At 36.9% G+C, this 288,358-nt stretch overlaps 5 protein-coding genes across 10 annotated transcripts in view; 3 read left to right on the forward strand and 2 right to left on the reverse strand.

The window, feature by feature from the left end:
- The first annotated feature begins 12,393 nt into the window (after positions 1-12,393).
- ARHGAP11A (Rho GTPase activating protein 11A) lies at positions 12,394-26,068 on the forward strand. Of its 3 annotated transcripts, none has more exons than XM_065686624.1 (12): positions 12,394-12,561; positions 15,106-15,176; positions 15,504-15,600; positions 16,147-16,397; positions 16,926-17,086; positions 17,188-17,334; positions 19,409-19,483; positions 20,189-20,356; positions 21,575-21,710; positions 22,035-22,143; positions 22,950-23,097; positions 23,433-26,068. In XM_065686624.1, exons 1-12 carry the CDS (start codon positions 12,433-12,435, stop codon positions 25,001-25,003), a joined length of 3,063 nt encoding a protein of 1,020 aa, XP_065542696.1. In that variant the 5' UTR covers positions 12,394-12,432; the 3' UTR covers positions 25,004-26,068. The 3 variants fall into 3 exon arrangements, with proteins under 3 accessions (XP_065542696.1, XP_065542698.1, XP_065542697.1); XM_065686626.1 differs by having other exon boundaries at positions 16,264-16,397; XM_065686625.1 differs by lacking the exon at positions 19,409-19,483.
- A 1,682-nt stretch (positions 26,069-27,750) lies between these two features.
- Positions 27,751-54,881, forward strand: SCG5 (secretogranin V). Of its 3 annotated transcripts, none has more exons than XM_065686627.1 (6): positions 27,751-27,851; positions 29,167-29,399; positions 41,169-41,318; positions 44,330-44,442; positions 49,930-49,983; positions 53,497-54,881. In XM_065686627.1, the coding sequence occupies exons 1-6, from the start codon at positions 27,826-27,828 to the stop codon at positions 53,590-53,592; spliced, it is 672 nt and encodes a 223-aa protein (XP_065542699.1). In that variant the 5' UTR covers positions 27,751-27,825; the 3' UTR covers positions 53,593-54,881. The 3 variants fall into 3 exon arrangements, with proteins under 3 accessions (XP_065542699.1, XP_065542701.1, XP_065542700.1); XM_065686629.1 differs by lacking the exon at positions 27,751-27,851 and adding an exon at positions 28,235-28,252; XM_065686628.1 differs by lacking the exon at positions 27,751-27,851 and adding an exon at positions 28,319-28,462.
- A 16,852-nt stretch (positions 54,882-71,733) lies between these two features.
- GREM1 (gremlin 1, DAN family BMP antagonist) lies at positions 71,734-79,917 on the forward strand. 2 transcript variants are annotated; one of them, XM_065685438.1, is made up of 2 exons: positions 71,734-71,881; positions 78,381-79,917. In XM_065685438.1, exon 2 carries the CDS (start codon positions 78,382-78,384, stop codon positions 78,934-78,936), a length of 555 nt encoding a protein of 184 aa, XP_065541510.1. In that variant the 5' UTR covers positions 71,734-71,881; position 78,381; the 3' UTR covers positions 78,937-79,917. The 2 variants fall into 2 exon arrangements, with proteins under 2 accessions (XP_065541510.1, XP_065541512.1); XM_065685440.1 differs by lacking the exon at positions 71,734-71,881 and adding an exon at positions 72,845-72,913.
- A 21,444-nt stretch (positions 79,918-101,361) lies between these two features.
- FMN1 (formin 1) lies at positions 101,362-236,031 on the reverse strand. The gene is made up of 17 exons (XM_065686635.1): positions 233,772-236,031; positions 231,580-231,697; positions 212,996-213,057; positions 191,707-192,494; positions 188,457-188,607; positions 178,964-179,051; positions 169,358-169,419; positions 168,171-168,259; positions 162,063-162,192; positions 160,435-160,581; positions 156,856-156,915; positions 154,682-154,802; positions 139,774-139,866; positions 118,333-118,384; positions 115,350-115,499; positions 104,696-104,780; positions 101,362-103,604 (listed from the first exon to the last, which is right to left on the reverse strand). The coding sequence occupies exons 1-17, from the start codon at positions 235,161-235,163 to the stop codon at positions 103,560-103,562; spliced, it is 3,633 nt and encodes a 1,210-aa protein (XP_065542707.1). The 5' UTR covers positions 235,164-236,031; the 3' UTR covers positions 101,362-103,559.
- A 37,004-nt stretch (positions 236,032-273,035) lies between these two features.
- The window catches only part of LOC136017910 (formin-1-like), a 17,868-nt gene continuing 2,545 nt past the window's right edge, over positions 273,036-288,358 (reverse strand). Inside the window, exons 2-3 of the mRNA XM_065686636.1 lie at positions 273,805-275,821; positions 273,036-273,120 (exon numbers count right to left, since the gene is read on the reverse strand). Coding sequence (XP_065542708.1) covers positions 273,080-273,120; positions 273,805-275,716 — 1,953 coding nt within the window. The 5' untranslated portion in view covers positions 275,717-275,821 and the 3' untranslated portion in view covers positions 273,036-273,079. The remainder of the gene's footprint in view (positions 273,121-273,804; positions 275,822-288,358) is intronic.

Below are 288,358 nucleotides of genomic sequence, written 5' to 3' on the forward strand. Positions count from 1 at the left end.
GTGACACTGGAACTGCTGGATGCCAGTCTTCTATTCCTGGCAAAATTTCCTCCGAGAGCATGTACAATTCATAGTCTCTTTCTACTAATGTCTCGTTTTCACTTTTCCTTTCTGTGGAAAACAGTTACAAATACCACAATCTGAAATTCCTTCATTTTGTTGTATTCCTTTATTTTTTTATTTTTGAAGGAAACATGGATTATAAACATCTACTTAATACAATACAATGTATTCACAGTGTATTATAATATCTTGTGATACACTGTGAATACTCGCAAGTGCTCACAAGATATTGTGGCAATTTAAGAGTAAATTAAAATTGGATGTAGCGTGGGAAGCTAGGATGACATGTAATGTTTTCACCTTGACAGCCTTTCAGTGGAGGTGGCACAGCAAAAGATCTTGACACATCTTGACACCAGTGTGAATGCCTTCAAGTGGAAGGCAGGTAATTTTTTTTCAGATGCAGTAAGATTCTAAACTTATCAGTAGTCACAAGACAAAAAAATCCAGAACTTCTGCATTTCCTAGATAAGCGCTAATCTCACATGTATTTTTAGGAGAAAAAGTAAGTAATTATAAAGAAAATAAATTTTAAAATAACATATAAATAGCATGTATGTAAAAATAGCTATACATAGATGGTTAGAACTAGTTTGCCTAGTAGAGTAAAGCTGTGGAAAAAGTCCAATATGGCAATTTGGAAAACAGAGATATTTTGAAATGTCATGTTAAAAACAGTGCAAAATTCCAGAGATCACAAAGAACAGAGGAAATTTAAGTATACAGCAGTAGGTTCTTATTTGCCTTTTTTGTCATCAGTCTCAAGAAAATTTTCTGTTCTTTTTTCTTCTGAGTTGCTGCCTTCTCTTAAGTTCTGATTCTCGATGTATATAATCTCCTTCAGTCTCCTTTTGTGTTTTCTTCTAAAATAATTAAAATAATAGATAAGCAGACTTAATTCTGATCCTGTAAAATAAAAAGTTTTCCTACATGAAAATTCAAGTGTATTTAATGGGGTTGCTGACTATGTTAACATTAAATACGGTCAGTTTTTATTTATCTAAGGTGATGAGGAATGAGATGATAACACAGTTAAAACATACAGAATACAACAAGTAATAAAACTAAATGAATATATGGTGAGATGTTATAAGGAAAAGATTAACCATTGAACAGCTGCACAGTGCAGTTTCAAAAGCCTGCAAGCTCACACGAGGAGGCATGCCATGTACATGTGTACCAGCAAGGGAAGCTGCAGAGCCACAGTTGTGTGGTTCCACTCCTAAGTAACAAATTCTGTCCCCCAACACTTGGTCGCATAAGATCACAGCAGACATACCTACAGAGCAGAAATCCAGTTCCCTTAGTCATACACAGAAAACTGACTGAACTTCTCTGCACTCACAATATGCTGAGTCTGTGAAATGGATTAAGATCCACCCACAAACAATAGAAAGGTATCTATACGTGTAAGAGGTTTCAGGATTACGACTTTATAGGTAACAAGACTCCTTCTAACTACACTCACATATAACCCTTATGACAGTGAGAAATCAGTGCTATTTGTTAAAGTAACTGTAGTGAAAGTAGGAGTAATAAATATGACCTTACTACAGTCACCTACAATACTGCTGAATGTTTGGGTTTCTTTGTTTGTCAGTAGACTATTCAGATATGAACATGGGCGATAAAGTTATACTGTGATCTGTTAAAAGTCATCATTGTCTAAATCAAGCAGTTTGGTTTTTTCTCCATCATATTTGCTAACCAGTCCCAAGTTGTGAAAATACACTTTGTGCACTGGTCAAAGAGTTTGCATAAGCTTATTTGAAGGTATGCTCCCTTTACTTATTTGCTTTTCAATATGAGTGGGACTAAATAGCCATTAGAAGTCTTTATATTTATTACAAAGGTAACAGGATAGGGCCATATAAGAGAAATATATGTCTAAGTCACACAGTACCACTGTTTTCTACTCAGTTAGAATTACTGATGCTTTATGAAAAAAGAGGTTGTATATGTCTGTGGGTGTTTAGTGGGACTCAATTCTAAAAGACCTAGATTCTATATTTAGAAGTCAGCTTAGCCTCTGATTTTCTAGACAAGCCATATCATCAGTTTGTACCTCTTCTACCTAATAATACATTCTGCCTTGTTTATTGGATTCCAACCTTTTCCTAATAGGTTCTGCCTCCTGCGGGTTTTATGTAGGATCTAGCATAGGGAGGCTAAAATGCTAGCCAAGTCTAGCAGGAACATCTGTCATACAAATGTGTAAAAAGAAAGAGAAGGGAAAAAAAGAAAAAAATAACAGTGAACATTCTGGCTCATGTACAATTATCTTTTCTACTGGAGGTAAAATAAGTGAATTTGTGGAAAGAAATCAGATTAAAGCAACTCCAAATATTAAAAGAATTGAAAAAAAATTGGGGGAGTATTAAGTAAACCCACAAATTAATTATCTACTGTCATTTAAATATTCAGTAGACAGCCTTTTACAGATAGAGGTTTAAGAGGAGCCCAGGACCACACAGCAGAAGAAGGACAGAGTTAACAACAGGGGCCAGATTTCCCATCCCAAGTAGTGGGGGTATCATAACACCACCACAAGAAACAACTGTGTAACTGATTAGTGTAGGATGATTAGGGGGAAAACTGAGGAAGGAAAGTCTGCGCATGCTCTTCAAAATAAGTTCTCTTAAAACCACATATCAGGTTGTTCCTAGGCCAAAGAGTGTGCTTTCATTACAGATATGCACAGCAGAGCCCTCCAGTGACATGAGCACTGCTGTGCAGTCTATGAAACTAAACACCACCATCATGAATATTATCTGCAGATTTATTTCTTGAACACGGTCACTGCTGATATGTTAAAATGGCTTATTCCTACCCCACTGTACACAGGAAAACTCCATTCTATAAAAGAAACAGAGACTAGGTTTTAAAAAGAGAGCCTGTGGCTTCTGTTCTCTGCTGTACTCCAGTAAAGTTCTCCTTTGAATTTGCAGATGAAATTTAGCTACTGCTTGTTTTTGTCCAACTCTAGGCCTAGATAAAGCAGCGCAACCCTCAAGTCTGCACCGAGTTCCTAAAACTACATATGTTCTGTTGCAAAAGAATCTACTAATCATTCTATCTAGTGATAGGTTTGTTGTAAATTGTTTAAATTATAAGGCTATTGTAAAAGTAATTTCAGACAACTGATCTGTAGTGATGAAAAATACTTCTATAACATTCACAGCACCCTTCAAACATTCCAAAAACCAAAGGACACTAATTGTGTAGGCACAGCTTTAAGCTTAAAAACCTTTTTATGCGAGAAATTAAGTCTTCATCAAGAAAGTAACTGTTGAAATCTTAATATCTTTCACTGACAGCCACATTTGAAGAGCAATTTTATAGCATAATGATCCTTGTTGCATAATTTGGACAGGCTTTTGTTCTCATTTTAATTTCTCATACACAGCTTGCTTTACCATCTCTCCTTCCCACACCAATTGAAAGGGAGAGATCAAAAGTCAGGAGAGAAAACATCAAGATTTGGGTCTGGAGTTAAACTTCTAAAGACTTCAGAACACCTCCTACTTCAAACATGCTATGTCATATCTGACTAAAGCCTCAGATATCTCCTATAAGACTTGGTCAGCTGCATTCCACCTGAGATCCCACTGTACACACAAATTAAAAATAGCAACTTTAAAGCCCCCTTTAGACTTCTAGTCAGTTTTCACCCAGGGCTAGAAGCATTTAAACTTCCTGCACTTTGATTTTTACATTCTTAAGGCATCTAGAATATGAACCTGCCCAAAAGATGTTCCAGAAGAGGCTTTTTTTCTCTTTTACTTTACCTCGTCTCCAAAATCTAGAAGTTAGTTCTTTAGTCTAAACCTTCCTTCAGTAATGATCTGACAGGCTTCCTCAAAATAGGCCTCTGTAGGACTAGGCAGACTATAAAATGGAGTTTCAGATTCTTGCTTTATTATCAGTGTAGCTAGAGAAGGTTTACACCCATCTTTTAGACAATTTCATAGCAGCTACAGCATTTGCCAAGGAATGCAATTTTCACTTTTTTGTTTGTGCCCAAGAGGGTCAAACATGCATCATTCTTCCATTAGAAAACTGTCTAACCACCAGTTATTACTCTTAGTGCATAAAGTGCTTGATTGTGACATACAAGAGGTCAGACTAGACAATCTAAGAGTCATTTTTGGTTTTAAACTCTGACAATCTATGAAAATTAATGTGTGGCCATAAATACATAAATAAACAAATAAGGCTTTTTGCCTATGAGTCATTGCTTTCACAATGTGATAATTTGCTAAGGCAACAATGAAAAACTTATGTCCTTCTGGAATATTTATGACAAGTTCTGTGACACCAGACATGATGCTTAGTGTCCCATCTAACTTTTCCCTTGAGGTCTGTCCAAGTCAATGCCTTTGTACTCTCAATGGACTGAGGATTTCAGCAGCTGAGCTGAATCCTGTATACAGTTTGTGAAACACTTCTGATCTCAAGTATTCTATAAATGTGAAGTAATATAAGAGAAATATTAATTTCCTCTCCATGTACAGAATTATACCAGTCCAAAGCTTTTATTTCCTCCAAGGAAATTTTATTAACCCTTACATTCTAGAAACATAGGTCTTCAGAATGAATAAGTTGTCTCAATAATGAATTCTCAGCATGATTATTTTGGTGGATCAAAACCATCTCTCTTCAGAGAAAAAACCTGTATTGGGTTTGCCTGACAAGGTTTGGGGGGGCTCAGGTGGGGCTACAGGGTGGCTTGTGTGAGAAGCTGAGAGAAGCTTCCCATATGTCCAACAGAATCAATGCCAGCTCTAAGACAGACTCACCACTGGCCAAGGCCGAGCCCATCAGTGACAGTGGTAGCACCTCTGCTATATATAACTGTCGTGGTTCAAACTCTGTCAGCAAGTCAGCCACACAGTCTAGTCCTGCCCACCCCCCCCCTGCGGAGGGATGGGGAGGAGAATCAAAAGAATGTAACTCCCATGGGTTGAGATAAGAACAGTCCAGTAACTAAGGTATAACACAAACCACTGCTGCTACCACCAATGATAATAATGATAAGAGAAATAACAAGGGAAGAAAATATGATACCACTCGCCGAAAACGAGCCCAGCCAAGCAGAGAGAGTGCCCTTCCGGGTAACTCCCAGTTACATCCTGGGCATGACATGCTGTGGTATGGAATACCTCTTTGCCTAGTTTGGGTCAGGTGTCCTGTCTCTGCTTCCTCCTGGCTTCCCCTCCTCCCTGGCAGATCATGAGACTCACAAAGTCCGTGGTCAGACTAAACATCAATGTTATCAACTCTGTTCCCAGGCCGAAGGTCAAAAACACAGCGCTGCACCAGCTACTAAGAAGGAGAAAAAAATGACTGCTACTGCTAAACCCAGGACAATAACATACTTAAGAAGGGGAAAACACTGCTATGGAACAGCAGCCAGAGACAGAAGTGAGAATATGTGATAGCAACAGCTCTGCAGACAGTAAGGTCAGCACAGGAGAGGAGAAGGTGCTCCAGACAGAGGAACAGATTCCCCTGCAGTCTGTGGTGCACACCATGGTGAGTCAGGATGGCTGGCACCTTGCAGCCGACAGAGGTCCATGGTGGAGCAGATATCCACCTGCAGCCCATGTAGAACCCCACGCCACAGCAGGTGGATGCCCCTAGGAGGCTGTGACCCCATGGGAAGCCAGCACTGGAGCAGGCTCCTGGCAGTACCTGTGGCCCCATGGAGAGAGGAGCCCACACTGGAGCAGGTTTGCCGCAGTACTTGTGACCCCGCAGGACACCCAGACTGGGGCAGCCTGTTCCTGAAGGACTGCACCCCATGGAAGGGACCCACACTGGAGCAGTTCATGAAGAACTGCAGCCCATGGGGAGGACTCACATTGGAGAAGTTAATGGAGAACTGTCTCCTGTGGGAAGGACTCTGCACTGGAGCTGGGGAAAAGTGTGAGGAATCCTCCCATGAGGAGGAAGGAGCAGCAGAGACAATGTGTGATGAACTGACTGCAACTGCCATTACCCATCCCCCTGTGCCACTGGGGGGCATGAAGTAGAGAATTCAGGAGTAAAGTTAAGCCTGGGAAGAAAGAAGGGGTGGGCAAAGGTGTTTTAAGGTTTGGGTGTATTTCTCATCATCCTACTCTGATTTGATTGGTAATAAATTAATTTTCCCAAGTTCTGCCTGTCTTGCCTGTGATAGTAATTGCTGAATGTTCTCCCTGTCCTTATCTCAACCAATGAGCCTTCTGTTATATTTTCTCTCCCTTGTAAAACTGAGGAGAGGAGTGACAGATTGTCTTTGGTGGATACCTGGCATCCAGCTACCACAAAACCATACTGCCTTTGGCTCATTTTTCAAGCTAACTAGGCAACACATCCATATCTTTCCAACTGGAGTGGGAACTAGGAAGATACATCTCTTGAACTATGGTACTCCTATAGCGGACATAAAGACACTTGAAAATCTTATGCAAAAGCAGAAAAATATACATCCCATCACTCTTTCCCAAGAGTGGATGGGAAATAATTTCTCCACATAGCAAATACTAACAAAATTGTTCAGTGACTCAACTCCATTAATAACCTTACACAGCCTAGCGTCTGCTTCCCTTACAGCTCAAGTCGGTGCCACACAACTGTATTCTAAAATATCAGTTACCCAAATAAACCAAATTTTTGACATGGAGTTTTTAAGAACACGGATTTTGCCTTAGATATAAATTTTCCAACTCCTCAATGAAGTAACTATTTATTAGTTCAACATTAAATTATCCTACCAGAAACAATCCATGAAAAGGAAATTAAAATTCTTATTACCTGAGTATTAGCCCAAAGTTCTGGGATTCACAAGATATTAGGGGGAGCCAGTTGATGAAAAAAAAAAAAAAGGTAATTTCTCTTTATCTACCCTGAAGTTTATGAAAGGGATGTGCTGAAAACAGAGCTCGTATTAAGTAGCATTTAAAAAGAAAATGGACGGTGAGAGGTGAGAAGATATATATTTATATTTCTTTTTTTCTATGGAATGCCAGTATAGACCCTTGATTCAGGCTTGGTTAAAGGAAACTATTATGGTTTGGTTGTTCTGCTTGTTTTTTTAACCTGAAAGAAGCATTAAATCTGTGATGCTGCATCCTTCTTCCTTTTTATTTTTTTCTTTTTCCTCTGAAAGGGAAGTAATTACCATTTTTCTCTGCCCTCAAGAACTCGCATAAGACTGAATGAGCTACTGTTGTCCCTGGGTTTAGGGAACAAGCAGACATGCAATAGTTGCCTTGAGAACTTGCTGGGGAAGTCTGCAATATTTGCTGATGCGGGAAGAGGTGCAGCAACAGCTAAGACCCAGGTTTCTAAATAAGTTTGTATCTCTGCAAGATATAAACAAACAAAAGCATTTCAATACACTAGTGGCAGGGTAATTGTCATTATCCTACCTATATCCTTAGACCAGCTTTGTAGGTATTGGCCAACTGGTATAGGTGGGAAAAAAAAACAGATAAGCTTTTAGGCTCTTTTTCAAGTCTAAAACAAAAATAGTGGGTATTAACCCCCACAGAAAAACCCAACCAACCAAAACCAAATCAAACCAAAACCCAACACAAACAAACAACAACAGCAACAGCAAATACAAAGTAAAACTTAGAAACTATTTTAGATTGTTATTAAATAAATCTATCATGCCTGGATTTCAAGCTGATTTTGCTTTGTATATCTTGAAAGCAAAAACCTAACCCCAGAATTTCTATGCTGAATAGAAACAAAAGACCTCTACGAGTATATTCTCTGAGAAATGGAGCACTCTAGGAAAATCGAATGGGAATAAAAGATCAACAAAACACTGACTGTTTTTTCCATCTACTACAGGCTACTTCTCATAGAACTACTAGAACTTTTAGGTTTGGGGTTTTTTTTTTCTAATATTTTTAAACAAAAGCATGCTTTCCAGGACAGTGGCTTGAATTCTGTAGAACCTTTCCTGGGTTTTTTGCATGTACATGGGTTCTTCCCCTGGATTCCGTTATCATACACATATGTTAAGGTGGAAATATGCATCATCAACTTCTGTGTTAGCTTTAGCCTCTTTTACCTATCACATTTCTGTTAAATAAACCTTACTTAAACTGGAGAATGCAACTCCTGCCTTTCCATTTTGACTATTTTCTTTCTGGGTACCTCTGTTCTTTTTTAATTTTACTACTAAGATAGGAAGCAAACCAATCTTTTAAATTCTAATGCAATATTTGCAAGGTATTCAGGTGAATGTTACTAGTCTTCATTTATTATTTCCATTTTGAGGAGACCATCAGTTGGGCTGCCTTGCTTACTTGTTGCTTAAGCTGTCCAACAGTCTACAATGCCAATAAAATACAAGCCTATAACAATTCTAAGTGTGTTATGACTGTATCAGTCTGTATTTTAACTCAAGAAATCAGTTGTGGTTTAAGCAGCAGATGTAAAAGTCTGTTACATAGCTTGTTTAACTCTGTGTTAATTTTAAAGGTACATCCTGCAGCTCGATACACAGCTCGATGTTTGGTTTTACTGGATAACATTCTTCATTGAGGAACAGCTTAAAACATTGTCCTTGTTACAGATATCTTAACACATTTTATTTAGAATTTTGTGCTTCGGAATTGACAAGCATGGGTGAAGATTGCACATGTAGTTGTTAAATCACTGTCACAGGCAAGTTGCCAGTTTCAGACCATTCAACCATTCAAGCACAAGAACTGCAAGTGAGAGTAAACCAGAAAAGAGAGAATAGTCCTACTAGTGTTATTAAATCATAAAATCATAGAATGGTTTAGGTTGGAAGGGACATTATAGATCAGCTAGCTTCAATCCCACTCCTTCCACTAGAGCACATTGCTCAAAGCCCCATCCAGCCTGACCTTGAACACTTTCAGGGCTAGGGATAAAAATTAAGGACAAAATGAAACATATTGTAAGTGCAAAATGCCATGCACAGCATCAAGTATAAACTCCAAGTTTCAGCCTGAACTGCTTGAAAACATCAAACACTTGCAACAGAAAGTGTCTACACTGAGTTGAGTTGACCAGTATGGTATCATCAATAGCTAAGCTGCTTTGAATCAGACACACTCTTTAACTTTCACATGCTGCATTCCAAGACAGTATGTGACTTCAAAAAAACTGTCCCTTTCCTTAGTATGGTAAAAGGCATTTTTTCAAATTTCTCAGCCTAATCAACAAATCTTGTAAGTTGAGACCAAATTTGTATCCCAAATGAACCATGGCTTAAATAGAATTATATTATTACTATAGAATCTTCAAACCATGGTTCAGAGTAAATTCATGTTGAATGTCAGTTTGGAAGACATCTTTCTAACCTTATTTTCTTACTTCAAATACACTTCAAGTTAACCTTGAAAGTATTCAGAGTATACAGACTGTTTTGCTTCTGACATAATTCTGGATGGTTGCAAGTAGGGAGACTGTTTCATGACAGTGATCCCCCAGCACTTTTGGTCCTGGGCAAAATTGTTTACTGGAGACAAGACAAAGCAGCGGAGAGAGTGGGAGATGGAAAAGAGACATAATTAATATAAACACAGGCTGAACAGCACAGAGAGATGGCAACTGGGAATTAAGTAATTCCTCATTAAGAAAGAAAGCCAGGAAAGACACAAGAATGTGTTCAGAATAAACTGTGCTAGTAGTCAGACTCTGAGGACATCAATATGTAAATGTCCCTTGTGCAGCTACTTTTCAGTTTCTCCTGGATGGTTTGGTCTGGCTTTCTGCCTTCATGATCTTTCTTATTCACAATCTGGCCTTATGATCCTTCTGCCCTCCACTTGTTTGCTTGAAGTAGTAAAGCAAAAAAAGCCCTTTTACTGACAGAATGAGGGATACTTACACTATTTCCCACCAAGTTCTGAGTTTGGTCAGGTAGAGTAAGATTACTTCAGAGTAAGATCTGTTTTCTGTATTCTTCATTATGTTACTCTGCTTGTTGAAGTAACTTGTTTCTGCTTCCTCTGGCTGACTCTCTGTTGATTTGGCAGCTGACTGTTCTGACTGGTTACTGAAATGAGACTATTAGTAAACATTTGACTTTTTTAAAGCTCTCCATCCTGGAGTAGCTTCCAAATTCACAAAATGCCAGACTAAAGGTAGGTGCTCATGTGGGTTTTTTTCTCCCAAAATGTAAACATACACCTATATATGGATCGCGCAAAAGAGTGCCTGTGTGTGTGTACAACTACATTTGTGTATTCTCTGCCATTCCCCACAGTTAGGATGCCTCTTACCTGAGGAGTTGACTGCATTTGCACCTGCATTCTCTTACAAAGAGAGTCACATCTGGATACAGCTCAGCTGACCTGTTCATGGTTAGGGCATAACCAGGACGAAGAGAATCACACTTCGGGAAAAGCCTGGTTCTCTCTAATAGCTAGCTCACATATAGACATCTTATAATATAGATGTCTGAAATGAGGCCAGGCTGGATGAAGCCTTGGGTGGGATAGTTTAGTGCAAGGTGTCCCTGCCCATGGCAGGGGGGTTGGAACTAGATGATCTTGAAGGTCCTTTCCAACCCTAACTATTCTAATACATTCTATTCTATTCTATTCTATTCTATTCTATAAAATTGCTAGATAGCACTTTGGTTTTAAATGCTTCTGCAAAATGTAGGAAGATTATCACTTTTTTTGGGAAAAAAATAAAAACAACAACCCAGTGCAATCACCATGTGCTTTTTCTTCTGTGAATACTGAATGGAAAATACTTGACATGGAAATTTTTGATACATTTATCATATCACAGCTCCCTCTTGTGTAATTCATCATTACTACAGAAAACTAAGTTAAATTGGACGGAAATTGTTTAAACCCTATTATATGATACCCATTAATTTTATTCCTTTTACTTTTGTCATCAGTGATATTTTAGGTTTGGTAATTTTGTATTTTCATGCAATTTCAGCGCCATGATAGACAATACTACTTACAGTAAGGCTGCACTAAAACTCCATTTAGGGGAATATTACATTTGTTCAATGGCATGATTTTGACATTCCTAATCAAAATCCTGTGGGTTTACTTATGAAAATTCATGTCTAATTTGCTATATATTATTGTTGCTGGGTCTTTCTTCCACACAACTTTCTGGAGATTTGTTTGGTTTTCTGTTTGGTTTTTCCCCCTGCTTTTTATTTTGATGACTTCTGGAAAAAATATAGCTATTCTCATTCGGTTTACTCTAGCTTTTGTGTCCATAGGTTTTCAGATCACCACAATGTGTTTGTTATCATGAGTTTAAATTTTGTGGTATTCTCTTTCTCTCAGGCTCTCTTCAGAACTTGTAAAAGAACATGTATAAAGGAAAAGCTTGAAAGCTTTTCCTTTCTACAGCATTTTGCTAGTGTGTTTGCTACAGCGTTTATTTCTGATTTTACACAGAAAGACTGCATTTTGTTAATTTCGCTGTTATTAACATAAGTTATCTTTGGAACAGAAACTTAAAAAGAAAAAATAGTAAAAATAAATGCAGTTGCTCCTGTAACCCAGTGCAAAACCCCAAATGACCCCCCTGGAAAAGGTGTATGAAAACAGTATGGCATAGGCAAGCAACCCCAAAATTAGAAACTGCAAACGAACCTGGCATTAATGGTTTAACTGCCACTTAAATTGTGAATTGTGCCTCTGTGCACCGAAAATGGTGAATGATGTCAGATGTATCTGCCCAGACCAGAGCTAACGCAGGAAAACCACCACTGACTACAGCAGTTGCAAGGATCTCCTATCTTTTTTGTATCCCAATACAATCAAAGTTGACACCGCATATTCATTCCTCCTTTAAGAACTCAGTTTCTTCAGAAAACTGCAGTGGTTTACTATTTTAAATTTATTGTCAGGCAAGCAAACAACACATTTCCAAGTAAACAACCAAGCTAACCCTGCAACTTGGTAACACCGCCCTGTGAGTTGCTGGAGGAGAGCGGAAGGAAACGCGGAGGCTTGCTGCGCCTGTTCTGCCCCAGCTCCCACTGCCCAGAGACCCGACAGTTCCCGGCTGCACTCAGACACTCGCTGGCTCCACACGGCAACCCCCGCGAGGCACCGTGCTGCCACCACAGCGCCCAACACCAGCGGCCTGGAGGAAGCCCCTTTAGGTGCCTGTAGCGATCGCCTGAAAGCCTTAGTAGTTGTGAGAGGCTGAGAAGGCGTGCAGGAATCAGGCGCCAAGCGAACAACCCGCCCCAACCGTTGGGCTGCGGGGGCCTGATTTCGAATGGGCCAGCGCCCCAATCGGCGGCGCGGGCGGGGCGAGGCGCTGGGTTTGAGTGGTAACGGGTGGTGTGGGCGTGCAGGGAGGTTGTGATGGTGCTGAGTAGGGGGTGAGAGGTGGGGGGGAGCTGGGATGGCGGAGCAGAGGCGAAGGCTGGTGCGGCTGGCGGTGCTGGAGGATCTGCGGACCTCTTACGGAATAAAGGTGAAGTGTGCGAGCTGCCTGGAGGCGGCCGCGCAGCCCCGAGCGGCGGCTGCGGAGGTAAGGGGGGCTGAGGGGGACGGTAACGCTGCGGTGCCTAGGGGGGGACACCCTCTGGCCGAGCAGCGGCGGTGCCCGGCTTTCCGCCGCGGTGGGGTAGGTGAGCTCTGTGGTTGCTGCAATATGAGCAGAGCTAACGTGGGCCTGGGAGCTAGCCTTCCGGCCTTGGTGGGCATCGATTCTGGTATCGGGGGCGTTACCGTAACGCTGTTGTTCCTGCTTGTCCTTGGTAGGGCTTAGCCCTCTCTCGGCGTGGGGGGTCGGGCGGCTGAATCGCTGCGAGGAGGGAAGTTGGTTTTCCCCTTTTCCTCAGCAAGCAAGTGCTCCAGATGTTCCTCAGGGTGGCCATGTCGTGATTTAGTTAGATAGTGGTTTAGTGATGCTAAATTCTTCCTCCTACTCCACACCTGCACCCTTGTTTAGGACATGAATGCTGCGAGGTAGACCGGATGGTGAAGGAAATGATTCCTCTGTGTTGGTGTAGTTGATAGCCACTCAAACACGCATTCATGCCTCTGATCTGTACAAAAGCTTTTTACCCTTTACCGTGCTTAATGTCACAATGGAATTTAAATCTTTGTCATTGTATTATTTCTCAGAATACATATCTATTGTTTCCAAAAGCTTTATGTTTCTTATTTTTACTTGATTCCTTATGTTTCTTGCTTTGAAGAGCTTTGTTTTCATGGTCTCTCAGTATAAGATATGACTATATGTATTTTGGTACAGAGATCTGTGCCCTGAGGAATGAAATCTATCCTGTTACCTTAAATACCTACTTTGAATTTGTTGAAGGGAAAACGTGTGCTTTCTGTCTCAATGCTCTTAATTAAAACTCAACATAACAGATGCCAGTTTATACAACATTGAAGACCATTTCAGAACACTGATTTTCTGGTAGACTCTTAACTTAAAGCGTGGATGCTACTACGTCCTAACCAAGTTCTCTGTGCAACTAATATGGCACAGAACTGAGCATTCTCACAACGAGCTTTCTGTAAGACTGAGATATTACAAAATGCTGTAGTGACCCTTAGTCAATATAAGCCAAGGAAATTGCAAAAACATGCTTGAGTTGTTCGGTAATGCAGAGAGCAAGAGTAAAGTAAAAGCCATATCAAGCATGTGGCTCTAGGCTTTCCCCTCTCCTTTCCACTTAAAGGGAACATAATAAGAATTGTGAATAATAAATGTATGTGATGATAAAAGATGTGTATACAGCTGCCTGTGGTACTTAAATACGGGGAAGAAAACGTATGTCTAAATAACAATTGAGCAAGGTAGGCAAAGGTATAGAGTATATATTGTTTTGCTGCGTGCATGCTATTTCTATTGTAAAGGAACAGACAACTTTTAAGAACTTAAACTTCTGGTGTTTCAAACAAAACCTAGTAAAGTGAGGGTATCGGTTAGAAATATTGAATGTTGCATTACAAGTCACTTGCAGTTCTCTATTGCATAATCTTGTAAATACAAGGGGGGGGACGACGACACGACCCAAAACTGAAATGTTATGTATCTTGGAGTTTGTTTTCTCTTTGTACTTTTAGTAGCAACTTGGAATACAATAGCAATGTTGCTTCTCTTCCCTTACGAGTTATACTTGTTTTCTGTAGGACAAATAGGCCTGGGGTGGCCTAATAGGTTAGTTATTGGTTAACTATTTTCTCAACATGGTCAGCACTTTGAATTTCAGGTATAAATGACTAAGAGGTTTCATTCATCACTGATAACAAGATCATCTGTGTATGATAGCAATCATCTGTTTGGGGAGGGGCTGGATTTCACCTTCAGCAAATACAAGTAGAAAGAGGTGGGGCAGAGAAATAAAAGTACAAGTTGTAACATTGAAATGTGGGCTTTTATAACTGTAACAACTGTGCAGGAATCTTGGATAATTTATTTTTTTTAAATGTTGTAGGTGAACATCAATAGATGCTGAAGGAATTGCTTGTTTTCTAATATGTAACAGATGAGCTGATGTCCAGCTATAAGACAATAGAGTAATAACTGTTTCTTAAGTAAAGATGCTAAATGTAAGAGTTTAGAACAGTTTTCTAGACTACTCTGTTCCGTTTAATCCTTCCTGAATTGGCAATCTTGGGTGCATCAGCTGATGAGGGAAAAAAAAAAATCCCACTTAAAATTAAAAATATATTCCAAGTGTGTTGTGTTGATTTTAAGAAAAATAGGATTTAGTCAATTAAAAAAGGTACAGTGAGATTCTAGAAGAGTCTCATATCCCTGCAACCTTACCTGTAAATGGTCTCCTTGTAAAATAAAAAGTGCATAACATACTGCAGAAAACCTTTCTATTCTTTCACTGTAATCTAGGGTGTTACCTGTAACAGTGTACACACAGATAGCTAGATATGATAGTTCTTTTCCTGACAATGCCTCCTATCTGTCTTATCTGAGGGGCGGACTGTTCTTTGTCTGAACTACCCTTCCCTTTGTACTTTGCGGAATATGTGCTTTTCCTGACTCTATGTAGTTGGTATCCTATCAACTTTTGAAAAACGTTAATTGAATTTTGTGTTTTAGGGTAAAATCTTTGGAATATCTTTTCATGTGTTACCGCAATCACTTGTGCCAGAATATGGTTATATTCCAAGGTAAATTAACACTTTAAATTTATGCTTACTTTGCTCTCTTTATAGTATTGAACTCTTGTCAGAAGAGGGAACATATTTATTCCAAGCCTGCAAAAGCTTATTGGAGATGTAAGAATAGTTTCAGTTGGAGAAGAAGGGATGCATAAGTTAGATGGGAATTCAGAGGCACAGCTATCATTCAATTGTATTTCTTTATGCTACTTGTGATTGGGGGAAAAATATCCTATATATGTTTTATCTGTTTATCACTTAATAGCTTTTCTGGAAAAATATAAGCCTTATTCTGAGTGTCAGAACTATGTTACTGTGTTACTATTTTCTCCTTAGCTTTCTTGTTGATTCTTGTAAGTATTTGGAAGAACATGTTCAAACTGAGGGACTCTTCAGGAAGTCTGGATCTCTTGCTCGTTTAAAAGCTTTAAAGGTATTATTGAAAGTCTTTTTTTTTTTTTTTTAATAAATATTAAATCTGCATTTCACTTGGTCATCTGCATGTTTTAGCTTTTGGGCTCCTTTCAGTTATATTCAAGCTTTAACATTGGAAGTAGACAGGTAATATTACTTGCTTTAGAAATTAGAAGAGCTCTAGCCAGAAACTGGCAAACTTCACTTCCCCCCTCTCCCCACTCCGGGAATTTTTTCAACTTTCTAGAAGGCAAGAGTATGCTTGGGATTGAGCAAATTTATTGGCAGTTACATACATTGGGTACCATAAGGATATTTGTTTAGCAGCGTTCTCCCAGAAGAATGGGCACGTGTGAAGTACGTAAATTAACACATGTGGTGTGACAACATTATCTGTGTCTCTTTGTAGATACTGTAGTTAAGTAAAACATGACGAGGCTGAAACTAAAAAATGGGCAAGATGTGACTGTCTTCTCTGATATGGGCTAGAGAATTAATGCCTGAACTTAGGAATCTTGATGGTATATTGAAGACTTCAAATCATCTTTCTTATGAACAATTTCAGAGTAAACTGGATCAAGGTGAAAACTGCCTCTCAACTGCACTGCCATGTGATGTTGCAGGGCTTCTTAAACAGTTCTTTAGAGAGCTGCCAGAACCCATCCTTCCATCTCACCTGCAGGAAGGCCTTTTCAAAGCTCAGCAGCTAGGAAATGAGAAGAAAACTGCAACTGTGTTGCTGTCATGTTTGATGGATGACAGAACAATCCAAGCTTTGAGATACTTTTTTAACTTTCTGAGAACTGTGTCCCTAAGGTCAGTGTAAAAAGAGTCCTTGTAAAGATCTCCCAGTTCCTTTAATGACTTCTCTTTCCAGGCAATTGCTATAACTTTCTGTGAGTGGTTTATGACTTTATCTGCAGTCATTCTTTAGAATTCAGTCATGGTCTTTTCTTTCATAAATTCAAAGTGTTACCTTAATGAGACTGTATTTTGCTGGAGACTAGACTTTGTTCCATTCTTCCATAGCTGTATTCCTCATTCTTGTTTGGAAAACAAAAGGAGTGCCTGATAAAATTAACATAATCTAAGTGGTGCCTTGCACTCCCCAGAACTGACCAGGGTCTGTAACCTCTTGATTTCAATAACATAGTTGTGTGGTTACTTAGCCTGGGGTGCGTAAGTCTAAACACATTATTCTTGGTATGTAAGTGCTCAAGTGAGTTAGTCCTTTTTTTTTTTTTTTTTTTCTTTTCCAAACTGTATTTGTCTTATTTGCTGTTTCCTCTCTCCACTGCTTATGTCCTGATAATTTGTGTGAACTCCCAACTTTTTCTTGTAAAGATCCAAAGAAAACAGAATGGATAGCAGTAATCTGGCAGTGATTTTTGCTCCCAACCTCTTGCACTCGAATGAAAATGAAAAGATGTCAGCCAGTACAGAAAAAAGAATTCGCTTGCAAGCTGCTGTTGTGCAAACACTTATTGATCATGCATCAGAAATCGGTAAGGTGATAAATGTTTATCAAAATGTCTTGCTTCACATACTTGTACAAGTTTTCAACTTTTAAGGTAATTTAAAAAAAAATATTTCTCCACTAATTCAGGACAAGTACCAGAATTCATCTTGGAAAAGATTCCTGCAATGTTAGGTGTTGATGCCTTTCAGTCTACTCCCTCACTGTGGGGCTATGAAGATGGTGAAAATGAATCTCCTAGTGAATGCAAGAAGAGGAGGCACCAAAGTGTTGGGGGTAGGTATGTTGTCTGAAAGTTTCAGCAACTAAAATTGAATTATTTTGAAACTTGAGGTTTGCTGATTCTAAGCACATGCTGCTTCCATAAGCAGACTAGAGGCCTGTGAAATTTGTTGGGCTTGATTTGCAAAATCTAAACAAGACCTCAATAATATTTACTGTATATTTACTTCACTTGTATTCTGATGTGTCTGTTGTCTGCCAAGGAAGCTGTTTTGCTTGTGTTCACATTTGTGAAACCAGATTAATATTCTGGCCTTTTTGTGGATTCCAGATCCTGTTGCAGAATCATAGGATCATAGAATAGTTAGGGTTGGAAAGGACCTTAAGATTGTCCAGTTCCAACCCCCCTGCCATAGGCAGGGACACCTCACACTAAACCATGCCACCCAAGGCTCTGTCCAACCTGGCCTTGAACACCACCAGGGATGAAGCATTCACAACTTCCTTGGGCAAGCCATTCTTGTGCTTCAACCACCCTCACAGTAAAGAACATCCTCCTTATATCCAATCTAAACTTCCCCTGTTTAAGTTTGAACCTATTACCCCTTGTCCTACCACTGCAGGAGAGTCCCTCCCTAGCATCCTTATAGGCTCCCTTCAGATACTGGAAGGCTGCTATAAAGTAAAGATCTCTTTTTTTCTTGCTAGTTTTGAAATTATACTTGGAAACTTAGGTATTTAAGTCAGATCATGAGAAGGCAAGGATATAAATGGCATGTGTGTTTTAAATTAAGTAACTAATTTGTGGTTTGAAACATAACTTTCAATTTGATATTATTTGATACTGTGTCCTCTGATATGGATGCGTTTGGTTTGTGCATCTGTTTTTTTGGTGTGGGGTTTTTGTTTTTTTTCAGTTAAGCTATTCAGTAGTTTCTTTGCCAAATATGGCCAATCAAACAGTATGATCTCTGTTCTGCGTTTTCTTTGAAGAAATACTATGGAACACATATTCTTGACTTCAAATCCACTGATCTTATATGTATTGATACAAAAATATAAGTATATATTCAGCTCATGTGCCTGGAACATTAAACAAGACAACAATTGAATTTAAGGTTTTATTATTGTATATATTTAGCTGTGGTGTGGTTGTGTTTTGGGGTTTTTTGTTTTGTTTGTTTGGGGGTTTTGTTATTTGGTTTTGGTTGTCTTGTTGTTTTTTTTCCTGTATGTGTATAATCTGCTTTTCCACTCTGAAGAAGGGACATCATCCTGGAGTTGCAAAGTGATAAATATTTGTGAATGTGAAAATTTTGATGAGAAGCAGTTAGAATCAGTTAATTCTGTGGAATAGGTTCTGGTAGTAGGCAGCTTCTACTCTTTGTCCAGACGTAGTAAAGCATAGTAGTATTACACTTTATTTTCTCATAGCTGAGGTTTTTAAACTATCTGATAGCTACTAGACACCATAAAAGAAATACTACAGGCTTGCAGTTTGCTAAGCTTTGCTATGAACTAGGACTGCAGGTTGCAATAGCAACTTAATAAAAATACTTCTATTTTTATACTTTTAAAAACAGGGCAAATGTAAAACTTCATGCAGAGTAAAACTACTCTGCTGGGTTTAATTTTGCCTTCAAAAAAAATAACACCCCAAACCAAAAAAAAAAAGTTCACAGAAAAGTTACATGTTAGTTTCATACTTCTGTTTGGGCCTAACTTGAAAGCGGTAAGAGCTTTTCAGCTTCAAGATGACTGTCTAGTAAAGTGAGGAAGTCACTGAAACTTTGAGGAAGACTTGAATGGATACCTGCTAGATTTGCCCACAATAAATCTCAAGGCATATAATTTTATAATGACCAGTAGAATTTAATTTTCTACAAGAAACTTCTGTCATCCGTGCATAATTTTTTTTTCTTTTCTCTCACAGAAAATAGAATTTTTCAGCTACTGTGAAATGAATAAACATTTTTGTGAGAAGATATATAGTTTTCTTTACATAAAACAAGCATTTAAACTGATTTATTTTTTCTCTCTGAAAGAATACAAGTTAAACTTGAGTTGAAAACAGAGCAAGACAAACTTCATAATTGAATTTGATTCCTTGCTGTGTCTTGTATTTCAGATATTGTTAGTGGAGCATTGAATAAATTTAAATCTAACAGAACACCCTCCACTACACCACAACAAGACAGAAGTGGTAGGTATTGGTGTATTTGTACTAAATAAAACCTATGCAGTATCTTCTGGATTTGTCAGCTATAGTCTACAATTATTTTTTATTTTTTTTTTTTAACTGAAGAGCTAGAACTTAGTTGAAGATAAGTGATTATGTTTTAAGTAGTTTAAAACTTTGAATATAGATATGTATTTGTTGAGGATACTGCATTTACTGTAGTTTTTGGAGCAGCTACAATCACTGCAGCAGTGGGTGTGTGATTCTAGGATTACAGAACTGAACTTGTGCTTTTAATCTAATGCATGCTAAGGCTTCATTGCAGTAGTGCAGCATTTTATCATCTTTGGAATAAATTTGCCAGTACTGAAATTCTTTCACTTCTAGTCTCTCTTAAATAAGATGTCAATTTTTTTTTTTCTTAATACATACTTCCCTCCCCTCCTCCCCTCCTTATATTAGTGTGTAGGTTTCGATTTTCTTTTTTGGTACTCTTACTTTGCAACCAAACAACAAAATAAAACCAACCCCTAAGCTATACTGATTGCTTTGCCCCTTCAAAATGCATGTACTTTGGCTGAGCTTTTACAATGATACTCTTTTACAATAATACTTTTTTTTTTTTCTTTAACTAGAGTTAAAAAACAAACAAAACAACCCCCTATTTATATTTTTGTAAACTCTCACCCTTTTAAGTTGTTTTTGCAAATTCGGCTTTCTTAATTTCAGTCCTTTCATCTGTGACTCCGGTGGTTCTTACTCCAAGTACCAAACGTAAACTTCCGGCTGACTGCGCCCAGGGCTTGTCCAGCAAGAAGAGACGATCTTTAAAGCATAGTTTTGCTTTTGAGTTGTTACCAAGTAGCATTTTCACCAGCAGCTCAACACCAGCATCAGGTACAGTGTCTTCACTTTTTCCTTGCTGCTTGAAGAGGTTGTTTCTGGCTTCTAAATGTACTGACTTTTGTTCTTGTTAGGCAGTCATTGATAAACTTCATGTAACAGTGCTCCTTGCACTACTTCCCTGCCTTAGTCTGTGTTTATGTTCATCGCTGGCTGTTACGTTACGTGGGTTGACCTAAAGCAAAACCTGTTTCTTGTTTTCTGTTCTATTAATCTCTCAAATTTGCCATTGTTATGTTTTTATCTTTTTCAGTCCCTCTGTATCATCTAGGTTGTACTCGTGTTTGTGTCTTAGCACGCAAATCTGTGAAGACTTCCTATGCTTCCAACCTTTTGAAAGTAGTAGTCTTCTCTCTCCTAAATACTTAAATAGCAGGTCTTAGCTCTAACTGAAATGTAATTGTTGCCATTATAAAAGTTTTTCTTGAATCCAATCACCTTTTGTTTTCTCTAGATCCTAAAAAACCCTCAATCTATAGGGGTAAAAAAAAAAAAACCAAACACTTTTGACAATGCTTTAATATCACTTCATTCTACTAGAGTGCTTCCAAGTATTCTGCAAATCCTGCTTTATTTTTGTTTGGTTCCTTAATGTGATGCCAACTGAAGTTGGAATGAAAAAAAAATTCTGGATTGGCTATGTTTGTTTTTGCTTGAAGATCAGGGCCTTTTTTCCCTCAGTTGAGAATTGCTTTGTTTTATTAAACCATTTCATGCTCATCATGAAATTCTTGTTTCTATGGATAAGCAAACTAAATCAGTAACGCTTCCCAAAAACAGAAGTAATGCATCTCTTTAATAAAAAAATGTTGAGTAGAATAGCAACTCTTTCATTTGTTGTTGCTTTAACTGTTCTGGCTAGGTATGTAAAAGAAGCACACTGCAAATAATATTAAGGCTGAGTCTGTTTTTTCTTATTAAGCTCTTAAGTTTGAGGAACTTATCTGATGATAGTGTGGAAACTTGAGGTAGTAATACCAGTAGCATGCAATTGATTGCATTCTTCTGCTTCTATGGATGCTATAAGCAACAGCTTTGTTTAATATTAAAGAAAAGTGGAAGTCAAAGTAATTTCAAGCCAGCACTCCACAAAACAAGCAAACAAATCTGTGCTGTTTAAAAACTTATTCCTTATTGTATTAACTGTTAAGTCTTCATCTGAAAAAAATGTGACTATTTTAAGATCATGCAAATATGGTTTTGTTCCCATAGTTCATTTTGAAGCAAGCCCATGTGTGTGTCTTGAGTCATCGCAAATCTCACTGTCTCCTTCAACTGCTGGTGAAAATCATCTGTCTAGTACAGGGAACAGAAGAAGTAAAAGACATGCAAGCAAAAAATTATACAGGTAATTTGTCTTAGCTCTCAAACTAAAGATAAATTGGAAAGGTAGGTCTAGAGCCCTTGACGAATATGTGTAAAATCTCAATCTTGTTTGGTGTTCAAAACATACCAAATTTTTATAGTATCTTAAAATCACCAGGTCTTCTAATGTGGCAAAATGGAGCTAAGCAAAAGATCTCGTATAGTAACCTTTTGTGCCTATTAGGAAAGCTTGTCAAGAAGGCAATAGAAAAAGTAGAACTAGAGGAAATAGCCATGAATAAGTGTCAGTATGTTTTCATTGCTCTCCTAAAGAGTTAGTGTCACTTCTTCCCCTCTGTCCTCCCAGGGCTGAATCAGGAAAGACAGGTTGTTTTTCTCCCAAGATTAGCCGAAAAGAAATGGTTCGTAGGTCATTACGCTTGAAGTTTGGTTTGGGAAAAAACAACAGAGAAATGGTAAGTATTCTGCTTCTAACCTAGTTGTCTTGTTCCTGTGCATATTTTAATCCCAAATTTTGGGCACTGTAGTTTCAGTAGCAGGAAGGACCTACTATCAAGGACAAGAAGATTTAGGTTTAGTTTCATAGTAGTAACTGCTCAGCTTGTTCTGGGTTTGGCTAGGGGAGGAGACAGATTGGATAGCTGACCCGAACTGACCAAGGAACTGTTTGACAGTATCATTCTCACCAATAAAACTGGGATGGGTTGAGTTTTTGCAAAGTAGCCACTACTCATGGTTTGCTGGCATTGGTCTACATGTCATGAGTGACAGATTTTGTGTCACTTGTGGGTTTTTTGTTTTTTTGTGGGTTTTTTTGGGTTTGTTTTTTTTTTTTTTTGTTTTGTTTGGTGGGGGTCTTTTGGGGAGGTTGGGGTGATTTTGCTTCCCCTGCACCTTTTGCCTTTCCAATTTTCTCCATCATACTGCTGGAGAGTGGAGGGAATGAGAAAGTGGCTGGATGGGAACTTACCTGCTAGCTGGGATTGATATGCCACACTTGTGATCAGTTGGTCTCAGTTTCTGAAATTCTAATATTGCAGAGCCTATGCACAGAATTGCTTTGTTCAGAGCGTGGTTAAGCCTACCTTACTGCAGGTGGGTTGTTCCCCACCTAGGTCTACAGAGAATTAAGGGCAAATGAAGTATAGCCAAGAAAAGTCTGCAAAGGTTGATTTACGTAGACTTTTCCTTGGAGGTTCCTCTGTAAATGATATTCCAAATTACAAGTTCATATGAAAGTAATTAATGCCTTTTGTTCAAGAATATTGTATCAGGATGTGCAGTTGGTAATAGATCTGAAAATATTGGAAGGCGTCTTGCAAGTCAACAAGGTTTGGAAAACAGAACTGAATGCGCAAAAAAAGATGTACTCTTCAGCCCATGTGTCAGTGAAAAAGTCCCTAAGAAAGGTGAGCATCTAACAGAATGCTTTAGCTGCGGGAAACTTTCTTTTTTCTAAAGCAAAAGTAACTTTATGAATGAAAGTTAGTGGCTTATGGGGAAAAATAATCAGTTTAGGACAAGCTTGTGTTTCTAGTGTATTTTAGTAGTCCTCTTGTTAAGTGAGATGAGATGTGATTTCAGTTATTAATATTACAATCTTTTTTAATATCTCTGAAACTTAAAGGAGCAATAGCATCTTTAAATTCAGTGCTGCTTTGACAGTTAAGGTTTTAAGCAAGAATTTTGCCTATAATCATTACCATCATGAAACAGCAATCTTAAACACTGTATTTATTTTAAGGTTCAAAGAATGTGAGCAAGTCAGAAGAAAACTTGCTAACTCCAAAATGTCACAATAAAGTTGTTCATCGAATGTCATGGAATAGTCCTACTGTTTCAGATTCTCAGGTGATCAGCAAGAATGAGGAGATTCTGCCAGGACACCCTAAAACGGGAATCAGTTCTTCAGAATCTGTTTTGGTATTTGGAAAACTACCATTAACTCCAGACGAATTCAAATCCACAGCTGCAAGCAAACAAGACAACAGCTTGCAACTTAGTGAAGAGGAAAGTAATTTGACTGCAGAAACACTGCTGAAAGTTAAGCAAGCTTTCTCTGCGTCTGGAAGTAATCCTCACAATTTGAGAGGTGATACAAAGTCTTCCTTCTCAGATGTAGCAGATGAAACATTAAAGGAAACCTCATGTGTCAGTGGGATCAGTCCAAAGAAAGAGTTGTTAGCTGAAGAAGTTTCTGAACATCTAGCGAATACAAAATCCAGAGAGATGTCACACCAATTTAATCAATCTTATGCTGTTGATAAACAGCAATCAAAAAAAGATGAAATTAAACTTTTGGGGAAAAGAAACTTCAAAACTTCTATTGAGATTGAACTTGAGGTCCTGAAGCCAGTTATAAAAAATGTAACAGAACTTCCTGTTCCGCAAGTACTGGCCAGGGAAGACAAGTTGGCTGTTCAGAACAGTCCATCAAAAGATGACTTAAACAAATTAGATTCCTTTGGAAGAAAAGAGGGAACAGAATTAATGCACTCACAAACAGCTGAAAACTGTATGGTAAAATGCTGTAATGTGGAAGAAGGTACTGCTAAATTTCCTGTGGCTGGACAGCTTCCTACTTCACAGTTGCCTAAATCGCAAACTGAAGTAGGCAACCAATACTTGCAAGCTGAAAGTTCTGATAAAACTTTAACTAAGCCATCAACTGTTTCTGATCATGGAAAGGTTTCTGATCACATACAATGGTTCAACAAGCTTTCATTAAATGATCCAAGTTCTGCAAGCAAAACTAAACCACCTCTTAAGTTTCAACGTACTCCTGTTAGACAGTCTGTAAGAAGAATTAATTCCTTATTGGAGGCTAACAGACGATCTGTAGGCTCTCAGCTGCTTAAAGCAAGTGAGGTTGGTTCACCACTTGTTAAGTCTTTGAGCTATGATTCTGCACTATTGTCCTGCACAGAAAAGCCGTCAAAAAATTCTGTGGCTTTGCCACTCAGGAGTGAAAGTACATATGACCAAGTTTGTGTATCTCATAAGCAGCTAGATTTAACATCCAAATCATGTGTCAGGCTGTTAAATCCATCAGACAAGCCTGATGTTTCTGTCAGGACTGCTGAAATCCATGAACAGAAAGTGACTGTTCATCCATCAAAGTCTGTTCTGGAAGATCTAACCAATCAGAGACCAGTGAAATCCAGTTTAAAAGGTAATGCAAATATAAATATTCCGGAAAAATCTATGATCACAAGAGGTGCTCCAGGGAAAGAAAGAGTTTGCTACAGAGGCTCTCCAAAGAATCCAATATCTAAAGTGAAACTGCTACCAGCTGCAAAACCTGTAGACTTATGAGATCAAATATGACGGTTAATTTGGCTTATTGTAACTTGGTTAACCTCTGGAAAATCTAAATTTGTATGATTAATGTTTTAGCTCTATTTGTTGGGGTTTTGGTTTTGTGGGTTTTTTTTTTTTGTTTGTTTGTTTGTATTTTAACTTTTTAATTTTTTAACTGTATGAGTCAAACTTGTACAAATAACAGTTTATGTTGAGGTTTTCTTCATTTACTGAAACTTTTCCAAACGTTGGCCAATTTACCCATCTGAAATTAACATCTAAAACAAAAATAACCTGGTTTTACAAATGTTTGTATTAGATCCCACACTTGATTATCTCAGCTTCTTAAAACATGCTGCATCTCCCAAAGTTTTTGCAGTATTTAGACTAAGTACAAAGTTGAAAAATTTCTGATGTTTAAAACAAAGCTAAGAGACATGAGAAAGAAAATGTCTTGATGCTTGTGTATTGGTAGTTAAATCTATTTACTGATTAGTTTTAAGTGTATTGTAGCACTACTTTGTTGGATCTTATACCAGGTCTGCTTCTTTTGGGACAGTATATTTCTATTGGAGTAAAGTGGGAGAATGTATTTAGACATATGTACACACTGGAGAATTATGGGAACACAGGTAAAATAAATGTGCGGGTCATTCATGAAGTGACAAGTCTTAAAACTTCATCCAGCAATGTGTTCTGCAATAGGTACCAAGTATTTTCAGTTGTGAGCAGTAAAATGTTTTTATCTTAATATGGCAGGGTGGTTTTAACTTATTTTTAGAGCAAAAGAACAGTGTTAAGTAGATGTTGCAGAAGCAGGTTTTAGATGCTGATAATGTTGCAAGAGATGAATGTAAGAAGCCATAGTGTGTTAAAAGTTGATTTGCACAAGCAAATGTTTACATCTTTTGGAATTAGAACTGTTCGTTTGTCATCGGTTGTAAAATAATTTAAGAGTAAACACTTGAAACCATTTGTTAGCTTTCTGTATGTGCGAATTGCTTATTGGCAGAATGTAAGAGTTGAAAACGCTGCATAATTTCAGTTTTAATAAAACCATTGGTGGTGTTCCTTTTCTGACCCTGTTCTTCTATAATAACTTAGAAATTTAGATTATGTTGTCATATGTGGACTGTAGACATCAAAAAGGAGTAAGTCTGAAAATACTTAGGTCAGAAGTGATTCTGTTCTGGCTCTTCGTTCATAATGGATACATGTTGGTAAGTCTCATAACTAGCAAAAAGATGGTACAACATAATTTAGCAGGAGACGAAAAGAATAGTTCTGCTTGCTTGCTTTCTATTCTCTGCCTCCTTCTGCACATACCTGCCGACTTCCTAGCTAGATCAGTTCAGCTCAGTGATCTGGTAGAAACCTCGTGCCCCCATCAGCCCAGTTGAGCTGCCTCCTTTAGTTTCTAGATTATTGTCAAGATCTAACACTAGAGAAGCAGTCATGAGAGGGTCTTAAGGTTGCTTGATGTTGTGGTTAAGTACTGGAAGCTCCAGTTTAATGAAATAAGGAGCCAATGTTAATAGTTCACCACCATCAAAAGAGGCAGCTGCTTCTTGCCATTCTCAGGAACATGCGCCTACCCTCTGCCTTTGGTTGGTGCTGCTGGATCCCTCATCAGGCTGTAGGCACCAGAGTACCAGATTTTGTATTCTATCACTGAGGTAAATAAGGCTCAGCAAAGCAATTGCCAGCTGTCATAGCTGACACAAGGAGGTAGAGATGGAAAATCACAATGTCACAAGGAAGAAAATAAATTGAGTCCTATAATAGTGAGGTGTGATATCAATTTGTGTTTGTTTGCAAGAGCAAGCCTTGAGGGGTTTTTCCTCTGTTAATAGCTACCAAATATTTTGAATGCTCATGTAGCTTTGTCATGGACAAAGCAGTAACGTATTTTTGATCATCAATGAAAGCTGGTCTTGAACATTAGAAAGGGAGACTTTGGCAGGTGTCTGACAAACAAGTCCCTCAGGCACCAGGAAAGACTGTCAAAGTTGAGACTATTTTTAGCATTTTCACAGAGCAGTTCAAGTACATGTCCATTTATATAAAGTTTATTTTGGTTTTGAGGGAGATTAGGAGCACTGAACGGCCAATGGAGGTCCCTAGTGCTTAATCCCGTAAATTGCAGCCATGTATAATGTACTAGGGAAGAGCAAAATGAGAGAGTAATCTGCATTTGAATGTGTAGTTTGTGGATTTGTTGTGGTTTATGGGGTATAAATCTCTGAACATTTCTGTAGTTATCCTAAAATGTGTCACATTCATGTCAGTAGTAGTGAAGATGTGACATAGAGTAGTTTTTAGAAATTACTGTTTTGCCAAGTGCTAATAAATGACAGACTCCATTTAGCAAGATCCTTTTATAGTTGCCTTTTTATCAGCCTCTGCTATGGATGGTATATACACATGCGCTTAACCTGGAGTCCTCTGCTGCAAGTGTTTAGCGATGGTTACCATATTGTTACCTGGTATACCTGCAGTTAGGTGATGCTATCATTCTGCAAGTCGACCATTGATCATATTATTCTGGGGAGAGCAATCACAGCAGGAATACGGACAGTCACAGGGCAATGTCTTATTCCTGTAACCGTCAATCCATCAACAGCCTTCAGTCTATTTTTAGACGATTGTGTTTAGCTGAAAGAGATCTCCCAGATCCCACCGAGCCTTGTGTCATCTCCTCGCTGAGCAGATCCATGCAGCACGCACACGGCCGGGCAGGTACCGACCAGCTGCTGGCGGGGGCCTGGCGCCGGGGGGAAGGTGGACGAGGGGCCGCGGCTGCGCACGGAGGATGCGCGGCTGCGAACTCGCCGCTCATGCAGCGTCGCGCCAGGAGCGGGAGGTGAGCGCGGCGCTCCCGGAGATACCGGGGGCGGCAGGGCCGAGCGGGGCTCCCCGGGGGGCTCCTGCGGCGGCTAAGCCACCCTGGATATTGGGGGAAGGGAAGGGTACACGGCCCCGCTTTCCACGGGCGCAGCTCGGAGGTGCAGGGTGTGCGGGCAGCGGAGCGGCAGCCCTGCTCGGGTGCATGTTAACCGGGGGTGTTTCGTAGGAAGCAGGCTTTTCGCCATCTAAATAAGAAAGAGGTGGCTCGACTCCCGTGCGGCGCTCTGCGGCACCGCCGGATGGAGCGGGATGGGCGGTGTGCGGTGTGCTGTGCTCTGGTGGAGCCGCGCACTGGCGTGTTGGGAGTATTTCCAGCCTTGGCTGTTTCAGCCATTTTTGTCTCAAAGACGTTTTCAGGTGCTTTACGTGGGGTGGCGGGAGCAGTGGAGCATCTTTAAACGTCTGGCGTGCAGATATCGGGCAGCTGTGTGTACTGTAAGGGGGACGGCAGGGATTTTTTATTCAAGCGGTTGGAAGTGATGCGCTTCAATTATTCTCTGATGCGAGGGGAAACGGAGTTCTAAGAAAAAAGAGTTCTGGTTAAAATTCAGCCTCTCAAAGAGCACAGTAAGTGGTGCTTGGTATGTATATGTATATGTATATGTATATGTATATGTATATGTATATGTATATGTATATGTATATGTATATGTATATGTATATGTATATGTATATGTATATTTTTTTTTTCTTTGCCCAAATAAACTATACTGTGCAGCTGTTAGTGAAAGGACAAAAATGAAAGCCATTTGCTGCAGGCGGGGAACATGCTGCATATGAAGCAGACAGCCCTTTGTTCTAAGGTACCAATAAAATATAATCCAGATTGTTCAGCAGTTTCAAGTGATTAATTTTTCAGAGCTTGGAAAACACAGTTTCAGGATGAAGGGTTCTTTGCTTTTAGCCCCAAGCTTTATTAAATAGAATAAACGGGAGGGGACATGTGTCATTAGATGAAACGGTGGACCCATTTTGTTTGCAGTGACTGTAAATGAATGCTGTGGGCAAGCACAAATCAGAAAATCTGTTTCTGTGGTTTGCTACTTTATTATTTTATTTTTAGAAGAGAAGAACCCACCCACCCTGCTAGCCCTGCTCCTCCTCCAGTTTTCAGCTGGCTAGATTTTCAGCTGCCCCTAGAAGCTGTGGTAGTAGACTGTATGTGGCAGTATACATTTGTGTGTGGTAGTAAGAGCAGAAGTTATTTCCAGCATGCATACTGGACTTTTTTCCCACTATCATTTATAATCAAATTCCTTTCTTTTTCACAGGATGAAAGTGGCTGCCAGCATGACACCTGCCTTGCTTTGTAACATGGTATTTCTGCTGGCATTTGGATTGGCTTCAGCTTTTAGCCACAGCCCTAGGACTCCTGACAGGGTTTCTGAAGCAGATATCCAGAGGCTCCTTCATGGCGTTATGGAGCAACTGGGCATTGCCAGACCCCGGGTAGAATATCCAGCACACCAGGCTATGAATCTGGTTGGTCCACAGAGCATTGAAGGTAGCTAATTTCTGCTTTGAGTTATGACTAATTTAATAATATTTTTTAGTAATAATTGCTGTTTTGCATATAGATGCAGAATATCCTGAGCTTAAAATCATGGACTTTTTTACCATTTTGTTGTGCGATCTTTATTTTAAAATCATCATCCATCTTTTACCTTCCATAATGTAGTGATTTTGGCAGAAAAGTGATGTGTTTTTTTAATGTACAGGCTTTGTAGAGAAATTCTACTGTTTTAGAAGCATTTGCTCTCTAGTACCTCAAAACAGTGGGTTTACTAAACTTCTGCAGCAATTTATATACTGGCTAATAATTCGGTGTGCAAGTCCTTAAAAATATATACGAGATAATAGAAGGGAAAACTAAGGGGATAGGGAAGAAAGAAGTTTAACTAGAGTTGGAATATGTCAAGGCAAAATAGAGTTTTCATCCCAAATACTATCATGGCAAAGTGATAAATCACTAACTACTCTTCTGAGGTGCTGCCTTCATTGGGAATTTTTGCCTGAAACTAGTGGAGAGTAAAATTGGGTGTGAAATTTCTGTTATGAGCAATTCTAAGCTGCTAGGAGGGTTGACTTCCAGGCATTTATTGAACTGTAGGTAGACATTTAATATTGAACTGTGTAGCAGACAGTTTAAAACCTGGTTCATCCCTTGCCAGCATCCTCATAATCAACCCGTTGCCTGTTCTGGAGTACATCTGTTTCTCATTTTGACCACTTATTTAATCTCAGCATTAAAAAACCTTTATCAATCAGAGCTTAATAATTTTAGTATGTTCCTCCAGAAGATTGGTTTAGTTAACAAAATGGTTTTCATCAGAAATTGCCCCAGCAGAGTAGACGTGCAGTAGTGTTGATAGTTGCAGGTAACAACAGCTTCAGCCAAGCCAGGCTGAAGATTTCACCTGTTGTATGTGTACACTTGCAAACAATGTGCTGCTGGGAAAAATTAATTCTTCTGGCTTTGCAATTTGGAGACATAATATAGACAAGTTTATACTAGCAGCCTGATTATGATAAAATGTTTGCAAATCTTAAGTGATTATTATAATAACCTATTCCAGCTAAGATCTTAATAATTTCATATATCAAAGAATACTACTGCTGTTAGTTCATAAGCATATTTCTTAATTTGCCCATTTTCCTCTCAGCTATTTACATCTTTTCTGGTGTTAATCATATTTTGACTTTAAAATGCTGAAAACCACATGATGGATGTGTTGCAAAGAATGATACATGGTTATTCTGCCCCAGTTCCACCAAAAAAATAAAAGCATGCTTAGGGCTGCCTTGGCTTTAGTAAGTGAAGTCACTTACTTCACACAGCTCTGTACCAAAGACAACTGAAAGAGAAACACTTTTCAGAAAATACATTTTGCAGCATGTGTTCTGTTTCCTAAGTGACCAGATTTCTTGTTGATAGATAGAAAAAATATGGCTTGTTATTTGAAAGAAGTTGCTGCATTTTCTTCTATTGAAATCCAGAAATACATGTTTGATTGTTTGTTTGTTTTTATTTTTCCTTCCCTTTGCATTTGTCAATTTACCTGTTACCTCAGGTCAAGCTGCTGAAATAGGAGTAGAGTCAAGAAAATGCCTGGTAAAGAGTTTAATCTACCAAGAAATTCCTGTGTATTTCAAGCTGTGTGTAACCCACGGGGAGGTTGGAAATCCAGAGGAGTGTGGGTGGTGTGGCTTTCCCCCTGTCTTGGTGGCAACGAGAGCCGCCTGGTGAGGACAGAGCCCGTAGGGAAGTGCGGCAGAAGCCTGAGCTCCCCTCCCTTGCCAGGGCTCTGTTAGCTGTCTGGAAGCAGTTCACAGGATAAATATGTCACAAAAAAGGGAGTTTGCTGGCTGATTCCCTGCACTTGGGTATCGCAGCCAGCAGATGGTGCATGGCATGTAAGCACACAGAAGCCAAACAGATCCTGCGTGATGAGTGTCAAGTGAAGATGTTTTTAACACCCGAGGTGGTATCTTAGAGGCAGCTGGTTTTTGCTGACCAGTTAATAGATTTGCTTTCTTCACATCCTGATTCCTAAAATAAACCCATGTTAACTGCTTTAATTTCTCTGATATTAACTCTCCTTGTTAATTTGTCTTTTCAGAAAGCTATTGTAGAGTAACTTAGCGCTATTTATAAAAAGAGTGTTCAAAAATAGAAAAGCAAACGAATTTTTGTGGAGTAGCTGTGTTTCAGTACTTACTCTTTAGTAGTTTACTCACTAAAATACTGTACAAGCACCACTGCGCTACATTCAGATTTTCTGTAAACAAGAAGGAGACTGTATCTGTGTCAATAGAGGACAAAAGAATAACATAAGGAAATAGCTTCAACATTTCAAAAATATATGAGTTATTTTTTGTGCCTGTCAGGGGGTTTACTGAGTTAGAGACCACATGTTTTTTGGTTTTCTTCCCTTGCATGCTTGTAAGTTTATTCCAATATTTAAGGGGTTTTCTTGGGGGGCGGAGGGGGAAGGAATATATGTGTAATGCAGCTTTCAGGACTATTAAGCCAAGCTTGGGAGAACAGTAAAACCTCACTTAAACGCACGGGGGCACCTTTAGCTCAGCTTGGGCAGTTCATAGCGATTCACTTGGTAATGGGAAATGTGGTCTTATTTTCATCTTGCAAATATGACCTTACATTTTCATTGTCTTCTCTACAATTCAGTACAACGGAAAACCTCTTGGGTGGCTTGTTTGTTTGTGTTTGATTTGTTTTGTTTTTATTTCTTAAAAATACTTCAAACAAGATGATGGTTGATGAAAGTGCTGGCATGACAGCCCAGAGCTGCAAAAGATGCGTAGTGCTGTCAGCCTCAGTGACAGCATTAAATGTTGTGTCTTAAATCCTAATTGTTTGTAGGAATAAGAAAATAATTATGCCTCTTTGGGAGGCTTTTGACTCTCCTGCAGATGCTGCTTATAGCCGCTGAGAAAAGGCTAAGGTTTATTTGACTATTTTGAAAGGAAATACATACCCGATTATTGATTTAGAAGAAGTTAGTTACTGTTTGCCTGATTGAGACTATTAAAGTCAAAAGAGGCTGGAACATTATGCTAATATTTCTTCTAACAACTGGTAGTTAATGACTTGTCAGCACAGACTGTACAAATAGCGCTTTGCATGAAAGTTTTACTCCCTGTAAAATTATGCAATTACTCATGTGTGTTAATGTCTATTTTGTTTCCATTTTCCTAATAAGAATACTAAGTGCTGTGTTACTTTGCTCTCTGGCCTGTAACATACTTACAGAACTGCTACTTGTTTCCTGCAAGAACAGTAAAATCTTATTAGAAAGTTGCCAAAACTTTGCTTATGAGTGTACCCAGTGAAAGCAGTACAGAAATTATGTTTGCACTCCATTGCTTTTGGGCTAGAGTGTGCTGTGCTTACACCCGAATATATTTGGACTTCACTGGGTGACTAGAAGTAATAACCATTTACACATGGGAGTATAATATTTGGGGTCAGCAAGCGTGGCAATGTGATGGCTGCATCCTCTTTGCTCTAGTTTACATCTGCTGTGCCAGCATCTAGGGTAGCAGTGATGGAGTCTCTGGGCTGGCAGCTTGCCGCAGGGCTGGGCAGACCTTCTGCTGCTTCAGGGCCACTTTGTCATGTCAATTTAGTGCAAAGAGACCACACAATCATTTGGGGTTTGGATTACTGCACCTGTTTTGTAGAGAAAGTCCTGCAGTACTTAGGATGTAAATTAACATGCACACTGGGACTGCTTTTGCTGAAGCACGTGTGACCTCAGTCTAACGCTGCATTACAGGCCTGACATTTAACAAACAAAATCATACCACAATATCACTCTACTAGTCTCTGCTTTCAGTTGTTGGGGGGTGTGGTTGGTTGGTTTTTTGTTTTTTTATTTTATTTTATTTTGCAAATTACTGAAATAGCCCAGGAAATATTATTTCAAAATTTAATATGAACATCTCAAATTTGTAACATAAAATGATAATGGTAGAGCCTCACTTTTCATTCATTAATATGGTAGACATCTGGATTTGTATGGATCTGACTAAGAATTCCTATAGTTTTCTTTGTATTTATTCCCCAAACTGTAATGTCAAATGTAACCAGAATTTGAGTATCAGGCAGTGGTACATGTCATAAGAGAGGTGACTTAAAATGATAACCCGTGAATTTAAAAACTGGTGACACTGCCAAACAACAGTGGTGGTATACGGTGAATTTTCTTTATCTCAGTGGTATGGCACAGCTCTGTGAAGAAAATATGAAACGATTATACCTGTAACTCCAAAACCAGGAAAATAATGACTCAGTATGCCTTTGTTTGTTCTTTAACAAAGACAAGCAGTTGAAAATTTGGCCCGTAACGCTTCCATTTAAATGTCTTAACCATGACAAGCAGTGAATAATAAGAAAGCAAAATTGGTGTTTATATCGCTGTATGGAGGTGGTGCCATGTTACCTCGAGGTGTTTGACAGCTTTTCCTCTCGAGGAGCAAGGGCAAGGTCCAGTGGAGGCAGTGGTTGTTACTGCTGTGGGCTCTGCCACTTCTCAGTTTCAGAAGGAACTGCCCTTTCTCAATGCCCTGGTGCTGCAGGAGATGTGTAGGCACTGCTCTTGTCTCCTTGGTGTGTCTGGGGAGAGGCAGGGAAATTTCTCAAAACTATTGTGCTTGTCAGAGACGGCAGTCAATGGGACATGCAAGAAGAAAAGTGCATTAAACCCTGTTTCTGTCCTGATCTGTTATTTGCATGTGGTTCTGACTTGGGGACTTATCTTTAAGGATGCCATCAAAGGTGAAAGCCATTTGGGATGGAACTCTTTCAGGGAAGAAAGGTGTCCGACCTGTAGGGATTTAGAATTCAGTAGGTTATCATGTACTTAAAGGTAACTAATCAATTAGACTGGGATTTGTAGCATTTTTATTTTTTACATGTTACTAGAGGGAAATAATGCAGTGAGAGGTAAGAAACCTGAGGAGAGGAGGGAATATGATAGCTTCTGTATTATCTCATGCTTTATCGTACTTCTGTTTTCTAGTGTTAGCAGATGCTATGTAGAAATTTAATATGAAACTGTAAAATTTTATCTAGCGATGGAATATGGTCCATAAGAACTTGAAAATCTGCCACTGAATATTGGATAAATTATGATGAGCTCTTGTTTTCAAAGATTTTTTCCCTGCTTGTCTTTCATATGCATAAAATAATTCTTAGTTAGGATTTGTACCTTTTTCTAATTGTTCTCAAAATTATGTGCATTTCTCCTGCTTCCATCTGAATTTTAAATACAGTAAGAGAAGCTTTGAAAATTTATTTCATTTCATGAAAAGATATTTTAGAAGTCTAGACAAAGAAGAGATGCTTGCTTTTCTTGATTGTGGTGTTGTATGCAGGAGATAGGATCTCTGGCATGCTCCCGAGGTTTCCAGAGCTGTTCTCTCTGTGCTTCCTGTCGTGCATGCTTTCAGCAGTGCCCTCACAGCTGCTGCAGGGGTGAATAAGAGGAATGTTCTCAGCCACTGAACAGATGGGAGGAAGAAGCTGGTTTTTCCCCTTAGGATGCTTTAGTACCGCAGGTTAGCTGGCCCAAGTACCTCTTGCACCACCTAAGATTAGCACTGGTCTTACCTGGCAGAGCTCTTCATCTCACCACTCTCTTGCATCTTCATCGTGTGGCAACACTTTTGTTCAAGTGCAAAAGAAACCACATTTTGACTCTGCTTTTGGAGTTGTGAAGTTATACCAACTCACCAAAGCAGAGGCATGGGAGCTCTGTAGCCCCACACTGGGATTGTTCATAGCGAGGCTGTCTGGGGTAGTCCATCCTTTTGGCAGCTGTCAGACAGGCATGCAAAGCTTTTAAACACTTCTGTTGGAGAACCAGCTGGGACTTTGAGCCATCTGCATGGGAAATGGAATTGAATGAATATGAGTGGGGAAATGACCAGGAAAACTTTGTGAAGTTCGGTGGAGTGGTAGATAGAAGACACAATCCCATTCCTCACAATTCTGGTGCCCCAATGCTTCATGTTATAGGTGCAAAAGGAGTATTTTTCTTTAACTGTGAGTGTGCTGACACGGACAGAGCATCTGGACTCCTCATGTATCCGGTGTCAATAACAGTGAATAAAGCCCTCCAATCTTTCATTGGCACACTTACATTTATGGGACTGAAACAGTGTCCCATCCCGTGTGGGATAAAGTAGGTCACCTGCTTCCTTTCGTTGCCTGGTTCCATACAGCCATGCACTGCACATGTGGTCGTTAGAAAGCTAATGTTATGGCAGCTACCATAACACACTGGGTGTGTGCTTGACTTGCTTCCCCTTGACTCTATTGATGCATGGCAGTTGGAAGTCAGCATGGTAGAGGGGGCCTATTGCTGTGTGCTGCACGTTGCACTGTCTGTAAAAAGTAAGCTTATCCATGCAGTGAAGTGCAAAAGCTTTCCGCTCAGGGCAAACTAATATAGTCCAGAAGAGGACTGCTCAACCAAGAAAGGCTTAAGAGATTGTTTTTGCTGTGTCAGCCAAACAGTGAGCTGCTAGATCTTTTTGTGTGTGTGCAATTTGAATAATGAATAATAATAGTGTATAAGCTAATGTTATAAATTTGTTGTGAGAGAGGCATAGGCATTACTTTGTGATTTCACAAAAAAGCATTTAATATCTTACATATTTGTACTGTTTGTAATTAAAATATGGGATAGAATGGAATTACTCACTGAAAACAAGGTCAGTAATTGTATGATATGTGTGCTTAAGGCTTTAGAAAACACATTGAGAAGAATTTGTCCTTCTGCAGAGAAAAAAGAAAATTAATCTTTATAGTTTAAGAAACCGTGTCATTAAGAAGACAAGCTGACTCTGGAATCTGGGATGCTTGAGTATGTATAGCTGTAGTTTTCTTGGGTTTCCTAAGGCGTGATCTTGAAAGGTTAAAGAAGTTGGCTAGGTTTGCATTTTTCCATACTTGGTTCTCCTGTGCTCTTTCTCCTTTCCTACTGTCTTACTTAGCAGCTTTTGTGGAATAGAGAAAATGTGATAATTCATAATTTTTTTCAGTGCCTCTTATTTCTTGATCTTAATCCATCTTAGCAATCAGGATAGGACTCCAGGGTGAAGCTAGCTGAAGATGCATGGGAGAAATCACATTTGGACTGTAAAGCTTTTAGTGATATAAGGTAAATCATAGAATCATAGAACAGTTGGAAACAACCTTAAGATCATCTAGTTCCAACCCCTCTGCTATGGGCAGGGGCACCTCACACTAGACCATGTTGTCCAAGGCTCCTTTCAGCCTGGCCTTGAACACTGCCAGGGATGAAGCATTTCTTTGGGCAACCCATTCCAGGGCCTCACCACCCTCACAGTAAAAACCTTTTTCCTTGTATCTGTCCCATGAAATGCAAATGCATTTTTTGCAGTGATAAGAACTGAGAGTCTAGGTTAACAAAAGGTTTTGCAAAGAAGCAAAGATGCTGTTGCATCTCTGATTAATATCTATTTACTCCCTCAGGAATCTTACACAAATAGGATAAGGTATACCAGGCCTCCCTTGCAGCTCATATTTGCTTGGAGTTTGTATAGCTCAAGATCATAAGAGGTGCAGATCTTACTTGGGGGGAGTACTCCTCTGTGCATCTGAAGAGGGCTTAGACACCTCAAGAATCCACTTCATTATGTTTAAGAGCAAAAATATGAAAAGTAGGGCATCTAGCATGACTATGTATAAAAGGGCTTTAATTTGAGATCTGGGATTTATTTAGTCATAACATCTGCTCATACTCCATTCTACTTTGTATCTCCTAGCTGTCATTGGCCAAACCACCTCTTTTCTGAATTTGGAAGAGGGATAACCCTATCTACACCATGATGTGGGAAACAGTTCCAATCAGACTGAAAGGCAAATTTGTCTTATTATTTGTCTTTAAATGTTCTGCAATAATTTCACACTCTGAAAATCTATTCCGACTGACCTTCTTAAAATTACTCTTCTCGTGGGGCAGCATTACCTGTTTGTATTTGATGTGGAGGGTTGCTTCTGAGATCAGATTTGTTTCAGTTATTCTTTATGCTACCAGTAGGTGGGTAGCAGCAACTAGAATTTCAGTGGACTAACAGCTTTTCCACTACATGTGTTTGATCAGGCGAATGTTCAATACTGGCAGGGAACTAGTTGCTCTTTGTGTTTTCTTTCTTTCCCTCCCCCCCCGCCCCTTTTTTTCTCCAAAACCAGTTACCATATTGTCCTCCCACCCGTAGAGACAGCCTTGATTCTACAAGGAAATGAGCTAAAATGTGAGCGCTTTAAAATTTTAGTTATTCCAGGTATCTCTAATTGAGGTGATACCAGCAATTCGTTAGATGATTTTCCAGAATTATAGGAAAGAGGAGGAGGACATTGTTCCATTTTTGTTTTCCACTCTGTAACAGTTCAAGCCCAGTACCTGAAGATGGTTAAATATACTTGGTGCATATATTTTAAACGAAATCCAAATCTTACTTATGACTGTATTGATTTCAGTCCAAAAGGCCTAAACTTCTAGTTTATCCTGTAGAGATGTAAAATCACTACATTCTCACACAGAAATCCCACACGTGAAAGGGAGCTGATTGGTTTGGAGGATTTTTTGCCAAAATGTGGCACACAGAAGCCAGTTCATACAAGAAGTAAGGAGGGATAGGGAAAAAATAGATTTACCTAGGTCATCCTTTCTCAGTACAAGCATGTTCTCTGTACTGTTCTTCTGTATTTTTGCCAGTCCAGTTTCAAATACTTTAACAATGGTGTCTCTCATGCTTCCCTTGGATAGCAAATTACAAGAAGTTCCTCAGTCATCTTTTTCTTTCAGTCTCTGACAGGAGGTTCAAGAGAACCACTTTGTGCCATATTTGTAGCTGACTGTATATGTTTGTATCACAGTATTTTGACCTGGTAGCTGCAGTGTATTTAATCCTAGTATGTTTCTTCAAATCAATAACATTGCAATACCAAAACTAATGTGGCTTGTGAATTACTGTACGCAATATCCCTATGTGGTAGATTCATAGCATTTTATTTTTATTATTGCAGTCTTTACTGAGTGCACTGTTTATCAGATTTTATAAGGAATGGGCTTTGCTAATGCTATCACTTGAGTATATGCTATTACTTGAATGATTTTTCTCAAGTGTGCTAAATTATGGCACCAGAGCAGGTGCTATTGTCTCCACTCTTGGAAAGAAAGGAAAAACCCTTAAATGATCCTGGACATTTATACCTAAAGGAAACAATCCTTTATATTAATATAAAAAGATTGTTTTGTACTCAGTCAAGGGAATTCTTGGCAGTCAGTTTAAACTTACATGTATATATAGCACACTGGAGCCTGCTAAGTACCTCTGTTTTCTTTATGGATGGAGCTTTGGTGCCAAGAGGTCTGCACCACATACAAGCATAGATATGCTTCTATCTGATGGATTGTCCCATAGTGAACCACATTGTATACAGGATGTTCAAACACGTATTGATTATGTGGTTCTGTAGTTTACAGCACAATCATAACCTGATGCTTTTAAGTACATATATGCAATCAATCTTCATGTGAAGGGGCTCAGTACAAAGGAAATATTTTATGGTATACATTAGATGTTAGATTAAATGACATTAGATTAAATGTATGTTATACATTTTTTAACCTCATCCCCATGGTGTTATTGTGAATCTATGCAGTTCTTACAAGCACCATCTTTGTGTTGACTATGGACTGTAAATGTATAGTAAAGTTCATAGTGTGTATAATGCTATTGTGGTTTTAGTAACAGGTCTAATGATCAGCTACAAGGGAAAAAATGCATGTGACAGAGATGCAAATTTTTTTATAGGGCTACTTTTATGTTTGTTACATATCTATGAAACTTTCCTTCAACACTGCATTACAGAATAAGAAATGTATACTCAAGGGGGAAAATTAGCATGTTGATTAGATTTTAGTCCATCGTGCAAATAAAATTGAAACATATATGTTTATAGACTGTCTTGCTTCTGGTACTTTGATGTCAGCTTCCAGCTGATTATTTACAAAATGTAGATGATTTGACTCACCTGCCACTTCTAAATGTAGAAATGAATACAAAATTTCTCAAAACTGGGTTATGTTAGCAATTTTGAAAGTGATTATGTTATCTTACAGTGCCTAGCTGTATAAAAGATGCTTTAGGCTGGTAGTATTTATTTGTGAGTTGGAACAGGAGTACTTGAATGCTTCTTCTGGAGCAGCTTTCATATTCAGAATCTTTATTCCAATCTTCTGGACCTATGAAAATTATAGAAATGTAAATAAGACTCTTTGGTGATAATACGGTGACCATCCTGTTTACCCAAACTGTTGTGTCTGTGTTCACTCTTAATCTCACATTTTCCATCATCAAATTCCTTTTCCTCTCATTCATTTTTCATGGAATTTATATGTTGACTGTATGTTGTTATCCCTCATTATACAGGTTTTTAAAAAATGTTGCTGTCACACGGCCATTTCAGAACTCAATAACTATATTAGCTATTGCTGCAACGTGTGTGGTGGCTGTCATATGGCAGAGGAAAAGAGCATGCTTGAAATGAAGTTTTTATTTGACTGAAATTCAAAAGAATACTGTACAATAGTATTTGCAAACTCTGCAAGCAGCTGGGTTTTAGCCTGTTGATGCATTTGGCCAGTAATGCGTGCAGAAAAGATCTGCAGCAGATAAATATTTGTAGAGAGACATATAAAGAGAATGGCCTGAGCTTGGTTCCCAAACCTTTAGTGGAAGACCCTGCTTATCAAAGGCAAGGCGCCCAAGCTGAGATGTGTGGAAGAAGGCTGTTGCACACCACTCCTGTGTGTGTTTGCCCAAGAATAGGAAGCCCATCACCCGTTGTGTCCTCCACCACTGAGTTATAAAACCTGCGTGTAGTTTTATAGTAACACATATAGTGATACGTAATGTTATTGCATGCATGCTGCTGTTGTAATCCTGCAGTGATGGTGCTTCATGGAAATCTATGCAGACAAATATAAAAGCCTGCATCTAGGCCTGATCTGTTAAGTAGAAGTATAAAATTCACTGCATGTGATGTTTCATACCATAATGACCACTGACTGTGTAAGTATACCTGCACAAGAATTCTAATCAGCAATATGGACTCTTACTCACTTTTCACCATTACTGCAGGAAACTGAAATTGGTGTTTAAGAAATTGTTTGATTTAAAAATAATTTTTGTGGTTTATACAAGCAAATTTGCTATACCTTGGGTCCCCCACATGACTTCATTGATGTATTTCTAGGCTGTGCAAACAGCCATTATTTTTCTAGTGTCATTAACTTTGTCTTTTTGCCATGGTGCTGTCTTGCCATATCTTCTTCAGTTATTAGTTTCTACAATGAACAGTAAAGGTATTGGTGACTGAAGATGACTGTGCTGTAAATCTATTAAGTTCCATTACTGTCTTGTGTTTCTTTTTCTTTGCATTTTCTTACCTGTAACTTAAATAGTTAAGGAAGAAACATAACCCTAAGATTAATGGTAACTGGCTGATTTTGTTTCCTAGTTTCATTTTTCATGACCGAAGTTATCCAATTTAGGTCACAGAGTTATGTTTCTAAAAGAGATGTTTGAAATCTAAACTTGGATCTGTCTCTATAACAATTATACATGTATTTCAAAGTCTGGATTACTTGAAGCTGTGAAAGCACTCACACTTTTAATCTTGTAAAAAGTGTGTGTATGTCATCTTTGCTAGGTGGTGCACATGAGGGTCTCCAGCACTTGGGTCCTTATGGCAATATCCCAAACATTGTGGCTGAGCTGACAGGAGATAATGTACCAAAGGATTTCAGTGAAGACCAAGGATATCCTGACCCTCCAAATCCCTGCCCTATTGGAAAAACAGGTAATTCTGCTGTGGCCTTCTCACTGTACCTCTTTCAGTCTTTCAGTGCTGTACTAAGTAGTACAACAGTTGATCATCAGTGGGTGTTTTCTTCCGTTCTCTACTCAAGGAGCAGAACTGTTGATCAGTCAAGGTGTTTTAGATAAGCTTTTTTTTTTTTAATGTTAATTAAAAACATTAATTAATTTTTTTTTTTTTTTTATGTTTATGTGCACCTTCTGTATTGCTGTATGAGTGCTAGAGAAGGTCAGGTGGAAGAAATCATCTTGACCTTGGAGCAGAAGATAGTGAGATTTACGATAGTGTTTTGTTCCTGAGGGAGTTCATTTTTAGGCTGGCCCCTGAAAAAAGTTATCATTCTGTACAGATGAGATTTATCCTTATTTTAGAGACTTTCATTGTGCCAAGAGGAATGAAACTGTCTGCCCTGATCTCCAATCCAGACCATAAGTCAATATTTAAGATACTTTGGCTCCAATCCATGTGGCTTTATAGCTCACTGAGGGCGCATCTGTGCCAAGAAACAGAATGACGTGGACATACTCCAGCGCACTGCACGTAGGGTCGCCCTGGCAGAGGAGCAGCACAGCCTTGGAGCACGGAGCAGTATGGTACCCGAGATAACCATTATGTCCCTCAGCTTGCAGCTGTGCGTACACCAAGCCGTGCTTGGGTGGCTTGTGCTGAAGGATGTCGAAAGCAGCACTGCATGTGCATGGTAAAGGCATACCCTAAGGGAATTGATCTTTTCCCTGTTATTTGAGCCGAGGAATGACTTCCAGTTCTGAAAGTAGTAGTAAAATGCCCATTGGCTGCTTTGGGAGCTGGAACTGGGAATGAGCACTCTATTTTTCTCATTTTTTCATTTGTGAGCTAAGAGATCCTTTAAAAATCTTTTCTGTTCAGTCTTCTTTTATGTTATTTGGATAATGCAAACCAGTTGTCTGTATTCTTATTAAAAAATGTTCTAACTAGCTTAGAACTGATAAAAAAGACATGAAGAGTTTTGCAAACAGTGTTTTTACATATCATTCAAAAATATGACAAGATTTTGAATAGTCCTCCCTTACTGTTTTCTGTTACAGCCCCTTTGGTGATGATGCCTGCATCTCTCCTGAAATATCTAATCTTTCATTTTGTTCAATATAGCTGTTGCCTGACAGGTTGCAAATGATGGGTTTAAGTTTTCTCACACACACATCACATACAGAGACTTCTAAGTAAGTTCTGTGCTTGCCCATTAGACTTGTTAGTGATTAGATAAATAAATTTAAAACCTGACATCCAGAGAAATGTATTTGAAAATCTCTTCAATTTTTCTTTCTTAGGTGAAATAAAAGTTGTTATTAGCTATTAGCTAAGCTAATAATATAGTCAGATCTGAACGCAGGGGGAATTCATAGGGAAGTGCTGCCTGCTAGGATAAATGGCTCTGTCGTAGGTACTCTGGGAGTGAAGATAGGATCTAGTAGGATTAGAGTAAAATGTTTTTCAGAGCCTTAAATGGAAATTCAAGTGGTGACTGTATTATGCATACAAATTACCAGAGGCCTTCCTCAATCAGGTCTGTGGATTTGCTTAATGGAAAACAATTTTTCCAGTCACTGTCTACACATGCACATTCCACAGCAGGAATACATAAGCCTGGAGCACTTGAGCTTGAAGACTTTTGAATTAGCAGTCACAGAAGACACACATATGTCCAGCTGCCCTTTGTGTTTTCTACCAAAAAGACACAGATGCTCTGAGAAAGTCTACCACATTTCTGTTGTCACCTGCTTCTCTCTTGCAATGACCTTGTCCTTGCTGAGACTGAAATATTTTTTAAGTGCTTGTGACCAAGTTTAATGGTTTCTGAGTTGTTTAACCACTGTGGTTAGTTTTCCTCTGTTTCCTATTGGGAGCTTTTTTTCCCCCTGTTTTAAGGAGAAAAGAGAGAAAGCAGGATCTCTTGCACTTGCACCTCCTCAGGTCATTAAACCAACTAATTTTTAAGTCAAGTGTTTACTGTTTCCCACATCTAAGGGAAAAAGATAATCCATCTGCAGACCTTTTTACATAATGATCACACAAGTACAGAAAGGAAAGTTCACAGGTGTCCCCTCCAGAGTGCCTGCATTCTGGCATATGTAGCTGTTTGGCTGCCCAGCATTATGCTCCATGGTAGGATCTCCTTGGGCGTGTCTGAGAAGAACTAGGACTGCAAGCTCCCCATGTTGACAAAGCAGAGGGAGCTCGGCGAGCAGACTGTATCCAAAAAGCTGCTCTGGCCTCAAGTCACTGAATCTTCATTTAATCTAAAGATGACTCTTTTTTGGTAAAAAAAAAAAATTTAAAGGGTATTGTACTTGAAGTGACACTGTCTGCAAAACCATCCGCTGTGATGAAAGGTTTCTGGACCCATCAGATACTTACCAATCTGCAGAAGTGTCTTCAGTATAAAACTTCAGCCACATTGCATTTTTATGAGCTCTTATGATGCATAAATGATTTTCAGCCATTTTGAACAAAGTAGCAAACCAGAAATGGAATTTATGAAGAGTTACTCAGTGAAGGAAATTCTGTCTTTGCTCACAGCATTGTTTTACCATGAGCTTCAAAAGTATTGCCTAAACAATTTCTAAAGCTTCCTTTGGGCATTTAAAAATGAAAAGAGGATCTGATCCTTTCTGAACCAGAATAACATGCAGTTGTATGTAAAATCAAGCTCAATCACTGATTTTAAAGGAAGTTTTTTTAAAATTTAAAATTTAAAAAAGAGTGGGAGAGCTTGGAAAATACATTTGTTCAGTTTCGAAGTCTCATTAAGTTGTCGTTTTGGTTTTCTTTTTTCGTTTTTTTGTTTTTTAAATTAAATATATCCTGACAAACTCCTTTAAAAAAAAAAAAGTAATCTGAAGTTTTCTAGTCATCCAGGTTTTTTGGCTTGTTTTTTATTTTAATTGCATAATGGCATTAAGGAAGTTTGTTGATTAATGTGCTACATAGTGCTTTCTAACATACTTTTGCAGTTGATGATGGATGTCTAGAAAACACCCCAGACACAGCAGAGTTCAGCAGAGAATACCAGCTGCACCAACACCTTTTTGATCCAGAGCATGACTATCCCAACATGGGCAAGTGGGTAAGTACATGCTGTGTGATTATTTTTGTTGCATGGGTATTGTCTGCTGCATGGGATACTATGAAACCACAAGGAGAATATTGTGTTTTTTGCTGGAAAAATTAAGGGAAACTTCTTAAAAAGATGGACTTGCCCTTAAAAATATAGGAATAATGATTGTGTGATTGATTGGTGAAAAGTCCATAAAATAGAAAGTAGAAATCCTTCTGTAATTACCTGTCCCAAAGCACAACAACTGTGTATGAGCTTGATAAATGCAGCAAACCACATTTCAAACTACAGTAAACATGTAATTGAAATTACTCCAGATTTTAGCACAAGGCTTCAAAATGTAGCAGGTCCCTAATTTGAAAGATTATCCAGGTTCAGTGACTGCTCACTGTTCAGCTACTTAGATACTAAAAATAAATAAAGAAATGGAGTGCAGCAGCGCATGAACACCTTAAAAAATCTTGGTTCAAGCAAATTGGTCTGAGGAAACTCTCTGTCTTAAGGATTTTGGAGGACTGATGCTGCTTCTTCCTCTATTCAGGTTGTGCACTATATTACATTAAAAACCTATCATCTTGCACATTGCATATAATAAAGACAGCAGGCTGCACTAAGGTCAAAAATCTTGCTCTGAGCATACAAGGACCTTAATAACTGCAGCTAGACTATTTCTGGAGGGTAAAGGCTCCAAGGTGAGCTCTGCTGCTTAATCTTAGATTACATCAGTCAAATGTCCAATCCCAAATCCATCTTCAGGCGCCAGGAAAACAATGATCATAATTTATGCTTCTACAGCAGATCACAAAGTCTCATTTTCTATTGTTGTAACACTTTAACAACTGAAGATTGCTCTAAACCAGTGCTCTGTAAGCATATATCGATAAATGGACATGCTTGGCAGCCTCTGCTCCTGCTGTAATTGTGAGACAATGATTCATCATTCATAATCAAACCAGTGAAGATTTATAGTCTTAATTACTTATGTGAGTGCTAAATTTCTAGAGAGAATCATGCCAAATATCCAAATTTTGGAAACTCTTGTTGCATTCTAAGTAATTACCATCAAAGTTTTTTATTTTAAAAACACCAGATGGTGAATTTTCTTATTTATGCCAGACAATGCTGTTATTTTTCTTATTATTCATATGTAATTTGTTTTCATAATACCATTTTGAAGACTGTAAAAGCACCTCTGTAAATCTTTGGCCTATAGCAGTATTTCAGAATCAAGCATACATACGGAATTGTCATCAGCAATGTATACGCTTAACAAATTGTAGGTGATCATTAGTGAATACTGGCCTTTTTCATTTCTCCATCCATCACTACTAAATCAGGGGAAATACTCATGCATGGATTAAAACAGACTGTTAGGTACTAAACAGTAATCATATCTAGCTGCAGCATAGCTAGCTCCAGATCTTTTTAATTAGAGGTGAAACAGCTGGTAATGTGCATGAGCAAATGTTCTGCTGAGATCCAAGAGAATTGCCCCAATTGCCTCCTCATTGTATATTATTACATATTAAGAAGATAAATAACAACCGTATCTGGCTTTATGGCTGGTTTTGTTATTTTTATCTCTCTAGAAAAAATAAGAGCAGAAAAGCACTCTAAAAATTAGCTGTTTGAGGCTTTATAAATGAGAGATAAAGTAGATCAGATCTTTTAGGTCACTTACTGTCATCTGGGTTAGGTTGTAAATGACCAACAGAGCCAATTGCGGGCTGCTCAGTGGGTGACTGTGTGTATCCTCATCCTCCCACTGCCCCCAGCCACCAGAATCCCCTCTGTCCACTAGCAGCCCCTTCCTGCTTCTCCTGTGACAGAGCCTAGGACCAAACGCCCCAGGGGCTGTAACGGCTGTGTATTTACAGACGGCATTTCCACGAACTCCTGCGTGCTGTGAATGCACTAGGCTGTCACCACCGTCTGAGGCCCTTGGAGCCAGAGTGTCTCCTGGACCCGTGTGAGCTGGCATGTGCTCACAGCTCTTGGGGGAGCTTCTCCCCTGCCTTTTCCTGCCACAGAGTGGTTGAGGCAGTGTTACAGCTCCCTCTGACTTGTCCTTGCAAGGAGCCAGCATGCATTCCTTAGCGTAACCACAGTAAAACCCAGATTACATTAGCAGGTCAGGGGAGAAAAAAAAAAAAACACAACTAAAAGACCTGCTCGTTCATGAATAGTGGCAAAGAAACAGGTTGGTTGATTTGTTTTGGTGACAGACATTCATGCTTGCAAAGCTGTGGGACCTCTGCAGTACCCTGTGAATAGTAGACACATAAAACAAGTCTAGAAGCTGTCTCATACAGGAAAGTGTATGATTCCATGTAGATGTGAAATATTACATGTAGATACTACTAATACATAGGATGATCCAATATATGAATCATAATAAATGTACACTGGGTTAGGAGAGGGAAGAAAGAGGAAGAATTTTCATGTCTTTGGGACAACTTTCCAAATACCAATATGCTGCCCTGTGGGAAGTCCTGGGAACAAGTTATTTATATGGTGAGATAATTAGCTGATACTCTCCCCTAGCCCAAAGATTCTTTTGCTTTTTTCTCCTCATACATGGAAAACCTAGAGGGGATAGTGGGACTAGTAAGATAAGGAATTTTTGGAAGTTTATTGTGTAACTATAGTTTTTAAGATTTTTGTTGTTCGCTGGTTGGATTGGGTTTTTTTTCCCTTCAGTTCAGACTTTTCCTTGCAGGAGACAAGTACTTTCCATTTGAGTCTGCCTTTTCTGCATCTTACAATTTGACTCTTTAGATAGTCTGAAAAAGTGCTGTTGGCATCCAGACAGACTTGCAACAAGATAGCATACAATATACAATTTACAGTACAAATCTAAACCCCACTTAATGCAAGTTATTTATTGAAACCCAAAGTGTTAACTACTACTACGTGTAGGGGTTAAAAAGAGGAGGGCAATTCGGCTGTGGTTTCTGACACTGGTATCAATACAAATGGAAAATTAAAAGCAACTGTGTTTTTCAGTAACATCTTTTTTTACTGAAGCAATGGCTAACATTTCATTTTAAGGGTAGAAATTATGCCAGTTTTGCTTATCAGCTACATGGAGGGATACAAGACACTGCAAAGAAAGGCAAATGGGAAACAGGGATAAAAATATTCGACAAAGTGGAACTTCTTGTTAAAGAAGTTATCATCTCTAGATTCCTAATTTTAATGGAAACATGAAACTAGTTACTCAGATTTAATCTTAGTCCAACTTCAGTTATGGTGAGTAACACTAATTCTTCTTTACCAAATATCTGGATGTCAAGGGTGATTATTAGGAGAGGTTATGGTAGATCTTCAATTTCAGACAGTCCAGCTTGTTTAATTCAGTGTAGTATGCTCGGTGTAATAAAAATTGTTATGCTTGATATACCGAATAAGAATAAATTGGCAGAAAAAAAGTCCTTCTGAAAGGATGCAAGCTTGCCAATGCAGTTTTCTTTTTCAGTTTTGCTTAATAATTGTGCAGGTCCAGATTACAGAGCTGCCAATTATCAGTGATTTAAAGCTTCAGCGAAGTCTGAAAGATCTAAGGGTAACTCTCCCTGACATTAGTTGGTTAGCTGTAAGCATTTTAATTTCTGGGGTTTTCCCACCCAAATCCCAACCTGTAGTCTCCTAATCCAGGAGGGTGCAAAGGAAGCTCCAGAGTGAGGGGAAAGCAGCTATTCACATGCAGCACATCTCCATATGAGATGTATCTTTAACTGGAGAAATTCGGCTTTCATTCCTAACAGCTCCTAAGTGATGGATGAGAATGGTGAGCACTTCATGGGCAAATTTTGGTGCCTGATGAGCGTGGGCCCTTACGCAGTGGAACATATTTTCAGGATTGCTATTACCGTACAAGAATACTCTTAGCTCATGCTCCATAACCTCATTTGCTTTGCACTCCGCATAACGCTTAAGTAGTAGTTACAGTCTTCAAACATTCCTAAAAAGACTAAACAAAATACAATCTTTCTGAGCAGGAACAGTTCAATTGTAAGGAGTTTTCCTAAGTGACAGAAATCTTAGCTGCAGTAGTCATGAAATTCTTTCTGTTTCAGAAATGCTATTCCTCTGTGAAAAGTATAAGGTCAAATAGTTTACAGAGAGAGGCTTCAGCAGTGCTTTGTTTCATAAATAGAATAATTTACACATCTGAAGGTTTCTTTAAAATGTTAAATTGGAGCTTTCCTGAAGTCAGTTTGCATAAATGAGTAGTCAAGAATGTCTCCCTTGGCCAACTTCATCTCTGTTCCTTTTTGGAACAACTCAGACAAAATAACTGAGGTCGGGCAAGAGATAGGCCTTGTGAAATTGGGGTTTAATGAACATGAGAAGTACAAAATAGACAATTTTGGCAGATTTCATTGTAACACTTGAAAATGTTTGTTTTTTCTCATATCAGGGCTGCAGAGAAGATAGAAGTGTTTGGTGAATTTGTCTCGCACTAGAATTACACTTTCTATTTATATAATCAATGTTAGGTCAGTTGTTTATAGCAGAATTAATGGCCTTGTTTATACAGTGTTCTGCTTTTATACATGTAATTCTTCTCTTCTTCCATTTTCAGGTTAGGGTTTAGTTTTGTTTTTCTTCATAATACACAATTGAAACAAAATGTGTGGAGCATGTGTGTTATTCCAGACTTTATTAGAATTCACTGCTTGTATGAAATACAACAATATGTGGATGCACTTATGTAAACTATGGTCAGAGGGGTTTTTTTTGTGTTGTGTTTTTTTTCTTCTTCTTTTCTCATCATCATAACTTTCTCTTCTGCCAAGATGTTTTTGGCAGTTTTCAAAAGGTTTGCCATTAAAAATGTTATAGACCAAATGGTTTTTAGAGACTTTATTGAGGGCACTACTTAAACAAAGGAAGAGTTGGCTCTGAACTCCTTTCAGCAGAACTTTGCACTGGGAAGTGTTGATATCTGGAATGGAATAAGCTAAGACAACAAAACAGTAGGAATGACGCCAATTGCCGTTTTTAAAAGGAATTATAAAATCCCTTGTAAAGCAAATATTTTTGCTTCTGTTCTTGTGTCACCTCAAGTGTATAGAAAGATGTATCAGAGGCAGGATTCCTGCTTCCTATCCCTCCCACTCTTACTTTTCTTTTTTTCTTTCTGTCTCTGTTCTTTTTTCTTTTCTTTTTTCTTCTATACCGTGTATCACATGATGGGGATCATCCAGTTAATATTGTTATACCATCATGTACTTGAAGCACTTACTGCCTGAACAGAGATGATAATATAGTGCAACACAGTGGAAAATTACTGGCTTTTAAATCGTCAATAAGACTGTGACAGCTTCTGAAGAACTGCAGAATATTACCAGGAATATCTAAATTTATTTGTGGTTTATCTTTCCTATAAATCACACACCCCTCTAAACTTGGTAATATTTAACAGCAAAAGTTACATATTTTTAAAGAAAAGTGTAATGAATTTGATGGCTGCATTTCTTCTCCTTCCAGAGCAAGAACTTACTCTTTGAGAAGATTAATGGTGGTCCAAAAAGAAGAAAGAGGGTAACTATCAAAATACTTTACAGCCCCTGTATCATCTAGAGAGCTAATAAGAATTAATATCATACTGTTGAAATGAAAAGTTAGTCTAATCCTTCTGCATTATACCTTAGATAATGTGTAAAGTCAGGGAATCTCTGTGATAAACTACTACAGCAAGCTTCAGGACTGTCTGCCGAGTACAAAATGTAATTCTCTAAATAGCCTGTTGCTTTCAGAAAATGCATTTCAATGCAGAGCATTAATTTTAAAAAAACTTATATTAGCTGTGTTTTAAGATCTATGCTATTTGCGTAAAACCATTTAAAATTATTTAAATATCTTTAAAACATAATCTAAGTTTCCTACTAAAATATCGGTAAAATTAATTATCACTACCCATGCATGTGAATATGGTTTTGGGTGTAAATGACAGTAGGAATGGTTAATTAGCTGATGTAATTTGATTCACTTACGTACTTAGGTTTACCTCAGATTAAACTCCTGCCTTTGTGTCCCACTTGCATGAAAGACAAAGATGAATGCATTCTCATCTCTCAGCCCCTGAAAAAGGAAGGCAATCCTTCTATCACAGAGAAGCTCTGTGCAGTTCACCTCACTATCGCCTCTCTCTTTTTAGTACTGTCAACCTTCCTTTTATCGAAAATCACTCTCAGAGTCAAGTCTTCAGCTTTGTCGCTGATATATATACATATTTTTTTTACAAGAAGAGAAAGCCTAGCTCTCTGACAGAAAGTAGCCTTTCAAAATATGACAGCACAGTTTATATTGTAAATGAAGTAAATTTGGTTTAAAATAACTGAAACATTTATTTATTTAACTCTCAAACCTAAAGTCTTTGCTAGAACAGGAGAAGATGAGTTCATTTCTTACCGATTCACATACCGCTGGCAATAAACACTGTTCAGCTGTAAATTAACGATCTATCTTCAGCTTATTATCTGATTCCCACTTACATCTGATTTTCAGTTTTGTTAGCAGAAAAGGAAAAAGTAGGCACCTGATTTTCACTCCAAAGTGAGTAGAATTTACTCTGGGAATAGTTATTTGAATTATTTATTAATAGCTAGAACAGCATGTTAGAGTAGGATTAGAGCAGCGGCAGATTTATTTTCTTAGCACAGGCATGTCAATAGTAAATTCATTATAATTTAAAGTATTTTATTGTTTTGAGAGTAATACTGTAACAATTGCTAATGCTTTAATGAACAATTCAGAATTTTTACTTTGTCAGCAGAAGGGTAACTGAGAGCTGTCAGCATCAGAGTGTATTTTTCCAGAAACCAAGAAGACCTCTGGGTTCCCCTCCTGCCTTCTGCATTCCCTGCCACTCCTCCATGCCCTTCTGCACAGAGAGAGAGGTTAGGGAGAATAGCTTCCGGCAACAGATTTGTCTTTAGGGTCAGAATGTCCGTATTTTAGCTTAAAGCAAGTCCTGCGCAAATGGACACAAATCTATACGATGCTATAGATACAGAGTAGTCACAGAGGTACTACTGGTGTCTACAAAACTACATATATTCTGTGTGTATATAAACACACATACTAACATACATATACAAAAATGACCAGTATACATAGCAGAGGTATGTATTTACTGTTTGCTACTGTCTTTTTCTTTTTTTTTTTGCCAGCATTTGCAGTGCCCAGCAAGCAAGCCTATGGGGACCACTAATTTAACTAGCAGTTCTCCCCCTTTTAAATAGTCTATGCATGAGCATAGCCCTGTCCAGAATCTGTTATCCCAAACATGACAGGAGCTCTGTAATCACTGAGTCACATTGCCGTGGGCTCGGAGCTGAGCACGCAGGTACTTAGGAATCATGTTACTTTGAATTCAGCACAGCTGTGTAGGATTAAACATTTTTTAGCAAAATCAGCCAAAAATTTTGCATTTTATTATGTGTTTTCTTTTGTCAGTTGAGAATTCAAATTTTTCTGTATTCTCATTCTCTTCCACTTTAGCTCAAAAAGTAGCAAGTACCATTCCAAAATAAAGACCAATTCATCTTCCTAAGAATCTTCAAATAATTCCTAGAAGTTTATGCAACAGACGAATTTCACTAAATTAACGTGAAACAGAACTTCTTTAAACAAACACAAACAAATCATTTACATGTGTCTTATTTTTAACAATTTAAAGCATTAAATTAGTGTTTTGTTTTCAAAGATTTTTCCATATTCATTTCTGGTTCTTAATATTTTTATGTTTTTACTTGCAGCAAGCAAAGCACTCAAAAAACAACAGAAGCAAGCAGAAAGGCTGCTCTGTGCTATGATTAGGTATTAATGATAGCGTTTACAGATCTGGAGAATCCCAAGGTCTTAAACTTGAAGACAAGACAAACCCCAAATCTTTTCCAGAGATCTGACAAATACTTAGGATATTTGAAAATAAATATTTCATGCCTATTTTAAACGTTGGTGGGTTTTTTCTTTTGTTTTCCATAGTTTTGAATTCCTGCATTTTGGGGAAAGAAGCATAGAAATATCCTAAGTAATATTTGCGATACAGCCAGCCTGACAAGAATCAGGAAAATTTGCATTCCTCCAAAGTTTGTCCTTAAGCAAACAATTTTTATTGGCATCAAAACCCAGCACATTGGAATTTTTGTCTATATCTGTGAAAGTATATACTTGAATTTTGTTTACACTGACACTGTAACAGGCCAGAAAGTGGGTGTAAATAATATTTAATTCTGAAGCTCCACTAAACTGCTTGATACTTGCAATTACAGTAAATGCATTTTATTCCATTGCTACAGATAAAATTCAAGCATAGACATTCTACATTACTATGATCTCCAAACAGTTTTGAGACAGGATCTGTTCATCTTCAGTTTCACGTTGTGCTGCTTGCATGGTGCAAAGTGAAGTTAAACCCTCTCCAGGGATATTCTTTCCAGCCTTCCCTTGTTCTGGCAGTGGTATGAGAGCTATTTCCTATGCCAAAACCTTGCTTGGCTCTGCTTCTGTGCCAGCACTTTTCTATCTCAGTATCAAGAGAGGAAACAAGGAGGGGTTTCCTGGAGAAGAGATGGGTTAAAGAAGAGACTTTGGTCAGAAATGGTATCATGATATCTAACTCGTCTCCCTGCATAAGATTCATCAGAGCCTAAAAAGCTAAAGCTTACTTGTACTCTTCAAGCAAGTTCCGTCCTGCCTCAAGAATTAGGGAGTGAGATCTGTTGCTGCTGCTTCTCTGCTGAGCTGAGGAAAGTAGAAGTGGAGCAAAAAGACAGTGTTTAATTCAAAGTGTCCTTTATTCTCAATTGTTCTCCTTCACGTGTATCCTTTTAGTGGATAGGATTAAATTCTTGCACACAAAAAATACTAGAAAATAAATAATTGATTGACTTGCAGATGTACTCCCTGGGAGTAATTTTTTTTGTTTGTTTTTCTTCAGTGTGCAAGTATTTGACAGATAAGAAATACATAAATGGATCCATGAATCCTAGTTACCTTTTGTATGTTTCCCTGTTTCTAATAAGTATAAATCATTTTAAACTTTTTCAGAGTGTGAACCCGTATCTGCAAGGACAGCGACTGGATAATGTTGTAGCAAAGAAGTCTGTTCCACAATTTTCAGATGAAGACAAGGGTCCTGAATAAGTACAATAAAAATGAATGACGAAAACTCGTGCCATCCTCTGCTAGATCATAATATTGCTTATATATAATCATCTATTAAAATCCTTGTGAATGGCAGCATGTTTATTATTTATGTAATTGTAGATGAAAAACAGCTGTATTTATAACAGTATGTTCTCCTAGATAACAAAAATATGGTTCTGCTTTTTGTTAATTTACGGTAAAAGGACATTTCTGTTGTTTTTATTTTAGTCATGGAGCAAACTTTAAAAATGTTAGTCATTTTAATAGCTAACGTGAGGTAAATGGTCTTAATGAGCAGCTTGTAAATAGGAAGATGTAAAAAAATGCCCAGTCTGACTCCAACATTTAATCTTAAATGTTACGATGTTTGACACATGAAAATTATAGTTTTATGTTTTGTTCACAAATATTGTTACTTAGCAAAGACAAAGTATTTATTTTACCCAGAGAATTTTGGCTTTTGGTCCATTTTAATAAACATTTAAGCAATCTACAAGGTTTGCAAAGTGACATTTTCCAAAATATTTCAGAGGCTCATTTGTCTCTGTTATTGCTGTGCAAATTTAAAAATTAAAGAACAGCTTTTTGACTCTACCCACTGGAATATTTTTCTGTTAGTTTTAATCGTTCCATGTCCACAACTTTCCTGAACACTTGCACATCTTTCTTCCTTATCAATGGTACTGTTGTGTGGAAATTCATCTCCCCCTCAGTTCTTTGTCGTAGTAACAGCAGCATTTGTGCACTATAGCGTTCTTAAATTATGTGTCCCTGGGATATCATAAGTGAAGATGGAGACACTTGTTGACACAACCTTATTAACACAAACATCTTCTGAGCCAAAATCCAGGATATGAAGGTCATTACAGGTGATGATCTTCTGAAAAAAATGCGATACTGTAATCACTGGTAGCTATCCCTGCTTGTGAAGTTGCTCTGGGAAGCTTAAATTGCTTTTTTGCCCCTTGGAGGCTGAGGAACTTATATATTCCAGAAAACTGAGTTCTCCCTTTCTGAAAGACGAGAACATGAAATGACCTAAAATTTTGTTATTTTCAGGGTGCATATGAAACGTTTGAAGCATTGTGCATAGGGCACTGAACTTACGGAAAACAGTATTTGCTTACAGCTCTGAACTTCACATTGACGGGAAAAAAATGTAGTTTCCTTCCCCGTCCTACAAACACAGTAAAATGATGATGACTCCTTAGAAAAAAACAGATGAGAAACTAACAGAAACTCAACGTCCTAGCTACATAAGATTAAAGTTAACAGGATGGCACAAATATGACTCTGTATGGCATATGCTTTTTCTATCCCAGCATTTAGTAATTTGTAATAGATTAGGTATGCAGAGAGTCGGTCCTCTCACGTCATTTATGGGTAGATTGCAAAACTCCGTAACATTCTAAGCTGAACTATCATGTCTTTCATCATATTTCCTCGTTAAAGAAGTTCTGGAAGAGAAAACTAAATAGTATGCAATGCAGTGGGGTTTATACTCGCACATGACAGAAAATTGAGGAGTTTATGTCAATCATAGAGCTCCTTCTGCTTCCAGTGCCTGGAATGGGATGGGAGTAATCCAGCTGTTCACATGAGAGAACTTGTACTTTCAGCTTCTTAAGCTTACTCTTTTTATTTGCACTCCTGCTTAGTCTTCACACAGGTATTGAGAGTTACAGAGTTGCAAAGGTTGTCTCCAATCCAGGAAAATCCCTATATATCATGGCATGAATCTGAAATTAGAAGCCACTGATGCCCAGTGGCCCAGAATCCATAAAATGGTCATTCCTTCCACCTAGTCCCCCAGACAGTCCCTGGATGCTGCCACAAGGCTTCCAGTTGGGCAGAGGCTTGACTTCCATTCCTAAGAAACTGGTGTTTCTTCAGACACTCAACTGTCTTACCAATACTTTTGAAGTAATCTGAGCTATATTCTGTCCTTATTAGCTCCAGTAAAATCAATTTTAATCACAAAAATGAAGCAATCATGAAGGCATTTTGTCTTTTAAACTCTCACTAAGGATCAGCACACAATAAAATGCGTGTACAGTGAACAGCAGGCTTAAAAAGGGAGGGACAAAGAAGTATTGCTTGCTTAATAGTATCAGAAATCCTGTGTCTGATTTCTGAAAGCACTTCAGGTCATTACACCTCCTGGATGGGAATGCGATAATCCAGCACAGCAAACTGACCTCAACAGGGATCCTGGTGGCTGCTGCGATCCTGGCAGGGCCTGAAGAGCTGCCCTTCTGTCTATGACAGCTCTGCACAGAGCAGGCAAAGGAAAAGTTACACAATTTTAGAGACGGTTTTGTCTTTAAAACTCACACTGTACAACTCAATGCGTCTTACAGGAACTGCCTGCTGAAGAAATCAAACGCGTAGTGGTGAGCAGCCATCTGCTGAGTCCATCAGGCAGCCTTGAGTGTTTCACCAGGAAGACACGACACTATTGTGAAGTTTTAATAAAGTATAGCTATTACACCATGATAATTAGATTAATTATTTCAGTTTCATAATAGAGCTGCCTTTCTGTACTGGGATTGCTAGTCCCATATTAATTAAAACAAACAAGAAAAAAGCACCAACAAAGTTGTCCCTCCTACTGCTCCAACAACAGTCCAAACATGTATATAGAGAGAATTTTGATAGAGAATCATTGCAGTGATGACCAGTACTGGGCTTCCAGAATCACTAAACAAAGATACCAACTTACTAACTTATTAATAACCCTTATTAAGAGCTCACTCCACCAAACCAATATTTACAGGAATGTAAATGGCTGCTCAGCTCTTACAGGTGCAATCACGCTCTTACATTTATGATGCATGTGAATTAAGGAGCACGTATATTGCTATAGTGCTTAGAATTTTCACTAAATTAAAACCTTTTTAGATAATTTTAAAGTCTGCAAGTGTGTTAATTACTTCTAACCTATTTGAGACACAATGTGCTTGAACGAACCTATGCAAAATAAAGTGTATTGCCGTGCAACATTGGTTTTGTCTGGTAAAGAAATATTTATGACCCTAGTTTAAATAAAAAAATACTATGCAACTGAGCAGTTTATAGGATTTGCTTTGTGCCACAAAACTTACTGTGGAAGTGCATGTTTATATACATACACACTAACATACATACACTTTTTAAAAGATAATACAGGCTCATAATAAACTTGGTAGTAAAGAATATAAAGTTGTCAGCCCACAGAAAAAAAGTAATATAAAAATGCTTAGCGAATTATTTAGGAGGGGAAATGGCAATGTGCTTCTTTTTATTGGCACATTTGCATTCACTGAACAAAACCATGCCGCTAATCTGTTCAGCAACTTATGAGCAAACAAAAAAACCTTGGAACTAGTTCTGTGAATCTGACATCAGAGTCCCAGCAGTCATTTTCAGGGCTGTAAGTAAAGCTGATCTGAAGCTTATTTTATAATCGACGATGAAATGTCTCTTAATTTCTTAAACGAAGAAAGAACACAGGCAGAAAGACAGCTACCAAGTCAATTAAGTTTTTGGCTTCATTGTGGACAAAGTAACACTCAAGCCCCTTTGTTTCCAAATGTCAGGAGTTGGGGATGAAGACAACTATTTTTTTGATGATGAAGACAAACTTGAGTCCATACCTTCAAATCAGGCCTCTAACCAGTAGCTGTGTGAAAGTGTTGAAAAGGCTTTGTTTTCATTTTCATGCTGTACAAAACTTAATTTATTAATATTTAAATTTGTTGGGAAAAGCCCATAACACCAACCCAAAACAAACTCGGAATCTTCTGGTCTTATTGCTGGTAAACTCACTAAAACAACTCTTACCTCATTCGTAATGCTGTAACTCATGCCCTGGGACTTTTTATGCAAGCATGTCTTTTTTTACATGCAAGTCTAGAATGTCTATAGATCATTAGGACAAAAGAGTTTAAAGATAACTTTTCAGCCAAAGTCACAGACTCAGATGCATGGAAGAAGAATGGGAAGATACATAGGCAGATTCAAAAGATGCTACTATGACCACATAAAAATTTAAAATACACAGGGAAAGTGCAGTTTTATGTGACCCATAGAGGAGATGAGTCTGGCCACTGCCTTAATAGCTACATGCACTATACTTAAGGCACCTCTCAATCCAAGTCAGAAACTGCCAAGGCAATCAGAGAATCAAAGGACATTATCTCCAATTCTGAGACACCTGAATCCAAAGTTTCAGGCTAGTGGATTTGACAAGTAAATTGAATTATATTTCCGTCATGATTGATAGAAATAGGATGGCAATCTGATATGCCTTAAAGGAGCAACAGCAGCAACAAAAACAAACAGAATATATTGGATCCATTGCCACATGTATACATATGCATACACTTAAAAATTCAGCTTTGTTTGAAGTCATGCAGTTACCATAAATACTCTTAAATAAGTATCATATTCAGGAATTACCTCAAATAATACATCTTTTTAAATAAAACATGGCAGTGTCCCTTAAAAGATACGCCTTTTTGTGGTGCCTAGAGCAAATGAGATTCCAACCATGAGCAAAGACGACAAGATCCCTTAAAGTGCACTGCTGACAATGACCTACATACGTGCAAACTAAAAAGAAACTAAAAGGAAATGTAGAAGAAGAAAGTGAAATTGCCATCATGAAGGGCCCCCCGAATCACAAATATGGCTGACTGGCACAGGATTGCCACATACGAGACAATGAAACCGGTAAACGAATTATTTTCCAAGTACCTGCATGGTCCAGGTCTATCAACTTAAGCCTTTTGTTAGGTGAAAAATGGCGTTGAACTCACGTTCATCATCCTAATTCACCATGAGAAGGAAGCGTGTAGTATCAGTTCATGTTTGCTTTATTTATGATGTTAACTGCTTTGCTGTGATTACATGGATCCTGACTGTTGGAAAAGCTGCTAGCCATGTGTTAAACACATGGGAGCATAACGAACTTTAAATGATGTGAGTGTCATGGCAGCAGCATTACCAATTGGAACTAAAAGAGCTTAACAAAAATTCCTGTTTGACTAACAAAGCCTATTTTTATATGTGGGGAAGAGGTGGGTAAGAGATCAGAGATGGTAGGAATTGAGAACGGCCTCAGATTTTAAAGGTGGATCTGAGTCACCTCCTTTTATTTTTTCCTATAGTTCCTGTTACCAAAATACATGGAATTCAGCTTCTATTGCAATGCATGGGTGTCTTTTATATTTAATCGCTGTGTTTCTTCATCCTACCCTGTTCTCCAAGAAAAACAGTGGTGGGAGTTGGTGGCTAAATTTCATTGTAAACTGAGTGAGGCAAAGGAGAAAGCACAAAGAAAAACAATGTGCTAGCCTCAAATTCTCCCTCATTCCCTCCCATTTCATTTACAGACCATTAAACTTTGATTTTAAAGGTATAAACACTGGCTACTTTTATTCACGAACTTCGTTCTGAACCCAAATAGCTTTCCTGGGAGACACCAAAGATTTCTGTTTGTTACAGGGTTTTTTAGGTCCAGGCATCTGAATATTTGTTAGATCATAGAAGGCATGTATGGCTTTGAGGCTGAATTCAGTCTTAGCCTCTTTTAATTAGTTCTTTATTCTGAGAAACAAAACGAACAAACGAAAAAATCCCTAGCAGTTCTTCAGTGTATTATTTACATTGTAATGCTCCAAAGTCCTCTAAAAGTGGCTGAAATTCAAGTGGGACAGCCCCTATGGGGAAATGTGGTTCCTGATTCCTCATCCTAACATATGCCACACTGTGGTATTTTGTATTTCCAAATGAGCAAAACAGACTCATGGAAGGAAAAGTCAGGTCACCCTGAGAGGAACTCATAATTCACCATTGGTTAATTTTTCCTTTTCTCTCTTTTTGGTTTTTTTTTGTTTTTTTTTTTGTTTTTTTTTTTTGGGGGGGGGGGGGGGGAAGAAAGCAGAACACACACACACAAACACCCAAACACTCCAACCAGTGACTAACTCAGTTGCAAAACTTTAAGTTACTCCAACAGGGAGTGCAATGGCTATGAGATTTATGGGCTTTAAAGCTGTGTTACTGCAACTGAAGTAAGAAACCTATTTTTAATAAACCATTACTGCGTAAACCATTTATCAATTTAAAAAACAGCCATAACTAATTTAAGTCAGTTCTTTAAAAGTCATCGTTATAATAGATAAGCATTGCTGTCATAGTTTATCCATACACACTGGGTACTAGTTAGATTTCCAAACAACCCTGTAACTGTGCTGCCATAGGAACCTGTGCATGTGCAGATAATGTGTGCACACAGTTTATAAAGCAGAAGGGTTTCCTCTGCTTCTGATTCCCTGCAGTTTTGTCCTGCTATTCCCACAGGCTCCAGTTTTGCTGCAGCCTTTCAGACAGTTATGGGTCTGAAGTTATGGGGTCTTAGAACACTTGTTTTCAGTCGCTCTCGTGAGTGCAAGTTATCCAGCATGCAAGCAGTGTGTCAGAATGGCATCTATTTCTTTCAGTTTAAAATATATTAACTATTTTCTGCTTTAGTAATTGAGGCTATACCCTAATTTCTAACCATATTGGTTATTTCCTGCTGTATTTTTGAGTTCTCAGCAGGAACCTATGAGCTGTTAAAAGGACAGGAATTATCTGCAAACTTGATCTTCACAGACTGCCCCGAAAATCATAAAATGGTTTGGGTAAGAAGAGACCTTATAGATCACCTATTTCCACCCTCCCTGCCATGGGTAGGGACACCTTCCACTAGTCCAGGTTGCTCCAAGCCCCGTTCAACCTGGCCTTGAACACTTCCAGGGATGGGACAGCCACAACTTCTCTGGGCAATCTGTTCCACCCTCACAGTGAAGAATTTCATCCTAATATCTAATCTAAATCTATCCTCTCAGCTTAAAGCCATTCCCTCTTGTCCTGCCATTACTTGCCGTTGTAAAAAAGTCCCTCTCCAGCTTTCTTGTAGGCCACTTTTAGGTACTGTAAGGCTGCTGCAAGTTCTCCCAGGAGCCTTCTATTCTCCAGGCTGAACAAGCCTAACTCTCTCAGCCTGTCTTCACAGGAGAGGTGCTCCAGCCCTCTGATCATCTTTGTGGCCCTTCTCTGGACTTGCTCCAACAGCTCCACGTCCTTCTTATGTTGGGGGCTCCACTCTGAATGTGGTACTGCAGGTGGGTGGCTAGTTAAAATATTGGTTGCCTGTTAAAATCACTTTGTTCTGTTTTGCTGTGTATCTGGAGGTTCTTGATCTGTAGGCTTACTAAACTGAGAATTACTTCCCATTAAGAGATGAGTGAACAGTTGCAAAGAAGTTGAGGGCTGGCTCCACTAAAGGCTTAAGTGCCACACAGTTGCACTTCTGTGTAATACAAATACCAAAGTCCAAGCATATGATCCTCAAAACTTGCTTCCCTTGCCTGATTCCTTATACAGCTGAAGTCTATCCACAACTATGCTTTCTTGTCAATAACATACCTCAGGTACCTAAAATTATAGTCATGCCAAGGAGTGTTTGAAACTTGATGGACCTCCATAGCTCAGTCCTAAACTCAGCCTGAATCCACAGACTTGGCAATTCCTCTCCTGTATTCCTTGGGGGAACCAGCCTGGTAGGGACCCACCTCGCACATGTCTACAAGACCAGGCATTGCACAAAATACCACAGTAGAAGTAGACAGTTTAATTAAAAAAAATAAAAAATAAAAAAAAAATAAAATAAAAAGTCTGGAAGAGCTATGGCAAAAGAATCAAAGCTCTAACAGCACCAGAGAAGGGGATCAAGAATGAACACAAATTTGTAACCTCATGGTTAGTAGGGCAGAGTGACCATAAGGAAGGACAAGGGAACACCCGGGCTCTAGCTATTAGCTCAAAGGAGTGCTTGGGTAGCTAGCCAGGCACTGGATAAAAAAGAAATAGCAGTGTTAGAGCGCGGTGACAACAATCCAACGACCCTTCTCAGTCCTACTCAGTAGGTAGCTTCTTTTGGCTCCCATCTTGATTTTACTGTTTCCTGAACTGTTGAGCAGCCTCAGCAGGCGAGCTGCAGAGTCCTCTCATACGAATGAGCTCCTGCCTCATGGCTAAGAAAGCCTCATGACCTTATGAGCCTTAATGCCTCAAGGCTATACACCTGGAGGTGTAGGAGATACAGGTTTCAATGTCTCCTGTGAGTAGATAAGCATCACAGTCTTTTCTGCTTCTGAAACAATACCAGCCTTCTTTCACTCACTTTTAATGTATTATTTTTTCAGGAAATTTAGATGCATTTAGCTGCTATGCAAATAATTGGAAGAATGTTCCATTTGGCAAGACATTGAAATTAGAAAGTTCATTTACTTGACTGTGCATTCTTTAGTAAATTTAAAAATATCTGTAGATCATTTTGCGTCTGTTGAAAAGGAAGTATTTAAAAACCCCACTTCCTTACTCACTACTAGCATTCCAGTGATGAATTTGATCTTGGAATCTGACCAAGAGCTCCAGTGATACTCAGAGACACTGTCAGTGTTGCTAACAGGATATCTCCTTATAGCAAAGCATGTCGATACAAACATTTTCAGCGTTGAAGCTAATACACAATCTTTGCCTCCACACCAGCAGTAATAATTCTTTCCAAGGTGATGGCAGGTGGAATTCTCCCTATTAAAATATGCAGGGCCAAATACTAAAGGGGTTGTCAAAGCTTTTCCAGAAGCTGGTGGGAGTATACCCAAAGCAAAAGGAATCTGGACACCAAAAAAACACCAAGCCCGAACAAAAACAAAAAAAAAAACTAAAACAAAAACAGAAACAATTTGATTGGAGGTACTAAACCATAAAAGTGCTTGGTCTTATAAACTTCTCTAAATTAGAAACAAAGAAGTCATGTAGGGTTATAGTGTTCTTAATCTGTCTAGGAAGGAGATTTTGTTATACCTGATTGCAGTAGTCACTTCCACTGAAGGCTTTCTAAACAAATCATCCTACCTCCATTGGAGAGAAAAGTGCTTTCAGCCTCCAGCTATAGCCTGTGCCCTCACCTGGATTTATCTCAAGTAACTACATCAAGATAAAACCCACTGTACTTTGTCTTTAAAATGTTTTTACACCATGATAGCTGTCTCAATGTAAAAACTTCAGCCTATAGCAAAGGCATAGACAAAAGAAGTCATAAACTCTGAATCCAAGAATTTACTGTATTCAGAAGGTGGATTTCTTCTTTGCATCACAACGCAGGGAAATATCCTGTTACTTTCTGTTTTCTCTTTGGTCAGATCCGAAGATTAAATGGATACAATGATTCTATTTTTTTTAAAATGTGTCTGATACCTTTTGGTGATGTCACCTCTCAAGGATTCTGTCCTCTAAATGTTCTATTACATTTTTCAAAAGGAAAAATAGGTGTTTGCTTTTGGGTTTTGGGGTTTTTTTTGTGGGTTTTTTTTTCATATTTATATGTTCATTTTGAAACCCTGACAAGAAATAACACTACCTCCTTTGCAAGCAGTCTAATTCCATCTGGTTGAGAACCGAAAAGTCCTGCCACAGTCTGCTCTGAAGTGTAACTGAGCTGGTTACTTGTGATTTAACTTCTTTGCTTACGTCTTTAGTGCATTAAGAATTCCTGGGGAGGGGAGAGGAAACTGTTTACATTTTTAGACCTTTTAGAAGTACATCCAAAACCTCTAAGTGTTTGGTGCCTGCTTAATTACAAACACCTAGACAATTGCTCCTGAGCATATTTACAGAACCACTCCTAACATCAAGTGATTTTGCACTTTTCCAGGCACTTTGAATTGGATGTTATTTATGGGAAGGAACAAAATCAAAAGATCATTTAATCAAACCGTCAATGAAAGCAGCTAATGGAGAACTGGTGAACTGCGTGGTTCGTCCCAGAATGTCGAGATGACAGCTCTTCCATGGGTCTGAACTGCTTCACAGAAAGAGGAGAGTGATGCCTGTTGAATGTTTGAAGAATGAAGTAAAAGGGCTTGAAAAATGCTAATTAGAATTCAAGATACTGTAATAAAGGGAAAGATCAATGAATAAATATCAAACTGCCCTTGGCCAAAACAGGCTAAACAGGAGACTTTTGACAAGGAAACAGAAGAAGGAAAACAGAACAGTTGTTGGAAATATCAAGACAAGAGATTTGGCCCTAGGCTCGCCTGTGTAGTTTCCCAGAAGTGATTTTTTTTGGCAATTTTTGAAAGAGTAAATTTTTGGTAACTATACAGATAAAAAATAGACTATTTTTGTACTTTATTAGTATTATATTGTACCTTTAATTCTGAAGTTCATAAAGTTTAGCATTCTAATATGCACATCAACCAGAATGCCCTTTAACAGGGGAAAGATGTATATATAAATTATTTTGGGGTCTGTTAGAAAGGCTTGTCTGACTCAAGTCTCTTGGATTGTTTTATGCGCTTCATTTTATACAGTCCAAGTAATCCCACTGAAAACAAAGTCAAGCATCTGGCAAACCCCTGCAGGATTTGGGTCCGAATCTAAGTTTAGCAAAAAAATGAAGTACGAGCACAGATCCACCTTTTTTTACCAAAGATCTCAACAATCTGTTTGCATTTATTTATATAGATAAAATACTATCAAAATTAACAAAGACTGCTAAATTGAAGCCTTATCTTTAGCAGTTATTTTAGATAACCACAACTGGTTAAACACTTCTTTGCCTGCCTTTAGATTTTTCTGTCCACAACAGTGAAAACTTGGCTTATTCACTGGAAATCTTTCTTTTTTTTTTTCTTAAAAGTTAAAAGGCCTTCTTCCCCATTAAAAGCTTTTAGAAATTTTAAAATGAGTGCATTCAAGCACGTAGACACAAAATAGGTGGAAGTTAAAAAAATATTATTTATCTTTCCAGATTAAATCAAACTCTCAGCTTCTCTTACTAACTGCTTATTTAATGGAAAGTTTGGTACTACACCAGCTTTAAGGATTTAGTACAAAATTGTCTTGGCCTCTTTGAAAACTGGTCGCTGTTGCAGTTTTTAGAGGGAGAAATGGAGAAAATTGGGGTATGTGAAGCAGGATGAAGGACGAAGGTGAGGAGTGGGTGCACTTGTGCCTCTTACACATCTTCTTTGCATAGAGACCATCTAAATGTAAAATGACAGTGAGGAAGAGTTCTGTTTCTTCCCACTTGCATTAATATTCGCCCTGAAAAGTGGACTAACTGATGCTGCAGCAGTGCAACTGTTTAACAAACTTCTTTCCTTCCTGTAACCCAGCAGCCATTTTTGTGACACTGGATTTCAAATATAAAATGCAGAAGTTCTACACAATCTAGGTAAGTTGTCTCAGCCAAAAATGGGCTTCAGCTCTTTCATTTCTGCAAAGCTATCTGGTATTCCATTTTTTTACCTAGATATTGCCAGGAAAAACAAAAAGGACAGACAAGATTTCAATTTTGAAAAGAGAGCAATGGGATGAAAAACACCAACCAAACCAAAACAGAAGCCTTGCAAATCTTCTTACATAATAAAATAGTTCTCCTGCCTCTCTCATTCCCTTTTTTTTTTCTTTCCTTACAGGCATAGTCAGGAAAAAAAAGCCCAGACTTCTTAACTCACAGCTATCTACTTTACCTGCCTGGCTGCAATTGTACCCTGTACTGGTGTGACACAAAACCCCCTGTACAGCAAGGAGGAGAAAGCACTCTTCTTCCAGGTAACAGCCTGATTTAGAGGTGGTTGCACAACAAACCACCTTTCATCATAGCAAGAAAGGATTGAAAGGCTCTCTTTTTCCAGAACGGTGTATAAGATATCTGTACATGTCTTAAAAGTGTGTGCAACCTGTCTAAGATGTTGGGATGCAGTAGGGTGTGGGAAGGCATTAGTCTTAAAGCATAACTCAAAACTGCATTTTGTAACTGTCATATCCCCGGAGTGAAATATGTACGCGAATAACACATTGAGCTCCTTAGATGCCTACTTTCATAATTCCCAATTATGACTTCATTCTATAAGGGCTTCTTATGCTCATACAAACTCGGTTTTCTTGGCTGAGTCACTTGTATAACACTGCTCCAGAACTGCCCTGGAAGCAAAGCATGTCAGCAAACACCTCCTACAGGTTCATGACACACAAGAAAAAGAAAAGCAAATGCATGAGGGCAGAGGAATTTTTCATGGGTATTTTATGCCTTTCATTTTCTTGGCAAATTCTTCTATAGCCATCAAATACATACGATGCGTAGAAAAAAATTGTGAAAATAGTTATAAAAAGGTTAGCTTGACAAATGATATTTCCTCATTTGGCATAAAAGTTTATATTTGTCCAGCAGGCAAACTTCATCCTGATAAAATAAGCTTTTCTAAATCACTTTTGAAAAATAGTCACATATGGATGGTATTATATATGTAGGTGTTTTGAAGCCAGAAAACATATTTTTTGTTCTGTGTCTGCAGCACACAGCAGAGTGGAATGCTGGTGGGTGACCACGGCTCCTAGTTGCAGAGATCATTACAAGCCCAAAACCTGACTCTACATGTAGTAGGTGCTAAATGAGAAAGCTTTGCAGACGTATCAGAACACCATGCTTTCCAGAGTGGGATCCCAGACTTTCAAAGTATTTACATGCTTAAAGCTTTTATCTTGAACCTATTTATTCTTCTGATTTCCAATATCCTATTTCTGAACATTGGCAAATTACCCCTAGATGAAGTAATATTTTGAAACTGAAAAAATAAAAATATTCCATTTTCAAAACCAAACCCAACCCCAAGATAAATATTTTCCCTTATTCAATTTTCTCTCATTCAGCTGATGGAAATCTATACATTAAAATGTTGATATCCTACCGACCTAAATCTAATATACTGGTTTTTCTCTAAGTACAACATTATCCAAATTTTTCTTGTCAATCTGTGGGGTGGGGCCTCTATCACATGGACATTAATTTTAAAACTCAAGTAAGAGAAAGATTTAAATTCTCTAATTAAACAGATTTTTTTAATATGAAGCACAGGCTTAAGCTTGATTTTCTAGTAGATTTTGAGATAAATTTAACTCAATTGAGACTAACCTCAGCCTTTTCTGGTTATTGCTTTATACTGCTTGATATGAAGTACAAAGTTATTTAAATAAGGTGTTTTTTCATACAATAATCTATAACAGAATCAAGAGTGGAGTATTTCAATAAAAACTATAGGGCTGTCATGTTAATAGAGTATCTTGAAACCAAAGCCTACAACATGTCCTTCACTCATCTTATGCCACTTATTACTGTCTACCTACTTAAGTTTGAAATAAAAAGTGAAAAACCCTTTTCCTACTTGGTTTATCATACGGCATTTTACCCATTACTTTTGGGCATATCCAAAACTCACAGGAAACTGGATTCTTTGAGTTTCACTTCTTTTCTATGGCAAAACATAAGGTTCTTATCCCACGTAAAGCAAAGAAGCTCCCACACCTGGGCAAGAATATAACAGTGGGCCGGTCCATCCAACACACACTACACATGATCTTGCTTATGCTCCAAGTCATTAATTACTTCTGAGATACTGCTTGTCTTGCCCATCAAGTCAGGAAGATCAGCAGCATACACCACAAGAAGCTTGACAATCCCCATAACACGAAGATATCCCTCTTCTCTGAGTGCATGTCCTGCAAAATTCATTTCTGCAAATCAAACATCTCTGCAATGCACACATCTTTTGTGGCATCAGCTAACAATTGTGCCAAACTTCATCGCCTGACACCTCCGCTGTACAGCTTTGAATATCCCCTACGATAGCAGGTGGTGAGCAGCAGACTACAGTGGAAGTCAGCGCTTGCTTCCAGCCTTATTACAAGCCCGGTAAGAAAAGTTATAGTTGTACTGGTGAAACAAATTCTTTCTTAACACTACACTCCCTTATTTTCATTATTTTTTCATGAGCACCACTAGAATTTTAAAGGGCAAAAAGCACTGCAAAACATCAGTACCTCTGTATTAACAAGAAGCTGAAGCACAGAGGTAGGTAGGTAGGTAGGCAAGTAGGGAGGTACGTGGGTGCACACATTAATATTTTCTGATTTAAAATATGTGAATAAAATGGCTTGAGATTACTCTTCTTGCATGTCACCAACAGAAAGAAAACATCTCAAGATGCTGTCATACAAAAAGCACTGAAAACATTAGAGATTTTGTCATCAACTGCTGAGTTTTATGTACCCGGTTAGTTTTTCCTCCATAAATTAGTGCCAGATTCATAGCCCTGTAAACTAAGCTCCTTTCTCTCCTTAGCAGAACAGTTCAAAATACCAAGTAAAGCAGTTCAGATGTGCCCTCTCTCCCGGACAGCTTGCCTTACTTCTGACCTGGAGGAACATGTCTAGGAGTGAGAGATGTTGCATTTCCAGGTATATCAGGGCCAGATTCTCAAGATGGCATAAATCAGTTACATCTCCCTGAAGTTATTATAAGCTATTCTAATTTACTCAAGAAGAGGATCTGGCCCCTGTCAGTCTTTGGCTTCTCTGCAAAGGCTTTTAGTAAGGCGCCAACTGTCCTGGCAGCGAGGATATACTGAGAAGCGCTCGAAGTTAGCAGTAGCAGACAGGAGCTCAGCCCAGTAACATTTTTCTCTGCAAGAATTAAGTACAGCACTCCTTTTAAGCTGAAAACAATTCTTACTGTTCCACTAAAACAAAGAACAAATCACACAGTGAAAAACAGCAAGAAATGGAAGAGGAAATAAAATAATAATAATAATAATAATAAAAAAAACCAAACTGAACAAAAACAAACAAACAAAAAAACCCCCCCAAACAAACCCAAAACTTAAAAAGCCAACAAAACAATAGCAAGCAGCAGTTAAAATCCAGCCAGGTTCATAGTACATGCCACTACCACCCCATGATATTGAAGCTCTTCATCTCAAACCTATGCCTCAAATATATGCAGATTCCCACAGGCCTCTGTGGGAATTAATTACACACTATTACACAAAATTCCCCAACCAGTATTCCAGCTCCAATTAGCAGCACTGACAAGCACCAGCAGAATTTCAAGTGCGAGTAAGGTGCAAGCCAGAAGATACCAGAACCTTGCCTACGGCTGGGATCTGATCAGCATTACCGAAATTTTGGAGTAAAATCAGGGAGTGTTTTGTTACAGAATCTAACGGTAAAAGAATACAAACTTCCAAGCTGGAGATTATCTTCTGGATACCTGATGTTAAAAGAACAATGAAGGAAGAGATATTTCTCCCCCACCTCCACAACCACAAAGAAAAAGAAACAAAAATAGACATGTTTCCTCTTTTTTGACAGGCCTTTTTTTTAGTTATTATTTTTATTTACTTATTTCTACCTTCATCCAGTCCAAGGAAGCAGATACAGCTACAATTATTTACCTTATTGGTAGCCAACTGCTTTATTTTTCTGAATGAGCAGGCAAACACTTACAGGAATAATCCTACATTCCAACCATCAGAGAAATCTGGAAATTTGTCTTGCTGGACCCAAGATGCTAGTGCCTACTTTACTCGAAACCCTGTGTGGATTAAGCTCAGTAAAAGAAAACAGATGGGAAAATATGGTGCAGAACGTTCAACTGCAAGAAATGAAGACAGATCTTAAGGTGGGAACACATCTCCCAGTCCAGGAGATGCTTCCTAAAGGGTTTCTTAGTTTGCTTTAAGTTGGAGTGAGATCTATTCCAGATCAGGGACTCTGGCTAGATGCTTGAGTGCAGTAAAGCAAGAATGGAGATATTTGCTCTGCAATAGATGCCCAGCAGAATCACCATCTAGGAAAGTCAATGCCAGAGTGGCATGTAAACTACATCCTAGAAAAGTACAGCAGAGAGGCAGCTTGCCTGCATCAATGCCTGGAAGTGCATGCAGTGTCAATGCCATCATCGGGCACCAACAGGAGCTCAGGGCAAGAACAGAAACCACTTCTTCCAGCACCCATCTAACACTGTACTATGGCCCTGGGGAAGGAGCTGCAAAGCAACTCCCCAGCCATCCAGGCTGGCCCTAGGACAGGCAACCAGAGCCAGAGAAAGCTCGCAGGGCAAGAGAGAGGTGAATAGACCTCTTCCCTATGTACAGCTACTTAACAGAAGAAAAAGAAAAGAAGCATAAAGTCTTTTAACATACTGAGAGGTGGGAATTGTGACTTTTTCTTTGGATTCACAGAGGAAGGGCCCCAGTTAATTAAAAACATCTATCGATTTTAGTAGCACTGTTTTTTAAGTAAAATAACAAAAAATTTTTAAAAATCCCTAGGCCTCTCCTTCCATTCATCTAGATGTCATTTGCTGTGATTCTTTGCCAGTAATCCTTCACCCCTTCACTGTATTTGAATTTCAGTGGCCCCTGCACATGAATGCATTTTCTCTCTCATGCTGCCACCTACCACTGCACTATGGTTGTTTGCCCTGTGGTTGAAGAGATTGGTTTTTAACAAGCTATCACTAAATGTGTATGAGAGTTTCAGCAGCAGGCCTGATTTACTACCTTCCTGAGCACTCACCTACATAACTGGCACCAAGTGGAGCCATGCTGTGGCCTTAGCAACGTATAAGTTTCCGCTAAACACTGTGACAAGTCAGAAACCTGGCATTTTGCCTACCCCTGGTACCCCTAATGTAGCAGATACTTTTGTTTGAATTCATCTCCCCATCTGCAAAACCAGGGACAATAAAAATCCCTATTTGTCAGGTGAGATCGGGCTTCTCAAGGCCCAGGGTGCGTGCTGTCAGTAGTGGGATGCGGAGGTGCAGGGCTGGCTTCCCTCTCCGGCAGCAATTCCTGACGGGCGGTAAGGCGAGGTTTGCTTGCCGCAAAGCGGCAGGACGCTCCGCTTTGCCTCGCTGTGCTCCGCGGGGGCTGATGCCCACCGCTGGAAACGGCAGCTGACAAACGGCTCCGTTTAATTAGCAAGCCTAAAGGTCAACTCGTAGTTCAGAGGCTGCTCCCGTTAGCAGCGACTCTCGGTAGCGCTGCCAGCCTCCGTGGTAAAAAGCCAGTGGAAGACGAACGCTGGTGCCGGAGCGGGCGGGTGGTACAGCGGTGTTACCAGTGCCACCCACCCCGGGGCCTCTGCCCGCGGTGCCCCTCACCCTGCAGACTCGGGGTAAGCTTCGGCCAACCGCAGTGTAGAGAGGAGAGGCAGCCGCCGTCAGCGGCTGCAAAGAGTTTTGTACGCAACGACGCTCAATCCCCGCCGGTCTTTGCCTAAATCCCTAGGATCCCTCGGGAAGCTGGCCCGGGAACCGCGGCCGCTTTCCCCAGGGGCTGCGAAGCGGCGCTGAACTGCCCCCGCCGCCACCTCGACGGTCGGACGGCTCCGGCCGCCGCAGCTTTCAGCCCAAGGCGGGACGTGCCCCTGTCTCGCCGTCCTGCCCACCGCGGGATGCCTGAGGAGCCCGAGCCCTCGGAGAGACGCAGGGACGGGAGGGGAAAAAGCCACTCGAGGCGTCCCGCCTCTTGCGGGACAAAATAAATAAATAAAAGGAATATAAATAAATAAAACCCTCTCACTGATGCAGAGCTGCGAGCGCGGCTGCTGACCGGCAGCCACGGTTTGACACCACCCCCCCCATCCCCGCGCACACACATGCACACAGGTTTGTGGGGGGTTTTGCCAAAGATACGTAACTCCCGTCACATCTGCAGAAGGCAAAGCTCATCAATGAAAATTTGTACCAGGGACGGTCGGAGAGCTGCCTGCCTCCCTCCTGGCCCAGGCGGGCCGGTGAAGGGCTCCCCATGGCAGCACCGCTCTCCTGGCCGGCTCTCGGGCAGGAAAGCGCCCAGCAGCTCAGCCCCGGCCCGGCAGCGAGCGCAGAAGGGCGGCGGAGGGAGGGGGGGTTGGAGGAGGGGGGGGGGAATTTAACTCTTCTTGGATGTCATACTTTAATGGGGATGGAAAATGTGAATTTTCTGTGCATTCCAGGAACAATTCCTCGGGGTGGTGACCTTTAGCACCGATTCTCTTGAGAGAGTAAAGCAGTCGAGTGTTTATCTAGATGACTGAAAGCTTTCCCTGGTGGAGGTTTATGGAAGTGTTAAAGGGGGCGGATAACACGGGCTTTGGAGGCGCTTGTCCAATGATCTGGAGGGGCTTGGAGAGCAGATCTCAGCTGGCAGACATTTAAATGGGAGACAGCTCGGCGCTGCTGCAATTTGTAGGCAGGATCCGAGACTCTCTCTCTATGGACTCCCAAGCAGCTCCGGGCTCCCACGCCACCCGCTCCGCCTAGTGAGCCTCCGGGTAGAGCCCCACAGAGCCCCGGGCCCCGCTGAGGAGCCGCCGCCGCCGAGCCGGGCCCCGCCGCGGAGCCTCCGCCGCCGCGCAGGTGAGCTGGGCAGCGCTGCTCTGCGCGCAAGCACAGCGGGGGAGCAATCGGGGCCGCAAACGAGGCAGGCAGCTGCGGAGTTCGGCCGGTCTCTGTGGGAGGCAGAATTCTAATCTATCCTGCCTTCGGAGAGGGGTCGTTCGTCGGTGTCTAGCAAAACTCCGGGTCCCTCGGCTTTGCGGAGGGTGGCACCCGTCCCTCCCGTCCGCGGGAGCGAGGCGGAACCGGCATTTCCGCTGCAGTTCTGGGGATTAGGGCGCCGTTACATCCCTGTCCCCTGACAAGCACAGGGATTGCAAAAGCCCTGTTAGCTCTGCCTCTCATCTCCGCCTACAGCATCACTCCCGACAAATTGGATTCGGCGCCCACCCGACACACGGCAAAACCCCGGCCCGGCCTCTTCGCGGAGCGGGGCGGGGGCAGATCCCCATGTGCCTCCACCGGCGCCTCCCGCCCCGTCCTGCCAGGCTGCCGCCACGAGACCTCTCAGCCCCGGCTTTGCCCCGGCCGCCTTTGCAAACCTCTGGTCCTCGCCAAGGGCGTGCCCCGGGCCTACAGGAGCTCCCCGCGGAGGCTGTGCCGCCCGGGGGGCCCGGTGTGTGCCGGCGGGGTCGGGCGGCGGGTCGCGAAGGGTCTGCACCGGCCGCGCGCGAGCACTGCGCGTCCCGGGGCGCCGTCGGGCGGGACGGACCGCGGCCCCGCCGCTGCGCTCGGCCCCTCTCCTCCTTCTCCTGCGCTGCCTGCCCGCCCTGCCCTCCCACCTGACTCGGAGCCAGACGGCCCTGGGCATCTCTCAGCCACCGCTCCCCCTCCCCGTGCTGACAGGCCCCAGGCTCACCTCGGCCTGGCCAGAGCGGCCGGAGCCCTCCCCGCAGTGCGCCGGCCTGGTGCTGCCCCGCTCCCCCCAGCCCCGGGCTGACCTGGCGCTGGGCATTTCCCTTCGTGAGGAAGCTTTGCTCACTCGCCCCGTCCGTTTTAATGCTGTCCTCCGACGGCTCGGGAGTCACCGGCTCGGAGCTCGTCCTCCGCTGGGTAAGCCCAGACGGCGGCCGCCTCCCGGGTGGTGACCCGGGTGGTGTCTCCAGCTGCCGCGATGAGCGTCCGCGACTGCGGGGAGCCGGGCTGAGCCGCTCCCGGCTGAGATGAGGATGCCAAACCGAGCCGAAGGCTTCTCCTCTCCGACGCCGCATCCACGCGGCGCTCAGCGACAGCCCCGTCTTACCTAGGCGGGTTGGGCGGTGAGATCCTGTCCGGTGCGGGGCCGCGGCGGCGGCCCGCTGTCCTGAGCCGTCCCGGCCGTCTGTAGCGGCTTCGCTCCTGGTGTCCCGTTCGTGGCTCCTCTCAGTGAAAGTCTGGCGAGTGAAGCCCGTTTCGCTCATCGGGACTAAGACCCGGTGCTGGGGAGACCCCTTTCTGAACAGACACCAACGTGCGTTGGGCTCGCCCTGCCAGCTGGAAGGGGTTTAGTCACCCCTTTGCTGAGAGGCACGGAGCTGTTAGGATGCAGCACCAGGGACCCGCCGCCGCAGCCGCTATGAGCCCAGCCCGGGGAGACGGAGAGCAGCCGCTTGCCTCCTGCCCGTCCTCACCGTGCGGGAGCCCCGATGTGACCGGCTAGCGGGCGTGGAGACTTGCGTGTCGGATTTAAAAGGCACCAGTGCCCGTAGTTTTCTGCTCCTCTTTCGGATTCGGGCCCAGTCTGTGCTAAAGCATTCAGTTTTGCTTTCTGCGATGTTACCCAGAAACGTGTAGCTTCTCCTGAAGACTTTCTCCTTGCAGCACGCGTGGCTGTGCGCAGGAGAACAGTCCTGGTGGGCCCAGGGCTCCGCGAGCAAATCCATCTTGAGGGAGCTTCGCCCTGGTGAGTGGAGCTGTCAGGCTTCACGGGTGTCAGCAGGAGAGTCTATTTCGGGTTTGCTACCAGCCATGCCCACCATGATGTTCGCCTTCCGTGTGGTCCCTAGAATGTCCTACAGAGCAATGCCTTCGGAAAGGGGAGTTTCAAAGTTCTTCCTTTTTTTTTTTTTTTTCTTTTTTTTTTCTTTTTTTGTATTGCTGTCTCCACTCATGACGTTTCTCAAAAAAAGGCATCTCCGTGACTTGCAAGAAGAAATAAGCTGAAATGTCAATGTATCCAGATTCTACCAGAGATGCTAGTTTTGCTGTCTTGATCTCAGGGAAAAGAAAAAAAAAGGTTCTCTGGGAACTGCCATTGCCATGCCTTTTTGTATATTTAAAAATACAGATCCTTGAAAACTATGAAAACATTACATAAGACTATTTCTGTAATTCATATATAATAAGCCAGGCATAAAATTATTCCGATCCTCTGGGACATAAACCACTTCAATTTTCTCAGTAGTCAAATGGTTGTGTTTTGCCTCTTTCTTTGGCTGGTATTTGAAGCCCACCAAACATATGTATTTTTTTTTTTTTTAGGTCTTTGTGAGATTATTCTTCATGTTTTCTGTGAAGTGCATGAGCCCATGGCTCATCATAATATTTTCCTAGTAAATATGGTTCACAGATGAAATTACAGGCCTGCTGACGTCTGTGAGAATTTTGCTGTATATTTCAACAGAACCAGGATTCCATCCAGTTCTTTTGAACAAGTTGCTGTGTACTAAAACTTTTACTAATAACTTTCTGACTCTGCCTGGGAACTCATAGGGAAATTCTGCTTATGAACTGACACATGGTGATCCTTAATTTATAGCAGAAAATGTATAAATGAAGAAAATACAGCTTAATTGTATAAAATAATAAACCTGAAAGCATTTAAACTTCTCTAGAAACAGTTCCTAGTATTAATCCACCAGATTTCTAATCTGGTTTAGATGATGAGAACCCAGGCTCTAGATAAACCACATATGAGGTGGTATGAATGTTAGGGCCCAATTCTGCTCCTGTTTGAAGTCAGCAATAAAACTTCTTTTGGCTTTAGGACTAAGAACTTACAGATGAACAGTAGAACTCATCTTAGCAGTGAAATATGGAAAAAATAGATTTTTGAAGTATTTTGTTACATAAGAAAATAAATATTAATTCTATCAGATCTGCCTGAACAAAGTAAGGGGGAATTGATCATTTTGGTTATAGTCATCTGTTTGTTCAAAGGCTTCTCAAATGGATCCTCAAAAGGATTTCTGGCTATGCCAGTGTAACAGCCAGTATCAGGTACTGAAAATTTTGCATAAATCTGGACTATAAGCTTTGGCAGCCTGGTTCCTCACAGCTCCTGCCCAAGCTCCAGAGTTGTTACTTCTGCAGAGTTATGACTGTGACAAGGAAAAAAACATTATGCTAGGGAGAGATTTCTTTTTGGTAGAACTCTGGGTATGGTAACACTGATTCAGCTACCTGTACTGTTCTGCACTCTGTTTTTTTGGGTTGTTTTTTTTTTTAAGTAATAAAAACCTGTTAAGGAAACATTCTTAAACACTAATTCATAGATGCGTGGACCACGCTAGTTCCTAATGTAGGCAAACAGAAGTGTTGTCTTCTCTCGCAAGCAAATGGCTTGCCTGGGGACCAGAGGTGGTGCAGAGTGGCTGCTTTCCTTGCTGAGGCCTACTCCCTCATTCTCCTTCGTCTTTTGCATTTCTTAAAAATAATCCTTTTTTTTTTCTTTTTTGGTTAATAAATGTTTAATAGGTCTCTATAAAAAGAAGGTCCTTCTTGAGCTGCTGTGGGGGTCATGAGGTTCACACAACCTTTTTGACGGGTCTGTGTTTAAACCATATTTATTCCTAAATGATTGGATTATTTGTACTTTTAGATGTGTGTGTAACAAATGTTTCTGCTGAGTTGCTAATTTCCATTTGAATCACAGTCTCTTTAATGAGCATGTGATATAGCTTCCACATTTAAGGCTGGAAACCAACTCAGTGAAAAACTGCCTCCTGGAATTTAGGATTATACTGAAACACATGCTTGCATTTCCTTAGGGTTAGGCACATGCTGAGTAATTATGCATCAATCTGCGATAGAGATATTACAATAAACATTACCATCAAATTTCCTCTGAATTCCCATCTCAAAGTACACCTCGTTTTCCCATGATTAGACCTTACTGTATCATCAATTGAACATTTATGGCAGGGGGGAGAGAGAGAAAGTTGAAACAATGTGGAGGTCATCAGTTTTAGAAATGAAAGTAGTCCAGGAATATGTTTGTTGGTGGAACTTCAACTCTGCTATGGGACACTAAGCAAACACCTGAAGCTTGCTGGCACTGCTTATAAACTAGCAATCTATTTTCAATTGCATGCAATAACTTCTTTTTTTTTTTTTTAAGAGAAAATTAAGTTTCAAAAGAAGCATGTTTAAATAACATTCAGGTTGCAGTAGAAATAGGGAAAGAAGATAAATGTGACATTCAAGCTGACACTTGAAATTATGCTGCACTAGTCTTCTATTAAGAATTCCCAACTTTTGTTGTTGTTCTATTTCAGAGCCTTAAGGTTATTAGAATTGCATGTTTCATTTAGATATTAAAAGCAGTCCTTCCAAGTTGTCCGTTGGAGTCAGCAACAGTGTCATTCTTGCACCTCTTGCTTGAAGTCTGAAGTTTCTAACATAGGACATACTGGTACAGAAACATAAATGAATAAACCAAAAGCATGTATTTATCATACATATTATTAACTCTAGGTGCTCTAACAATCTGTAGACAAACACTTAAAATATTAAATCCACAAGCAAATCCCTGAATAGATTAAAAACTCCCTATGATACTCTTCCACTCCAGTAATTCCTTTCCCAGTCCATTTGGTAAGAAATGCTTTCTGAACAGCATAATCTAACACTTGTTTTCTCCGTGTGACTGGAAAGACTAGTAATTGAGAAATTAACAGATATCTTTTATAGCAAATAGTACTTACCCTGAGCCTCTGCTGCGTCTCTAGGTGGCCCTTACAGCATCGGCATTTGGCTGCTTTCCTGCCTAGTTGTGTGGTCTTGGGCAGAGCGGGTAAAGCCGTCCAGCATGGTGCTCTTGGTTTCCCATGTTTCTTGGATAGTAGCACAAGCAGGACTCTTCAGTTCAATCACTAATTTCCCCCTTACTGATAAAACAAGCCAAATAAGGGATATAACTGCAGCACTCCAAGCAGGTAGAAGACATCCCAAACTACCCAAGTTGTTTGGGGTTTGTTTGCTTGGTTGGTCGGTTTTATGTATGTATATTTTTCACAGTTCTTCCCTTTTTAATGCATGTGCCTCTTGGCAGGTCTCCTTTTTTACAGTTTTTTTGCAAGCAGTCGCTCTTTTCTCGTAGCTTCTTCCAAGCTCCCACCGGGAGGGTCCCCTGCAAGCTTTTTTCCCTGATCTGTTTGTCTTGATTCCCAGAACCCCTGCTTTCCAGAACAACATGGAAACCATGGCAGTTCTGGAAGGGGGAAAAGTGTGACAGGTGATGAGTTTTCTGACTGGTTGGTGTCTAACTGAGCAGCCAAAAGAACTCAGAGCTTTGCGAAGCAGCAGAAATGGTGGAATAAGAGGGGAAAGAAAGGCTGTTCCTATGCTATTAATTAGGTTTGGCACAGGGGTGCAGTTTTAAGAACCTCATAGTCTCCACTTACTGCACTTCTCAAAGTGGGTTTTCTTGAGTGCACGAACTACCTGACATTTAGTGTCGTATATGAAATTCTGTTGTCCTCATATGTTCCTTTCAATATCTTGCTTTATATAATGAATAAAATTCAGAGATCTGAAAAATTTTCAGCACTGTGACTACATCTGTATAATTTCTGTCAAAGATTCAGAGTAATGTGAGAGAATTTGTGTAATTTGAAATTACAGATGCATCTCTTTTAACATACACTTACGTATTCTTTCATGTTAGTTGCATGTCTTGTTGCATATTTCTTACCTTAAGCAGCATTACACTCAGACACATTGGACCATTTCACAGGTGCAGCGTGACTGTGCTTGGGATGCTGTAATTCAGACAAGCAGATATAGCATGCACATTATCATCTGGATGTATATTGTTCAAGAAGCTGTACAAAACTTCTGAGACTGACTTAGGAACACATAGGTAGACTAGATCTCCTGAGTCAAAGAGTTTAGTTCTCTGGTATTGTAGATAGCTGTGTCATACAAATCCTTGTGTAGCATAAAATCTGCTCTTCCACCAGTGTTAAGTTAGGAGTAACCTTCCTAATGTCAATGAGGTCCAAGAAGAGAATGAGAACTCTTAACTAGGGTAGTATCCATGGAGAAAAGAGATGGGGAAAAAATGCATGCTACACAAAATAAAATTCTCTTTAGACTTACTTTAGCCTCCTCCTTTCAATCACTGTATATGGAAGCTTTTATTGCTTGGTAATTTGGAAATTGCTTTCCAGCTGGTAAAAGCTAATGCTTATCTTTTGTAAATGTGTGTTTGCACAACCCCACGTTTCTTTTATGGAACTGAAAATATATTGCATACCTGGCTTCTGTTGATATCTGAAATCCACAACTGTGCTTTATTCCCTCAACTTCCTCCATATAGGATGGTCCGCACACTGTACGCCATTGGTGCTGTGTTTCTTCTGATGGGATTTCTGCTACCTACAGCAGAAGGGAGAAAGAGGAATCGTGGATCTCAAGGTGCTATCCCTCCTCCTGACAAAGATCAGCCCAATGATTCAGAGCAAATACAGACACAGCAGCAGTCGGGTTCTAGGCATCGAGAACGAGGAAAAGGCACTTCCATGCCTGCGGAAGAGGTGCTAGAATCTAGTCAGGAGGCACTGCACATCACTGAGCGCAAATACTTAAAACGGGATTGGTGTAAAACTCAACCCCTCAAACAAACTATCCATGAAGAAGGCTGCAACAGTCGTACCATTATCAACAGGTTCTGCTACGGCCAGTGCAATTCCTTCTACATACCCAGGCATGTCCGTAAAGAAGAAGGCTCCTTCCAATCTTGTTCCTTCTGCAAGCCCAAGAAATTCACAACCATGACTGTTACACTCAATTGCCCTGAGCTTCAGCCCCCAAGAAAGAAGAAAAGAATCACCCGAGTTAAGGAATGCCGGTGTATATCTATTGACTTGGACTGAACTGAGACAAATGTAGCGATTGCACTCTGACTGTACGCAGTCATTGCCAGTGTGAGAGGGAGCAGCATGAACTAGCATGCCTTCAGGGCTTGGCAAAACTGAAAGCAACGTAGCAAATTACCTAAAACAAGTAAAAAAACAAAACAAAAAAAAAAAAGAAAAAAATCAATGTAAAGAAAGGGCATGCATGTGTGTGTTTGTGTGTAAGTGAGAAAATGGATGTGTGCAAGCAAATATATGAATGTTCACTGCAACAAAAAGAAACTAACAGAGGTAGGAAATATTAAAAAAATCTATTTACCTGCAGTCATGAATTAGGTTTCCTAGTGTATATTCACATTTTTGCCGCTTGCTGGGAAAGTGGAGCTGTGGCTTTTGCTAATGTTCACCTGCCGTGCTATTTGCTTTTACTGTATTAAGAGAAAACATCAAAGTGAGAGGACAATATATTTAAAAGCATAAATCTGTTCTTACATACAAAGTAGGAAAGAAGCAGTTTAAAGTCTAACAAAACCATCACTGAAAATAGCAGCTCTATCAAGAGTTTGTAACATGCTTCTTCAAAAAAAGAGCTGTAGTCCAAAAGCCATGTCTGGAGAACAATGGGGGATGCGGGAGTGTTGAAAAGTCACTATAGGAGGATGGAAAACAGAGCTACAGCAAGTTAGAAAGCAAAAGGCCAAAGTAAGTAGATGGGGAGAGTACAAAAGGGAGTAGAAAAAGGAAAGGTACATAAATAGGAATATACAGAGAAAGAGATAGTCTTCTGTCTATGTTTTGCTTTAATTTATATACCTAGTCATTTATTACATAAATTAAAGAGAAACTATATACTAGGCTATAAATACACTTCTGAATTCTAATGGCTCTCTAAATCAATCAAAACCCATTCTTGTGCCACTAGATCCATTTGATGTCTTGTATTTCTGATATCAGTTATTCTTCATATCTACATATATATATATGCAGTATCTTTTAGCCATGGATATCTATACATACATACAATGAGTATGCATACTCCGTTGTGTGTAACTGAACTCTCTCCTCTTTTTCACACACATACATAAAAAAACATACATAAACCACAGCACAAAAATCTTGCTAATTAAGATCAAGTACAAATGGCAGTAATTTAGTACATAAAGAGCAAAGCAAAAATTAAAACAAGCATCATGTGACTGCAAATGCAATAACCACACAAGAGACAAAAGACACGACATTCATGACTAGTAAACATTGCATTGTTATTGTTATTTTAGCTTTGCCACAGGCATGCAGTTTGTTGGAAAAGAGATGCAGAACTTTGCCAGCAATAATCCTCTTTTATATCTTTTACCACAGACTTGCATTTAAACTGAATTTGGACTAAGTAAAGAGAATTTCCTGAAAATTAAGGGCCAACTGCCCCTCTCATTTTGGGGGAAAAAAACTTAAAAGGGGACACAATACTTTCAACAGCCTGATGAATCTCACCTGTGAGGTTGCCCTGTCTTCTCTTTCCTTCAGGATTAGAAGCTTAAACTTGATGAGGGCTGTGGGTTTTGGCAAGAGCACAGAAGGTCCTGCAAAAGAAGCTGTTTTTAGTGAGGTGGACCCTGGGCCATTGAACCCAAGAGGCATGTTGCCCTTGCTTTACTGGGCACTTGATGAGAAGCTTGGGGGGTATCTTACTGGCCACATCTCATGCCACATGGTATGAGTGCAGGCTGCTCATGCTGTCCTGCATGCTGGCTTTGCAAGGGCACTCTCCAGCCAAGTGCTGAAGAGGTCACAGGGTGCTGCACACTCTCCTGTCCATGTCAGTACCCGTGCCTGTGCCTGTAGGGCCGTGATAGCAGGTCCTGTCTGATAGGGTACCGAAGGAAAGGCATGTTCCCATGCCAGAGTCAATACCAGGCCTGAAAGGAATCCTGACATCATCATGGATGAGAGTGAAATGGGAATTAGGTCCACATTAATTGTATGATGGGACTTGAATAGTCCAGGACTCAGTTTCCCCAGTCAGCAGCAATATTCTCTGGTATCTGTCAGGGTAACTGTCCTCTCACACCAGATGCCTCTCTCAACCACACGGTGATTATCTTGACACCATTTCTGTCCACTGAGCACTAAGGAAGAAAATTCTGCTCTTACTAATAGGCTCAAAGGGAAAAACATACAGTGAGTGGCATGTCACAGATGAATTCCGAGCGCCCTCATTATATTAGATGCTCCAGCTGTTACACAGTGCATCACACAGTTATTGGCAATATCCTGCATCTCTGCAATTAATATATTTTTATTGTAATATCCACTGCTGTGAGGTCTGCATTTGTAAGATTAAGAGATTGCAACTCATTGATTGATAATATTAAAATGCATTTCATCTGGTGTATTCTCACTCAGCAGGTTTGACACATTTCTTTAAGGATTTTAAAATCCAGTTTTAAAATCTGGAATTATTGGAGGTAGATTTCCACTGTGTGGAATGTGAATAGTTAAACAGAAAGATATGGCTATTTAATGTTATTATTGATACAAATCCTCTTTCACTGATAACAGGCAGGGGTTGTTTTCACTTAAATTACCTTTTTGAGTTGGTTTGCAGGGGAAAGGGTCAATCCCAGTTGTTGATGAAAGTTTCATTGCTGAAAGTTTTGTACTAGCTAGGGTTTCTGTTCAAGAAATGGGAACACCTTAAGAATGAATTTTTCCCTTCATGTGAAGTTGACAGCAAAACTCCCATTGTCTTTTACAGTGACCACTATGTCCCTAAACCCTTAGCCACTAAGCAAAGCTTCAGACATTACATACTCCTTTATTTAAGATTAGGCTAGCATTCTGAAGGAAAATTGATAGAAGTTTTAGAAGTTTTGGTTTTTATGTTCCAAAACAGCTCATGCATAGATCACGATGGAACTCCCCTTGAGGCAGATTCCCTCCCCTCAATATATAAATTTTATACAAAGAACTTCTATGAATTGCTAGTTATTGCCTGAGAGTAAGAAAGTTCTGCTAACTTACAATTATACAAGATATTTAATATCAACCATTTAAATGTCTGCTTTATTCTAAAAACAATGGACTATATAACCTAAGGCTGCAGTATTTTCATGCTCGGTCTCACAAAGTAAAACTTGGTTTAAAATGAAGTTTTAATTATTTTGTAACTGAATAGAATTGGATTTTTTTTCTTCCCAGCATTTTGTACGTCATTTTAACTACTAGTAACAAATAAATAAAATATCTTCTCCAGCCCATGTCTATTGTTGCATTTCTTTTTTTCATTTCCTCCTTAAGTTACCAGCTCTGTCTGGATCTGTTGTACTTTACTCTGACTTCTGTGGTTTCTTCTAATTATAAAAGGGCTTACATTATGACAATGAGACAGAGACAAGCTATGGCACCATCATTCAACACGGCTACTTCAATAAGGTTTTTAAATGAGATCTGTCACTTCCCCCTCACCCTTCCACAATTTATAGAAAGAAAATCTCAATCTTTACTCACACTTTTCCCCTTGTAAACCATATAGTGACAGTTCAAGATATAAATCACCCTGGAATTGTTGTAGAGTTAAAGTTGGAGTCAGCGTGCCTGCCTTACACCTTAGCTCAGTTTTACGTCTATCTAGTGGTTTACTCTCGCTTTTAGAAAAAAGCGTAAGGAACACCTTTACAATACAGCACATTAAAAGCTGTAAACAGGGACAGAGGTTAAAATAGTTACAAAAAAGAACAGGAAGATTTGTCCCTGCTGGCAGCACTTAAGCAAGGTCAGGGTTGAGGAAGGACTGCAGTCACAGAGAGCAGGTTTCTTCGAACTTTCCTCCCCAGCGGTGGGAGATAGGCAGCAGTGGTGTAAGTTTTACCTTTTCAACCTGCCACATTGTCAGACATGTGAGGGACCTGGTTGGTCACTGCAGCTCTCGTTGCAATCTTGCCATCTGCAGTAGTGGGGGCATTGTCTACCCTTGTGAAGAAGGCTGCTCTGACAGGGACCACCGTCTCGCTGAACCAGACTGAGTACGATCTTTGGTTTCGCATAAACCTCTGAGCAATGATATAAGCCCAGTAATTTTCAGACAGGTACCTTTTCGTTCAAAGGAATGAATGACAGTCGTGTATACGGTCATATAAGCGAACAGCATGTAGGGTTTTCCCACGGAGCACACAGATAACCAAAGAATAGGGTCAGATGTCCCATTTCCAGCTTTGAAAAGCAGGATGCCAGTAAGATCCAGTCTGTTCTTCCTTGCAACAGTGGAGCTGAGCACTCTAGTAGTATTTGCTTTTTGGAGCCTTTTAAAGTTTGGGATTTTTTTGTTTAGTCTTCCAGCTTTTTTCACACTTCCAAAACTTACTGAAAGGATAATAACATTAAAATAATTATTTTTAGAAGGCAATTGTTTTTTTTTTTTTTTTTTTTGTCTGAGATATGGCACAGTTGAACAGAATAAATTTCCTTGAGAAGATGTGCATATATATTTATTTGAACATTTAAAACTGAGAGAAAAATCTCCTGGACTTACCTTTCTAGTACTCTGTAGTACCATGGTCTTACTATTTATATGCTAACAAGTTCAGCTATTCATTATAAATTACATTTGGCCTACATGCCAGCTTTGAATTGAAGAGACATCCGCTGTGAAGTCCTCACTGCTTTATAGATTGTGACGCTGAAGAAGACAGTGAGAGAATTCACACACCTCAATCAGGTTTCAGGGGCACAGATAGAAATAAAGCTATTTTGTCTCTCTCCCCAGTGAGGTAGGCTACATTTCTGTTCGGGATTTCTGTGTGTGCTCTGTCACCCATGTGCTCTGCAGTTGATTTGCACACACGTTATAGGACTGAGGCATCAATAGCATGTCAGTTTTGCTGAGCATGTGCAAGACATCTGAGCAACACATGCGCACAGTAGGTATGGTGCATCCTGGATGGGTCAGTGGAACAGACAGCATTGTGGCTCCTCTCCAGCTGCCTGTCAGCAGCAGTGCCTGGCTGGGAAGGGGTACAATGCATTTGCAAAAATAATGCAGTAATTTAACCTTGTAATTTACCTTTTCCTGAAAAGAAAAATAAAAGGAGCATCAGAGATCTGCACCCTTGGGAACTGGTATTTCTGTGTGCTATCCAGGGTACAGGAGTAAACATAGAGTTGTTAGTTCTAAAACGGTTCTTAAAGGAGAAGCACCTAGTCACTGGTAGACTGAGATGAGAATGCTGGCTTGCTTAACCCAATGATCTCCTTACATGAATTCCTTACATATTCTTTCTTTGCTTTTTAAAAACCATACATCTTACTCACTCCAAGTAACTCAAACCTGCCTTAGAAACTACTTCATTAGTTACTGAAATACAGAAATCAGTACTGGCAGAAGGTCCCAATTTTTTTTCTGAATCATCCTGCTTACTTGTGTGGTTGCACTAACCAAAGTCTTCTGAAAGGGAGATCTGCATAACTTAAGATTTCAGGGAGTGAAAAAAATTAATGTGTATTTGGATTTAGCCAAAATACTGGAGACAGATATCACTGCTATGTATTTTTAACAACCATCCAATCTTGGCCTTAAGGTATCAAAAAGATTAACCATAATATGATTTAGACACCTTGCTTTATTTTTTTCTCAGATGAGATTGAAATCAGGACTACACAGCAACTCACAGGTATCATAACGAATCCCAGTGCAGATTTTTGATGCTACCTTGTAATGCAGCTTCATAAAAACATCTGAAGCCTGTCTGCACTGCCTGCCTGGGAATGTAGCTGGTGACTTTAAGGTGCCCTTTGACAATGTGTGGCTTCTGGCTGCCCGAATTCCTCCTCTAGCTTTTATGGGTCTGGGGAGAAAAGAACAGAAATTTTGTCACTTGCTCCCTTCCTATTACTTCCTAAAAATACTGAAAATAAAATCAATAATCTGTCTTTTTTCAAATGCACAAGGAGCAAGATAGGGGGATCAAATTATATATTGACATAAAAGAAGAACGTTTGGGATTGTATTAAAAACCCCAAACTTCTAAGCTGTGATGAGCAATAACTTCTCCTTGCTGTGATACAGATGTAAATAACATAGTTTGGGGATGAATCAAATGGAGAAGTTACACTGACTCCCAGTAAAAGTTCTGCAAATAAAATTTGAAATCACCATGTTTGCATTTCTTTTTTAAAGAATGCCTTATGGAAACAGCCATATTCCAATTCGTATTACAAGAGATCAAAAGAACAAAGGTTAAAATAATATCTCCATCTCTCTCTAGAATAATTGAGAACTATATCTTATCCTTCTGTCCAGTAATATCAATATGGATTCCAGCAAGAAAGCAATTGGAACGAATTAATGTGTCACAGCTCATCTGAGACAGCAACACTCAAATTCATTAATCACGATTTTATAGTTACTTCATGGCATCACTACAGAGCACTGTTTAGTTTGTTTGATTTATTTAATGATGAATTTGCAGACCTTAATGTTCTTTTTCCTTTAAACTTTACTGAATTTCTGTTTTGTAGTTAGTTTGTTAAAGCATAAAGGCGCAGTCTTTTGTGTATTTAAGAAGTGACATAGTCTCAATCTTAGCTTTGTGTTATTCTTCTATTCAGAGAATTAAAAGATTGTGTTATATAGAATAACATACATTTACTTATCTCTCTAAACAAAGGTATCAAAAGCCTAGGAATGAATTAGGTATATTAGGTATATATTAGGTAAGGCTGAAAAAGTACATTTGATATGTTTATACATAAAAGTATGGGCCAGTTTGTTCATAGTTTAACAACAGACTTTGAGTGATTAATATAGAATAAAGTCAACAACGACAATAATTACAGCAGTAAGCATAAAAAATATTTTTCAAGGAAGGGGGCAGGGTTGTGTGTACTCAATAACTGTTTCTAGACATTACACATAATGGCAAAGATGAAGGCTAGCTGAATCTCTCTCCTTAGGATCTGAAGGACCTTGGATGTTCCTTAGGAAACAGCTGTTCATGAGGAACATATATTTCCATTTTTGTTGTTAATTTGTTTCAACTCCACATGAATGAAGAGGCTAGAATTTGGGTGTTAAGTTAGATGTAGCAAATATAAAGGAGAAAGAAAACTATGTGTACAATGGAAAGAACTTACTGAATGTATCTAAACCCTATGGTAGGTAATTTGATCTAATTTTTGCAGAAAGGCAAATGCCAGATGTGTGCTCCACTTTGATCTTAATAACACTTTAGGCTGCAGACAATAAGATTGGTTTAAAATTTATTGTCTCTTTGATTTCTCCATTCTAATGCTTTTTAAATTCTTTACACAAGACAGATCTATATATAGGCAACTGGGGTGGCATCAGAAGCGTTGTATACTTAAGACATTCTTGAAAACCTCAGTGTGGAACAGTGTTTGCTGTTTTATGCATCAAAACAAAGCCAGATTTTATACAAGCAACATTCAATTTTCATTTTATTATAATGTCTCTTTTTATTTTGCATATGAAGTTCTGAGTGTCGCATCTGTAGCACAGCTCCTTATATGCTTTTATCTTTCAATAACCTTATTAAAAGTCAAGTCAATATATTAAATCAACATTAAGCAGCAGGAGTTGAAAGTGAAGTTAATCCATTCCCTTGCATTAGGAGTGTAATCTATGTAGATTTTTAATTTTACTGTTAAATTGCTTTTAGGATTCTTTTTGTACAGAATATGCTTTAAAAAGAGAGTTGCCACTGAAAGGACACTACTGAAAGCCTCTGAGAATGCACAACATCCAAGAGGCATCCAACTTGCTTTCAGTTCATGCTCTAGGAGGCCATTGTCTGTGAATGTGAGTTGAACTCAGCTTACGGCTGCTGATTAAGTGGCCCCAGGTTTCCAGCAGAATGTCTTGTATATTCCCTATTACTGAGAAACAATGAAAAGCAAGTGAGACTGAGAACAAATGGTAGAGCAAGAACAATGATTAAAAAGAAACAAATAGAAAAAAAAAAATTAATCCTGGTATGCAGCCTGAATGTCTTATCATAATTCTCTGGCATAGTTCAGAGCCATCTGTCCCTTAGGTCCAAGCATGATGTCTCTAACCAATTGTTTTCACTCTGCTCAGCGCAGTAGCCTGGAAGTTCAAAAAGTCAGACTCAGTTTTCCTCTGAAGGAAATTCTGAACTTTGCTGATGAAACTGCCATCGCTCAGCCAGTCCTGGCAGAGATTTTTAAAGTGGTGGTGTTGATGGGCTATCAGAAGTCGGCATCCTCTCCACTCTTGTACCGCCAAGTTTAGTTCTTGCAACAAACTCCTTTGTAAATGAAAGAAAAATTCCTTCAGAACCAAAAATTTTAGCTCATTTCCAAGAACAAAACATTATACAGAGATACTTGGTAATAAATACTCTTCCTATCACAGAGCAATGACAAGTGAAAAGACTTCCCGTTACCTCACCCCAACAGAATTGCCTTAGGTCCAAATGCATCTTCATGTCTTTTCTTCCTTATCTTTGCTATATCTCTAGAGCTAAAACATCTTTAATGTAGTTTGCTATCTTTATTTATCACAATTACATTGAAATTCTGTCCGCATAATTCCAAGGCATGGTTTGTGAATCCTCCCCTTGACATAATGTACCATCTATACCATCAGAGGCTAGTTGAAAAGACTGGACAACTAAGTCACAAAACATAGGGAGGTTTAAATAGCATTTGATTTCAATTAAGAGGCATCCAGAAGCACTGGTTTCCTGAAATTCAGGCATGACATTAGGAGACTCTGAAAATCTTTTGCAACACTAGCCTTTGTGCATCATAGTTGAAAGGTGTGCAAATACTACCCAATGAAATTTAATGGAAGCCACACAAGGAAAGATTTTAGCCTTGACATTTATCTTTACTAACACACAGAACCACCTTGATCTGTTTTACTGTTGGTGAAAAAAGAAGGTAGTGTCTATTTCACAGGAGAGGATAGGAAGTAAGAGTCAGTGTGATGGATGGTGGAAAGAAACAAAGGCCAAGAGGGAAGAAATATGAGCGTCAGGTACTGATCTCAAAGATGAGGTCTAGTCTGCTGTCAGAATGTGTATAAATAGCTTATTAATAACAGAAGAGATGTATTGGCATTAGTGTGAAAGGAGGAGCATACTCAGTTTGTATTATTTTGTCAGAAATAAGCTATCTGTGTAGAGTACAGTTTATATTTGTTAGAGTAGACTACACAAGTACAAATCAAGTACACATCAATTCCTGTGAACATATTCACTCACCTCAAGGCATTTATCCAGCAGATGACACTGCAGTAACCTCTGCCATCCCTAGCAAATCTGATACATTCACTTACTGGAGGCATAACTGCATTGCAGCGTAGCACAGAAATCCAGAGGAGTTTTAACCTCACAGACATGGTTATCAGCAATAATTTAGTTGCAAAAGCTTGAAGTTTATTCTTTAATTAGTATCACTCAATGGGTGAGAAAAACTCCATTTTCTGTCCCAGCAAGGGTTATCAGGGAAAGTTTCTTTTAATCTTTCGTAATTATTATATCACACCATTGCTGAGCACACCAACATTTAGGAATGACACCTATTTTCTCCCTGGTTCTCTTCTCACTCAACTTGCCTGTCCCAACAGCAGCTCAGCTTCCATCTTGGACTGACACCCTGGGAAAAGGAAGGCCAAAATCACATAGGGGTTTATGCTGAGGGTAAACCCTGCCAAGTGAGTTTGGTGCTACTTTCATCTTACCCTTGATGGCAAGGGAGAAGTGCAATATCAGAAATATATCTGCAGGGCATCCTTGACACAAGTTCAGCAGCTTGCTGCTGGAATCTCTCACTGTCAGTGCCAGTACAACCAACACCTCCTGGGAATCAATCTGGTTTATTGCTTTATGCCCAGATTCTTTTTGGTGATATTTAGGAAATGCTTCATCCAATGTTTCAGGTCTTGCTTGATTTAGGCACCTAAGTCTCACCTCCAGTGACTTGCAGTGAAGTTGTTCTTTGATCTGTTATTTCTTTTCCAAATAAAATTAGTATTGGACAATATATTTTGGTCCTGGATTTTCAGATTTCAGAGACTTGATTAATTCAATTTGCTGCTGAACAACACACTTCCTGATAGCCACGGAAATAGGTTCTCCGGTCTGTGGACTGTACCTCTAAAACTAAACTAAGCATAGAATCTATTCAAGTGAAATGTTAACAAAGGAGTTACAGACTGTAGCCTTTCCTCAGGGCTCATTGTAGTTACAACAATGTGAAGTATATGTACAGTTTTCATTCAGCTCAAAACAGCCTGGAAGCTGGGGTGGCAGCTCTGATTTTTATAGCTTCAGCCTTAGTCTGTTTGACTTTGCATAAAAACTCAATCTTAGAGCACAGTCTTGGACAAGACTTGCTTTATGCAGATAACACAAGCTGCCAAAGCTTGTATGTAGGGCTGTGTTCAGGGAAGAACATCCACAATGTAAGGCCTGGAGTGCTTATTACCCTGTGAGTTGAAATCGGATGTTACTCCCTGAGGCACAGGTCAGCATGTCCGTCATGCATAGACAAGACCGTCTGCTCCTCTCAGTTGGAAAGGGATGTTATTTTCTTAAGGAGCAGGATGTCATTCCTAGAGGTCTGCCCCTTGGTAGGGTCAAGAGTAGTATTTTATGGTTAATGTTTACGATTAATTTTGGCTGTGGCCTTTCCTTTCAGAATCTGTACCGTCTCAGTCCAAGTTGGTAAGGGGGAAGCTTGACAAAGTTAAGGCGTGAACCATATACTCACTTTTCCTTCCAAAGTAAATACTACAGCAATGCACATGGGAACCAAGCAGCACATTCCTAAATCAAACCAGAAGATTCACACAGGGATCTAAAACAGCAGGGCCCAAGAGGGTGGGTTTTGCCTTTTTTTTTTTTTTTTGATACATTTTCAGAAGGATGTCTTGGAAATTAGCTCTACACAATCCCAGGAGCAAAAAGGGCAGCTTAGCATCAGATTCCTTGTGCTCACGTTACTTAAAAATTAATATTGCCTTTGCCCCATTTCTCTCAAAAATGTCTGCTAAAGTAAGGTGAATGACTCTCAGCTGTTCAAAGCTGCTTAAAGGACATGCTAGCATCACAGTGTGATGCAAGTTTATATTAAATCTTGCTTTTGGAATATATCCAGATTTTCTGTCTGGTTTTGAATAGGATCTTTAGATTCACATGCAAATTGTTCTCTTAAAGAATCTTACCTCTTTCCTCAGCTTCTGGAAATTCTGATTTCCCTTCACATTTTTTATTAATGTTCTAGTTTCACAATAGGCTTGCAGATGGGTTTGGTTTGATATTTTAGTAGGCACTTAAGACCAGAAGAGATGGGAAACTTCTAAAATCCCAAAGTGTTCTTCTCCCAGAGATTTTCTCTAGCTCTTGTTTCTTATTCATTCTCGAGGAGCTAATTTCTGTAGTGAGAGAACACAACTTTAAAATTCTGGGATTACAACTTTAAAATTCTGGGATCTTTAAAAATCTTTCAACTCCTTAAAGTTACTGAACTTCAGACGCTAAGGGTAGCATGTTTTGGGAATGCATACACCTCAAACATCTGAAAGCATTTTGTGATCTATAATTAAAATTCTATTATCCCACATCATGAATGCACAACCTCCTTTGGAATACTGGCATCATGCCATTGCATATCTCAAAGATGGGGTCGTTAGGACTGCTCTGAATCACATATAAAACTAGCACTGCCAGTCTTCATCAATTCTTCAATGAAAATTAAAGCTGCTCAGTGTAAAGAAAAACAAACCAAAAAATAGGAACAGCTCATTTCTGATTCATAATCAACAGCCCACAACATTGCTATACATGCTGCAAGTGAGATTGGCAAAGAGCACTTTCAAACATCACCATGTTGCCATTTTTTGAGGTTAATAAGAGAAGAAAAAGATGAAAAATATGGACACCAGAATTTAAAAGTATTTCCCTTAACTCACAGAGAGCTCTTTGGAGTTCACTTTAAATGGCCATCTGTGGGACAAGCTTTTCATAACAAGTTAATTTCAAATTTTAGCACTCAGCTGATTACATAATTGCAGAATTCTCAATGGTTGATTGGCACTATCTTGATTACTTACGAACAGTGCGGTAGGCTTTTGTGCCTCTGTGACTAATAGAGTCTGAAAGACAAAAATGTAAGTATTAGTACAAATATTTACAAGTATGACCAACAATCTGGCTGAGAAACTTGGAGATCAATTGATGGAGCCATTTCAAATGGCTTAATCATTGCAGTCTTGGAATTTACAGTTTGAATAAATTTCATTATTAGCAATGAACAAATGTTGGAGCTGGATGAATGCACATGGAACCAGCAATGGTTTCTTAAACAGGGAGGGAGAAAGAGTAAGACAAAAATTTACAAAGAGGAAACAATGCAAAAGAAAGAAAAAAAAGGAAGAAGTCTTATAACACACTGTGATTGAAAAAATTATTCCTCACTCACCCCTCACATTCTTTTTCAGAAGCTGCAGAGGGTTTTCATGAAGGCCCAGCATGCCTAAACAAGTTTCACTCAGAAAGAATAAGTTGTAAAAGTTAAATCACCACTCATTTCTTTTGAGCCTGTCTTCAGCTGTGGTCTGTGCAGCTTTAGTTTCTCTTGTCAGGGATAGATAGAACTGTAAGACCAAACTTCAAAATCCTAAATTTTCTTAATTGGGTGGGAATTACCTACATAAGAACAGTATTTCTTCTAGCAGTAGCTCATGCAGAAGATAGCTTATATGGATACTAGACAATTTAGAAGCCCATACACCTGTTAATGCAGAAGATGAGATCTGGCACAATTATGAATGCATCAAAGACTGCTTGTAAGATGCACAAAACCCAGAGCAAATAGACACAATGAAATGCAACAATCATGTAGAAAGCAAAATGAAGACTTGCAAACCATTTTGAACATTTTTTTCATCCTTCCCAAAAGCACAGCACAGACTGAAAGGCAGCTATCCTATTTGGCTGTCTTTGCGGCTTGTACTCTTTTTCTTTGCATCTGGAATCCCTTGTTTTGTTGATCCATAGTGGTGGCACTCTCAAGACCAAGGACTGCTTTGTTTGACCTAGTGTATTCATCAATATTTGCATTGTTAATTTCATTATTTTGCAAAGCACCTTGGGATGCGTCTCATGAAACAGGTTATACATAGATATCTCCAGTCTGCTTTGATTAAAGTTTTTTGACAAGTGCATCTCAAATGCTAGTCACTAATAATTTGCTTTTAAGTTATTTCAATAACTGCAGTATTCCAGCTGTATTGATCTCGTGCTAACTATCCTTTCTTGAATTAATGATGTATGAAAATTTCATTATATATTATTGAAATATAGATCTATTATAGAAATATTGATCTATGACTGGATCTATTTCTTTTGCCATATAAACAGCATAGCTTATATTACAGATGAGTGTATACATGTATATTAGAAATATACATATGCATATGTACGCATCCGCATATTAATAAAATAACATAGCAATTGCCTACTTTTATCTCCAACTTTAACCCCTGGATAAATAGCTTTAACGTCTACAGATACGAAACACTGCATCTCTGAAATTATTTAATTGTAATCTGCCTATTAATTACAAGCAGAAAAGTTATATTATAGTACTTAACAGCAGTCAATCATCAATTTATTCTGTATTTATGAAGTAACACTTCTCAATAACCCTAGAGCTGAAATACACTAAGGAAGAATTCTACAGCATAGAAAGCAAGGTTTATGCCTGGTGAGAAATTTATATGTTCATAAGAGTAGCGTTTAATTTAGAACTTCAAGATTGGTCTCACTATTTTGGATTTCTATTCAACTTTGGTGTTATGTAGGCTTATTCTCAGAAGTACATTCTCTTTATCTGATGTATTTGCTCCCCTGCATGTGGTAGTTCTCCCTCAGAATAACTGGCACAGTGTTACGGCAAATACTGCTCTTTGGCTAGATCTTGTCAGTTGCTGAAAAAATCCTGCATTTCGGCATAATGACAGTTCATGAACTTCGGGACTCCAACACTTCTTCTGGACCTGAGGGTCAAATTTAGGTTCTTAATAAACACTTAATCAGTTGTTCATGTGGCTAAAGAAAAACAATCTGTCATCTGACATCTTGGCATATCAGTAGGATTCCAAGCAAAGAAGCTTATAACATTAATTTCTTCAGCAGTACACCATTTTATTGTCTTAAAGGATCAAGAAACTAGACAATAAACAGTAAGAACAGGAAAAGACAGCAAATGAATCTTAGTTAGATTGCTTTGTCTTAGCTAATTTTAATTGGGATTATCTGGCTCATTATATACTTGCTTAACTGGTCAGTGCCTAGCTAGATATTTCTAACATGCTCATCATGGTGGTATTTAAGCACGTCTTCCCCAATATCTATGTGTTCCCTTCTCTTCTATAGAAAATTAATTGCAAATGATTCTTCACATTTGGTTAATGTCTATATCTTGGTGATTATCTCTATCTGGCATTGCCAATTAATTTTTATAGCTGAAATCCTTGTTCAGGTTCTCATCTTCTCCAGACTCACCGCAGTAGTCTCTTCTGTGATGAGAAATGCATCTTTTCAAAACAAAAACCATGGGTTTGAACACACTGCTGTAGATTTGCCAAGTATCTCCACTGAGTCGTTCTTTTAACCTGAGGACTTTCTTATGTTTTTCAGTATCTTTCACAGCATATCTTTGCTCTTACTCTCTGTTGACATGATCACTCCAACCTCTTATTGGCTAAGGATAATAAACAAACACATTGATGCTGTTTTCATAAACATCTGAAACCACATCATATTCTTTCTATTTTAAATTTATGTGATGTGTGATGCCAAAATTCCCTCAAAAGTGCCTAAATTATACCAGCCTTTTGGGAGCTGCTGAGCATCCTGGTGAAGATGTGTCCAGCTTCTGTACTCTCCCAATGGTCAGTTGCTGGATGAAATTACTGCACACTGTTATATCTTAATTGTTTTCTATTCTGACTGTAGAGAAACTGGAAAAAATATCTCTAATGATCTATAGTAAGGTTTCCTGGCTATCAGTCTACACTAATACAAGTAACTGCAAAATATAGATAAAATATAGATAAAATTGTACTGTAAGTCATACGGGTTTTTTTACCTTCAATATTGGAGCCCAAATATGGATACATACATTTGAGATATTATTTTAATATCATTTTGTGGGCAATATGCTTGAATATCTGAAGAGCTTTGAATATTAGGTATTTGGATATGCAGCAAGTTGCCAAAAGTGGCCTAAGAACTAAAAGAAATCCACATCACCAGAGGTGTGTGCAAAATATTTCAGATGCAACCCTCCCCCAAAATCTTATTAAGATACCTTCAAAAAATTTACATCAGTAAGCTACATATTTGAATTCTTTGTGGATCCCAAAAATATTGTGTATCTTCTAAAAAAGCATACTGAACCTGGAATACTAACTGGATCAGTAAAGCAGTGTAAATAAAAAACATTATTTAGACAGAATTATTTAAACATAGAAGCCTACAGTATCTTGATAATACATTTTGCATACAAAAATATAATTGATAAAATGAGCAAAAATACTGAGGAGGAAAATATAGTCTTTTATTTACATTTAATGGTTCCTTAAGAATTTAGTTAAAAAATAAATACTCCATTCCACTACAAGAAATTTTACAAAGGTAATCGTGTGCACATCTTGGTTTTGAGAAAATTAAACTTTCAGATACATAGTAGAAACACACACACACACGTATTTAATTACAATGTGAAGGGGGAGGGAAGGGAAAGCACCTGAATCTATTTAGCTTATTCTTTTAAGACAATTGCAACAGACTTAGTCAAGAACAACCCAAAGAAGTCTAATTCCTGAAAACCAAAAATCCTAATCCATACTATATTACAATATTTTTGCTGCACATTTTGTGGGATGAAAAATACAGAGTAGAGCTCAATTCAAATAACAGCAAATATATATGCTGAGTCTATGTGTGAACATTCAAGCAAAACTATGATTTTATTAAAGCAAATCCCATCTGGATGTGAAAGACTTAAACCCTGTTATGTCTGTGAAACTTGCTAGGTACACAGAGAATATTAATAGCATTGCAACAGAATTTGACATTTTGCTACATCTTCAAAGAGAAGTTAAACAGCCAGCGCAGCCCGTATTTTGATGGTCAGAAGAGAGGGAAGAGTACCAACAACAATAACATTCAACAGTACAACTATTCAACTCAAAATGATTGGGAAGGAAAACAAAAAGATTTCAAAGAACTAAATGAAAGTTGAAAATCATACTATAATCCTACTGAAAACACTTTCTGGATGGCAACTCTGATTCTTCCCAAAATAGTATTTCTTCTTTATTTTTGCTTCCTGTAATTTCTGGATATGTCAAAGCTTTTAGCCTGTACAGAGGGTAATAGCTAAGTACAATGATAGTGGCATCTTTTCTTCTTGAGGCTGATATACCACCCAAAATTAAATATCATTATAATAAATATATATTTTAAAAGACCTATACAAGTAATTCTTTCTCCTGGGCAACATACTTTCAGTCATCAGGCTGGGCATTCACATGTTTGCTGAGAGCTCCTGCAAAACCCAGTACTTTTACCAACTCTGTAAAAAGTCCTTATCGAATCCCTTCTGACATGGAGCATGAGTTTTTCTTTGCAACAGGTATCACTGAACTTTTAAACCAAGTGCAATAAATGAATGCATTTAATTTGGAATAGCTTTTCTGAACTTGGCACCTGAAAATCCATTAAATGTCCCTCTCAAGTCTTTCCCTTCTCTGAGCCATATGCAGATAAAGCAGTGTTACTCAAGGCTACAGTAGTTACAAGTGGATCTGTTGAGTATGCATACAAATTATTTTACTTGACTAGAACTTGAGCCCCATAGAGGCATGTCCAAGACAAGCTAGCTTGATTGTCTATTTTAATAGAATCTTTTAATTGAAATAAACAAAACCAAACACTTCAATAGGAAGTTATGTGAGGATGAACTTCTTCAAATGAAAAACCATTAGAAAGAAATAGTAAGCTTTGTATTGTTTCAGTTGCATTATTTATCAACATTTTCATTTTATGTACATTACTGAGTCTCTTTGCTTGGCCCCATGATAAGTTATGGAAAATACATACAGAACATAATGCCAAAACACTCAGATACATCTCCCATATCACACATACTTCTGGTCTGGAATCAAGCAGAAGTTGATTACACAACTGAACACACAAGTTCTGCCTCCTACTCAGAGAGACAAGCTTTCTTGATGTAAAATGCTAAGTAATAGAAATGTATGAACCCACTGTATCGATTGTCTAATTTTCTGAAACTAAATTATGTTCAACTTAGGCCAATTACAAAAAGTTCAACTTGTGCTCAGTAAAGACATGTAAGTCTTTCTTGTGATTTGGAACTTAATCGACCTCTCCTCACCCAACATTTGAGCTTTTCTTGGACCTTTAGCAACCAGTTTGGTAAGTACATGACTTTAGTTTTAATAAAAGAAGGAGAGTGGGGAATTATATGAATTGCTGAGGAAAAGTGGTGGTAGGGGAGGAGTTCCGCATGGCAATTTGCTGAATTTGAACATTACAGGAAATCTTTAAGGAATGACATTCATAGCTGAACCTCTTAATTTCTTTATAGCCCTTCTAAAACACAGTGGACTGTAACACCAAATGAATAACTGAATAAAAAGGAATCAGAAAAATAACCCCGTTGTTTTTATGTGAAATGTAAGCGGTTTTATTCCTTCACCTTCTTGTCAGGTATGACAGAATTCTAGAACAGAACTGTGCCCTTGTTCCATTTTGATTCATTACAAAATGGTATCTTTTCCCCTAAAATCTAGAAGATATCAATACCACAAAAACTCATTCCAATAAAAAGTAAGAATTATAAGAACATGGCTTTTATCCAGTTTACAGTGATTAGCTAGTTATGGCAATACATTCCTTAAGATACTTTACAACTAAGAAATAAGCATCAGATGATATACATGTTCATTTGCTGACTATCAACGCAATGCTCCAAGCAATAAGAAATAGCGCTATATTCTTTGATATCTACACATTTTTTGCAGTTTCTATAACATACTGTCTGTGGGTGGTTGCTCAGGATGAGCATTTTTCGAGCTACAATGTATTTACAGCATGCCAAATGAGAAAGTAAAAATACTGAACTAGAAGCCTGGTCCCACTGGCAGAAGTCAGAGAGAAAATGTACCATTTGAAGTTTTCAAATGCATAATTCACAGCATAACAAAAGTCATTTTGTTGAAGTTTCAAAAAAAGATTAAAGAAACACAATCAACCAGTCATGCCATCTGAATTTATGATGAGGAAAGGCTGAGAACTCAGACGGCATGACAGCTGAATTCATCTTACCTCTAGGAAAATATGAAGGTTCCTGGCAGAACACCACTGGGAAACTTGAAATACAACTGCCTGCTGGGACTCAGCTAACGGAGCTGTCTTTTAACAGTTTTTGTAGTCACCATTTTAGTGATCGCAGCACAATAAACAAGTAGGAACATATAAGTGATTCTGTTCATATTAAATAATCACATGAACAACAAATACAAGAACACAGGCACAGAATGAAGTTCATATAGGAGTGCAGAATTTCTGAAATCTGTATAACCTAAAGAATAAATACAACTATACAAAATTTCTGCTATTTTGGAAGAGTCTGCTAGCTTTTACTTTAATCTGGAAATGTAACTGTGATCTCTTTCCCCTTTGAAAATGTATGGCTGTTGACTGTATTTTCCAGTCTCCCTTCCAGGAGTACCTGGGACAGTTTTGGCTCAGGGAATTCAACTGCAGTGTAACACCAGAGAAGCCATAATTTTAGAAATTGATGCCTAAAGCAAAGATGCCATGCCAACAGCCTCAGTCTCTATCCTCCAAAAAGTCCCAGAGCTCCAAAAAGTTTAGAGGCCCATCTTACCATGAAATCCATGTCCCATACTAGGATAGTTCAGGAAAAATTTCATAACAGGATTCTGAAAGAGATTTTATCCAGTCCCATGTTGCCATAATGTCCTCTGGATATTTTTTACTGTGTGGGCCACAGGAATACTTACAAAAATAAAAGTAATTGCATATATACATTGGCCTCTATAAAAGGCTTCGTATTACCTCAATATTAGATTATTGAAGATGAAATTGAGGTGACAAATTATTAAATGAAATTAACCAGAAACATCTAATTAAAAAACCCAACAAACCCCTGCCTTTAACTGGCTCTAAGATGACATCCGGCAGGAGCAAACCACAGGAAACACAATGCTGTTCTACATGATGGGAAAGCTGATGCTGCTTGACAATGTCATCCCAGGATCGTGGTGCTTTCTGGGTCTAAGTTATCAGTTCAGCATTTTTGTTTCATTGCTTTTTAAAACAAATGTTCTTTTATACCCATTACATTTCAAAGAGGCACTAATTTAAAAGCTTGAATTCTATGAGGTATCGAATAAAAATCATTTAAAGCCAGCTGAAGCTTCTCAACTTACTGAATATATTACAGACTTCAGGCGTGCCACATTTTCAACAAGCAAAAAAATATTAACATCCATTTTAGTAATGCTTCTAGGAATATTTTTTTAATTAAAAAAAAAAAAAAAAGAAATAAAAGTTCTTGCAGGCATTTTGAAAAAAAGAACCCAATTTGCAAAACCAACTATTTTTGAATAATTCTACCAATTTTGCTTGCACAACTGTTGAATTTTAGATCTCAAAAAAATACTAAGGAACCAGTGTTTCAGTGCTCCTGGTTTTGCATTGTGCAATCCAAAATGTCAGTTTTCTCATACCTAGCTTGGGAATCTCTAAAAAGGTGTTGAATTCCAGAGCATATAAATTTGCTACCTTGTTAATACAAGAGGCATCAGGCAGATGTTAATTAATAATTTGAAATAGCCATGTTTATAATTTGACAATGGTTTCCTGCATTATGTTGTTTAAACCACACTATTTGTGATATTTTAAATTTAAAATCACAACAGCTTTTCTAGCTTGGATAAGAATATTTCATTACAGCTGAGAAAAATATCTGATTAGCTCTTTTGATATACTTTTCTGTCTAGAGGAACTATTTGAACTATTGAGTCAATGGATATGGGATGCCACTCAGGTACATCTGAGTCTAATAAGCTGTATTAGACTACACAAACTTTTCAGAAAGCTGTTCCATCCTATTTTGAAAGCATCAGAAAATGGAGAAATCACAACTATCTTTGCGAACTTTTTCAGTGATTAACTAGACTCATTAATGATAGTTTGGGTTTTACTGCTAATGTTAATTTATCTGGTTTTAATTTCTATAATGGTTTGTTACATTTTTCTTCAAGGAACCATTTATTTCCTAGTATTTTCTGTCTTTGAAGCAACTTATTGACTATAATCAAGTTACCTCTTAATTTTCTATTTTATTATCTTTACACAGGTGAATGCATACGGTTATCTCCAAAAGAAGAACGCCAAAGAGAACTCTCCAGACGGGAAATCCTGAAATTCACTGTAATTGGCATTAATAAATTCTAAAGGCATAAAAAAAAAAAAAAAAAAGAAAAAGAAAAAGCAAGAAAAAGCAAGATCTGTAACAATATTGAACTAGATTGAGACAAGGCCAAGAAAAAACTAGGTGGATATGATTTTCTGAAATCAAAAGCTTAGACTGGTGACTAAACACAGATTAGGGAAGTGGAATTTTAGAAGCACATCAGTGCTATAATGAGATTAATATTTCTAAGTTGTTTGGGTGTTTCTGAAATTCCACACCCACACAAGATTAAGGCATTAATTTCTAAGACGACCTGAAGGAATGAAGAAATAGGATGACTAAGTAAGAAAATACACAGTCTTCCAGTGCCCCATATTCATCAGCCAGGAAAGATGTTTAGATATAAGAAAGAAATTCCTAACAATTTACTGGAAAATCAGGGCAATGAGCACTCTGTACGTCATATGGAAAACTAAATATTTTCTTCATGTTTCATGTAGAAAAAAAATAAACTGATGAGAGATATTCTGGCTGTTTATATCCGGTTGGAGAAGATATCCTCAACAATTCAGAAAGGTTGATATCCTATGTAAACTTTATCCTTAAATTATTTTCTCTCTGCTTCCTGAATATTTCATCCATTCTACTTTAATTTTCTGAACTACAGATCACAGTTTCTATTTTGCTGCAAAAAAAAAAAAAAAAATCAGCTAAATAAAAAAGTATAATATTCAGTCTATACATTTACAAATCTATAATAAAGCACATGATAAAGCATTGACATAGGCTAGTCACAGCAAAACACCTGGGTAGTTTTTATAGATTGATAAAAACATAATGAAAATGTAATTTATACTGTTAAAATATTTTAAAGATGCTAAAAGATCTTTGATTTTAAAATTAGTGAGAGATAATGCTGTAAATAAGGTAAAAAGCACTTCACAAATTATTGACATTTACTCATCTAAACTGAAATCTTCCTAACAATTTGATTTATAAGTCAGTAAGATACATAATTTTCCTGGGTAAAAAGCACCTACTGAGCAATATGGGGTTTAGTAGTGTTCTGCTTTGCAGACTTTGAGAAACTTGGCAATAACAGAGTTGAAAACAAAACAAAACAAAAAAAAAAAAAAGAAAAAGACCCCAGTCTCATGCCACATCTACTTTGTGGTCACTGAAGTGACTTCTATGTAGTGTAGAGGTATTTTAAATTGCATAGTCCAAAAAACTGTAACTGTCTAGCTATTGCTGCTTGGCTTAATTTAGTCTACTCTTTACTTTTACTTCCTTGACAGCAATGTAGACAGGTAGCAGAGACTTCTGTTCCATTCCATCTTTTTATTTTCTTTCTCTCCTTTTAATTCCCCCAAACTAAAAAGCTCAATGCAAACTCAGGCACCAAACTAAATGCAAGGTTAAAACATAACTTTTGGTGACACTTTGTGACCCCAAGATCAATGCTGATTGACGCACTCTTGTTGTGTCTGTAGTGTCTCTATATATAATATTTTAACAGTTTACATAGATATATAATACCCTTTGATATCTCTTTTCTAATACAACATTTTAGTGTCTGAACACACTTCTGGGTATCACTACAGGTGTAAGTGTGATATTTGGCTGATGAGTTCCATCCAAGACTCTTGAAGTCTTAATTAAAAGAATTAATCAAAAAGTCTGGGTGAATTGGTTTTTTTTCCACTTAAATATAGTTTAACTAGTAGTAGAAGATTTAAGTGTTGGGTGAAGCTGGAATCAGAATCTGTTTAGGGAGGAAAATCAGTACAATTAAAGATGAGGAAGAAACAATGTCTCTGAGCTATATAAGTTTTTGAATCTTCTGAAAAAAATTAGCATATAGTATCAAAGCTCTGGTAAATTGATAATCTGAAAAAAATTATAAATCTGATCAAGCAATGCTTTACACCAATAATTTTAATTTTAATCCCTTTTTATGTACATTTTTCAACATTTCAAAATGAAAAGTCAATCTGAACTAAAAAATGAAATTTCACATTTAGAAATTTTGAAACATATTTCAATGATTTAAAATTTTTCTTCATAATATATTTCTAATAAGAATTTTCAAGACCAATACGTTTTCACAAACAGTACTACCCTTCTTAACTAACAGTTCCAGTAAAACATTTCAGTGAAAAATTCCAGATCAAGTTAAATGGCAACATACACTATCTCCGTGATTGACAGACAGAAAACCATATAAAAACTTGTTTGCTTAAACATTCGCCTTGCTTGCTGTTGTTCTTTGGCTTTTACAAGCATTATTGCTCCTGTTGTTCATCCCTAATAATACTGGGAAAAAATGCACTTTACCTATTTGGTGGAATATACTAAACTTAATTCTCTGGAATTTCTCTGCCATGGGAATAGATAAATTACAAATCAGGTTATTGTAGCTGGTATATTATTGACTTTTTCATAAAAATTATGCCTGCATATCTTGAGTTTATCTGCAGCAGCTACAAATTTCAAAACACACTCGGGAATCTTGATTCTGTTATTTTTGTTCATGCAAGAGTGAGTCTCATTTAAGAAACCTGCAGTATATGAAATCTTCAAGTTAACTTATGTATGTGGGGACTCCACAACTGCTGTTTTCATTGAAAAGTGTATGCTTCTAGCTATGATGTTGCCTTAGGATTTATCACAGTTTCTCTATCTAATTTACTCTATGGATAACCCATGCCTGTCTCCTCTATATTCTTCCCAGCTTCTAAGCAAAGGACTAATACCTTTCCCCTATTACCCTTTTGTACTTTGCTTCACCTAATTTCTCTTCTAAACCGAATTCAGACATAAAGAAGGGGATTCTCTATTATGGACAGCAAGCAGATACATATTTTATCCAAGTTTGTTGTTCCCATTTATAGATTGTTACTTATTTGTATTTAAAAAACACTTTTCTGCTTTACCTTAAATTAACTTCTGCTTCAAGATCTCTCCTAAGAATCCAAACCCTTAAAATGCTGTAAGAAGCTTTGAGTAACAGTGGATATCCCGTAGAGGTTGTTTTTTCAGGCTCTGACACTTTATGAGCAATGGTTATAATGTTACAGGAAGATAGTGAGACTCTTTTACTTCTTCCTCAAGTTTTACTTATTAAATTATATATACATATGTATGCTGGACACATTCTTCATACAAATATAGTGGGGCAAATGCAGGCTGCATAATATATTTTAGAGTGAGATATTAAGTTTAAAAGAAAGCTTTCAATAGAATGGAAAACCAGAGATTTAATGGCAAATGTGTAACTTCATGGAGACATACCGCTGTATTTTAGTTCAATAAATAATGACTAATAAAACCATAATTTTATGGAATTTATATTTTCAATATATACTGAAATAAAAATTTGATTTTTTATAATTTTTCTTTTGAAGCTCAAAATTTACGAAATGTTAGGTTAAAACCATAAAAATAATGAATCAGTTATGCCATCAATCATAAAGCTAAAGAATTTTAAGCTATTCTTTTTCATGTGCAAAACATTGTTTTCATTTCCATGTATGGCATAAGCTGAAGCTTCTATAAAAATATTTATAGTAAAATACAGCATAAATCTATAATTACATTTAATCAGTTTTAGAAAGATGCATCCAGTACTTAGACACTGTGAAATTATTTAGAATCAGTCAAGTTTACCTCAATTACTGCTGAAGTAACAAACATATGATGTAATAGTCTTTTGTAAGCTGAATGGCATATGTTCTCTCATCTACACAAAGCCCTGTAAATAACCTACAGGTTGTTAGTCATTACTTAACTCAGCATCCAAAATGCTCTTTTTAGCTCTTTCATATTAACGCATTATGCACAGAGTACTTCAAATAACCATTAGCAACCAGATGCATTTAAAGCAATGTAAGGAAGTGTTACAGAAAATAATTCATACTTTCCATGTAAAAACCTTCTTAGAATTCCCTCTATGGAATGTACAAACCCCTCTGAAGGAACTCAAAAGTCTTTAGTTGATTGTCTTGGTACAGATCAGCAAAGAATTCAGTATCTAACATAAGGTGCTCCCCGGGCCATGGCTGTAGTAAAGCATCATGCAAGGTATGAAGTCCACTATAATTTCCATCTTTCTTCTTTCAGTTAGCTGTCACACTGGCTTCCTTCTGACGTAGTCTTTCTTTCTGTTAAAGAAAGAGTTTTATTATCATTCTTGTTCATACTTTTCCACCTCCTCTTAAGTTGCCATGAGCATTTGGTCTAGAAGGCTGAGAAGTACTAAATAAATTACAGTAGATTTGGGTTCTAATTAAAAAAAAAAAAAAAATAATGCCTGGAGCACTAAAGGAAGGCTCAGAACCAGTTTGTTACTTACTGTGGAAAAACTGAGCTTGCTTTAGGTACACACTTGTCAAATACTTTGTACTTTTAAAAGTTCGTGTCTCTATGAAGACCAGTGCAGCTAGGGAAAACCAGACACATTTCAAATTCATGTGAATCTCATACCTTCTCTTGTCTGGAGCTGCTTCTGCTGACATAAAGTCTCCAATTAAGCATTATCTAGATTATGTTGTTTAAGGACCTCCTCCCAAGCAAGTGTAGTCATTCATATCTTTGCCACCTGTCCTGCAACTGATATGCTCTGCTGGAAATGGAAATAATATACTGATTCTTTCATGTACATTCCCTTCCCTTAGACTCTTGCTTCCTAGATAGGGAAATACTGATGTAACCTATAAGCCTTGCACACAGGCAAAGGTTTCAGCTACAGTGCAAATTACTAGTCCTTTTTTTGTGTGTATCAAGAAAAAAAAAAAAAAAGAGAATATGGTAAGGAACAAATTGGGGACTTAATACCTTCCACAACTATCCAATAGAGCAAACAAGATTTTGTAAGGCTTTGGAAGAAACCAGACACTTATCCATTAGACAAGTATACGCAGTAAGCCTTAATGCACTACAGAGCATGAAAGAAAATACAAGACTTCAGTGGAATGGGGGAAGAAACCAGAGAAGCAGCTCTTATCATATTTTTTTATCTAAAATAGCAGAGCCATGCATAACCACAACTAAAGTAAGTTTTAAACTTACATGTTGGACTACCGCAGGACATAAGCTTAAATATTTCTAATTGGGAACAAAATCACTCTGCTACATTCAAAGTAAGCATAGTACATCACCCTTGAACAACAGCAGAAACCTGCCATCATTCTGAATGACAAGAATAGGCATCACAAACCCCTTTCTGAACATCATATTGATGAACACATCATACCAGGCTAGCTGTAGGATTGATTTTCTTTGTTTCAACTTTCTTCTCTGCAGTTAACTTGCTTACTGATTGCTGAGCCACTTTAATTCTGAAACAAAATACACAGAAAACAAATTGTTAGATTCGAAGAAATTGGAGGTGTTCTGGCTCTGCTTGGTATATACTCTGTGAGAACTAATATTTTTAGGCACATTAGCTGAACAAACTACTATTACTGTCCAAAGGTACTTAAAGTACCAGAAGTAGATCAAAGTACATTTTTAAACAGAGAAAGGCAAAGCAAAAGGAGGGTCTGCCTGTATTGCTCACTGAAAATGTCATCAGGCAAATGATTTCTCTGTTCTTGCAGGATCTGGGCTTTATGGAGTATCTGGGTTTTATGGAGTATTTTTCCCACCAAAAAAAGCTACAGTATCAAGCCAAGAAGATACTCCTCTGAAAAAAAAAAAAAACCAAAGCTAGCTTACTTAATCTGTTGTATATAGAAAATACACTATTTTATTAGGCTGATTGCCAGGGTACACCTTATATTCCTCTGAAAACCTTGAAATGAAAGCATTTATCAGCTTTTCCTTAATGTTTCCCTGTTGCTTTACATGGAATTGACTGATCAGCCACACTGATGCGGCAATAGGAGAGGCAAATTAGAGGGGGTCCTTTTCTAGGGGTAGTTAAACCAGCCTGCGGCCAGTCTACCAAAAGCACTACTGAGATAAGGGGAAGGAAGAACACGGATCTGATTCCTGTTTCTTGCCTTTTGCTCTTAGGGTGTTGCACACAGAACGCTTGTTCCTGTGAAGATTTTACAAGGACCCAATCAGAAGTTTTGTCAGGAGGAAAAAGAGAAACAGTATTTAACAAAAAAGGGACTTGACTCTTCTCTTACAAACAGTGGAAAGGGCAGGGAATCACAGAATCACAGAATCACAGAATCCCAAGGGTTGGAAGGGACCTAAAAAGATCATCTAGTCCAACCCCCCTGCAAGAGCAGGGTAACCTACAGTACATCACACAGGAACTTGTCCAGGCGGGCCTTGAATATCTCCAGTGTAGGAGACTCCACAACCCCCCTGGGCAGCCTGTTCCAGTGCTCTGTCACTCTTACAGTAAAGAAGTTCTTCCTGATGTTAACGTGGAACTTCCTATGTTCCAGTTTACACCCATTGCCCCTTGTCCTATCACTGGATATCACTGAAAAAAGCCTAGCTCCATCATCCTGACACCTACCCTTCACATATTTGTAAACATTGATGAGGTCACCCCTCAGTCTCCTCTTTTGCAAGCTAAAGAGACCCAGCTCCCTCAGCCTCTCCTCGTAAGGGAGATGTTCCACTCCCTTAATCATCTTTGTGGCTCTGCGCTGGACTCCTTCAAGCAATTCCCTGTCCTTCTTGAACAGAGGGGCCCAGAACTGGACGCAATATTCCAGATGCGGCCTCACCAAGGCTGAGTAGAGGGGGAGGAGAACCTCTCTTGACCTACTAACCACTCCCTTTCTAATGCACCCTAAGATGCCATTTGCCTTCTTGGCCACAAGAGCACATTGCTGGCTCATGGTCATCCTCCTATCCACCAGGACCCCCAGGTCCCTTTCCCCTTCACTACTTTCCAGCAGGTCAACCCCCAACCTGTACTGGTACATGGGGTTGTTCTTCCCCAGATGCAAGACTCTACACTTGCCCTTGTTAAATTTCATCAAGTTTCTCCCTGCCCAACTCTCCAGCCTGTCCAGGTCTCGCTGAATGGCAGCACAGTCCTCTGGTGTGTCAGCCACTCCTCCCAGTTTTGTGTCATCAGCAAACTTGCTGAGGGTGCACTCAGTTCCCTCATCCAGGTCATTGATGAAAATATTAAACAGCACCGGTCCCAGCACCGACCCCTGAGGAACTCCACTAGTCACAGACCTCCAGCTAGATTCTGCGCCATTGACCACAACTCTCTGCCTTCTTCCTTTCAACCAGTTCTCGATCCACCTCACTACTTGATCGTCAAGCCCACACTTCCTCAGCTTATCTGTGAGGATGCTGTGGGAGACAGTATCAAATGCCTTACTGAAATCAAGAAAAACCACATCTACCGCTCTACCATCATCCCTCCACCTAGTCACTTCCTCATAGAAGGCTATAAGGTTGGTCATACATGACTTCCCCCTCATAAAACCATGTTGGCTGTTCTTAATGACCCCCTCATCCTTGATATGCCTAGTGATGGAGTCAAGAATAAGTTGTTCCATCATCTTTCCAGGGATGGAGGTAAGGCTGACCGGTCTATAATTCCCCGGGTCCTCCTTCTTGCCCTTCTTATAGATTGGTGTGACCTTTGCCATCCGCCAATCCTCAGGCACCTCGCCCGTTTCCCACGACTTACCAAAGATGATGGAAAGTGGCCTAGCAATGACCTCCGCCAGCTCCCTCAGCACCCGTGGGTGCATTCCATCCGGACCCATCGATTTACAGATGTCCAGTTTGCATAGCTGATCCCTAACCCAATCCTCATCTACCAAAGCAAACTCCTCCTTTGTCCTGACTCCTTCTGGGGCTATAGAAATCCGGGGCCCTCGGGGAGAGTCTGCAGGAGTAAAGACAGAGGCAAAGAAGGCATTCAGCACCTCTGCCTTCTTTATATCCTCTGTCTCCAGGGTACCCACTTCGTTCAGCAGTGGGCCTATATTGCCTCTTGTTTTAGTTTTATTTGCTATGTATTTGAAGAAGCCCTTTCTATTGTCTTTAACCCGACTAGCAAGATTGAGTTCCAAGGAGGCCTTAGCTGTCCTAATTGCCTCCCTACATCCTCTAACAACTGTCCTATATTCCTCCCAAGCGGCCAGCCCCTCCTTCCATAATCCATAGATTCTCCTTTTCCACTTGAGTTTGCCCAGCAGCTCCTTGTTTAACCACGCCGGTCTCCTAGATCCCTTACTTGACTTCCTACTCATTGGGACGCTCCGATCCTGAGAAAACGATGTGCTAAACAGTGATAGAAAAGGGAAGCACATTCTTGGCACTCCTAAGACAGGATCTGCTCAGCTATCAGTGCCTTTAAAATGCTGATGCTATGAACACCTACTTTACAATGCTGTATGCAAAATGCAGAGGGAAAGAAGCTGCAAGTGAATTTTTAAAAGGAGAACTCAACAAACCAATTTTCTCTAATGCACACTAAATCATTCTTTTACTAGAAAAAACACATTTCTTGGCACTCTTGAACTGAAAATTCTACTTTCTTCTCCTATTTAATTTTTTCCGCTGGCAGAAATAATTGCTATAGCCGGGCAAAAAGTATTTAAAATACCATGTCCAGTTCAAACCACTTTCGACACACTCAGTTTTTGAAGAATTTTGGAAGAAAAGCAAAAAGGAAAGTGGATTAGAGCTGCAATTACTGATGTGTACTTCCTTGCTGTAACACTAGCAGCAAACTAGATTCTTTTAAAAATATAGAACACAATCATAAGTTCATTATTGTGTTTATCAGTGCTCACCACTGGAAACTAAAATGTCTTCTCAAAGCTATCTATCAACGGAGTAGTATTAGTGTCTCATTTTCCAGTGCTTAAGAACAGGAGGAAACAGTTACACTACTTTCAGGTAAACTTTCAACACTGTTTAGCTACAAAATTGATTCAAGCTGCAAGTACACAAATACGAAATTATGATTCTGTATGTTTTAAAATATATCCAAAGTTTTTTAAAACTTAATTAGTGTCCCCTGTTTCTACAGGCAAACAACTAAGCAGCAACACACCATTCCATCTTTTTACAATTTCATTAATCAGCACAGTTTACTTCTTAGTGATGGATGATAACACCCTCTGGACAGCATGTTATTCCTCACAGCTGCAAAGTTTATGCAAAGATGATGACGTATTTCAAGTGACAGTATTCAGGTTCAGCAGAATCACACCAAGGGATCCTTTTCTAAACTCTTCCCTTTTTTGAGCACATTTTCTTTTCAACCACATGTTTAGAGTCCATATTTTCATCTGAACAGAGAATTCTAGGGACTGTAAACTTTTAGACTTTGAAAAAAAAATTTGCCTGTCACTTATTTAGGCCTAGCTCTGTGTATTTTATCTATATTTGCACAATTTCTGGAGAACTTTCTTTTAAAATAGAATGCATAGTTTGGAATACAAAACAGAAATAAACCAGCTCACTAAAATTATTTGAATTATGTGATATCTGACTTATAAAAACAGCAGATTCTTTTTTCTCTCAGGGAAAAAAGCCATCACTTTGCTAACATAAGATTAGCAGGTATTATCAGAAACATTCAGATGGCTCAATTTTAATAAAGTAGTTAGCTCAGTAATTATATCAGTAAAGCACCTGTGCTATAATGGTGCCTTATAATTAAAAAGAATTCTTTGTTAAACATGGACAGGGTACTAAGACTGGCTACTGCCTTTGGAAATACTATCCTTGGAATAGAATAAGGACAATGAAATAGTCTGAAAACTAGCAATTTTTTTTTCTTTCTATATCAGTATAAAATAGCATGGAAGGACACACTAGTCTGGCCACGTTTTAGAAATGTGAAGAGAACTTGGGATTGAACCTAACAGGCGAAATCAAGGAAGAAGAAAGGCAGACAAATGTCAACAGAAGTGTATCTAAAACAGGGAAGCAAAAAGGGATACAAGTGTGTAGTAAAACATGCTGGGAAAATACTGTAAAGGACACTTTTGAACAGAGATCACTGCAGAGGACAGAGACCAGAAAGGATGGTATGACAGCTGAATCACAACACAGACATAAAAGATATGCAGGTGCTAACTTAGCAAAGTGGTAACATGAGGCCAAAAATTAAGGAATGCAGGTTAGTTATGCCTTGAAATCTGACCAGCTGCAATATGTGCTCAAAATGAAAGCTGCTCTCCTTCAACAGTGAGCAAAAGAGGTCAATATCCCTTAATGAATAAAGAAGATGTGGTGTCAACTGTAATACTGAGTAGCATTGCATGTTACCACATAATATGCAAAAGAAAATTGAATGAAATTGTCAAAACAATGTATTTTAAATAGGAGAACTGTAAATCCAGTATTGCATACGGCTCTTTACTATAAGCAATGGGAATATAACTGGCTTTTTCCTGCCTCCATGTGACAGGTGTCTTACCCTATAAATTGGATGCAAATCAGGCCTTGTAAATTAGAAGATATTAGTGAAAAATAATGATATTTTTTATTCAAATTTATTATTTTTATTTTGTATCTAGGTACACAGAAACTAAATCTAAACATAAGCCTGCATTTATTAAAAGTTTCTTTTATCAGCTCATGAAAATACTTTTTGTCCTCACACAAAAGATACTATACTATCAAGCCAGGGACTAACCATATAAACTCATTATCATTTTCATCCCTGCTTCCCATTCAGCTCCGACAGAAGGCGTAAACTGGAATAATCCATGCTCTTAGGAAAACCAGAATCCCTTCTAAACAACCCAGTTGCTACTCATGCATGTTGAGGCTCTGCTGTTGTGCAAAGACAGGGACCAACTATATAGTTCTTTCTCAACCTCTTGATATTCTGGAATAATCCATTCCGTCCATCTGAGCTAGCCACTAGCAGATACCTAGGAGCATGTAAGGACAGCCAAAGTATACAGTGATAATTCCCAGAGTACTTTCACATCTAGAAACTTTCTTCATATGTAATAGTCCTTCATGGATTTTTCTAATCTGAATTTGTACTGTCACCGTTTTCATATGGACCATGAACCATGAGCCTCCAGCCTGGTAATGCTGTAGGGCTCACTGATCAAATTTTCTCACAAATATGTTGCCTTTTTCCGATGCTGCAACTCTGAGCACAAGGAACTCCCAGCATAAATCCATCAAGTTACCTAAGGATCTTAACGATCATATTTCAAATATTTTCTTAAAACTTATTTATGCTGTGATTTCAGCCTGCTTTGTTAGACCATTAGTTTAACATCAAATGAAATAAACAATGTCTGTTACATTCATCTTTTGGCTTTAACACAGGCAGATCTTGTATGTGGATGATGCCCTATTCTGTAGTGTTTGACTAACTCAGGACAGTGTTCTACCATAGTACATATTGATCAAATTGGCTGCAAATCAAAGACTTTTACTGACGCTCCTTGTCTTAGGTAACATATAGATGACACACAATAGATGGAAGAGAAATTAACTATTTGAATCAAACCATAAGATAAAATCTGGTCTTTCAAAACAGATATAGTACCTTGTTGAAGCAAAGATTACTTCTTCTCCTTGCTCGCTGTGATATTGAAAATGAAAATATAATCCTCTAGTTCCTTTGTGGCAAGTGTTTTTTTCAAAATTCAGTCATTTGTTAGGCACAAGATATTCTCATAATTAGCTTAATCAATGGTTAAAAATATTAAATAATATATTGACCAGTATTGCTAAAAGATTCTGCAATTTACATGTTATCTCTTATGATGATGTGGTGTTACAAACAAGGGCTCTCCAGACTTACTCTTTTCCTGTGCAGAAAGGGAGTGCAATGAGCACAATTCATTCTGTGTTCAATAAACGGAAGAGTTGGATAGAAAGCTATAGCCACCTTTAATTTAGTACAATAAATAAAAATTAGGTGAGCACAGCTCAGTGCTTTTTCTTTTTTTTTTTTCATCTTTACCATTAGCTACCTACACTGCTACAATTAGCGATCCTACTTGTCAAAACTGTTACTGCCTTTGTGTCAAAAAAAATCACCATGTCTCTTTTTCACTAGGTTAAGGTGAAGCTATCAATATGTTTTCTGCTAGACATTAAATTCCAGAACAAAGAAAGCATTTTTAAAAAAGAACCTTTTATAAAAAGTGCCATTAAAAATAGGACTTTTTTCCTATTTTTAAGATAAAGTATGTAATTCTGTTCATTAAATAATAATCATGTGTTCTTCAACTATTGAGAGAAACTTTGATTCTCTTTTTCTGTTCTAAATCCTGACTCATAAAATCTGTTCAATCTGAAAGAGATGGCTTAATCTAATAAGGTAATCATTGTAACCTTACCTTTGTAGTGTAAGCATTGGGTCAAATTAACAGCAATAATCCCTTTTTATATCTAATTATTTCATATTTCAAGGCTAACACCGATAAACAGATAATGATAAAATCTGTCACATTTCTTTTGCAAATCATACAATCACGTTTTGTTATGAAACTCCTCACTGCAAACTATAGTATTTTTAATTCATTTGTACTTTTCCCCTATATTCAGAGTTGTCTAGGATATCCTCCTAAAACGTACTTTAATAGACCTTGAATCCTTTAATGGACTTAGAGAGGCGTTCATGTATATGTAGCTTTTCTAAATACGTATTTGTTTTTATTCTCAATTCATAGACATGCCCATGCAATCTACCACTCTGTAAGTCCCTTGTTGCAGAAAAAAAAAACAACCCACCTTTTTTTTAGCCTTCAATTCAGTTATCATCTCAATGTTTTATAAACAGAAGGAAGTATAAAAGCAGTTATGTACCTGGATGCACAGACATACTGAATTATAAAGCTGTCAACAACAAAACTGGGGTTTAATGCAAAGCAAACGAAAAACACATCTCCAACATTTGGTGAGCTTTACAGTGTGTTTCCATTAAGCTGCTTGTCAGAGACGAAGAGGTGATCATCAAAGCAAATTTTATTGTATTGCAGTTGCATTCTAATATTGAAGGGAATACTAAGCCTGAAAGAAAACTGTCATTGGCAAATGACAGAAATCAAGAAAATGACACCAAGAAAACCTTTCAGGAATATGGCATTGAAAATTTCCTTCATTTTATGTTTATACTAATTTATATATCGTACTATGTATCATATCATATCTAGTTTTGTTCTCTATCTGTAGCTGCCTTGCATTCCTAATTGGTGTGCAAATTTTGTCCAGGAAAGAGACAATGACTCAACTATATTTTGCAGGCAGCTGATTTATTTTCACGGTAGGTTAAATGCAGGGCAGCTCAGTTAAAGTGTTTCCTTTCCTTTAAGAAAAAGTCTCATAGAAGTCTAATTAGATTTCTACAGTTGTGTTACATTTGGGAGCCAAGTAGTTTTTAGACAAAACAGACTCTTGCACCTGAGGCTGTCATTTAGTTCAAGGCAGTATTCTTTTTTCTGAAATTTGGAGATTTTAAACTTGTCTGTATACAACACGGTTAGTTTTTAGTATAAATTTTTTAGTTTGGAGCCTTATTTTGACCTATTTCTACTCCTATTAGTTTTAAGCTAATAAATTTTTAATTATACCTTTGCCTAATGATAATTCTGGATATTATAATCTAATTTTGAATTTTCAGAGCCATATTTATTGAGAGACAAATTATAATCTAATACTAACATTCCTATATGAATGTAAACAATTAAATACATTTTTAGATAACTGTGTGACTAATTCAGACATATTTTACACTGAATTGATGCATCTCCTTCTGAAATTTGCAGGGTAATCCAATTGTAAAAATGTTCATGTAAGGATATCAATGCCCCAGTTTCAGAACCCAAGTTCGAAAATATTGACTTACACTGCCAATTCTTCCTCTTTATTCCTTCAAAACGAAGTAAGTGGCTCATGATAAACAGATATTTTTTATTAAATTACAATCTTTAAAAATGCAAAACAAATAGTGTATCCAATTAATTAGCAGTTAAGGAAGACACCTGTCCATTCCTGTCATACTAAGGTTTTTAGTTACCAATGTGCACAATGAGTCTCAGTTTGCTTTTATGGACCAACTCCTAGTCTCATACTTCATAAAACAGAACCTTGAAATGGTCATAGCTTTACAGACCATTTTCAGGTGACGAAAATAGTTTTTCCATCATTCCAATCTACTGATTTCATGATGTTCTTCTTTTCAGTAGCACGGTACAGGACAATTTAGAATGATGAAAACAGCTCTTCTGACATTCTGATTTTATTCTTAATGCAAGGCTCCTTATTTCAGCAGCTCATTGTCTTGACAAATCACCCAAATTCTGAATGTAAAGGAGGACAAATTGTTCTTGTGAGATTAATAAAACTTTGTAAAAATAATTTGAAGTGAACTCTGAAAACATATACTGTAACTGCTGCTCCTCATTCTACTAGTATTGCTTTACACTTGTGAATAGGAATAAAGGTATTCATCAAAGCAGCTGATAAATTATTAGTGCTGCACCTTTATTTGTAGATTTTATTTGTATAAGGATTAAACAACGAGAAATTCCATGTAGGAAGGCAAAGAATATAGCAGTTTACTTACAAACAAAAATTTATTGCATATTGTATTAAGAAAGTTATAAAGTTATGTAGTGTTAAAATTAGTGTTAAAATGTAGGTGTTTTATATTAATTTCTTTGACGGGATCACTGTATGCTATCGGTAAGGTCCTAATTGCATAAAAAGGAATGGATATATGGTCTGGAAATATTTTTTTCTTTCCTTGCTTACTTAAATTCTGTTCTTCCTAACTGCTTTTGGTACAAAACCAAGTTATGATTCAGCAGAAAATATATCCCTGAGATGATCCTTATCATGATTATAGCTACTTGTGTTTATACAGTTTTTAATGTGTAAAACAAAGTTGCATATTGATCTAGATACAAGGAAATAAAAGATTCTTTGTAAGTTTTGCAGTTGCCAGCTTCTAAAATCAATCTAATCATTACATAGACCATACAAAAAGCTATGATTTTCAAGTGTTTAAAACCTGTAACAACAATAAAACAGTGTGGATAATTGGAAATTTATAATTTCTACATCTTGTCCTTTAAAAATCTACTTCTATATGAACCTAAAAGCCCCACTGGAGAAATATGGAAAATATAAGTGCAAATGAGTTTACTACTTTAGCAGACACTATTCAACACATTGTTTCCTAATCTGTGTCAATTTGGAATAAGCACCTGGATTTGTATTTCATGCTGAAATTGATTAATCCATTCTCTTCCAAAGTATGACCACATTACCACTCTTTCGGTCTTTTCAAATTAATTGAGCTATGGTAAGCATGGTGCACTTACAGTGGAACTGATTTTTCTTTGTAAAAGATTTTAAGCATTTTTAAGAAAATTACGAAAATAACTGACGGGTTTTGACTCTTTTTTTTTTTTTTCTTTTTCACTCTAACTAATAAAATCAGGAGACTGTGGTGAGATTTAGCGGCAAGTAGTTTGATGTCCTCAGCAGGACACCAAAAGTCAGCAGTAGTGCTGTAAATTCAGTGTGGGGCTTCAACACTGTGCTAAGTGTGGCCTGAATCTCTGGGGCTTCCCTTTGATGCAAGTGTAGTATATTAACTGGAAAAGCATTCACTTTTATTTGTCTGTACTGTCTGCGACAGCAATATCGCCTCATTTAGGCTAGTTCAACATGAAAATGCACAGAGAAGCAATCTGTTACAAATTAGCACAGCTCTCCTTTCATTTTACTAGCTAGTAATTGGAAGGAGTTACAAAAGTGTAATTTATCAGATTATATGTGTTTATCTTTTTGTGGGGACAGCATGCCTTTGGTGAATTTTCCTACACACCCTTAGGGAATAATCTTTCCTTGATGTCCATTAGATCTGAAAGAAAACAATGACGCCTGTGAAATACAGGAGTATAATTTGTTGGGTTTGAGAAGGAACAGTTTCCCAGACATCTAAAATGGTATTAATGACTTTATTAGAACCTTACCGTTCCTTAGAAATGCTTTTGCTCTCTCGTTTCCAAATGGTCTTGAAGTCACTGCAGAATTCATACCACACCATGAAAACGTAGTTTGGTGTGATCTCCTTCTCACCAGGCTTTGGCTTTATCCCAAAGTATCCCACTATTTCTTCAAAGCTAGAAGGGAGGGAAAAAAAACCCAACTGTCAACACATAAGCCCACTGGGGAAACAGTTTCTCTGAGAGCTGGCTCCTGATTCAGTAGTCAAGACTGGTAATTACCATAACTTCCCCTTAGCTTTGGAAATCTTAGCAGTAATTCATGATGAGTATAACTAACCTTCCAACACCTACCTCATTCCCAGGAGGGTAACTTGACGATGCATGAGCCATCACAGAGAGACGTCACACAGGCAAATCATGGGCATCCAATTTTAATGAGATAAAAATAACTTCTTGCATTTCAAGAAATGCTATATTGTATCTATTTCCTTAATTTTAATTTGCAACAGTCTATGAAGATCTTATTCTTCCATTTATCTTTACAGAAGGACTATGGAAGAGTCACATGCTAAGTCATGAAAAACTCCAGGCTTGGTTAAAAATAACCTTCAAATACTTAGGGAGAACTGGGAGTAGCAACAAAAAACCCCACAGACAGTGCAGTAGTCAGTATGCAAAATTTTTACTGAAAATAAATCATATCCTTCCTCGTGTCAATAAGCAGATAATTTTATGAAAATACATTGCCAATATTTTAATGCTTTTTTAATTTATAACATGGTTACTGAATTGCTATGAAGCTGGATATTTTCAAAGTAGTCTTTTATTATACTTCTAATAGCATTTTTAGTGATTGTGCATTTTTAAGCTTAGTGATATGGCTTTATATAAATAGAATTGAATGATTCCCATGACTAGTTACTTATTAAAACAAGCCAAAAGTACATTAACTTTTGCAAAGGTTGAATCACTCTTCTCTGCAAAGCACATGTAACAATTCTGAAAGATTTACTGACGGTTATTAAAAATAATGCTATAATTTAAAAAGAAAGGGAATAATCTCTTTCAAAATAACTTAAAAATGTATTTATTTTATTTAAGCAAAATAAAGTTATATTCTTCTTTACAGTTGCCAATAGGTTCTAAATCTAGGCCACAGGCAGTGTAAATCTTGAAAATAAAATAAAGGTATTTTAAAAACTTGTAAGGAGTCCCCAAATATTCAACAGATGTTACTTAAGCAACAGATGAAGCTGCAACAAATATTTCTTTGTTAACTTCTACTTGCATTTGCATAGTACACATTGCATGTTTTCATACAGAATTGCCATAATTACTGTCAAGTTTTTTTGCCTTAGGTTGAGATTCAAGCTTTTAGCTAGGCTTGAAGAATATAAGTAGCCACCAAAAAATACAGAAGAAATACCCCAAAATAACAAAGTACTTCACAAAGTAAAGAAGTCTGGGTTTTACCACACTAGGCAATATACTCTTTTTTTTTTTTTCTACTTAAAAGATGGATACAACCCTAAAAATAATAAAATAATTAGACAATCACATAGGGGCCAAATATTCTTCAGCTGTTCATACCCCTCTACTAAGATAGCTGAGCCAGGAACAGTAATATAGAAATCTCTTTTATCTAGAAATCTCTGCTCAGATTTGTTTCATGTAAGAGCAGCCCTGGTAACATCATGCTCTCTTCTTCCTAACAGAACCCTTCTCCATCCCACGTGTAGCTGATACAGTTGTCCCTGCTTGCTCCAGGATTCTGAATTCCTATACACTCTCACTCTGCCTTCATCCTGACATGTAACTCCTCATCCCCTCTTCATGTTTCATCTTCAGCCCTTCCCCCAGTAGGTCTGTTTTGCTTTCAATCTGCTTAATCTGGGTTCCTGGGCAGCTTTCTGACTTTCAAAATTCACAAATATTTTTAGCATTAATTTGAAAAAGTGAACATTTAGTTAGCAATTGAAAAACTCAAACTCCATTTCAGACAATTAATTCCTTAATTCAACTGTAAATTAAGCGCATCTCCATACCTTGGAGTGTCTACTGTACTCCAGAAAGGCTACAAAGCACCGAGGATATGAAAGAGCCTGTGCCAAAAATGGTAGGTTTTGAGCTAGGTAGAAAGGAAACAAGACAGGCGCCACCCTTGACAAATGAAATGAAGTGGTAAAGCCCTAGCTCACGTCAGTGAAGGCTCCAGCCAATTTAGGCACCTTCTGCAAGCAAAGAGCAATATTTCACTGAAGACTTGAACTGCATTTGGGAAGTGCCTATCTCTCCTTTTCTGATTGTCCAGGAAAACTAACCTAGGTGTCTCAACTAGATGGAGTGACTCTGGGCTTAGAAAAGTAACATTAAAACCCAGATTATCACAGATTTCCATTTAGCAACCACAAAGACAAAATATTGATAAGAAGTTAACAATTAATTTACCCTGGTTGATTTATAGTAGCTCCATAGCTAACACCACAATGTTTAAGGCAGATTCTTCACTCTCACAAAACTGATTTAGTAAACAAAATTATTAGAAATACTAACTTATTAAGTATTTTACTATCTATCTAAAAATCAATTTCTCTCATTTCTTCCCATTTTTCACCTCTTTGGCCTAACTAAGGCACAGATATTCAGGCAATAAAACATCAGGATTTCACCAATTCCTCAGTATACTGCATTCAGCAGCCTAAAGTGCTGAAAATGTTCAGTGACAATGGAATACATTTTTACTACATTAAGTAGTTAATTAGATATTACTATATTCTGTTAAAACTGTGATTCGGTTCAATGTTGACAGCAATTAAAACCTCAAACTTAGTACACTGTTTGGCTAAAAAATCAACTGAACTTTTTCCTGGAAGACCATATGAGAATTTTTCAGAAAGCATATTACTTCTTTGAAGTACAGATCCTTTTTCATATTTAATGCAATCCCTAAGATCAATAATGTCTTTGACCAAAATAAACTGTTAGAAAGCACTAGCAAAAACCTTACCATTTTTGTGCATTTTCCAAACTACTCTCTTCTTTTTTACGTTCTTCTTTAGCTGCCAATGAAAAACATTTAAAAGACATAAATTACCACCTTACTGCTTTAGAGATTCCACAGATTAAACATCTCTTACATTTAAAACTGGACAGGTTGTATGCTTAGTACAATAAATGTGATAAAGGTTTGCTAATATTCAATTTTTATTTATTTCTTGTACCTAAATGAAATGCACACCAATAAAGTGTATTGGATTTGAAAAGTCATTTAAGATCCGTAATATAAAATATAGTCATAAACATTGATCAGAATAAAAAGCAAATAATTAAACTTGGCTTTCAGATTTTTTAAAAAAGAACATTAAGTTGTGTATGTTTCTTTATTGTTGCAGACCAGAACTTACAAATTTAAACCTGGTTTTGCAGCACAAATAATTGGAAGTTCAATTGGAATTGAACAGGTACCAAACACAGTTAACACCAACTGTTCCATATAGCTATCACATTCTGTTCAGGAAGCTGGAAAGTGAAAACATATGCACTAAGTTTTAAGTGTATGGTATGTACATGATTTTTTCAAAAAGCAGCCCAGAGTTTGAAATATGATTAGTCAATCTGAGCCCCTCTGTTACAAAATCCTCACACAAAGTACCTAAAAGGATTTGATTTTCAAAGAATGGGCATTTCTGCTTTTGAAAATGTTTCCTGAGCTGGGTACTTAAGCAAAAGCATTATTTTTTATTAAACTGTTGATCAGTTTTTCTTAATACAGTGGAACAACTTTAGCTGCAGCAGAATACCACATAAGTAAAACAATAATAACACAGAAGTTATTCCTACCCCACATCAGAATAATCCTGTAAGCGCAAATGTTAATATAAACAGAATTCAGACACTTCTTTATACAAAGATAAAGAACTGCATCTTTTTGCTGGCCCATCTATAAGAGTGCATTGGCTGGTTGAAATACAGTTACAAACTTGAGTTCACAGACAAGGCCACTGCAAAATTTATCCAGAAAGATTCCATTTTGTTACAAGGCTACTGACACATAGGTTTGTACAAAGACAGTTAAAGTAATTTAAAAACTGGATTACTTCAGAATATTTGTTGTTAGCAAAACAAATTAATTTCAACAAATATGTTTTCCTATATTGAGCATGAGTGCTGGAGATACTTATTCAGGTTATTTCAGCATGACAAAAGCTAGAAACAACATCGAGTCTCCTTTGCAAGGAAAATGATTAATTCTGCACCATTAAATTCTCCACCTCAAATCTTGGTGGCAAGTCAGCTACAACTGAAACAGGTAAGGCAGCTCTGATCTACTGCTTTCATCTTAGGCTCCTGAGAAATTCAGCTAACATTAACCTACTGTACTTAATTTATTATTTCCACAGCCCTTTCATTTTATATCATTAAAAATAAATATACGTTGGAATTCTGATGGCTCATCATGACACAAAATTAACTACATATAGAAAACCAAAGATGGTTAAAAGCTGAACTGTGTATAAAACTTTATGATTACATTAATAATTCCTTTCTGGTTAAGGAAATGAAAAATTATTAGGTAAGGCAGATTTCCCAACATTCACAGCTACAACAGAAGCTGAATATCCTCAGGCCCCTGCATGTGAACAAGAACACAACAACTAACAAGGACTTAATGTATGCTTATACATTTATAGTAAGAAGGTAAGACCTGACTTACTAGCTTTTATTCGTATAAGAAAAAAATAAGGTAAAATACAGGAAAAGAGATTTCTAATTTGTTACAGAAAGTAGAAAAAAGGTGTGACTTCTAGGAAGGAATACACAAAGTTTACATTAATATAACAGTGTGTGTGTTTGTGCGCCAATATAAGGGAAAAAAGGAAGGAAGAAAATAACAATATTTTCCATATTTTTAACTGTAAAAGCCCACCAAGGAACTGCTTAAAAGCATTTATTTGAAATTTAGATGTTAAGACTTGCTAAGAAAACAAATTAACTCTATGCAGCAAATTCCAAGTAAACAGGAGTTACAAATACCACACAATGTTCAAGACAAGAAACCAGAGGAATTCTCTAATCTTCCATACAATTTCTAAGTAACCTTCCACTCAGAATCCTGCTCTTTTCCTCCTCTCCACAACCTGCAGTGACTAATACTATCAATGCTCTCAGTAACGTTTTCCATGAAACTGTGGTTTTCCTCAACAGCCCTCGAAAACCCCATCGTCAAAATATCAATTCTCACCTTAATTCATGGAATTACTGCAGGCAACTAAAATGAACTACGTAAATTAAAGAACTTCCATCTTCTTATTTCTCTGGTAACACCATATTTGCTTGCTTAGAATTTCCTTTTTGCTGAAGTGGGATCAAACAATTCTTTCATCTGAGACCACATGTTTGATTTCAGTTTCCTCAGTTTCCTTAAGTTAAGAATGAAATAACAGCCATATCAGATTGGCATAGGAGTTCATCTAGGCTAATATCCCGCCTCTGGCAGATACTGAAGCAGGTACTAAGTTAGAGTTAAGGACCAGGACAAACACATGATCTTTCTTCCCCTGAGTGTTTCTCTGCCTCTGTAGTTTACACAAAATGCTTCCTGCAGTGGATGTCATTTCAATGCAATTCTCAATGGATTCTCTCCCAAAAACTTGCTCATTCTCTGCTTCAGTTTTTGTAAGCTTTTTAGCTTCCACAAATTGTTGTGGTAAGTGTTCTATAGCCTAACTATATCTAGCACATATTGTTTGTTTTGAAATGGACTCCTGGTATCACTCTGCTCTGCATATTGGAGAAAAGCGTGACTGCAATCAACAATGAAATACAGTGACTATTGGCATCAGCTTTTTAATTAGGATGCTTTTGAAGCACATTTCCCCACGGTCCCCATTTATTGAGCATTGATTTGGTTTGAAGCTAAGTTATGGTGCTTGCAAACTGATTTCCATTAGGAGGAAACTAAACAGGAAGGTCCACAGCAAACACACTCCGCTACATAATAGGGACAAAAGGACAAAAATAATGCTTAAGCCTTCAGGCGGCTTTGAAGCCCATGAGGTGGACATGTTCACCTCAAATTAAATCTAACTCAAAGCTTACATCTTTACTGTAATCACACTGGCCTCAGCCCCTACTACTCTATCTGCTGATCCAATCCCACTGCACCAAATTATTTCATAATGTAGCCATAGGTATTCTACATTACATGCATACAGATTAAATAGAGGTCCTTAAAAATTATTTCCCATAAGATGCATCTGGTATGGAGACACCCTTCTGTCTGTTGTTAGAGTCATTAGACTTAACCAGGTTTGAAAATGACAGGGAACTACGAAATGTAGAGTTTGCTGTCTGGTCTCACATCTAAATGGAAGTTCTTAATATGCTCTACTGTTTAGATTAGTTCATATCCTGAATAAAGTATCAGATCCTGTCCTATGCCAAGCAGACAATTTTAATCAATGTATCTTCTTTAAATATAGATACAAAAGCCAGGATCAATTAAGAATTTGTGTCTTTCTACAGACAAGATCTTTGAAAGGAAAACAGGTATTTACAAAATATGCAGTTCTAATTTGCTGTAAGAATATTCTTTTACACTAGAGATAGATACAAACCCCGACAACCAGAACCTAGTGTTATTAATCATTTTATCTACCTCAAAGAATAAGAGAATAAATGGGACTATGATACAACGAATTTTTCTTAGAAACCTGAGATATTTCTGGTGACTTCTTTTTACTGAAACGCAAAAACAAGTGTGTGAAGAGTCATCATTTTATAATGATTCTGAGTGACATAGCACTAGAGTGAAATGGTAACTCCCCTCAACTTATTTTTTCTACATGTTCTACTTGCTGAGGATGGACCAGCATGCCAAACACCATTTCAGAATGAAAAATTGACAGAAAATATTTATTTTTAATGGGTCTAATATATGCATAGCAGCTTCCATTTGCAACATAACTGAGACCTCTTCATGGATCAGGCTACTATTAAATAGTTCCTGAAAGAACAAAGTTAAAAAAATATTGGATGATGGCACAGACTGAAAGCTGGAGTTCAGTAACTAACAGAGGCAAGCACAAAATGGTGAAACTTCTTGCTCTAAGAAGGGAGGACAAAGAAGGAAAAATGGGTAAACACAACTGCAAGAAAAACTTCAGTTACTAGTGAAAATTTTTAATGCTTACTAAGTCTGACTAGATAAATTTTCTGTTACGAATTCATGCAAGAAGGATAGTTTACAGAAGCCTACTGATCTAGTTGTACCCATTACAGCTTTTTTATTTTTTCAGTATCTTACCATTTTCAGAATTGAAAGATCTGATGCATAAACTTTTATGACTTTTTGTAGGTTTTCTAAGCATTCTGGAGCAATGACAATCTTCAGAATAATGAGAACACTCAGACCACTAAGAGTTAGGATGAAGACATTAGAACTCTTTGTTTTATATTCCAAGACTGAGTTAAAGTGGTTCAAGAACTTATGCTTCATGAACTTTTAGAGACTGTTAAATTATAGTTTTTTCTGTAGGGAAAGGAAAAAAAAAAAAACCACCTTAAAACAAGGTTTTTGTTTCCCTGCAGAAGAAAATAGGTCTTTTCTGACTCATGTCTTCCAATCAGCCACAGTTAAGACAGAATCTAGGATAAGACATAGACAAAAAAAAAAAAAAAAAAATCCAACCTGAAAACAAAACAGCCAACCAAAAAGTCAAACCAAACAATGCAAAACCAAATCAAAACCCCTAATGACATTCCTCAGTGAACTTTATAGAGCCTGGACAGAGGCTGTTTAAATAATGACAAAAGATTACTATGACATTTTCTAGGCTCACAGGAATTCACCCTCCTTATCAGTCAAGACTAAACCCTCTTAAGAAGCCATGCTGAAAGGTAGTCATAAGATGAAACCCACCCTGGAAACATACTAGCCCTTTAATCAAGGGTTGAGGAAGAAAAGCATATCCTCCAGAGAGGTTCAGTTGCACTACCTTTTTCCAAAGTGCCATATTCTATGACACTACCAAGAGCAAAAATGAGACAAACCTAGAGGTCACGATAAAGACAGTTCAGTAGACGAAGAAAAGGCGAAGAAAAAACAAGCGATGCAGGACAATCACTCACTACCTCTCCTAAACTGTCTGATGCCCAGCCATTTTTTGAGCAATGCCTACCTCTCCCAAAATCCTTTCCCCTCCTTCATTGCTGAGCATGACATGACAGACATGGCATATTCTTTTGGTCTGTTTGAGTCATCTATCCAGGTTGTGTCCCTTTCCAAATCTTGACCACCCCTGGTCTACTTGCTGAGGGGACAGAACAAGAAAAAGAGAAAGCCTTGACAATGTGCAAGCGCTGCTCAGCAATAGCCAAAACACCCCTGTGTTATCAATGCTGTTTTAGCCACAAATCCAAAACAACTCCCATAGTGGCTGCTATGAAGAATATTAAGTCCATCCCAGCTGGACCCAGTACAACAGCACATAGCTATATAGGAAACTCACTGTAGATGAATACTAAGACTGAGATCAACTGGATCATTTGGACAGTTTTTATGCAGGAAAATCAAGTCTAGGGTTTTTTACTATCAAAGTGTCCAGACACTTGATTTATCACGTTAAATGATCTGCAGTTTTCAATGCAGTGTGACATTTTATTGTTTTGCTGATGATAGCAAAGCAAACTTCATGTGGGTAACAATTTATACAAATTGTTCGTAAGTATCATCAACATCAATTTAATCTTTTTATTATTAGTGCTATCATACTATCTAGAAAAAGATAGAGCCCTGCAGAAAAAGGCCATGAACAGAATACATTGTAAATGTTATAAATTAACACTTTGTGTACCATAACATACAAAAATTTAATTCATTACCTGACACTATCAGAATCTACTTTCTTGAAATGTGAATTTCAAAGGAATGGAAATCAAAATAACAGAATCTTTTAAACAAATTAATAAAGTTCAAGTGCAGAAAAAAAAGTATTTACAATAATACACAATGAAAGAAGATGTGAAATCAGAAAACAATTCAATTGGAATACAATGTATTGTATTGTTGACTAACAAGAATAAGTTTGGTACTGAGTATGGAAATTGGTGTTTTAGAATTTTTAAAGACACAGAAATTTAATTTAAATGCTATTGTAACGAAGTTTTAAATTTCATACAGACTGAATACAAATTTAGAACTGTTTTACTTCTTAAAAACATATCTTACAACAAAGCATACAGCAACAGAGGGTATAGAAGTTCTCATAAATTAGGTACAAACAGTAAAAATTAATTTTGCAATTTCAGACATATATACTTTTCACTCTGACTATTGAATAGGCTTTACCAATAACCTTAAAAGTTTTTAGTGAATTACAAAGTTTCAGAAATTCTAGAGGAGGTGTGTATCCTGTTCTAGGCAGAGGTATACTCAAGAAAAATAGACCTATCTAGAACTATACATAAAATCTGAATGTTCTGCTATTGCTACATTATAATATTGAGTTACTTCTAACCCAACTCTATGCTTTGAGATATAATATTAAAGTTAGCTATATAAAAAATAGTTCTTATTACGTAAGAACTGACTTCATATATAAACGCAGCAAACAGAGGAGAATACATACAGTATAAAACATTATTCATTTTGCTTTTTATTGTATTGTATTAATTCAAATTTTTAAAATGCATACTTAATATGACTGCAAATTATTTCACACGGCTAGAGCCCATCAATCTAACATAGGAGCATATTTGTCTTATAAAAAAATATGTAAATATTTCACTGCATGTACAGTACATTGGAATACAAAAAATCCCCAAAGCAAACAATCCCACGCCTACCAAGAGATCTTTTTTCTATGGTATCAGTTAAGCAAGGTCTGGGAGCAACGGAATCAATGAAACATGGCCTACTGTGCCAAATCGGTATTTTAGAGCTAGTTCCCAGATGGATTCATTAATGTTTAATTAAGGGTTGAGTTCATGATACAGCCTTTTTTTCCTTGGAAGGCTAATAGGGTCACTCTTGTCTATTTAGCCACATATTTCTATTGAGTTTTTAGGAGCTTAGTATCTTAGAATCTCTAACTCTGTCACATTTCATCAAAATTGGGCAATGCATTAAAAATTATTGGCAGGGGAACAATCAACAGGCAGTGTTATCACACAAGCCTTGTTTCCTTTACCTCTTCTCTAAATTAGAAAATATCACATTCTTAACATGGGATTTTGCTATGCAATTTTTTTTAGATGGCTTAAAAACTGGTATAGACATCTTAAATCCTTTCAAAACAATCTTCGGAACACTTGCTGCCATGAGGTCGTAATCACGCTTCCCTTGAAACAGTCCTCACAAGTTTATTTTCCTTCGCAGTGGTACAAATTATTTTTTTTTTAAACTAAGAAACCCACACCCAGTGATGAACACGTACAAATGTTTCATTCATACAAAGAGTCCCTGTGCAGTCTTGGGAAGCTGCTTAACAAACAAACAAGTTCGCCTACAAGTAATCAGGAATATTAGTTATCAACTTGTATCTTAGGTACTGAGCAAGGTCTAATTAACACAGACCACACAGAAATTCTTTAACACTATAAAAGATTCAATATTTTTAATGTTATCAAAGCATAACAAATTGTAGACATTTACACACACACAGAGGCACAGAACACCAGCAGAACACATTCAAGCAACACATTAGAGAAAGTGTTTATTATCATAGGTAATAAAAACCTAGGAAATTATGTTTTCTTTTAAAAGTGATAATGCTGTCTATAAATAAGCCAGAAAAAGTGTTGAAGATCATTTTACCAGAACATTAGAGCTAGCTATAAAGAAAAGAATTTTTATATTTATTTTCACAAAGTCCCATACGTCTTAAAATTATGTTTCTTGGTCTGATGATTCTACTGTATTCTGTGAGAGTGGACTTTAAAGTTTAAGCTATTTTTTTCAGTTAGTTTCAACATAAAAAGGTAATTGTTTCATTAAAATTCAGACTAGAATTAGTCTTATTTTCCCATGATCTGGAGTTATTAATTACAAAGCAGTAACTAGCATTACATTTTATAATTTATTCCAATTAAATTATTTGAAACTGCATTCTCTTAAAATGCAATCAAGCCGTTAATCTCTTATTCTTCCACATTTGTGGTTCCAGAGAATAAATATTTTTTAAAGCTTATTAATACTTAACCACTATAGAAATACATTCTAATTTGATTTTCTTTTTAATAAACTGTTATAATGTTATGGTCTAATTCCAAGATTAATCTTTGAGATGATTAAATGTATCTAAACAGTTTATGGAGCTGAAAAATTAGTTCTAATCCTTTCAAACAGAACAAGATTAAGTCCAATCTGTTCTGTGTTTAGGAAAGCTATCCAGACTATCTGAAGCTACAATCTCCTGTTGTAAGCAGAAGTAAAAACTTTAAGAATCAGCATATTTTTATAACAAAAAAAAACACCAACTTTTTAATAGTTGAATGATTATTAAAACCAATAGGAAGCAGGAGGTCTTGTCAGAAACCTAAGAAGAATATATATATATATATATATAAAAACCATTTATTAATGGTGAACCAACTAATCTGGTGGGTAAATAATGAATTATACAAATATAATTAAACTAATTCCAGAAAAGCTTGTGAAATCTGTGGCCTGAAAACTTTTAGGAGAGAAAAGCCATAGCATTGCCTCCTCCTGTGGAATGATAACAATGATTTATGAAGCTATAGTCATTTCTGCTGATTGAGCTCAGTCAATATTGGTTTCACATGATCAGCTAAAGTACAGCAATACGTGATGTGTAGTGGCCCCACATGTTTGAACACACTGGGACATGCTCTTCTAGGTGATCCAAGCGATGGGGGTGGAAGGTTAAAAGCTGCTGCTTTGTTTTCCCTACATTTTCCCCTCATTAGGATACACTCCTCCTGCAAAGTAAGCCACTTCTGGTGGTCGGGAGCAAAGTCTCATTGTAAACGCTCAGCAGGATAGTGGCAAAGCTGAGATTAATTCTCCATAGATTTATATATACCTTTCTCACTGTTGATTGCTTGTACTGTTTCAAAGGTGTGTATGTTGCCTTTTTTTATTGCTGGTTACTGACTTTATTCCAGCATATGGTGGTTGGCGCCATGACACAAAGTGAACATTTTATACTAGAATTAAAGTGGATATTTGACAGTTTCTGTCAGAAAGTTCAGAGCAAAGAATTTGTGAGACAAGATTTATTGCATATTTTATATGGGACACATCTGTTTCTTTGCTGCATTTCTGTTTAAATAAAAAAAGCAATGAAGGTTCTTTAAGAAACAAAGACTGTCAATAAAAAGCATGAACAGAAAAACTACATTATTGAGAGTGAATTTAATCATTCTGACCTTCTAAAAATGTGCTGCATAGAAGTATGACAGTCACCTTCCCCTTTTTGTTCTGCAATATAGATGGGATGGGGGAGGAGAATTCCAAGACCAAACTGATTCTCAAGTACACAGCTACCCATACTTAAGGGTAAATCAAATAAAAATTAAAATAAAATTAAATCTAAGTATTGATATTAGATATTTGCATTTGAAAGCAAGCTGAAATACTAAGGTGGATTTTTGCCTATTTTTTTTTTAGCATCTGTAACTGCATTTTAGTGATGTGAAATGAGCCAAATAAACACTCCTTGTTTTGAGTATTTCTTATAAAACTACAGACCAGCTATAACAAGATAGACAGCAAACTTCTCCACATTTATCTATTGACATCACTGCACCTGATATAGTTTGGTCTCTAAAGTTCAATATTTTAACTTTCATCATATCTGAATCAAAACTGAATTTGGAGAACACCTAGCAGTTTAAGAAAAGAAAAAAAAAAAAATAAAATTGATGCCTTATACAGGAGAAAAAAATTATTTCAATAAAACTGAATTTTTAACCAACAATCTTCCTATTTATAGATTGCTATTTAGTATGAAACCCTAAGATTTAGCTTGAGAAATACGAAATTTGAGTAGGTAGAATTAAATAAGAAAGAACAAGTACAATATAAATAAATTATATTGCTAAAAATCACATATGTTTTTATAAAAAAGCATGTGTGTCTTATTTAACTTCTACTTAAAGAATACACCAATAGAAAAATCACCTCTGTTGGACTACATACATTCCACACAAATAGTTATGAAAGATGCAAATAATATATATACATCATAATATAGGCTCGATTTCCCAAACAAAAATGTAATAATTTCCTTTACAAAATCACAAATATTTTTCAAATATTTAGTTATTATTTTTAACTGGAAGTTCTTCTACAATTTAGATTTAAGCAGGAAAATTTATCCAGTTGCTAATTTGGAAGGCCTGTGAATTGAAACATAATGTAAAGAAGAGGCAAGCTTGGACCTGCAATATTTCTCCTTCATGCCACAAATAAAACCCAGGACACTAACTTTAAGAAAGTATTTTGTTAGGATTCTTTTAATCAATAATTTTACAAGAAACATCAAGGTACATTTAAGTGCAAGGCATACATTTTTTCTGAGCTTGCTTTTTTTTCTATAAACACATAGAAGGCTGTATTTAAAAAAAAAGTATCTCCAAATTTACAAATAAAACCCCTACTGTTCCTCTTATGGGAAAAGGATGACGGAAGAAATAAAGCATGTGTGACACGTTAGGTCATTTAATTCATTCCTAGAAAGCACTCAGATACTACCACAATGAGAGAAACAAGAGTGTATGCAAAAGAATAAAAATCTCCTATTAGTGTAATTTAAGACTGGAAGGTAACAAGAATTATTATTGCACCTACCTGATCTATTTTGTGTTTTTACTGCTTGATTATTTTCTGTTGAAGTCTATGCTGGGAATACCCAGATTTCCCCTCTACCCCCCAGCAGATGTAAACATTTTTAAATGTTCATGTCTATCCTTATTTAAAGGAAATAAAAGAATATGAGTAGTACATAATAGGACCAGCGAATGTGAGTGCAGCAGCTAAGCCATGACTGCAGACTTTCTGCTCATTGTCCCTTTGGGCCTTTATTACCTCATTGTTAATGAGGTACCTCCTATCTCTTGGAAATGGCTTTTACTCAACAATAATAACAGTATTTCTGTTAGATAATCATTATCATGTCTGTGCAAAAGGCAGACAGAAGAATAGAGACACATGATAATGATCATTTAGCTGAAATCCTAAAATATGGAGGTAATTTCAACTGACCTATTAGTAGAGGAGTTAAATATAATTGAGTCTTAGTTGCAGTTTTAATGGACTACCATTTTCATTCAAACTTACCTATAAAACCCACAAAAAATATTTCTGAGGATGGCAATTAACACAGAACTTTATATGTAAACTCATTCTGCTGCAATAACCCAGTTATAATGAGCTTAATTCTTTTTTTTGCCATTAGAACAAGAAAGTGTTGAATGGACTTAAAAAATTATATTCAGTCTAAAAACAATAATATACTTTGGAATTTAATGTATTTGCATCTATAATGGTGCAAGATTCTTTACATCAAATATTTAATAGGATGAGTTATTTTACAACATTTTTGGAAATGTTATCAAATGGCTGGATTTTTTTTTTTTATTTGAAATTTTAATTCTTGAAACAATTTACTTCATTCACTTCAAAACCAAACCAGTGTCAAACTGCATTAAAATGAGAAAGGACTGGCACATAAAAGGCAGGAAAGTCAAAGTTCCCCTATCATGATTTCAAACAGTCAGCTGTCCTGGGGATTCTCTGCCTAAGAACTACCCAATTACATGTAAGGAAAGAAGCTCTGATAAGAAAAGCTTAAATAATCTTAAACATAAATATGCCTTATCCAACTCCCATTCAATTCTAACTCAATGCTGGATCAGGCCCCTTGTGCAAAATTCAAGGTGAGGAAACATATTATAAATATTTACTGATAAACTGTACTGAGAATTCAATAGATAACCCAAACACACCTTTTTTAGAGCATTTTTTTCCCTTTAGCATTATACTCTTTAACATTTAAAGTTTTCTGCTTCTCCAGAGAAGCTACATTGTTGTGCCAGTTATCCCTGCCTGTCCTTGGGCACTAGGATCCTCTTTGATACCAGGTTCCGTTCCAGAGATGGCAACACTGTGAAGGGAATTTTCAGACTGGAGGACGAAAAGACTTTATATGCATGCTTCGTACAAATAGTTATATCATAAAATATACTATACAGTAGCTGAAAAGAAGTCCTTTGATAAATATTTTTTAGACACTTTCAAAATAGCTGACTTGGGAAAAAAGTTTAGATGGCTGAAAAATCCTGATGCTAAAAAGTCTGAATTGATTTACATGCCATGAAAGAAGTATTGATCCAATTAATTCCATACTTACATCTCTTAAAAGAAATAAAACTACTGATTTCTCCACCTCTGTCAGGGTGTTCACAAAGCAGCAGAACAAAGGCATGTTTTTAAATATCTTGTCCTGGCATCTGGAGTATTTAGGCACAAAGATACCACAGAATAAGTTGCAGGAGAGGCTGAATGATGACCTGAAATTAGACTTTTTTGAATTTAGGAGGAGTCTGTCTTTTATCATAGCTGTAATCCTACAACACTGTATCATCCATATGTTTTTACTCCGTCATTTTCCAATTTTGAGAGCCTAGTATCAACCTGGTGCTTTGTCTTTTAACTAGCTTCGAAATTCTCAGATTTGCCCTATGAACACTGTGATTGTTATTCTTGTTCTCAAAACAAATCAACCTGCTACATCCTGTTCAACAAGTTTGGGTGTCAAATTTACTTATCTTTTTTTGTTAGAAAGAATCTTCCTTCTGATGGCTGCTTCCTGTCTGGCCTGCAGGTTTTACCTGTTATCATTGCTTAAAAAAGGCAAACACAGTTTATACCATAACAGAACCTAATCCAGACAGCTCAGATTTTCCGAAATTTTCAGCATGTAGTATTTTTATCAATCATGCTCAAAAGCATTAAAGCAGGATATTCATGTGTTTGCACAAGTACAAAACATAATTGAGAAAAAGATCAACATATAGAGAAATTCTACAGAAATGCATGTTACCGCATAATTACTGAAATTCTACAGATTAAGCATGTTACTGTCATAATCAGTTTGTATTATGATAGCAGTGATGGATATTTCTAAGATTAATCCAAAGATTATGGTATGAAATTACAGCGTCCAGGGGACAAGCATTAGGTGAGAGTGACCAGTGTGATGGTAGGTGTTAAAAGTCTTTTGAGAGCAAGTCTGTTTGGACCTCTCATCATTCATCAAGTGCATTAATCTCTTCTATCCAATCCTTTCCAGTTCTTGACTCTGCTCTTTCCTTGCAGTAATATATTCCATATATTCAAGCACTTGCTCATTAGGTTATATAATCTAAAGTAATAAATCAGTATCACCTTGACATCCTGCAAGGAAAGCTTTGACAGGGATTTAAATTCTATTAGTCCACTGGCTTGGAATATCAGCACAAATAGGGGATGACAAGGATGCCAACAGAAGGGCAAAAGCAGACAAACTCTAAGCTAGTGGAACTGACTGCAGTACAAAGAATAATGACACCAGAAGATAAGTAGATAAACAGGAAATCATCCAGCAAATTCATAAGAATACAGTAAAGAAGAAGAAAACAGCTGGACTAAAGAACACCCTACTAGGATCCCTGTGAAAAAACGAAATATGTAACCTATGGTTCTGTTTACCTGTAAGCCTATGATATGGGCAGTGGAAGAAATACAGTGGAATTGAACAGAAAATAAAGGTTTCAATGAGAATTTAAAGAGAATGCTAAGCTCCCAGCAGCTCATAGCTATTATACTAAAGGTATAAGTAATTCTAGGTATAGATTTTATAACTATTGTATACATCTTCATTTTGTATTAAATCTGTCATGGTAATTCAGTATAACACAATCAAATTGAAAAGAAGATGGAAGGAACTGTTGTCTCTGAGAGATTCTTTCCTTGTCTTCTAAGAGAGGATGAAATTGCATTTTTAATTTAGTCCTTCTAAATTACCTTCATATTACATTTTTTAATGGAGTGTAATGCTCCAATTTTTATACTAAGTCATGATACAGTAGAACTGATTATAGCAATTTGATGTATATCTGTTTCTAAAATAATCAAATGGAAGTTTCCTAAAATGTCATAGTTTTAATTAACATCAGTTTTCAGGACTTTGATGTTGGTAATTCTTTTGGTAGTGTAAGAGGAGACACTCATTTCAGAGCAAATTCTTCTTTGAATCAGCTAAGTGTCAATACTGCATTAGTTAGAGGCATATGGATACAATCACATTCCAGGACACCTTATTTGGTGTCTTATGGACTTGAGGCTATTGTCTAACTATACAATCTCAGTACCACAGCAATAAGGTTCTGTGTGTTGCAGATTCATGCCAATTTATGTAAATCACTCTTTCATCTGTTTAAATACAACAATCTCTGAGTGATGAAAACAGTTGTGACTGTCACAAACAGTTTGAAAGATTAAAGTAATTCTGCTGATGGCATATAAAACAGTGTTCCAGATCTAAACACAAACTTTGCCTGGTCTGTAATGTCATTGCTGGGAAGGATAAAAAGTTTTATGCAAACATTATCATTGCAAGGAAGTATGACATATTTTTCATGTTTGACACTGGACATAAATATCCTCCCACACTGTTTAATGTGAGAACCGCATATGTGTGGCAGAGATAATAAAACATCTCAGTGAAAACAAATGAAGGGGAAAAAAGAGTTATGATAAGTAGAACAGAAAATAAAGCTTTGAAGTGAAAAGTCTTCGTATTTGTACAGTTTATTCACAAAAGGAAGAATCAGTATTTGATATGCAGACTGGATAGTCACAGAATCTTCAAGATTGTCTGATATAAACTGGTTATCTTTACAGAAATATGATTTTTGGTTGATAGAAGCAGCTTCATAATTGCAGGTAAAAAAAATCAGGAAAACTGTAAGATTATTACAAGTGTTATTGCTTTTCTGCTGCTGTTTATACACCATATTTTAACAAGCGGCTGCTACTGAAATGTGATGCTCTTAAAAATTATTCTTGATTTTCCTGCTTCACTTATTCAGCATTAAAATGCTCAAGAGCTTTACAAATATAATAGAACACAAGTATGTAGAATCCAATATGTAGTTTAAGGTAGAGGAGTACACTGGTGGGAAGACAAGTATGTACCATAATTTCATACATAGCTTTAGAATATTTTTCTTTCTTTCTGCTAATATTCTTTTGGGGGAGAGAAGCTGTATTTTTATTGCACATAAACTGCACAAAAGTAAAAATTTAAATTTGATATTTCCGGAAGTCATTACAGGCAAGCTTTACCAGACGACTATGAATAAGGACTTAAAACATAGCATTTACATCTGTTTTAAAACCAGCAATATAATGTTGTCAGTCTATTAAAGGAAGTAAGTGCCAATGTGTATTTCTTGCTAATCTTTGCCAATATTAAAATTTATAAAGGCATATCCTGTTGACAGGAAGAGAGATATAAGAAGTATTACTGTATTCTGAAAATGGTACTGACAGTATAGTGTCTTGGAGTATTCTTAACTTCTGATTCACTACTATTAAATGAGATTAGCATCCTGCTTTGATTGAAAAGTGGTAGAGGTTTGAGCTGGAAAAACGTTTTTGCTGTAATATAAGAAATTATATTACCATCCTCCTATACTCAAAAAACATACAGGGCTATAAACTAGGTAAAGAAGGTTGTTTTCCCTGGGTTGATACAACAAGTGCTATTAGACAAAGAGAATAAATTACCATGCATGAGCATCTATAGGCCAAGAACAGCACTTAAGATGGCATATTTATATACCCAGGAACAAGTAGGAAATAATCAACAAGAAACTGAAAGTCTGACAGCTGAAATATGCTAGAGTTGAAGAGAAGTTAGTGTATAAAATTCTTACATAAAAGTAATTATAAGATGGTATTTTATGTATTGTTGACAAATAAAATAGAAACAAGTAAAGCCTGGTGAAAATTAGTTTAAGATAGCAACAAGTAATGTTATAATAAAATTATCTGAGTAGGGATATTAGGAATGAAAACCAACAATAATTAAATATCTTCCTGGATGCTAGCTTGAAATGAAGATCTAAATGATTTATTACTTCAATTATTTGGTTATAAGAAGTCAACATTTTTTCAACAAGGTTTCACTTAGAACTGTGATCTAAAACTAGTGATTCCTAATAAAGAATCAGTATTTCATCTTTTTTACTGCTGATCAAGTTTGGAAGAAAATAAAGAATTGCAGTATCCAATGAGAATTTATTACTTAAACAGAATAAATTATTTTTTCTGGAAATATAGCTATGAAGGCAAAACTGACAGAGATGCATGAAGACATGAAGACATGGATGGTAAAGGAAGTAACAATTCTTTATGTAGTTGCAGTAACCTACATGAAACAAATTAATGTGAAATTGCTTCAAACATTTGAAAATGCCAGGACCACGCTCTATGCTCTTTAGGTAGACAGGTATGTCATGGAATGCTGCAAGTCCCCCTTTTTATCCTCCCTATTTTCATGTCAGAGAATGTAGCAATTTCAATCAGAGTTTCTAGCTAGCACACTCAGATGATTTTTTTATTATTATATTTCTTAATTTCTTGGTTTAATCCCTCCAAGAATAATACAAAACAGAGAGTAGTTAACATACAAGTAAAGGTGGCTAGCCTTAACCATAGAATCACAGAATTACAGAATGTAATCATATAATTCTTTGGATCTTTGGGACCTTAGAAATCATTTAGTTCCAACCCCGCTACCATGGGCAGGGACACCTTCCACTAGAGCAGGTTGCTCCAAGTCCCATCCAACCTGGCCTTGAACACTATCAGGGATGGAGCAGCCACAGCTTCTTGTGGCAACAGGTTCCAGTATCTCACCACCCTCACAGTAAAGAATTTCTTCCTAATATCTAATCTAAACCTACCATCTTTCAGTTTAATGCCATTTTCCCCGTGTCCTATCCCTACATGCCCTTGTTAGAAGTCCCTCCCCAGCTTTCTTGTAGGCTTACTTTAGATACGGGAAGGCTGCTCTAAGGTATCCTTGGAGCTGTCTCTTCTCTAGGCCGAACAAACCCAACTCTCTCAGCCTGCCTTCACAGAAGAGGTGTTCTAGCTCTCTCACCATCTTCACGGCTTTTCTAATAGAATTTAGCTCTTATTTTCTTTCCTACTGTACTACCTCAATAACCCTCTATGGTACATTCCAACAGGCAAATGAGTAAATGTGGATCAATGCTCCTATTCTGCATCAGAAATACTTTTAAAAGCACAATAGATACCTGCCCAGGTAGCTACTTCAACCTGGCTAGAATTATTAAGAAGAAATCAGCCAGCAGGAAAAATAAGATCTACTGACATTTTCCATGTGGTTGCTAACCTTGTCTGAAAAATGCACTACCTCCTGACATAATACTGTGGTGAGTAGCTTGGCTTGTAACTCTGTTTTTCTATTGTACAGTTCCATAACTGCACAGTGTTTATCTTTTATGCAATATAAGACATACAGCAGTTGTAGCAAAGAATTAACTTAATCAATGTTTCCCAAATGCCAGGCTAGAATTCTAAACACAAGACAATTTCTTTTACTATAGGATTAACCTCAACAGATCTACTCTATTTGACAAATCCCTCCCTCTCCATCTTCCTGTTACCTTGGACACTTCAGTGTACCATGTGCCTTTACCAAATAGCTTTGCTTTCCACTATTAATGATTTTCAAAAACTGTTCTGTCTTGACATCAGACTACTTGCTTCCCAGAGTCTGCTGTAAACTAAACAAATTCCTTTAGTAGCAAAGTCTTCACCATCAAGATACTTTAGAGAAATGAAGAGAGGCAGCCCTGCTTTTCCTATGCTCAATGCCATGAAGCAGGAAGACTTTTTCATTTGCACATTCTAGTATATAAGGAAGGAAATTGAGCCCAGATTAAGGTTTTTACATACTTTCTGACCTGGAACCAGTGTGTGAGATAGCTTCGTATCAAAAGAGGACTATTCTCCTACGCAATTCTGAGCAAGAGTTTAATAAAGTAAGGACCATTCCAAACCAACTATTAATTTCATGATTTCAAAGTTAATTTTGAATACCATGGCAGTTTAAATGGAAAACATTATGAATATAGTTCTGAAAAAAAAAATCCAAATCATACAGTAAGTCCACTGGAAATACAGTGAATGTGTATTAATTTATAATAATTCTTAGCTCTCCATATTATAGTAAAAGTAATAAAATTTGCTAAAAACAACATCATTGAATCTACTAAAGACTATTGCTACTTTAAGGATAACCAAAGCCCTTTTCAAAAGGCATGGGTGTATCAAATACAGCTAATGAAGTATTAACACAGTTTACACATGATGTCTTTCATTTGGGAATCACAAAATACTTGACAAAGATTATCTTTCATTACAAAAAATAGCAAGAATCATTATTTAACATTTTGTTTAGCTACTTGACATGTGATGCTAGAATAGTGAAGTGCTCTCTGAAATAGAGATTAACCAACTATACTAGTATCACATGTCAAGTAGCTAAACTGGGAATAGAACCTAAGGGTTCTGGCACCTAATTCTCTGTTGAAGGCACTAGGCTACATTACATCCAGTTACACAAAACAGCACTGACATCAGCAGAAGTACAGTTTATCCCCTCTAGCATTTTAGAATGTCAGTCTCCATAACACTCTCAGTGTTTTTTGTTACAACACAGCAAGTATAATATTTAATTGGTATTAATTGTAATTAGGAAATGTAAACAGTTCAGTTTAAGCAAATCAAGATGGGTTTTTTTTATTTTACTATTTCCAACTTTGCATCAACTAGAAATGATGGGAAAATGTGTGTGTGAGAAAAACCTGAATATATATGAGTTCCAGCCCTATTTTCAAGCCAGAAATTTCAGAAAAGCATCTGAGCTTTGGATACTTGCTGTGAGCTGGCAGAAAGATAACAGACATTTTTTTCTTACATTTGCTTAAAACAGCCACAACTCTTTTTTTAAACAAACAAAACTGAAAGCAGATGCTTAACGGATGCTCAGTATTATCAGTTAACTCCTAATTTCAGAGAAGCAGCTGAGCTTGCAGACACTTATCTAAACTGAATCTTGGAGCCCAACATTTGTCCAGTGCCTATTCTAGTACCATAAATCAAGACGGATTTGTGTTATTTTTCCTTGTCTTCAGGGTAGAATTTTATATTATTTTCATTGCAATGACACAGAAGCTACCACCCACCAGGTACTGTGTTGCCTTTGGATGAGGAGGGGCTGTAGTGATACACATTTGTTATTCCTTCTACTGTTTTTAGCTGGGGTGGAGTTCAACCTTCTTCATAGCAGCTCTTCATAGCACACATATGGTGCTGTGTACTGCGTTTCTGACCAAACCAGTATTGGTAACACACCACTGATTTAGTTATTGCTGACCAGTGCTTGCACAGCATCAAGGTCTTCTCTATTTCTAACACTGACACCCAGAAAGTAGGCTGTAGGTTCAGAAGAAGCTGGGAGCGTCCACAGGTGAGACAGCTGGACAAACTGACCAAAGGGATAACCCATACCATATGACATCATGGTCAGCAGTAAATCTGGATAAGAAGGAGGAAGCGGGGGAAGATCCAAGTTACAGTGTTTGTCTTCCCAAGTAGTAGTTATGCATGATGAAGTCCTGCTTTCCTGGAGATGGTTAAACACCTGCCTACTGATCGGAAGTAGTGAATGAATTCCTTGTTTTGCTTTGCTTGCGCATGCAGCTTTTGCTTTCATTATTAAATTATCTTTATCTCAACCCATGAGTTTTCCCTCTGTTACCCTTCTGACCCTCTTTTCCAGCCAACTAAGGGGGAGTGAGTGAGTAGTTACGTGGTGCTTAGCTGCCTACCAGACTAACCACAACAGCCCCCAAAAGATCTGGGGTGTAATAACAGAATCTGTCATACAGTCGTGGAAGACACCATTTGGTTAGCGTCTTGGCAAGACCGAGGCAAAATTGAATTACGGTCCAGATTTATACATGAGTCTGTGATTCTGACTGCTCTGACTGGCTAGTAGTGTGGAATGAATACAGTTTCTTTCTGAGCTGCCCTAACAGGGTAATTCATACAGTACAATGAATCAATCCATGCAAGTTACAGTTACACTGATCTTCTACAATACTTTGGCAAGCAAGATTAAGAAGCATGCTGGGGATATAACGGTTCTGTAGAAATACATACATTACCATCTCATTGTTATTGTCAATCAGTAGGTGATAATTTCCAATTAGATAAATTGGAAAGGCAATACAGCTGTCCTGCAGTGACATTAAGATTTCCATTACGATTTCTTGTTTTACAAGTTCTGTGGCAAGAAATTTTCATCTTTCATACTGCCTAAACACATTTGCAACTAAAAGAAAAAAATATATCAAATAAATATATCCATTGAGCTCCATGGCCTGGGAGAAGGGTGAAGGAGAATATTAGTTTATTTAACAGTACGACAACAGTTTGCTACTTTTAAAATATCCTCTTTTCACTTATCAAAGTATTTAATAAGATAGTCTCACGAAATAAAGTTATTGAAAAGACATTAGGACAATCTTTATAAAAAGGATTAAGCTAATTCATAAATTATTACAATAATCTGAATGAAGTAAACATTCTGCTTGGATTAGTAGATTCAGATAGTTCATTTGACTTCTCAAACAGTAAATTGCTAAACTGCTCACAATTTCTGTGGAAAATATTAGTCCTTTGGTAATACCTCATTCTCAACAATTCCTAAGATAGTCATCAGAAATGTAGCACTTTGTTTTCCCAAGTAGTCTGTACTACCACAACCTGGAGGAGGAAAAAATAATCTACTCTCTTATCTGTTTTGCACAGCTCTGGAGATGATGGTGCTGGCAGAAACAGGTGACTGGGAACGCAGTCTGAGAAAGAGGAGAGAGCAGGACTGTTCTTTTCAACAACAACAAGGTGTGTTTACTGTTTTGAACTGATATCAAAACGTACTTGGCTCTCACTCCTGTTGTCTCCAGACTCTACCCTGGCCAGTCACTTTCCTATGCCTATTTCTGTCTCACACAAGACAAAATCATTAGATATGAATTTGTCGGTTCATAGACCCACACTATCAATAAAAGATGCCACTACTTCATGTAGAACAAAGCAGAAAACAATCAGTAGGAAATCAGTGAGATCAAGGGAACAATTATCTTTGGCAAGTGATGTCCAAGATCCATGTAACCAGTATTCTTACATACACTAGGCATGTTAGGAACAAAATCCATAGGAATTTTCAGAGGCAACAGATATTTAATGCAGCTTACATTATTTATAAATTTGCGAACTACTACGCTATATACTACACTATATACCAATTATATTTTTGTATTAAGATCTGATTACCTTTCTGGAAGAATTCCTCTAGTTTCTCCTTGAAGGGCTGGAGATGTTCTTCAGAAGACTCTCGGCAAACTAACTTCATCTGCTTTTCAGAGGCTACAAAAAGAAGTTGAGATGATTCTATGACATTAGTGGCATATTTCATCTACCCGAAGTAGATGTCAACACCGTAGAAGCCTACATCTAAATTAGCCACCTAGACTTACATTAAATAAATCTAAATTAATTCATTAAATTTTAATGAATTAAATTAATTAATTAAATTTTAATTAATGTTATTAATTTATTTATTTTAATTAAATTAATACAATAAATGGAAATATATAAGCACTAAGAAATCCAACAATTCCATTAAAATAAAACCACCAATACTAGTCTAGCATACCAGATAGAAAGTGATATATGTGTTTATAAAGAGTGGAATTTGCCTTTAGTAATAACTTTGTTCTTAAACTTCACCTGTGTGCTGAAAGCTGCCAGGAACACAGCCTGCCTCACACGAATTCTAGATGGTATTTAAAGACTGAAACTTAAGTTTCTGTGCTGAGTGGAGGACGTCTTGTATCTGAACTGACTAATCAATCAATGCCAATCCCATAATCAACCATTATTCCTAACACAGATGCAGGAATTCATCTTTACTTAAGTATTCAAATTCCAGGCCATGATATGAAACAGTAGAAGACTGTAAGAAAATTAACTTACATCTATCTGCATTTTGTTTAGAATTTATCTGTTATTTTAAGACCAGATGTCATGCCAATTTCTAAAAGCTCCGGGTTACCTACCAACACATTATAACATTCTAGAACTTCTAGTAAACTTTGTAGATGCCAGCATCCACATTAATGATGAAATGAGACTGTAACAAATCAAAACAAATCACCTTTCATTTAGTAACAATTTATACTGTAAGATTTTTCTTTTCACCACAACTTTTCATTCCCAAGCAGCTAAATTTAGATGGAAATTTATTTTGGAGTTAAACCCAAGTTACAGTTTGGCCTCATGAAACATATTCACACCAAATTGCTTCCACCATCATATAATTCAACTCATTGCAGCAAAAATTAATATAAAACTGTGGAAACAGAACTTTGGAATTTTTAATTCAAATGTCATGTTAACATAAGCTTACAGTGCAGTGAAAAAAGTCAATGGAAGGCTGAAAAAAGATGCATACATTTTATTGTATAACTAGTAGCGTACCTACAATGCTATTAGACCAGCAGGACTTAGAAAAAAGTCCGCTTTTCGATTAATTGAGATAATTTGCACAGTTGTTGTTATAGAAAAATTTTGAAAGATATCTGTTTACATCTACGTGTATATTTTAATGTAGCATCCCTCCACAGTTCATGCAGGTTGTGGACTATGAGTTACAAAGCTTATGTAAAATGGACTAGGCTACAGTCTAAGTTTATCTTTAATCTCTAGTTTTGCAACCTGGAGCATAAGACAGACCTTTGGAAATGTTCAGAGTAAAGTTGATGAATATTTGTTTTTATGCCAGATAGTAGGCAGAATGTAGTGTTAATTTAAACATAGCACATTGAGAAAGAAAGACTTATTAGCTGTTCAGTTATGTGTCTTTTATAAACTACATTAAGCAAAACAAATCAGAAGTCAGGGAAGTTTATACGACTTTTAAAGATTATTTTCTTATGATACATGCCTCTTACCATTAAACATTTGAACTTTCCATGACTGTTACCATATACTGAATGAAAATTTATGTATACTTAACATTTTTGTTTGTAGAATTAGAGGATTTGTACAGCTAATCAAGTAAATTTTAACACTTTGGAAGAAGACAGACACATTAGAATTGTATGGGGGGAAAAAGCTAGCAGAATAACAGAGACAACATTGGTAAGTTTCTGACTGGAAGGCTGAACAAAGCAGCAGTAGAGGTTTGTGGTTTTTCTTTGTGTTTAACATATCTATAGAAAATTATATAAGGTAATATTTAAAATTATTTTAGATAAAGTGACAAAAATGTAAAAGTATTAGTACACATGTTCAGGCATTTGGTTCACAGCTACAACAGAATGCACACTATTATAATTATGTAAGACTGCAAATATTGCAAGTTCAGAATTATTATAATCTTCTATAAGAAATTTGTATACATCAACAAAGAAGTAGATTTCTATGAATATGTATTATAATAAGCTTGTAGCTACAGAAGTATCTAAACTTACTCTAACATACTATAGAAAGGCATTTTCCCAAATACATGGTGTTGCTAATGCCCTGTCTGAAGCACTGAAAGCTTCCTAGATGCTTCCTACAGGCTTAAATAATACAAGATTTAGAAAAGTTACTGAGGTATGTCCCATGTAAATATTTAAATGACCAAGTCTAGGGTGAATTTTTTTCTAAATTAAAATTGCTTTAATTAACCTTAATCAGATAATAAAAGCTACAGGAAAATATGGACAAAAAGAAATAAAGGAAATAAAGAAATAAAGAAGTACGAGCATATAGAGAAAAATCTGATTTGGTTAGCAAATTCTTAGGTATTCTAACATCTTTAACAAGCTTATCAACATCTGGCATAATGGGAGAGGAAGACTAAGAGGAAAGGCATGGAAGAGAACAGCAAATGAGAGATGACATAGACTAAGTGAATCGGGAGCTAATTAAAACTCTGAAAGTTTGAGATAACATGAAATTAGATGAGATACTATCTTGTTTAAAACCAACTGTACTGAAATATTTGAGTAAGACTTGAATTTATTTACTTGCTAACATTAAAATAAGGCACATCACATAGGTATAGAATCAATGGCTGAAGGCACTCGTGAACTTCAGTTGGAACTGCAGCCTCAAAAATTTGCTATTTCTGCTGAAACCTCTCCAGTCTGTCTTCCCTTCAATACTGAAATGTCCTATGCAGAATAATAATTCTTTGTTCAAAATGATGGGAAGGAACACCAACCAAATGTATCTTTTCGGATGAAGAACTTAGGAACATCATGAAATTTGCCTGGTGATACATATAGCAAAGAATGGTAGAAGTGTGTTCAAACGAATAATAAGATACTAATGAAGACACACTTGGAAAAGGAAAAAGATTTTCATGGCAGGGCTAAATCAAAGGTTCTAATTAAAATGGCAGTTGTAATTCTACAGATTAAGTCAGCTTGTCTCTGTCATTGTAATATAAGCGGAAGGCTACCACACAACACTATGACCTGCCTCAGTTCTACAACGTAATCGTAAGTTTCTGGTAACTAACAGTCTTTGAACTTCCTGCTATATAAGCTCTTTTTTTTAAACAAAAAATCCCTCAAAAATTTACTTGAAATATAGTTCTTTTTTTCGTTTTGTTATGTTTGTTGTTTTGGGTTTTTTTTTAATTACCACATCATGCCAAACATTACATAAAAGAAAAAAACTGAAAAGAACTGTTCCAACAGTTCCTCTGATCTGCTTTGCTAAAAATGCTACAACATAATTGAGGGACTATTACATTAAATTTTTATATTTTGTTCTCATATTCACTAAAATGGAAGCATTTTCCTCTTTTTTTTTTTTTTAATATTTTACCAAGGTTTTTATTAGAATAATTCTGAGGCAAGGACCCTATTTATAAATTCTGAAAAGCTTCTTTGTGAATAAATTTCTTTCTGAAATTTTGAGGAATCTGAAGGAATTCTGAGAAATCTGACAGCATACTTCTCATCTCACCATCTCATTCCAAAATAATCATTTGAGAAAATATACAACCTGTTTCAGCATTACTGAGTTCAAACAGATGCATATTCTCCATTACCATAATAAACTTTTGGTTCATTTTCTTGGTATGTGTTGCATGTTAGTGAAATTAAATGTAACACACTATTTTGAAAATTGTTTCTAAATGAGCTATTGCAAAATAAAAAAAAAAAATACAATCGTGCAATAGCATTTGAAAGGTCTTACAAATTGTTGGATGTACATCATGCTTCACCCACTGCAAATCTTGGCCACAGAACTGGAAACCATTAGCAAAACATTAAGAAAAAGCTGGAAACTGCTGATTATCAGTTTGCCACTGTCTTCAGATTTAATGCAGTACTTGGCTCAAAAAGATCTTTAAAAATCCCCAATATAAGTGAAAATATTTACAAAATAGAATGTCTCTCACTTAATGCCTATTGGGCAATAGTCTTTTAAAACTCCACAGACACTTGTAAATCTGTCAAAAGAACCACTGCCCATAAACAAACTTTCACGTAAAGAGCATTTCACTGTCAATCAGATGGGATTTGGAATTTTTTAAGCACCATTTTAAAAGTAAATGCAAACCCAGAAATAGGTTAATGTTGATAACAGTAAATTACTAGCTATTTACTCACCAGAAGCCACTAGTAGCGTTTACAGGAATCATCCTGACAGTGAAACCAAGTATCAGCATCATGAATTCCTATAAACCTGTCACTGACACTATGCCCCATGAGTTATGCCATTGTGAAAGCTGCTAGACCACCGCTATCCTCTTGTCTGTTCAGAGTCTGTCAGGTTATACTGCCAAACTTGCTATTTTATTTCCTTGTTATAATGCAGGCCTATCTTTGACAGGAGGGTTACTATCTGATAATTCTTTTTTAGAACCCTTACCTCTTCTGTTTCAAAGGAGATTTGAAACCATGCTGCAGACAAGTTCAGTGTAGCACTAGATAATCCCAAGTTTCTGTATCAGAGGACCCGTGATTTTTTATAGTGCAGAAGTCTGTTACACTACTTGGGGCTATTTACCCAAACAGAATCTAATAAACTTCAGATAAAAGGTATAAATCTAAATTATTCAGCAAATGCTATATAACTTCCTCATGTTTTAGTTTGTTTGGATTTGCTTTATTAAAGCAAATTTAATGTTTTAAATATTAAAATTTTCTACCTTACAAACAACTTTCCAAGTTGTGCCAAAAGTTACTGGAGATGCGTGTTTACTTGTTGGATGCTGTTGCACAATTTGGTTATATTCTTTTTTATTCCATGCAATACAGATACATATTTACTGCAGGTACACAAACAGTAATGCTAGCTTTATTATAATCCATTTTATCTGTGGCATCTATAACTCTTGTGCTTTCTGTTTCAGATAGAATTTTAAATAAATGTGGGTAAGAAGGGATTTATTGTGATTCCTTTTGACAACTTCTAACCACTGCAAGTGGTTACAGTGCTACTGACCCAGGAAAGTTTCAGAGACAGTATTTTACTCATATTTTTGGACACAGACTGATAATCAATACATCTCTCGATGGCAATACACAAAGTTTCGAACACTAACACTCTTGTCAGAGCTGGATTGACTGATACAGAAGCCTTTGAACCTCGTAAGAGAGGGAAATGCCATGAAGCGGGGTGTGAAGTTTTCTGAGAAAAAAAGTATCTGAGAAGAATGTAGAAAACTTGTGGTGCTACCCTATTCTTAAGCTTTGCTTTTACCGTCTGAAATGACGGTCAACAATACAATGCAAAAAAGTGTTAGCACACATTAAGTACAGCATTCTAACCTACTAATCGCTTGCATAGTTATTTTGTGAAGTTACTTTCAGCTAATTTAGAAGAAATGTGCCTCTATGTACATTAATAATCCAGTTTTCTAAAAAAGCCATTTCAGAGGCTAGAAGCTAATAAGCAAAACTTTTAACAGTATTTCAAACTTTGTTTTCAAACTTTGTTTGAAATACATTTTCCTTGTGCCACACAGAAACAAATACCTGTTAAGCTGCTCAAGCTCTCACCTATAAATGAGACAGAATAACACTTCAATGATAAGCCCTAAGCTGTGCAAAGCGAAATAATTGCAGTAGTGGCATACAAAACACCCCGTAAAGGTCACCTGTTCTAATGAACTTTTAGGAAGCTTTTATGAAGCTTTTGGAAGCTGAGTCAGACATCTTAGGAATTCTCACAAGTTTGATCAGATATTCTGGCTTTGCCTTTTAGGTTTAAGATTTGTGAGGGGGTTTGTTTGTTTCTTTTAAGTTTAACAACATTTTGAACTTTTACAGTATGTGATGGCATGCAGACCAACTCTCAAACCTGTATTAGTTCCAACTAACCTAGAAGAAAAGGGGTGGGTGTTTTTTGCTCCTTGTTTTGTCAAAGGATATCAGCATTTTATATAAGTAATTTAAAAAACCTTTCTCTTAAGATTGTTTCCTAAGGATAAATTTAAAGAAATGAACAAAGATTACTAGTAAAACTAAGTATTTTTCACACTATAGCAACATATCTGAGACGTATCTGGTTAACGTATTCTCTCTGAAATGGTAGTTTACATTCAGCATGCCCTTTAGCAGAGAAGCATACTGCAAGGGACTGAACAACACATATAAATGAATATAATTACTAAACCTTCATAATTTTCCAGTCGTCTTTGTGAGATTCCTTAAGTGATTCCAGCACACATTATTAGTAGAAAGTTTTGATTAAGTGTCAGGATCTAAGCATACAGACCCCCACATATCATTTAGATCTGTCAGGAGCCTAGAAATGTGTGTTAGCAGAACCCGCTGAGAAATTGGACAATTTCCCTTTTGTCTGAACAGTACAAAAACCAAATATATTGAAACTGAAGAATCTTGTCTGGCTAATTCAGAGGAAGACAAACATTTTAAGAAGCATTAATAATACTTTTTGTCGGATAAACTAAGATTTTCACAGTGCTAGAAAAAAATGACCTTTTAAACACACAAACACCTTATCACTTAGTGTACTGAACAAGGGACCTGGTAGAAGAGAATTTGTGGACAATGGCTGAAACAGTTTATGAGCTGGAACTGTAGAGCCCGGAGAAGTGATCTCCTGTTTACCTCTGTATGACTGGATCTCTGATTTTCTGTGCAAGACAGATCATAAAGTTTCACCTAATTAATTCTTCTACCGAGTTTATGGCTTTGGTTTTGCTAAAGCATCCTGCTTAGATTTAAAATCATGTAAATTCATAAACTACCTACAATATTAGCAGGAACACTTCTCAAAGTGCTAATTAGCCTCACTACTACTAATTTGTATCCCACAGTCTGCATTAATGTACTGTTAATCTTTGATCATTGGGAGTAAATACATGAACGGCCACCTCAATTCCAACAGAAATCTGCCTTTCCTTTTACTGCATACTCCCTCAAACAGGAAAAGCTGATGAGGCTCAGAAATATGAAGTCACTGTTCCTCCCGACACTGGTATTGCACACTCTTCAAATTACATCATTCATTATCCAGCACACATATTGATAGGGACAATATTCCTCCTGATCACAAGATGTACACTACCTGCTCCCATATGTGTACTACCTAGTTATGTAACTAAATCTTCACACACACACACACACACACACTATTTATGTTTATAAAAAGGCACACACAAAAGTGCACAGAAAATCATCACTGTGGTACTTCCAACATTCGAGTCTTAACATTTGCGGAATGATTTTTAACATGAAACTTGCAAGGATTCTTTAGACAAAGAAAAAATATAAAAGAAAAAAATTAACAGCATGCCATTGTTTAACCAACAGAATGCTTTCTCTCTTGCTTTTGCACACATGTGGACAGCTGCTTCCGGGGAATGAACTCTTCTAAAACATCATTGCTTTGCTCCTCTGTTATATTTCTGAATCTTATTAAAACCATTCCATACTATTTTCTATTATCACAAACTAGAAAATCTAATGGAATTTTAAGAAATGATCCACTTACTTAGGAAAATTGGCACTTCATGTATTCGCTCATGAACATTACTGATGGAACACTGTAAAAATGTTAGTCTGATTGTAAAATACAATCCAATGCACATATATAAGCATGGTTTTTAATGCCTCTGCTCTATCTTTGCCAAATTAAAACAAACTGCAATATATCTCATCTAGTGGGAAGAAAACTCTGAGGAGGAGGATGCAGTTCTGTCAGCCTTTGAAAACAGAGTAACTTCTGTACAAAGCTGTCTTTGCTTTTTTACTTACACCATTCTTCAATGCCTCAAAATATATAATGTAAATGCTGGACAGTGCAAAAATACAGTGACACTCACCAGGTAAAAAGAACACGCTCCATTTATCCTAATGTCTAGAGAAATTACACATGCACCTATTTGGCTTCTTGTGTCCCACCACCAGGTTCAAATTACTATTTGCCTGCACTTACAAAATTTTAAGGTTATTGTTGAAATTTAAAAGTATAATTACTATTAAGAAAATCAAAGTGACAAGTTCCTAGAACGTATCATATAACTTCTCTGCTCCTGCTGGGAAAATTTTTCCAGGAACATTTATGTGATTTAGATGTCTAAAAGCCACCGTGAAATTGACTTTAAATGTTTCATTTAAATTAGAATAAAGCTTCAATTATTTTAAAATATTCTAGAAAAGAACTTCTAATACTTTTTTGAATACTTGTCATGGTTTAAGCCCAGCTGGTAACTCAGAACCGCACAGGCCGCTTGCTAACTTCCCCTCCTTCTTCCTCCCCCTGCTCCCGAAGGGATGGGGAGGAGAACTGGAAGAATGTAACTCCCACGGGCTGAGATAAGAACAGTCCAGTAACTAAGGTATAACACAAGCCACTGCTGCTACCACCAATAATAATAATGATAAGGGAAATAACAAGCAGAGAGAATACAATTGCTCACCACCCACCTATCAATACCCAGCGCCCTTCTGGGTAACTCCCCCCAGTTTGTATACTGGGCATAACGTGCTGTGGTACGGAATACCCCTTTGGCTAATCTGGATCAGGCGTCCTGTCTCTGCTTCCTCCCAGCTTCCCATGTCCCTCCTCACTGGCAGAGCATGAGACTGAAAAGTCCTTGATCAGAGTAAACATTACTTAGCAACAACTAAAAACATCGGTGTTATCAGCGTTGTTCTCAGAATAAAGTCAAAAACACAGCACTGCACCAGCTACCACGGAGAAAAATGACTGCTACAGCTGAACCCATGACAATACTATCCTGTAATGAATAAACTGTCACCTTTCACTGAAAATGTCTATTGATAAAACAAAATATTTAGGAATTTAAAACTCAAAATTATATAATATTTAGAATTTTCATGATCCAGCAACATTACTATCTATAAAGCAAATCAGAAAATAGACAAAATCTCTCAACATCATAATAATTGCCTATTGATAATTATTGTATCATGATTATACTAAAACTCCCATCCATAAAACATTTTATATAAGCCCATGTTATGTATGAACCAAATACATAATTCCACCTGAATAAGTAATAACGCATTCATTTAATTTCTCCATCTCTGCTTACATAGAAATCCAACAAAAGCTGTAAATTTCTCAATTCATCAGCTGAAAATGTCGATTAATCTTTAGAGCAAACATGGTTTATAGTTAATTAGTGGACATTGTTGCAAAAATCGTTAACTCAGTTTGAGGACTCTGATAGGAATACACACATTTAACAATTTTAAATTACCTTCTTGTAAATAATAGTGATTAAACTTTTATGCTTTTGTATATTTTCCAATTGGTAAATATATTCTCTTATAATTCTTTGCAAAAACAAATGCTCAGTATTTTAAATACGGAAAATCAGAGAATTTCAGTCTTAAATTAGCATGAACTGATTATTTTTAATTTTTGTTGCCTTTTCCTTGTCTCTAAAGGAATCCCAGCCATGTCAGCCAGTAGGTCAGCTTCATCGGGGGAACGACTTAAATCCCTTTATGCAAATGCATGTAGCAGGGTGAACAAACAATTGGAGCTAGAGACATGCACACCTGCAGGGCTATGACCTTATAGACACCACAGAGACATGGTGGGATTGGCTCCTATGACTGGTGTGTTGCAATGGAAGGAAGAGGAACTAGCAGATGGAGTGGTTAAACTGCTATTCAGACCTGAGAAGTTGTGGCAGTGCAGTGAGGTTCACACTGACTGGAAAAGGGGAAACATAACCCCCAGTACCTAAAAGAAGCCTATCACAAAGCCAAACAGAGACTTTTTACAGGGGCATGTAGTGATAGGACAAGGTGAAATGGTTTTAAACTGAAAGAGGGTAGATTTAGATTAGACCTTTACTGTGAGGGTGGTGAGACACTGTAACAGGTTGACCAGAGAAGCTGTGGCTGCCCCATCCCTAGAAGTGTTCAAGGCCAGGTTGGACAGGGCTTGGAGCAACTTGTGGAAAATGTCCCTGCTCACGGCAGGGGGGGCTGGAACTAGATAATCTTTCCAATCCAAACCATTTTGTGATTCTATTGTTCTATTTACAGTGTCTGTGGCTGCAAGAATCAGGAATTATTGACCCTTTTCAATTTCCATCCATTTCTCATTCGTAAATTCTCTTCCATTCTTGTCTTATTTATGTAATACTTATCCACTTCAGAATATAATGTGATAAAGAGCTCCCTGAAGAGGCACTGAATGACAGCAATGTAGATGCAGCAGTTTAGTCTGCTCTAGTCAGCTAAGCAGAGCAGTCAGCCATATTAAGAAACAGTATTAATTAGCAATGATGTTGGTATCTGTTTTTATGAAATCTATGTCTCTATGATACAGATTATGTATATATGAATATATATACAGACATATTCATATCTGTAAACTAATATATGTGGTCATGCCATTCAAGAATGAAAATAAAATTAAGCATTTGAAGAGGCAGAAGAAGCCAAGTATGTTCAGTCTGGTGACGAGAAAGCTAACCGAGGATCTAGTTTTTCGTTTCAACTATCTTATGAATAGCTATATAGAAGATGGAGCCTTCTTAGAAATTACATCTAAAGAAAAAGGAGCAATAGTCACAAGCTGCAGCACAGGAAATTCTCACATGGGATAAGGAAAAATATTCAGTGATTCAGCATTGGAACAGGTACCCAGAGAGGTGCTGGAATTTCCATCCTCAGATTCAAAACTGAGCTGGCTGACACCCTGCACAACCAGATCTAAATATGAAGTTAGTCCTGCTCAAAGGCTTTGGACCACAGGACTTCCAGAGGTACCTTCCAATCAATCAATCTGCATTTCTCTATAATTTTAAGATGCTTGGAATGCTTCCATATAAAAAAAACAATGTGAAAACAGCCAATTTAACATTGTCATTTCTCATTTTTTCATGGATAGTTTTACTTGCTTACCTTTTAATCTTTTTGCAAGGATTATACAGTTTTACAAGATGTAGCTGACACAAGCTTAATTTTTGATGAAGGTACACTACTTAAATACGGAAAAATTGAGGGTAACATATGCAAGGTAACAAATGGTTAAGAGGCCCCCAGTTTGAAACCATGTCTCCTGAAGTACTGATACCAAACTGATTATTATAGGTTGCATATCTATGAATTTTAGAATAAATTATTTCCTTTTGGTCATGTTTGTGTGTGTGTGTAAACACCCACATATTCATATGCACTCAGTTAAGTTAGTAAATATTTTAAATGCATATACAGTCCTGAAAAAAGTGTCAGTATGAAAATGGCAACTAATATCTCTACTGGTGGCCATGAAAGAAGGTAAAAGCAAAAGGTATGTGGATATTCAGTGGGATCAAAATGATATAGGATCAAAATGATATGGGATCAAAATCTCATAGGAAATTTTATTAATTATGAGAAATAGAAGTATGACTCTTCAAAGCATTCAGAGGGGACCTATGTTGGTTTCCATTTTTAAACATTCAAGTATCTTTGCTCTTTCAGTTATAATATTATTAAGGTCAGGAATACAAAAAAGTTATAATGAACATTACAGTACATCACAGATTCCTAGAGTCAAAGGAACCTAATATTGCTTTCTTTTAACTAATGAAACAGCACTTTAAAATTTTATGAACTGTATTGCAAGGAAGAGCAATGAGTATGATAGATGGACTCAAGCTACAGTGTGATTAAGATTGTTCAACTTTGGACAGAGATGAGTAAAAGGTTCATGATAAAACTTATACAAGTCTATCATACTGAGACTTTCTAAAAATCTTCTTACAATTACACATTTCAAACATTCTGTTCTTATTCCAGAAGAACACCAATCGAGTGGCATTGGCCAGACTAGAAGGGAAGTCATGTTTGGTCACAGGGAAAGGAAAAAGTGAAAAACATTGCCCTAGACAATGAATAGGATATTTTACAGTTTTAAAATATTGATAAAAAGCAAAACCTTTTTTTTTTTCCCATAAAGATTAACTAGAAAGCTAAAACCTGTTAAATCAATGAATGTATCCGCTTATTCCACTACGTAATATTTGAAAACCTTGGACATACACTGACTATACAGACCTGGAGTGAAAACCTGAGCTTACAGAAAACATTTCTTTTTCCTGTGACCTAAAAGTGGAACCAGATTTCACTCTAAAACTTTCATCTCACTATTTAATATTGCATTCTTTTGCACTTCTTTCCCCTTAAAACTCCATATTAATTGCATATTTTTGTTTATAATTCTTCTTAACTTAAAAATGTTCGTAGTTACAAAGTTTGTTCTTGAATATATATTAGAAACCTCTAGGATTACGGTTTTCCGAAAATTTGATTGAATTTTTAAACCAAACCTTAATCCCTTTAGACTAAAGATAGTCTGTCCCTTTAAACTCTAATCTGAAAGACTTCAAAATAGCAAATTGTATGGAACACAATCTGTTTATCTGAAAAGGATGAAAGGGTTTGTGCTCCATCTAGATTTGAACTTTTGGTTCCACAGTGTCTAGGTATTTCAAACCAGAGGTTTACACCATTAAGAATGCCACTCATGATAACTCAATCCTTCCTATGCTAATATCCATGATAGAAAGATAAATGAATGCCTTGATAAGCTAGAAAAAAATATTTTTAAATACTAAATGACAACTATTATGAAAAGTGTCTATCAAAATTGCCACTTCAGGCACAAGAGGTGATCTTTATCTTTTTTAAAAAATTATTCAGGCAAAAAAAGTGACCTCACTAACAGGAACTTTATTTTGTTCCCTAATGGCACACAAGAAAAACCCTCTTTCATTTATTACCTTTGTCTCATCCCACTTAAGCAACAAGGTAATCAGCTTAAGACAACCTTACTCAACCAAACTGTGAAATAAATCCAATGTACCCTATAACACAGGCAGCCGCAGTTAATATTGTTCAAATTATTTACATCTGAAGGGCCGCGCCTGTCTGGATAGCTGGGCCCGACGCTTCTCTGGACTTGGTTTCTGCTACTCACATCTGTTTCAGCTTTAGACTTTCACTGGTATTCTGCCAGCAGCCACAACTTTTTAATGGCTACAATAAACTACAGAGACTCATCAAATCTTTGTTGTACATGTTAAAATTATAACCTCTTCAATTAAAATTTAGATTTAAAAATAAACTGCAGCATCATCTGAAGAAAAAAATTTGAAAGGCAATGTTTGAAAGAGATACAACATTTTTATATGACCGTTTCTTTGTTTAAATACAAGAGGAACTAATGACAGGAATGCTTGTTAGAATTCTGCTGCATATTTCTGAATGATAAAATACCAACCTCTGAAAATATTTCCACGACCTTTTTTGTTTCAAATCTTTGCTGTCATTAACTTTATATGTTAATTAGTTTGGCTGGGTTTCAAATACATCTTTACAAAGAAGAATTATGAAAACAGCATTAACATAACTTTTCTAGATTTTCTACAAATATCTAAGAAAATGTGGTTTAGGAATTAGAAATCAGTGATTACAAGAAAGCTGCAGTTTTTATTTTATGAGTTAGAGTATTTAGCTTTTCCTACTTGCTGTGTCTTTCAAGTGTAGAACAAATATGATGTGAATGTCACAGCCTCAGAGTAGGTCTTGCAAGACTAAGATGCATGACAGCAAAACTACATTCTGAAAAAGTGCAAGATCAAACACAGATCATGTTTCTGCACAAACTAGCCCAAAAGAGGGCAGGCCAAGAGGTTTACAGGGCCAAGCGATGAGAGGAGATAGAGCACTTACTTATGCCCGGGTCGAACAAACAACAACTGATACTTTCCTACCACTGTTAACCTCTGAAATTATCCTAAAGATGGCAGTGACCTAATCCAGTAATTTCTAACTGTAAGGATAAATTATTTTGCAATGGTTTTCACTGCCTTATGTTGAAAAGAATTAAAAATAATCTTGTTAAAATCTGATTCTAAAAATACCCTTCATTTTGATGCAGAGATTTAAACGTAAATGGAGAAGTTTTTATAGGCTTTCATGCAGATTCTCTCACTAAACTCCGTTTTCCACACAAAACTGCTTCAGCATAAGTAGCAGCTTTTCCTTAACAATAAAGAAAGGCACAAAATAGTCAGTCATTTGCTGGATTTTAGAAAGTCACATGAAGCACAAAATAAAAATGAAACTGCTTGGAATACTTAGAGAGCAACCCTTCCTACTTTATTTCTACTCAGTACCTTGATTGATAGATGAGTTGGGTTTCTAAGCCCCTCTTTATAATAAACATTTTTAAATGTTTATTTTATGTCTCAGGGTGAAAATATTTTGAACTGGAGCTTTCTATTTCCCTTTGCTGTGCCTTGGCAAGCTGTGTTTTATTTCTACATTAATAGTATTCAACTCTTTTTTGTAGCTGCTAAATTGTTGTTATACAAGTACTGAAGAAAGTATTTATATTATGGAAATAACAGATATCTACAGTTAAACATACAGTTCTGGAGAAGCCAGAGGAAAATGCACATATAACTAAAGAAAATTTCAGAAAGATTTCTTTGGGGGCCTTTTCATTGAAAAAGGGAAAATTACTATTCAGTATCTTTACTTACATTTTTATAAAGTTTGTGAGTTTGACTTTTTTTCTAATTTATGTGAGTAATTTGTGCCACAGTGTAAAAACTCTAAATGAATCAACACTATAAACCTAATTAGCAATAAGAAAACCTCATAAAGGTCACATTTTAAATGGCACTTTGTTGTTAGCAGAAAAAAATGTGAAAGTTCCCAGTTACCTTCTAGATCTCTCTTCATTTTCCTTAAGTCTTTTATTAGGTCTTCAAATTTAACTTGGGAGGCCTGGAAAAAATCCTGTGGTTCTGGTAAAGGAAAAATACTCTTGTCCGTTCCTGCTTCCTAAACAAACAAACAAACAAAAATGCCACAATGAAAATTGAATTCATTTGCAGTGAAATAAATTATTTTTTTTAAACATCATGTATGAAACCCTATCATAAAACTGCAAAATAAAATATTTAAAATAATTAATGCTAAAACAACATAACATTCAAGATGAAATCCTGACCATTCTAAGTGTTGAAAATTCCTTTTTGATGTTGTAAAGCAAACTTTACTCTATTTAAACTATGAAACAACACTGAGCTCGCAATTCACAACAATGAATTTCTGTTCATTGTATGTCAATTGAGGTTTAGATAAAGGATTAGAAGTTTCTTAAAAACAGATAACATGAATGCCTATTTTAATGCAACAAGTGATCTTATGCCAAAAGTTTGTGGTTTCATTCTCTCACGATTCATTAAATATACACACACTTTATAAGCATAAATGGAAAACAATATTTATGTATTGCCTGGAGTATTTTATACATTTAAAAATATACAGTTGAAGGTTTATGCAGCTAAATAAATTCCATGGTTTAATGTCTGTATGGAATTCATAAGTATATACCTTATTTTTAGCACAGTAAGAAAAACAAATCAGAAGTAAAACAGAACAAAATAAAAAACCTTACAAGGTTCAAAGCAATAACTCCAGTGGAAATTAAGTATATAGATGTATTAATATAACATTGCTGTGCATAAACATATGCTAGTGAGTTTAAATACTACCTGTGCATGGATTTCATGTAATAAATGTAATAGACAAATTCTCATAGGTTGAAAAACTAATTGTTTTGTGAACATGGAAAAAATAATTTTATTATTATAAAGATATAGACATTTTTGGGGAAAAAAATGTAGAACATTTACACAGTGTCCATTTCTTCCCAAGGAAGATAAACTGCTTTGCTTTAAAAAAATTCCCTGAAGTAAAGCTACATTGTAGTAGAAAGTTTGCAAAAATACTAAAATCGATGAATTAGAGACATTAGCTTCAGCATACATATGTCAATACCCTAAAAACCAAGAGCACTAAATGTTAGACAAAGTTGCTTTTGTTATGAGGCTTTTAACGAGGCAGTTACTTCAGTTAAAGTAATGACACTATTTCCCTGCTCCAAAGAAAAAAAAGGAAAAAAGAAAAAAGGAGAAAGAAAACAAGTACAGATCTACATATCTGCTAGCTTGCTAGTTTTTGTCTCCTCTACAGCTCAGCCACAGGAGTTATTCCATAGGCTTCTGACATACACACCCTCCAGCATTAAAAATCATAGAATCAGAGAATGGTTTGGGTTGGAATGGGACCTTTAAAGATCATTTAGTCCATCCCCCTACCATGGGCAATCTTTACCAAAAAAAAAAAAAAAAAAAAAATGGAAAAGAACAACAACAGAAAAGGAAAAAAATTATTTGCATTCGACTAGACATAGGGCTGTTAAAAATTACACTAGTCTTAGATTCAAAGATTAGATAAAGGTTCAAAAATAAGCAATTACATACTTAAATAAATAGTGACAACTGTTCAAATTTTCCACTTCAAAACTTTGGCTGCTGCCGATATCTATTAAAAAGCCTCATAAATATAACTCACTCAAAGCAGCAGCCACACCTCTTCCTATATTTTCAATCCCTAACTTCATCCCCATCAGCTGACTCATCTATCTTAGAATACCAACCGAAGTGTTCTGTCATGAGAAGAGAAATCATACTTCTATCTTCCATTATTACCATATCAGAACAAGATTTACAACTTTAAGGTAACCAGGATGTAAGAAGACAGGACTGGAGTGGTTGCCTGACCAGTCTGCTGCAGTCACAGTCAACTGCCTGCAACAGCAGCCAGTTCAACCATTACTGTAAAATTTTCCAAAGCCTTATCATAAAACCTGTAGCAAATTTCAGACCTACTGAGGTCCACATCCATTACATGAAAGCAAAATAAATGGATTTTCTTTTTCTGTCAGTGCTACTATGTACAGATTTTTAAAAAGGTAATGTAAACCCTTTTACAATATCTTAAAGAAACCTAATTTTGGAGAGACTGATACAGTAAATGAATCTCTTACCTTATCACAATGGCGTAGGTAATATATGACGACATAATCCACAAGATTAATACCATTATGCTAGGAAAAAAAATGTATTATTAAAAATGTGCTATTAACACTGCTCAAATGAATGAAAATTTCTCAATTTGGAAATAAATATATTACTATTATTATTTTATATTGCCATGAGAAATAGGACTTACAATATCATCAGCCCTAGCATTACTGACCAAAAAAACCAATCTTTCATAACATGGGATTGATTGTACCAGCACAGGACCTAGAGCTTCTTTTGGTTCTAAGAAAACACCCACTGGGAGAAGATGTCCCCATATATTTTTTTAATAATACAAAGCATTCCTGAATAATAATATCAACTTCATTAAAAATATTAATAATATGATTCTTTAATATTAACTATTATATATAGTTATATATATATTAACTAATATTACAGACACCTCAGATATATTCAGGCGATCTGAATTTCTTGATTTCTCTAGTCTCAATTGATCTACAACGAGGATCTGAAAGACGCATAAGTATTTTTCATATTTTACTCCAAATATAAAACCAGACATCATGTACCTAACAATTATATTTCATGCCCTTCTGCCTTCTAAATATGAATTTTAATACTTTGTGGAATCATAATTTCCATGGTCCTGCATATAAAATGACTGTACACAACATCATTTTATTTTGTTATGTCATTGAGTCAGCATAGGCCAGATGAACTAAAGGAAAAGCGTCAAACTGCAACTTACGTGTTACAGGGTACTGTTCAGCAATGTAAAAGAATCATAATATAGGGAATTATATCTGGAATGTCCTTGAAGTTTTTTTGGATGTATTTTCATATTGTATATAAGATATCAAGACAAACATTTGTATGTGAACAATGTCTGACTTCCTGTAGAGAGCTGCCTTGCCTATGTTAGAGCCTGTAGCACATTATATTTTATTAGTGTCATACAACAGCAAAATTCTTAACTAAGCAAGTCATCACTGTCATACAGACAAAGCCACTCTGCTTGTATAACAGTTTTGGAAGACTTTGATGCAGGTCATGCAACAAAAAGGAACTGGGGTGAATCATGAAGTGGTAAATGCTCTATCCCTGCAGTGTTCAAGGCCATGCTGGACAGAGCCTTGGGTGACATGGTCTAGGGTGAGGCATCCCTGCCTATAGCAGTGGAGTTGGAAATAGATGATCTTAAGGTCCTCTCCAACCCTGACTATTCTATGATTCTATGAACATTAATTGCCCTTTAGAGTGAAATACATCTGTTGCTAAACTATCAAACCTATTGCTTTGGTTTGAAGTATATTTGCATAAGATGAAACACAGAGATTTTGAAGTGGTGAGCTACAGGTATTAAGAAAACTGTATCAACTAACTTTCTAAGCTCATGTTACAAGAAGTGACTTTTATAGTAAGAGATACTTAACATTGACACTTTACCTTGGCTGCTGGAATTCAGCTTACCTAGATGCAATACTGTTGCCAGCAGTTCCCAAAAAAGAGAGTAACAGAACACAGGAAGGATACTTTAGTGTTCAACTATACAAGACCCTGCATTCTTCTTCCTTGCAATATGGTCTACCAATTAACTCTGAGGTTTCATGTCTGCCTGTAGCAGTTGGCTCCTTTGAGTTTTTATGCGTTTTGGAGACTAGTCTACACGAAAAATATATTTATTTTGGCTACCAGGGAATTGTAAATACTGTATTTTTATAGCTTGTTTTGCTAAGGAACAAGTCTTCTGCAATTATATTGTACATCTGTCACTTCTTTTCATAATTAATAATTTTGGGGCATGCTGGCTAAATTCAGCAAAATTGGAAAGTCACAGAGATAATTAAATTCTTACAAGTTTCTGGTTAGATACAAGAGCAAGACTAAAATTAGCATTTCTACTGAGAAAAAGCAGGCCAAGCTCAGGAGTTATACATTTTTCTTTACAGCAGCTGGCCAACCAATGAATACCTGAATACAAGGAAACTTGGCCTGGTTCTAGTTTAGCTGCAGCTTGTACCAATGCTTGTCCATGGAGTAGGACTGGAAGAAAAGGGGTCTGAATTAGAATTAGAAACATAGAATCATAAAATCATTTAGGATAGAAAAGACCCTTAAGATCATCAAGTCCTAACAGTAAAACCAACGCTGCCAAATACACCACTAAACCATGTCACTAAGTGCCACTTCTTTGAAATACCTCCAGGGACCCTGGGCAGCCTGTTCCAATGCTTGACAATCCTTTCAGTGAAGAATTTTTTTCCTAATATCCAATCTAAACCTCTTGTGCTATCACTTGCTACTTGGGAAAAAGAGTTTGACAGCCCCCTCACTTCAGCTTATGTTCAGGTAGTTACAGAGTGAATGCTAAGGCCTCCCCTGAGCCTCTCTTTCTCCAAGACAAACAAACCCAGTTCCCCCAGCTGCTCCTTGTAAAACTTTTTGTCTAGACCCTTCACCAGCTTCACTGCTCTTTGAACATGCTCCAGCACCTCATGTCTTTAGGAGACAAAGGACTCATAGAACTTTCATTAATACAGTTGCTAACCGAACAATTCATTAAATGTGTTTTTACACATTATTAATGTTTGCATTCACAAATAAAATAAAAAGCTCCCTAGACATACTAGTTTCCGGACATTGCCTGTCACACAAACACATTCTTACATACATGAAACATAACTGGGAACAAAAGCTTAAAAACTACATTTCTTGTAATTCAAGAGAGCACTTCATTGCTGCTTCATGAATCCATGTAGTGTCTATGTATGCTCTGGCAAAAAATGACTTTCAGCAGTGTTTCCTTTGCCTACATTATTTAACACCTCCTCCTCTGCCCTACTGAAATAAGGAACAAAGAAATTTCATTTCAAAAGGTTTCCAGAGTTTGTTTGAGACTAACTTTGATCCTAGCATGACTAATCAAAAATGTGCTAGTTCACTATTTTTGACAAAATAATTTACTGCCATCTATGAGCATTTTTCTCGCGCATGCCATTCAGAATTCATGCCCTACATCCATTTAACTGCTAATTAAAAAGAAAGACTGAAAATATCTTGCTGGGTCTGACATGCCTCTTTGAAGAGGATTAGAATCCTGTATATTATAAATTTATATGCCTTAAGTATAATTCCATAGTGTATATGTTACGCTGAACCTTCACTGATACTTTGCTTTTAAACCTGATTTTTACTCACCTAGAGCTACCTTAAGTTAAGAGCGAGAAAAAAGAATGGACACATTTACTGGAGAAGACTTCTGCAGTCTGTGCTCTCTCACTTCTCTATATCCTACTGTAATTACATCCCTACTAGTAAGAGAGACACACAGAGAAGCCCTCACAGAAGACAATTATCCTAGTAGTACTGAATAGGAGAAATTGGAGATTATGGAAATAAGCGCATGTGCAAAAGAAAGTGAAAAGTTGGGAGAAAAAAAAAAATCAAGAAAATGGTACAAAGTGCCTTGTTCCTTCAAGCAAGAATGGTAAAAAATAAGAAAATACTATCTTCTCACAGATGAAGGAACAAAAATATCACTTGAGAAAAAATATCTTTAATTAAAAATTAGTACTTACTCTGCTTTTGACATCCTTTAGTTTGGGGAGTATTTCCAATCCAAATCCATCTGCTTGACCTCGGGTCCTATTTCCACCATTCATATAATTTCCAAAAGCCAGAATCAAGCCTAAAATTTCCTTTACACTTGTCATGTTCAGCAAAGCCTGGAAAAAGGATACTAGTCGGCAACTTCTATTGGCACAAAAATTCTAATTGCTAATATAACAAAAATTTTTTTTTACTATATTTTTGCTACAAGTTTCGTTTCTTGTGTGTTTTTATTCCACTAGGGAAAAGAAGCTAAAACTGGAACAAGAGTCAAACATTTAAGAGGAACATTTATTAGACTGTATCAGCCTAAGACACTAACTTAATCCATATGAAGCAAATTATAAGGTATCATAAACTACGCAGATGACACAAACATTCATTGAAGATTACTAAGCATTCTTAGTAGCCTTTAAAAATCTTACTGATGAGGTGGTTTATCACTATTCTATGATTCTATGATTCTATGAGTTTGCATGATGCACAAGTCAAATGGAGATGTGCTATTTTTGCTGCCACTAGGTTAGACTCAGACTGTCATAGTCAGCCTGCTTCTCATTGGTCCTAGTGCTCTGGAAATTCACGTCTGGATCCACACTTAATGCAGACATACCAGGGGTAAGGACTAAATTATTGCACCTCAAAATGGAAAAGAAACACAGTGGAGAACTAGTAAATTATTTTACTTTACATATAAAGACATCTATCTTGTCAATTGAGAACCTGAGGCTACTGGCCTAATTCTTAAATATGCAGCCTTATAGCACACCTTATACTACACACTGGATAAATCAGTTGTAGTGTGAGCTCCTCACAAGTAAACTGAGAGCAATTCCACTTCCCCTACCTCATACAAAACTGAATCCTTTATTTTTGTCTCCTTTGGAAAGAAAACACTAGATAATTATTTTCATTAGAATATGCCAAGGAATCCAAAGAGGCAGAACACGGGCACTTTGTGATGGCAAACAGCAAAAGCTATCTATCTCCAAATTTGGAGGGGGAAAAAAAAAAAAGTCAGGATGCTATACTTAGGTCACTATTCAAGTCCTCTTTGAACTCCTAACTCATCCCACTTTTCATGGTTTATTGGTTAGAATTTGAAAGTCTTGTCTTTAAACATTCATGGCATAGAAATCTTGGGTAAAGCTTTGTCAGCTACTAAAAAAATCCACTGCATTAGGGCTAACAGATATGTACAGACACCAGGTGAATGTAATAAGCTTATGAATATGATAGACATCTATTGTGGATGGCATCAACAGTGATGTGCAAAATAAAGTAAGCTTACAAGGCCATGTGCTAAGCTAGTCTTATATTTAATTTCTATTTTATGGGGATTATCTATTACTCCATTTAATGTGCAAAGTAATAAGAATCTTCCACTGAAATAAAAATCAGTTTTCCTATGTAGACCACAGGGTATCACACACAACTCATCTTCTTTCTTTCCTGTTCCTTTTGTTCTTATAAGCAGCTAAGAAACTTAATATATTTTTATTTTCCTGAATAGCCAATAATCAGGCTTAAGGTTTATCACTCATGCTAAAAAAAACAAGTATATTTCTGTTTTTATTTAGCTTTCATTACGACTTACCTTGGAAACACGAGTTATGATATCAACTTTCCGGTGCACTGATGTAATCCCTTCAGAAAAAACTGATTGGAAGATAATACACTGAGCCCGTTCAGTGAAGTTGGGGATCTGAGATAACTCATACAAAAATCTGTAGGAAAAACAAAAGTATAAATGAATCTTTATATTTCTTTTCTGTGGGGTACAATAATGGATCAAAGCTGTAGTATAATGAAATATACATGCAAGTTTTCCTACTTCAAATCAAATGTGACAGAATTTATGATTCTTACATTCTTTATGCTTGATGTGTTAAGAAATCCTGTTAATATCAAGAAAAATGCAAGATAATACTCATTATCACATGAATATATTAACCCACTATCACAGCTGAATAATAAGTAGAAGAAACATAAACCTAGATCATAGGTTAAAAAGAAAAAAAGAAAAAGAAAACAAAAGGGAAAAGTAAAGAACTAGAGAAACACTTTTAATGTTTTCACTCATGTGTTTTTGTTTCTCCTAAAAATTTGCCCAGCAATACGGAACTCGATGTATTCCTACAATGTTATTTCATAATATAAAATGTCTGCCAAGAAATTTCTTCTGATGCTCAGCCTCAATTTTCTTTTACTAATTTGCACCACACTTCCAATTATATAGCAGCATGTCTTATGGTAATGCACCTAGCCGTATATTTAGCTCTAAAATACTTGCAGATTATATCTCTTTACAGTCACTGTTCAGTATAGTTACAAACTCTTTATTTGTTCTTTATCTGTCCTCATATATGCACTTTCCTTGTGAGACTACTCCATCCTTCCTCCTTTAACTCTTTGGTAAATATAAACAAATAGAAGCACATTCAACAACTGTACTTCGGATATGACAAAATGAAAGCATCCCAAAGGCATGAGTAATTCCGCACTTTTCTTCAGTTTAAAATGTCAGAGCTTAGCTAAATAATAAAAGAAGCTTTAGCATTTCTTATAATAAAAGAGTTTGCATGATTTGCTTTGTGGGTTTTGACTCAAGGATTTCAGAGATACACATGCTTTCTTGAAATCCAGAAACAAGCTGTCTTTTGTTCCAGTAGCACTTTAGAACATTATTCTAATCTCATGTCTACAGATATCCCTAGATATCCCTTAATGCAATGCCATAAAGATCTTTCTACGTCACGAGAAATGATGGAAACCATTATTAGCTTGCATTTTTAATGAATTTATTTTAATTATTTAAACCAATACATCTGGTTTCTCGAACTTATTTCTTTTTCATAGTAGATAATATCAGAAGCTTCAAATCTGCTTTATAAATTTCTCATGCATGCGATGCTTTGTTGAATACATAATGGCTGTTTAAATTAACAGCAAAATCCACTTGTGGCTGGTGTGAAATAAGACATTTTAACTGGAATATATATATTTTTTCCCTTCTTTTTCTTTCTTCCCTGATGCAAAAATCTATTGTGAGAGAAGGATTGTGGAGGCCCAGCTTGGCTCTTACACTTTAGCAGTGGGGAAAAAAGAAATGCCAAGCTGGTATTAATAAAAATGCTTCCTATTGGGAATGAATGGTATTGCCAGGAAAAAAAAAAAAGAGAAAAGAAAAAAGAGGATACTTTGCACTTTGTGTGAGAGAAACAAAAGAAAGAAAAACCCAAACTGTTTCATTGATGTTCTAACATACATACATTTTAAAAGTTTAAATTAAAAAAGCCAAATGACACACATTCTTCTCTTCCTATGAAAAGGCAACTATTTTCTCCATGCTGGTCACTGGAATACAACATAATTGTGCCAGGAGTTAAAAGAGCATCAGCATAAAAAGAAAATGTCTTCAGATTTTGGAATTCAAAGTATTCAGTGTAAGTATCTAGACAGAACACTTATAACTGAAATCCATCAAAAAAAGGAATCTTAGTGATTACAAAAATAGTTATGAAACACAAAATCACGGTGTGAATCTGTGGTTATAGAATCATAGAGTTATAGAATAGTTAGGGCTGGAAAGGAACTTACAATCATCTAGTTCCAACCCCGCCCTGCCATGGGCAGGGACACCTCACACTAAACCATGTAACCCAAGGCTCTGTCCAGCCTGGCCTTGAACACCGCCAGGGATGGAGCATTCACAACATCCCTGGGCAACCCATTCCAGTGCCTCTCCACCCTAACAGTACAGAACTTCTTCCTTTATCCAATCTAAACATTCTCTGTTAAAGCTTTAACCTGTTACCCCTTGTCCTGTCACTACAGTCCCTAATGAACAGTACGTCCCCAGCACACTTATAGGCCCCTTCAGATACTGGAAGGCTGCTACGAGGTTGCCACACAGCCTTCTCTTCTCCAGGCTGAACGGCCCCAACTTTCTCAGCCTATCTTTATACGGTAGGTGCTCCAGTCCCCTGATCATCCTCGTGGCCCTTCTCTGGACTTGTTTCAACAGTTCCATGTCCTTTTTATGTTGAGGACACCAGAACTGCACACAATACTCCAGGTGAGGTCTCACAAGAGCAGAGTAGAGGGGCAGGATCAGCTCCTTCGACCTGCTGGTCACGCTCCTTTTGATGCAGCCCAGGATACGGTTGGCTTTCTGGGCTGCGAGCACACACTGAAGCTGGCTCATGTTCATTTTCTCACTGACCAGCACCCCCAAGTCTTTCTCTGCAGGGCTGCTCTGAATCTCTTTGCCCAGCCTGTAGCTGTGCCTGCGATTGCTCCAACCTAGGTGTAGGACCTTGCACTTGACATGGTTAAACTTCATAAGGTTGGCATCAGCCCATCTCACAAGCATGTCGAGGTCCCTCTGGATGGCATTCCTTCCCTCCAGCATATCAACTGAACCGCACAGCTTGGTGTCATCAGCAAACTTGCTGAGGGCGCACTCAATCCCACTGTCCATGTCACTGACAAAGATGTTGAACAAGACCGGTCCCAACACCAATCCCTGAGGGACACCGCTCATTACTGGTCTCCAGCTGGACATTGAGCCATTGACCACAACTCTTTGCATGTGGCCATCCAGCCAGTTCTTTATCCACTGAGTGGTCCATCCATCAAATTGATGTTTCTCCAATTTGGAGACAAGGATGTTGTGTGGGACAGTGTCGAACGTTTTGCACAAGTCCAGGTAGATGACATCAACTGCTTTACCCTTGTCCATCAGTTCCGTAGCCCCATCATAGAAGGCCACCAAATTGGTCAGGCAGGATTTCCCCTTAGTGAAGCCATGCTGGCTGTCACCAGGCACCTTGTTGTTTTTCATGTGCCTTAGCATGCCTTCCAGGAGAATGTACTCCAAGATTTTGCCAGGCACAGAGGTGAGACTGACTAGTCTGTAATTCCCCGGGTCATCCATTTTCCCCTTCTTGAAAATGGGGGTTATATTACCTTTTTGCCAGTTGTTGGGAATTTCACCTGACTGCCATGATTTTTCAAATATGATGCCCAGTGGCTTAGCAACTTCATTTGCCAGCTCCTTCAGGACCCGCATATGGATTTCATCAGGTCCCACGGACTTGTGCACTTTCAGGTTCTTAAGATGGTCTCGAACCAGATCTTATCCTACAGTGGGCCTAAGGTCTTCATTCTCACAGTCCCTGTGTCTGTCTTCCAAGACTAAAAATTGGTGGTTTATCAAAGATAAACCACCAGTTCATGTGGAGAGAAACCATCAATTTTACTTCAGCCATTTTTTGCTATTTTAATCTGAGAAAAGTATTATTTTGCCTTAAAGTAAGGATGACTGTGACATAGCTTTTTGATAGGTTTCTTATTGCTACACTTCTTATGGCCTAAACTAAACAGAATTTGCTGTTTATCATTGTGAGGTCCATTTTACTCCTCTCCTGCAGAAACTGTAATAAAAAAAAAAAAAAAAAGCCCTTACTTGAGAACTCTTTTATCCTACCAGAATCCTGTAGTAAAGGACTTGAGGGTACTTTCAAGCCAGGCATATTACCATGTTGTTAATGTAACAGAACATTCTTCCTGAAGATACACAAGGAAGGCTTATTCTCTGGAGGTAAACCGTTTATCAGTTCACATTTATCCACATTTGAAGAATATAAAATTTGTAAATTTTTTTGGGGGGAAAAGGTGTTTCTAATCCTGCAAGTTTCTAAGTAAGCCAGTAAAATTTAAGCTGAAGTCGAAGGAAAGCAGTCTTCAAAGAAAGCAAATGGCACTACTTGGACAGCAATTATCAATAGCTCACTAATTCCTGAATTCAAACATATACATGTAATACATACAAACCAGGAAAGTTCAATACCATATTTTGCTGCTACTTCCTTCATTTGTATTTCTTTCACAACAGAGAGGACTTCAAATAGTTTATATTACAAATAAAAGGGTCTTCCTGGAAACTAGCTAAAGCATCTGTATCCTGCTAGCAAACCCCCAGTTGTGGTCAATTGTGCATATAAATGTTTATCATGATAATGAATATTAGCATTTTAACAACTATTATCATAAAGCATAATTTAGGGGGGTATTGTCATGTTGCTGTCATAATGACTGTTTGTGCCAACAATAGCAAATTTAACATGCCAGTGAAACAAATCAAAATCACATGTGCAGGAGAGCATCAGTGATACCAATAAATCTTTCTACTTGTCTTGTAATCCAAGCATTTAAAAATGGCAAATGTTTCCTTTAGACTTCAGTGAATTCATGTCAACGAATTTATTACATGACTGCCTATTGCTAGTATTTCCAGTATTTTTTTTGTCTTTGACAGTAGTATTTGACTCTGAATGATCAGGCATAACTGCTTTATTTACAATGCTTTACTTTTAATTACGGAACAATGATAGCATAAATCCAACTTTCTGTTTAAGATTAACATTTACTCACTGAAATTTACAAAAACAGACAACCTTCTGTAAATCTGTAGTTCTACAAGATTTGTATTCTCCAGAACAAAAAAAAAAAAAAAGCATTAATAATTGTTTCATTTAGACATACAGCAAACAGATTGCCAAAGATCCAAGCTCTGGAAAACACTAACTAGTCACACAATGTATTCTCACTCCCCAAGACAATGCAATGAAAGCCATGGATATGGGATACAAGAACAAGCTAGTATATACACTTTACAGCTATCTGCCATCTAAATCTTACTTAAGAATGATAGCCACTCAATCAAGTATGACAGGCCCCTCTCCAAAATTAACCCATTCCCTAGTGGACAGTCACAAATGAGTATTTAGCTGATTTGTATTAGGAGAAAGAGAAAAAAGAATGTGCTTTTCACCACTAACATTTTAATGGGGAAAAAAGGGTATGAAAAGTCAATACTTCTGACATCGACCAGTCACATACTATCTCTGCTATTTCAGTTCTTTCTCCCTCTACCCCTTATGGCAAAGACAGCATAAAAGGCAACAATTGAGAAGAGCAAGAAGCAAGATGACAGAGAGGCCTCAGGGCAGGAAACAGCACTGTGATTAGAAGAAAATTATGGAAGTACAAAGGGAAACGTAGCAAACGTGACAAACACCACCAGTAGGCCAAAATCTGAAATCAAATTAATACACTAAAATAAAATTCAGGATTACAATTCTGCTCAGGGGTTCTTGTGATTTTCACATTATTCTAAGGTTTATTACAGCAGAAGGGGTAATACTTAGTAAGTTTTTCATCCTAACAGTTGTAAGTGCCCAGAACAGTTGCAGGAGATGAACTGTGGAATCAGCCTTGTAGGTCTTCAATTAGCATGACCAAAGTGTACATTGTGTCTTTGTCACAGAACTCACTAAACCCCTCTGTGTGTAGAGCTGTTTCAACAAATCAACAACCAAAATCAATCTGGCCCGGCTTTATGACACGTTAATTTAGCCCTAAAAGCTGTAAGGGAAGGATAAGCATTTTATAAATGTGAGAATGGGAATAGAATTTTTTTGACTCAAGGCTACATATTTTATCAGTTTTGGTGGTCCAAGTTGTAGTAAAGTTTGTCATGTCTGAAAAAAGTTGTGATAAAGGCAAAGTTTACATCATGCCTTGAAATACACAAAAAAGTTGAAAATTAGCTACCCAAAATTGCTTATCAAGACCCTTTTAACATATCATCAAAAACTGTATTATATAACAATCAAATATTACAGAAAGATAATCTTACTGTTCTGGTTTATCCAGAAGCTTCAGTTCCTCCTCTTTTGAAGTCTGATAATATTGCTTGATTTTTTCCAGTTCATCCTTTTGTGCTCTCTAGGTGAATTAATATAAATTTATTAGTAACTAATTTATAACAAATGAATAGAATATTATTTACCTTTTTGTCTTCAAGTAACAACTATATTTTTATTGGAAAACATTTAGACTATGCAAAAGAGTGAAGAATAGAGATCTATGATAAATTTATTCATTACCTTGTAGTGTCATTTACTACCGATGGACACAAAGCAGAGCATCCTTGTAGAACACAGCACTGCAAGTATTACTACAGGATGCTTCACACAGTTTAGGTTGGAGAGGTAGCTCTGGTACGGGCAAGTGTAAATGTATTCTTCCATGCAACTTCATAGTCATACAGTTCATGAATGCTATATACTTAAGTCTACAAAGCAACTTAGGTAAGGACAGCAATGCACTAACCCAAGTTAATTGCTTTAGCCACTTATATTGTTAGTACAAAATAGGCCTTAAGTAAAGACAGCATTTTTCAGGCAGACCAGAAGAGAAAATTGCTAGATATTATGCCTTTTGTTACATTTTAACCTGATTCCCAAAACAGCCCACTGTTTTAAATTTCTGACATTTAAGAAAGTCAAGAGAGCTGCAAGAGAAATAAGCATGTCAATTCGTATTTTCTTACGTTACCTATTTTATTACTGTTAAATTCCCTAAAGACTTTTTCTATATAATCACAGAATTATAGAATAGTTATGGTTGGAAAGGACCTTAACATCATCTAGCCCCACCCCCCCTGCCATGTGCAGGGACACCTCACACTAAACCATGTCACCCAAGGCTCTGCCCAGCCTGGCCTTGACCACCGCCAGGGATGGAACATTCACAACTTCCCTGGGCAACCCATTCCAGTTCCTCACCACCCTTACAGTAATGAACTTCCTCCTTATACCCAATCTAAACTTCCCCTGTTTAAGTTTTAACCCATTACCCCTTGTCCTATCACTGCCGTCCCTAATGAAGAGTCCCTCCCCAGCGTCCTTAAAAGCCCCCTTCAGATACTGGAAGGAATAATGTCTGTATTCTAAAATGACTAAACATAAAAATAAAACTTTACTTAATTTTGTGTCTGAAATATTGTGGTGATTAACCACAGTTTTACTCAAACTTACTTACATTTTCATATAGTGCTTCCAGTGTTTCCAGATCTACTATGGAGTCATCAACACACAGTATAGCTGTATAGAAAACAATGACAAATTAGATGCTTGAACATCTTAAACTTAAGAGTTCAGTTTGGTTTCCTGAGAAAGGTATTATAGAGATCTGACCTAGACATATTTGTATTCAACTGATATCTTATTATTTTCAGCATTTTATTTTTGTTTCGATTTCAAGTCACAGCACTCATGCAAGAACTTAATATAAACTCTTAGGAGTCTCCGGAGAATGGAGTTCTACTTTTCCTCTCCAGTACACTCAGCAGTCAAAGATATGACCTGCCAGGCATTTGGCTGATTGCATAGATGGCCAGGCAGAACATGAGAACAACTGATAGCAGACAGGCTTCATGGTAGCTTATAAGGATGGATAGGAATGAATTGAGAGTTGGAGTATTTAGGTCTCCCTATGTGCATGGGAGATCTGCTTGACTTGGCACTAGCAATGATGGAAAATAGACAGACAGACAAACTTGCAAGATTTGCAAGTTGCAAATTTGCAGGAATAGAAGACTGTACTATAGATTTTTAAGGTATTTTCATAGATCAGGTCATGTTCGATTTAGCTTTATCCTCTCGAAAACTACCCACATGACAATTTCCAGATAAATACTTTTACACATCCTATAGAGACACCTAAGTATACTCTTCAGAGATTAATTATGCCTCATTACCGAAAATGAAAAGTCTCAACAGGTTTCCTGTCTTAGTTCCAAATGCTACTACATTTGGAATATATGATGTTAGGTGTTTCTGACATTTGCAAATCCCATTGCAATTTAGGCAATGTATTGGGACTCTTTTGAAAATTAAATAGGATCATTTCATGGTGATTTCTAATGCTCTCTAATGTTAAATTCCAGTAAACTGAGAGATGCACAGTGGAATAGAAGTAACTTTGGATGTTTAATTTTTCTAAAGCTGGCATTTCCTCAAGACTCATAATGGGACTGGGCACAATTTCTGAACTCCTGACGTGTTTAAATGTTACTGGGAACATTAATCCCAAAAGAATCAAGTTTAAGGGGTCTACCAATTTTCCACATAATCGGTGACTCATCAGTAGCTAGTACCTGGTAACTTTTAATTTCAACTATATTATACTTCTTCAAAGGAAACTTGACTGCTTGCGAATTTAGAAGATTTTAAAAGCTCCTGCTGCATTTGCAATCCATGTTCGAAAGGGGCAAGGCACACATCTTTAAATAATTATTTAAAACTAATAAGCTTTCGCCTGCTCTTCCACCTACCCCAAGATTTTACATTGTGAAATTAACCAGCAGGCCAGTAAATTTTCTCTGTGGCAGGCTAATTAATTTTATTAAAAGGTCCAATGACATTTAGAATGCTTTAAAATTTTGCCTGTCAATTATGATTCTATCTGTTGACATTATATCTTAGTTAGAAGTAACGAATTATATGGAAGAAAACAGTATCAGTGAAAAAACATCAATAGCTCCAACTACTTTTGCCCTATTCAAAAGATGCAAAAAAACCCTTAAGAGTATAACTGAAATCATTACAGATTCAATCTATGAGATCATCTGTTGGCTCTTGCAAGATAGTTCCATGAGTTGCATTATATTTCGTATTATCCGATGATATTTCAAAAGCACCCAAGAGATTGGAAAATCTATTGGAAAATTATTTTCATAGTTCAATATATGTAATTGCTAAGATCTTAATATGCATATTGAGCTCAAAACCCTTTGTGGTTTCACTTTCATCTTATTTTTGAATATTCCAACATCTGCTTACAAGGAGAAATTTATTTGTCCAGAGTTATCTAGAAAAGCAACTTACTGGAGGCAATCTGAATTCATACTAGAAATGCAAAACGTATAACTAATAGTACATTTTTTTTAGCTACAGAACTATTACAGTAACAGGAAGTAGCTTGGGAAAAAGAACACTTTCATAAGAAGATTAAGATTTGTTCATCTAACTGGAATTTTCAGTCAGGGATTTATCAGAAAAAAGTCCTCAAAATCAGAGTGGCTTTTAATGCTGTATTTTCTTATCTGTGTTTCTGTACCGAATACCAGTTCTAAAGAAATCAGTGTTCTTTTGAAGTGACATGATAAAGCAAAAACATGTTTGAGAATAAACTAATAAAATACAGTCTGATAAATGAACATATTTTTAACAGAATTAATAATTTGTGACATTATTATTTTCTCTTTTGTGAAGGATGTGATTGTATATAAGTACAAAGAGAGAAAATACTTTCTGCTTTACTTGCTATACAACCTGTCCCATGCTATTATTGGCAATGCCCATACAGACAGGCTGCAGTTAAATATCTAGCCATATTACTCAATTCAGTGATAGCTGGACATCTTAGGATGTGAATATGTATAGACCCAGACTTGCAAAAACTCGGATATACTGTCAAAACCCACAGACTCCTTAATTTCATCTTTATGTGTTTTAATATATTTGTCTTTCTGTCTTTTTCATTCAAACTGATTAAATCTTATGCCATAGAGATTTAGAGCAGAAGACAAAAACATGTAAAATACAGCACGGGTAATACATTCACAGTGTGCCGTGTAAATTAACTTGAATTGGGGCTGATGAAAAAAACCCCATTACACTACTTCAAAGAAACTAATTATTTTACCTTTTACTTAAGAGTTAAGGGAACAAAAGCTTCATAATTTTTCTGTGAAAAATATAATCCAGTTTTAATCATACGTTTATTAACATTATTAAAATGAATAAAAAAATTGGTAAGCTTTTCAAAGTGATCTTCATGATACAGTGAATTTAACTGTGATACTTCTCTGCACTAAATCTCATTATATTAAGACTCACATAAGTGTAAATAATATAGGTGAAGTATCATAAATCTACAAAAGAGGCTCCAAAACAATTATTAGCTATTACAATATCAATCACCATCGGTGGCTTTTACTTTTATCTTGCTTTCTAGTTAGCTGTCTTCCTTACACTGTCAGTTCAGTTAGAATATTTCACCTACACCTCACAATATGTCAAAAGGAAGTAGACTCATGCTGTGAAAAGCTGGTAATTTTATTGGGTTCCTCTACCTTTAAAAAATCTGTTACTTGGCCAAGTCTGGTTTCTGAGATCCTTTTTTTCAGGGAAATTGAGGCAAACATTTTTATGTGGCCTATGGTGTCTGCTCACAACAAGAAGAATTTATATACACAAGGATCATTAGTGCTGGGTTGCACCCATTAGGATATAATAACCGTCAGCTAGGACAAAAAACAGATCAGCATCATGCATTCAAACTAACAGGCACACATAAAAATACTTGCCAACTACATTTCACATACTAAGAGCATTGCTTTGAATATAAACTTGTACCAAAGCTTTTTAACAGACTCACTTTTTAAAAATGAATCTAACTGTAAATAACAGATTCCTTACACACAGATTTACCACATACTTTGCCTTATCACTTCAAAAATGTAGACCAAAGAAAAGCTGAGAATTTAAAGTGTACTATGTGCAGTCTATATACAACTGTAGGATTAGAGGTTAAATATCAGAAAGCTGCTTCTCTTAACCAGCTTAAATACCAACAATCTTAAGGCTGATACTGATACACACCCTCACTCTTACTAAACACATTTTGGTTAAATCAGGATTCAAGTCCTGCTGACAGAGCTTACATGTACTCAGCAATATCAAACCATTTAATGTGATGATTAAAGTATGAAATATGAAGAAATCACCTTAACTGCTCCCTAATGATAAAACAGAAATATGTTATTTAAATAAAAAGTGCTTTCCAAAGGTACATTTCCTTGGCATGGAAGTACTTCACTGTTTAATGTAGTACATTCTGCCGAGTTAGGCTTGATTTCATGCGAACATGAAGCCCATCACTGGAAATTTTAATTAAATAGTGACTGATCTACTCAATTAGAAAATGACAACTGTTAAATGCAAACCCCTACTTGGAAAACCATTTAAAATACCCAAGTCACTCTGGTTTACTTCTGACAACTCGATGTGTTTTTCTCCAGTATTTATCGTGCAACACAAAAGCCATTAAAATACACATTACAAAGAAGCACTATGGGCATAATGTAGGTTTAGAAGTTCAGCTCCTGCAGAAGTCAGGAGCAAAAGACTCTGTCAACAATATTAACCTACCCAATTCAGGCTGGATGCCCAAGAGATTCACAGAAACGTATGTTGGGAATTTTCCAGAAAAATAACCAAACAAAAACACCCCCCCAAAAAAATCCAAACCTTTTAAAGAAAATTGTTTCCCAACTTCTGAGATGTGTATGCAGCTATCTATACTTCATTCATAGTATACATACACAGAGAATGCATACTTGTAATAGTTTGTGTAGGCAGAAAAGTCATGCAACTTTGATCAACAGTTTTTAAACATTTATAATCTATACTTCCAAATATATTTTAGTTGAAACCCCCATAAAACTATTTTCACATAGTGCAAGTAAGAAATATTCCAAAGCATTTATCTTTAGCCAGAAGTATCTCCAAAATATAATAGAGAAAGGAACCATGATCCTATTTCTGTTGCACGATACAGTTAAAACAGAAACTGAGATTCAGAAATTCTGAGCACAGTGAGGTCCGCAGATTAGAGTGGCTTTGGAGTAGTCTACCTTATACATACAAAACATAGTCTTTTGGATGCTAAGTGCCTGTTTAACAATGATATGCTGTAATAAATGGTAATATGCCATAATATATGATAAACCATAAATTGCACTAAGGAAATGCAACCTATTTATGTAACCTCTATGGCTTCTCATCAGAGGAAGACCACACAGAAATCCCAGGATGATCAGAAGCATAACACGGAATTAGAATGATTATCGGATTGATTATCTGGGTGAGTTAACGTGATGTTTACATTTTCCCAGTTATGTACTCCAATATGTTGACAATGGAGGGTAAATCACAAAGTTGGAGAAGACCAATCAAACACTTTTCAACTGGTTGTCTGACATTGTACAGCAGTAACATGAGAGTGTTCTTCCTAGAAAGTTGGTCCCCTCCTACAATGCCACAGAACAAAATTTGGTGCAGAATGGCATGATAGTTACCTACATTGCTTACCATTAGAATATCTGACACTATAATAAAAAAATATTCTACCAAAAAAACCCCAGTAATGAAGGTGGATCTACAAAAGCAGATGGCATAACCTAAGCTTTTTAACAAAATCCATTCTAATCCAACCCATCTAAGTGTGATTGAATATATTTTTTCTAATTAATTTTCAAAGCTTAATATGTCTCTGAATAGATAATTTACATTGTTGGCGAATAAAAGAATGTTCCAAATGCACAATAAACACACCAGATCCCCATACATGCTATTACAGGTTGGCCAGTGCCATCCTGATTTAATAAATGGAGTCTTAGACATTATATTTAAATGTTTAACATCTAAGAAAGAAAAAAAAAAAAATTAGCATTAGAAATAGTCTCGATGCTAAGGATCAGCGTTACATTCCCCCCCTTTGCCATATAGGCTAAGTTCTATCAGTGTTGCAGTGCTACACTGTTAAACTCTTGCCTTGGTAAATGTACTAGCAAAGTCTGCAGCTGTTCTGTGTGGAGTAATATGGCACTTCATTGCCCCAAATAGTGCAATAGATTATAAAGTGTGCATCTGGTGTGATCTATCGCATCTCACAGATTTGGTCCCAAGGAAAATACACCAGCATGTAAGACCATCTAGGTAATGCATCCTGATGGAAATCAGGGGAATTAGCGAAATATTTCTAGCAGTGTACAGAAGCAAAACTTCTGATGCCTCGTAATTTTAGTGGCAAAATGCAGGTACTATGGAGGTAGGGAGGGATTTGGAGTAGTCACTCCACTTGACATAGGTGTCTACATTTTATGTACATCCCATTTTCTGTAACTAAAACTATTTTTCATCTGGGCTGCCCCCTAATTTTGCCAGTTTACTCTTGAACAAAAAGATCTCAGCAGCTCATGGGAAGCCAGTACAGATTACATATGCCGCAGTAAAAAATATTATTATGCATTTCTGAGTATACTGCTACTGCTAGCTACTATATTGGGAACTGCCTGAGGGACAGAAATGTTACCCTGGAAAAAGCTGAGGCCAGTGCCCAGCGACACCGACGGTCTTTGCATACAGGTATAATCAGTATTTCCCATTAGAAACAAAACTGAAACACCTCACTGTGAAGCAAGTTATAATATTCAGCAGCAAAGCCACACAAGTATTCTTGAGCCACAAGTTTGTCTCTCAAACTGTAATATTTCAGCTGAACAATAATAGGAAAAGTAAGACAGAAGTGCACTGATACGAAATGGAGATTACTTCTCTAAGTGTGTTAAAGCACATTCTTTACCTAGCAGCTGACCTCCAGTATCCCTCATCTCTTCTTCAAAAAGGTTTTTTAAAAGTGCAGAGAATCAACCTTGAAAATAATCTCAAATCTATGCATGACTTGATTATTGCTATTTCATTTTTAAATAAAAATACAGCTCCTATATAGCATATTGAGACAGATTTTCTGTTTGCTTCTTCTGCTCAGGAAATGATTATTATTAAATAGTGGTCTACTCAGAAAATATATTACATTCTTCAGCACTAGATTCACTGATAAAATTTGTCAGTGAGCTCAGAACGTTACAACACCTAGGTTTTCTCCTCCTCTCCCAACTACCAAAAAGCTGAGTATTAGACAGGAACAGCATGACAATTTTAAATGTCCCTCTGCATCATGTAATACCTACAATAGCAAAAATACTCACTTCCTCATTGTCTTCTACATAGACCGTACTCATACACAGCAAGAATTTAAACTTATCTGCAAAGGATGAACTTCACTCTCTCAAGCAAACGTGTGGGAGATTCCCTTCCTGAAGTATGGCAGCTGGCTCATTATCAAATGCAAAAAATGAAACATCTGGGTGCCAGAGATAATCATTTGCTTGTTTTGTACTGTGAGCTATCTACAGAATATGCTGTGAAGCTATTGAATTTGAGAGGGTAATCCTACTGATGCAGAACTCTTACACTACTTTCAAGAAGAATGTAGCTTTTCTTGTGATTACTCTCGCTTTGCCTTCTCTACAGTTTTGCACACATCTGCACGCATAGTTTTTCTATCAGTAGAAACATTTTCTACTTCTTATCAGTATTTCTGTAATTTCTACTTCAGGTGCAGTAACCAGTACGCTGTACATTGACAGCAAATTCACCTGTACGTGGCTTTTCAACAAACATGGTCAGAAAAACTTGGAATAAAATTAGATATCCATTTCTTTTCATGTTTACTTTCTTTTGCTCCTAGTTTCTTCATTCTCTATTGCAAGCTGCCAAAGACTATGAACTTTTCTCTTCCCTGTCTTTCACATATTGAATTATGCAGTGGAAATTGGCTTGAAAAAAATGGACGAGCACTTATTTTTCGTATTTTCTAGAGATAGCTCTTTGTAACTTCATTTTGTAAAAAAACCTTTGACGTTCATCACCCAACAATCATATGGGGTTTTGGTTAGGTGTTCTCATGAGCTATTTAGCTTATTACGATAATTTGCATTCATTATATTTACCATAGCAGTCTTCAAAGAATTTGTCTGCTGATAGGCAGGACTGAACACAGATTTGAATTAAACAACATACTAGGGGAGAAAGACTAGAAGAGAAACAAGCATAATTCTACTGTTGTCTTCATTGTAGCATGCATTTCTGAAGATCCTCTGTATAAAACAGATCTTTTTCCCCGAGTCTGGCAAACTGTTTTTTATTTCCCTAGATGATAGTCTCTGAACACAAATCTTGATTGGAATCACTCATCCTGCTTTGTTAATATATTTCAAAAAGTTCCATTAACAATTTTCCCAAGTCCCATTTGAATCTCCTAGCTGCTTCCATAAGCAAGAAGCAGCATACCCTATTGCTGCCTTGAGCAACACATGTGGTGACAGGCCAGCCATTTGCTACCTCAGAATAGAGAGCGTGATGAGCTATAAACTTTCCTTTAGTGACAGCACTTGTTTTGGTGTCTCTCTTCTACCAACACTATTTTTTATTAAACTTGTAGGACTACATTAGCTATGTCTTCAATTGCAAGTAGCGTAGTCTTTAGAAACAGATTTGTAGACAGCAACAGCTGGTACTGAGGATCCAGTGTTCACACTATACACATTTCAGGGAGTTTTAACCATCTCTGATCTGATCCAGCAAAATTTAAAGCCTGCTATAAGTGGAGACTGCTGGCACGCTCCTAGAGCAAACCTTTTCATTCGGTTTAATTCTTAATGATGTTTGCCCACTCTGAGACTGCTCTGCATTGCTCTGCAATGCAAACACAACAAAGGGGCCAACTGGTAGGTTTGATTCAAGAGTGTACTGCTGATTTGACCTAAAATGCTACCAAATATTTGATTTATTCTTTTCTCTTAAATTTGGTATGAATTGGCCAGAGGGTTTCAAAAGCTATAGAAGTACAGCAAACGACTTGAGAAAGACACAGACAGAGATACGTTCCATTTTAGTAGAACATCATGGCATGGAAAATAAAGTCACGAAAACATCTCCAAAGATACTTAAGAATACTACCCAGTTTTTGTAATACAGCTTCTATCCTATCTGTAATTCCTGCCAGGAAATTATTCAGACCTTCAGTAACACCAGTTTTTTTCCATCTCATTCTGATACCTTTCACACAATACTGGCAGGCACAAAATTATTCCTTCTTTTCGCTGTTTCCCTCCATTCCAAGAGACATCTGTAAGCCTTTGTGCTTTCAAAGTGCTAGATGCTCAAAGGCTCTTCTGAAATTAATAATAATCAATGCCAGCAGCATCTCAACACCCTTCCCAGTGTTTGCATGTGATGGAGGGAAAACAATAGCAAAAAGGAGACATCAACTTGAATTCTTCCAGCAGTTGTTTTAAATGGTGAATATTTTCCTTTTTTAATGTGAAAAAGAAATAAACAATATGCTTAAACAATATCTTCTAAAATCCAGAACATAAGCAGAATCTGAATTACCCCAGTGTTCTGAAAATTCTGTATTTCTCTACAGTCCTACTGGCAAACTAAGATAATTTCTACCAGTAATGGAATTTACACTCTGAGTAGCTCTATGCTTTGAAAAATGCCATCCAGTAATCATCTTTCTGACGATTGCTACATGGTAGCTGAATCAGTTTGGAATGTGTTTTTTTAAATTTAAACATTCAACAAATACTGGCAACATGCTTGAAGCGAAAAAGATCTGTATATAAGCATTTGATTTAATTTTTGTCAGTGGAGGACCCGCTCAAAAAAAAGGAGGGAACTGCAGGGGAGAAATATAAAACAGTTTTGAGAAAACACTACAGAAAGTGATATGCTAACCGAAACGGTAGAGAGGATTGTATCTAAATGCAATTCTGATTATTTAGGTGAAATTTTTACATATACCAGAATATACTGGAAGAATGATTCTTCTGATAACTTAAAGAGGATAATACTCAAAGCACATTTTGTTAACGTATGAAATTCTCTGAAGGGGGCTATGAGAAAAAAACAGCCACGCAAATATGACACATTAAGTGCAAGAAACACCTACCTTGTTGAATATCCTTCATCTCCAGGTGCAAACTGGATATTAGAATTCCTACAGTTTGAGACCGTTTTCCATCCAACAATTTGATAATCTAGAAAGATGATGCAAAATGATCTGCGATCAAATGAACACTCTACAAAGAATTCATTCACATAAATGACAGAAGCTAATTTGTGAATTGAACTGAATGTCTCTCCAAACATCAAATCTTTTTATTAACTAAATCTGATAGTAAGAAATTCATCTTATCTCTATGCTCTTCACCTTAAATGGCTCATAAATGTAAGCTTGACTTCTTACCAAGTCTAGTAAAGAACATCACCTCTTACTTGTAGGATGCTATTAAAAAAGGGATAAAAGGCACATCAAATATTTATTCTGGAATTTATTTTTTCCCTCTTTTCCTTAAGTTGATCACAGCAGAATTACTTAAGACACCCTGAGTACATCATAAGTTCCTTAGTTTGTCTGCTAGTTTATATTTTAGTGTGAACACATTTAAGGCTATCTTTTTGACAAAGGACTGATTCCTGAACAAGGAAAATTGAAAAATTGTCTTTTTAAGCCCTCTCAACACAATTTCTGGATTACTGAAAGAATGTTTTTCACTCTTGTATGAAAGTGCTTCTTCCACACCCTTGACACTTCACAAGGATTTGAGGATTTTGTTCACATTTTGGGTAACAGTCACTTGTTGGTACAATATACTGACACTTAATCTTTTCAGATGTTGGGTGGGGGAGGAGAAGAAAAGGAGGGAGGGAAACCTTGAGGAAATTATTTTGGCTGGCTGAAGCTAGTGACATTGATGTGGATCAGTCCATAAATAATGAAAAGTAAACCAAGAATTTTAGAAGTATAGTTCAGATGTTAGAAATACCAAAACCAAACTTCCCACAATGATTGGACTGTTGGTATTTGGGATTTTGATTTATGCCATAAGGAAGATACGACAGCATCACATCACAAAATTCAAAACAGAAGTTCTTCAAAAAAAGAAATGTTCATATCCAAGCTGTTGTCTTACTTTATGGAGTTGATGAACAAATAGTATTAAAAATACTAACTCACAAGTAAAACGAAAGCTAACAGCAAAGTTTTCCCTAAATTAGTATTTATAATATGTGAACAATATTTAATCTACATATCAAAATTTACTTTTAATAGCTGGGTGACAACAATGTTTGGATATTTAATAATATTAAAAACTTTAGGTAATTTTTATCCCTTATCCCTGTAATATTCTTTTAGATGCTCACATTGCAGATAGTTAACTGACAAAATTTGTACTAGCCCATGCAAATGTTTCTTATCTATGTTTTATAGGATTTAGGAATATTTAACTGTGCAACTACTTAGCCATTCAATTATACGAAATGCAGATTTGTAGTAGAAAAATACAGGAAAAAAGAGAAATGATAGTGACATTTTCATCTGAAAATGCAAATTTAGTTCTTATTTATAGAGTACTGAAATGTGGACAATACACAAAGAAGCTGGTATACATGTTGCCTTCAACAAAGTTCTGACAGATATTTAATGTCCCTGTTGTAGGGGCTAAACATTTAATGAACTGATGTTAAAGTAGATGCTGCATATTTTCTGCCAAAATTGGAAACAAAATCTACCCTGAGAGGATTTTCAGCCTGTATGTATAGCACATATGCTGGATTGTAAAAAAGCAATACTATTCAAAGTGTTTTATTCAAATGAGAAACAACTCTGGGTCTTTATCTCCGGAGTACACAAGCAGACAAGATGATGTGGCTACAAGTTACCGTAAATGAATACTCTGTAAGCACCACATCCTGTTGATTGTGTTTTTTCACTGCAAAAGTAACTGCCCGGTTTATCTTGGTGATTTCTGAAGCTTTACATGAATTTGCTGAACTCCAAGCACATTAATTTCTTACAGGGATAATTACAGACTTGAGTAGTATGCAATTTGTATAGCATTCACTGACCTCCAAGTTGACCTTGTTCAGGGGCAAACTCAGAGGTTGTCATAAACCCCATTAGCCATGCCTAGTTTGCGGCAAAACCTTTCCAGACTATAGCTGTTGTAGACAATATATTTGAAATTATCCTATTAAAGTATTTTTAAGTGCTAATATATTCTCCAGATACGATCGAACTAGCTCACGTTGCTAAACAAGACTTCCTCCTTCACAGATTAGTGAAAAAAAAATTAAAGATGACCCTGTATAATTAAAAAACTAAACCAGAGGTTCATGTTTTAAAATGGCCAGCTTACTCTATGTTCACATGCATTTTAGACAAATGTACACATGGTCACAATTACCAGGCATCAAACTAGACTCAGACTACCTGAAACAGCTTCAACCAACTGAAATCTGTAACTGAAGGCTAATACCTTATTCCTTAGAGAGCAAAAATGGAGCAACAAGACAACAGAATAGCTTAAATTGGCCATAAAATACTCTAAAAACACAGGTATAATGCTGACATAGATTTTTTAGAACAAATGTGTAACTTGAAAGATCTTGCAATGTGGAACATATTTTCAGAGATATTAATTTTCCCCAAAATTCTGGTTATTCTGGGAAGTCACTGTGACAGGGAATTAAGCATGTGTGTGAATTCCAAATAGAAATGAGACACAAAAAATATCAGCACTTTCCCAGTTCATAAAAAACATAAGGTAAATTAAGTGAAAGTTTGTAGACTGCACTGAGCTATTTAGTCTCTGCTTTTAAAAGACAAATCACTGATCACCTCTCAGCATACTGGGACTTGTTTGTAGCTGGCAGTGACAGGTAAGCAGCTAAAATCCAGCTGACGCCAGATGATGCTTCTATGCCAGCTGGCAGGCTTTGCCAGCTGCCAACTGCTCCTCCAGACTATGAATGTATCTTTGTAATGGATGCAGCATCTTCTGGCTCTGTGACAAAATTGTAACTGCTGGTGCTAATTCATTTAATTCACTGATCCATAACATTATTTTCTCTATGTGGTGTTCCCTGACTACTTTTTAATGTTATTAAGTGGGTTGACTTGCTGTATGCAAGTGCCTCTTCTACATCTTTCAAATACTTGTAATCTAATTTAAAAGCAGAGACATACTGAAGCTTGAATGCATTCATAAATTACCCTGTCCTTCCCATTAGGTGTCTCTCTACTGTAGCCAGAAATGTATTTAATTAAATATTATAGGATAGACTTCACTGTTTTGTCTAACTGCAATGTCTACATTCTATCCAGGATACTTAACTGGTGCTGAAATCTGAACAGATTCAGTTTACTTTAGTGATTAAAAGCTAAGTCCTTCCTCCTGCTGGTGCATGGATTCTTTCCGTAATAAATTTACTGAGAGAAACCATAGGCTAAAAAACTATCCTGCATATCACAGTATTTCCCTCCATTCCCACTCATTAACTTTTATGGTGAAGTCAACAGCCTGGACCCACAAGTAGCCTGCTGAAACTGTGTTCAAGCAAAGGAAGATTATCCTGCACAAGAAGCAAGTAAGCATGCCCCTCTAGCCATTCTACATAAACAGCCCAAGAGGCACCAGCGGAATTTCAGAAGCTTAGGACTAGACTTTATCTCTTATATGTCTTTTCAAAGGAGAGCCAAGTTTAACTATTTTTTATTTAACATAGATGAACCGTAGTTTTATCTTTTTTATTTAATATTTAAAAAATATTTCAGGAGACATGTTATTCTATTTGCAGTCCTACTGGATGAAAACAAAACAGTATTTTTAGCCTTTTGCTAAAGGACAAGCAAATGGCAGTTTCTCAGGATAAAATAGGAGGTAAGAAATGAGCTAGTAAGAAACTTGTTTCAACACCTTTATTCCTATCAAAACTGTAAAAATAAGATGAAGACACAAAATAGGTATTTACCCTTTACAAATACTTTCCATATCCTACCTGACTGCAGAGCTTTGTAGTAAATAAAGACATGTCATATTCATTCTTCTCAGTACAGCATAAAATATAAAAATAAAGCAAGAGTGCCTCCGAAGAGCAAACACTAGCATTTTACTACTTCTGCTCAAGTTTGAACACTATTTATTATCTTATGCAGACAGCTGAAGACAGTCATTGTGTCTCAGCCCTGCAAAGCTTCCAACATTTTCTGCAATATCTGCCCTTATTGCGGAAACACAAAATTCATTAATTGTAATTCCTCGTTTAGTTAGATGGATAAAAAACTTGCTGACAGACATATCCCTTTCAGTTAAAAACATGCAATACACTCAAAATATTGACACTCTTCTTAAATGAGAACACATGTTAATAATTATGGGAAGTCTGTTAGAGATAATAGACAACAGAAAAGCCATTATCTTTAATGTTCTCCTGTGTCTTTGAAATGATAATCATTGCACTAAAGGGCCAAAAATGATTGATGGACTTTCATTTGGTGCATACACCTGACACAAATTACTTAACACTTACTCATTTCTTTTGTAAGATGGAGTGACATCACAAACATGAAACTATCCTGTTTCTTGAAAAAGTATTGAAAATACCTGAGGTTTTGAGAATAAGTTACTAACAAGTGCTAAATACTAATGCAGCTTCAAAATACGTTTAAGCCCAGCAATGACACTACAGAATGCACTTGGAATAAAACACAATAAAGGAATGTTCTTCTCTAAATTACCTCTTTTTCAGGCTTACAGGGTATCATAGTTTAATATATAATGAATCATGGTTTTTGTTTCGTTCCAAAATATATGTCATAATTCTGTCTTCTATTTGGTATTACAAGAACAGATTTTGTTTCTGCAAATTTAACAGGAAAGGGAGAACCTATGGATTGAAAACCATTACATGTGCGTATCAACTTAAAAATGTTCACGGTTATGTACAGATGAGAAATGTTAACAGTTTAGAATGAATGAAAGCAAAATTCCTTACATGTAAACTTCAGTCCTTTATCTGACAGGAAAACATCTGTAGAATAATTTCAGAGTCTGAGAAAGATGTTAGATCCTTCAAACTGTATTCAAATCTATTGATTTCTTTTTCTTTCGAGAACAACCACCGGTTTTTGGTTTGGTTTTTTGTTTGTTTTATTTTCAGAAAAGTAGGTTAGAATTTTAATATTCTAATTGATTTCAGTTTTCATTGTTTTCATGAATAACTAAGGACTTTAATGGTACTGTACTGAATATACTTGTAGTTGAACATCGTTGGTGCATAAAAGTTTATAGTTGAAGTCCATTCACAACCTGACAAATGTAACTTGCAGTATGTTTTTTTTTTGAAGTGGGACCAACTACAAGCATTTGAAAAAGTTTATCTAAGAACATCATCTTACATGGTATAAATACTTTTAGATGCAGTGTTTATTGCCAAGCTTCAACATACCATAACTTCCATGTTTAGATTAAGCAAACTGAATTAACCAAAACCAGAGAGAAATCTGATTCTTTTTCATGTGCTAATAAACTTTAATTTTGTCCAGTAACAACTTTGCCTGCTGCAAATTCAACCATTTCAGAACTATGCTACAAAATAAAATCTACTCCTTCTATACATTACTTATCCATCTAGAGCTCTGAGAAAGTCTCTTCTCCAAGCAAGCAGTAGTCTATTTTCCATTTCATAAATATCACGTCCAAAAAACTACTGCATTTTTTTACCTCATATAAGATTATAATGCTTTTAGTCTTACAATTCAGGAACATTTTTATGAAAGAAGAATCATATTTATTAATTCTTAAATATACTGCACTATATTTTGCTCCAATATTGGGACATAACTAATATATTTATCTAGAGAGTAAATCATCTTCATCCAGAAAAGACAGACCTAATGCCTAAAAAAAAAAAATATTTTGACCATTATCTACATAATACTTTGGAACTTTCATTTACAAGATTGCATTTCACGGTTTTCTGAAATATTTCAAAGGATGTAGAGTTGGGAAAAAATAAGAGGTTTTTTCCAAAGTTCCTAAATTTTCCAAAGGAGTGAACAATGCTCATGCTTGAAGACGCAGGAGCAGCTAAACACTTTGCAGAGCTTCTAAGTCCAGATAAATATGACCACAACAAACTTCAATATGCAAGTATGTCAGAAAGGTACATCTGACCTTCATTTAAACTATATTATTCTTACATTGCTTCACTATCAAGTGAATGTACTATATTTTCCAAAATAAGTTCATATATGCCAAAAAATAAACCACCCTCTATTCAGTCTTTGAAGCAATTCATACACATTTATATGCTGCTGGAAGGTTCTTAGCTTGCCTTCCTTTTTTTTTTCCTATATACTTGTTAGAATATCTTTTTTTTTTAATAACCACATTTCAAATTCTAATAATTTCTTCTTATGTCAGGATGATAGATTCTAGAAGCTAGAGTAACTCAATAAGAGTAACTAGTTACAGTAGAAACTAGTGTCACTCAATTAATAACCATTCCATGATAAGCCATTTTCTGTCAGGCATGAAAGCAAAGAATTTGTGAATCATGAAAATGCCTCCACTCTGGAAAACAGGATAGCTAGCTGTTTTCATTCACAGGACAATGGACAGAAAGTGGACTTTATGAGTAATGGAAACATGATGTCATCCAAAGCATTTATGCACTTCAAGACAGTATCAACTATATGTGTATCATTCTAAACTAATTTTTGTAAATATCTCCCACTATAGAAACACAGTCTCCCTAGCCAAAATTGTTCTGCATTCCTCTGGTATCCTTATTCTTAGAAAGCTTTTCGTAATTTTTCTTTGCAGCAGCTGCATGCACTTGATGACACTTACTGTGTGTTCCAATCAACCTTCTCTTTTCTAGACTAAACAATCATAACAATGCAATTCTTTCCTCAGAGGTGATTTTTACACTTTTCATCATTCTCACTCTTGACTCTTTACAGTTATTAAACATTTCTAACGAAGAGCTGGAGCGCATAAATCTTGATGCATTTCTTAACTGAGACATAGCCGAGTAAATTGTCTTGCAAGCAATATTTCTACTATCTATCAGAGTTTCATTTTCACTTTTAAGTAATACCAGGATTTGGCAATTCATGTTACTCTTGTGAGCCAAGAGTTAACTGGTATCTTGTTAATTGTATTAGCTTTGTTCCAGTCCCTACCTTTTAGACCATATCTCTGATACATAAAAGATTTCTAAAGAGTCTATTCTAGTACATTTGAAGTCTCTTGCAAATTGGTAGTGGCTGCAGAGTTAATATTCCATTATCTAGGTCATATGTGAAAATACCAAACTAACCAGACCCAGCATAGATGCCCAGAGAATCCTCCTATTTTGACACTGAGTATACATATGAATACAAAAACATTCTATATTTCAAATATTTCTTTTATAAATTATATATTATATTGTATGCACATTAAATATATGTGAGTATAAATACATATGAATATAAATACATACTCAGAAGTTTCCCTTCTGAGCACAGCTTGCCAAATGCTACTGGAAAACAGACCATCCCTTCCATTTATGCAGGTATTTAGATATTTCTGGCTGAAAATGGTAGATGTCTACCAGCTGTAAGCAAGAAAGCATAGCATACGGTGAATATTCTAATCTGTGTTGCTGTAAGGTGTCTCCTATGTGGACAAATATGTAAGAATATTCTGTAGGTTTGATGTGATTCTTTCCACAGAAGCATTCATTTCACAGACTAAGCATCCAGATTATTTTCACTTGTTTCACAAAAATAATAATTCTGAGAATAAATTGAATATTATTTCATTTAGAACTGCAACAGGAATGTAAATAGGTGGTAAAGATGTCACCATTTGACAACCTACTAATTAATAAAGTCACCTTAGTCTTACAAAGCAGACCCAACTAAATGAGAAACAATTCCCCTCTAATTTGAGAGAATCTTACTTTCAATTCCATAGGGAATTTGATTGCTAAGCATTGATGTAATTCATGATGTAATTCATTCAAGGAGAAATTTATTAAGTAATCATGATTTAATAAGCAATCTTGCACCACCTGATGGTCTATAATTTCTCTAAATACCAAGCAGGCTGAACTTAGTGTGTATAAGATGATATGAAATATGACAAAGTTTCTGCAGAGAAGAGCAAGATTCATGTCTATCCTAATGTCTGTAGAAAGACAGACTATAGAATGTGATACACTATGACACTTGTAGCATCCTTAAGGCCAGACAAGCACAAATTTCTGTACCGAAGCAAAGAAAACGATTGCACTTTTAAAATCCTAGTAGACAGATAAAATTATTAGAAAAAAGACAAGAAAAGTTGAGCTGAGAAAAAGCATGAGAAAACACAAATGAAGCCGGCAGAACTGAGAGTTGTACATTAATCTATGAGAGCTTTCTGTTACTATCTACTAATAAGCCCTTCTGTATCTAAATAAAATGCCTCTCTACTGTTGTATCACTTGCAGGCCACCGAGACTGATCCACTGGAGCAGCCTGCAGATCCACTGCAGCCAAACATTACTGATTTCTTTAGGGTGTATTTACAAACGCCAGCATGCCTCCATCTTGGCCCTATTTTTCATTTCTACTTTTTGCATCCCATGAGTTTGAACTGCATCAATTCTATAGTCTTATTTAACACTTCTTACTAAATACTGTGCTAAAACACAGTACAGGAAGCTTACGATTAAAGATGTTTTGAAAGATCTGATTGCAGTGATATGTATCTATGCATGTATATTTCATGTTATATGTATTATAAAATTAAGATAGATAGCATAACTTACATACAAAGTGCCCTCTTGTGGTTCCAAGCAGGTAATCTCAAAGAGATTTATGATACAGTATATATTTAAATGGGTTTCTAATATATAACCACACTGTTTTAGAATAACAGTATTTATTACTAGTTAGCCTAATTTTCCCGCAGCAAATATTGCTAAGCCTTTTCTTTGTCCTCTCTGCACACAGTAATTGACAAGTATACACTCTCTCTGTAATGGATCTTGTCTGCGGCAGACAATATCTGCACTACAGTAACGACACAACTACTGCTTAAATTTTTGTGCACTAAAGACATGATTGTCCTGCCCATTCCTGAATGGGTTCTTCAGTTATACCAGGAAAAAGTTTTTTGGCATTCCTTATTCAAAACATCTAACATATAAAGCCCTGTGTTACTTTATACTTTACTTTTTCAGTAAAATTAATCTCAGTGGAAGAGAGGTTCTGTAGGGTAACTTAATGACAAGCCTTCAATTATGAATCAGTTCAAGGGCAGACACAGCCTGAAATATTAGGACTTTCACATATGTATTAGAATTTGTATTTAGCTCTCTTATACAATATCTTTTCTACCTCACTGGGATGTGGAACTTTCATTTTCAAAGGCAAGAAATCTTCCAATGCAAATAAGAACCCCACATTCTCAAGTAAGAGTTAAACCAGCAGTTTGCTTTGAAATGAGACTTAGAAACCTATTTATTATCTGTTTGTTCACAATAAATAAAAAGGGGGTTTTCTTAAAATGTAAAACTAAACAGTGATACAAAAGAAGCAACTACAAAGAAACAATAAATACCTTTTTGGCCTTGGGTTTTTTTTCGTAAGTCTCTGATAATGGCTTCCTTTTTTCCTGAGTGGTGTCTTTGGAGAATAAATATTCAAACTCAGTAGTATCAAGTATATCAGGTTCTTCTAATGATTCCCATAATGTTGGCATAGCAGTTTTCCTATAAAGGAAAAGGTAATAATCAAATTTCCAATAAAATTTTATGAAGAACCACAATAGAGCTAACCGCAACAGATGAAAATTCACAATAGATTTAAAACTCAAAGAAACATGCACTGCTGCCATACAATCAGCATTCTTTCCCTATACCTTGCTTTGAATCAAAATGTTTTACAGAAGGCTGTTCCAAACAGTTTAGCTATTCCGTATCTATGCCTGCTAGACTATTAAAATGCATTATTTGTATTGCAGCTTTTGGTACAATAACCAAATATTACAACTGGAGCTTGTGAAATATGTCTCAAGAGATTTCTGCCACTTCAACTAGGATTAGGAGTATTTCAACAGCAGTTTTTTTGAAGAATTCCCAGTAATCTATTTAGACCTATAAAAATAAACAATGTCAATAAATAGTGAACAAAATTTACTCAACCATATTTTAAGAGCATTTGGGGTCATTTATACAGGACTTGATTCACTTCACGTTAGCTGCAGTGGCTGTATGTTCGTTTTTATCCTTGTTGCAGTTCTGAGAAACTAGAGTAATTACACGGCCTATATTTTTTGGAGACTAACCAGTATTCCACTCCATTCAACTCACTATAAATTTTAAATGTGTGTTAACTTCCCTTAGTTTTTTGCCCTTTCAAGACCAGATTTTGTTTTGGAACAGTCTGGAACTTGTTTAAACAATCCTCTTATTATTATCTCGATTTAGAGAAAATACAATGTACTGCTGCAAACATGGCACTTCATTTCTGAAGGACCTGTTTCAAAATTTCAATGCCTCTGGAAAATACATTGGACAAAACTTTGAGTGCTCTTGTCTGTTTATCAGCAGGAGGTGGGCCTACTTCTTCCAGCAGATGTCACTACAGGGCAGTGAAATTATTTGCAAGGGAAAAAAAAGTGATTAAACCCCCTAGAAAATACGAATGGCTGATGTCACTAAAAATACTTTTATTAGATGTAATTTGCAGAAAATGCAACACTTACAGATTCAGACAAACCAAAGTTTTGGGGTATCTTAGAGTTAGGATTTTTTTTACTTGCTACTCAACTGTACGTTTACTATTGTGAATGTCTGTGGAACTCCACCAGCATCCACTGATGCAGCATATTCTGTGTCACAGGACACGCTTACAGCTCCACAGCTTCACTCTCCCCAATACCAGAGTTAGTGTCAGCAACACAGAAAAATGAAGGATTCTTTCTGGCTCCATAACAAGAACTCTGAAGTCCTCGCTGGCTGCTGATCTGAGGAGCAGACCCCTGAAGAAGTTTCTAGTTCCAGTACAGACCATGAAAATGTTGGACCACTACATCTGGTGACCAGTAGTTCACCAGAAAGCTATGAAAGGGACCTCACCTTCCATTCAGCAAAAGCTTGATTAACCAGCAACATTTCAGAGCAAATATTTTGATTTCAGTGAATTGAAAGAAAGAATTACAATAACACTTATTTACGGACTGACGACTTCTTCACTGTGAAACTATTTTTCACTAACAATTATGGAAAAGTAAAACCAAAATGTTCAAACTTCATGCTACAAAATATTTCAATGCCTTTAATTATGAATCACTGAAAGAATATAACTGATATTTCATTAAACTCTTTGTTCCTGTAAAACATTTTATATAAAATATTAACACCATAAAATGCTTTCTTATACCAGAATGTTTTTTCCTTATCAAAATAAATTCAAACAAAAAGTTGTAAGCTAAAATAAAATTTAAATTATTAAATTCAAATAAATTGCTATTACATTTAAAAAGAATTTTAACTATATTTAAATATAGATATTCAATTTACAGTGCTTAAATACTAAAAATAAAATATTAAGAACAATCATAAATAATTTTTTATACTTAAATACTTTATAACTACAATTTATTATAATTATATATAAGTGCAAGGGAGACCTTAAAACAGCCTTGCAATACCTAAAGAGGGCCTACAAGAAAACTGGAGAGGGACTTTTTACGAGGGCATGTAGTGAAAGGACAAGGGGAAACGGATTTAAACTGAAAGAGGATAGAATTAGATTAGATATTAGGAAAAAGTTCTTTACTGTGAGGGTGGTGAGACACAGGAACAGGTTGCCCAGAGTCCCTTTCCAGCTTTCTTGCAGGCCCCTTTTAAGTACTAGAAGGCTGTTCTAAGGTCTCCCTGGAGCCTTCTTTTTTCCAGTCTGAACAAGCCCAACTCTCTCAGCACGTCTTCATAGGAGAGGTGTTCCAGCCCTCTGATCATCTTCATGGCCCTCCTCTGGACCCAGTCTAACAGATCCATGTCTTTTTAGTACTGGGGGTCCTAGAGCTGGATGCAATATGCCAGGTGAGGTCTCACCAGAGCAGAGCAGAGGGGGAGAATCACCTCCCTCGACCTGCTGGCCATACTTTAGTGCAGCCCAGGAGGATACAGCCGGCTTTCTGGGCTTCAAGCTTGCTTTGCCAGCACAATTCTTTTATCCACCAGAATACCCAAGTTCTTCTCTGCAGGGCTGCTCTTAACTATTCACCTCCTAGTCTGTACTGATATTAGGGATTGCCCCAACTCAAGTGAAGGACCTTGCACTTGGTGTTGCTGGACATGGGGTTTGCAAAGGCCTACTCCTCAAGTCTCTCAAGGTCACTTTGGAAAGACCCCTTCCCTCAAGCATATCTAGCATTTTATCCCAGCACTAAATCACAATAAGATTGCTAATTTATTTTTTTTAATAATTTTTTTTTAAACTACAGAGGTGTCTATAAGTATTGATACTCCTTAATGGATTCCACATGCTACATGTTCCTAAGCTGCATATATTTATACATATGCTTTAATTTTCCTGCTCTGACAGAATTATACACAGAAGTTAGGTCCCAGTTTAACTGGTTCTATGACTAGCATCATAGAGCTCTGAAGATGGTATCACCTGAAGTGACTGGGAAGCAAAAATGAAACTCTTCAGTTCTTGTCAGAACAAACACAAAAATTCCGTGCCTCTACACTGATTTTGCTACACACTCCTAGAACGTTAACTTTTTAAGTATTAAATGGTATACATGCCCTTGTATCATAGTGTATAAATAGCAAGTACAAATAAATATATTTTACCTGCTATCTTGTAATTGTATCCGTGTCCAATACAAAGGCTTCATGGGACGGCTAGGTTCAATGGCAGGTTTTCGAGGACCTTGGTTTGAAGATAAAGTGCTATTAAAAAAGAACCCAGGCCCAGGAGGTGGAGGGGGTGGTGGCAAGCCAGATCCAGGCAGTGGAGGAGGCACAGGAGGTCCTGACCCTGGAAGCGGGGGTGGTGGTGGAGGTGGTGGTGGTGCTTGAAAATTCCTACAGCTTTCAGAAGGCGGAGGTGGCAGTGGTGGGCCAGATCCAAACCGAGATGTCAGTGAAGTCGTACCCACTGGCAAAGGGGGTGGTGGAGGAACTAAACCTGGTAGTGAAGAATCAGGAAGGGGGGGAGGAGGTGGTGGTGGTGGCGGTGCTAAAGGTGGAGGAGGCAGCATTTGTTTCAGTTGACCAGGTAAGACACTTTCTGAAGACTGTACATTGTAATTGTCCTTGTTTTCACTTTGGGCAGAAATATTATGTGACAAAGAAGAAATATTAAGCTTTTTAGGTACTATTTGGTTATTTTTCACAGCTCTGTTTTCTTCTTCACTAGGCTTTATGAAAGTTTCTCTGTCAGTCTGTATACATACATTTCGGTATGTCTTTGGTGGGTTACCATCTTCAGTAGAAACGCCAATATCTCTTGCCTTTTCACTCCTTCTGTTTAATTTATTATCAAGTTCATTCTTCAGATGTGCAATTGTTTCCTCAAGCTGAGCAGTTGATACAGCATGTTCTCCACGAATATGGAATACCCTGAGTTCAAACTGAGACTGCAGAACAACAACAAAAAAAGCCTTAGTGCAAATATTTTCTGAAGTGTTTATTTTATTGTAATTAAAAATCTTCACATTTAGCCCATATTCTTACTTTAAGCCAAGACAGATACACTTTACTTTCCCAGTTCTAAATAGCTTTATTACAAGCTACTACGTAAATGGACTACTACTAATCTTTAAACAAGTGTAAGCAGTGTATGTTTCTACAAAACGTATTTCCAGCTCTGGAACACCAATTTAGCAAATTCTAACTTGTACCTTGCCTTTAAGCAGACTTCCTGCTTTCTAATTGCTGAATGAAATAATTACTAGTTAAATATGAGGAAAAATATACCTTTTTCGACTGGTATTGCACTTATGACATGATTTTTATTGACTATTTAATTTCATCCATATGCCATATACATAGTTAACATGTTAGGAAATAAAAAATAGATTAAACATAACAGAAGTTGAAATTCTCCCCCCCAAAGAAAACATTAAATAAACAAATTAAAACACTTTCTCGATCTATTAAAAGTGTTCTCATCTATTCACAAAAGTACAGATAAATTCTCCTTCAAATTTATTATTAGATTGAAACCTCATTTCTACCTCATGTATTTTAATCTAAAATTCAGGAAAATACATCTTAGAACCAAGATCAAGAGGATTTCACTGTTGTAGAAGGAAATAACAGTCTTTCAAGAACATATATAGGTAAGGAAAAAAACAAAACACTTTTCTTACCATATATCAGAAAAATACAAAACATTTGACACAGAAATCTCTCCTTTAAATAATTCAATCTAATACTGCTTTTCCAGATGACTGAATCCCTACAAGTTATTTTGCATTATGCCATGCTACTATCAGGCAGCTGACTGCTGTTCTTTCTTTGCAAAGCAGTGACTCCTGAAAGAGCATATTCCATGGTTCTTTCAGGATCTCTGTAAAAATGGAAGCCAGCATTTCAACAGAAGCAGCTAATGAGTTGTGATATTCCTGAATTTCTGCAGGCAGAGCAACTTACACTTCAAAAAATGCCACAGCGCTGGTCAGAAGTGGCAATATAGAACTCCCTGCTTAACATTTCACCTTGAGTATTACGTCAGACTTAATAGATCACAATATTAATTACTATCCATCTCACTCATGCATGTGTAGCTCAGTACAGAAGATTAGTGTAATATACTTTATATCATACAAAGAAGCTTCAGTAGGTATGAAAGAAATACGTTATTTTTTACAGCAGTATAATCAGCTTGCATTCTAAATCAATTTAAGATAAAGTCCAAAGTAAACAATCTGAAAATACTGGATACAAAAGGCTCCTTCCCTTAACTGGCAAGCGTAAAGGTGGGAAACTGAAAGTTTTGCAAAGAGAATCAAACAGCAATTTGTATTGGAAATAACCCAATTTCTATTAGCTATATAGAGGAACTAGAACTAATACGTGTAACAAATTGAACGCTTTCTACTTGGCTTTACTTGCTGTTACTCTATCAAAGCTTGTTGTCACTCAGCTTAATTATTAGTTTAGTTCAACTATCACAAGATTTTCTGTCATCTGAACTGCTCCAGAGCAATCACCTTTCTTTTTAAACTTGGCATGCTGGTTCATAAATGAGGTAGGTTTGCCTTAGGGAATTTAGCTATTTTGTTTACCATAGTATTTTGTCCCTGTTGGATATCAAAAACTACCCAACAGAACAATTTACTTTGAATGTTAGAGATTTTTCCAGCAGTAAATCTGAAGTCACCTTAAAAACACACTGTAAAACAAGCACAGTATTTAACAAAACTACTTATTTCATCTAACTGGGCATGAAAGCAACTGTGTTAGTATTCTGTACATTTTCAACCTCAGATCTTCTATCTTTAATTTACAACATAAAATTGGTGATTCAAACTCAAAATTGTATTTGAGATATAATTTTAAACTTAGTTCTTGTTTTTTACTCTTTCACATTTTCAAAATTATTTTCTGTTAATAAAAATAATAAACATAAGAATTAAAGCTGAAATTACTAAGCAAAAGAAACAAATGCAGACAACAAAAATGAGACATTGGGAATCTGCTTTGAACATCTCATCAATGCAAACAATCAGTCTGATTCAACTGACTGCAACATAAAAGAGGATTAAGTAATAAAACAAATTTTTATTTTAATTACCTTACAGCTCAAAACAAATCTTGTTCACTGAAATAAGATTAAATAATATTGAAATCTTTTCAGTTTATGTAACTATGATAGTATTTTCAACAGAATTTTCAAGAATATATATAGATACTATTTTTAAATATACACGTAACACATATTCTTAACAACGGTCTGCTTACTGACAAATATTTCTTCAAAAGAGATGGAATGCTCTAAAATCTTATAACAAATTAAATGAAATCAAACGGCATCCAGTCATTCCATGCAGGTAGAATTTAAAACATTTTACATGGTCACTAAACTTTTCTACAGCAATTGGTGATACAGTATATATCCAGGCAAATGTTTTCTTTCTTACAGTGAGGTGAAGGATAGGAATAATGGAATCTTTTTGTACTTCACATTATTCTAAACAAATCCAACATACTAAAATGCAGCAAAATAAAACTACTTCCACCTCACAATTTCAAGTGGGAAATAAATCAATCAAAACTACTTTCATACTATATGTTGTCACCAGAATCCTGAAATACTAAAAATATAATGTGAAAAGAGAGACATTTCATTGAACAGAAATTAGTGCTTGAAGCATTTGTGCATTTCCAGTTAAAATGCTGTTTTGCTCTAAATGGGAACCAAAGTTCTTTTTACTTTAGTATACATATGTCTACCAAAGCTCACAGTTTTATTTCCAGGTGTCTGTCAACACTCCTTTAAAATGTTTATGATGGCTACATAACAATACCTGTGGCTGGTGGGAAGAACCAATTTTTAGCTGAATTCAAATCTATAGGCACTTGAACAGATAAAGTTCAAATTATTCAGTTGGATAGATACAGTTCAAATTATTCAGCATCTTGTTACTGAATCACACCAGCAATTACTACTATCATGTTGGAAATATACCAAGTCTGTTTTCTTGGCACATCATGCACCAGACTCAGAGTCTTTGGGAACTGCTGTTACATTGAAGAATGACCAAAAGCTACCTGCAATTTGGTCACAGCTATTTTAAGCAGAATGAAAGGGGGGGGGGGGGGGGGGGGAGGGAGGGAGAAAAAATACGGTGATTCCTGGATAAAGGGATATGTGACAGCATAACACAAACTGATCATGAGTCAACAACTCCATATTAGAACATATAAATAGAAACGTCATTTGCAAAACCACAGTCCTTGTGCTCCATTCACAGCTGCTAAAAGTCGTGTGTATGTTCAGTTTAAGAAAAATGCCTTCCCTGTGTTCACAATCACTGACACTGAAATCTGGGGTGGTTCATTCAGTAGTAATTTTCCAGGTTCAATTTACATTGCCTTTGTCTCCAGCGCACCTTTCCTGGATAACACCCTCCTTGTGTCCTTAGTTTCTTTCTGTTTCTATTATTGAAGAATACTTCCACTGAACCCTTACATTTGCTTTGCAAGACATAATACAGCTGGATTGTTGTCTATTATTCTTTTAATCCTACTTTTTTCTGACCTCTAAAACTAGCCTTCCTGGCTGATGACTTCTTTTTCCACTCTTGCAAGGCTCTCTGCTTCCAATATCCATTTTAAAAGGTTGAATAGATAGGCAGTTTAGTCTACCCCTCTCTCTAATTAATCTTATGTTGCTTCCAAATCTGCCATTTCTTGAAACATAGGTTTCAGAGTTTTTGCACTTCTGATTCTGATTACATAAAGGCCATGCCCATTTGCTATTCAAGCCTCACCAAGCCTCTTGTATCTGCCACTGGAATGGGCACAATCCATTTTCCTTGACTAAAATCACCTCACCAGAGCAAATGATCCCAGCTAACTCTCAGTTCCCTTAAACATAGACATTTGTATGTAAGCTTAGAAGACCTGTATTACTCTCTTCCTAAAAGTATACTGTTTATGGGTAAAATAAAAGTCACCCCTATGAAAAAAAATCACCCATCTCACTACAATACTTGTTATTGCTATGATACAAAGGTGATTATGTAAATATCCAAAATACCGATATAGCATAACCTGGAAAACAAGAGGAGGTTTTTGGAATGGCTTTCTAATGTCTTTATGTCCTTTCTCCTTACACCTACCCCTCTGGTGTATGAGTCCAGGGACATTACTTTTGCACCTGCTAAGTGACTTGACACAAGACAAGATATATTTGATGTATTTTCCAAAATAATGCCAACAGCTCAGCCTTTGTCCTGTGAGGCTCAGGAACATATAAAGCATATGTTCAAAGGAAGAAAAAGCCTGAAAACTGAATCAGTTCACTGTACTTCCATTAACCGTTAAAGTCTCTGATGATAAAGCATGTAATTTATCACAAAAAAGAAAAAACAAAACAAAAAAGAAGACTAAATACTCCCACTGATAATGTCACCTACAGGTTGTCTCACTGTCTGACATGATAATGCAGATTGACACAGACAAATCCAAATACCAACGTGACAGCTCTTCTCTGTGCTTAGGTAGGAGACAGAAAGTTTACGGCCTCATTTGATACAGTCAATATAGTCAATTATAGTCTATATAGTCAATTAAATGCAATCAGCTCAAGTATGTATTTGTTGTGTTACTGCTTTATATAATGTGATTTTATATGGACAAAGACTTTCTAACGATGACCTAGAATTGCTCTGATATGGAAAGTTTTATAACAATTTGTATGTATGAAGAAACCATAAATCTCTACAACAACCTACATTCAGAAATCAGTTCCTGCCTTGTTATTAGTCAAGACTTATTTGCACCCTAAATGTTTTAAAAAAATCCTACATGTAGCAATAAAACATAAAAAAATACATAATAATCTCTAAGCCACTGGTTAGAGCTAGCGATATGCAGAACTTTTGCTTTGTAAATAGCAAGTTAATGCTTCACTGTTAATGCATAATATCTTTTCTCTAGTGTTTACAGTGCTATTCTACTCTAAAATGTGACTGTGTAAAAATGGCACATCTTTAATGAACAAAGCTGTTCTAAGTATATCAGAGACAGACCTCTTCTTTAACTGAGAAACACACACTTTTACTAGTTTTTACTCTTAATTAGCCAGGAAAAACAAAGTAGTACAGAGAAAGTGAGCTCGATTTTATTCCCTTCTGACTTTATAAACTGTTATGTCTAATTAGTTACTTATGCCAAGCCACGGAAAGGAAAAAATGGGAACAAAGAAGAAACAAAGTATCTAAGCATATGGTATCTACAGGGGAAAGGGGAGAGAGAGATTAAAACAAAAGAGAAGAAAGGAAAGATAAGTTAATGAGTTGCCAGTGAAAAATATCTTCATAGACTTTTCAGCTTTTTTTCTTTTTTTTCTTTATAGTACTGTGGCCATCAAAGTATTGTGCATGGAAAAGAGAGGAAAACCAAATTTTTCACAGACAGCCTCTGACTTTTTGGTTTTGTTTATTTTAAGCAATTTCATCTTCAGCTTTTGGAAGAGCTCACACTTTTAATTCTTGTATTGTGTTGACAAAGAAAAAAAAAAAGCCCCTTTTTGTTAAATCTCTGTCCCTAAAAAAACATACATTTGTTTTAAATTTTAACAACAATCAGTGATTTAGGAAAGGATTTCTCCATGAAAAAAACCCTTAAACCTGTGCCAATTTACATAAAAATCAAAATTCCTTTCCAATAAATACCTCAACCAATATAATCAGTTACATATGATACATCACCATTTTCAAGGGTACACAGCAAGGACTATTCTTACACCTTATAGTCAAAAAGTAAGCTAAATGACTGACCATTCTCAAACATTCAGGAACACTAAATATTTGTACAGGCTATGTATACACAGCACAATTCTCCTTCCAATTTAAAAAATAGTACAAGTTGGGAAGAAATTTTACCATAGTGGGTATGCAGAACATTGTTTTTCTAGATATTTTTTAATATTCAGTTATTTAACAGTTACTGGCATTTGGGTAGTTGAGAAAGAACTGCAACCTTATAGACAGTAACTCTGGAGTACAAAATTACTGGCACAGCACATCATTAAAATATACCCAGTTACACTGCAAAATACAGATTTAAAAAAAAAAAAAAAACAACAATGTGCATGACCACTTACATATAGGACTACAGACAGCTAAAAATTCACATAACATTTTAAGCACTGATTCATGTAATGTTTTGTAATTTAAGTATTTACTGTGAAAATATATATAATTTTTGATTCACACACACATATATATTTCATGTTATGAAATACAACTTCTGATTTAACAATACCTGCAATTACTTGTACAGATTGGTATTAAACAGTTACCATTTCTACAAGGATATAGTAAGAACAGGTCCTCAATCTCAAGTAACTACACCTAAGTAAAAGCTACAAATAGACACCAAACATGTAGCTATTTGATTACACTTTAGAAAAATAAAGTATTATTCTTCCAGTGACTAAGTTGCACAATTACTCAGCTCTGTAATTAAACTGCATTTTGACATACCAAATATCATTAAACATCCACAAACCAAAGCAGATCTTTAATAGATTAACTATTTAAAACACAGTACGGAAAATCTCCATTTATGGAAAGGAAACATAGATATAAAGCTGCGTAAGAATTTTAATAATTCAGTATTTGGGTATATCAGTTACACACTTAGAATGGCTCAGAATGCATTTTCCATACCTTCCTTAATATTTTATAGCCATACTTAACAGATGGATTGCCATATTTAAACAATGCACATTCATATAACGAGTGAAGTTGGTAAAAGCTCTGTTTCATTATAAATGCGTATCACTGTGAGCTTAAGGAATTTGCTACAGAAAGGGTAACAGAAGACAGAAAGCTTGGTGCAGTTAACATGTTCAGCCTTTATAAGGCCCATATTTATACTATATGAAGGAATGACTAATGTAAAAAAGGATTATTATTAGAACCGCACAAGTCATGTGAATTATCTATCAGAAAGAAGAAAGTAATGCCAAAAAGTGCAATTCTGAATTCACTTATGAATTTCTACTTCCTATGTCACCAATCTAGATATCTACAAAATAAAAAATCCATTGTATTTCTAGACTAGTGTAAAGGGAAGGCGATGGTAAGGAAGTTTTACTTCTTCCCTCTCTCACCTTTTCGATTGTACTGAAATAATAGACTTAATTTCATCTTTTTCCTTGTCCTGTCTGGAAGAAAAACCATCTAACCAAGATCAGCTTTAAAAAAGCAAACAGGTATATGAACAACTGACTGTATGTACGAGAAAGGAATAAACTCAATACAAGCAGCTATTCAAAGGCAACCTAAGCAAAAATTATTTTTGAGACATGTACTATGCTTTGTACTCCATCTGCTGTTATTCCTGGTATTTTCTTATTCTTTGTTAGAAAAACTTCAAAACTAGCAAACAGCAATTCTCAGAATGCAGAAAATCAATGAGAAACTGAAGATATTAACATAATAATATCTACTCTGATGCAAAAATATTCAAATTAAGCAAGGCACTTTTTTGTATTTAAATTAACATATGCTTACATTTGCTTGTATGTTTATATGTTTCTAATAATCTTCCACTCATTGTTCTAGTTTCAGTCAAAACGATTCTTAATGTAGCCAGCCAGTAACATGTTCTTCAGGCCATTTCAGAAATACTTTGCATTTATAACACGTTTTGAATACTTCTTTTCTATAGACTCAGTTCTGCATCCAAAAATAACATTTATTAACACCTTCAGCCACTCTTCCTGGTCCTCTCTCTATATAGTATGTCCACACTGCTGCACTGCTCCTTTACTTTGCTCCTTGAACTCATTTCCTAGCAATTCCCAGCGCTGGTTTTCTCTTCGTCTTTCTATTCATCTTTTATGCATATTCAACTGTATGCTACTTGGGAAATGTGTCACTGAAATTACTATATTGTTGTCACCCTTCACTTTTATAACATAAAATGATTCTTCTCCTAAATTAAACCCCATTCTTCAGCAATATGATTCTTTACATATGTTTTCTTACTCTTTTTCCTCCTTTTTACCATTTTCCAGGACCCAGAATCAATAACAGCCAGGCTACCATCCTTCCAATTGCAAAGCCTGTGTACTTTTCTCCAGCAGGAAGTGCCTGTCAAAAGATTTGCAAGCTTTTGGCCAGTTCATTTGTATATATTGAGTCTAATGGCTCTATAAAGACAATAAACATGACAGAGCTGTTTAAAATATATATATATATATATATGCATCATAAGTTTTGGGTTTTTTTTAAATAAGACCCACAATTGGAACTTACAAAGTAAGTCTGCTGACAAAGAATATAGTGGAAGCAGGAACTGAATCAGCTCATTTTTTCACACTAGTGCTAAGCTTTCTGAGAACATGTGAGTCTAATGGAAGAAACACACCTCATTTTTTCTCTCCACAGGAAAAATATAAATAGCCATGCAAAGCAGATCTGTGACACAAGGATTCTGTAGCTGTTTTCCGACAGGACCATGTTTTTCAAGGGATTATACTGTGCAAGATGCCAACCATACCTTGCATTATGGACTGCAGACAGTCCAATATTCTTCTATGCTTTAGCATTTCCTCTTCCAGCTGCTTGTGGACCTCCAGTCTCTTTAAATGTTCTGTCCCCTTTTCCATGCTCCTCACAGAGTGATTTCCAAGTTGCCTTAAAGTTTGCTTCCCTCATCCTGCTTACTTTGTATCTGCTCTGTAAATGTTTCTGTGAAATTACATTCAACTAGGTTTTGTTTCCCGCACATACACATTCCATCTCCTCAATCCTTTCGCTACCATCCAACCATTTTAGACTACACAAGTTAACTCACTTGGAGAACTTTGTTATACAATACATAGCTCAAAATAGCTCATCTCTTAATATTTGCTTTTCTACAGCTGTCCTATTTACATATAATTTTACTCAAACGAGCCCTTTTACTAAGAATAAATCCCTCCCCCTCTCCACAACTTCTATTCAAACACCTTGATGCAGCCTTGAAGTTTCTTGGTAATATCTCAAAATCCTGCAAACATTATGAATGCAAATACATGGGAAAATATCCTATTACATCAACTTGGTAAGCCACGTACTCTACTGCGGCATCTCTGTGCCCACAGAGAAATCTCACTGGAATCTAAATCCTTCTTGAATCTAATACATATACCAAGCAGAAAATTATTAATGCCTTGGGTGCACTAACTTCTTGACACAGGCACATCTGCTAAGCAATGTTATCCCTTGACATAATTATAGCACCTCTAAAATACTAGACTGAATATTACTTAATTAAGTCAAGTGTTAACAACATGTGCTTAAAGAGGTACATTTCAGGCTATAAATACGTAAATATTAAGTAGATAATTTAGCATTTTATGTAGATTTTATATTTTTGGTAGGTAACAAAATTCCAACTAATACTAAAGTTTCTGTTCATTTGAATGAATGTTTTTGAAAAGAATAAAACCATGAAAACAAATTAACTGAAAAAAAACCACCAGCATAAACCTGTATGTATCTCAGGTAGCAGTGAGACGGGAATACCATACCCACTAGAACACTTCAAGTAAGGAGAAGAGAAGGCTGCATGGTGACCTCATGGCAGCCTTCCAGTATCTGAAGGGGGCCTACAAGGATGCTGAAGAGGGACTCTTCGTCAGGGACAGTAGAAATAGGACAAGGGATAATGGGCTCAAACGAAAGTAGAGGAAGTTCAGGTTAGATATAAGGGAAACATTTGTTACTGTTAGGGTGGTGAGGATCTGGAACAGACTGCCCAAGGAAGTGGTAAATGCTCCATGCCTGGCAGTGTTCAAGGCCAGGTGCGACATAGCCTTGGGTGACATGGTCTAGTGTGAGGTGCCCCTGCCCCAGGCAAGGGGATTGGAACTAGATGATCTAAAGGTCCTTTCCAAACCTAACCATTCTATGATTCTATGTAACATCCAATAAGTGCCATACCATGCAGAAAGGGAGCAACCCTTGCATAAAGTGAATGTGAGTTGATTCTTCCTAAATGAAAGCTAGCCATGCTAGGAAAAATAAATCTGACACAGTTTGTAAAAAATGCGTAGGCAGCAAAATTGAGACCTTGTAAATTTCAAGTAATACTGATACTTTCATGGACAATTTAGTTGGTAATACCTCTACATATTGTTAAACTCCGTTAAACATTTAAATTCTGCAGAACGGAATGAGACAATTCAACATGCAACATGTCAATAAATGTAAATGATGTATCGCATACAACTTCTCTGAGGCCAAGCTAATTAAAGAATGAAAACACATCATATGTTGAAATTTCATTTAAAATTTCTGTTGAGCTAGGACTATGAACAACTGACATGCAGAATACAAACATGATAACAACAGCCTTTCCCATCACAAACATTGTAGTTACTTTCCTATTCTGTTTCTCACTTGCAGCTGCTACCCTAATCTTAAGGTTACCTAGGATACTATGTCTATATACGTATAAAGGTACTAACACCTACATTATGTGGTGGTATTCGAATTACTATGTCCAATGAGAAAAAAAAATAATTGCTATTCAAATATTTTAAAATACAACATACAAAAATATAGGCAGGCATTTAACACTCTATTTTAATTAACAGATTTGATGAAAATTAACTTCAAAGAAGTTACAGTATTTCTCATTTGCCTGGGAAATTATAAGAATCATTACTTTTACTGATATATATAATGATTTGGTATGTAAAATGTGAAAACAATGAAAAAATGCCTGAAAACAAGTTGAAAATAAAGTTTCAGTGACAAAAACTACAGAGGCAGTATGGATCCAATAAGAAAACTGATTGTAGTAGAGAGCAAGTTGTCTCTGATCTTGGGAGAATGTTTTTGGACACCTAACAGCTTTTTTATTACTGTGGCTGATTAAAATGAAAAGCCTTACTACTAAAATGTTCTTTTTGATGAGTTTTTTTGCCATGAACTATAGACCTTGCAATCCAGTGGGATACAAATCCTTTGATCCTGTGCAGTCACATAAATTCAAAGTCGTAAAACAACATTGAATTTGATTTTATTAGTGTGGCTGATGTTGCCAGAATTGTAATGCAACCTTGTTTTCCTTCTCTTTTCTTCCTTTTCTTTTGGGGACAGGGTGGAGAGGAAAGGAGAGTTTACTGTCAACATTGCTTCACAGTATGAAGAACTAATTTATTTGGCAACCAGACTCCAAGATTAAGCCATTATAAAAAAGCTTTGTAACTATATAGGAAAGTAATGATATAAATCACATTCTGCTAAGTTGCAACCAATTACTTGGTTGAAGCAAAAGTCAAAGCAAAAACCAGTGTAGAGTAAAGCACAGGGAAAAGAAGAAGAAAAGAAGAGAAAAAGTTATACATCTATAGAAGGATATTAGGCAACAATGAATACTACTTTTCAATAGGAAATATTCAGCCAAACAGTGCTATGAGTTTGCTATAAGAATAATGTAACTCCTCACTTGTAGAAGATTTTCATGGTGCATGAGCACAATTTTTGTCTAAAACTTCTGAGAATACCTAGACTGAGGAGATGACTAGCCTCTCCACCAATACAGAGTTCACACATGCAATGAAAACACCTAAAAGATTTTTAGGTGTAGCAAACCACTGACTTCCTAGCTATCAGTGGAAATTAATTTTCTGGGACCTTTCTGACACCAGATAGAAAAATAACAACGAAGATTCTATTTTACTTTAAGTAAAATAGACTTTACATAGTCACCTGCTAGATGACTATGTTCTTTAAGAGATGACAGGTAATTCTCTGATGCTTACAATTATCACACTCCTCATGTGTTACAGAGAGGGACCTCAACACAAAACAACTGATGGCTTGGTGAAACAGTCCTTCCTTCAACATGGAATATATTATACTACAAAAAATATCACCTTTTTCTTTATAGCAAAGAAAATGAAGGCAGAGGTTAGTTTCACATTCCGAAAACAGAAGTTTTCAGTAAGTTAACATACTTTCTAGAGAAGGAAAAAGAAGAAAATCTAGTCTTTTTCTGACAAAATTAAAGATCTTTTTGCATTGACAATAAAACACTTGGCTCAACTACAGTAATTAAACAGAAGATTTAAGCTGTAGATATCTTTGTCAAGGCAAAGCATATGAGGATTTCCTACACACACATGGTTATGTTTTATGATTTTTATCTTAGTTTAACTTGGAAGCTTCCAATTCTGCATATACAATCATAAACTTTAGTGGTAAAACCAAAAGAGAGCCTTTAAAAATTCACCAATCAGGTAATATTTAGAAGAAAACTCAAGTTGTGTTTAGAAACAGTCTTCTTTTTAACACTGTAAATATGTTTATGCTACACTTAAGAGCTAAAGATACCATTACGCTTATCTAAGATACAGCTTATGAACTCCAGAGATTCTACCTGGATAAACTGAAGTATAATATCAGTTATGGATTACACACGTAACTACTTTAAGCTAATATATCCTACATGGTAATTATGCACCATCGCATTATTCCAGGTGTTACCATTATAGAATTTAAAGAAAATATTGCACACACAAAGATGTGTTAAAAAAACTACCTTGGTCAATTATTCAGAAGAGAAAACTACAAGTATGGTTCCCAGAGCAACCTTAATTTTCTCCATCTCCATCAGTGTTTCCTTGTAGCGCAGCTATGCAGATAATTTTGACAGAATCAGTATCTCATTTAGTAAATATGATCAAAGTTATTCCAGAAAATAATTAGGAACTATTATGAAAAAGTTGCAAGCTTATAAGACTTCTGCATTAAGTATGCTGAAGTTTAAAGGTACATAATGAACAAAGCATGGACCCTCAGGAAGAGGCACAAGAGTATTTTAACAAAGGCATGATAATGCTGACCTGGAAAAGCAGGTTCTATACCTACTCAAACTGCAAAGTTTCTGTAAGATGAGTCGAAAGTCATTTTAGTCAGTGTTTCCCAAGTGGTAACCAATGATACATCTTATTTTCTAAGCAATTACCTTAAGATTCTGGGATGCCGTTTACAGCTGCAAAGTAAGTTAAAAAAGAACAGTGATATGAACATGAAGTATCCCACTAATTTTTTTGTATCTTAGATCTCTGTGCATAATAATAATAATCATAACACATGCCAAACTGAATACATATTATAAAATCAAATTTATACATACAAAACATCCTGAAAAATTGAAACTTGTGACACTGGAAAGTATGTAATAAAACTATCTATATTCAGGTTACATTTTGATCCATAAACAGGGGAGAGTACTACTCACTGACTAACAAAAATACAATCAAGTACTAAATAAACTACATTAATTCTAGGCTGTTATTCCGGGCAGAATTGTGCACTTCTAAAAACCCTTGTATTATGATGCCCAGATCCAAGTTTCTGCAATCTCCTATAGTCTTCTGTATTAACTTCTAGACTACTTCTTTCTCCCTCCAGCTTGCCAGTCTCTATTTTCTACCTAACGCCGTACCTCTCATATATCCATACATCTTTCCAGCTCTTGTAGTCTGCTTCAAATTCCAGTGGCTTTTCTTTCACGTTGACTCATCATCAAAAAATGTGTCAGAAGATAGGCTCTTAGCTCTCAAAGCATCTTTGGAAGTATGATTCCAACCTAACTAAGAGTAACTTAGGGCACCCATTGATCAGTGGATCTTAGTTTTGCCCCACTGTTATTTTACAACAATTTAGGTGGGTTTGGTATCTTCCGTGGAATTGTGCAAATAGTACATTAAAAATCTGGTCATCACCAGAAGATGTAATAGGTCCAATAAGCACTAAATTTGCAAAGTCAGAAACTGCAAAAATATGAAGTCTTTACTGACTTGTATGTTTCATTCAAAGAAATGTCTTACAATTACTAGATTCAAATAAATGCCTGGTGTAGTAAATTTCAAAAAGCAGATAATGGCAAAATAACATTGACAGTACTTAATTTTTAGTGCCTTTTTTACTTCCTTGATCACATGTCACTTAATTTCTCTTTCAGACAACTGTTTCACATGTTACAGAGGTCTTCCAAATCTGTCAAAATAATGTTATCATGTTCACCGTATGTATTCCACTTTATTTTCCTGAGTGCATAACATATTTACTCAAGGTGACAGGATAAATTTACTTTCATAAACTATGATAAAAGCAGGGGTTTACAACACATGTTTTAGAAGAGCTTCATTTTAGCCCTAATTAAGCAGAGTGTGTAGAGTGTCTAAATTTGAGCAGGAGCTCAGTCTTGATGAATTTTCAAGGCTATAAATTTTCTTGGTGATCTCTATGCACATTTTTAACTGCATAATACCATGTCTGTGTTCATGTGCTGAAAGACAGGTAAGATTTTCACTGTATTCAATATGCAGAATATGGTCTGTAGTAACTTCTTAAATAAACAGGAGAATCCCTGGATCAACCTGTGGAATTAACAGCATTCTGCAGCTGCCATGAAGTCTAAACAATCCAAGTTCTTACAGTGAAACTGTATTGATTAGAATAATAGAACGACTATGTAAGATACGGCAAGCAGCAGTGGAAAAACAAACCCAACACAATGGAAGAAGAGCCTTCCTGGATATTCAAGCTATATAGTAAAAAAAAAAAAAAAAAAAATCAATCAAAATAAGGATGAAAAGCAGCCACTGCATCAAAACCATGGCGAATAGGAAGTCAATGGAGAAGAGGAATAATTTTGTTTAAAGTATCAGAGCATGGCAGAGATACTTAAAACTTCATCAAGAATCTAATTATGAAGTATGATGTGAGTATAGGCATTATAATGTGCAAGTTTTTAAAACATAATAAAGCACCGAACTGGGGAATATTTTCATACATCATGAAGAATCATTCCAGGCTCTTTTTCTAAATGAAGATGCAATTGTCATCAACTGGTTCCAAAGAGATTAAAGTGCTTCATGTTAGCTCTCTGTGTGCTTGTATGCACCCTGAAGAAAGTTATTGTTTTATTTCTTCTGTCTTTTGCTATCATCCCTAGTCTGCTACTCCACGTTTTCCAGCACTGCCAACACAAATTTTTCATTACAGGTAGATTTTGCTCCTGCTGGGATTTTTCTATTTCAGGAAATGCATACTTTAGAGATAATCTTGCTCCCATTGTCTGAGAGCCTTAGAAATACTGAAATTGATATTTTAATACAATTCCATAGGATTTAATTTTCCTCTTTCTCATATTTTTATGCATTTTTCTCAATCTTTATTTTCACTGTCTTGCACTTTAAAGAGGCTCCACACTGAACAGGGAGGATTCCTTCATGAGGACAAAGTAGCCAAGAAGATACATCAAGACACACAGTTCACACACAGTGGTGAAACCATGTATTTAGCAGCTAAACACAAAAGACTGAAACATTTCAAGTTACACAAGAGTAGTATCAATAATTAACCACAAGCTGGGAGATCTTCATCAGTAACACCACATGGAAATTCTGAAAAGCCTGAACAGCTCATTAGGAAAGACTGACTAATAAACCCTTCCTGACCTTGGCTGCTTCTTTGAGCTGCCACTCCACCAGACAGAAGCATACATGATACAGATTTTCTTCTATTTGTGCATTCTGGGACATGAAAATCCAGCAAAGAACACACAAAGCAGCTAGCCACCTGACAGATGCTTTTCATTGTGTAAAGGTTAAAAATAGCGTCAGCATCTTGAAGCAAAAAGTTTTATTACCAGAAGTGAGCATATTATCAACTTCTTAAATGTTGTTTTGTTAAGTACTGTGGCATATCAAAGCTACCAATAGTATTCATCACTGGCCCACATATTTTAGTAGTAGATTTCAAAATATAGCGACTTCTGTCAAATTGTGGAATCCCTATTCACGTATGTATACACAAAACTAAGAGGAGAAAAAAAAAATCTAAAAATTTTTTGTTTCCAGAAGGGAATGCTAAAGATCTCTACCTATTCATCCAGGTCAGAAATTTTTCAATTGAGTCTGTTAAAAAAAAAATTCCACTTCACTGTATTAGACTGTCTACAAAAGAGAAGATTTAGCCAAATCCAAATGTTTTAAAATGTTTTGATTTTGTGTTGAAGCATCTAATTTACTATGTTCTTTCTGAAGCAGAAATGAAATTTCACTTTTACATATAAATAAAAGGCATTTTAAATTGTCAAAATAAAAGTGAAACCACCCACTTCTATAAAAAAGGGGTTTTGAGAAGCATTGGCATGTAACAGCATCCTGGGTTCAGCTCTAACAGTTATTTGTCTCCTTCTTAGTAGCTGGTAGAGAGCTGTGTTTTGGCTTTAGTCTGAGAACAATGCTGTTAACTTTTCAGTCTCTCATGCTCTGCCAGTGAGGAGAGGTAAGAGAAGCCAGAAGGAGGCAGAGACAGGACACCTGACCCAAACTAGCCAAAGAGGTCTTTCCCTTTCACATTACTTTTTATTGCACATTTTTTCAGCCTTCTTCTGTGGCACTTTGAGGCACTAGTCTTTAAGGTAAATTTATTATATGAAATTGTTTTCAAAGGTAAGCAATTTCAGTGAAAACTAAATTGCTTTCTAACCACTTCTACATTTCAGCTCTTGAAACCTTTGCAAAAATGCAAAAAATTCAATCATTACTAGGGAGATCACAAAGGTCACAGAACACCCAACATTCCTTCCTAAATGAGGCTTATTCTTTCATAATGTCATGGGCAGTTACTCTTCACTATTTCTTAAGTTTTGATAATATGTTCATAAGATATTGTGTTCATATGTTAGATGCAGTTACGGGTATTTCTAAAATTTGCAATGAGCTACTTTGAGAGGTGCAGAAATATTATTTGCTTATAATACTTATTGTTTATAGTTTATTGTTACCTATTATATATTATGATTTCTGATAGCATATATTATACAATGTGCATAATATACAATAATATTACTATAAAGTAGCAATGGCTAAATACACCATTATTCTCAGTTTGGGAACATGTAAAAGATGTAGTGAGTTGGTGGAAGCCAAATAACCTGTATGAAAGAGAAAGATCCATGCACCGGGCACAGAGTTATAGGACAGCTTAGGACTTTGATTCCATTTTCCAAAAGCAATATTAAACTTCCATGTAGCTGGAGATGAAGGGATATTTGGCACCTTGTGCTAAAGGGAAGAACGAAAAGTTAGGGGAAAACATAACCTTGTTACTCATTTTATCAAATGAATGTACGGGGGAAAAGAAAAAAAAAAAAGAAGTATGCTGCACCCTTTTGCGTCTATTTGTTGGATTACCTACTAAGTACTGCAATCAGAATATTGCTTTCAAGTTAATTCTTTCCACTCAGAAGTTAGTGGTCTATTTACAATACTTTGATTTAATGTTAAGTCATTGTTGTCTACTTCACTGGTTATAGATAGCGTAGAATCGGTTCTGTAGGGAAAATCTATTGTTGCTCAACAGATACTATTGCTGCTCAGTACGTATTATTGTTGCTCAATATATACTTATCTATCGTGCTAGCTTTTTTCCGACCTAAAACTAAGACTGTGCCAGATCCACAGACAGTGGGCAGGATGCTACCTCCACACATCCTCTCACAGTTTAGAAGGAAATAGAACATTTGCACTCATACGGAGAAGCTGTGACATGCTTTTGGAACTTCTGCAAGACTTAGCTGACATCTAGCGGCAGGAGCAGGAAAAGTAAAAAAATCAGCAGTGGAGAATGGAAATAGTTTTCATGTCTCCAAGATATATAACTCAGCGTTTTGTAAATTACAACACGTGAAAAATTGAATAAATGTTTTGAACACAACACCTAGTAAATGTAGTTAAAAATAAATGGGTAAAACTGAAGTATCACCCTTTCTAAACATTATCTACATGTGGATGATTCAGTTGAATTATGTACATTAATGAACCTATAGAAGCTTTTCTTGTTGCCCTTGTCATCCCTGGACAAACTAATTGCTGCAAATGGTATACTAGGGCAGGTTTTCCCAGTAATTTAGTCACTATGCATCCTTTATGAACCTGATGCCTGACACCAGGCTGGGCTGAGGTCCAAAATCAAGTAGCACGCTGCTAAGGAAGAGCCATGGAGGCAGTGATAGTAGTAGGAACACGGAAGAGACAATAATGACACTTAAACATGCCGAAAAAAAAACAACCGTCAAAATCAAAACAAAAAAACAGTATACAGGAAGAAGGCATTACCCGTACACTCTGTATTTCTTACAGGTATTCTCTAAGCATTTTCTAAGCACCCACTGCTAGTCACTGCTGGAGACAGGATACTTGCTTCAACTGGCCTTTGGTATAGGAAGTTTTTATAGCGTTCAATATTGTAAAATGAAAAATCACATTATATCTCAGGAATCATCAGTCTTACAAACAGAACTCTCTACATGATCTCTAGTAACTTATGAGTAACTCCAAAATGGAAATAAAAAAAAACTTGTTTGAATTATGTCTTGCATACAATAAACATAAGTATTATTTTCAGAATAAATTGTTTTGCTGATCATTATGATGCAGACTTTACACTTCACTTTACCTAAAAGGCCTTCAAAACATTCACATCACCTTTTCTGGTTTGCTTTAGGAATTACACTGTGTAAGGCAAAACAGTACCGAACATGAAAATAATCACCACTATGAGAAAATATGATCTGCATGACATATGCATGACATATGATCTGCTGCTAGGAGTGCATAAGTCTTCTACTAATTCTTGACAGCAAACATTTGCATTTTAACTCATTTCTAATTATATTTACATACATGTATAGAATGGTGAGAGTTTATGGTGCTGAAAGTTACATTACCATTTCACTTTCCTGGAAACAACCCACAATTTCCTTACTATTAAACAAGATAACATATAAACACAATTAATTTTTCAGACACGATGATATTTGAGGAAAACTCAAATAATGCAAATAAAAAAAAAACCCAACCTGATTTAAATGTGAATGTTTATATCATTCAAAGTTACAAGCGGCAAATAAATGAACCTACTTCTCCTCCAGTGCCTTTCAGATGTACTCTTATGAACAAAACAAAATGTGCAAGATGAACATTCTTTTAATGAAAGAGTAAATTAGAGAGATGTGCAGTTCTTCATGGATGCCTGCCAGTACCTGACTCCTTTGTCTCTACTGATTCCAGGGCTGCTGGAGATGCACAAACACATTTTTATCTCTAAGAAAACTGAGACTATGTGTTCCCTGAAATACCCTCTCAAAATTAATAATTGCCTTCACCTACTGTTCTTGTGGTGGACAGCTACACTATTGTTTGTAAGAGTTATTAATAAAATTTATTGTAAATTACCATTGTATTTACTTTAGTGCTAGCTTACATTTCTCTATGATGAATTTTAAGAGATGCTGCACACACAGGAGACTTGTTGCCTGCACTGTCCACTCCACAAGCTGCTACCATCATTTCACTCCTGTCCACTCAAATATCTCACTGAGCTTTTTCAACTTCTTAGGTTTTAAGTCCATTATGTCATGGCTTTTGTTCAGACACAAAGACACAAATACTCTGTGTAATACAAATATTGCACTTGTACTAGTCTGATGACTGCTGTATGTGATCTGCCTAATGACATGGTCAGTGTATACTGGACTATCAGACTCCCTGTGTTAGTAAATTTTCTTTTTTTTCCATTCTATTTGCCTTAATGATGACAAAGAAAATACAGAATGTTTTGTACGTGATGACTTGTATACCAAGGATTTAGCACATGGACCTGCATTAGAACACAGTGCAGCTGTACTCAAGAAAAGGAAGATGCTGTTAATTTTTCTTTAAACTAAGACTGCTCAAGAGATTCACTCACCAGTTACACTGCTATTTAAGGTCCTGCTATTATGATAAAAGCACTTCCCTGAAACATTTCACTTTGCTTGGCAGAGTCAATCATGCCAAGAGGCAGTGACTTCTAACATTAAAGTCTGCTATTTCTGATTCTGACAATTAGACAGCTGATCAAGTTTACACTTACAAAAACAGACATCAGTAAGGAGTGTTCAACACAGAATTTCAGAGATTCTTACAAATGGAATTACCATGCCTATTTTTAAGTCCAAATGACAGAAAACTGCTTCTACAGAAGCATGTTTCACTGAGAAAGTCAGTAGTTAAATGTCAGAGCCTTAATATAATAATCAAATGTAAAAGTACCACACTGCTGAGTTACAGGGAAGAATTTAATAGTACAAAAATAATGAAAAATACAAAGGGGAAACATGTAAAACTGCTTTTTGCCATCATATATGAGTGCATCTATGGATTTTAACTAGATTAATTTTAACTAAGTTGGCAGTCAAAACAAATTTTAGAAAGAAGCAAGTTCTTAACATTTCATGAAAAGTATATATTAATGGAAATTTAAGTAATTTGCATTACTTAAACCCATAAAATGCACTATAGTCAGGGAAAGAAAAAAAAAATACTATAAAAGTATACCTTTAGTGTTTCAATTTCTTCTTTGTGTTCCCTCTTCAAATGCAAAATGGCTGCTTGGTACTCTGTAAAAATAAACAAAAAAATGTACATTCCATTAGAGTCAGAAAACAATGTGCCATCTTCAGCACAGCGTATTTCACACAACACCACTGGGACCAGAATGTAGATGTAGGCTCTCAAATAAAAGACCTTTAACAATAGCAATGGAAAAGAACATCTGAACACAGTAATCAGCATTTTTTTCTAAGGCCCCATGACCACATTTTCCATGGTGCTTCTGAAAGAAGAGGATGAAACAAATAGGTCTTCCAAACTGGGAGGCGAAAGTGCAGGGAAGACACACCAGACTCAAATAACAAGAGGAAATTTCAGTTTTGCTTAGGTTTGCAGGTAAAGGTAGAGCTGAGAGGATATTAAGACATGCATGCACATACACATGCACACGCACCCAACCCCTGAATTCTAAAAAAACATGCATTAAATACAATGATTTAGAGTCAACTGTAGACATACAATCACTATCACAGTCAAATTGGATAAGAAAGCAATCACAAATACAAATGAAGACCTGGAAAAGTACCCAACAGCAAGAGATACAAATAATTATTTGTCTTCATTCTATCAAATGAATATTAATTACAGAGTTTAAGTACCTTCACGTGGTACTAAACAGCTCTTCTATTTAGCGACAATATAATGAAATCCGAAAGTATAATAAAATTGAAAGCATGAAACTTAAAACCAAAGAAATTTAAATCAGCAATGAAAAAATAAGGAGGCTAGGCATTGATTACACAGGTTTAGTGATGGCTGTAATGTTAAGGTGTAGATTTATCAAATGAAACTCTAGAACCTGGGTCTCATACTATGGTTTCCCTCAATCCATACCATGGCTACACATGGCCAAATGAAGAAAGATAAGACCTTTCATTACACCTGTGTAATGATTTAAGAGAAACTTCTCTTCTGTAAGACACTGGCCCAGAAGATACAGCCCTCTTAAACAAGCAACTGGACTTCATCCTTAGACCGTCAAAGTCACACTTCTATCTGCTTCTAAATCAAAATTCATCCAAAAGTGTATTTCCAGTTCCCTGGCTTGGCGTCTGCTTCCTCGACTAAGAAAGGAATCAGATGCTAACTTTAAAAAAAAACAAACAACTACTGACATTAGTCCAAAGTCTTTAAATTTTACTGTGAATGTTCTCTAACACTAGAGGGTTTTTATGGTCCCTGGAACACTGGAACCAATGGAACAACACAAGAACATCAAAACATGGATCAAAGCACCAGATAAGTAAAATATTCCAGTGCTTTGGTGTTTTTTTCTTGTTTTCCTTCTTTTTTCTCTTGGGAGAACACGGAGAAAAGAGGAAAGATAATCTGGCCTTCACTCTGAAATCTGTATGACATGGAAGCTGTCAATATAAAGCTATTGATTTTAAACTCGGGTGAAGCTGTATGCAAGCAGCTGAACTGATAAACAAAATTAAAAGGAAAAGGCATTGATATTTTATAAGGCACAAAATAAAAACTTGGGTGATTCCAACTACTCATAGTATCTATCTTAACTCCTCTTCTCTAACAGGCCTTTACTTGGAGCTTTCCAGCACGGGAAAATTGGCTGCTCTCCTGGAATCAAAACCAATTAGGTCTACAGAGTTTTAGATTTCCTGGTGTTAATTCCTTTGACTGGTTGATATTCCCTCCAGACACAGGCTCTGCTTATCCGTTCACCTGACTTAACAGGTGAATGTGAAGTTGTTTTGTTAACAGGTCCCTCAGCTGGTTAAGCACTCACTCAGTTTGCAGGGCGTGAACCTTATGAACATCTTGACTTGAAGTTTAAGTGTTTCAGGTCACATGATAACTGAAGTACACAAGAGACTTTGAAAATGCTGCTAACAATCAGTTCTTAGTTTGGTTAACAGACGGATACAGATCTCTCTTAACAAAAGATTTACCTTCTCCACGGGATTGCTCAGTGCTTAACATTCTTTGGGATTTGGGTAAGAGACTCATACTTCACATACGCTGATGTAGACCTGCACTGATATCACAAGCAGATTTTTCACCATGTCTATCTATTATCAGCCCCCGTTGCTTATTTTCTTATCTTAGCATAAATGTCTGTGCAGTCAGAGAATGGTGGAAGAACCCCCAAGGATGAAGCCTAATACAGCATAAAAAGTTAAAGTTGTTTTTTTTTTAAATTAAGTGTATGTCATTTTTGTGACAGACGTTCTGCAACATACCATGATTTTAATTTAAGTTGGCATGCATTTTTCATTCCTTCTCCCAGCTGAAAGCTCCAAAATACGTTCCAGAAACGACTTTGTTTAATCCTTGTTCTAAAGCAGAGGTAAGATAGAGGGTAGCAATTCTTTAATGGTTTACTTATTCCTTTAAAATATTCTTGTAAATTACTAGATTATAAGAATGAATAGATCTAATTAATTACTTAAATCACTGTTACGACATAAATTGATATACTGTAACATATCTATAGACTGTCTACTATGCAATAATCTGACATTCTACAGCACAGGCTTCTTCTGTTTCATTCTACCAGTGTTTCTTTTTTAACTAGAAGAAACTCTCTATTGGATAAAAGCTGACATCCAGCAAAGTACTTTTAATTCCTCTCAAGCAAACATTTATTTTTGTGTGCACGATATCATAATGAAAAAGAAATCACATCTCAATTATAGTGTTGTACGATATAAAGAAGCAGATTAATAAAATTTAAGTGGTTGTGTCACCATCTCTGGAGGTATTTAAAAGACGTGTATATGTGATGCTTCAGGAATGGTTTAGCAATGGACGTAGCAATGCCAGGTTAATGGCTGTACTTGATCTTGGAGATCTTTTCCAACCTGAGCAATTCTATGATTCTAAAAAGGAGCTGAAATTCTTACCAGAAACTTTCCAGAAAACATTCCAAAATGCAGTGAATTAAGCAAAACCATCTTACTTCAGGCTCACTCATATCATATATCCCTAATCTACATAGGTTTGGGAACACAATGCAAAGGCTATTTTTCTTCCTCTTTCTTCAGGCTCCTGAAGAGGTGAATTGGGACCTGCCACAGTGCACAGTGAAACAGTGCATAGCAACTGTGAAATAAAAACTCTGCTTCATAGCAAACAAAATCTCTGTAGAGAAAACCCAGTAGTGTATTTTGCCTAGTATCCTGACTCAGTAGCCAAAAGGCAGACATGTAAAATATTAAAAGCCTGCAAAAAAGGTAGTAGTACACTCTTACAGCAACCTGATTTGCAATTTGGGAACTTCCTAACCAGAATTTGTTTGCATATTTAATAGTCTGCAAATGGATTCCTCTTCCATGAATGTGCACTGCTGATTTTAAAACTTCTGCAAGCAGACAATGTCCTGCAGCAAAGAATTAATTGCAGATTAAGTACAGGCCCCTTTATTTCTTTTGCATCTGCACCTGTTATGTTCATTTGACGTCTCCAGTTCCAGTGCTGGAAGAAACAGTAAAGAACTGTTCACCATTTACCCATTCACTGTGTCTTAAAATTTTAGAGAACTCTATCATATGTTTCCTTGACTGATTCTTTTCCTCTTGAAAGGATATTAGTCTACACAGGCTTCCTTATAAGGAACATGCTCCATGTTGTTGATTGAAGTTGCCATCCTTCCCTGAACATTTTATAGTTCTTGTGTAGCCTCTATGAGCTGACAAAACCACAGTTTCATATGAAATTCAAAATGTGGACATCTATAACATGGCATTATGACGATCTAGAAAATTTTATCTATTTCTTTCCTACTACTTCCTATCACTTCAGTTGCTTTTTGATCAATACAGAGTACAGAGCTCTGAGTTCATTATTCTCTATACGTATTTAGTATTTTTTTTCTCCTCTAGATTTTGGATTTCCTTTTCTATTTTATTGCATAGTCCCTCAATCTTAAAAAAACCTGCAAACTTCCCCTTCTCAAGTCTCGCTTTTCCAGTTCATTTATGAAAACGTGTAGAATGTAGAGTTGCAGAGTGTCTGCACCCTCAGCAAGATACCTGAAGATACAAAACTGGAAAGAATGGCTGATAAGCTGGAGGGTTTTGCTGCCATTTGTAAGGACTTCAAAAGGCTGGAGAAATGGGCTGACAAGAATCTTATGAAGTTCATCAAGCGGAAGTGCAAAGTCCAGCACCACGGGAGGAAAAACCCCTGCACCAGGACATGCTGGGGAGTAACTGGCTGGAAAGCAGGTTTGCAGAAAAGGCACTGGGGGTCACCAAGTTGAACACGAGCCAGCAATGCGTCCTTGCAGCAAAGGCAGCAAACAGTGTCCTGGGCTATGTTAGGAGCCCTCTTGCCAGCAGGCTGAGGTAGGTGATCCTTCCCCTCTATCCAGCGCTGGTGAGGGCCACACATGTAGTAGTAGTGTGTCCTTTTCTGTATTGCTGGTTTGAAATATTATTCTCTACTATAGATAAATATAATTACGATTAAAACAAGAAAACTGGGAACAATTTCCATAATTAGTAAATATATTGCACATTCCTGTAACAAGAAAATAGATCTCTGACTTTTTGAAAATGTAAAATTAGCCACTTCCACTGGGTGGCAGGTTTGCACTCCATTCTTAACCTTTTTTTTTTTTTTTTTTAGTTAAAGTATAATTTACCAATTTATGGTGATAATTTTCATTTATTCTGCACATGAATTTATCTCATTAGTTTTTAATCTAGATTTTTATTTTAATGCAGTTTTTCATCGTCTTTTTCCTAATGATAATCTTGTTAAATTTTGACAGTAACATGAACATTTGATCATGACTGATATCATGATCCTCTTCTGACACCCATAGATATAGTCAATATTAGAAAGTATCATAACTTCACATAAAGTCATAACTGCATTTGGTCCTGCCTACAAACAACTGCTGGAAAAATTAATTACAATTAATATTTTATCTGATTTTAGACAAGTATTTTAGCATTATCGCAAAGACAGAGCCACTGCAAATCTGAGAACATTCTTCCTTAGCTAACTTCCAGATATGGTATCAGTCTGCTTCATGATTTTAAAGTATGTTGGCAATATGGCTCACATAAAGATAAGATTAACTAAAAAGATATCAGTATACCAGGAAAAAAAAATCTGGATCCAAAAGCACAGAATTTTTTATAACACTTTCTTTATCATAAGGTACTGCAACACTAAAAAAATGCTCCAGTTAAAGCATGAAATTAACATCTATCGCAAAGTAATAGATTGCGAGAACGAATTTAGTTAAAACAATATCGACTGCAAGGAGGAAGCAACTCCGTGTCCTGTAATCACATCAAGCATGGTATGTAAACAGGTAAGAGAATTACTGCGGAAACAAAACAGAAAAGCTGAAAAATCAAAACCAGAAAAATAAAGACGGGTGAATAATTAAGATGGACAAGAGGTGAATAAAGGGCTTAAAATGCTCTAAGGCAGCAGAAACTGAATTCATTACAGAATCATAGACATCAACTGTGTGAAAACAACATAATACTGTGAAACAGTGGACAAATGCCTACAACCATTTATACACCACATCTGCTGGAGCAAAGAATGTACAAATACAATGAAGAACATTAGGGGTGTGCAGGTACGACAGCAGGTTTTAGTCACATTCTATTGATAGCAACTTAAACATAGAAGTACCTGGAACCCAAAAAGTTACCAAACACCAAAACTTATACATGGGGAAAAAGAGAAGGCAATAGAGAGAAGTTGCTTATCCTGACATAAATTGAACAAAAAGCACATACTTTTCGATAGCTATTATATTTTATGAGTTTTAAACTTTAACAGAGAATAATCTGAAACAAAGGGAAGATGTATTCAATATACTGGACTTATTTTTACAGCACTATGTTTTCTGAAGTTTTGGCCCTCCATGATAATCTTGCAAACAAAATGTGCAACACAGAGCTGCTCAAATCTACCTTTAATAATAATAAAACCCAAAAACCTAAACCTAATTCTATTATTGGGCCATTGATCAACTGAATATCAATCAGGCCATCACTATGCTCTGCACCAGCTGTTCAGCTTCTGCATTTATCCTGACCTTCTAGGATAAATATGACCTCCGGGCAATACCCCAGTAACTTCTGGGGGCCTGTTTGGGTCTATGGTTTCTACAGAGAAATCTGAGCTAGGATATCGAGGTGCTGAGGATACTGAATGGAGAGTTTAGTCTGAGCTGGCTCCTTTAAAACACAAAATTTCCAAATAATTACACCTCTAATCTTTCTAGTTACAAATTCGGAACACCTTCAAAATCTGAACTGTATGTATATATGATCAGTAAATACTGCTTACTGTGTTCAAGAAATTGCATAGGCTAGAATTCCTTCACCTCAGAACCCCAGCTTTTTAGAGTAGAGATGCGTGATAGGATTTTCTTTTTCTGATCCACAAACAATTATAACATACTCCTTACTCATTTGTTTCATTGGAAAAGAGGGGGAAAATATGACATTTCTATGGGACAGGCAAATGCTTGCCCATTTGCCCAGTCTCCAAGCAGGCAGTAAATCACACACATGGTGTTTTAGTGCCTAAGTGTTTCTAGACCTCACCACCAGAGTTCTGTACAGTAAGATCTACATCAAGTGAGGCAAACGGGAAATGCTAGAAATTGAACTGTTAGGAAGAGAAGAGTCTGTTGACGAGACCAGACTCTTTGGAAGTCCACTTAATGACAGTTTATGTAGACAACTTAAGTTTCCTACCCTAAGATCACTGATCTATATGCAGGGAAATTCTAACAAATTCCAATGTAAGTTGCTTCAATTAATGTAAAAATCGTCTGAACTCTGTCTCATTTCCTCAGAAGTATTCATGCAGCTGTAACAAACATGAGTAGACTTTCATTATGGAACTTCAAAGCGAATAGCACAGGGCTTCACAGTCCTTTGGATTTATTTCTTCTAATATGATGTCCACTTGCATCATCATCTAAATGGTGTTTCATGGTAGAATTAAGGACTAACTACTTCTTCAGTGATAATAATGCATCAAGAGTTTATCCTGGTCATAAGCTTGGTCTGTAAGTCTTGTAAAATAAACATCGAATATTCACCAACAACATCTGTTTAGTATTCCTAACTCAACTACAAAAAAAGGATTAAAAAAAAAAAAAAAAAACCCAAAACTAAATCCTTTGGAATTTATAGCATTTTGCCATACTGTAATTGTTCGAAAAGCACGTGAACAGGAAACTGCTTAATGAATAAACAAATACTGATCATCCATACACAGTCTAATGACAGTTTCTTAACTTACAGAAATAAAGGAGAAAACAGACTAGAGATACTGAGGCAATACATTACACTAAGAGGGTGACTCAAAAACAACTTCCTGTTCTTCAGAATGGGTGTTTTAATCACTAAGGAGTTGGCATTTCATCATTTCAGAATGTCTTCTGGAAGGCTGTATTCAAATATTTATTTTAGAAAAAAGGCAGATGGAAATTCCTGAGTACTTTAAGTACATTATATATTATGTAAACTTGTACCTATCAAAAAAGCAGCATATTTATAAAAAGTACACAGGTTCACCACCTTCATGACATCAGAATAAAACTAGTCAAGTCTTCAACCAAAGTATCACAAAACCCACTTGCTATCTCAGCTGTCACAGAAGGACCCTACAGAAGATGTCAGTTTCTTTTCCACATACATGGAAAAATACAAATGCTTTGAAACATGCCTTACTCAGTTACATCAGTTACTTCAGCAAGCAAATGCAGAAGACAAGTCATTGCAGAAAAAAAGAGAAATACTACCAGAAAATCCTCTTTTAAAATAAACTAAGTTCCAACTCAGCTTCAGTTAGTTATCTCGCATTCAATAATAATTCGGTAGTTTGAAAGACCTACTTCAAAGGAGTTTCCAAGTCATGAGAGTTTTGTTCAAAATAAGTTCCTTAAGCTTCATTTGAAATCCAACAATGGCTAGGGCTCTGTATGTCCTGCTCTTGGTGGGATACAAAACTGAGCAAGAAAACGCAGAAAAACACAGTAGGTGCTATATCTGAAATAGACTTCCATGAGTCAGGTTAACATTGTTCATTTCCCTTCTTAAAGCATAGCTAAATCTCCTCTTCCTTCAAAAGACATCTCTACAGATTCATTGCTAATGATGTCATCAGTTAGTATCTAACTAACCCTCAAACAATTATAGGGATTTTATTGTATTTTGGGATTTTCATGGGATTTTATTGTATTTTGTTGCCGGTATTAAACGTGCTCCTGTTTTGAATAATAACTAGTGTATATCCAAATACAAGGTTATGTCCAATAATAAGGTTATGGAAAAGTAAAAGCTATCATCCCTTTAATCCTTCCAAATTGACTAGTACTAAACCAGCAAACAGGGCAAACTTAGTTCTTGTAAAAAAACTTCAGCTGACATTTTTGATGAGCAATATTCACTCAAAGCAGTAAAAGTATGCTACTACAGTATTTCTCATTATTTATTAATTCATTTCACTTTGAATTTTTGCTTAAATTCAGCTGTTACCACTGTCTTATATAAAATACATCTCACAATGGAGTACCATAGCCCACCAACTCAGAAAGCATTTTCCAGCTTGATTTTTGCTATATCTACAGTCTTTGATTCAAAGATTTTTAGAGTAAGCATTACTAGATTATAACAAGCCCAATTATTAGACAGATTATCTCTCAAATGGGTTACATTTACCTGGAGTTTGCCACAGACAAGATAAACAAGAAAGAAGGAAAAAAAAAAAGAAAGAGAGAGAAGGTAATACACCAGTTCTCAACGGTGATGTTCTGATCAGACTTCAAATCTTAACTTGGTAAAATTTCACACTCAGCACTGTGGGATGGATGTTAAGTCAACGAAATCAACCTAAATTCCACTCACTTTAATGGGATGGTGGCCACTGAAAGTGAAGTAACGTAAGCGAGAATTCTGAAAATAGTTCCTCATCTATCTTATAGAACTTCTGTAGCCTTTATCAAATTTTTAGTCTTAAACGGTGGTAGGTACTGCAGACTTCACCTTTATCATTTTTATTCCATCAAAGAAAGGTAAATATTGCCTTTACAGTAACAAAAGAGACCAAAGACTAGACACAGACGGACAACATTACACTGTTCCACCCACCTGGTGGTCCCTCCTTGTAAAGCTTTAGGGGAGCTAGAGACAAAAGCATAAGTAAGATTGTATTTAAGCTTCATACCATGAATTTCTATGTTTACACTCATTAAATACATATTCTAGCATGGAGTCTGGCAGAAGACACAAGATAGGGGTGGAAAACTTTCAAGAATGCCTAGGTTTGCTTTTTAAGTTGTTTCTAAAACACGAACACCAAAAAAAAAATGGACTGTGCAGTAACAGTGACCAATGTATGACATATGCTACCGGGTGGTAGCAATAAAGCATATAAAATACTACTAGTGATTAGTGAAGTCTGAAGCATGCTTCACTGTTTTGCAAAGAAAATAGACACTATAGAATGCCTGCTTTTCCTTAATACATAGAAAACTAAGCATGAAATAACATTGGGATGGTTTGGAGATCCTGTGCTTAGTGTATGTCCATTTGTATATTTACATGGGAATTATCTGAATACAGAGCAGAAATAATGTTTACAAATATAGACAATATATGCTCATGTAAAACTTTGTCATGATACTGAGCAAGCTATACTGCTCATCACTGTTTCTAAAAGAACAGGTACAAGAATTCACTTGTAAATCTGCTGACCTGAAAACTAAACTTCCCAGCTTTGGGAATAATGGGAATAGTGGTTGACAATGTTTTGAATGGCTATTTTCCAAAACTGTTTCCAAATGCAAGTATACATGTTCAAATATTTTTCAGTATTATTGTGTTCAAAACTACTGTGCAAAAAATACCTTTTCTTCTTTCAGAATAAAACTTCTTACTCACTTGAATAATTTTAAATAAAATCTCATATGAAAACCTTTCACACAGAAATCTGCATAACCCACATTTCGAATAAATTAATTGCTCCTCCAACTTTACACAAGCAATTCAGGAACGAACCTTCTCTGCCATGATCTCAAAACTTCACGCAGAAAGTAAAAGCTCTCAAGATAAATTACCTATATAGCCACTTCTTGTCAGTGCATTCTTTTTTGTAAAAAGTCTTGCACACTAATCTGAGGATGTGGAAACATGCAAAATGATGTTAACACAGTTTACAAGTAATGAGAGAACAAAAGCTGGGAAACCCGAGTACAACCTCCCTCTCCTGAGATGTACCACACCCTGTAGCATAAAGGAAATCATTAGCTTTTAATTGAGCTGATTCATTAAATTTCAAAACAGTGAGGGTTTCTTAATTTTTTCTCCCTCCTTGGCATCCCTTGGTTCCACCGTTTTCAGTACTCCCGTTTACAATAGCCTGTTTCCTCCTCCATTCTTTCCCCATGTAGTTTTCCCCTTTAGCCACCAGGTGTCAGAAGGGAATCTACAAACAGCAGCTACACCTTTTTCATTATTTATACCTTGTTTTTTACAGGCTTATTGATGCCTCTTTCAGGCTAGAGTACTAAAAAACAATAAATTTTCAGACTTTTCATCCAATAAGCACAGTCATGAGGAACTTTCAAAACGTGGCATTTGTTCAGTTTTGGAATGGTGTTTATAATGCATGATTTTACACAGAAGTTACACTGTGAGAAATATAGACATTTATTTGAAATGCTACATGAATGCAACATTTTAAGACAAATTGTGGCTTACGCACTTTTTTACAAGATGGTCAGTAGCAGCACAAAGCTTAGGTTTATGAAAAACTGACTTCCGTAAAATTTCTGAAGGCCAATTTGAACAAATTTTGCATTTAAGTATAATTTTAGAATTAGGAAATCAAAAGTGATTTGTGATTAAAGAAATTCTTAGAATTAAACATTTTTTTTAGGGATAGGGGATTAGCTAAAACAATACTGAATGTACCTTCAATCCATTATCTAAATCCTTCTCACCCCATTCCATCTACTATCTGTCCTCCTTTCTTTACTTCCCAGCTCCATAATTCAACACATGTAAGGATGTCGATTTTCCATACTAGGAAATGATCAGACATCCTTCACTTCAACTTATTTATTTAATTATTTATTTATACTTTTAAGGGAAGGAAGAAACTTTCATTAAAACTGCAATTATTTTCAGCACCTGAAAGATTCTGGTACAGCACAAATACGGAAGATGTGAGGAATGGAGACACATGGAGAATAAACAGTACTAAACAAGACAGAATTCTGTCTAAATTCTGTTCAGATATTCAGATAATAGAGAAGATTGCAAAAGTTAACTTACTATAGAAAAATTAAGTAATTTCACAACACTCATTGAATTCCCTGAGAGCAATCAACAGAATGATGCCCACAGAAAAGCAGCCTCCAGAAGGAAAAAACAGCAACCCCTTAATTCTCTGTTATGGAAATGAAGAAAATAGTTCTTACTCTTTCTGACTGCAAAGTAGCATAAAGCACTATTCAGACGCAGTCACCTGAGTAACTTACCTACTTGACCGTTCCTCTCCTGTGAGAGGTTACAGTTCATTTACCTGATAGGGGAAAAAAATAGTTTCACTTTCCATTTTCACCCTCCCAGAAAAGCAGCGTGAGAGGTGCAGCTGCTGGGGACATTCAAGATGATTTCTTCCTCAATAAACATCCTACTTTGTCTTTACAAAACTAATCTGTTATAGGATGATATTCACTAATGCTATACGGCAAACAAAAACCACCTTATCAGCAAACACAAGGAACAAATTTATTGAAGAATTTCTTTGACGAGTTCCAGACTCTATCTACTTCATCTAGCACAAATATAAAATACAAAGCACTTATTCTAGATCTATAACACTTTCACAATCGTTGTATACTATATATAGTAGGCATACATTAAGAATGCATGCCTACTACACACGCATTGTATTTATTCAAATATGGGTGGGTATGTGGGTGAATGTAGGCATACTACACATCCACACACATAGGCACATCACTTAATGTATTCTCATCAATTCTCAAGTTCAGAGCTGTTGACAAACTTAGCACATGGATATATCTAAAACTAGGAGTTGGGGTTTTACAGGTAAGAATACATGTCTGTGCCATAGCAGAGGGTGTAAACTTGGCAGGGATGATACTGAATTCAACTAAAAAGAAACCCAAAGTGCATTTCTAAAGCCAAGTACAAATTTTCAGAAAGAGTCCAGGTATTCAGGCTCAGTGTTTCATACAGTCCAACAGCTACATTTCTCGTTTAAATGCTGGGCCAACCAGAACCTCACACGAAGAGTGAAACTGGAGAACAGGAAAGTGAATTCAGTAAAACTCAGAGGCGCTTCTGTTATACAAAGTGCCTCATATATTTTGAAATAGAAGAATAGAAATAAAATACAAAGTCATCCTTTTTGCGCTGTACACAGTTGCTCTTTCACTGTGTTCCCATTATATAACAAGAGTCTTTTCACCAAACCCTCTGACTGTTTTGGGCTTTGCCATGTTGCATTGGTAGGACCCTACACTTAAAATCTACAGTAAAAGAAACAATTCATAGAACTTGCCTTCATTACATTCAGATAATAGATTAATCTTCTCACTAAGAAAAATGGGGTTTAAAAATCAAGTTTTGACTTTGAGTGGGCCAAACCTGTTCTCTGTGTTCTTAAGCATGGTATCTACAGCTATGTGCGCATTCCAGATATGGCTTTGCATACTGTAAAACATGCCTTGATCAGGCAGCTGCTGCAATAGATGCATCCAGACTCAAAAACAATAGGTATTGCAAAAATCACTGCATTTCTATAGGTGGTATGCATAAGAGGAATAAAGGAGGGATATTCATTGAAAAAGTGGAGCATAACTCTTCTGCCTCATCATGTAATAGTATCATTCTCAGTGTATAGGAGGCCATGAACATTTTATCACATGGCCGCAGGCACAGTTACCACACTATATGTGTAAGTTTTTTGCAGATTTAAGTTTAGGAAGTCAGTATTCTTTTTAATTCTGCATTGCTATCTACTGCTAATAGCCCATGGACATAAAAAAAGGACTTGGAATTTGGCTTGAAAAATAGGTCAGGACTCCTATCCCAATTTTACAGATGGGTAAACTGAAGCTTAGAAAGTCTCACAACTTTCCTGAAGTCGTTCCAGGAGGTAGCAAAAGGGCTGGAAATGGAATACAAGCATCTTAACCAGAAACCTTCAGCATTAATAGGGGCCTACCTTTTTGTTCCTGTCTCAGGAGGCACAGTGTGAATGACTATATCAGCTGAAGGGGGGAGAGAAAAGGAAGATTCTGTTGCATGCTCGGCTTTGAGGTTTTTTGGTAATCTTTTCAAAGTAAATCCTAGGAGACAGAGCTGCAAGATACCCGTAAAAGCATCTGCTGCATTGAGCAGCATACTCACAACCCATTTGTTTGAGTCCACAGGGATTTTTCCAAGCAGCACTATGACCAATACCTTCCATATCCATAAAATTATAGCTTTCACTGGCATAAGTAAGGGGACAAAATATTGCTGTTACTCTAGAGGAATATGATATGGCTAAAACAACCTTGTAATAAAAACTCAGCCTCTCAATAACAAACTAGGGTATTTGTCAGAATACAAAACACTAACATAACATGGCCAAACACACCTGTCATGCTGCACAATAAATGTAGTAAAATATAGTAAAATAATTTTAAAACCCTTTATGCAGTCTACCTGCACTCTGAGGTTACATCCAACTCATTGGTGACCACTAAACAAGAAAAACACTATCTTCAACTGATGCATAATATCCTCCTTACTGTAGTCCTGCTTTATCTAATTCATGACAATAAAATTTATAATAGAATCCCAGAACTAAACCCTAAATACCACACTGAAATCAAATTAACTGAAAGTACTAAAAAAAGTCAAGTTTTTAATTTAAGATTAAATCAACTGTTAGCAGCCACTGTTACAACTTCCTTCAGAACACTAACAACATCAGCATTATGCCTTTTTTAGAGACAAACTGTTCAATGCTAAAAAGGATGCTTATGTTAAAGAAAGATAAGAAATCATGTTCTTATCTCTCATCATTTTGTTCAGGCCATTATGCCTCTCTCTCACATAAGCTGGCTATTCTCTGCATTTACAGCATGAGCATAAAGTGATTTCGTAATGGGAACCAAGAGCATAGGGGACTTGGTAATAAAACTGTCATTAATTTGTATTTAATTCACCACTTACTTAGACACATTTTTCTAACAAAAGCTTTCTCAGTCACCTCCTGATTTTCTTATTTACCCTGAAATGTGCTTACAGCATCACAGACTGCTGTCACAGAAATTATAGCACCACAGAGACAGCATTACCTCACTGCAGATTTAAGGATGATGAACAGACATACTGTGAGAGAACAGGGGTTTTTAGTCTTAAGTACAGACATTTGAATTAACAGGAGAACAGGTAATGAGAAACAAGCACTAAATAGATCAATGTTTCAACTTGATTTTTTTTTTAAATTGCATTTTCTCCAGCAGGAACATCAAATACTTCTGTCATCACTTTAAGTTTCTCCTTTGCTTAAGCAAAAGACTAAACTGTCTCTGTTTTGTATGAGAAAACTACGTTAATCCTAATGGCTAAAATGCAGTTTTAACAGGAATCACAGGATCTGTGTATCTATACCACCTTAATACGGAGATTGTTCTTCAAACACAGTTTTATGAGCAGCAGAACTTATGTCTAAAGTCCTTGTCTTGGATCTGAGAGGTTGCAAGTGCTGACATACTCACATGCAGCAGCTGAGATGTTCATTATGTGTGGATTCTACATGATCTGCTATCACAGATGAGTTCACTCAGTATAGACATGGATTTGTCTCCTCTACCTGGCTACATATTCTTACCATATCTAATAGCTGACACATCTACCCTTGTATCAGATTTAATGATTTAAAAATGTGAGAAATTGCTCTAAGAATTATGGAAGAAAAAGAAACAGAAACTTTTAATGAGAACAGAACTTTAGGACCAGAGAAATATGCATAGAAATGTCTTTGATTGCATGGTAAAGATTTCCATGGAATAAACCTATAACTATAAATTAAAATACTCTTCTTCTAGTCTTCCAGGATATAAACGGTGTAATGCCCTACAGACTTTCTGGACTTCAGCTATTTTAGACTGACACACTTCAAAGAAGTTCCAGTTTCTCTAGAGAACCATGAAAGCAGCTTGTGCTAATTACAGAGAGACAGTTGACAATGCAGCCAGTTGCTTTATGGAAACAGATGAATTAAAGGATTAAGAAAACATAAGATATGCCAAAATATGGTAATATCATCCTTTTAATTCAAAATTTACAACTCAAGATTTGGGTCTTGGGGGTGACAATACTGTGACTACACAAGATGATATCAAAGGCATGAAAAAAACATACTGCAGAGTTATATTTGTTCATGAACTCCTTTCGCTTCTAATACTCTTAACAGGCCTAGTCAGCTCGACACATGTGTTCCTTGTTATGTCCATTTGCTTTTCAGCTGGTTTCCCACACAACAAGCCAGACTACAAGCTTCAGGAGGGAGTTAGCTACTCCTCCAAGCTGCTATGAGTCACTGTGATGTCTGCTGCATGGGCCAAATGAAGCCTGAATTTCTTGCTTCCACCAGGTAACAAGAACAAGGAGGAAAAACATGGCAAGGAGGTGAGAAGAGATCAAAAAGCCAGGAATCCTCACCCTCAGTGTCCCTACGTTCCTCTCATAGCTGCCGCAGTGCATGGAAGGAATGAATGTGGATGAAGGAAGTAAATCAAAGACTTGGGGCAGAACTGTAAGAAAGATTACACCAATCCAACTTTCAAATTTTCAGTGTTTCTCATGGCAAATAATAGAAAAAAAAAAAAGTCTATGCAACCACATAAAATAAGTACATATTCTTGTACTCTGTTAGAAGTGCAAAGGCTTATGTCCATAGATTTATCCTTGAGTATGACCACACTTGTGACAGATGCATTTTGTTTAACTTAAAATAAAGCTGTGCTAAATGAATACTTACCTAATAATTCAGCCTACCGTTGTTGTTTGTAGACAGTTTCCTATTGTTTTGGTAGATAAAGCTCTTAATCACAGAAATTAAAACACTAACATAAATCACAGACTGAAAGGTAAAACACTGAAAGGTAAAGTCACTTCAGCATTTTTTATGTTACCGGTAATCATCTGTTCAGGAACATCGGTGGAGGAAGAAGACTGGAATCACAAACATTCCTGCCAAACACAATTTTTGGGCTCTATTCTGAAATCAAGATTTTTTTTAGTTGACCTGAGCTGTCAGGACAAGACACTGGGGTAAGAAACAGGGTTTCACGTTGAGATTGCTGGAGACTAGTCAGTTTAATGGTGATCATTAATCTGCTTTATATCATATTTGAAGAAGTCCACTAAGAAGCACTGGTGGCTGGGCAGGAATTTTGGATAGAAAGGGTTATGAGAGCAAATGCCTGTATACACATGCACTTTGAAGGTACCAACCACTGTCAGAGAGAAGATACTGAGTTTAGAAGTAATGCCGTATTGCCACTTTAATATTCTTAAAAAGAAAAACCACAAAACCTGTCCTCCCTCAGGAATAAGAGCAACACTAAATACGAACTCTTGGGTTTTTAGTGTCAGCACTACTCATGATCAGTACCTTGCTTCACTTGCAGAAGACTGCAGAAATTAATTCCTTAGCATAGTGCTTTAAAACAGTCACCCTTTCGCTCAGAAAACCAGAATGTAACCGATCCATCATATGCAACTTACAATTGCTTGCAATGTCCTTGCTGCCACAACTGCTTTCTGGGCATCCATGAGAAACATAAACCTGCTAACGACTGAGGTACACCTATAGCTCCACTGCACTCCTAACGTATGTTGCAAATATGGCCTTTCCCAATTTCCTTTAAAAGCTCTGCTTCTGTCTCATCTTAGCTGAATCATCAGCAGTTTGTTTTGATTCAAATGCCTCTCTCTGCCAGACACTGCAGTGACTAATGAACTGCAGAATCTGGTCTGTATAAAAATTTGACTTAGCAAACTAACCATTAGCATGTTGATGACACTGCCACCCAAAATATCACAGTAACAAAAGAGCAACAATTTACATGGGCTTTAAGCCAGTCTGCCCTTCCTATTCAAATTTCAGGAAAACATGACCTAATTTCTCTACAAGTAGTAGAATCCGCAGCTTTTGTTAATTCTGTTTCCCTTCCTTTTTTTGTTTCAGCTTATGTTTTTGCCACAGATGATTACAGTCATTAGCAGAAAAAATATTTATTTGGGTAAAATTAAATATGGCAAGTCTGTAACAAGAATCTAAGAGTAACAGAAAGAGCCCGTAGCACTCCCTGTAAACAGCTGCATCCCTGTCCTGGTCATCTAGTGATAGACTCCCACACACCGTAAATTCAATCCTGTGTATATGCTGCTCCTCTCAAAACTGAAGTTTATGAATCTTCCAGCAACTTTTATACTTCCAATATTATGCCCACTTTACAAAAAAAAAGGAAGATTAAGACAGAGAAAACTGAGGAAAGAGGGAGAAAGAAGTAATACAGTAAACAATACAAAGCAGTAGATCCACTACTCCTTTTTGTTCCTTCTCATATGCAAGGCCAAATGAGTATCTACTGGAGCTGGAAAGAACCATACAGTATTACCCTGTAAAATTTCTCACAGCAAGGTAGCATAAAAGCTTGGGATTTAATTCCACTTAATCCTTTCTAGGTGATTATTTTCCAAGATCTCCATGTATATGAAGAACAGATGGTCTATTGCCTTTCCTTTTGATACTTCAGACAATTCCAGAGTTCCTGACTGATTTCTGAGTAACAAGGCCTCCTGTTTATATTTACGAAAGAATATGCATTTGAAACAGAGTTGCAGTAGCTACAATAATGTTTTCTTTTCCCTTGTAAATATGTCATGTAAATATTTATCTACAACAAATGCAAAAAATTAAGAAATACTTTTCTGTGGAAAGCGTATCTGATAGCTTGTTAGCATTGCACTTTGGACATACTCTCATACATTTGTATAGGACAACATACATAGCTACCTATAAAAGTGACCTGAGCAGATATAAGTATTCCTCTGTTTACACACAAATTGCAATAATCTGCATTCATTACCTTTATTCTGGACACTACCTGAAAAAAAGAACTGCAGCCAGACTAGATTCCAGCAGGTCACTGCCCCTCGCATTCTGAGGCAGCCAGGTCTCCACTCGTTCTTTACTCTGTCACTCATTTGAACAGAATCCTGTTAAAAACTGATAATCTAATTCATCAAAAACCCACTTCTTTCCTCGTGAATTTCTACAGGCAAGCATTTAGGTTTCAAAGCAGATTTCACCATTTATTTTTAAAAACCAGATGCTTAACAAGCAGCAGCAAACAACACATCTAAAACATAAAGTCTTGTTTTTCCAGATAAGAAAATACTACAGCTTATTACCATCTCTGTATTCAACAAGATTAAAAATATCAGAAACTAATTTCTGCAAAGGCTTCACCTCTGTTTTACCTGCTTCTGTGTACTTTAATCCTACTTTTACTTCTTCATGCTTTGCTTTTGGTGGTGGCCAGACAGTCTGGAGTCTCCCTGGAGTCTTGTCATCTTGCTCTGAGGGACTCAGGTCAGGCTGTTAAAATGATGCAAGAAAAAATTAAAGTCTGCAGTGCCAAATGATTCCAAAACAGCAACAACTACCATTCTCAGCTCTAGATGTATACTCCAGAATGCTCATCTGCCTCATTCTACTGATCGAAACAGTGCTCAGTTGATTGGAAGGGATACAAAGAAATCAGTGCAGAAACATAATTTGGCAAGGAAAATAACATAATGCATGTGACATACAATGATATGTTGAAACTGTTCACATCAGTGTGGGAAGCCGTCTGTGTTTTGGTGAACCACAGAGGTGGTCAAGAACACCAAGGAGTTTTACCTGTATCTTTTCTTCAGAGTGAAAGGACCCATCTGTGCTCCTCTTACATGTAAACATTAGTGTAATTCACCTAAGACATCATTTAACAATATAATTTTCTGGAAGCAGAGCTAGTTTATGAAATTCCTGCCCCACCCACAGCAGCTTGCTCAGTCCACATACCATGTAATACTGTCACATTAAAATGCTGCTGCAGCTGTTAATGGGACTGCACTGTCAACTGGAATGCTAAAATAACCCTTTAAATGGGGAAAAAACAAACCCAAACCACTAAACAAGCACTCTCATACAGGTTTAGGGTTTGGGGGTTTTTTTCATCTATGGCATTTCTGTAGTCTGATTTACAACATGCTGCTACAAGCAACTGCACAGACACAACTGCATCAACAGCAAAACCCAGTATGAAAGTGACCCCGTAAATGGCCCACACAAGCCAAGACCTTTCACTCTGGCTTCACTCTGAGAAAATGTGCATCTACACTAGACCGGACGTGAAGCAGACACTTATAAAAGCCACTCCTGCTGAATTCTGCACTTCCTCACTCACTGTGTATTAGGACAGCTTCCCAAAGAGGTTTGCTGTGAGCCACACAAGGGCTTACGCCAGCACAGTGCAAGGAATGGTGCAAGCAGGAAGAAGCAAGCCAGGAATGTGAAGAGCACACACAGACTGCAATTGCTGTACGAGCCACAGCCAATGAGTACCTCTTTTCTCCGCCCCATAGGTAATTTACTACACACTAATATTATCAGTCTACCCAGGTGTCACTGAAAATATTTTGAAAGTTTTTAATTTTATGTAAGAATAAAAATTTGAAAGAGAGTACAACCAGCACAGCAAATTAACTTAAGTAGCTTCTGGTGCAGGGCCCAAACCTGCAAACTTAATCATTAAGATAATTCCCCCTTTAGCCATCCAGAACAATCTTCTCAACTGATTATACCTGCCAAAGATGTAGCTGTAAGAATTTGAGTTGGGGGTACCCCAACCCAAGGGTTACTCATTTAACTAAAGAGTTCAAATGACATTCAAAGTTATTTATCATTTTGGTTCTACGAAAACTTAGCAAACGCTTGGGTTTTTTTTAATTTCTTTAAAATTTACTAACTAAATCTCCACATGCTTAACAGTATTAACCTTACAAATGCTTACATTACTCCATAACTTGAGCCATCTAACTGGAATCACAAAGTTATTCTCAGATAAGGCTAAATGCTTATCAATATTTTCAAAGCCAGACAGTTGCATGCAAAGAAGAAAAAAAAAATAAATTCTACATCTTGGACAAACTGAGTTGAAAATAATCCATAACTTCTTGTATAAGCTCTTACCATAGAATTATTCCTAAAGGTAAAATGAAATACTACTTTTAAAAATAAAAACCTCAATGAAAAAAAAAACAAAGTGAGACTGAGAAGCTTTGAAATTATACTACAGTAGATATCTGCAGCACCAAACTGACATAAAGCCATGCTTACTATACGGACAACTGTTTTGTAGTGATCTTTCTTTAAAAATCAGAAACTGATTTTTTAAGCTCTCACTTCTAATTGAAAGGCTGTGACTACCACCAGCTCTTACTGAACTCTGCTACAACTGAAGATGATCAGGAATTTTGACAAATTAGCCCCATTTCTTCAGTTGGGAATCCAAAATTTGAGATTGCCAAAAGAAGAGGACAATTCTGACATTTTGACCTTCATTCCCCACCAATATTTTTTTTTAACCTACTTCCAGATCTTAGGAAGAAAAAGTAATTCAACCTACAGATTTGTCTGATGGTCCATCCCCAGGTTTCGATTTTGACCTTTCAAATACAGCTTTCAAGGACTCTTTTTCATTTCTCATTTTGCGTTTTATGGCTTCCAGCTCTGAAGTATCTGCAGTTGTTTCTTTTTTTGGAGGCCGTGTGAATAAAGCTTTAAAGACGTCCAGTGCAGATTCAGCAGGGCTTGATTTTATTTCCTCAGAGGGAAATCGTGGTTCTGTTTTGCTGGAGGCTTTGTTTTCTTGGGCTTCATCACTGTTCTCAGACTCCCCAGATCCTTCACCAGAATCCTCAGTTCTATCTTCATTCTTAGAGACGTCTATGTTTAACAAGTGCGAGAGTTGTTCCAGGAAAGTAGGACTTGCTTTAAGTTCAGCTGATTTTTTTTTTGTGGCCAAACCTGATGTAATACTGGATTTCTTAACAGGCTGTCGTAACTTAAGCAGAGCTAAATCATTCTCCCTTGGTTTAATTTCTGTAACAGTTTCCCCATCCTCTGTGGTTAGTCCCTTTTTCCTCACACGTAGTCCACTAAAGAAAGCGGGCAGCTGGAAAGTCTTTTCAGCCAGTGCTGGTTTTTGGAGCAATGTATTATCAGCTGAAGGTCTTTGTTCTTCATCTGGAAGTTCTTGAGGGCATTCCCCTGTAGCAAGCAAGACACTGAACTGTTCATCCATTAACATTTTGTCTTTTCCACAGGAGTCATGCTCCAGAATACCATCCAGTTCTTTTGGGAGCCGCTCAGAAATTGGTGGGTGTAAGCCAATGTCATCTGTATCCACAGTGTCATCACTGTTACTGTGTCCTTCTGATTCTGAGTCTTCCTTATTTTGATTGTTGTTGCCAAAAGTCTTTGCAGACAAAGCAGCATTGTTTAGACCAGATTTGTTGGTATTGTTTTCACTGGTGTTTAGGTCCTTACTCTCTGTGTCCGATTCTGTATCGCTTGTCGTCTGAACCAAAGTCCCTTGTACAAGAATAGCATCCTTGTCATCATTGTCAGATTCAGACAAAGAAGTCTGTACAAACCTTAAACGGTGAAGAAGTAATTCATTTTGTTCAGCTAACTCCAGCTCCAGGTCCATGTGCCTACCAGACACTGGGTCAACTTGGCCACTGGTACTATTCATGCCAGGCTGATTTTCTGAGTCGTCATTACAGTCATTATCATTCCTCTCATGCCAGGTGTTAGCATGAGTATTTATACTAGTGTGCAAAGGTTGAAATGCTTTAAGCACTGTTTCTTCTTTGGAAGCTGCAGATTCAAATTTAGTTGTAAATCCAAAAAGTGTTTTCACTGAAAATGTAGTAAAAAGATCAGGTTCGCTTTCTGCTGTATTCTCCAGGTCTGAAAGATCAATACAGTCAGGCACTGCATTTTCTTCTTCCATGTTGCATGAAGTACAGAGTAAGTTTGCTTCTACTAGCGCCACTAACTGCAAAATAAGTATTTACTACATGCATCCAGACAGCAGGCTGAACCCACTACAGGCACTGCAACAGGCAGCGCTCCCCTGCCCTGCGAAGGCAGCCAGCCTCCCCCAGGTCACCCTGCCCCTCCTTCCGCTTACAGCACTCCACCCGACCGCCGAAGGGGCCGTCGGGGCTCTCAACTCTACTTCGGGAGCAGCAAAAAGACCCACCGTAAAAAAAGTTCTCAGCAGCGTCAGTAACTTGTTCCTTTACACAAAGGGCTTTTTGTCACAGCAAATATGCCAGCGCACTAATCTCGGCTGAAAACTCAACCAATGGCTACTGCTGGGACGCCTGCAATCCTACTGGCTGCACACAGCTTCCTACGTGCTAAAAGCACAAAGCAGCTATATAAACAAGCCTCCCGGACGGAACTGGGCACATTTGGAGTTTGCTACTTCCTTATGCCAGTACACAAGCCGCGAGTGGTTTTCAGCAGAAAAGTCCTGATGAATTCTTTTGCATAGTCTTTCCCCTTTGATAAAGTTCTTCTATAAATCCATAACAACTCAAAAATGTCAAATGTAAACCTGAAGTAACAAATCCGAAGCTTCCAATGCCACCACCCGGAGTCTGTGCGGAGTCCCCAGCTCCTGTCTGGCCAGAGCGAACTCGCGTGAATGCCCTTGAAGCCGAAGAAAGCAAGAAAAAAAAAAGAGGCTCTCTTCCGATTTGCTGCAGGTTTCATCTGGAATGCAGATTTCAGCCTCCAGGGCCATGAACAAAAACCAACGAGACTGGTTTCATATTACTACTGTCCTAAGTCTGCACAGCTACTTCTGTGAACTGTACACAGGTACTTATCAAAGGCTTTTGCCGCCACACCCAGTGACTAGGAGCTCTTTGGGTGGGCAGGGTAAACAGCCAGCGCTCCCAAAGCCGAGTTAACTGTTTAGAAATCAGCAGGCTGTCCATCTGCGTGGCACCAAGCCTCGGTTATTTCAACCCAGAACAATCTCCGCTGACTCACTTTTCGATGACTTTCATATATATATATATATATATATATATATATATATATATATATATATATATATATATAGCGCCATGGTAATGCTGCACGTGTGAGATTTGCTTTAGTTAATACTGGCAAAAACTTCAAGGAAATCTTCAAGACTGTATAACTCAGCATTAACAGAAGCTGCCAGGGATAATACATTTTTTTTTCCTAAAACACTTATGAAGAAATTGTGAAATACTCTTAAGCACCTTTGATATTCAGAAATACAGTAACATTTAGGTAAGGTTCCCATCAAAAGTCTTCACTTTTGTTCCTTTTCTTATTTTTGGAACTATAGACTGCAGATCTACAGGAATTGATACTCTTCTATTCCCTGGCCTGTAAGAAGTTTGTTTAGTCAAATTTCCACATTAGTACCTAAGAAATTCAAAGATACTATTCTTATTTTTTGCACCAAAGTCTGAAGGTCATTCTACGGTCAGCCGTTTAGCTGTGATGAGTAATCTCAAACAAGCAGCATGGGGAAAGCTGTCCTTCACAGGGAAATAAGCTGCAGATCACACCACCGTGTCAAATTACTCAAAACCATTGAGAAGCTGAACATACAGACAAGCTACAACAAAGTATCCCAACACATTTAATTTTTGGTTTCATGTTTAAAAATGTAGATTGTACAAAAAGTATGTATTTACCTTTTCAATATATTATAAAAGATCATAAAGTCAACAGCAAAAGTCAGCAGGAAGAAAGTTCCCCCAAAACCAGATTGTAACACTAAGGCCTTTGATGAAGTTTACAGGCATCTTTTCAATTACAGGCTTGCATGCATACCTACAGACAAAGGGCACTGGAATCATTCCCATCTTTATCTGTGATTTAACACAGAACAGTATCTTCTGCTTTACTGCCTGCCATTTCCTGTAGGAAGCTCTGGAATTGCTTCTCCGCTATGCTTAATCATCTGGTGACAGGGACAGAAATGACTGACAGGTCATGGATCCCCTTGTGTTCTAGGCTTAATATAGATTAATATCACAAAAGGAAGCCCTACTCAAGGAAACAGACACAGTATCTTTATCACTCCCTATACCAGCCTACTCTTACAATCCCAGGGTTTGTAAGACAAATGGAAAGTAGCTGCCTCAGCACTCATGATTTCCCCTAAGACAAGAGTTCTTGAAGGCAGATCTATAGCATTTCCAAATTTAATTTTATGACAAATGACATACAGTGGTAGGACAGTGGGTAATGGGTTTAAACTGAACTAGACTAGATTTAGGTTAGATATAAGGAAGAAGTTCTTTACTGTGGGGGTGGGGAGACACTGGAACAGGTTGCCCAGAGAAGTTGTGGATGCCCCATCCCTGGAAGTGTTCAAGGCCAGGTTGGATGGGACTTTGAGCATCTTACTTTAGTGGAAGGTGTCCCTGCCATGGCAGAGGGGTGGGAACTAGATGGTCTTTAAGGTCCCTTCCAACCCAAGCCGTTCTGTGATATTCTGTGACAACTGGGGCAAAGTGACCCTACTGAACCAAAGCTTTATACATTTAAAATTTACATCTATTTTTATGTTCAATCATGGGATTAATTGTTCATGTCCTTACACTTTATACAGTTATGCCTTCCTTATTTATTTGTGTACTGTTTGTTTGGGGTTTGGTTAACTTATGATGACTAAACATTAAATCGTATTTTTCATGAATAGTTTAACTGCTCACTAACAAAAACTATATGTGAACAACTTCATGGTACCTTTTAAAGTAAACATTCAGGTTATGACAAATATTTATTTATCTGTTTATATTAATCACAACCCATACCTAGAATAAAACTTTCCTGTAATAATCTAGGATCGTCAAGCTGTAACAGTTCTATAAATATTGTACATAGGCGGGTTACTGAATATAGTCACTATGTAACTATTTAAGATTTTAATATTACAGTACATATGAAAAGTTTAGTTTAAAAGTGACTTAAAACCAGGAAAGCCATACTTTATATCTAAACAACATCCCAACAAAACTTGTAAGACAATGACCAAATGAGTAGTGAAAAGAATGATGCTTTGAGTGTCACACCGAAGTTATGCAATGTATTGAGATGCTAGAAAAAACAGAGTTGAACACTGAATAACTGAACTCCAGAAGCAGAAATACACCTTATAAAGCCAGAGGTAATCTCATAAGCCTGCAGAAAATGATACTGCTTTATATGTACTTTTGATAATAAACTTGAGAAAGTGAGAAGAAACTTTCAAGCTTTTTGAGCATTAGGATGAACAAGGAAACTTGTGTCTGTAACTGTCTCTGGAGAAATGATCAAGAACTGGAAGCTAGCTGGTTCTCTCGATTCACCATGCAGCCTATAAACCCCCAACCTCAAATAATGGTTTTGTGAGGACTTGTTTCTCACAGTCTGATGATCATCCCAGTGAACAGTGCCCTGATGAGGGACTAGATAACCGATAATGAAATACACATTGGTACTTACCCAGTAGAGTGTTTCTGGGTAAAATAACTAGATCAATACATGCCCTTAATATTTTTACATAAGAAGGAGATCGTCATATTTTGATGTGCAAATGAGTCAGTTTGCTGGTAGAAGTGGTTTAATGCTGCGTGGATCTATCTCATAAGGAAAGTATCTCTGAAGAGGTTGTAATACTGCGTCTGAAGGAAGAAACAACTTCAAAATCTCTAGAAAAAATCAGTTATGATATTCATGTCACAGGTTTCTACTTAATAAAACTGACAACTCTCTGGTGCCTCAGAAAAGCCCCTAAAACCTGTCATAGCAACTTTCAGAACAGTCAGCTTGCTAATTATACAAAAGGACAATCGTTCTTTACAGTTTAAAGCACATTTAATAATCCACACCCTTCCTGACCTACATTTTATCACAGACAGAAGTCACACCTGCAACTCACTCCTGTTTCTGAGGTGTTCAGACACAGATCTTAGGATCTCCAGTGAAGTAGGTTTTTAAACTATCTTTGAGAAAACACACAATAAGCCAGAAAAAAGTAATCTAATTTCTGTGACTGTCATACAGCAGGACACAAGGTTTCCTGACCCCATATCTATTCAGATTGCCTTTCCAGATCTCTGTAACAGCAAACTAGAGAAACAAGAACAGGACATGAAGACATTTTACAAGACATCCGAGTGGCTAAACATCTGTACTGTTTTTCAGCACAAACAGCTTTAACCAAGAAAATGTGTATAATTTATTGAAAATAATAATAGAATCATAGAATGCACAAATTGTGTCAGGCTTCAGAAAAGCCATGTGAAGCTGCAGGCTGTGGTTGTGGTTGTGTGAAGCTCAGCTGACACAGTCCTGCCCTCTGCCCTGCCCCAGGCCCAACCCTTACTGTGCTGACTGATAAGGGATCTTAACATTCGACTGCGCTCTTGCCTGTCTCTCCTGGTGTTTATCTCATTTTATACTTAGTATTTTAACTCCTTAAATGCTGTCAAATAGAAAAGGCAGAGAAGATGGAAGGAAATCTGTAAATCCTGGATTTTCATCATTATTCTCAGCCTTGTTACCTCACTGTGGACCATTATGTGAGCAATTTTGCTGAGGTTTGAGGATCTGGATATCACCGACATAATCATTTTAAATGCAAGTAATTAAGTTTAGCCATAGCAACAGAAACATAGATATGATAATTCTTATCAAAATTCAGCATTACATGATGTTAAGAGAATGAGTGGGCACCAGACACATTTGGTGTAGGGAGCTGTAGAAATGTAATGTGGTTTTTATCATCTTCATCAAAATTCTACTTGATACTGAAATATGGACTACTTTAGAGAATTTGGAAAAAGATGATAATGGTTATATGGTTATAAAACTAAAAAGAACATTAAGAAAGCAAGCTAGCTCTTATGAAGTGCATATTGTATCAATACATGTATGGAATGGTTAGCCTGTAAAACCCATCACATCAAAACTCAGTGCTAATTCTGATGCAGAATTTGTAGAAAGATGTGTTGGCTGATCTGCTGGTTAAAACAAGTGGACATACAAATAACAAAGACAGGGAATAGAAGATAGCTGTAAACTGTGTAAGTAAACTGAGTAAGATCTTTGTGCATTAAGGCACAAAGACTGTCACTTAGTGTAACAAAGAATGGAGATGAATTTTTAATCTTTTCCCCTTGTGCTTTCCTTTTCTAGGTTGCTCTCTTTTCAACTTCTTTTAATTTCAACAGGCCTTTTGCTCCAAATCTGCAGTGTGATATAATAAAGATTAAACAAAAAACTGTATAAAATAAAATCCACATAGTCATGTAAATTTACCATTTTTTTTTTTTAGAAATTACTGCCTATTAATAGTTATATTAGCTACATTTTCACATCTCATTTATGTGCTTTTTTATCTGAGATGAAATGCTGCATAAAGCATAGGGTGGAGCTACATTTCTATTTTGTTTTATTATCTTCCGCATCGCTGTATCTTTTCTATGCTGGCTTGTGAATAAGAACACATAGAATCATAGAATCATAGAACAGTTAGGGTTGGAAAGGACCTTAAGATCATCTAGTTCCAAGCCCCCTGCCATGGGCAGGGACATCTCACAATAAACCATGTCACTGAAGGCTTCGTCCAACCTGGCCTTGAACACTGCCAGGGATGGAGCATTTGCAACCTCCCTGGGCAACCCATTCCAGTGCCTCACCACCCTAACAGGAAAGAATTTCTTCCTTATATCCAATCTAAACTTCCCCTGTTCAAGTTTTAACACGTTACCCCTTGTCCTATCACTACAGTCCCTGACGAAGAGTCCCTCCCCAGCATCCCTATAGGCCCCCTTCAGATACTGGAAGGCTGCTATGAGGTCTAACACAGCACATGCCAACTAAAATTTAAAATCCAACACAGGAATTTTTTTCAGACTTCTGATACAGTTTGTGCACTTCAAATTCCTGTCAGAGCAGAATTCATCCACTCTCTCATTTATTTGCCTTCTGCCAACTAACAAAAACATGGAAACAGCTTTACAATAACATAAGCAACAGTAGTGTATCAATATGTGCATGTATACAAATATATTATAAATTTCCATAAGGATGATCCTAATCCATAGAAAGCATTCAGTAAGAAGCTCAGGGTTTCACATTGCCATTATTATGAATATAACTGCTTTTTGATCTATCAGGTTAAACTTTTTCTTCCAACAGTATCACATGGTTGGGTGTAGCACAGCTGTGAGAAGATACAGTAGTCCATTTCAATTGCTTTTTCCTGGAAACTTCATCTTTGTTTCAGAGTTCCTCTTCAGACACAGACACATTTTTTGACCACAGTTGTCTTCCTGTCCAGTCTGAGGAGTGCACAGGGAAGACACCACCTGGGAATTGACTGCCATCAGCAGACCAACTCACGCAACCTATTTTTAGCCATTATCTTTCTTATAGGCTGGTTATAGCAGTGCTGCAGTCCAACGGATTCTGATGGCAGCACCGGTAGCAGCCTTCTCACTACCGTTCTTTCGGCAGCTCCTTCAACCTTTTGTCAAGGCAAGTAGACATGGACTCATCCTGAAGCAGAAAAACAGTCTACCAAATGCAAGGGCTCAGTAATTCAGCCCAGAGTTCAGCTCTGAAATACTTTCAAGAGTTACAGGGAGTAAACTGCAGGATAAAGTGTCCTAGTGGGTCATTAACAACCCATCAGCGCATACTGAGCACCCCTCTTTTTAGAAATGGAGGCTTTTGTTCTGCATCTTTTGGAAACACTGAAGTAAGTATTCCTTCTTGTTAACTACAAGAAACTGAAGTCATTCCCTTTTTCACAATGTAATTAATTGGACAGAAAATGTAGCTTTAAAAAATGTGAGAAAAGGAAGCAAACCGCTTATTAATCTTAGAAGCCTCTTAACTTTACTCAAATTATTGTTCTTAAATGGCCTTTAGCTTGAAGGTCCTTCTGCTCTATACAGTGACTTTGTAAATGCAAAAGAAGTATCCTCATGGACTGGATTATTCCTGTTGTAGCATATATTTGTAGCAGTGATGACAACTATGTCACAGTACTTTTCAGTCCAGTAATTCGTTTTCATCTCAACATTGTATTACAAGGATAACCCCGTACCATTACTGTAATACAACAACATTCTAATGAATTATTTTCAGAAAGGAGGTTAAAAGAAATCAATTTTATAACAAGCTCAATAGTAATGGTGAGTGAAAGCATGCTAAAAGCGTTTAAAATGTCATCCTAAGTCAATTCTGGTATTTCTACCAATAGATGTCACTGTTACACAAACTGCCTTATGTAGTCTGGCCTTTAAAGCATTTTCTTTCAACCATTCCATCCTCTTTATGTTTCTTTCCTCTCCTACTACATTCTGTTCCTTTGTCCCTTCAATTTGAAAATACTCCCAAACATGGCTACCTGTAGGCTAGTTATTGCTCATCCCTGGAGCATATGCATATCTCCAGCTGGATTAGGCCAGGACATGTTGAGTAAGGATCTTGCATTGTGATTAAGTCAGGTTGCCATCAATTGTTTTATAACCCAGGAAGTTTACAGACTTTTCCTATCAAATTCCTGGCCAGTCTGACTTAAGTGCTAGTTCAACTGCTCCAAAACTCTCAGAAGCAATAGCATGGCTCCCAGCAGTCCTGGGCTCTGCACACACACAGGCATGTGCGCATGGTACATGCACTCACACATGCATACACACACACTGTTCTTATCCTTGTCATCTTTTAGTTGCTAGCATATTCAGTCCATTTCCAAGCAAAAAACTAATTTAAAATAAACACCCATCACGATTTTAGAAACATCATATATCAATCAATTTATATAATTTTAAAAAAAATCCGTATGTATTGCTCTCAGGCTTAGCAGCACATAGGCATATGGACTCACAAACCATCTGGAAAACTGTATTCTATCCAAAGCTTTGCAGTTTGTCAGATTTTTTGAACATAGTTTTAGACATACTAGAAAAAAATGCATGCCAGAAATGTAATTGTATATAATAAATGCCTGTTGAAATCCCATATAGCATGAATAGAAACCTACTTACATTCAGTTCCAGGCTCAAATGCAACATACTTCTGTTGATTTTCTCTCTCTCACTGAAATGAGCAAATGGGTTTGAGAGCCCCACTGTGCAATCCAAACCCCAGGTATCTTCATCTCTGTTTGCCACATCCAAATTAGTCAGCCGTTCAGTGAGGTGATCCTTTAAAGCTGAATCTGCTGGAATGCAATGTGAGATGAAATGAAATAAAAGAAAATAATTGTATGCATCTGCAGATAATCCCTGCATATAGAAACTTCTGTATCTTTTTGAAATTCTGGTACACACAACATATGTACTTACAGTTCTGCTTATTTACAACAAAATATAATGGCATAAATGGGGTACATATTTGCACTGAGAAAAAAAAATGCTTTTGTACTTAATATTTGTGGGTCAGATCTAGCAAAACGAAGTGGGCTGCTTGTCTTTCCCTCATACACAGATACACATTGTAAGTAAGGTGCTTGAGATTTCATCCCCCCTGCCAAGGCACTCTTGCTTGTCCTCCTGAATGTGTCTGTTACACACTCATATTTCAGAGGTGGCTGTCAAGTATAAAACTAAGCTAAGGAAGCTCAACAAACTGATGAGACAAACTTTGTAACACTGGCTAAACACAGCCTTAGCGGGGGCTGCACCAATCCACATTAGTCCATTATACCAAATGCATAAAAAGCAGTCTTTCGATCAGAAGTGATACGTTAACACTTGATCCAGTAGCTTTAAATATAACATCAACCTGGTTGGGGGATAGTTTAGCTACAAACAGGTGTGAATTTAGTAGGAGAGATAAGAGCAAAACCTGATAGCCAACAATACACACCCCTACCTCATGCACTGCAACCACCCAGCACTCTCCCATTCACAGCATTGCTGGTTTATTGGTCCCCCAAAAGAGTAGTAAGTCTTTTTCTCCACCATAGTTTCTATTTTAACAATGAGAAAACCAATGAATGCCACTAAGTCAGTGTGTTCTCTGATGTGAAATGTCTGACATGCTAAGGGTATATACACCACTTTTTATATTCTCTAGGATATATACACTCTTTCATATACACAGACTCATCAACTTTGGAACATTTTCATGGAAAATTTAGATACTATCACATTTACTCACTGCTATATATGGTGGCTTAGCATTATAACTATTATAGCAGTTTTGTAACTTAATTTTTTGCATCTCCCCTAAATTTAAAAGACCATGGTAAAAAAAGAGGCACTAGAATCGAATCTGTAGCCCTGTTTGCTTAAATATAGGCTGATTTTTAAACTTTTTGAAAGCTTACAGCTCCCAATAATTTAGGTGCCATGCTGTATCAGTAAGCAGAGTAAAATAAAACATTTGGCAAAATGGCCAACAATCCAAAGTAAAATCAGGTATTGCTGTGTGAATAAAATCATCTTTCTTCTTATTCACACAAAATCTCAATGTAAGATCCTATCAAAAGACAGCATTTTTGCAAAAAGTGTATTGTACATACCTTACACTTTTGGAAAGCGTGCTCTGCATAAAATACGAAATTGTATCAACATACTAAAACACAAGACAGTATAATTTAGGATGTGCTCAACTCCGGATGTGCCAATAAGATCACCTATCTAAAGAGAACTTTGCTGACTGAATCATTGCTTTTCTCTATACTTTTACACATTTAACAAACTTTTTTTCTTGCTGGCCCTTATTTAATTATGAAAGTCATTCTGGTATTTAGAAAACTTAGGTTCAGAAATACAAATTTTTTTGATTTTGTAATTATCTGTTCACTGGTTGCCCACCCAACACAGCATTACCTCCAATACTTCAAAGCTTGAATACAGCTGCATTCTGCAGTCAATCAATCATGTCTATGTCCCCTCCATTTCAAGATGCCTATTCTAGGTCAGCCACTGCTAAAGTGCTAAATTCCTATGTAGCAGTGAATTTTACCCTCAATGTGGTTACTCTAATAATTTTCATTGATTCATAAGTGATGATACAGAGCTGTAGCAAGAGGCCACATTCAGAACTCTTTCTTGCAGCAGCTGTTATTTCCCAAAATTAACCATGACATAGCTAAGAATAGTCAGCCTGCCAAATGCTTTCTGGGCTACTAAAACAGTTAGTACCTCCCTCAGCTGCAGAGATTCAGTTTTTGTCCAAATTCAATTCAATTCAATTTCTCACGACCATATTAATTTACGGTACTTTTGCTGTTGGCAGCAATTTGCTCCTATGTCTATTATCAAACCTCTGTTCACCTTCTATTCCAATTGTTACTTAATGTTCTGCTATCTATGTTTACCCTGCAAGATGATGACCCAATTCTTCCCCAAACCAGTTCCCACCTGCATGCACCATTTGCATGCTAAGGGACCCATCGACCTCAGCAGACAGTGGAATAGAAAAGGGGAACTTTAACCATCTCTCTATTTTATTTTAAGCAAGTTTTTATATATTTAGCCCTATTTTTCCCTTAAGTTCACCATTCTGTCAGCTCCAACAGATGGATTTCACTGCTACTTTACTTACACTTATCCAGGAAACTTTATTTTTTTTCTAATTGGCAACCCACTGTAAGGAAATTTAGACTGTTTCTATAATTTCAGAGACTCCTGTTGAATTATGTTTATTTTCTATATAAATTTACAATTAATGTTTTAAATATAAGAGTGTTTGCTTAAAACAAAGATCACATATTTACTGCATGTATATACAAACACATGTATATATCCATTCATTGATAGGCTAAATTTAGGAAGTTTCAAAATGCATATGCTTATCCTTTAGCCAACTTAATAGATTTGGCAGGTTTTTTTTGTTTGTTTGTTTTCCTCTGAAAAAAAGGGCTTCCGAGAGAGTCCAAGTGTCTTCCACGTTTTGCAATTTGTACCAATTAGATAGTGCCTCCTATGTACACTGCATGTAGAAAGAAGACTGCGTAAATACGGATTTGCTGCCACCTATTGTCCCAGGGGAATGGAAGTCAAAGCAAAGTAAACGCAGGAAGACTGTGTACTGCGTGCTTCCTTAGCAATTTTTACCACACAGACTTCGTGAGTGTAAGTAAAGAACTTGTTTATCTTGTCCAATGTACAGGTAAGACAGATGAGGCACTGAAACCTCAGGGATACAGGCACGGTCATGTCATCAGACTGTGATAGTATATCCAGGATCTCCTAAACCCTCTAGTACTGTGCTGAACCTACATAATTAGAAGGTCATTACACCTGTCTTTTTTTGTACAAATGACACATTCTTGTCATAGAAGGTCTTTTAAACATGATTTCTTAAATTAGCAAACGGGCATATTAGATAACACATAATGTATTTATTAAGTCACCGTTGTGGAATCCACAGTTCTACAGTTGCTATGGGACACAGTATGTTTTCACTGGGCAGTCTCTGTCTCTAGAAAGCTTCTTTGTACTTTCTGAGCTGTCTTGGAAAATGTACTTCGGGAAAAAGAATCAGCTTCCCAATTTTTTTTTTTTTTGTTTGTTTGTTTGTCCAATGAATTAGGATGAGTCATAATATGCATTCCCTGTGGGAACATCATTTGCTTAACCACAACACACTTAAGTCTGAGACCAAAGTTTACATTGTGTCTTTCTAGCTTTTGTTTCCCAATCACTAGTCATTCTATATTATATTAATCTTTTAATTGCACTCCATCATTTCTAGATTGCATTGTTGTATCACACAGGATAAAAATACAATGGTTGTTCTTTTCGTACTGTGACTCATATGTAATGTACAATTCTACTGCCTATTTGGTTAAATGCTATAAGCACTTATATGTGAAGCATGAATAAAGAAAGCCTTAGACACTTGTGTTCACTGCTTGCTTCTTGGAAGGAGTGAAAAGAAGGTAAATAAAACAAAATTTAAGTTTTTGTATACCTCTTGAGAACAAGTCTCAGAATGCCAAGTTTTGTGGACCTTTAAGATTTTGGGGGCCTTCAATTTTAGAAACAAACAAACAAAATAAAGTAACCAAGTAGATTTATACAGTAAATGGACCACAAAAGTACAACCGTCTAAGTGGCAAAATCACTTATTTAAAGGCACTGTTTTGACAGCAGAGCTGAACATCAGAACTACATTTAGAGCGCTTAAAATATTACTTACTGGAAGATAGTGATATTACCGTAGGGATTTAGCTGTTTCAAGATCTTACATCAGCAAGTCCCAGCATGTTAAACAATCTTCGGTATAATTCTTTGCCCAAATACATTAAGCTTGAGTAATGTTACTGAAAGCAGTGGTGGAATGTGAGGGTAACCTCACCTGAAAAGTCAACATATTTTCTTAAAAATATGGAAATCCAGAATATGCAGATCCCACCAAAACTAATTTTTTGCAGTGTGCACCTCAAATTTTATGATTCAGCCTTCTTGCCTTTTTCTTTCTAAATCAGGAACCAAGTAGTAAATGCATCCTGATTTTTCATGTTTAAAATTTCTCTTTTCTTTTTGTTGCTACAGACACCAGTTTAATAAATCTCAATTTAAAAATAGCATTGGAAGTAGTCTCAGCAGTTTCAGATTATGTAGGTAGATGATACTGCATATTTCCATGCACATGCCATATGTGGTATCTCAGATCTTTTAGCACATAAAGAGATTAATTCTGTATAAACATATGAATTCTGCACCCAATATTCCCCTGTATGCAGCTGATGCAGAGGACAATAAGATATTTGGGGGGGGGGGTTAAACTCTCTTTTGAAGTTGAAGAAATTAATAACTCTGGAGAAAAGTAAGGAAAGCTGAAAGGGACTTAAATAGTCTAGATGGCGCCCTCCTCCTTCCCTTTTAATTTTCCAGATTTCCTTCCTGGGAAGGAAGCACATAGAAGGAGCCTGCTTGCTTCGCTAGACTCAAGAGAAGACTGAAGAAAAATTTTAGTATCAATACAGTCTTTTCTATTGTATTGAATAGCATGTAAAGCAGTACGTAGCTTTCTCCACAGAAGAGTGCACAAAGACTAATAAATGCTCTTAACATTAAGAAAATCTCTAGATAAGTGCAAGACTGGAGAAACTGGAAAAAGATGCTAAATACTGCCTCTGGGAATGAAGATGTATGTGACTCTTGTCATCTTTCCTCCTATTTCCTATATTCTGTTTTATCTGTATTGGAGCATGTGGTGATTCACACTATAAGCAGTTTAGCAAAATCCTGCTGAAGATTGCCTATGTTTCTACAGTACATTTAAAGAATTCATTTTGCATGATGACAAACCATGATTTTAAAAAGCTGGGCCTGCTACTTGCTAGACTGCTTTAACAAAGAAGCCTGAATAGCACAGAACTGAGTACATTTTTTTAAATTGAATCCCTGAAAGTGTTGAACATAAAATCAGAGTTCTGGAGAGGCAAAACCTTGCAATGGCAGAGAAGGATTGGGGTCCTTGTAATGCTCAGAGAACTAGAAGCTCCTGGAGTAACAATATCCAAGTAAAAAATATATTGTCTTTTGGCTGTGTCCTGTTTCTCCCAGCAAAGAATAAATACAGTTTAGTTACTGCTAATAATGAACAAAAATGTTGAGAAATCTATTATCAACTAAAATTAAGACCTCTCTCTCAAGCTAGCAAATAAAGATTAGTGTGTTACTTTGAAGTGTGAACTCAAAGTAGGATATCTTCCCATGGGAGGAGATAAACTATACACAGCCTTGACATGAACTTCTAACATAAAAAAGCGAAGATAACACTCTCTGGCCTAGAAGATTTGAGTGTACAATCACTAAACACAGGAATGTGAAGGAAATCCAAAATACTTCTTTTCGTTCAGAAAACATATGTGCAATTTCTCAGTGTAGAGTGCATCAACTCTAAAAGTATGTGATACAACTCAAAAGGTTTTTAAAAAAAGCTTCAGATTGGTCACAGACCTGAGAAAGATAAGCAACATGTATCAAATCCTATAAATTACTTGCATAAATTTAATGGTTTTGTATTAAAATAACTTTCTAATTAGACTATTGACATTGTGGGGTATTTTTTAATTACAGATTTGCATTTACAGTGATTTATATACTTTATAATGCTTTTTTCCTCCAACTCCATCTATTTATTCTAGACAAAAAATCCCAACCCCTAATTGAATAAACTCTAATTGCATAAATGAGAATACTTACAACTAACTTGGTGTAAAAAAACTAGTATATTTGGATTAGGAAAGAAAAATAAGAGCAAGATCATGAGCAGAAAAATGAGAGAACCTGTTCAAGTTTCAATGCTGTGCAACCATCCAACAAGCATGCAAGAAACCTGAGGAACAGGAACTCTGACAAGTACAGAATGTATTTGCTGAATTAAGATAACAGTCCTCAAGCTACTGTGTAGTTTGACCCCATTCAGCATACTGTTTTAGCACATACTCAAATTTAACAAGTTTAGTTACACTGAGCAAATGACAAGCAGGACCTGACTTGTCACTTTCCAGACATATCTTGTTTTCAGATGCAAGTGGGATGCTCTCCAAGTGTTCACAATTTTCATTATAAGCAAAGAAACAAAGATAGAAAGAAAACCCAAGAGGACATAACACGGGAAGCAGTTGGCACTTCAGTGCAAATTCTTAATCTCTTACTGTTCCTACAGGAATTGCATATGCCAGCAGCCAAACACCACAATCAATGTTAGAGACTAAGGTTCTGAGCTGCAATGCAAGGAACTGTTAGCAAATGGCTCATTTTTAATGCCAAAGAATTTTAGTGCTCACAGTAACTTCCAGATTGGGATAATACCCAAAGTAATCTAGTTAAAGATCCAACCAGCATGTATTAATTATACAACATTTCCCAAGTTAGCAATTAGTGGGCATATAAAAATTATATATTGCACAGGGCTTTGAAATATATGACAATTCACATGTGCTTTTGGTATTAAGCATGTACTAAATGTCCTGTGGATTCTAAAATTGTAATGATAATTTTCCAAAACCAGTTTACAACTGTTTCTTTCATTACCTGAAGTTATTTCTATATAATCACAGTACATACTATACTTTTTATAGATTACACTCAAAGCTGAAGCTTACTTAATACCATAATTGCTGTCTAGTGTGAGGGAAGTGTTTCGCTGTCTAGTGCGAGGGAAGTGTTTCACTGTCTCTTCTTATAAGTGGTTTCCTGATCTGTGACCTTAGCCAGTGAGCTGAAAGAATGTGGAGGAGGAAACTGATGTTTAAATTCTTTATTCCCTATTTTGTTTAGCAAGATTTAACCATGCAAGCAATGGTCTTATATTAGAAAACTGTGGTTAGTGCAATAGGAGAATAAAGAAGTACAAAAAAAATCCAGACAAAAACCTACACAGTTGAAAGATAACATCTTTCAGGCAGCAAGCTAGGAATAGAGGCTACGAGAGTCCTTGACCACAATGTCAGTAGGTTAAGTAAATTTAATAATCTACTTAATGACTTAAAGCGTTTACATTACTTTTCTCATGTGCTTTATAGAGTATTTTCCCTTACTGGCTCTCACTCTTCTGTTTATTCTCAGAAAGACAGTCACACCAGTAAGATTTGGTTTGGGCATTAGATAAGTGAAAAAGCACGACATATGTAACAAGATTGATTATAAATAATCTACATCTTTTACAATACACTTAAAAATGTTGAAAACTGCTAAACTCTAAAATTGAGGAATCTATTTGCAGAGGTCACTTCTACATTGCACAAATGTTATTATATACAGGTTTTCAGTACAAGTATTAAGATTTGAATTAATGAAATATGGATAGAAATGTGCAAAAGCACCAGAAGCAACAATTAAAATAATAGCCTGTACAGATACCTAGGGACACTACTGACATCAGCAAAACCAATTAACACTGTGTTATTTCTATGGAGACCATAGTGCATATGATTCATCAGTGGAAAACTGCACTCTAATAACAGGAGGAGGATGACAATAGGAGGAGGAGGATGACCACATGTCCTGTGCTGTTCTTCCTCCTCCTCATGGAATAACACTACATTCTTTTGCCTGTTATCCAACTGGTCAATAGCCACAGTTATTGAAAAATGTGAAACAAAGACGAAGGGCAGCAACCTTGCTTAACATCCATGACAGGCAAAATACCCAAGCTTTTGTGGCAAAAAGATCATGCCATACTAACTGTTGAGTCTACGGGTAAAAAATCTTTTTTATCCTTAGGGGACAAACCACTTGAGTCTAGAAGGACTCAAGTGATGTAGTGAGGACTTGACAGCTAGGTGTCTCTTGTTCTCTATACCCTCATTAGCAATGCTGGCCATGCACATTACCTTGAATCAGAGTGACAACATGCTGGGAGTGGCAGAATCAACTAAGAGAATCCATTTCCACAGAGATTTTAGAGACCATTTTCTTCTGTAATGTCTCACAAAAATTCTTGTTACATTAATTTCCTACATCCACCTGGAAGGATGTCGGAGTCGGTGGCATCAAAACTACTAATCTAATAGCTAATTGTACTAATAAATAGATACTACTACTGTTTAAACAAGCCCTCCATAGCTGCACTGTAGTATATAGCTATAGTATACTGCTGTACTGGTTTCAAACACAAACTAGTGTCTCTTCCTGATTCTGCACTACGTCATGCAAGTGCACCATCTGAACTCCACACCAGTTGGATATTTCTGCACTGTTACACAGTGTAAATCTGTCCTCTGGGAATTAATCACCAAGCTCTTAATTCAAGAATGAGCTTGAACACTGGCTCCTTTTCTTGGTTACCTTTCCTTACTTTATTCCAGCACTTGTCTTTCATTTAAAGAGAGATCACAGCTTCTCGTACACTGCCTGGGGCTGTGGCGGTGGTAAGAAACAGCACAGGTTGGATGGAGGATGGCCTCTACAGATACAGGATTTTACAATAAGACTCAATGACATGTGCAACTGATTTTAATTTTTGAATGCCTGTTACTTAGACACACTTGATGGAAAGATAAAAATATATTCTTAACAAAAATTATCTTTCAGACAAAAACAATAGCTTCCTTCAAATATTTTTAATATAACTTTTTTTTTTTTTTGTAAACCAACATTTTTTTCTCCAGGCTGTTTCTCACAAGTAGGTAAACAATTTCAGTGGACATTTGAAAAACTTCCGTTTAAGATAAGCACACAAGTTGGATAAAATTATTAAAAATTATTCAAGTTTTGATGAATTTGTACGAACTGAAAGAATCAGTGACAGGCATCAGTAACAGCTCCAACTGTACCCTATAGCAATACTTAATACTTATTAATTAACAAAATATTACCTTACATGCCTTCATCTCAATGTGTAACCTGTCCTATCCCTACTACAGACAGTGCCAACTTCATATCTGCAGGAATGCTATCTATTAATTTAAAGATACAATCCTCAATATATACTCCCATAAGCAATGATTAATACACAATAATCTAGAAGAAATTAAAAGGTACTAAATGTAATGCATTTTAGCTTGATGTTTTACTAAAAAGTGATGACAGGTAAGTCCAGTGAAGAAAGATGTAGAACTAGTATTAATGATGAAACATTTTCAGTATTAAATGTTCAAAAATAAAATGAATGTTAACATAGGAAGTGACAGATCCATTAGAAAGGTTGGTTACTTTTTTTTTTTCTTTTTCAGGATTTAAACATTAGTGGGTTTTTTGTTGGGTTTTTGTTGTTGTTGTTGTTTTGTGGGGGTTTTTTTAAGATCTATCTTTATATGTTCTAATCCTGTAAATTAACACATAGAGCTATGCCAGGCTCTTATGAGTGGAAGGATTTAATCTATACAATCAGGTAAAATTGTGTCCTTAGCAGTAAATTTAATGCTAAACAAACAAAATAACACAGTACACAAGAATTAACAGTTTTAAATGAGAAAGAGGAAACATGCTTCAAACAACGCAAAGCAGGTCAGGCTCAGCTACTGACTGGTAGAGACAGAGAATAGCAATATATTTTTAATGGTGAAGGACCTACATTATTTGTCTCCAAAGAAACACCAAAACTTCTCAGAATATCTGAGGTATAAGGAGTGAGAGATGTGAGTGAACTGAAGGCAGAAAGAAATGGGGCAATGACAGTGTTTGTGCCATTCAGGATGCCAAAAGAGAGACAAAGCAGAGTAAGTAATAAATGGAGGAGCTGCCAGTAAATTGTCCAGGGTCAAGGATTAAGATGAGAGGAAAATGGAGATGGAGAGCTATGAGACAAAACACAGTGAGAGAGAAAGCAGATGGAGATTTAGGAGGAGAAACAGACTGTGAAAGGATTCCAATTAAGAATTTAGTGCACTGTAACTACCACAAGTACTACTCAGGAAGATTTCCTTAGCAAAGTATACAATCAAGCAGCTTAAACAGCTGAACTTATCTGGGAGGGCAGGTTCCTTTAAGACATAAGCAGTAAGAAAGTAATCCTGATATTAAGAATTTGCTTGTCAACACATTTAACCATGTGAGTACTGAATATGTTCAAGTGGAAAGACAGCAAGCCTGTCACTTATCACTCAGTATAAGTTAAAATGTAATCATGGGTTGGTTTACATGACATCAGGCCTGCTGGCAACAGATGGGGTACACCTGTCTCAAAAGGGAGAAAGGATCTTTGCACAGGAATTAGGAGGGCTCATTGAAAGAGCTTTAAACTAGATGTGAAGGGAGAAAGGGATGTCTTGGGTTCAGCTGTAGCAGCCATTTTTAGTAGCTGGTGCAGTGCTGTGTTTCCAACTTTAGTCTGAGAACAATGGTGATAACACCGATGTTTTTAGTTATTGCTAAGTAATGTTTACTCTGATCAAGGACTTTTCAATTTCATGCTCTGCCAGCTAGGAGGGGCACGGGAAGCCAGGGGAAAGCAGGGATAGAACACCCAACCCAAACTAGTCAAAGGGGTATTCCATACTACAGCACATCATGCCCCGTATATAAACTGGGGGAGTTACCCAGAAGGCCCATATCGCTGCTCAGGTAGGGCCAGGCATTGGTCGGTGGCTGGTGAGCAATTGTATTGAGCATCACTTGTGTTTATTATTTTCTTTTCCTTTTCTCCTTTTAGTTATATATTCTCTCCCATTGTTATTTTCCTTATCATTATTATTAGTGGTGGTAGTAGTAGTAGCTTTGTATTGTACCTTAGTTACTGGACTGTTCTTATCTCAACCTGTGAGATTTAGGTTCTTTCGATTCTCACCCCCATCCCTCTGGGAGCTGGGGGGGGAAGAAGGGGAAAAAGTAAGTGAGCAGCTGCGTGGTTATGATGAGTTACTGGCTGCGCTTAAACCATGACAGGGATAAAACAAGTTTCACTAGAGATAACCCTTAGGGGCAGCACACCCCCAGGGATACTGTTTGATGAATGGTTTGATGGTGTTGATGTTTGAGGGATGGTGTATGATCAAGATCCTCAGTGGAGGTAGGGGATGTAGATCCATGCGGCAGCAAAGACACCAGGTTTATTGATGTGTTAGAAACCATTGAACTGGACACACGGAATTAGGTCTTCTCCCCTTCAAAAGGTGGTGGGATCAATAGCCCAGCTGATGTGTATGCAGCTACACCAGCATACACATCATTGACATAAACAGTAGGAGCTAGAAGCCATTGTACAGCGGAAAAAGTATGACATAGTTGCCGTGTGGCAGGGTAGCCCTGTATATTAGGAAGTGTTTTGATTGTCTAGAGCTAACTGATGGTGAGTGTTTATGGGTAAGAATCAGGGGGAAGGCCAACCAGGCAGACATGGTAGGAATCTGTTATAGACCACCCACGTCGGGTGAAGAGGCAGATGAAATACTCTGTAAGTAGGTGGGAAAAGTCCCACAAACACTAGCCCTAATTCTCACAGAGGACTTCAACTTACCAGGTGTCTGCTGGAAATACAATACAGCAGAAATGAAAATTTAGGAGGTTCCTGGAGTGTGTGGAAGAAAACTTCCTTATACAGCTGGCAAGCAAGCCAACTAGGGAAGGCGCCTGGCTGAACCTGTTGTTTGTGAACAGGGAAGGACTTGTGGGTGATGTGGTGGCTGGAAGCCATTTTGGGCATAGCAATCATGAGACAGTTTTCAGTTCTCAGAAAAGTATGGAGGGGTTCAGCAGAACAGCTACCTTGGATTTCCAGAAGCTAGACTTTGGCCTGTTCAGGAGACTGGTTGACAGAGTCCCTTGGGAGGCAGTCTTGAAGGACAAAGGAGTCCAGGAAGGCTGGGCATTATTCAAGAAGGAAATCTTAAAGATGCAGGAGCAGGCCATCCACATGTGGAGGGTGAACTGGCGGGAAAGAAGACCAGCCTGGCTAAACAGAGCCTTGGCTGGGACTCAGGGTTAAGAAAAAGAGTTTATGACCTTTAGAAGGGGGGGCAATTGAGAGGGACTAAAAGGATGTCATGAGGCTATGCAGGGAGGAAATTAGAAAGGCCAAAGCCCAACTAGAACTTAATTTGGCTACTGTTGTAAAAGACAATAATGTTTCTATAAATACATTAGCAACAAAAGGAGAGCTAAGGAGAATCTCCATCCTTTACTGGATGTGAGGGAAAACATAGGGACAAAGGATGAGGAAAAGGCTAAGTTACTTAATGCCTTTTTTGCCTTAGTCTTTAATACTAAGACCAGTTGTTCTCCAGGTACCCAGTTTAGTTTTCCACTAAACTGAAATAGTAATACTGATTGGGCTATTTTTCATTATTTTATCCGTTATTATTATACATGCTTTTATCTAACGCATTCCAAGGCCCCACTTGCCTCAGCTGACCATGAGCTAGCTGTCTCTATTAAACATAGGACAATGAATCAGTTAAACAAAAAAAAGCTATCCATAGGCTGTCTTCTTTCTCAATTAATTAAAGAAAAAAAATCATTAATTTACTTATTCCTTTTCTTTGGTACCATTTCTGACTTGATCATTGCACACAACCATTGGGCATTTCTTTTTCCATTCTCACAGCTCCTGAATATACACTGCTATCAGATTTCACAAGAAGCTAGAGGTGAACAGTACCTCTGAAAACAAATTATGCCACTTATTTAGATACCTTCCCTTGTGAAAACATGGGCTTGTGGAAATAATAATAGATTGATTAAAATACTTTAGTTTTCTTTGAGTAACTTAAGGTTCAAAGTGTTTCCTTTACAATTGAGCTTTTCCTGGCATCTTGGAATTTTTTGTAAACATGCAATGAGATGTACTGTACATGAATAACACCTGTGAGCTCAAGATTAACTTATAGTGACATCCGTGAGTAGCTTCTCTTAAAATGTTAAAAATGGTTGCAAACAGAAAATTCTGCAATCAGACAAGCTGCTGTACAGTTACCATATTCATTCTACCATCAACATTTAAATGCATATGAGTGACCTCTCAACATATGCTTTGGTAGTCCCATTCTTCACAATTTCCTCTTATACTGGAGCAATGGAGAAGTTCTACATTAAATATTCAGAAAATACTATTAACCATATTTGCCTCCTGCAATCTAGGTAATATTTGTACAGAACTCAGGAAGTAGGTGGGTGTAATATGGTATCTCATATCATAGCTTATTAATTGAAACAAAAATTAACAGATTTATGTAAAATAAGGTTATTACAGACTAAAGCACAGTGTAGGAAAGTGTTTGGTTCCTCCCTTTATTTCTGCCTGAAGGAGGACCTGCAACAGGATTGAAATTCTTACATGTCTGTATTGCACTATAGACCTTTTCTAGGCTGAAGCCTCAAGTCCATTGTAGCTGAAACATGATCAGTTAGCCAGGCATTAAAAAGAGAGATCATCTGTTCATTACTATGAAAGAAAACCCAAACTTCAGAAAATAGTTCTAAACCACTTCTGATCTATATGCTAAGAAGCGTAAACATAGCTCCTGAGGAAAAAAAAAAAGTGTTGCTTCAGCAACACTGAAGAAAATTGAAAGTGTTCAATTCTATATATTTTGGCTGATATTAGAACAGTCCAATACAAAGTAACTCAACAAATGAAGTAAAATGTTCAGGAGGGTAAGCTACACTGCCTCAGCTTTTTGTTTTTCTTTCTTCCAAGGACAGAATGCATTCCTAGACAGTACTACATCACTGCAACAAGACAGTGGGCAACATCAATGTAAACAATGTTTTTAGCTGGGAATACATTATTTTTTTACAATATCAGAGAAAAAAAAACTAAAGAAAAAAACCACGACAAATGTCTACTAGTTGAGTATCCTACATCTAACAGAGCCCTATGCCTAAGGAAGTAAGAACATGCAAGCACTTACGATACATCCTCCATTAAAAAAGAGATATTTTTTCATTACTCACGTGATTTTTTTGTGCTTAACATCCTGTTGTCCTTCCCTGAACATGACCCAGTTTTACCATATACTTTTTGAGATAAAGAAGTGAGAAATGCAAGATATTTGAACCTTGAGAGCACAAGATCTTGTAAAGTGGTATATTGTTTTGGTGGTATTTTTCTTTTCTAAAAATCCCTAGCATTCAGTTTGCTTTTTGAAAGTTACTGATTTTTCAAGAAATACTTACATGGAACTATCTGTCATGACTCAAAAATCACATTCCTGAAAGTTAATGGTCAGCTTCATTTTATGTATGAATTTAAATTGTTATTTTTTTGTGTGTGTGCATAGCTTCATATTTACTTCCTTGAATTTCACCTGCCTTTTTACTGCTTTCTCCAGTTCTCCACAGCACTTCTCCCCAGATAGCATGATACAATACGCATTGGCTAGAGCAGTATTCCTGCTCCTCAGAGAGGTCAGGTTGGGTATCATGATTTACATCAACATTGTATTTTATATTTAGTTGTAAAAATTGACTAGGACTGGTGGAACTGCTAGGATAGTAGAAAATAGGGGAATGGAAAGAGAATAGTGCAACGGAGGAGGTTTCAGAAGTTATAAGGGAACATGCTACTCTAGAATATTTACCTCTCAACACCACTCATTTCCTTTGTATTACAGTAAGATTCAATGAAGGACTGGCTAATTATAGCAATCTTAAAACTACTGATCAGTAATGATGCAAAAAAGAGCTAAAACTTTACATTAATAGCTACCGCCTAAATTTCTTTTTAATACAGTCTGTATTTAGTCGTATTTTAACGAGTATCTGCTGCTGTGACAAGAAACATTTCACAGTCTCATCTACACACAGCTACATGTTAAAACCAGTCAAGTTTGAATTTTATTTAAAGTGCTTTTTTGGAAAGACTTTTTCCCAGGGTTGGTGTATAGCTGATTGATTGTATAACATCTACAAGATACTACATGCACGTTCAGTAACACTTGTGCATCAAAATAACTGTATAAAGCACCAGAGGAAGCCACAAGTATCTTTGCTTTATCAAGGCTTTCCACATGCAAAGAATTCTATTATGAAACAGAAGAAAACACTCTTCATTATGGAACACGGCCCTTTTTATTGGCCCCAGTCATGTCTGGCAGACAAAAGTCTTAGATGTCTAAGCACCTAACAAGTAGCCTGCTTAATTCATTTAAAAATATTTCTGTCATTCAGTTCATTTTTGCTCCTGTTCCATGCAGTTATATTACATTACTAAGGAAAAAAAAATAAGCTGTATTCTTTTGAAAATTCAGGGTCTAATTAAAAGGTGGTTCATTAACCAAATGGATTTTTGTCACATGAAATTTTTCACTGGCATGCTAATGAACCAGATATAAATACCAGTTATTACTGCAATCCAGCAACCTCAAGGCTGCCAGTATTAAATTTACTTTAAAAATAAAATTACAACTTAGCAATTGTTAGCCACGTAGCATATAATTTTGTTTCGGAAAGCATTCCTATTTAAATCAATCATAAGCACATACTTGCTCTCAGTCTTGCTTCAAGTTACGCATGCATTCAATACTCGTCTTGGAAAGGGTGTTTTTCTCTTTCAAGCCACAGTGATAACATACGCCGTGCTAAAGCATACCACTATGTGAATGTGACAGCAAAATGCTTTTGGTCATATTTCTGATTCATACAAAAGGAATACTTTATATTTTAAAATTCTTTCATCTTCAACATGTAGATGCCAAAGGAACCAAATGAGAGGCGTGACTTTCTTTTAGTTCTGTTGCTCACAGTTCTGTTGTAACAGTAAACCTGTTATGTAAATTCTGCACCTTGGCCATAGATCTCTAAGGTTTGTCATATACTTGTGAGCCAAGAACAGCTCCTGAGCCCTATACTTGTGTCACCAGGAACTATATTAGTTTCACTTGGTCAGATTTCCTAGCAGGATTTTAAAAAGGGGATGCTATTTCAGTGGACTGAGAACCATAAAACTTCAGAAAAAAAACTGTTAAGTTTTATGGTTAAAATTCAAATGAAGTGCCTTAATACATCGACACAATGACAAGAGTATACTTAACTGGAAATGTAATTCAGAAATACAGGTAGTTCGCAGAAGAAAGCATGCAGAACTGGAGTTCAATTTTTAGAACAATGAACAGACTACAAATTACCAAAATGTATGGCGAGATTCTAGACAAAAATCCAGATATGGGCTGGGTTTGGGGGGTTTTATATATTTTTTTTTTCCCTGAAGGAATAAATGCAATTTTGATTAGTTTTGCTTGATGAAAATTAACAACAATAAAAATAAATAAAAAGCTGTCACATAATTTACATACAATTATTTGGATTCAGTTGCCTAAATGAACCTTAGATGCTAAAATTAATTTATCCCAGTCCAAAAGGTGTGGATCATTCTGGATCAGATTTGCTAACTCTGTGCCTGTGCCTCAGACACCCTAGGGCACCTAAAATTGTGTTTTTCCATTCTGCACACTTTTGCACCCATCCTAAAGATCTTGTGGAATAAGAAGGTAACAGTAATTCAGAATTCTTTCCTTTAATTTGTAAAATGATCTTACAGGGTATCCAAACAGCAAGCAGAGATCGTTTCTTGTGAATAAACAAAGTATGAGCTTTCTTCCTTCAAAAGGTACAGGTATGAAAGTGTAAGTCTCATGAAGGAGAAAAGTAATAGGAATAAAGCAGAGGTGCAAACCGGCTATGGAAGTGTAGTAAGGATGATTGCTGAGTAAGAAAGCAAAGCGGTATGGTATACACCTGGTTCATGAGCACATCACCAGAAGGATGGGTGGAAACATTTCTGTGACTATTCAAAGTCGTGACGGTTTAAATATTAGTATCATTAGATGTTGCTTTTAGCAGCCAAGGCTGCTAAAGCAGACCTGAATTCCAAGAAACCTTTCATTTGTTCCGCTGGAACACCCAGCTGTCATCCCAATTTGCACATTTAACATCAATTTCAATGAGAGTTACACATAAGAGAACTCAACCCTCTGATGACAGAGCTGCAACTTACCTTACAAAGTTAATTGAACCTGCTTTTATGCTCTGTCTCATTGACCGTCTGCATTATTACTCAAGCCCAGGCTATGTCACAGCCTTGTTTGTGGCCCAAAATCTCCTTTGAGCCTATAGTCACACCTAACCCACATGAAGAAAGCTTAAGGTCCTTGCTCTGTGCCACAAGGGTGAAATGACTGTAACTCATTAGAGTGAGAGAAGCTGTGTAATGCCAGCCCTGCCGTGAAGATTTTGGTAGATGCACGAGGTCTGTGCAGACATAGCAACTGTAAGTATGAAAGGCTTGTTGAAGCTCAGGCTACTCTTTGAACTGCATGAGTATCCATCCATTGAGTCTCATAGACCAAACTGCAAAAGCAGTGTGGGTTGCTAGCATGGACCAGACATGCAATGCAAACACACCCTACATGACTACTTTCATACAAAGCATCTACATTATTCTAACTGAAATACAATTACGCAAAGAGAGAAAAAAGTAGGACTTGAAAGTAAATGAGTATGGTCAGAAATATCATGGAAGACAGGAAAAAAAACACACCAAAACCCAGACTTCTACCTGTTCTGGATAAAACCCATTTCATTTTGGAGCTGTCACAGAACAAAGTAATCTCGCTGGACTTACTATCATGCAGCATCTCTTTAACAAAAGAGATACCTCTCGCTAAATTCATGTCATCCTGGAAATCTGGAATAGCTTCAAACTATGGCCCATTTTCTGCTAACCTTTGAGCAAACACTTTAAACTTGAAGATCTTACTGGCACCAAAATCTGAATAGAATGGAAACAAATCTCTTGTCTAGATTGCAAGGTGAAATAGTTTAAATGTCATCCAACCATGTTGATGAAAAAGACTGGACAAGCCAAACATCCAATGCCTGATGAGATGAAAAAGATGGCTCTTTAGACTAATTAGGCTTGGCCTCTTTTGCTAATCCCTATGCTAGAAAAATAGCCTCAGGATGGATTAAGTCTGTCAAACTAAGAAACAAAGTTACGATTTTTTTTTTTTTCTCATAACTTGGAAAAATATAAGAAAATACTGAAATGGAACACTGCCTCAGATTATAAATTCAATGACAAGATAGAACACTGAATGCTAAAAGTAAGAGATTCTTTTTTAAAGTTAAAAACTGAAGAAGTATGTGCTAACATTTTTCTTCCCAGCTCTGGGTGACATCTTTCATTTTTGCATAATTAGGTATAAGTTGTGTAAGTAAGTGTAGAAGTGGAATACAAATTAATCCCAAGAATGAAAGGTGAAAACCATTCCTGGGAATTTATATGGTGGTATTTCTCTTAGACATAATACTTAAAACTATAGTTTCACTTTGTGTCAGATTTAATGAATAACCTGTTTTAGTATACTAATACAAACATTATTAGGTCCATATCACGCAAAAGAAGCATATGAGGAGAAATTAGGGTACAAAAGCATCATAAATAAATACTTAGGTCTTATACAAGACTATGCTGCCTACGCAAACATGTATTAACAGCTATGTTCTTGGTGTATTAATTGGGTTTTATTATTCTAGTACATAATTTTCAGAAGGCTACTACCTTTCTATATGTAGGATATATATATATATATATATTACTGGCATGAATTAGTATACCTATCAAATATATGCTCAATTTTAAACTGTAATGGCTATTTGAAATTTATACCTAACTAACTTTGTTTTAATATACATTTATTTAGAAATATATACTCTCCAAAATGTGATAGTTTTTATTTCAAAAACATGTTTTCAGTATGTTTTTCGTACTTAACTACTTCAGTTAAGACAAAACAAACCTCATTTTGAAGAATCAGAAGTCAATGAATATTTGTTCAAGTTTACAATATGTTGACAATGACATTACTGACAGGAATATATACTCCAGAAGAAACTTAAGAGAAAATAACCTCTGGATTTTAGTTACTATGAGATGAACTGGCTCAATGCTAACAGCTTTACATATATATACATTATATATGTCTTAAATTAAATAAAACTAACACAGGAAATAAAAAACCTAAACTTCTACCCTCTCCAAAGAACTAAACAAAGCTTTAGATTTCACTTTTATAACAACATTAACTATCAGACTCAAGTATATGTTAACAAATTGGTAGTCAAGAGGCTGCAAAAACTCTTGACTTCACTGCTACATAAAAGAAGCAATTTTTGAGTAGTTGCCTAAAGAACTTGGAGTTACTTTTGTTGACTAATACTCTTAATTTACCATAATATGCTCAAGAAAATTCTGCAGCTTTTAGACAAATCTGCCTTGGTGGTTGTAGTGTTCAGTTTCTCTGGACATGGAAATCAAGCTATTTGTTATGAACACACTGACAATATGATCCAGATCCCACATACACATTATGTATATGGGGTAAGCCTGTTTAACATCTTAGGTTGCCCAGAAGCACCTGGTATTTTGCAGATAACTACTAGAGCTGCTGAGAGCAGGTTGGGAACCAGGGGTGTGCTCCTCCAGCTGGCAGGGCCTCCCAAGGGCTGGCCAGGCTGCGAGCCTAACTGCTGAAAAAGGGGAAGTGGTAGGGGGTAAAAGGAACAACCAGATTTACCCTTTATGCAACTTTCCTCTCAAAAATAACTATATTAATATAAATCATACATTCATAGAAGTAATAACTTGTTATACACCAGAGTCTACAGTTTTGTTATTTTTACTGGTGTTTCTGTAACAAACACTGAAGATTAAGAGAACAAGAACCAATCTACTTGAGTTTGTACATATAGTAAGAATTGTTTTTTCTTCTGTTCATAAGTATTTAGTGAGGTTTGGTGAAGTAAAGGGTTCCAATTTACAGGGGACAACAATCAGGAAATATTTTCTACTCATAAGATAGACATACAAATACAGAAATCACTGAAGAAGTTACAGAATAAAATCTCAGAATGCCTTTCTCCATAAGTCAGTCTTTTCTAGCACACTCAAAGTGTTTCCACCTTAATTTACCAATGTACTAAAGACAAATGAGTGTAAGCATGGTCACACATTAGCTAAACCATTCGTCAGTTATATTCTTCAACTTTGTAGTTTAGAATTATCCAAGCCAAAATCATTAAATTGCATACTGATAGCAAAGAAACGTGATCACTCAGGAGGATTTCAGAGAACTTCATTGTATTCAAAAAACAAAAGTCTCCCATATACGTCTTCACTGTAACAAGAAACCTTATGGAAAAAATAGCACTTTTCATTTTCACACTTCCAAAACATAAATGTAAAAAGAGGTAGAGTATTACAAAGCATAAAAAGTTTTATCAAACAGGACCCTACAAGTGGCAGTATACAGAGAATGTCACTCTGGTGCGGGACTGAGAATTCTTTATATTTCCTTCCTTACTCACCTCTTGTTCTCACAGGGAGTAATTTCACTTAGCCTTTAAAATTTATCCTCTAAAACACATCCCACAGTTCTCCAAGTTTTCTCTGTCCTATTTTCACCTCACTGATCTCAGCAACGTAGCACACAACCCTGAACAGATCTCTGACTGGGCTCTGGAAAATCCTAACCAGTCAAAGCAAATGAGAGGCCTCTGTAATCTAAACATAAGAGTAGTCATAATCTAATCCCAAAGAAAAATTCCTCTGACACATAAAATTAAATACATCATTAAGCTACTAGGTGCAGTATTTTAATGCTATAACTCCTAAATAATACCAATAAGTATCATTTAAATGTATTACTGTATATTTAATTTCACATCCAAATAATGAGATACTATTCAAAATTATTTACTGATAAGATATACTAGAAACACACAAATTGCATCTTGATTAATCTTCACTGCATACATTTTAAGATACATTTTTAGCAGAGGATATGCAGATTTTTTTTACCACCTTTACAAGTTGGATTTGGTGCAACATCACCTTTTCAGTGACAAAATACCAAAAAGTAGCTATTATAGCTTTTCATAATTAATTAATACTTACAGAGGTAAAGACTTTCATTTGATCTCAACTTTTAGATCATCCTGATACATCAAGAAAAATGTCAGCTGAACCATTTCTGGTAACTTGTTTTAAATGGCCAACAGAATACATACAGATTTAATAAATCACAACTTCCACATTATGTCAGTATCTCACTTCAAGAAATTCTTCTTACACTGATAAAAAAAAAAAAAAGTCCATTTCATTACAGTAAGTCTCTTAAATAGAGTGCACAAACTGTAACCAGAGTGAATGTTTTGGCCTTTTCCCCTTCCCATGAAAGAGAAAATTGTTAATCTATGATCAGCATAAAACATTAAGCTGTCTCTGGTTTTTCATTCCAGTTTAATTCACTTGGTTTCCCCTCACTGATTGCCTTTGACTGAAGAGTCACATGTTACAAAGAGAGATGAAAATATAACTGTTGCTTAAGTGCATCATGCTGGGAACTCATTCAGCTAAAACAGGAGCTATTTGTTCACAGCATCTATCAAGGTCAGTCTTCAGAGGGTCTTTTTAACTCAGACTTGTCATGAACTTCCAGTTCTGTCTACATTCATTTCAAACTGCTATAAATCTACAGTTTCAATGCAGCATCACCTTATATTTTTTTTACAGTACAATGAAAAAGATTTTGACTTCACTGGAAAGAAGTATTCATGATCTTTTACCTTTACAGTGTGTCATAAGACTCAATAGAGAACAATCAATGACATCCATGAAGGGAATCATAATACACTGTATGATGAGTAACTGCAAAGAATGTAACAGGAAAACAATGAGCCATTAAAGAGCTATATACAGACTGTGATTTTAGTTAGACATATTATTAGCAAACTTTGCAAGACTACATATCTAGAAAGGTCATGCAGACTTTACTGGAAAAATTTAGATACAGTCTGCAATTGTCTACAGAAGGAGCAATAGAAATCCATATCAAAGAGGGTATCTCTCTTACAAGTAGCAGTCAGGATGATTCAGAAAGACAGTATCTGGAAAGATCTCATAAATAATTAACCTCCTCTTAGCCATACTGAGTCTTCAGGTAACATCATTACCACAAGACATTAAAGATCCACTGAGGTTTTAAACTGGGGGGGGGAAATAGTTCCAAATAGAAGTTAATGACATTCACAACACTGATATGGTAACTGAATTTTGAAGAGATAATAATGCACAGGAAAAACACTGAGGGAAAATAGAGCTCATAATTGCTACCCCACAGGTATGTAAAGCACACTTGTTCTGTTAAGTCACTAACAGATTTAACATAAAATTTCATTATTGTTGATCCAGACTCTAATCTACAGAATCATTTCAAAGTCAGAAAAGGAAGGCAATAACTTTAAATAATTAAAAAAGATTGACAGAAGTTATATGATCCAAGTTTGGATTCCAAACTTTTGAACATCAATATCATAATTAGCCTTATAAATTCGCTGCACTTATCAGCTGGATCTTTGTTTAGAAAAAAAAAACTGTGATAAAACTATTTAAGTTTGAAAAACCATGAAAAATTATCATCTAAATAATTGATGAATGGAGGAGGGTAACTGGCAACAAATGACAGAGAAGACCAAACATACCAATGCCTTCTTCACCTTGGTCTTTACCAGTAAAACCTGTCTTCAGGAATCCCAGGCTCCTGAGTTCAGAGGGAAACTGTAGCAAGGAAGACTTACCCTTCATGGAAGAGCACTGGGTTAGGGGACATTTAAATAAACTGGTTGTACACACATCCATGGGGCCTAACAGGTTGCACCCAAATGTGCAGTGGGAGCTGGCCTTTATCATTATGTGTCCACTCTTTGTTGTCTTTGAATGGTCATGGCAATTAGCAGAGACTGGAAGAGAGCAAATACCACTCTTTTCTTCAAAAAGGAAGATCCAAGGAACTACAGGCCTGTCATTCTCACCTCAGTCCCTAGGAAGGTGATGGAAAAAATCCTCCTGGGATGTATTTTCAAATATATGAAGGACAAGAAGGTGATCTGGAGTAGTCAGCATGCATTTACAAAGGAGAAATTATGCTTGATCAACCTCACTGCCTTATACAATGAGGTGATTAGTTGGTGGACAAGCTGAGAATGGTGATGTTGTTTACTTCAGTAAAGCCTTTGATGCTGTCTTCCATAACATCATCACAGACAAGCTGACAAAGTATGTGTTAGATAAGTGGACATAGAAAAGGATTAAAGACTGGCTGACCTACCAGGCCAGGAGGTCTGTGATCTGTGGAACTAATTCCTGTTGAAACTAGTGGTTGAAACTAGGCAACAAACTAGTGGTGTATCCCAGGAGACAATACTGAAGCCAATACTGTTCAACAACCTTATGCTGTCCCAGACAATGGGACAGAGTGCATCCTTAGCAAGTCTGCTGATAAGACAAACTGGGAGGAGTGACTGATACAGAAGAGGGACTTCAACAGGCTGGGATAACAGGAACCTCAAAAACAGGGAAGTGCAAATTCCTGCACCTGGGGAGCAACAACCCCAGGGCACAAATTAAAATGTCTGTAATTCCACCTAAACATGAGAAAAAACTCTTTCACTGTGAGAGTGACCGAACACTGACACACATTGCCTGGAGAGCTTATTCAGCCCCCATCCTTAAAGAAATTCAAAACCTTACTGGAAGCTGGCCTGGGCAGCTTGCTTTAGGCAACCCTGCTTGAGCAGAGGGTTGGACTAGATGATGTCAGGTTTTCAACCTAAATGATTCTGAGATTCTGTGATGCTATGTTATTTTATATATTTAGGTTTTTGGGGGGTAATTCTGTTCTTACCCTTGTCGCTCGATTCTGAACTCCTTCATAGCATCTTCAAAGAACACACACTCTGAATAAGCTGCTTTTAGTGAAGCAACACACTCATATATACCACTTTCATGTGAATTACCTGTGAGAAACTATGCGTCATGTTTCCATGTGATCTATATGCAAACTTACCTCATGAAGTGCATACTTGTTATTGACAGAACACTACAGTGCTTTTAAAATGCTAATTAGCAATTCCCTGAACCACTTCAATTAGGGAATATATTTATAAACCTTTCCCTTCCTTATAAAAGGAACATCAAAAACAATATAATATCATCTGCCTCCCATTCTAAGAGCCTTCAAACAGAGTTTTGTTTATATGAAACTCCATTTTCCAAAACCATGGTTCAGGAACACATCATAAGGTCATGTTATTGAATTTCTCTTAACTGACTTTATTTGCCCCTTTTCAGCTTAAAGAGTTAGTTAAATAGGGAAAAGACAAAACGAATTTAAAATGGTAACTTTATATTAATTATTTTTGCTACCTTCATTAAATATCTAGAATAAAACATTGCCTGTATCTCATTTTTCAATCAGAAGTCTTCTAGCTCTAGCAACTGCGATAGATTAAGTGCTTGTGGATAGTGATAATATACCCAAACAAATTCAAACCTAAGGTTTCTCACATGGATACTTCAACCTGCTACTTTAAAGCTAGAAATTTAAACAGATGTGTAGAACTAGGACTATATAACTTCTATATTTGTTGAATCTGAGTATTCTTGTTCATGTGCAAGTTAGCTATGTTTACACAGCAAACAAAGAGGAACACAGGAAACGTGAAAACCCAGTTTCAACTGACAGTTAAAAGCTATAAGGAGTAGGGCAGCCCTCAGAGCACATTTATGAAAACTGTTCCTCCAGCCACCAGCAAGTGAAGTACCGAAATAAAAATATCATTTTGTACTTTTCATTCCCTTCAAAGCCTTTGAGGACTAAAATGCAAGGATTGATGATTTTAGACAAATTAAGAATAATACTTATTCACATATTTATGCACATTATTAACAGTCTTTTATAGGCTTAAGTACTTATATTTGAAGACTAAAAAGGATCTACCAGTAATAGCCATTAGCAGTTGCCATGTTTTCAAACAGCAGTGCATAATTTTTTACAACCTCACAGAATTGCAGAATGATCATTTTCAATTCTTTCTAACAGAAGATGAATTGCTGCCACAAAATTGTCATTGGCAGCAAAAACAAGCAAACAGTGTTCTCCATCTAATCATCAGCAGAGATAGATGAAACTACAATTACATCCAGAATATGTTACAAGAAACATTTGGGTGTGTATCTTCATAGTAAATTAAAGAAAATTATTTGAGAAATAATCTGAAGAATTGTACCCACCAAACTTTTCCAGCAGTTAAGACGCCTTCAGCTGACAGGAGGGAGATTTAGATTAGCCATTAGGAAAAAATTCCTCACTATGAGGGTGGTGACACACTGAACAGGCTGCCCAGAGAAGTTGTAGATGCACCATCCCTGGCTGTGTTCAAGGCCAGGCTGGACTGGGCCTTGAGCTACATAGTCTAATGGGAGGTGTTGCTAATGCCAGGGGGTGGCAACTATATGTTCTTTCAGGTCCCTTCCAACCTAAACCATTCTATGATTCCATGATTATAACTTCTACAGCTTTAAAACCAAAACCTATTACTTCATCTTTCTTTTTCTTTCTCCCTTCTCTTCCCTACATCTCCAGAATTTCATCTGGTATTACACACTGACTTCATGGATCGTCAGCAAGACTGTTAGGTTTACATCCATGATGTACATTCTATTGGTTACAGATCCTTTCGCACATTTTCCCACAGAAACAAAAAACAAAAAGAAAGCCCCCAAAAAACCAAACCAAACCAAACAAACAACAACAAAATCTCTTATCTCTAATCTGCCATGCTCCACTTGTTTTGTGATACTCCAGTCCCATTCTCTATCCTGGCCAAGGCCACACTCCGCACCCAGCCCACTGGAGTTCCCCTTTCTTGATTGTCCACCCTCTCTTGTTCTTCATGCTTCACTACTAATACCACTTGCTTAAAAGATCACAGTGTCTCTGCATGCTCATCCGACTTCATCCACCTCTTATCTCCCACTCACACCAACTTCTGTTTAGTTATTTTCTCCTGGCTTTCAGTTTTGGGATGCAACTGAGGCTTTGGATGCAAGCAGGGGTGATCTTGCTCATTTTTCATTTCTGCCTCTTGGCAGCACACTTTCATGTCCTCCCTCAGCCTAGCTTTGGTTTTTACCAGATCACTACTGAGCTCTTCAGCTCACTAAATCAGCAAAAGCTAATCACCTCCTTCCTTAGCAGCTCGGTTTTCAACTAGCTTAGTGATCTGAACCAAAGAAGAGGAGGCATAGTGAGAGAGGAGGCCTCTGCTGAGAGAAGGGAAGACAAGAATGGACCTTTTCCTTTAAGTGCCATAGGTTCAGCCATTTTACCTGGCACAAGCCTTGTTCACTCAGTTCTATCATAAAACCATAGAATAGTTAGGGTTGGAAAAGACCTTAAGATCATCTAGTTCCAGTGCCCCTGACAAAGGCAGGGACAGCTCACACTAAACCATGTCACCTAAGACTCCATCCAACCTGGCACTGAACACTGCCAGGAGCATTCACAGCTTCCTTGGGCAACCTGTTCCAGTGCCTCACCACCCTCACAGTAAAGAACTTCTTCCTTAAATCTAGCCTGAACTTCACCTGTTTAAGTTTTAACCCCTTACCCCTTGTCCTGTCACTACAGTCCCTGATGAAGAGTCCCTCCCCAGCATCCATGTAGGCCCTCTTCAGATACTGGTTATCTCCCATTCATTTCTTTTTTTTTTTTTTTTTCTGTAATCCTACTAACTTTGGATTTCTGTGTCTGTTGGCTGTGTTCTTTTTTCAGAACTACTAAATATCAAAAAAGGAGCAATCTTCATTGGCAATAGGAGGCAGGGTAACACCATTCTCTTCATTTGCTCTCTTTCTTGGTTTCACCATCCCCTTGCCAGTTTTTATTCTTTTTCCACAGCAGCACTAAAATACAAAGCAAAGTGTGGTGGACAGCCCATCCCAGTCTCATCCTGACTCAAAGCACAGTCACTAGTCATTGTTGTGGAATAACGAGATGTCTTGCCTGACTTGCCCTAAGTCACAGAGACTACGTCATAACCAGAGATATTTATTAAATTTCCTGCTGTGAATAAATCCACTTCAGTAACTGCTAAAAATATAACTTATCTTCCTTCTCTTTCAGATAATACTTAGTAAAACAGCATATTGGTGTTATTCTGTACAAAACAGGTCTGAAAATTTTCTTCCTATTTCTCTCTACCACTGTAGACAACTTGAGAGAGAAGCACAGTCAGAAACTAAAAGGTCTCAGAAAATCTTTCCTCAAAACAGATTTCAGATATACTGAGGATCATTTTGAAAGCAAGCTTGACTTCTCCAGGGTTATAAAACCATAATGTATTTTATGTTAGAGTAGAAAAGGAAGTATGTTTTTGAGGATTTAATAAATGTCTTTTTACAAGAAACTGTGGTTTTTATACTTATTTTGCTGTTTGAAGCTGAACATTTTATTTCTCAAAAGTCTTAATTTGTTTTAAAGCTTTTACTTACAATTTTGTTAATTCAAACAGAACCATTAAATGCAAATATAGGAATGTTAATTCCCAGTCCCACTTACAGAGAAAATTGCTGAATAATTATTGCTGAACTATACATTCTTCCCAGTTAACTATTAACTTGCTAAGGTAAAAGCTGTGACCTGTTCCCAGGGCCAGCAGTTGCACTTCAACAGGAAGATCCAGAGAAGTGTACTTTCAAGTGAATTACTGATAGAACTTAATGCAGTGAAACTAGGAGATTTGTGCCATAAATATCTGCTATAAAGAGGCTGATATAGAAATAAAGGCTCTCTGCCTTAGCTAAAAGTTTCAGTTTTGACTGCAGGAATAGTTTTGAATTATCCAGAAAGAGAATGAAGAATCATTATTGGACACAATCAGAAAAGAGACTTAAAATTATGAGGAGAGCTGTCTGATGAGTCCAATTCATTATGTAAGCTAATAAACTAAAACATTTTAACCCATTCATGAAATTTTTCAAATACAAAAGTTACACAGGTAATAAAAGGCTCCAAATGTTTCACAGAATGAGGCAATGCAAACTGTGGTTGCATTGGTACCTGTGCCAGTGCCTCATCACCCTCACAATAAAGAACTTAATTAAGATCTAATTAAGAACTTAATTAAGATTTGAGAAATCATTTCACAATAGCACCCCATTACAGACAAACTTGAACAATAGTCTTGAATTTTGCTTTTCACACATGGGAGTAATCTGCTAAGGATCAAATCAGGACTGCAAATTTGCATCTGCAAATGTTAACATCACTTATGTTGTCTAAATTTGGAGATACATAATTTACCTCACTGCACTACAGTCAGTTAGTTATTACTTATGTCAGTTTATAGAAGAGTAGTACTCCAAATGCTGTGTCAATAGGTATGACTCCACCCCTGGTGCAGAGCAAAGTGGAATGTTGTATTATCCCAGATCCAGAGACATACCTACAGTGTTGTATATGCCAGCAAAGTAGGAAACTTTTCCTTACAGATTGTCTGACACGCCAGTAATAATGCTGGTATGCAATCATACATGAAAATGAAAAAAAAAAAAATTAAAATAAAACAACAAACCAACCAAACAACCCACCCCAGAATAGTAATACATATTTCAGAAAGTTGCAGTGATATTTTCTATCTATATTTATGTTGCCCTTGTTGGTAGGGCAAGAAACAAGAAGGGATTGATGCTGTGCTAACACTGCTCAGCACAAAGTAGAACATTAGTGTGTTACCAACACCGTTCCATCACAGATACAAAACAGAGTATCATACAAGATGCTATGAAGAAAATTAACTCTCCCAGGCAAAACCAGTATAAGAGTGTAGTACAATAGGTACAGTTCCACATCCAACAGTCCTAAATGATAAACTAATTAAAAAAATACTAATGCAAAACAGGGACAAAAAGATCGGGCATCCTACTTTAGTTTTATGAAGGGGTGAAATTTTCTGCCTCGTTTCATGAGCTAAACCAGCTCACCAAAAAGCACAAGAAGTAATGAGGGGGGTAGGACATCACAGAACAACAGGAACTGGAAAAGGAACTCTCTCTGATTTAGTCTTGAGGTGAACCAAAGCAGCTTCTACAAGTAGCAGGCAGAAATGCAAACCTCATAGACAGTATTCAGCACCCTCTGGCTAAGGCAATGCTTTCACATCCCTACCCAACTCCCCTTTTGGACCCCCCCTTTCGTGTGTCTTCCTCCATGATTTAGTCTGCAGAATCTTGTAATGAATCCTGCACCAGTTCTGGTAGTCAATCATTGGGCCACCTTGGGAGGCAATTTAGGTAACTAAAACGGCAGACCACCATCTATCATCCCCCCAACCCCTACAAAAACAAACAAACAAACAAACAAGCAAAAAATATTTTTGTGCTTTTTTGGTGAGCTGTATCAGCCAAAGGTAAGGCAAGACACCTAAATGCACTTTGCAGGGAAGCAGGGGTAGGAATGGGAAGATTCATCACATAAGACACTCAAGTCAAAGTAAATAGTTGAGAAATACAGCTATCAACAGGTTTTTCCTGCAAATTAGCACCTCTTTCCCTTCTATAGTGAAATCATGTCACTTGGCACTGTCAGCCCTCCCCCTAACACATAGCGACCAGTCTAAGCCACACCTAGACCACTGTAGGATTAGATTCTCCAGCCTTCCTGTTTCCTAGAGAAAAAAATGAAGGGTATTGATGTTGATGTTCTAGCTAAGAAAGCAGTTATTCAGTATTCCGTATATTTATGCATTATGTTGACAATATATATTTATAAATAAACCCATGCACTGTACTAAAATAACACTGTACCATGACTCCTGCATGCAATCCTTTTAAAACCCAGCCTTTTGTTGTTTCAGAATTTACATCAACCTCTTGTAGCTAAATGGTCAAAGCACCAGTCGCATACTTAACGCAATGTAAATTAGCTTGCCTAGACAATGTTCATCAGTTAAGCTAAGCAAACTAAAAAGAACATTTTGGATAACAAATCTCATAATAACATTTTGACAGATTAGAACACAGCACAGGAAAAGCAGGAAAATAAAGATGCAAACTTTTTTCATTTTATATAGAAAAACATTTAACTAGCTTTGGTCAAGAGGTCATTCAATAACAACTGGACTGAATATAAGCTGACATAAAAATGCATCTGAAAGGAAATCTTATATAGCTGTAAGTTTTGTTTAAAGAAAAAATAAAAACAACTTTTCTCTCAGTCCTTAAGTAGTGAAAAATATCTTCATTGCAAGCATACCATTTATTATTGAAGGCTACTATTAAAAAAATACTCCAATACTTTCATAGCTGGCCAATAGCTGGCCAATACAATTAAAAAATGAAATAGAACTGACCTGGACAGAAATTCTGCTGTGTCTGAGTAGTTATTTTTTCTTGTATGGCGCGCTTTTCAAAATGCCCTGCAGTTGCGTTCTGATGTAGGCCTCGTTGTCTGGTGGCAAATCCCGATTCTCCAGGGTCAGAAAACTTCAGATAAAACTGTGGCTCCAAATCACCAAGAGAGAGGTTTATAGCCCCATGTCTCCCATGGCTATAGTCAGGGAACATAGATTCGTCCTCGGTGTTCTGTGTTGGTAATGGGAGAATCCGATGATGCAGCTGTGGGCTAGGCAGTCTCGAAGATAACGGAGAAGGAATAGGTGACATTTGTTTGTGTGTATTAGATACCGGATATGAATTACTAAAAACATTACTCACTGATACTAACGAGGGTGAATGCAGCTTTTTCTCTTCCAGTTTAAGATTATTACTTGTCTGAGAAAGATCAGAACTTTCATTTACAGGCAGGTTCAAAAATAAATGCTTGTTGCTTCCCCGGGATACCGTGGTTCTTTTCTCATATATTGAGCCTGGCAGGTTTCTGTCTACTCTTGTAATTTGTTGCAGTCTCTTCCATTCTGCAGCTTCATCTAAACTGTCGCTCCGAATAACTTTCAGAAGAGCTTTATTGACTGCTCCCACAAGGTTGCATGACTCATCAGTAATGTGCACTCTCTCTGCTTTGTACTGCAAACCAGAGCCGCCTTGCTCCTTTTCCTGCAGCACAGCATTTTTAGAGTCTCCAGCAGCTTCATCTACGGAGTATACATGAGTTCTTGATATAAACTCTTTATTTACTGTTGTGAGAACAGGAGGAATGGTTTCTTTATCCCTGTGAAAATCAGGTAAAGACTCTGAAGGGGGTCTGTCAACTTTTTTAATACAAGCTTCTGAATCCTGTACCTCAGCAACAGCTGTGATTCCTGGTTTCTCCCTGCATACTGGCTCAGTATACTTGCTACTTTTCAAGCTTTTAGCAGCTGCGGATTTACTTGATGTCTCAAGTTTGTTAGATAGACTGTTCTGAGATGACTTTACCAAAGAGATACTCTGATGCACTTTCATAACTTCAGGGATGCATTCTCCATTGTCCACTAGTTCAGCTGTGACTGTGGTGTTGTCTTTTGAGCTAGAACCTGGTAGGTCAGCATCCGGTTTCACAGCTTTGTTGCTCTCAAGAGAGCACCCCTGTTTTATCCACCTTTCTGGTTGTATGCTATTGTCTACTGGTAAATCATCCTTACCTTTTACTGCTACCCAGCTGGAGGCAGAAGAGGAACTGGGAAAACTCTTGGTAGGAAATGTTGTGGGGAGCATTCTCTTATTTTCCAGTTGCTTGTTTTTTGTGTTCAGCAAAGAAAGATGCTGTTCATGTATCTTTTTCCCCCCTTTCCAGTGCCTGAACTCCTCAAAGCTGTCTTTCCTTCTAGATTTCCTTATTTTTTTGTGATTCAAATTGTCTCTATTTGTGGAATCCAGAAATAACTTCTGCTGACATGTAAAACTGAAGTAATCATCACCTTTAAGTTTTGGGACTCCGGAAATATCCTGTTGCTTTCTCTCCTGATGTCCTATGTTAAGGTCCAGAATATGATGTGATCTCAAAAGACTGGATAACAGTGTTTCCTTTTCAGCACTTAGTTTGTACAGTTCAATAAGAATGTCTTTTGTGGTACTTTGCTTGAAAATAATATCTCCAAAGTCCTCATATGGCTTTTCTCTCAGCTCTATCTGTAACCTCTCCCTTACTTGATAGCAGCTACAGAAACGTTTACTGGTTCTATCCAGAGTTAAACAGTGCCTGTAAGTAAATCCTCTGACTTTGCCTTCTGGAAGATAGAAGCTGATGTAACAAAGCTCCATAATGGGTTTGTGCAATTGAAGGACGGTATGCGTGCCTTCCATTATGCTTGCCAAATTAGTCATTCGTTTAAATTATGTGCTAAGTATTTCAAAGCTTGCATGACATAGCATGTGAGGCAGGGAATGGACGGAAGGCATCTGACTAATCTTCAACAATAATATTGTCTGCTGAAAAAAATAAAGAGAAGCCTGTCAAACTTGATTATGGCAAATTTAGTATGACAAATAACAAGCCTGCAGAAGCACAATCTTCTCTCAGTGTTTTCTGATACAAATCTCTTACCTTGAAAAATCTGACCCAAAAAGGATGACATTGCTAACACTCATAGTTGGAGTAATAATCCATCTCTCATACATCATTTTTCTGTCTCCAAGATTCTCAGTTGAGAGAACTGTTCCACAAGGCCACAGAATGTTCACTAAACCACACATCTGAAACACAATTTACTTTTAAATACTATATCCTATTGCCCTCTCTCTGTTAAAAGTTATCTTGCTGTTGAACATTTAGTAAAAAAGAACCATTCAAGCACGTATGTTGCCTTTTTTCTCAGCACAACCAGCAATACCATCAAAAAGTAATTAGCTCTCACTGCTCTATTTACCAAGAAAACATAAAAAAAATAAAAGGCTGAACATTTTCTTCTAGTACTTATCTGTGAAACTGCCGTGACATCAAAAAAACTTGCAAGAATTAAAAAATAATTAAAAAAAGATCAGCTTCTGTTTACTTGGCTAGCATATGGGTACTGTACAAACCTATTTTGATTCACCTAAATAGTGTAATTGTACTACAGGCAAGTTTATTGAGCTCTGTAATTTCTTTTTCTTTGTATCACATTGTATTTTCTTGCTACAGATTAGATCTATTTACATTCATTTGATACATCATGATAGAAGGTGGTTTACTAATTTTGATCACTAACTTAGCTTTTTATCCAGAAAGAACTCTACTGCCACAAGTAAAGAAGTCTGCAGTCACCAGGAAAAGCCTAAATATCAGGGAAAGACAGAAAGCTCAGCAGCATGCAAAACTGGAGAGCGCTGACTCCAGGGCTTCTCTTTGTTGAAAAATGTAGGAATTTCAGTTTTCAGCTTCAAAACATAAATACAGGGTAACTTTCTGTCATTTCAAAATAGGAAAACTCAGCCTCAGGCAACAATAGTTAAAAGGAAGGTGTCACGTTACCATGTCACATATTTCAGTTTTATATATTTTTTACGTATATTAGCATTGTATCAGTTTTTATTATGCAGTGAGTAAGATGTGATAAATTGTTGGCATAATTTTGTAAATAATTAGCAAATCCTAACTCTAAGAAACAAGCAACATTTACGCAAAACCTATCCTCCCAGCAAGTAGTCATTTATTACAGTGATTTTGATCTTAGTTTTCTTAAAGCATTGCATTTGTTTATAATGTTCTTTAAATAATTTCAAACTTTCCTTTTACTTTGAGTAGTATCACTTTTCATGCAAGCAAAACTCTTAATTTGCACACATAATCCTTTAAGTCAGAGGAGTGATCCTAAGGAGAGAGACTAACGGCAAGAACAATCTTCCATTAGGGTCAGATAAGCTTCTTAATTCTGTTCACCAGCAGTCAATAGCTACGTGGCATGATTCAGAACCCCATCCAGGTATAGGAAGGTGTGGGAAAGATGCAAAACCTTTAGTCAGTACTTCTGTTAAAGACTGGCTTGTTATTTCATAGGCCTACAATAGTTTCTGAGAATATTAGGCCATACTATTTCTTCTTGTATTCTTGTTTTAAGTCATTGCCTGAGTTTGGAGTTCAAAATATGGACAAGTTTATGTACTGCCTAAAAGAGCAGCCTCACTTTAGCCTTCCCTGTCTTCAGCTGTGCATGCCTGCTGCTTTTCTAATGGAGAACTGGGTGATCATGCAGCCACAGCGTGTCACTGGCAGATGCAACTAAGCAGTTCTGCATGCAGAAATAATAACTATCAAAGAAGATTTTTTCACCACAAGAGCACTCTTGAGCCTGCTCACTCTTCACCCAAGCAGTAGAGAATGCCCTTTACAATAGCAGTTTGTCAGTACATCACCTTAGCCAAAACACCAAACTGCCCCTCAAGTAATCTGTTGTGGTGAGCTTCTCCAAACATGTGCTAGTTAACATGCGGGCATTTCCATAAATGAATACTCAGCTAATGCATGCTGAGTCAGTTTTTAATTTTAGGAGAAGTTTATTGAGGAGCAGAATTTCAAGAGAGTTACTAGGCAAGGAAATGGATGGCACAGTTGGTTCACTGGCAACATACAGCTGTTAAACCAGGAAGAAGAATAGGCAACTGGGAAAAACCTAGCTAAATTGAGGATGAGGGTGGATATCCCAAGGAGGCCAAATCTATGCTTAGTGTTGACTTAAGGAAGATGATGCATCACATCAAAAGTATTTGTCAATGCACTGATTTAGAAAATAATAAAAGCAACAATAGGAAAAAAGGGAATTGGTTGTGGGTTTATTTAAATGAGTAAGGTTGTATTATGCATATTTCACAGTCTTATCTAGGAAAAAATTTAGTTAAATTAGTCCGTATTATTTTATGTGTTCCTTTGTTTCACCTCAAATAACACTGTATTTTCTCACTGAAATATGATTAAGTGACTTGAAGGAAATAGCTTCATGGAAAATATAGACCCAGACATTATGATCAAATTTAATATCCTCAAATGACTCTTTGGTATCATTGGATGAAACTAAGCTCAGTTCTGAAGAGCACTTTTTTTTATTTTTCTTTTGGGCAAAACAATATACGTGTAAAGGAGAGAACCAGCTGGCCCTCACCCCTGCCACACAGATTTGCTAGGCTATGTCCTCCCAAAACACAGGCAGTTTCCCTAATCTGATCTGAGCTTTAAGTCATTATATTACTGAAATGGGACCTACGGCTCTCCCTTATATCATATTGCAACTACAAGCAATTTTTCAGTTACAAGCAAATAAATCTACTGAAGAATTATTTTTTTTTTTTAAATCTTACCAACTTTGACAACATCCTGCCAGGCCAGCTTAGACCTGTTTTACAGGTTACATCCAATTATATTGCTTCTTAGTTACACCAAACTAAACATTGGGTTTGATGCGCACATGATGACACATTAAAATGTACAATCACCTTGAAGAGATACCCCCCTTATAATGAAAAAATTTACACATACTTTAAAATTAAATCATTAAAAGTGAGTTTCAGAGAAAACCAATAATACTAACAATAGCAGTAACAGAAAGAACATTTTGTTACTATTAGGCCAATAAAGTATTCTTTATCAAATTTTTCATTGATTTAAAAGATAATGTGATACCATTTACTGTTGCATTGGTTAGTGGTATTTTGAAGCTTATTTCTATTAATAGATACAATCTTTACTAAGAAAACCTTTTTCTCTCCAGTGCCTTCAGCATTTTTTCAGCCTTTCAATAATCTGCCATAAGGAAACAAAGTGAACTCTGCTCTATGAGCAGCAGCATTATAAGAAACTATCAGGAGAGTTATGTTAAGGAAAACAAACTGGTTAAGGACTTTCAAACTTCATTGCCCCTACTTTTCTGTTTACCTTGCAATCTGTTAATAATCCTACTTCAGTTTGCAAAACTTATTACAGGGAGTGAATTTTTGTAAATTAAAGGATTTTTTTTTTTTTTTCAGTTCAAAAACAACAAAAAAGGCCCAGATTTAGTGCTTCTCAAAGTCTAGGGACAACACATCCATCCATTCTGCTGTTTAAAATGTGCTCTTAGGAAGCCAGATTCTTCTCTCTATTAGGATATACCATTCGTTGCTCAGCATGACAGATGGTCTTCCTCCTTTCCCTGATCCTTAAGTAAGCAAGAATTAGAACTCTGTACCTTCCCAGCTCTCCCCAATATGATTCCAGAGGAGGCCACGAGGATGATCAGGGGACTGGAGCACCTCCCGTATGAAGACAGGCTGAGGAAGTTGGGGCTGTTCAGCCTGGAGAAGAGAAGGCTGCGTGGAGACCTCATAGCAGCCTTCCAGTACCTGAAGGGGGCCTATAGGGATGCTGGGGAGGGACTCTTCATTAGGGACTGTAGTGACAGGACAAGGGGTAATGGGTTAAAACTTAAACAGGGGAAGTTTAGATTGGATATAAGGAGGAAATTCTTTCCTGTTAGGGTGGTGAGGCACTGGAATGGGTTGCCCAGGGAGGTTGTGAGTGCTCCATCCCTGGTGGTGTTCAAGGCCAGGTTGGATGAAGCCTTGTGTGGGATGGTTTAGTGTGAGGTGTCCCTGTCCATGGCAGGGGGGTTGGAACTAGATGATCTTGAGGTCCTTTCCAACCCTAACTATTCTATGATTCTATGATTGTTATTAGGTGGCAATCTGTTCATTAGTATGCTATAGCTAACTTTCTGTGCTGTGTTATGTAGCCAATTTACATACCAGGTAAAAGTAGTAAAAACATGGGCAAAAGGATCCATGTCACAAGCTAGAAAAAACTGAAATGAAATTGCAATGATATTTGTCTACTGAGCACAACTTGTTGATAGAGGCAAACTGCATCATTTCCTTCTCCTGCTTAAACTCTCTTGTGGCATGCAAAGTTATTTTTTTGGTTTTAAGTGTCTGAATAGACTAAATAATATGATGACATCTCACTAGAAACAAATACATTCTCAGAAGCCAAACTGCCCTGTACTTGTTCCTGGTCCTTTACAGATCACTGTCTCGTTTGTAATAGTTTTAAATAAGCATATTACCTTTCCAGTGCACAGGACATGAAAAAAAAGCAATGATGATACTTTGGGGTTTAGAACTAATGCTCACCATTTATTCTTAAAATTTATATTACATTTGACTAGTCAGGTTGGGAAACAAACATAAAATACATATATTATTCACATCACATCGTCTCCAATATTGTATAAAAAAAACATACACTGCAAAACTAGAACAATGTGGAAATTACTGACTTCACTAATAGTTTAGTTTCTGAAGTTTCTCAACAATACTTCTAAAACAGTGACCTTCTTGACTATAAAACATTACAACTCCTAATATTTTCAGTTGTACTCTTAGCAAGGAAGTCCCTTTATTCAGATTCTTGCTCCTATGATTTGAGCCAGGTGACCTCCATTACATTTTATCTAAGTTAAATGTCGTAGAATCATAGAATCATAGAATAGTTAGGGCTGGAAAGGACCTCAAGATCATCTAGTTCCAACCCCCCTGCCATGGACAGGGACACCCCTCACTAAACCATCCCACACAAGGCTTCATCCAACCTGGCCTTGAACACCGCCAGGGATGGAGCACTCACAACCTCCCTGGGCAACCCATTCCAGTGCCTCACCACCCTAACAGGAAAGAACTTCCTCCTTATATCCAATCTAAACTTCCCCTGTTTAAGTTTTAACCCATTACCCCTTGTCCTGTCACTACAGTCCCTAATGAAGAGTCCCTCCCCAGCATCCCTATAGGCCCCCTTCAGATACTGGAAGGCTGCTATGAGGTCTCCACGCAGCCTTCTCTTCTCCAGGCTGAACAGCCCCAACTTCCTCAGCCTGTCTTCATACGGGAGGTGCTCCAGTCCCTGACATTTTTCCTTATTACAACCATGTAGTTCTAGTTCCAACAAGTTCCACCCATCTGCACTAACTTGCTAGTGACCCCTTTCTAAAAGCCACATGGTGAGGAGAAGCTATATAAGCCTTTCAACAAAGGAACAGGGACTTATAAAAAAATTGCTATTGAAAAAGCAGAAAAATTTAAAAAGGATGCCTTAAAGGGTAATAAATATCACAGAATCATTTAGGTTGGAAAAGACCTTTAAGATCATTGAGTCCAACCGTAAACCTGACACTGCCAAATCCACCACTAAACCATCATAAGGGTATCTTTAGAACGCAATTTTTCACAGACCTCAGAATGAGATGTATATAATATCAGTGATATTCTTGAAACTGGTCTTTCCTATTCAGTGGATTTCTTAGTATTGCTTGCTTATAAAACAGCTTAACTCACCACAGTATTCCTTCAATAAAAATTCTTATATGCCCTTGTGTTAGTAGCTTCCATTTTACAGTAGATACCTGATCCCATAAAAGAAAAAAAGGTTACCAGTGTTACACTTCCTGTAAAAATATTTTGCCTGATATTGTGTTGCAATCTCTACTTAAAACCACGTATCTGCTATAAACTCAAAAATAATAAAATATACTCCTTAAAATCCATATTTCAGTGCTGACTCCTTGCTTATGTGATTGTGAATTTTAAAGACAGAATGACAGAAAGTACAAACTCAAAGGACATGACAGAACAATGAGAATGAAGGAGATGTTAAAATGGGTAGCGGAGTGAGGAGAAGAAAACACCCCGTCGATCTTCAAATGACAAGTTAGCCAAAGATTTATGCAGATACAGATATGTGCTTGAAACTTCTCAAACACAAAACTCTGAACAGTCAAAATATTGCCCCTGTTTTCTATGCCTAGTGACAAACCAGTATTCCATCTAAACAGTGGATATTATCCTGTAAGTGTCCCTCTAGCATGCCCATCTTTCTGCAAACTGAAAACATTCCAGATCTCCAAAACAGTAACTACTAATAAAAAGTATATCTGTTACCATATCAATCTTTTTACCTACTTCCAGCAAAATATTGTGCCAAATAATTCTCCATCTTTCTTCTAACAGCCACAAAAATGAGCCAATACAGCTTTAAGAGACTAACACTTCCATAGCAATGCGTGTTAGCTTAGGCAGGACCAACATGAAGAACTTCCTTCTCCTAGATCACCTTTGACTGTATGCAGGAAAAAGAGGTTTTAATGTTTCATAAGGAACTTTTGCATTACTTAACAATTAAAAGGATGCAAATATAAGGCTTCTTTTCAGATTTGCAGGAAATTATATTAGGCAAAATCTTTTGATTCACAAAGCATTGGCAAGCTACAGCTAATTAGATAAACTAATTGTGCTCCTGTAGCCCTAATAGAAACTCTGGGTTACGTGGCACTCCTGATGCATTAGAGAAAATACATCTTCCAAGGTACACTTAAATGGCCACTAGCGCAGTACAGATTGACCAGGTAGTTTATACAGTGTTTGAAACAACAAAATTTAATCCATAAAGAGGTAAACCATCCTTTAATCATCCACTAATCAAACGACATTTATGGTTTCTTACTGATTTCCAAAGTACAATATCAATATATGACCAGACAAGGACATTTGTGCTCTGCTACTACGAAGTCTCATTTTCACTCCACTTCCTCATAAAAGTGGTGTATGTGAAGAACCACAAGCAAATGCTTCTGGTTTCTCACAAAGCTAAGGCCACAAGACAGCCTTGGTAAGTCACTTGGTAGCAGCAAATCTACACAACAGGAATCAAAGGAATGGATATAGGGTAACGATCAGACAAAAAAACTCTTTCTGTATGACAACCACCATTACGTGGATGAGAACAGATGGCACACGTATAAAAGGGATGTATAATCTCCAGATAATAAGCACTTTTAGATTTGCTATTAAATTTTGTCACAATTAATCTTAAAGTTCACAGAATGTTTTGTCTTCCAATTAGACTAAGTATCTCACTGAAATCTCTTGTAATAACACGCAATAAATTTTAACAAAAGAAGAAACTATCACAAGATTACAGAGAGCCATTACCTTGAAATGTGTGACAATAACAGGTTTTACAATATCTATATTTTATCTAAAAGGTGAAGTATATTTTAAGAATGATGCTGGAATGAACATCACAGAACAGAAATCTCTCTTAAAACACTATTTTCTGCTGATGATCACAGTTGAAACAGAACATTACAATTTTATAGAAATATGAAGATGTTCAAAGACTTGAACTGAATTTTGCTTCTTAGTGCATTGTTACCGAAGAGAGCACATGAAAAAGAAGAAAAAAAGAGAAGCATGGAGCATATCTAGAAACCTGATATGAAATATTTAACATATGATAGGATTATTCCCCTAATTCCTCAAACCCATTTTCTGACATAGCTAAATACAAAATTTAAAAAAGAAAAGCTCTGTAGGCTGTTCCTACATTGTAATTGTTCCAAATATTCCCAACTTCAAAGTACTGCAGAATTTCAGTGAATTACATTTTTGCCATTGGCTTTTTCAACAGTAGAAAAAGGTTATAGATGGAAAATAAATAAATAAATAGTAATCCTGGATGACACTGATGTCTTTTACAGTAAAAAGAGAATGGGCAAGAAAGAACAGAGCATGTAATATTTCAAAAGTCTATTTTTAAAAATCCAGATAAGAGTTTTACTGCAGGTTGAGCAAGAAATCTAATGCATCTTTTCTTTAATAAATAACTTATATATAAAAAAAAAAATCATTTCCTGACAGTCTAGTTTTGAACTTGGAGTATAAAGAAGAAAATAACTGCATTTGGAACTACTACTGATTAAAGAAAGGCAAATAATTCTTTTAAGGAGCTTAGTTAGGGTATGAGCTGATTCTTGGAGATTAAAACGTGACCAAGCAAACTGAGAAGGAAGTCCACTGGAAGCACTGGCAGATGCTAATGGAAGCTCTGATAGAAAGTAATATATTTTTCTTCTATTCAGACTACTTTCTGTATATAACCTGCCATAATTTGGAAATACACAAAATAATTTGTACAAGTCTTTGTTGGAGGTTTGTTTTTCTGTTACTATTTTATCTGTGCTAATTGCACCTTTTCAAATTTAGTTACAGAGAGAAATGAGACCTCTCCCCCTCGAAAAAAAAGAGGCCAACATGAAAGTTTTCATCCTTCTTTAGCCTACAACAACTCAGTAAAGAAGTATGTTGTTTTTTCGCACACAACTATGTCAGCAAGTTAAAAGGAAAAAAAAAAGGAAAAAAGATGACACACATCCTCATCACTACCAGCATTTTGTTGGCAGAGTTCAACCACACCCCAGAACATACTTGCCCAAATCTGTTTGAGAAAGGTGACTAATTACAAGTTAACAAATTATATTTCCAGCACAAACTCTCCTATTTGACTGTTTAAGAGGTTGCTAATAAAAGATTCTGCAATATTAAAACTATAAAAAGTCTTTAATGTAATAAGTAGTAAACGAGCAAACATTAAGGACCAAGCAATGGCAACACATATCCCAAATAAATCACTGTTAACATAGTCTGTTTGAAATGGAATATTTGAAGAAATATAGTATTTAAACAAACAAACAAACAAAAACCGTCTGCACTTCAGTCAGGTTTTTATATTCTTCTGCTCCTGGGCACTTAGCAGGGAAATAACTGAGAGAACAGATGAGCCAATCATCCTGCTTCAGTTTTTTTTTGAACTTGAAGAGAGTTTTCTGACTGCTGAAGAGGCAAACTGCAAGTATCACTACAAACATTGCATTCCAGATAAAGATACATTCAGCATACAGGATTTGATGCAAAATGTCATTTCCAAGTTTCATAGCCTTATAAATAAGGGAGTTTTTTCTAAGTGATGTCAATAGTAATTCTTACAGAATTTAAAGATATTAAATAGGTTTAATAAACTATAACATGATCAAAATTATATTTGTCATTTCTCACCCCACTCCTCCAGTTTTACTTCCAAAAATAATTGTCTCGGTTTTTTACTAAGATTTTTTAAGGAAAAACGTTACAGAGGGGAAGATTTGACAGGGAGAACTGCAGCTGACATAACTAAATGCCACAAAGCTGTAACGGAAAAGAGTCTTACAAAGAAACATGCCTGACCAAATTCAGTATAGATGGCAGTAATAGTCTTGCTGGCTTTGGGGTTTTTTAATGGAGTATCAGGAAACAATCTTATGTACATGGGAGATAAAACAGGAAGAAGCTGCAATTTTTGTGATACTTGAAACACAAGACAGACTTTGATTAAATAAACATTTTTTTAATAAAAAAATTGTCTTCTTAATCTTTGTCCAAAAGCTTTACTTTTGCTTGTTCAGACACCAGAGTCTCAAGGCAAGAGCTACATCTTGTTCTGTTTTGTATTGCTTAGCATCTTCAGTTTCACTAAACAAAGACATCATATTTTTAATTAATTATTGCATGTCCATGCTTGTTAGTCCCATGAAGCATTTAGTACATAGCCTTTCAGACCAAAGGTCTTTTGCCAGACTTCACTTTCAGAGACACATCCGGCATACCCATATAGTCTGAATTTAAACTCAATTCGGTAGTTAAAAAAAGCAAAGGAGAAGAAAACTAAAAGGCTATGTTGTATCTTTGAGCTATTTCATGAGCAAGGAGAAGAAAACTAAAAGGCTATGTTGTATCTTTGAGCTATTTCATGAGCAAGGAGAAGAAAACTAAAAGGCTATGTTGTATCTTTGAGCTATTTCATGAGCAAGGAGAAGAAAACTAAAAGGCTATGTTGTATCTTTGAGCTCTTTCATGAGCAAGGGAAGAGTATTTCCAGCAGCAAAAAGTTTGGACCAACTGCAAAAGGAGGTGTAAATGCCAAGGAAGCTTCAGTACTGAAGATGGAAGAAAAATGAGATTTAAAAGAATAATAACAGCAATTAGAAAACCCTCTTATAAAAACATTTCGTACCTTTAGAAGAATCCTTCCATAATATCCAGCAAGCTTTGAATATATCTTTCTGTAGTGAAAGGTCAAAGAAGATGCCCCACATCAAGTTCTTAGGGATCAAGAACAATTATTTGAAATAATGTATTTGACAAGTTAACAAATCTATCTTTAACTATGCATATTGTAAAATATTAAAAAAAAAAAAAAGCAAAATAAAGAGAATAAACTCAGAAAGCTTTTAAACTTTCCCCCCTTCACTTCAGTGATCTTCGAATTACTTTAGCCTTAAGGAATATTGGGTTCCTTCAAAAGTTATACTTGTCATGCATGGTTTGAAAGTCTTGGCTGTACTGGATGAAATGGAATGTAATGACTTGTGATGATCACATTGACACTTCAAAGCAGGAAGGGTTAAAGCAGAGAAATATGGTTTTATTTGTTTTCTTCAGTGCAACTTTTTGCTAGCAGCATTCATACACAACTAAATGTTTTTTACATATGACTACAATTAAAAAATTCTAAACCAAGTTGCTATCTTTCTGAGAGGAGAGATAACAATAAGTTAAAGGCCTGTTAAACAAGTAAATACTCAAGTATTGGGTTTTATATATATATTTGGTCTTTTTTTATCTGTCTTACGCAAATTGATTAACATTTAAGGTCTTGAAAATGGTTAATTGCTTACATGTCATTGTGATTTTCTTGGTCTGGGGCCTATCATAGAAGACCATACTTGGAATTTTCATTAAATTTTGCAAGTGTGTCAACAGGCAAATGCACTTCTACCAAAAATAATGTTTACAAGTATTTATAAAACTCAATTCTTTTCAAGATTAAACAGGTTGCATAGATACCCCCACAGGGATCTAACTTTAGCAACAAGATAACCCTCATGGGAAAAAAGCAAGAAGATTAAAACATGAAGTCACAGTATTTCAGTATAATAAGCTTAAAATACAGCAAGATAAAAAGAATGGCTTTGAGAAATATGTCAAGTTAAATCTTGATGTAATTAACGTATTTAGCTGATTTTACTTCAAGATATCAGTAATACCATTTAAAATAATTTATAAGATTTAACAACTCCTTAAATGGAAGACAGAAGCAATTCAATATTAAGAATTTACAGGTCTTACATAATTTTCTAAGGGCCCAACTCAACAAAATATATATGGTATTACGAAGATACTAAGCCCTCCATTATTACCACACAGAAATGGATTGAAAATCAAGCTGAATGCCCAAAATAATGATCAGAGGTTCAACCTTCCATGGAAAGGGAAAAATCAGCAGTATCTGCATGACTAGGAGACAGTTACTTGGATGAGAATTCATGCAGTACAATTTGTGTGCTTTCTTTCCCTGTTCTCAGGCAGAAATGCTGAGACTCACTATACATACTGTATCTCTACTCTGGCAACACCTACAGGGAAGCAAAATCACAAACATTAAACTGGAAAGGCATTATGAAATTGCATAAGGTTTTAAATGATCATGGCAAAAGGCAAAAAACTCCCTCAGCCTCCCTGTTTCTGGCAGCTCTAGAGTCTACAGGTTCCATTGTCACAGAGGATGGTTGAACTAAACAGATAATTAGGCATAAAGTCAGACAAAAATAATCAACAAAAATCACAAGGACTGACTTTTCGTGCTTGGTCATTAAAATATTAATGGAGCTTTTCCTCTTACTATCTCCAAATACGTGCAAATAAACCTGTATGGTGCCAAATAGCAACGATAACAGGGAGACATGGTTATTAATAACAAAAAATGAGCTTGGGCATAAAGGAATAATGTATAAATATATGAAAAATGCTGAAACATTAGAAACAATTTACACCCAGTTAAGGTTCAGATTCCATTGATTTATTTCTATTTGATCACTCCGTGACAGACAGTGTCTTGCCTTTTTGGTGTTCTTCATGATACCTAAAACTAATGGAATATACATTCAGATTATATATTTTGAAAATCTTATGAGATCTAAGCTAGAAGAATTTCTTTCATGCCAAAATAGCTAAACCAAAATTAAAAGCTGACAAATGTTCTCAGATGCCAGGAAGACTGGGTGGAGAAAGGGCTGCAAACTAATTTTTGAAAGCACCAACACAGAGGCATACGGAATTTTTTTCTCATTCACTTCTTAAATACTGCATAGTAAAAAG

Source organism: Lathamus discolor, chromosome 6, assembly GCF_037157495.1.
Source record: "Lathamus discolor isolate bLatDis1 chromosome 6, bLatDis1.hap1, whole genome shotgun sequence".
In the NCBI taxonomy this organism is placed as follows: Eukaryota; Metazoa; Chordata; class Aves; order Psittaciformes; family Psittacidae; genus Lathamus; species Lathamus discolor.

Excerpts from the sequence above, each read along its gene's own strand:
- SCG5 (XM_065686627.1), top strand. The coding sequence starts at position 27,826 with ATGCAGCGTCGCGCCAGGAGCGGGAG. Across the intron at positions 29,400-41,168 it reads TGGTCCACAGAGCATTGAAG|GTGGTGCACATGAGGGTCTC; the intron begins GTAGCTAATTTC and ends CATCTTTGCTAG. Across the intron at positions 41,319-44,329 it reads CTGCCCTATTGGAAAAACAG|TTGATGATGGATGTCTAGAA; the intron begins GTAATTCTGCTG and ends ATACTTTTGCAG.
- GREM1 (XM_065685438.1), top strand. The coding sequence starts at position 78,382 with ATGGTCCGCACACTGTACGCCATTGGTGCTGTGTTTCTTCTGATGGGA.
- ARHGAP11A (XM_065686624.1), top strand. The coding sequence starts at position 12,433 with ATGGCGGAGCAGAGGCGAAGGCTGGTGCGGCTGGCGGTGCTGGAGGAT. Across the intron at positions 12,562-15,105 it reads CCCGAGCGGCGGCTGCGGAG|GGTAAAATCTTTGGAATATC; the intron begins GTAAGGGGGGCT and ends TTTGTGTTTTAG. Across the intron at positions 21,711-22,034 it reads GCAAGCAAAAAATTATACAG|GGCTGAATCAGGAAAGACAG; the intron begins GTAATTTGTCTT and ends CTGTCCTCCCAG.
- FMN1 (XM_065686635.1), bottom strand. The coding sequence starts at position 235,163 with ATGGAAGAAGAAAATGCAGTGCCTGACTGTATTGATCTTTCAGACCTG. Across the intron at positions 156,916-160,434 it reads TAAAGGATGTCAAAAGCAGA|CATAATGGTATTAATCTTGT; the intron begins GTAAGTACTAAT and ends TTTTTTTCCTAG. Across the intron at positions 104,781-115,349 it reads AAAAGCATTTCTAAGGAACG|AATTAAAGTGGCTCAGCAAT; the intron begins GTAAGGTTCTAA and ends ATTTTGTTTCAG.